This window comes from Cupressus sempervirens, chromosome 9 (assembly GCF_028749045.1).
Source record: "Cupressus sempervirens isolate cs-2001-9-10 chromosome 9, ASM2874904v1, whole genome shotgun sequence".
Classification (NCBI taxonomy): domain Eukaryota; kingdom Viridiplantae; phylum Streptophyta; class Pinopsida; order Cupressales; family Cupressaceae; genus Cupressus; species Cupressus sempervirens.
Window position 1 is genome coordinate 618,340,579 of NC_143126.1, and position 288,358 is coordinate 618,628,936.

At 35.8% G+C, this 288,358-nt stretch overlaps 2 protein-coding genes across 10 annotated transcripts; both read left to right on the forward strand.

The window, feature by feature from the left end:
- The first annotated feature begins 30,996 nt into the window (after nucleotides 1–30,996).
- LOC149540224 (alpha-L-fucosidase 2-like) lies at nucleotides 30,997–157,384 on the forward strand. 4 transcript variants are annotated; one of them, XM_089801361.1, is made up of 10 exons: nucleotides 30,997–31,664; nucleotides 47,477–47,632; nucleotides 56,503–57,419; nucleotides 117,964–118,096; nucleotides 125,631–125,789; nucleotides 154,112–154,336; nucleotides 154,547–154,648; nucleotides 155,873–156,008; nucleotides 156,515–156,710; nucleotides 156,921–157,384. In XM_089801361.1, the coding sequence occupies exons 1-10, from the start codon at nucleotides 31,587–31,589 to the stop codon at nucleotides 157,264–157,266; spliced, it is 2,448 nt and encodes an 815-aa protein (XP_089657487.1). In that variant the 5' UTR covers nucleotides 30,997–31,586; the 3' UTR covers nucleotides 157,267–157,384. The 4 variants fall into 4 exon arrangements, with proteins under 4 accessions (XP_089657487.1, XP_089657489.1, XP_089657486.1 ...); XM_089801363.1 differs by having other exon boundaries at nucleotides 156,932–157,384; XM_089801360.1 differs by having other exon boundaries at nucleotides 31,086–31,664; nucleotides 47,487–47,632.
- Nucleotides 157,385–223,336: 65,952 nt separating this feature from the next.
- LOC149540225 (fructokinase-1-like) lies at nucleotides 223,337–250,742 on the forward strand. 6 transcript variants are annotated; one of them, XM_089801365.1, is made up of 9 exons: nucleotides 223,350–223,678; nucleotides 225,797–225,926; nucleotides 226,423–226,488; nucleotides 247,494–247,711; nucleotides 247,975–248,187; nucleotides 248,822–249,019; nucleotides 249,358–249,495; nucleotides 249,900–250,016; nucleotides 250,380–250,742. In XM_089801365.1, the coding sequence occupies exons 2-9, from the start codon at nucleotides 225,911–225,913 to the stop codon at nucleotides 250,515–250,517; spliced, it is 1,104 nt and encodes a 367-aa protein (XP_089657491.1). In that variant the 5' UTR covers nucleotides 223,350–223,678; nucleotides 225,797–225,910; the 3' UTR covers nucleotides 250,518–250,742. The 6 variants fall into 6 exon arrangements, with proteins under 6 accessions (XP_089657493.1, XP_089657491.1, XP_089657490.1 ...); XM_089801364.1 differs by lacking the exon at nucleotides 225,797–225,926 and having other exon boundaries at nucleotides 223,352–223,678; XM_089801366.1 differs by lacking the exon at nucleotides 225,797–225,926 and having other exon boundaries at nucleotides 223,493–223,613.
- Nucleotides 250,743–288,358: the final 37,616 nt, after the last annotated feature.

Genomic DNA, 288,358 nt, shown 5'->3' on the forward strand with positions numbered 1-288,358 from the left:
ATAGTTGGATTAATGAGTATAATACAAGAATTAAGAATTAGACAAAAATTAATATTTTACGTTAGTAATTTATGTTGTTCTATTAGATAGTTGTAGAGAAAGTTATATTTCTGAGGTGGTTTAATTTAAGATTTTTCAAACTCTCAAAGACCTTTATAAAGGAGGCACAATGTAATAATTTTTATCATTAGAAAATAAAATAAATTTATAATTTCTATGTCTACCTATATTTTGTATTTTGTGTTTCATTGTTATTATGGATCCAATTCATCCACTCTATCAGATATGGTATAAAAGCTTGAGGTTTTCTAGCTGTGAGAAGTGAAGGAGAAGTTGTTGTTTTCCAATAACAACTCTTGGGTCATTCCTATTCTTAAGGAATTGATATCTCATGGAAGTTTTCAAAGGAAAATGTTTCTACAAGTGTGAGAGGAATATCATTACAAAGAAGTCTTGCTCATGAGCCATAAAATTTGTGTGAAATTTCTACTCAAGGTATTTCCGAATAAATTTTACAAAAATTTACTTAAATATTTAAAGAATGATCGAGATAAGGAGTTTGGATTAAGATTGTAGTTTCTACTCAAGATATAGGAAACTTCAGAATGGTTTTGTCCACGCCTCTCTCTATATTTCATTCATCACATCTTCTTTATCTCTCTAATTATTTCTCTCTATCATCCACATATATTCACATTCTATGTTCCTCTCCACTTATGTATTATTTGTATTATTTATCTCTAGAAATCATTTCATATATACTTTTTTTTTTTCATATTTCATTCTCATTTTTTTTTCTATATTTCTCTACTTATCTATCCTATCTCTCTATATTGCCCACTTCTCTACCTCTCACTCATATATACACATATATAATGTCTATTTATCCCTATATCTACCTTCACTACTCTATCTACATCTTTACACTTTACCTATCTCTTACGGTAACAATTATAATTTAGTTTTATTAGTCCCGCCTATTTATAGGCCAAGACTATAGTTTTTGATCAATTATTTTGTATTAATGGTTGTTTTAATCGTGTTGTTTTCAAAATTTTCTCAATTGAAATTTCTTACTAAATGAAATTTTTGAATTTTATTTTCTTGTTCTTCTATCTACTATGTCATCTTTTTCATTTTCTCTCAAAAAAATTAAATAAAAAGAAAGTTGTGACATTTGGCGAAGGCTATGTTGAATCTTTAATTGTTTTCCATTAAATATTATGCTTGAAGGTACCGTAATCTAATAGGTTCAATTAATTAGTATTTCATTATTATAAATATTATAATTTTTTGACTTTAAAAAAATAATAATTAGTATTATTCATAATTATGGTATCTTCCACTACACTTTGTTCTTAGGTAGATAAGGTAAATTTTGAATTGCCAACTAAATATAAAATATTTTCTATTAGTTTTAAAGGTTTTTTTTAGGTCTCAATTTTATTTTCTTTCCTAAAATTTGATTATAAATAAATTGAAGATTCACTAAATTTCTAATTTTTTCAAAGTTTACATTTAGTAACTATTAAATTCAATTCTCACTTTAAATATTTTTACATAAATATATACACACTTAAAAAAAAATGATAATATACTTTAAAAAAATTTCTCTCTATATATTTAATTATTTTCAATTAAATTTCTTTTTAATTTTCTTCATCTATATATTAGATTTAGGTTTTAGTTTAGTTTATTCATATTTTCGTGATTTGTAATCAATTTAAAGGTTAAAATAAAATATTAGATTCAAATTTAACAATTGTTTATTTATTGAACCCTTTTTTATTAATGTAAGGGTTTTCATTTTCTCTTAAGCAAATTTAAATAAAAAGAAAGTTGTGACATTTGGTGAAGGCTATGTTGAATCTTTAATTGTTTTCCATTAAATGTTATGCTTGAAGGTACCATAATCTAATAGGTTCAATTAATTAGTATTTCATTATTATAAATATTATAATTTTTTGACTTTTTTAAAAAATAATTAGTATTATTCATAATCATGGTATCTTCTACTACACTTTGTTCTTAGGTAGATAACGTAAATTTTGAATTGCCAACTAAGTATATAATATTTGCTATTAGTTTTTAAGGTTTTTTTTAGGTCTCAATTTTATTTTATTTCCTAAAATTTGATTATAAATTAATTGAAGATTCACTAAATTTCTAATTTTTTTTTTAAAGTTTACATTTCAATTCTCAATTTAAATATTTTTACATAAATATATATACACTTTTTTAAAAATGATAATATACTTTTAAAAATTTTCTCTCTATATATTTAATTCTTTTCACTTAAATTTCTTTTTTATTTTCTTCATCTATATATTAGATTTAGGTTTTAGTTTAGTTTATTCATAGTTTCATTATTTATAATCAATTTAAAGGTTAAAATAAAATATTATATTCAAATTTAACAATTGTTTATTTATTGAACCCTTTTTTATTAATGTTAGGGTTTTATTATTTTAATCATGTCTCTCACCCATTCAATATCAGTCTCTCTATCTCCCCTCTCTATATATCCTTTTAAATTTTTTTAATGTTCAATGTGATTCTTTTTATTTATTTAAACTTATAGATAAAGTTTAGGATTTTATTAGGTTAAAGCTTATTTTCTTAAAAGTGTTATAAATTTTATTTGATTATATCTTTTTACTTCTTATTACATCTCTCTTCACCCTCTGTCATTTCCATTATATATAAATATTATAATTTTTTGACTTTTTTTTTTAATAATTAGTATTATTCATAATCATGGTATCTTCTACTACACTTTGTTCTTAGGTAGATAAGGTAAATTTTGAATTACCAACTAAATATAAAATATTTGCTATTAGTTTTTAGGTTTTTTTTTAGGTCTCAATTTTATTTTCTTTCCTAAAATTTGATTATAAATTAATTGAAGATTTACTAAATTTATATTTTTTTTAAAGTTTACATTTCAAATGATAAATATTAACTATTAAATTCAATTCTTAATTTAAATATTTTTACATAAATATATATACAATTAAAAATAAATGATAATATACTTTTTAAAATTTTCTCTCTATATATTTAATTCTTTTCGCTTAAAGTTCTTTTTTATTTTCTCCATCTATATATTAGATTTAGGTTTTAGTTTAGTTTATTCATAGTTTCATGATTTGTAATCAATTTAAAGGTTAAAATAAAATATTAGATTCAAATTTAACAATTGTTTATTTATTGAACCCTTTTTTAATTAATGTTAGGGTTTTATTATTTTAATCATGTCTCTTATCCATTCAATCTCAGTCTGTCTATCTTCCATCTCTATATATCCTTTTAAAGTTTTTTTCAATGTGATTCTTTTTATTTATTTAACCTTATATACAAAGTTTAGGATTTTATTTAAGCAAGAGCCTACAACACAATGGTAAATTGTGAGCCTCTTATTGAAGAGGTCTTGAGTTTGAATCTACTCGTGCTCAATAAGATAATAATTAATAATAATACATAATAATTAATCTTGACTTCGGCCTCTTATCGATCCAAAAAAAAGCTAAGAATTTTATTAGGTTAAAGCTTATTTTCTTAAAAGTGTTATAAATTTTATTTGATTATATCTTTTTACTTCTTATTACATCTCTCTTCACCCTTTGTCATATATATATATATATATATATATATATATATATATATATATATATATATATCTTGGGGTAACAATTATAATTTAGTTTTATTATAATTAGGTTTTAGTTTAGTTTATTCATAGTTTCATGATGTGTAATCAATTTAAAGGTTAAAATAAAATAAAATATTCGAATTTAACGATTGTTTATTAATTGAACCCTTTTTATTAATGTCAGGTTTTTTAAAGGTTTAATACTTGTTTGACCTCAATATCCTTATTTCTTTATCTTTATCCTTGCAATTTATGCCTTTAAGTTTTCCCCCAAATCAAACTATATCCATATCTCTCCCTCTACATATTGAGTTAAATCCGTCCCAATCTCACATGGAATGATTATGCTAGAGAGTCCCACAGTTCTCTATATTTCTTAGGAACATTGAAATCAATAGAAACATAGAAATCACATGATAACTCTTTCGTAGAAATCTCTTTATATAAAAAAGGAGCGCAAAATTGTATAATAAAACCTTTAAAATAGAATTATATTAACACGAAATCCACTATCGTCTAACAATAGAATATTATAACTCAAAAAAATTATAATCAACTATTTGAAACTGCCACCGAGACATAGGCAAATGAATACAAGATACCATCACCATTGCATTCTAAACAATGTGCCAAGCCCACGAATAAAATTTTGGAAACACGTTATATTCAAAATTTTAGAAATTCAATTTTAAGAAACAATTGTTGAAAATGTGGATTTGAAGTCATTGTCTACTGTAATTTTATCAATGTTTAGCTATTCCTATATAGCTTCTATTTCAAGATATGTACAAATTAGTATAGTAAGTGCTGGTGCATGAACAAAAGTTTTAAAAGTGGGAGAGTACATTTAGACATGATCTTCACATTACACAATGATCGGTGAATACACATTAAGTAATATTTCAGAATGATTGGTGAATTCATAACAGCTATATATAATCAAGGCATCCGTGTCTCTGATAGAAATTGATCTACGGTCCATTCCTTAAGTGTTCATACGACTCGGATCTTTTAGTTTTAGTTATAAAAATTTCATAAGTTGTTTGTTCTCCAAATTAAGTCAGATGGAAAGAAAAGAGCAAGAGAAATTATATCCTTGTGGTGCCTACAAGGTTCAACGAAGAAATGTGGAGATAAATGCATGCTCGCTCCTTATTTCCCACCAAACGATACTCACAAGTTTTTATTGGTGAATAGATTATTTGGAGCGAGTCAGATTGCCAAAATCCTTCAGGTAAAGGACATGTTGTTTTAGGGTTTGCTGAAATATTTCCTCTAATGTTATTTCCTATCTTAGAAAAACCTAAAACTTATCTGACCTATGAAACATCAATTATATTTGATTTGTTTTGTTTTCCAAAGCAGAATAAGGTTCAATTGTTCTAATAAAGTTGCCTCGGAAAAATACAGATTCACAAGAACAAGAGCTAAGAAATTGCCTGTTTGGAAGATATTAATGAAATTTATAACCACCACCGCAAAAAAGATCAGTAGTTCTCAGTTTGATCGAATTGTCAGGCAAGTGTTGAAATTAGGGATAATAGAAATGGTGAAGAGAAGTGACGAGGAGAGGAGGTTTAATAACATTGGCAGACAGTGTGCAACAACAAAATTCTTAATGGCTTCATCAATGTGATTATAAACAAGACCATCTCTTATTACACATAAAAGCTTACTGTCGAAACCCTTACAAAACAGTGGACAAAAATTCATGTGGGGCTGCAACAACATGATCACGGTTGTTCTCAAAATCTTTAATGGCTTCATCAAACGAGACTATCCCTCATCACACATGAAAGTTCGCCTCTCAGTTATCTTGGATGCAGTTTCAGTTAAGCTTAAAAACTTATGAGTTGGAGGTTAATTAGGTAACGCAAGTTTAAGAGTAGAAAGTGAAAAATTTATTCGGCGTGTAGGCCAAAGCTATCATACTGACCATATCTAGGTCTTCTAATTAATGCAGATGTCATGAATGCACGCACTATTTTGTTCCATCTTTCAACATTCATACACACTGACATGAAAATGAAATTCAATAAGTGCAGACAGAGGTAGATTTGGAACCTGGTTCAGATGGTTGCCAACGTCTCAAACTCTTTGCATCTCCCAAACAATTCGTCTGCTATAAATAGCTTCAAACAAGTAGTTAAAGAAAACAATAATTGGCAGAAAAGAGAACGATCCAACTTACTCTGTAATTCTCACTGTTGCAAACAATGTCCACTTACCATGAATGCATCCAATCTATATGAGGAGACGGTTACGAAAAACAATTTTTAAAACAGATGGCATTGTTATTGTAGTAATGATTCTATTTATTTTCTCATTAGCCGAGATTTCCTAAACGTGTTGGTGTTGGTTTTCCTCTGCATGCATAAAAATCTTAAAACGATTATATTTGTTTTGTTTGTGGGTGTTAGTTATCCTCTACATCCTCAAAGTTTTCAAACAATTATTTCTGCCTACACTTAAATTATTTATCACAACAGATTTTATTTGATTTATTAATTAAAAAAATCATGAATTACACAGAATTTGTGTTGCACGCGGTTTGAGTGGGTCTCCTTCTATGTGACTGAAGTAGCCTCTCGGCTAATTAATTTTCAATCTGTAAATCTTATTTTTTGATTGGCTCCTACCAATTTTGCCAAGGGTAATATTGAGTTTTTAAACCAAAAATTATAAGTATAAATCTCCAAAATGTTCCATAAATTTTTGGATATCTCCATGGAAGAATTAAAGAGAGGTTACCAAAACTAGAACCAATCATTGTTCATGGCAACATGGGTAGCCAAACAAAGCTCTCACAAGAAGCGGATGTTACTTTCCTCAACCTCACCACAAATAGAAACACCACAAATTTACAGTCACCATATTCAAAATGCCAAAATAAGCCCTCTATGATATCTAAAAAGCTCACATAAGATTCTTCCCCTCTTCTGCAACACACCTCTCTTCTTAATTTTCTAGAATATGCATTAGTTCCTTAGATTCTTGTCTTAGCTAACAAAAACAAAGAATCTGTAACCTGCTTTCTCTTTCAATGCAACTCAGCCATGTTCTGTCTCCCATTTCACCCCCAAAATCTTTAAATTCATATCAAATGGGTAAAAGCAACATTAGAGGGCATAAACAAAGAGCAAAGATAAATATAGGGCGAGAGAAAATCAATTGGGCAAAACGAGGCAATGAATTGGGTGAGATGTTTGACGAGTGTTAAGACAGGGTACCACTCTCATTAACTCAACTTGACTAAGTGCAGGCTACCAAAATCACACTGGGCAGAGTGTTTCACATTTGTTTCCTGTCAAAAAGGAAGGCACTAGTTTGGTTATGTCGTTGAAATGGAGAAAGAATTGAATTATTATAATAATATAAGAAAGAGTTGAATTATTATAGCTTTGGAGACGGAGATGCTAGTGTGAGTGGATATTAGTGTAATATTTTGTTGGAAAACATTTGTTTGTTTGTTTGAACTGTTATTATGATTATATTTACAAATTAATAACATATAATAATTGTTTCTCAAATTTTTGCCATATTACACATTGAATTTTCAATTTTAATTAATAGATATAATAAATTATTTTAAAACTTATAATACAAAAAAATAGATACTAAACATATTTTCACTTTGCAATGGTATAATTATAAATATTAATTTTATGCAATAAAATTGTAAAATTACATTCTTATTTAATAATAATATCAATAGTTACACAAATAAATCTTTATTTATGGATTTTTTTTTGACATGAGCTTTGCACACCTTTTCTTGATGCCTCCTAAACTCTTTCCAATATATTCCTAACTTGTATCCATTGTGTTCCATAGGACCGTGGGCCATTTCAAAGTTCCAATTTTTACAAAGAGAAGTAGGATGCTAACAAATATGTGAATTTGGCTTTATAATATTATATGCACTTCAATAAATATAGACCTATATTGATATTGATACATATGTCCCACTTATTTCTAGTTGCTTTTCTTCATAATTTGTTTGTAATCAAAATATAAGATTGATTATTTTGAACAAGGGACAAATAAATGATATACTATTTTTTTAATCTTAAAAATCATTCTATTGAAGCTCTTTGAACCAATAATAAATTAATAATTATTAGCTTGTATATAGAAAATTATGGAAGCTTTTTAATGAGTGTCCATGATTGGGATTTGGTCAAATACTGATACATTAGATGAGGTCATTTTTTCACCTTATACACACACACACACATACAAACAAAAAAAAATCTTTTAATACTATCTCATCTACCTTCTAACACTTGCACAAGGTAGGGACTCTAGCTTTTAGGGCTCTTGTTGAATGTATGTGCATGAAGAGTATATATAACATCGATTAGAGATAATATCTTAGAAACATTCTAGAGCTTGTGCAATAGAACTTTATATTTTTACAAATTTTTAATTGAATTTATGTCATTAAAATAATTTGATTTATGTATCTATTAATTCAACATTTAATTGTCTGTAAACTATTTTAGATCTGGAAAATCCTAGTATAAACAAGTGCCACGTAGTGGCTTGTATTTGCCGTAGATTATAATAGTTTTAATTAATTAGAATAATGAAGTAAAAAATTGATAATATAATGTTATTACTAATTGATTAATATTTGATATATATTTTAGATAACACTTTAATATAAAAAATCTAAATTACATAAATGCAATGATACTATTATAACTACTTAATTGTATTTTAGCATATTGATATATTAATACATTAATTTTATTTTTTAACTATAGATAAATAAACAGTTATAAAATAAATAGTATTTAGATGTAGAGATTTTGGCCCTAGATAATCATAAAATAATTGTACTAGATTTTAGTCTAATAACAAAGTATTTGAAGAAACATATAATAATTTATATTATATTTTTACCTTTTCATTTATTATTATACCCTTTTTCACAAATACTATATCTTAATGTATACATTAGTTAATTGCTATCTTTCACAAATTAAAGTATTTAAATTTTAATATAATCAAATACTAGAATGACTAGTGATAAAATTAATATTTACAAACCCAAAACTATTTATTTCCATACAATGTTATTCTTCTAAGTGAATGCTAAAATTTCGGGTAGTGCTTGCAGAAAAATCGCTCTTATAAGACACAAATATAAGAGCCAATCAAGTTCAAGTAAAATATTTTAAAGAAATTTAGATGTTAAAAAACTCATATCTAAACAATCCAAAAATCAAAACTTAAAATTAGAAGGAAAAATAATTAGATCTAATTGGTCGAGATGCAAAAAATTAATCACTAGATATGTTGAACTAATTACAATAGTATGAGCCTACGACAAATACAATTAGATTCGATTTTAAATAAAAAATGGAAAATTTGTTTATAGAGATTTTTTTTAAAATATATTTTGAAGATGACTTCAATTATTCTAAAGCTCTTCAAGCTAAGATAATTTTTGATGATCTTTTTTAGCTCTCTAATTCCAGTCACTCATTTCCACACGTTTTTTAAATATTATTTATCTCTATTCACATAAGACCATAGTATGTATACTTCAACTAGTTAGCTATTCTTAAATTTCATTGTACATGGCATTTTATCTAACCTATAATCATAATAAATGACATTCACAATAATTTATCATATGAACACCTTGTTTTTATTTATCATATTGTTTTTATTTATCATATTTTTGTAGCATGTAAACTTTTTATTTGTTAAAAGAAAATTTGAATTATTAATGCAATTTTATGAGAAAATGAAACAAAACATCTTGGAGTATATAAAATTCAATTTAAAAATATTAAAATTATAATAGATTTTTTCTAGTAATGTAAGACAATGAAGTGATTTTGATGTGTGAAAACTTGGATTTGAAATTAAATTAAAATTTATTTATGTAAATTATATATAATTTTTTTAATGTTCATAATTTTTTAAAAATATTTACATTCATAATGAATAGTGAAATAAAAAAGTATATAGTTCTCTCATACATGAGAGTGGAGTGTATGTAAGAAATCCTATTGTAACAACTACTACAAAAAGTTAAGAAGTTGGGTTAGAGGCATAACCCAACAACGGTGGTATCTTTAGTTCAAATCAAATAGCACCAATGTTGAATTTTCTATCTATCTATCTATCTATCTATCTATATATTTTGACTATAGTTATAATATTGACCCTAATTGTAAAAATGAAATAGAAAACTATTATATATAAATACCTCAACCAATTTAATATATCATCTCTTAAACTCTCTTAACACATCACTATAGTGATCAAATATCTCATATCCTTGAGAATGTAATGTCAAATTATAAAATTTGCTTTTACTTATACCATGATTTGCTAATCTTAAAAGGGCCTTAATTCAAATGTCTCAAAACTACTCTCAACTTATTAAAGTTATGAAAAATCTTTATTTTATTTTATCAATTATCATTTATATGCTATTTTTCTCACCGCACAAAACTAATCATGAAACATGCAACTACTAGTTTTAAAAGTATATTAACCTAACATAACACAACACAATATATTATAACAAGTGACACAAGCGTCATAGTTCCTACCATTTGAATTTTTAGTTTAAACAAAATAGAAGTAGCAATGTTCTCATTCAAACATTGATAATTACATGAGACGGTACCGCTATGCTGAATCTTGATGTGAGTGACTTGCTATAGTTTGAACAGTGTAAAAATAGCTTATTTGCATTAGATAGAAAATCTAGCTTTAGATAAGATGGTGCCTTGGTATATTAGCACCAAATTCACCTTATAATATAAGAAATATAAAAAATAAATAAGTTAAAGGAAAATAATGCAAGAATAGAGAAAAATACTCATAACAAAATATTTGAATTGTTGGTCTTTATATTGTTTAAAATTTACAAATATAATTTCAAATGTAAAAAATTGATAAATTTTTATCGTAATTTTTTTGGTTTTTTAGAATATAAAAGCTTAATTCCTAAAGTTTTTATAATGTTCTTAAATAACCTTTAATCAATAAATAATTATGAATAAAATAAAATCTAATATATTTATATTAAATTATTGTGATTAAATATTTATAAGTTTTATTTCTTATATAAAGAAAACAATCAACATGTAATGTCATTGATATATTTGATCTTTATGTTTAAAATAGTTCTAAAAATGATTTTCTATGGTAAAAGAAGATTTGTATAAAAGATGACATAATAAATATGGTGAAAAAAGATTTCTACAAAAGATGATATAAGCTATAATTAATGTATTTAAAGTAGAGTGTACCAAAAAAATCTTAATTTTTTACGAAGAAAATTAATTTTACTCTCTACTATTATTTTATTGCTCTAAACCAATCAATAAGTTATTTTGTTTAAATCATTTAAATAAATGAAAAATTTAAAACTATAATTTGTAAACATATGTTGTTACTATTGCATCCTATGGCATCTAATGGATGCAATAGTATCTACCATGACAGAAACTAATAATAAAATAATAATAATACGACTTCATTTATTTTTAAAACTTTCAATAAATCATAAATTTTATATAAACAAAACTCTTATCTAGGTACATTACGTTATCTTAATTTTCGTGGTAAAAATCATTTGCGAACAGGTAGGTAAGTAAAAGACGAATGGATTTATTATTTTTAAAAATCTACAAACTGACACAGTACGGCATTTAGGCAAAAAGATACATGGGGCATGGCATCCAGCCAACGAATTTCGTGGCGGGATAGCCGCTGCTGCTAGCTCATCCCCAAACCAGGATAAAATTTACCGCCCTCTTATCTTGAGTCCCGTGACTTCATTCTATATCCTCGACATAGAGCACGTGATTTGTTTTATGCTTTTATTGACCATTTGTTCGAGTTAAAAACCTGGAAAATCAAGGGTTGCAAATCAAAAGCTGCCTAGAAAGCCGAAATATTCTTCAAACATGATCGAATTTTAAATACATTTCTAAACGGTGCACATTCCCACGCATATCTGATGATTCTAACATCTGAAAAAAATCATAACATCTTTACAAAATCACGCGATGCTAAATAAACACCACCCCTCCGTAGAGAAGGACTGCTCACCGGCAAATAAACTCAAGGAAAAACTCAGAGATCCAAGCGAACAATAACCATTTGGGCAATGGCGAAACAGTGCAGGAAAGAGGTGGGATTCGAAACCGGGAACTGCGAGGAAGATTGGGTGGTGGTTCCTGGAAATGAAAGAAGCATTATGTTTTCTTCATCTGCAATGGAGGAGTCGGGGGCTGAGGAGGATTTGAAAGTGGATTCTTTTAAGCCTGCTGAATTCTGGACAGATGCACTGCCTGTGGGAAATGGGAGGCTGGGTGCTATGGTGTGGGGAGGAGTACAGCAAGAGTTGTTGCAACTTAATGGTATGCTTTAGTCTTTTTGGTTGTTCTCACATTTTTCCTCTATTCATCTAGCTACTCACATTGTTCTTCTATTTATGCATCTACCCTATTTATTGGATGGTGCATTTTGCTTGTTCAATGTCTGCTCTTTACTACTGTACGGTGGAATAAATAGTTCAGACTCGGAAGATCTTGGTTATTGTGAATTCTTTTACACGAGTTATTGGGAATCCTATCCACGAGAGATGGCTTTTTCCCGCCTTTAAATGATGGTTTATTATTAATAGCTTGATTATTGAGAAAGATGTTACTGCAAATAGCTATGTATGAGATATCGGTCACCGGCAATGGCTATGATGAGAGATGATCATCCAAGTATATAGTGAAGGAATGTGTTATATAGTCGGATTGGTTGCTGAAGAAATGCGTAATGGCCAGGGCTAAGTTTATCAAGAATAGTTAGTAGTAAGGGTTTCGTCATCTGAAACTGAGAATGGGGTCGTTGTAAGTAAAAAATATTTAGGGTGCTCATTTGATGGAATGAATTGTTCTGAGTAAATGATTTATATGTGCTGTGATGATTCATCGCAGGAATGTCTCGTACACTTGTTTTTATTGAAAGACTGGGCTAAGATTTGATTAGTCTATGAAATACTGATTTATATTCAAATGTTTGATGAAGGAATGGCTCAAGACTCGCATGGGTTGGAGGAATGATATTCGTATTCAGATGGGCCGTTGAAGGTATAAACCATTTTCACATGCGTCGTTGGAAGCGTTATACAATGTACAGGTGGGTTATGAAGGAATCTTATTCAGACATATTGTTAAAGAATGACTCACAACCAGATAGATTGTAGACCTCACGCCAGGATTGGAAAACAGAAATAGAACAACAGAACATAAGTGTAGATATTTTTTTCTAAAATAAGAATTACACATTTATTCTTAGTTACTGAAGAAAGAACAAAATTACCAAAAACTACCAACAACGGAAGTAGTTAATATTAAATTGCAGGATTAATGCTTATTGACCCTGTCATCTGAAGGGTTTTGCTGATAAACCTAGCATGCATCCAAATTTCTCAAACTTCTCTCTGCCAACCGCTTTGGTAAGAATACTGGTCTGCAGTAGGATAAGACTTAAGCATTGCCTTAAACATTGCCATCTTTCTCATGGTTTGAACCCAATGAAACTTGAGGTAATCTTGTAAAATAACATTCCTATATGGCTTGGGCTATTAGAAATCCACAATTCATATGATAAGCATAAGATAATGCTCAAATAAAGCTGTGACGTACGACAATATAATTGGAACTTGTTCAGTCCAATAAATGCAGCAATGTCTATCTGGCCACAATTTACATGATAAGTTTGCCAAATTTGATAATATATACAATATCTACAAAAATGCCAAAATACTGTAATGTAATTGATATTTGACAACCTTCAAAACTGGAACAACTCCTCAAAAAATATAAGTAATGAAACACAATGGCATCCAAATTAGAAGGACGAGTGATTTTGCCCTAGTACAGAGTTGATATCCAGTGTAACACAGGGACTCACACCCCCTCCCAAACCTTGAAGGTGTTCTTGAGACGTACCTACACCGGGTACTTGACTACCCAAGCACCCCCACCTCAGCTATTTCGCGACCATTCCACTGCTGGGATGGGCACTTGAATTTCTATTTGAATTTTGATTTTTGAATGTTACTATTAGGTATGCAATATGTTACTATGTTGAATGTTTAATGGTTCTAGTTCATGTTGCAAATTTGCTATGTTCAAGTATTTTAATTTGGTATGTTCTACTGAAACATCATTTCATAACTAGCATTTCAGGTTCTACATGTATGCTATACAACACATCTCCCTGCCTTGTTGTCCCTTTGCCGCTGTCCCTTGGTTGTCCCCATGCTGTCCCAAAAATGAGGCCCATTTTCCCTACGACCCACAAACTTGTCCAAGCGTTCTGACATACCCCAGAATTGGTGCTACATTGATGATATCATATTGAATTTCCCACACACAGGTAAGATTTGAAACACTTTGCAAAGCACACTCCGTACTAAACATCTACTACAAACCACATCACATTGAGATACTTAAACATTGGAGGCACATACACTGAAACATAAAAGGAAAATCTGCAAATAATTGAAAACTGTACAGTTTCTGAATTTTTCAATTTGCTTGTGAATAGAACTGAGCAATTGAAATCAGTAAGTCCAAATGTAATATTTTAGTAGAGTTGTCTCAAAGGAAATGAGGGTTATTGTTCTGAAATCTTATATAGATTACCAAGAGAATTTATATCCTCCAAATCTTTAATGCTAGGGTTTCACACCCTTCAAATCTTTGACATCAAGGGATTACTGTCTTGACTGTAATGTTCCCGTTATAAAATAAATCATTAATCAAACTATTGTTAATGGGCCGATTGATTTAATATATCTCGGATCCATGTTTATTTTTGTTTCTGTAGTTTGTGTTGCTGTCAGTTATCTTTGTACACCCTCAAAAAGTTTTCCTTGACGGGTATTTTAAGCATGGCTTGTAGGTTGTTATTAGGCATGATTTGGATTTTTTTTTATGTACTGTGAATTCCTCTTGGAGTTCTAGATTATTTCCCATTTCGAAAGTGAAAGATCTCCCCTATTTGGCTCATGCGGTTTTGGTGGGATTCATCCCTCACCCTATTCTGTCATTGCATGAAATACTTTGCTCGGACCTCGCAAATTGGAGCACTATCATTTGACAAATATTATTCAATTATCTCTATGTTTACTTCTCCATTTTTGCTTGTTCATGGTTGTATTGTTTGCATCTTTTCCACTATATCATTCTGTTTGTACATCTGCATCATCGAACCTTCTCAAGATTGTCACCACACATCACCATACAATTGACATATTGGGAGGTTTGATGGGCATCCTAGGCACTGTATGAATACCACACTTCATACCGTATGACATCATTCTTTCTAATTTAAATTGTTAGATTGGACTCTTGCTAGTCAGTCATAACACATAGCAGACATGAATGCTCAGTTTTGGTAGTCCTCTTCATAAATCCATTGTGGAATAAATATATATTTTTGAATATTATTTTTAAATATAGATCATAATCATTACTATTTTTCATGTTAATCATTGATAGATATATTTATTATTTATCAGCTAATTTATTTAGTGTAGATGATATTAAAATATAACTAAAGATTATACTTAAAATTATATTATTATTTATATAATTAGATTATTATCTTATTGCCATTATATCACTTAATATAATATAATATAATATTAATTTGACATCTATTGAAATAATTTTTTTAATAATGAATTATATTATAATATTTATTATTAAATTTGACAGTTGAAATGGGGATATTATAGGTAGTGGAAACTGCACTTGGATTTAGCACCATCCTAAAGGAAGAAGAGAGATAAGAACACTACATTCATTAGTAAAGGAAAAGAGATTAATAGTTGTTCCAATTCTATTGAAAAATGCCTCTAGCTCTGGGAGCTAGTCCTGATTTGAATCAGATCTGGACTCTCCCCTATGAAAATATGTGGAAATGGCACAACTACTACTAGGTGGAGGAGGTTTAACTTCGATTTTTAGACTTTGTAAAGAACAATATAAAAATTCATAGTCAAGTTCAACCACATCAGTACTTTATCCCTCAAAAGGCATTAAATTTTGTAGAGGCAAGCAAAAAGGCAAAGGGCTTGTAGAAGATATAGTAATGAAATATATTGAAGAGAATGCAAAATAAAATGGAGCATCTCAAAAAATAGCTATAGGTTCTCACCCTTTGGAAAAGTCTAAGAAAGGAGTAAAAGTTGTTCTGTCAATTCTCGATATCGATGGGTAGAGGGCCATCCATTTATGTCTATGGCTCATTATGAATCGGCACTTGTAAATGACATTTCACAATAAGAGTAGAGAGCTTGTTGGGCAAGATATAGCTAGATGTATCTATGATAATGGATTGACATTTAATGTTGTTCGCTCACCTTATTGGCAAAAAATGGTGAGATTGATTAATTAGGCTTCGAAGGTGTTGAAGAGCATGGGGTATGAGAAGATGCATACTTATTGGACAGAGAGCTGAAATAGGTAGAGGACTCCTTAAAGCCCATTAAGGAGTCATGGATCAAAACAAGGGTGTCCATCATATTTGATGGATGGAAAGATGTGAGAAATTGTAACAAACAGTTTTTCATAACCAAACCTAAGACATTTAGACTAACATCTTCAACGTTCATAAAAGTAATTGATTCCATTTCACATGACAATGACTCCTTAAAACAATATCAGAGGGTAATTGGTATATTATTCGGGATTGATTATTAACTAATCTAGCTGTAATTTCATGGTCAGCTGAAATAACGACTATCTATCATGAGAATAAACATAAACATATTCAATGTAAACAGTTTAACCATTTCTAATTGTAATCATGTTAAGCTGAAAATAGAGCAACGACTATCTATTTTATCTGTAATCATGCTTAATTGAAATTATACATATTCCTATCCAATTAACTATTCTAACTGAAACTAACATATATGAATTCCATGATAAACGATTAACAAGTAACAAGAAGATTGAAATACATACAAGTATCATCGAAGGATCTTTTATCTGGTTGTGCAAGCCTTGGCATTGGTGAGAGGAGAAGCATTAACACAGGCTTAACCTCCCAACCTCAGACCATACTTATCCCCACACATTCTAACATATTAGAATGGCCCTCCCTACCTCAGGATCGAGCTTGGGATGTTCTTCAGTCCAGCCATTTGAGCTACTAGGTGTTTTTTGAGTGCCCACCTAGTTATACCTATATAACTGAGTCACATACATCAAGTAATCATTGGATGACACATATGCCTATAAACTACCTTGGCCATGGATTTCTGATGGGTACATTGACTCGATCACCACCACTCCACTTGACAATAGATTCCATTATAGGGATAAGCATGAGCTATTAAGTATTTCATTATTAAGATATTCTTATTTGATTTCATTCTTGTTTCCTTGCAGGTTCATTTGACCTCTTCACCATTTCTTGGCTTTCAACTGGTGAATCCTAGGTGCATTAGATTTTATGAGCTCAACGCCCCTTTTTCACCTCTTCACCATTGTGGCTTTACTGCCGGTGATTCTCAGGTGCATTGGATGAGCATACTATTCATATTATACATTTATCATGGTTTAGGAACATAATAGTTATTGTTGTTGATATTCATATTGTTTGGGATGGTTCATACATCATTTTGATCTCCTAAAGATACCATCGACTCCTTTATTGATGGACTGAGGTACAATGAATAGAATTATATACGAAGAAAATAAAAATGGAAGACTATGTAATTTGATGGTGAACAAACAACAGTGCTACATATGATAATCTCTATCCAAATAATGATTTACCATGCCTAGCCGACTGCAGTGTCTTACATTCAGGAAAAAGGCAGTAAATAAAACATTGGAAGCATTTCATAATTTGGTTATCGATGGCCTTGGCTTGTAATCAACACCCTCACATCTTCCAGCTGGAACTGTTGCACGACTTAGTTGAGAAACACAATTTTGATCAAGCTGGATACGACAATTGCAGAGTACGACAGATATAGGTAATAAACTGGAATATCTTGGAACTTGGCTTGTTGCAAGCATGTGTACGAAAATGATAGCAGAATAATGGCAAGGCTGGGAGTTGTGTGTTGCTCGACTTGATTATGGTTTGGATCAGAAGTTGCAAGTAATGGCGGAAATAAGAAAAAAATAGTATGGAACTCGACTTAAGCAAACGAAATATATGTAGTATCGTAGCAGAAAAAGATGTAAGTTGAGGTTTGATATGATTTGATTCCTATCACAGCTCCTCTTAAGGAACTAGCTGTGGCTTTTTGCCTTCCATCGGTTTCAAAGAAATCCATTCGAATTCCAATCATTAATTTGATTTGAAAATGAAGAAGGAATAAAACAAAAAGAGTTGTAAAGAGGAGTTGAAAGGATTATAATTTCATTTATTATTATAATATTCTCTTATATACGTTCATGTAAGTATATCAATGGGCTGACATCATTAAACTATGCTATTATAATTGACAAGAACAGATTTCCACAATCAGATAAAGCATGAAGATGTGTATTCTGGATTCGATTGTGTGCCATATTTTTGCATCGACGTCTCGAATCACACTCTGTGATCCATCATCAGGAGGTTATTCATTTCATATCTTGATGATGGATCATAGAGTGCGATTCGAAACGTTGATGCAAAAATATGGCACACAATCGAATCTAGAATATGCATCTCCATGCTATTATAATTTATTGGTGCCATTTCATTTTTATATTTATGTGTTCGTATGTAAGCATTTATTATAATAATATGATGAAAATTAATTTGAATCTCTTGAGGTATGTCTTATATTTTAATTTAGATTATTTTATGTTTTTCTTACATTGTTTTCTTAATAGCTCATGTGGGTCCCATAATGTAACCTGTGGTCAAGTCATCGTATCCTTTCCAAGGAAGTTTAAGGTTGTACCTGCTGATCCTGATTACTGAACTATGCGAACATCCCATTCCGATGATCTCGTTTAGCAATGCTTCCCCTCACTTTGTCTTCTCTTACAATTACCTATGAAAAACACTTTCGCCATAATAATAATTCCATAGTAATTCATAAAAACATATTAATTGTTATTTTAAATCAAACAACTGCTAATTATCTAATAACAATTATATGTTACCAACCAATTCATCAACAGTTAATACAATGTATATAACTAACTAACTATTTCACATGATCATGAAAATAATTTGTTAAATCCAACAGTTATGAACAATTTTAAAATTAGGGCAAAATTAGGGATGTAATAGAAATCTCTCAATCAATGTCATTGTAGTGCCTTCTAAAGGGGCCATGCTTTTGATAGGAATTTATTGTGAAGGTAACATGAAGGATGGTCATTTTATTGCCAACATTCTTTGCTAAGACATTGAGAAAGTTGACTCTTGAAATGTTGTTCAAGTTGTAACAAACAATGCCAAAAATTGTTGGGTTATTGGTTGAGAAGCCCTTTTCAAACAAGTGTATGTTGATGCAATTGTTTATCTTCAACTACCATATATCACAAGACATTTAGACATTTCTCAAAATTTGAGTTGTTGAAGTAAGTTAAATTGTTTAAGTATGTTTTGTTGTAGTAAACTTCTTAAGTTCTTAATTTTAATTTTAATATTATTTTGAAATAAGTTGTTAAGGCTCGTTTTGTTTCCAACACACTTGTTTTGAGACACCTTGTGAAGGCTTGTGAGGCATTGATTTAATATACAAAGATGGGCATGCCTTCCTTTTGTGAGGTATATAATGACATTGACTCAATAATTGAGGAAATGAAAAGTCATTATAAATGACAAAGAGCAAGATCCTAGAGAAAAATTCTTCAAGGAAGTGCAAACAATCATTTTGGAGAGATGGAACAAATTGACTATTCCTTTGCATCTCCTTGCTTTCGCATTGAGTCCCAAGTACTACAGTCAACAACTCCTTATTGGCCCAAGAGTTGCCCCATGCAGAGAACTCAAAGTTGCTCAAGGGTACAATGTGGCCCTTTGTCGATTCTTTCACCAAGACATATGACTTGTAATGAGGACTAAGTTCATGAGTTGTGCAAGCACAAATATTGTGATTTAGAAGCTTTTTGGGACAAACATAGGGTTGATGGTCACAAATGATGGCACTTCCATGGAAAATCATGCCGACACCTATAATCTCTTTCCATCAAAATTTTATTGCAAGTTAGTTACTAACTCTAAAGATTATCGTTGATAAATTTATGTATTTTATTCTTAACTCTAAACTCACTAATTTCAAAATTGAAAATCTTGATAAATTGCTATTTCATCTTCATTTGAGAGGATTTGGAGCACAATCTTTCATCACTCATCGAAGCGCAACAAATTACACTTGAAGAAGGAAGAGGACTTGGTCTTTGTGCATTCAATTTTGGGACTCTTCACACGCAAGGAAAGTTACCTACAAACAGGGTGAGACAAAGGAGCACAATATTAATCTAGAGCAGGTCGAGTTGGATGATTCAGTTTTCTACCTTGCTGCTCCTAGAGTTGACGATGACCATGAGATACCTAGTGATCATGAGGTTGAGGGTGCTTGTACGCTACTAATGCTTCTACTAGTGACACTATTTGTGGTTCTTCTAATTTACCACAACATTTTGATATGGAGGATGATAATATTTTTATGATCCGTATGATATTTGACTGATATGACTAATTGTTAATAGTTTTTGATTAAATGAAAAATAAGTTTTGATGTAGCCCCAAAACCAAATACAAATACATTTTGAGGGTGATCTTGAACCCCACTAAGACTAGATGCTACAACAGAGAAAGGAAACCACTTATAGATCAACAACCCATAACTAGCCTAAAGCCAACAAAGAGTGAACAACTACAACTACAAATCATCTCAAGCACCAACTACTCAAACAAACTCCACCAACCAAATCCTTGCATTAGAGAGCAAGTCTCCTAAGCAATGAGATTCATTGGGTTTTGATGGTTCCTCAAACCACTATGTTTTGGCTTTAACATGACTCCCAAAACCATAATTTGAAATAGCCATAAAAAATTAAGCATCAGAGAGCTAACAACCTTCCCAAGAAGGATTATGGAGTTTTGAAAGGCTTCCCCAACCTTCAACAAGGGGTTTGTGAGACTCCCCAAACCAAAAAGAAGAGGTTAGTCTCGACACCTGCAACCAAAACTATTGGTCTAAGCAAAGTAGGGAACACTAACATCAGACATAGCCTCAAAAGATGGATTGTCAAAAAACTAGCTACAATAATGGGGTTTTGGAAGGCCCCCAAACTTCAATGGGTTTTGAAGTGGCTCCCATAGCCAAAAAAGGGTTTGGAGAAAGAAAAGGCTCCCCAAACCCACAAAAAGGATTAAAACTTGGCCCCCACAACCAAAGTGTTGTTGGCAAGAAGAATATGACACCAAATCCTCCACACTCTCCTCTACGACTCCTTTCCACCTCATTAGGATTAACATAGAAGGAAAGACCAAGGAAAGGAGCTAGAATGACAAATGACCCCTGACTTTGAATAGTCAAAACTTGGAGCAGGGCAAAGCAAACATTCAAACTCCACATCTCTAATGCAATCATCCATGTCAATAGGATAGGAAGTCACTTCTTTTAGACAAAAGAAATGGGAAAAAGATCAAGAGAGGACCATCACCATGCAGAAATCACATAGAGAATCCCCACTTCAATAGGGATATATTTCACGTCTATAGGAACCCTTTGGAGTCGAAACCATTCACAAATAGCATCAACCTACGGAGAAACATAGCAAAGAAAAACCAGGGCAGAAACAAGACCAAGAAAAACCCACAACCAAAACCTCCGTAACCAAAACCAACACTAGGCCAAGCTGGGCCCTTGAAAACTTCTAGTAGCCACCTGACCAACAAAGAGAACAGAGCCACACACACTTGGGAACACACCAAATCCAGAGCAAAACAAACCACAAACTGAAGGAAAGAAAAAACTAGACCTGCTCCAAACAAGAGCCTCTACGCAACCAGGAAAAAGGAGGAGAACAAAAGGCCTTCCACTAGGAAAACCAGTCTTGAGCCACAAAGAATATGTAGCTCCGAGAAGACAAGATTTATGCCCAACAGGAATGGAGGAAACAGAATATAGGGGGCAAAAACCCCTCTCTGCAGGGCACAAACCAAGCACCACAAAAAATTTGAAAGCTACCTCAAATGTTCTGCTCAGCTGGAAGGACGGCTCCAAGCCAACTAGCAAAAGAGAAAAACTGCCTAAGGGAGGAGCAGCAAAGCTCACAACAAATGCAGAGCCTGTGGCAAACCACAGCTCCAAAGCAGCAAAGAGGAGGAAAGAACAAAGACCTAATTGTTAGCAGTTAATATTGTTGTTTTTGAACTAAAACATTAATATGATGGTGTATTGTGGCATTTTGTTATGTTATTTGAACTAAAATCTTAAAATAGATGGTAGTGTATTTTGTTATGCTATTTGACTATTAGCATAGAGGTGTATTAATACAGATGCATATATGCATATATTTTTTATCCTAAACTTTTAATAAGTTTTTGTATGGATGAACCTTAAACAATTCCAAACCTCCCAAATTATTTTTGACCAAAATAGTGAACTTGAACAGTGACCCCAAACTTAATCCCCAAGTGGAACCGACAACTTGGGGCCTGGAAACTTTGCTCAAGCCCATAAAATTTGTAAACTTGAAAATGATTGAGCACATGAGAGCTGGAAACAATTTATCTGCCAAGATGTTGGAAAAAGGACTTATTTGGACAACTTCCTTTCTTGTCACCATTCATCTCTCGAGCTGATGATAACCTTTGTTGGCTTGAGAACCAGAAAGGTTGTATCTTCTGACAGCAAGGTGATATGCTGCTTAAATGTGAATACCATTGAGTTAGCTTTATTTTATAGCCATATGAAGCCAGCAAATTGCCTACTTGGAAGATTGTGAGCTTTACAGGTAAAATAACATTCACATATGCCAAAAAGAGCCAGCTATGAATAGCTATCAAAACGCAAGAGGTACAATCATTTGCCAAAGATGTTAATACAAAAATAAATTAAAGATCGAGCTTGGGATGATGATCATTATTGTAAACCAAAGGACTGAGGAGCAAGAGGCTAGGACATTCAGAAAATGGATGTTATACGCTAGGAATCTTATATGTGAAAAAAGTTATGTCGATTGGAGGTAATTAATTAGTGATTCTATGCATTTCCAGTTGATCAGATTTCTTGAAACAAAAGCTTTCATATTGTATCTTATCTAATGCATTTTCTTGTGCAAGCTAACACTTTTGTAGTGATGGAAACTTAGAAGAGACACATACTAAAGGAAGATTCTTCTTACTTTATCTTCAGTTACAGCAGAAGGATGGATTGGAACACTATAAGATTGTAAGAGGCTTGAGCAGCCAAAGTCATGTTTGTATTTCATATTGTGGACTCAGTCATTGCAGAATGGGCTGACCTTTTCATTCAGTTTCCAACATTTTCTTATTTAGGGGTGTATGGCTTTGACTCTCAGTCCTATAGACTTCCTTGCTATCCCAGTGATCACATTTTTCTGCTGGAGTATTGTAGGCAAATCTCAGTAATAGTTGAATGTTGCCAAAAGAGACATAAGTAAGGGGTTAGTTTTCCAATCTAGATTGGACCATACAATTGTATCAAATCAAATGATGCCAAACTCATAGGTGCTGAAATTTCCTATTACAACTTGAAGCCTCATCATACAGATGTTCTAATTCATATGTATTAATTGGAAAGACATGGACTAACTTTGCAGCAGACGTTGTAACTTGTAACCCTTAAGCATTAATTGAAAGATACAAAATGACTTTTCATGAGCCACATATGGAAGGTTTCTGTGTAAAATGCCTAGGTAATTTGAGGTTTGCAGAAGAAAACACAAGAAGGTGACCTTAGATCAGCTAAGAATGCGTGCAGTTGATCTGGTGCCAATTGTTTTATGACATAGGAGAGAATATCTTATGATTTTAAGCTTGTTCTAAAAGAAATGGATGTTCAGTCATTATCACCGTTTGATTGGTCACTTAAGGATGGAACCACCATAGGCATTATGAATAGAACATGTGGATTTATCAAAGGCATTTACGGAAAGGAAATTGGCTGAAAGAACTCAAGAAATTTCTCACCAGAAAAGAACAAGACAATCTAACTGAAGCGTAGAAATAATTACAATTCAGAAAATGTAACTGCTAGCGTCAAATCTAAGAAAGGAATGATGAAGGTTTTTGATATTTTTGAGGAAAGCATTATAAAAGATGAAACTTGTTAAGAAAAGAGTCACATCTCCTCTTCTCCAAGTATCACACAAGCTACTTGTAGGTGATTAGTAATTATAGTAGATTAATTCTTGTTAGTATGGGATTTTAATAAGTTGGTACATTCGAAGGGTTGTGACGGTTGGATTATGTTTATGCTTGATGTTAGATTTTGGTACAATCAATAAGAATACTATTCTGCCATTTGAATGTGTTGTGATGCTGCTATTGATATATTATGGTGTATAACATTAGTATATGGTTATTGTGGCAATATCACTTATACATTTGGCATATAACATTTTTGGCGTTCTTGCCTAAAGTTCAAACCTCGAGGTAGGAACAATGACATGTGGAAGGATGGAGGCATAATAGGTCATACATTTGAACAAGTATTTATAATCGATAGTGACATAAAGGGGGAGGAAGTAACTAGGGAGGATTAGTTGACATAGGACCTCGTTCAGGCATGGGACATAGCGTTAGATGAGTTTGTACGACGGAAGGCAGAGCAAAGGGCTCTCCCTACTAGTAGGGTATATGCCGAATTCACAACAAACAAGGTAATGTATGATCTCTTGGGAAGCCTTCCATGGTTACTAGTATGCACATTGGTGGAGGTTAAAAGGCAACAAGAAACAATAGATTGGGAACAACACAAACAACATATAGTACAATGGTACGAAGAGAGGAATCAGAGGGAGAAGTAATCCCAAGACACTTGTAGATTTTGTACCCCTGGTAATTCCAAAAACTAATGCCCCTCCTACCAAACAATGATAGAAGGCATATGAAGGAGGTAGCACAGACTGAGAAGGAAGTAGAAACTTCCCTATAGAGATCACTTAGAATCTAAGAGTAGATATGAAGACGACAATAATTGCAATAAGAGACAAAAAACTCCTTCAGCCCTGCCACCTAGAGCCAGCTAATCCAAACATCTACTCATCAAGAGTGAGCAAATAGTACACGAGAACTATGCTTCTAGAGTATATTGTGGAGGCACGAGGGAGACAACGAGGAGAGCAACCCCCCCATTATCAGAACCATCCATGTACTTAGAGGAAGGACACGAAGAAAAAGAACTTGAAGGGGATGTGGTGGATCTCTTTGAGAACACCTTACAGAGAATAGGGAGCCTTGCAATATCGTATGTAATGATATGGAGATCGAAATCAGAGACTTTGGGGATAAGGGTGTGTTGGTTCCCAAAATTGCAAATTGGAATCCTATGAGCTTTGTCTGCTTGATGCTGGGATACCCAACCGGTTAAGGCCAACTTGATGGGATTGATCGATGCGATCCAAATCCCCTGCACTTCCGGCTCTGTAAAACCGAGGCGGGTGTACCTGATCTTGGACATAACACTTAGATCCAAGATGCTTATAACAGATAAATTAGAATGCGAATACAACAAAAGCTTTTCAAAATGACAAGAATTATAAAAAGCTTTTATCCTACAAATTATGATTTAAAAGTAAATAATTGTATGAATGTTTTAAATATAGAATGAATACAACAAATGAATATAATAATTCCTCAATAGAAAGAAATGAAATAGTTGCCAACATATGCATTACGAATCAAGAGCAAAAGACTAGTGCTTAATTAAATGGGCAATCAGAGTCAATATTATAAGTTGAAATGTACAACTTTATAAAGTTCAATATATTTTGAACTATAAACAATTTTAATAATTTAGATGCGACGGATCAAGTATGTGAATGCAATTTTAAATTAGTCTAGGATGCACTTTAACTCCTGTGGAGACAAACTAGACATAAATACGAAAATGATTAAAATATTTCACAATATTTATGTTTATCAAATTTAAAATGCAATAATGACCCAATCCACTTATCTGAATATTAAAATATTTATAGAAATTAATTAAAAAAAACATTTATAAAGGACACAACTTAATAATAATTTAAAACTCCAAAATTTAAAATAAATAATTATGTCGAAAATAAAATTGCAATAAAGACACTCCTTACAGATGATCTATTTATTGCGCTTCAATTGCAGAATCACATATAAATTTGCTCGCCAATCCAAAATCCACAGACTTAGTTCAAAACTTTATTTATTTAGCATTGAGAGAATAAAATATATCAAGTGCATATAATATATGTAAAAATTTAAATATGAACGAATCGTCTCCCTTTGTTATTTTACACCTCCTATTTATAGAGGAGTTTAAATAGTAGTATAACCTATGCAAAATACTTAATATAATTTAATTTTTCCAAAATTCAACCGGTCGTGACTATAGTTTCCATCACACGTTCTCCTATAGCCTCATCGGGTGGTAATATCCTTCCAAATGTATATTTTTTAACTCACGATGCGAGAAATACACAGATGCCACAACTTTCAATGCGACTCAGCCATGTTCTGTCTCCCATTTCACCCCCAAAATCTTTAAATTCATATCAAATGGGTAAAAACAACATTAGAGGGCATAAACAAAGAGCAAAGATAAATATAGGGCGAGAGAAAATCAATTGGGCAAAACGAGGCAATGAATTGGGTGAGATGTTTGACGAGTGTTAAGACAGGGTACCACTCTCATTAACTCAACTTGACTAAGTGCAAGCTACCAAAATCACACCGGGCAGAGTGTTTCACATTTGTTTCCTGTCAAAAAGGAAGGCACTGGTTTGGTTATGTCATTGAAATGGAGAAAGAATTGAATTATTATAATAATATAAGAAAGAGTTGAACTATTATAGCTTTGGAGATGGAGATGCTAGTGTGAGTGGATACTAGTGTAATATTTTGTTGGAAAACATTTGCTTGTTTGTTTGAACTGTTATTATGATTATATTTACAAATTAATAACATATAATAATTGTTTCTCAAATTTTTACCATATTACACATTGAATTTTCAATTTTAATTAATAGATATAATAAATTATTTTAAAACTTATAATACAAAAAAATAGATACTAAACATGTTTTCACTTTGCAATGGTATAAATATACACACGATCAACCAAAAAAATATTAATTTTATGCAATAAAATTGTAAAATTACATTCTTATTTAATAATAATATCAATAGTTACAGAAATAAATCTTTATTTATGGATTTTTTTTTGACATGAGCTTTGCGCACCTTTTCTTGATGCCTCCTAAACTCTTTCCAATATATTCCTAATTTGTATCCATTGTGTTCCATAGGACCGTGGGCCATTTTAAAGTTCCAATTTTTACAAAGAGAAGTAGGATGCTAACAAATATGTGAATTTGGCTTTATAATATTATATGCACTTCAATAAATATAGACCTATATTGATATTGATACATATGTCCCACTTATTTCTAGTTGCTTTTCTTCATAATTTGTTTGTAATCAAAATATAAGATTGATTATTTTGAACAAGGGACAAATAAATGATATACTATTTTTTTAATCTTAAAAATCATTCTATTGAAGCTCTTTGAACCAATAATAAATTAATAATTATTAGCTTGTATATAGGAAATTATGGAAGCTTTTTAATGAGTGTCCATGATTGGGATTTGGTCAAATACTGATACGTTAGATGAGGTCATTTTTTCATCTTATACACACACACATACAAACAAAAAAAATCTTTTAATACTATCTCATCTACCTTCTAACACTTGCACAAGGTAAGGACTCTAGCTTTTAGGGCTCTTGTTGAATGTATGTGCATGAAGAGTATATATAACATCGATTAGAGATAATATCTTAGAAACATTCTAGAGCTTGTGCAATAGAACTTTATATTTTTACAAATTTTTAATTGAATTTATGTCATTAAAATAATTTGATTTATGTATCTATTAATTCAACATTTAATTGTCTGTAAACTATTTTAGATCTAGAAAATCCTAGTATAAACAAGTGCCACGTAGTGGCTTGTATTTGTCGTAGATTATAATAGTTTTAATTAATTAGAATAATGAAGTAAAAAATTGATAATATAATGTTATTACTAATTGATTAATATTTGATATATATTTTAGATAAAACTTTAATATAAAAAATCTAAATTACATAAATGCAATGATACTATTATAACTACTTAATTGTATTTTAGCATATTGATATATTAATACATTAATTTTTTTTTAAACTATAGATAAACAAATAGTTATAAAATAAATAGTATTTAGATGTAGATATTTTGGCCCTAGATAATCATAAAATAATTGTACTAGATTTTAGTCTAATAACAAAGTATTTGAAGAAATATATAATTATTTATATTATATTTTTACCTTTTCATTTATTATTATACCCTTTTTCACAAATACTATATTTTAATATATACATTAGTTAATTGCCATCTTTCACAAATTAAAGCATTTAAAATTTAATATAATCAAATACTAGAATGACTAGTGATAAAATTAATATTTACAAACTCAAAACTATTTATTTCCATACAATGTTATTCTTTTAAGTGAATGCTAAAATTTCGGGAAAAATCGCTCTTATAAGACACAAATATAAGAGCCAATCAAGTTCAAGTAAAATATTTTAAAGAAATTTAGATGTTAAAAAATTCATATATAAACAATCCAAAAATCAAAACTTAAAATTAGAAGGAAAAATAATTAGATCTAATTGGTCGAGATGCAAAAAATTAATCACTAGATATGTTGAACTAATTACAATAGTATGAGCCTACGGCAAATACAATAATAGATGGTAATTGTTAGATTCGATTTTAAATAAAAAATGGAAAAGTTGTTTATAGAGATTTTTTTAAAAATATATTTTGAAGATGACTTCAATTATTCTAAAGCTCTTCAAGCTAAGATAATTTTTGATGATCTTTTTTAGCTCTCTAATTCCAGTCACTCATTTCCACACGTTTTTTAAATCTTGTTTATCTCTATTCACATAAGACCATAGTATGTATACTTCAACTAGTTAGCTATTCTTAAATTTGATTGTACATGGCATTTTATCTGACCTATAATCATAATAAATGACATTCACAATAATTTATCATATGAACACCTTGTTTTTATTTATCATATTTTTGTAGCATGTAAAATTTTTATTTTTTAAAAGAAAATTTGAATTATTAATGCAATTTTATGAGAAAATGAAACAAAACATCTTGGAGTATATAAAATTTAATTTAAAAATATTAAAATTATAATAGATTTTTTGTAGTAATGTAAGACAATGAAGTGATTTTGATGTGTGAAAACTTGGATTTGAAATTAAATTAAAATTTATTTATGTAAATTATATATAATTTTTTTTAATGTTCATAATTTTTAAAAAATATTTACATTCATAATGAATAGTGAAATAAAAAAGTATATAGTTCTCTCATTCATGAGAGTGGAGTGTATGTAAGAAATCCTATTGTAACAAATACTACAAAAAGTTAAGAAGTTGGGTTAGAGGCATAACCCAACAACGGTGGTGTCTTTTCAAATAGCACCAATGTTGAATTTTCTATCTATCTATCTATCCATCTATATATTTTGACTATAGTTATAATATTGACCTTGATTGTAAAAATGAAATAGAAAACTATTATATATAAATACCTCAACCAATTTAATATATCATCTCTTAAAATCTCTTTACACATCACTATAGAGATCAAATATCTCATATCCTTGAGAATGTAATGTCAAATTATAAAATTTTCTTTTACTTATACCATGATTTGCTAATCTTAAAAGGGCCTTAATTCAAATGTCTCAAAACTACTCTCAACTTATTAAAGTTATGAAAAATCTTTATTTTATTTTATCAATTATCATTTATATGCTATTTTTCTCACCGCACAAAACTAATCATGAAACATGCAACTACTAGTTTTAAAATTATATTAACCTAACATAACACAACACAATATATTATAACAAGTGACACAAGCGTCATAGTTCCTGCCATTTGAATTTTTAGTTTAAACAAAATAGAAGTAGCAATGTTCCCATTCAAACATTGATAATTACATGAGACGGTACCGCTATGCTGAATCTTGATGTGAGTGACTTGCTATGGTTTGAACAGTGTAAAAATAGCTTATTTGCATTAGATAGAAAATCTAGCTTTAGATAAGATGGTGTCTTGGTATATTAGCACCAAATTCACCTTATAATATAAGAAATATAAAAAATAAATAAGTTAAAGGAAAATAATGTAAGAATAGAGAAAAATATTCATAACAAAATATTTGATTTGTTGGTCTTTATATTGTTTAAAATTTACAAATATAATTTCAAATGTAAAAAATTGCTAAATTTAATTTCTTTGGTTTTTTAGAATATAAAAGCTTAATTCTTAAAGTTTTTATAATGTTCTTAAATAACCTTTAATCAATAAATAATTATGAATAAATTAAAATCTAATATATTTATATTAAATTATTGTGATTAAATATTTATAAGTTTTATTTGATCTTTATGTTTAAAATAGTTCTAAAAATGATTTTCTATGGTAAAAGAAGATTTGTATAAAACATGACATAATCTATAACATAATCTATAATTAATGCATTAAATATGGTAAAAAAAGATTTCTACAAAAGATGACATAAGCTATAATTAATGTATTTAAAGTAGAGTGTACCAAAAAAATCCTAATTTTTTAGCAAGAAAATTAATTTTACTCTCTACTATTATTACTATTATTGCTCTAAACCAATCAATAAGTTATTTTGTTTAAATCATTTAAATAAATGAAAAATTTAAAACTATAATTTGTAAACATATGTTGTCACTATTGCATCCTATGGCATCTAATGATGCAACAGTATCTGCCATGACAGAAACCAATAATAAAATAATAATAATAATACGACTTCATTTATTTTTAAAACTTTCAATAAATCATAAATTTTATATAAACAAAACTCTTATGTAGGTACATTACGTTATCTTAATTTTCGTGGTAAAAATCATTTGCGAACAGGTATGTAAGTAAAAGACGAATGGATTTATTATTTTAAAAAATTTACAAACTGACACAGTACGGTAAAGTAGGTAGAAGTAAAGGCATGATACATGGGGCATGGCATCCAGCCAACGAATTTCGTGGCGGGATAGCCGCTGCTGCTAGCTCATCCCCAAACCAGGATAAAATTTAACGCCTTCTTATCTTGAGTCCCGTGACTTCATTCTATATCCTCGACATAGAGCACGTGATTTGTTTTATGCTTTTATTGACCATTTGTTCGAGTTAAAAACCTGGAAAATCAAGGGTTGCAAATCAAAAGCTGCCTAGAAAGCCGAAATATTCTTCAAACATGATCGAATTTTAAATACATTTCTAAACGGTGCACATTCCCACGCATATCTGATGATTCTAACATCTGAAAAAAATCATAACATCTTTACAAAATCACGCGATGGTAAATAAACACCACTCCTCCGTAGATAAGGACTGCTCAACGGCAAATAAACTCAAGGAAAAACTCAGAGATCCAAGCGAACAATAACCATTTGGGCAATGGCGAAACAGTGCAGGAAAGAGGTGGGATTCGAAACCGGGAACTGCGAGGAAGATTGGGTGGTGGTTCCTGGAAATGAAAGAAGCATTATGTTTTCTTCATCTGCAATGGAGGAGTCGGGGGCTGAGGAGGATTTGAAAGTGGATTCTTTTAAGCCTGCTGAATTCTGGACAGATGCACTGCCTGTGGGAAATGGGAGGCTGGGTGCTATGGTGTGGGGAGGAGTACAGCAAGAGTTGTTGCAACTTAATGGTATGCTTTAGTCTTTTTGGTTGTTCTCACATTTTTCCTCTATTCATCTAGCTACTCACATTGTTCTTCTATTTATGCATCTACCCTATTTATTGGATGGTGCATTTTGCTAGTCCAATGTCTGCTCTTTACTACTGTACGGTGGAATAAATAGTTCAGACTCGGAAGATCTTGGTTATTGTGAATTCTTTTACACGAGTTATTGGGAATCCTATCCATGAGAGATGGCTTTTTCCCGCCTTTAAATGACGGTTTATTATTAATAGCTTGATTATTGAGAAAGATGTTACTGCAAATAGCTATGTATGAGATATCGGTCACCGGCAATGGCTATGATGAGAGATGATCATCCAAGTATATAGTGAAGGAATGTGTTATATACTCGGATTGGTTGCTGAAGAAATGCGTAATGGCCAGGGCTAAGTTTATCAAGAATAGTTAGTAGTAAGGGTATCGTCATCTGAAACTGAGAATGGGGTCGTTGTAAGTAAAAAATATTTAGGGTGCTCATTTGATGGAATGAATTGTTCTGAGTAAATGATTCATATGTGCTGTGATGATTCATCGGAGGAATGTCTCGTACACTTGTTTTTATTGAAAGACTGGTCTAAGATTTGATTAGTCTATGAAATACTGATTTATATTCAAATGTTTGATGAAGGAATGGCTCAAGACTCACATGGGTTGGAGGAATGATATTCGTATTCAGATGGGCCGTTGAAGGTATAAACCATTTTCACATGCGTCGTTGGAAGCGTTATACAATGTACAGGTGGGTTATGAAGGAATCTTATTCAGACATATTGTTAAAGAATGACTCACAACCAGATAGAGTGTAGACCTCACGCCAGGATTGGAAAACAGAAATAGAACAACAGAACATAAGTGTAGATATTTTTTTCTAAAATAAGAATTACACATTTATTCTTAGTTACTGAAGAAAGAACAAATTACCAAAAACTACCAACAACGGAAGTAGTTAATATTAAATTGCAGGATTAATGCTTATTGACCCTGTCATCTGAAGGGTTTTGCTGATAAACCTAGCATGCATCCAAATTTCTCAAACTTCTCTCTGCCAACCGCTTTGGTAAGAATACTGGTCTGCAGTAGGATAAGACTTAAACATTGCCATCTTTCTCATGGTTTGAACCCAATGAAACTTGAGGTAATCTTGTAAAATAACATTCCTATATGGCTTGGGCTATTAGAAATCCACGATTCATATGATAAGCATAAGATAATGCTCAAATAAAGCTGTGAGGTACGACAATATAATTGGAACTTGTTCAGTCCAATAAATGCAGCAATGTCTATCTGGCCACAATTTACATGATAAGTTTGCCAAATTTGATAATATATACAATATCTACAAAAATGCCAAAATACTGTAATGTAATTGATATTTGACAACCTTCAAAACTGGAACAACTCCTCAAAAAATATAAGTAATGAAACACAATGGCATCCAAATTAGAAGGACGAGTGATTTTGCAATATGAAGTATGGGCAATATCCTAGTACAGAGATGATATCCAGTGTAACACAGGGACTCACACCCCCTCCCAAACCTTGAAGTACCCGTTCTTGAGACGTACCTACACCGGGTACTTGACTACCCAAGTACCCCCACCTCAGCTATTTCTCATTTATTCCACTGCTGGGATGGGTACTTGAATTTCTATTTGAATTTTGATTTTTGAATGTTACTATTGGGTATGCAATATGTTACTATGTTAAATGTTTAATGGTTCTAGTTCATGTTGCAATTTTGCTATGTTCAAGTATTTTAATTTGGTATGTTCTACTGAAACATCATTTCATAACTAGCATTTCAGGTTCTACATGTATGCTATACAACACATCTCCGTGCCTTGTCGTCCCTTTGCCGCTGTCCTTTGGTTGTCCCCATGCTGTCCCGAAAATGAGGCCCATTTTCCCTACGACCCACAAACTTGTCCAAGCGTTCTGACATACCCCAGAATTGGTGTTACATTGATGATATCATATTGAATTTCCCACACACAGGTTTGATTTGAAACACTTTGCAAAGCACACTCCGTACTAAACATCTACTACAAACCACATCACGTTGAGATACTTAAACATTGGAGGCACATACACTGAAACATAAAAGGAAAATCTGCAAATAATTGCAAACTGTACAGTTTCTGAATTTTTCAATTTGCTTGTGAATAGAACTGAGCAATTGAAATCAGGAAGTCCAGATGTAATCTTTTAGTAGAGTTGTCTCAAAGGAAATGAGGGTTATTGTTCTGAAATCTTATATAGATTACCAAGAGGATTTATATCCTCCAAATCTTTAATGCTGGGGTTTCACACCCTTCAAATCTTTGACATCAAGGGATTATTGTCTTGACTGTAATGTTCCCGTTATAAAATAAATCATTAATCAAACTATTGTTAATGGGCCGATTGATTTAATATATTTCGGACCCATGTTTATTTTTGTTTCTGTAGTTTGTGTTGCTGTCAGCTATCTTTGTACACCCTCAAAAAGTTTTCCTTGACGGGTATTTTAAGCATGGCTTGTAGGTTGTTATTAGGCATGATTTGGATTATTTTTTTATGTACTGTGAATTCCTCTTGGAGTTCTAGATTGTTTGCCATTTCGGAAGTGAAAGATCTCCCCTATTTGGCTCATGCGGTTTTAGTGGGATTCATCCCTCACCCTATTCTATCATTGCATGAAATACTTCGCTCGGACCTGGCAAATTGGAGCACTATCATTTGACAAATATTATTCAATTATCTCTATGTTTACTTCTCCATTTTTGCTTGTTCATGGTTGTATTGTTTGCATCTTTTCCATTATATCATTCTGTTTGTACATTTGCATCATCGAACCTTCTCAAGATTGTCACCACACATCACCATACAATTGACATATTGGGCGGTTTGCTGGGCATCCTAGGCACTGTATGAATACCACAATTCATACCGTATGACATCATTCTTTCTAATTTAAATTGTTTGATTGGACTCTTGCTGGTCAGTCATAACACATAGCAGACATGAATGCTCAGTTTTGGTAGTCCTCTTCATAAATCCATTGTGGAATAAATATATATTTTTGAATATTATTTTTAAATATAGATCATAATCATTACTATTTTTCATGTTAATCATTGATAGATATATTTATTATTTATCAGCTAATTTATTTAGTGTAGATGATATTAAAATATAACTAAAGATTATACTTAAAATTATATTATTATTTATATAATTAGATTATTATCTTATTCCCATTATATCACTTAATATAATATAATATAATATTAATTTGATATCTATTGAAATAATATGTTTAATAATGAATTATATTATAATATTTATTATTAAATTTGACAGTTGAAATGGGGATATTACAGGTAGTGGAAACTACACTTGGATTTAGCACCATCCTGAAGGAAGAAGAGAGATAAGAACACTACATTCATTAGTAAAGGAAAAGAGATTAATAGTTGTTCCAACTCTATTGAAAAATGCCTCTAGCTCTGGGAGCTAGTCCTGATTTGAAGCAGATCTGGACTCTCCCCTATGAAAATATGTGGAAATGGCACAACTACTACTAGGTGGAGGAGGTTTAACTTCGATTTTTAGACTTTGTAAAGAACAATATAAAAATTCATAGTCAAGTTCAACCACATCAGTACTTTATCCCTCAAAAGGCATTAAGTTTTGTAGAGGCAAGCCAAAAGGCAAAGGGCTTGTAGAAGATATAGTAATGAAATATATTGAAGAGAATGCAAAATAAAATGGAGCATCTCAGAAAATAGCTATAGGTTCTCACCCTTTGGAAAAGTCTAAGAAAGGAGTAAAAGTTGTTTCGTTAATTCTCGATATCGATGGGTAGAGGGCCATCCATTTATGTCTATGGCTCATTATGAATCGACACTTGTAAATGACATTTCACAATAAGAGTAGAGAGCTTGTTGGGCAAGATATAGCTAGATGTATCTATGATAATGGATTGACATTTAATGTTGTTCGCTCACCTTATTGGCAAAAAATGGTGAGATTGATTAATTAGGCTTCGAAGGTGTTGAAGGTCATGGGGTATGAGAAGATGCATACTTATTGGACAGAGAGCTGAAATAGGTAGAGGACTCCTTAAAGCCCATTAAGGAGTCATGGATCAAAACAAGGGTGTCCATCATATTTGATGGATGGAAAGATGTGAGAAATTGTAACAAACAGTTTTTCATAACCAAACATAAGACATTTAAAACCAACATCTTCAACGTTCATAAAAGTAACTGATTCCATTTCACATGACAATGACTCCTTAAAACAATATCAGAGGGTAACTGGTATATTATTCGGGATTGATTATTAACTAATCTAGCTGTAATTTCATGGTCAGCTGAAATAACGACTATCTATCATGAGAATAAACATAAGCATATTCAATGTAAACAGTTTAACAATTTCTAATTGTAATCATGTTAAGCTGAAAATAGAGCAACGACTATCTATTTTATCTGTAATCATGCTTAACTGAAATTATACATATTCCTATCCAATTAACTATTCTAACTGAAACTAACATATATGAATTCCATGATAAACGATTAACAAGTAACAAGAAGATTGAAAGACATACAAGTATCATCGAAGGATTTTTTATCTGGTTGTGCAAGCCTTGGCATTGGTGAGAGGAGAAGCATTAACACAGGCTTAACCTCCCAACCTCAAACCATACTTATCCCCACACATTCTAACATATTAGAATGGCCCTCCCTACCTCGGGATTGAGCTTGGGATGTTCTTCAGTCCAGCCATTTGAGCTACTAGGTGTTTTTTGAGTGCCCACCTAGTTATACCTATATAACTGAGTCACAGACATCAAGTGATCATTGGATGACACATATGCCTATAAACTACCTTGGCCATGGATTTCCGATGGGTACATTGACTCGATCAGCACCACTCCACTTGACAATAGATTCCATTATAGGGATAAGCATGAGCTATTAAGTATTTCATTATTAAGATATTCTTATTTGATTTCATTCTTGTTTCCTTGCAGGTTCATTTGACCTCTTCACCATTTCTTGGCTTTCAACTGGTGAATCCTAGGTGCATTAGATTTTATGAGCTCACCGCCCCTTTTTCACCTCTTCACCATTGTGGCTTTACTGCCGATGATTCTCAGGTGCATTGGATGAGCATACTATTCATATTATACATTTATCATGGTTTAGGAACATAATAGTTATTGTTGTTGATAATCATATTGTTTGGGATGGTTCATACATCATTTTGATCTCCTAAAGATACCATCGACTCCTTTATTGATGGACTGAGGTACAATGAATAGAATTATATACAAAGAAAATAATAATGGAAGACTATGTAATTTGATGGTGATCAACAACTGTGCTACATATGATAATCTCTATCCAAATAATGATTTACCATGCCTAGCCGACTGCAGTGTCTTACATTCAGGAAAAAGGCAGTAAATAAAACATTGGAAGCATTTCATAATTTGGTTATTGATGGCCTTGGCTTGTAATCGACACCCTCACATCTTCCAGCCGGAACTCTTGCACGACTTAGTTGAGAAACACAATTTTGATCAAGCTGGATACGACAATTGCAGAGTACGACAGATATAGGTAATAAACTGGAATATCTTGGAACTTGGCTTGTTGCAAGCATGCGTACGGAAATGATAGTAGAATAATGGCAAGGCTGGGAGTTGTGTGTTGCTTGACTTGATTATGGTTTGGATCAGAAGTTGCAAGTAATGGCGGAAATAAGAAAAAAACAGTATGGAACTCGGCTTAAGCAAACGGAATATATGTAGTATCGTAGCAGAAAAAGATGTAAGCTGAGGTTTCATATGATTTGATTCCTATCACGGCTCCTCTTAAGGAACTAGCTGTGGTTTTCTGGCTTCCATCGGTTTCAAAGAAATCCATTCGAATTCCAATCATTAATTTGATTTGAAAATGAAGAAGGAATAAAATAAAGAGAGTTGTAAAGAGGAGTTGAAAGGATTATAATTTCATTTATTATTATAATATGTTCTTATATACGTTCATGTAAGTATATCAGTGGGGTGACATCATTAAACTACGCTATTATAATTGACAAGAACAGATTTCCACAATCAGATAAAGCATGAAGATGTGTATTCTGGATTCGATTGTGTGCCATATTTTTGCATCAACGTCTCGAATCACACTCTGTGATCCATCATCAGGAGGTTATTCATTTCACATCCTGATGATGGATCATAGAGTGTGATTCGAAACGTTGATGCAAAAATATGGCACACAATCGAATCCAGAATATGCATCTTCATGCTATTATAATTTATTGGTGCCATTTCATTTTTATATTTATGTGTTCGTATTTAAGCATTTATTATAATAATATGATGAAAATTAATTTAAATCTCTTGAGGTATGTCTTATATTTTAATTTAGATTATTTTATGTTTTTCCTACATTGTTTTCTTAATAGCTCATGGGGGTCCCATAATGTAACCTGTGGTCAAGTCATCGTATCCCTTCCAAGGAAGTTTAAGGTTGTACCTGCTGATCCTGATTACTGAACTATGCGAACATCCCATTCCGATGATCTCGTTTAGCAATGCTTCCCCTCACTTTGTCTTCTCTTGCAATTACCTATGAAAAACACTTTCGCCATAATAATAATTCCATAGTAATTTATAAAAACATGTTAATTGTTATTTTAAATCAAACAACTGCTAATTATCTAATAACAATTATAGGTTACCGACCAATTCATCAACAGTTAATACAATGTATATAAATAACTAACTATTTCATATGATCATGAAAATAATTTGTTAAATCCAACAGTTATGAACAATTTTAAAATTAGGGCAAAATTAGGGATGTAATAGAAATTGCTCAATCAATATTATTGTAGTGCCTCCTAAAGGGGCCATGTTTTTGATAGGAGTTTATTGTGAAGGTAACATGAAGGATGGTCATTTTATTGCCAACATTCTTTGCTAAGACATTGAGAAAGTTGACTCTTGAAATGTTGTTCAAGTTGTAACAGACAATGCCAAAAATTGTTGGGTTATTGGTTGAGAAGCCCTTTTCAAACAAGTGTATGTTGATGCAATTGTTTATCTTCAACTACCATATATCACAAGACATTTAGACATTTCTCAAAATTTGAGTTGTTGAAGTAAGTTAAATTGTTTAAGTATGTTTTGTTGTAGTAAACTTCTTAAGTTCTTAATTTTAATTTTAATATTATTTTGAAATAAGTTGTTAAGGCTCATTTTGTTTCCAACACACTTGTTTTGAGACACCTTGTGAAGGTTTGTGAGGCATTGATTTAATATACAAAGATGGACATGCCTTCCTTTTGTGAGGTATATAATGACATTGACTCAATAATTGAGGAAATGAAAAGTCATTATAAATGACAAAGAGCAAGATCCTAGAGAAAAATTCTTCAAGGAAGTGCAAACAATCATTTTGGAGAGATGGAACAAATTGACTATTCCTTTGCATCTCCTTGCTTTCGCATTGAGTCCCAAGTACTACAGTCAACAACTCCTTATTGGCGCAAGAGTTGCCCCATGCAGAGAACTCAAAGTTGCTCAAGGGTACAATGTGGCCCTTTGTCGATTCTTTCACCAAGACATATGACTTGTAATGAGGACTAAGTTCATGAGTTGTGCAAGCACAAATATTGTGATTTAGAAGCTTTTTGGGACAAACATAGGGTTGATGGTCACAAATGATGGCACTTCCATGGAAAATCATGCCGACACCTATAATCTCTTGCCATCAAAATTTTATTGCAAGTTAGTTACTAACTCTAAAGATTATCGTTGATAAATTTATGTATTTTATTCTTAACTCTAAACTCACTAATTTCAAAATTGAAAACCTTGATAAATTGCTATTTCATCTTCATTTGAGAGGATTTGGAGCACAATCTTTCATCACTCATCGAAGCGCAACAAATTACACTTGAAGAAGGAAGAGGACTTGGTCTTTGTGCATTCAATTTTGTGACTCCTCACACGCAAAGGAAAGTTACCTACAAACAGGTAGAGACAAAGGAGCACAATATTAATCTAGAGCAGGCCGAGTTGGATGATTCAGTTTTCTACCTTGCTGCTCCTAGAGTTGACGATGACCATGAGATACCTAGTGATCATGAGGTTGAGGGTGCTTGTACGCTACTAATGCTTCTACTAGTGACACTATTTGTGGTTCTTCTAATTTACCACAACATTTTGATATGGAGGATGATAATATTTTTATGATCCGTATGATATTTGACTGATATGAGTAATTGTTAATAGTTTTTGATTAAACGAAAAATAAGTTTTGATGTAGCCCCAAAACCAAATACAAATACATTTTGAGGGGGATCTTGAACCCCACTAAGACTAGATGCTACAACAGAGAAAGGAAACCACTTATAGATCAACAACCCATAACTAGCCTAAAGCCAACAAAGAGTGAACAACTACAACTACAAATCAGCTCAAGCACCAACTACTCAAACAAACTCCACCAACCAAATCCTTGCATTAGAGAGCAAGTCTCCTAAGCAATGAGATTCATTGGGTTTTGATGGTTCCTCAAACCACTATGTTTTTCTTTAACACGACTCCCAAAACCATAATTTGAAATAGCCATGAAAAATTAAGCACCAGAGAGCTAACAACCTTCCCAAGAAGGATTATGGAGTTTTGAAAGGCTTCCCCAACCTTCAACAAGGGGTTTGTGAGACTCCCCAAACCAAAAAGAAGAGGTTAGTCTCGGCACCTGCAACCAAAACTATTGGTATAAGCAAAGTAGGGAACACTAACATCACACATAGCCTCAAAAGATGGATTGTCAAAAAACCAGCTACAATAATGGGGTTTTGGAAGGCCCCCAAACTTCAATGGGTTTTGAAGTGGCTCCCATAGCCAGAAAAGGGTTTGGAGAAAGAAAAGGCTCCCCAAACCCACAAAAAGGATTAAAACTTGGCCCCCACAACCAAAGTGTTGTTGGCAAGAAGAATATGACACCAAATCCTCTCCACTCTCCTCTACGACTCCTTTCCACCTCAATAGGAAAGTATCCCACCTCATTAGGATTAACATAGAAGGAAAGACCAAGGAAAGGAGCTAGAATGACAGATGACCCCTGACTTAGAATAGTCAAAACTTGGAGCAGGGCAAAGCAAACATTCAAACTCCACATCTCTAATGCAATCATCCATGTCAATAGGAAAGGAAGTCACCTCTTTTAGACAAAAGAAATGGGAAAAAGATCAAGAGAGGACCATCACTATGTAGAAATCACCTAGAGAATCCCCACTTCAATAGGGATATATTTCACCTCTATAGGAACCCTTTGGAGTCGAAACCATTCACGAATAGCATCAACCTACAGAGAAACAGAGCAAAGAAAAACCAGGGCAGAAACAAGACCATGAAAAACCCACAACCAAAACCTCCTTAACCAAAACCAACACTAGGCCAAGCTGGGCCCTTGAAAACTTCTAGTAGCCACCTGACCAACAAAGAGAGCAGAGCCACACACACTTGGGAACACACCAGAGCCAGAGCAAAACAAACCACAAACTGAACGAAAGAAAAAACTAGACCTCCTCCAAACAAGAGCCTCCACACAACCAGGAAAGAGGAGGAGAGCAAAAGGCCTTCCACTAGGAAAACCAGTCTTGAGCCACAAAGAATGTGTAGCTGCAAGAAGACAAGATTTATGCCCTACAGGAATGGAGGAAACAGAATATAGGAGGCAAAAACCCCTCTCTGCAGGGCACAAACCAAGCACCACAAAAAATTTGAAAGCTAACTCAAATGTTCTACTCAGCTGGAAGGACGGCTCCAAGCCAACTAGCAAAAGAGAAAAACTGTCTAAGGGAGGAGCAACAAAGCTCACAACAAATGCAGAGCCTGTGGCAAACCACAGCTCCAAAGCAGCAAAGAGGAGGAAAGAACAAAGACCTAATTGTTAGCAGTTAATATTGTTGTTTTTGAACTAAAACATTAATATGATGGTGTATTGTGGCATTTTGTTATGTTATTTGAACTAAAATCTTAAAATAGATGGTAGTGTATTTTGTTATGCTATTTGACTATTAGCGTAGAGGTGTATTAATACAGATGCATATATTCATATATTTTTTATCCTAAACTTTTAATAAGTTTTTGTATGGATGAACCTTAAACAATTCCAAACCTCCCAAATTATTTTTGACCAAAACAGTGAACTTGAACAGTGACCCCAAACTTAATCCCCAAGTGGAACCGACAACTTGGGGCCTGGAAACTTTGCTCAAGCCCATAAAATTTGTAAACTTGAAAATGATTGAGCACATGAGAGCTGGAAACAATTTATCTGCCAAGATGTTGGAAAAAGGACTTATTTGGACAGCTTCCTTTCTTGTCACCATTCATCTCTTGAGCTGATGATAACCTTTGTTGGCTTGAGAACCAGAAAGGTTGTATCTTCTGACAGCAAGGTGATATGCTGCTTAAATGTGAATACCATTGAGTTAGCTTTATTTTACAGCCATATGAAGCCAGCAAATTGCCTATTTGGAAGATTGTGAGCTTTACAGGTAAAATAACATTCACATATGCCAAAAAGAGCCAGCTATGAACAGCTATCAAAATGCAAGAGGTACAATCATTTGCCAAAGATGTTAATACAAAAATAAATTAAAGATCGAGCTTGGGATGATGATCAATATTGTAAACCAAAGGACTGAGGAGCAAGAGGCTAGGACATTCAGAAAATGGATGTTATACGCTAGGAATCTTATATGTGAAAAAAGTTATGTCGATTGGAGGTAATTAATTAGTGATTCTATGCATTTCCAGCTGATCAGATTTCTTGAAACAAAAGCTTTCATATTGTATCTTATCTAATGCATTTTCTTGTGCAAGCTAACACTTTTGTAGTGATGGAAACTTAGAAGAGACACATACTAAAGGAAGATTCTTCTTACTTTATCTTCAGTTACAGCAGAAGGATGGATTGGAACACTATAAGATTGTAAGAGGCTTGAGCAGCCAAAGTCATGTTTGTATTTCATATTGTGGACTCAGTCATTGCAGAATGGGCTGACCGTTTCATTCAGTTTCCAACATTTTCTTATTTAGGGGTGTATGGCTTTGACTCTCAGTCCTATAGACTTCCTTGCTATCCCAGTGATCACATTTTTCTGCTGGAGTATTGCAGGCAGATCTCAGTAATAGTTGAATGTTGCCAAAAGAGACATAAGTAAGGGGTTAGTTTTCCAATCTAGATTGGACCATACAATTGTATCAAATCAAATGATGCCAAACTCATAGGTGCTGAAATTTCCTATTACAACTTGAAGCCTCATCATATTGGACATTAATATCATTATCCTATCTTATCCCTCTCATTATCTGTTCTTAGTGTTTTGATTTTCTTCCTGGACATGTTCTCTACAAGAGCTTTGAATTCCTTGAACCTTTTAAGGATTTTCTCAGACTCTTTACATTTAAGAAAGTATATACACATGTTTCTAGAGAAATCATCTACATAGATTATATAGTATAAAAATCTTCCCATTGAGGGTACAAACATGGGTCCACATTAGTCAAAATGAACTAATTCTAGTAATTTTTAGTTTTACTAGTACTATTTTGAAAAGTCCCTTTTGTATGCTTTCCTATGGCACAACCTTTGAATACTCCTTCATGGGACTGCTTTAGTTTGGGCAACCAGGTCACCATTTTCTCTATTACAGGTAGGGCATGAAAATGGAGATGTCCTAGTCTTTTGTGCTAGATTTCATTTGAGTTAGAAGTCTCATGGATGAGGGCTTGATTTGAATCAGTGCAAAGTTTGTAAAGACATCCTTGTCTTATTCCTATAGTATGTGCTCTCTTATGGTGGAGTTTATTGTCCATGCCAGAACATTTTCATCCATAAGGGTTACTCTATGCCCTTTGTTTTCAAGTGCAGAAATGGAGACTAGGTTTCGTTTTATACCTGATACAAATAATACTCCAGTGAGTTGAAGTGATATGCCTGATTTTAAATTGATGGTGCAGGTTCCAATCCCCTTTACTAGATAGTTTGAATCATCCCCACTAGTTACTTCTTATTCAGATTCACTATAGTGTCTGGAAGTTCTTTGAATCCTATAATATGTCATGAGGATCCATTATCAATCACCCAAGTCTTGATTTTATTTGAAACTTGGCTTAATAAGGCTGGATAGAAAACAAGTTTCTCTGAATCATGATCTAGGTTAACTTTTCCAAATTCGGCAAAAGAGGCTTCTTGTTTTGTTATATTAGGGCATTTGATTACATACTGTCCATATTGATCACATCTGAAACATTGTATTTGAGACATGTCCTTCCTCTTCTTGGAAGTTCCTTTTCCATGTGTTTTTCTTCCTTTTGAAATTCTCCTTTGTTCCTTTCTTATGGAAGTTAGTGTTTAATACATGTATATCATCATTTATGGAATTTTGGTTGTTTCCTCTAGTGATTAGTTTGGATTCTTCTTGTAAGCAATATGTTTTCAATCTATCAAATTTAGGTAGTTTTGACTGTGCACTAATTCCCTGAATAAATGATTCCCATGATGTTGGGAGGCCGCCTAGAGCTATTAATGTTAGCTCTGTGCTCTCAACTTGATTTCCAAGAGTTGAAAGTTGATCTATTAATTCAGTGATTCTCATAAAGTATGTAACGACGGATTCTCCCTTATTCATTTTCACATGGTGATGTTGTCTTTTCAATGCAAGGATTCTGCTAGTGTTGTTTATTTCATATGTATTTTCAAGAGATTTGAACATTTGATATGCAGTATCACATTTTGACAAAATAGGAACTTTATGATCCCCAACTTGCATCCACAATTATTTTCATAGCCTTTTCATTGTTCTTGATCCATTGAGTTTTCTCAAGATCGTTCTCTGGATCAAACGTGTTTCCTTTCACAAATGAATCTAGTTCATTTTCTCTCAACATCATCATGACTCTAAGCTTCCATGATACGGAATTGGTTGCTCCTTCAAGACAATCCTCAAATGTGATAAAACTTGACATTATGAAGAATGGAATGTAATTATTCTTTCAAGAGAGTATATTTTTGAGTAATCTGAATTCTCAAATCTAATCAGATCTTCCTTAACTAAGCTCTGATACAATTTTAAAGTGATTAGATCAATTGCAGATTTAGGCTGTATATCTTTTCGGTTTCTTGAATCTTGAATAATATGCTTATTTGACTGATGTTTCTCTTTTGCAGGTTATAATCAGAATGGGGATAATATTTCTCAAACATAGAAATAATACTGAATTAATACAAATGATTTCTGTTTATTACACATACAAATCAGAATGTAATTATCATAGACTGAACGTACTCGAAGAGGTTTTCACTAATTGATTTTGGTGTTCCTCTAAGTCTGATCGGATCTGATATATATATGAATAAAAACAAAAGGGAGGGAACATGCTAATGAATACATGTCCATTCATTATTGTCTCTCCTAAATTGTGCCGGTTCATTACTTCAAAAAAAGTCTGATGGCTATCGGGAGTTCACACAATAATTAGCAATGACAATTGTGATATTGTTGATATCATAATCAATAATCTGTATATGCAATGATAGCAGACTCAATCTGATGAGAGACACAGCACTATCGATCATATCTTGAACAGAATTATATTTGGAATATGATCAAAGATAATCTGCAATGTTAAATACCAAACAGACATGCAGATCAATATTATACTTTGAACTAATATATGATATTTTTGATCTGATTTATGAATGACAATTAGTTTAAAAAATAAGATATATATATGTATATATATATACATACAAATTTACAATGTATATTGATATATATACATGCATATAATCATATCATGGTATTGATAATTATCATTCATAATCATTTGACCAAAGCTATTATTTTCAACACATAAGAAGGCGGTTCGTACTATTAGGATTACCACTTCACAAGGTTTAGAGATCGCACAATCAATTGCCCTTGTAGTCACGCCAACTAGAGCACCGCTTGCTCAGAATACCACATTGTCCCCTACTCCTGTACCAACGTTTCCTCTTGCAACTATTCCATCAGAAGTGTAGGGGGAGCACACTGCCATAATGGATGCCGGCACTGATAGATTGTTGGCCAAGTTTCAGATAGGGGTTGAAGACATACCTCCACCCTCGCCCACCTTGATAATGGGACAGCTGGAGGAAGTGGATCACCAACCAAAGATTGGGGAAATGGAGGTTGATAGCAGTTGAGTGATTACTTCGGTTCATGAAGGAAGAATGCCATGATGATTTTAGGAATCTCCTTATAGAGCAAGGGTGGCCTAGCAATGAGATGGAAGACTGTGCCTAGGGAGGGAGAGCACCACAAATTCTACAGGCCTATACAAGACATCTAGTTATGATGGCTACCCTCTCACAGATGGAGGAGACATCTTGAGCTACCTTCATGGAGCTTTAGAAAGCTACTTGGGAGACCGCTAGGACGGAAGGGGAATGAGTTATCTTGGAGGCTGGGTTACAGGATTTGGAGGCTACGCTAGGCAAGACAAATCTATACAAGCTGAAAAAGAGGAAAAATTGGCCACAGCTGAAAAAGATTGAATGGATGCACTTAGATCTCTGCAAGCAGCGCATGCAAAACTGTTAGCTACAGAGAGAGATATGAAAGTTCTCTGACAACAGTTGCTGCGGACCACCACATCGATTGCTCCAGGGACATCTTCTCACCTGTCTTGGTAGGAAGATTTTTGCTTAGTAGTTCCTTTTTGTTTTTGGTTGTTTGGAAGATAATGGCTTTTTGGGGGGGATAATGTAGGTGATTAATAATTGTTGGAAGATAATTACTTTTTAGTATGGGATTATAATAAGTTGGTTGTGCCGAAGGTTTGTGACGGTTGGTATTCTTAACCAACCAAGAATACTAAATATAAAGGATTACCAAAACTGTGGGGGATTATGCTTATAATTGATGTAAGTTTTTGGTACTATCAATGAGAATTATATTCTGTCATTTGAATGTGTTGTGTGTTTACTGCATTATTGTCATTCTGTTAGTAATATATTTTTCTGTATAACATTAGTAGATGGTTACTGTGGCAATATCACTTCCACATTTGGCATATAATTTTTTTTTACACCTCTCATGTAAATCAATGAGAATTAATAGCTTTGGAGGTACCCATGCTTGCAAAAGTGTAAAGTGATCAAGTTGTAAAAGTCAGAATTTTAATTTGCCAAATTATCATGCTAGTCATGGGAAGCAGAGATTTTGTTTAGCATTGATGGAGAAATGAAAAAATCAGTCAGAAACCACCTATACTTGAGAGATGAGACTTCGAAAGTACAGTTCAATTGATAATAGAAATGAAATTTAAGAAATAACACCTGTGTCTTAACAACATGCTTGGACTTAGTTTATCCTTTAGTTTAGAGTGTCTTGGTAACCTGTTTAAGAAATAACAGAGTCTCCCTCTTTAAGAAATAAGCTGTTTGAGAAATACAATTTTTTAGAATGAATACAAATTCAAGGTGCTATTTCCTCTGCATGGACTGTGGACTTGGTTTATAGTTTATAGTGTCTTTGTAAGCTGTTTAAGAAATACAACTTTCCTATGATATTATAGTTAGTAAAGAACATTTTAATTCTTGTATTATAAAAAGGTTTCATAAACGAATTTTTATTATTATTATCTATTTTAAGATAGAAGCTGCTTTTTCATGATATTCAACTTTCATCTTATTGCTTACTGCTAGAATTCTGCAGAGGACACTCTGTGGACTGGAGAGCCAAGTGATTTCACAGATCCAAGGGTCAAAACTGTTCTCCCTCAAGTCAGGAAGCTTGTGACAGATGGGAAATTTGCAGAAGCTTCAACTGCAGCAAAAGCGATGGCTGGTCAACCCACTGAGGTAGAAATGATGCTTTAAGTTTCTGTTTTCTAGGGTTTTGTGGACTCTTGTAATTTATGTTTCCTTATCTTAGAATGCAAAATATTTGAAACTGTATACACTTTATGCATGTCAAATTTCCAGTGGTGTTCTTTGTGAACTCCCACCTGGAAATAAATTCTCTGGGAAGATCACCATCATTTTGATAGTTTATCTTCATGCAATCTGGCAATATTCATTAATGCAAGGTGCATTGACACATGAAATATGTTGCCTGGCTAATAGAAGAAAGGAACAGACCCTGAAGCAACTTATGACAGTTTTAATTTTAAAACTGTTTAGAGGCTTTTTGCATTTCATATATTCAAATTGAAACAAGTAATTGATCAAAATTTAGATCATGTAATTCAGTGTATACCACACATCTTTTTTGAATTATGGATCAATAGAAGCAAATGAACATGTGTTTTTTTAAATTTATTTTCTTCTGTCTAACATCGGTCATAAATATTCTCTGGCTGGTAAAAATATTATCTGTTGTCACCAACTCCACTACAAGTATATTATACTGTCTTCTTGAGATGTGCAAACAATATGAACTTGTACTTGACTCAAAATTATTCGGACGATTTCTTCAAGCCAGATTGAGAAGACAGTTTCAATGGCAACTACATAACTTTATGAACCCTAAACAACCTGGAAAGATCCAAATGCATCTGTAGCAACGGATAGGTATATCTGAACTGCTACTTTTGGAATCAAGATGAAATATCCCGACAGGATTATTGCTCCATTTTACACCCAAAACTTAAAACTTCAAAGGTTTGACATTTCGTCAAACAATTAGCAATCGAGCTCTGATGGTTCTGATTTGAAGAACTACTAAATTACCCCAACTGAGGTACAACAATTTATCAAATGCCAACTTTATTTGCTAAATTAAACAACTTGCAAATACTATAATTAATTAGATACACCTGGCAAGAGAAGAATCAGTACGGGAATACTGACTCAGACTTTGTTTATCAGTTGCTTCGACTCCATCCATCATATCTATAGAATTAACAAGATTTGAATCTGGTTTCTCCACTTTGGCTAAAGCTTCTTCCAACAAATGCAACCTCGTAGAATGCACAAAATGAGTTGCAAGACCACAAGTGACTAATTCTGCTCCATCCAATCTCATGCCAGTCAGACCCACATATTCACCCAAGAATCCTGGAAGTCTTGATAAGAAATATGATCTTTTAGACGTTGCCCCACGAGATGGTTATTAAGACTGTGGATAAAGGCGTTCTTAGTCCGAGTCGAAATCCACTGGCCCTCTGATGACTAAAAAATCCTGCCGAATGTCACCTAGCTCGGGTGAATTAAAACCCGCTTCCTTAAGCCGCCGTTGTTGTGCCGCACTACTGAATTATCCGTTTGCCACCCTGCTGACGCGATTTAGAAATCTGCAGACCTTAATGAATCGGCACCTATTAATCCATTCGGGTTTCCAAAGATAATATTCGTCTTCAACCCTGAATACCTGCAGCTACGAAAATGCCAATTCTGGCGATTGCAATTGGAGTCTAGACCTGTGTTTGACATGCGTTAATCCTCTTCTTCATCCCGCTCAATCACCTCCGTTTTCTTTTACCCACGATGGTAGACGATGCGAATCGCCTTAGTCACTAGATAGCTCACAAAATAGACATTGCCGGCCCAAGGTGGAAGACATAACAGTTCGCAATTGAGATGGCCGCTTGGCAGGTGTGTGCGATCCAATATTCGGCTAGCCCCTGTGAAATGTCAGTCGCTCCCCAATACATAGATACTGAGTGCGTCTACAATAATTATTGTAAATTGACCATTTTATATGCTTTGAGTGCGGCAGATTCTGGTATGCTGACTGAAGTTTGTCTACCAAATCCTTCAATGACAGGTCATCCTAGCTTGACCTAAAAAACGCATGTCAAATAAATCGATGCCTATAATGTCTTTAGCTAGTTGCACTTTCTTGTCATGTTATTCTGGAACGAATCCTTGACCTGAGGTTAACTCCTTCCGAATTCTTTCCAACTCAGAGATAAATGATGTCAATCTCTTTCCTCGCTGATCCTTGAATAAATAATGATGCAAAACCATTAAGTTGGCCTTAAGCCACCAATAATCGCCCTGATGAAATGACTGAATGTCACCTCCAATCTGCAATAATTCGGATGATATTTCACACCCTCAAAATTGCGTACCAATTTAGAGTTATCGTTCTCAATGGCCAACTGTGACAATTGCGAAAACCCTAGGTTCCACAATGCACCTGTGATTAAATCACAATCTGAAAATCAAAGAGAGATAATCAACTGCCTTATTCGAATGGAGCCCCCGGGGTGCCTATTTATCCTTTTTCTCCATCCACTCCAGAGACTTCTAGAACAATTTTGATCTTATCCCTCAAGTGACTTTATTAAATATTTTTATAATCCAAGTCACTTTATTAAATATAAAGTTATCTTTTAATATTTATTTATTTAATTAAAATAATTAATTAGTCGTCCTTGGACAGCCATTAATTAAATTAATTAAATCGAACTGTCACCAAAAATGGGGACATGACAGTCCGCCCTTCCTGAAATTGCTTGTCCCCAAGCAATGGCTGAACCATGAACCAATCAGTCTGCCTGGATCCCAAATGTAAATCTGTGTATCATCCCAATCCGCATCATACTCCCGTGGAGAAATCATCAATACCAGTAACTGAGAAACTGTACTCAACATCCAAACAACTGACACTTCTGATGAAATCATCTGAAAACCAACTGTAGATGTCAGTAGAAGAAACCATTCTGCGGAACTCAAGCCAACTGAAACATCAACTCTATCAAAACTCAAGCCCCTGTCAAAAAGACACCTGCACCCAACTGCATTGTAGATATGACAACAGCCATAGGTACCTGAATCACTGCCATCAAATCCAATCTCTGAAAAACTGCTCCGGGCGTGTCGATGCTGCAGGCCGAGTAACTTGCTACTACCAGTTTTATTTTCAAAAGATGGTGCCAATCTATCCCCTAATGGATGGTAAGAAACTGGAGCCAATCTACATCTGCGTGAAATAAAATCTTCTATCTCTGTGTCAAAAGAAAAGTGATGAGTGTACCCTACCGTATAATGCCGGTAAGAACCTCCAAATTCTGCTACTGGCTCTTCATCACTGAGCTGGGAATCAACAGATGGCTCCATTTTCTGACTCCGAGTGACTGTAGGCTGGATAGGATCCGGTGCATTCTGCTCAATAAACCCTTCCTCGAGATCCTTGTGAGGTAGCATAGTAGCAAGGACCCCTATAATCTTCTCAACCAATCTGCAAATAACACTAGTATCATGGATGAGAACACCTTCTGTCACTTCATGTGAGTCCAAATGAGCACATGCACTATCCATCAAATACTCCATGAACGGTTCAGTGCAGTAAAAATTATACGAGGAAGCATCAATATACTTCTCTGCACACCACAACTGATCCTCCTGTGAAGGTGGCATACCCCACTGTACCACACTGTCATTTATCAAAGAAGGATCAATCTGGAGACTTGACTCTACTGGTATCCCAAATTCATTAGAACCAGCTACTACCAAATCCTGAATATATGTGTCGGCCTTAACAATATGCTCCTTAGTAGTAACTGCGGAAGTGTACTTACCATCATCCACCTTAGTAGTCAAATGAACTGGGTCTGGGGCTGGTTTTGACCGCAAATGCTCCAACTCCACGGTCACCTCCTTCAACTGAAACTGCGACTTCTGTAGATCTCGCTGTGTGTCCTCTAACGCCTCAGTAGTCGCTATGAGCTCTTGGGAAAGCTCACTCACCTCCTCTTCACGATCCAAGAGTGCCTCATATGCTGTACTCCCCCACTCAACCAAGTGATCACGGTCGGCTACCAATCGTAAATAATCCTGCTTCAATGTCCGAACAGCTTCACGCAAGGCATGAATCTCTGCCAAAGAAAAGTAACCACCGCTGGACTCATCTGTCATAGAAGAACCCCAACCAGTAACAGCCAACAACTGACGAGCAGTATCAAAATGCTCACAAGTGATAGCAATGTCTCGCTCACTAACTTTCAACTGGCTAATCACATGATGGCTCTGGCTAGACTGTCTTCTATAAACTCCCTCTGACACATTGTTTGTAGGAGTGTCTTCAAAGATACTGGTCTCTGGATTATTACCATCTAGATTTTTCGAATAACTTCAAAACTCATATCAACATCCAGAGTGTCAAAATCTGTAATTCTGCTGTCAAGCTCTTCTGTACCTAAAGAAACTGTCAAGGAAGCTGAATCTTCAAAACTGTTCACTTCATCCTCCTGGGTATCATCAAGGCGAAAACGATCCTGGGACTCATCTGTACACACTGTCAAATATGAAAAATCTTCAACACCTTTCAGCAAGAATGGTCGTCTACATATATGAACCAAACCCAACAACGGTGTATAAAAACCAATACCAACATCGGTCAGGCTGCTGGCACAAAGAAAGACAACACCGGGTGTTCTGCTAATCCAGTCCATGATAGTATTTAAACAATCATCGCTACCATTAAGTGTTCTCCAGTCAATTGAATCCCAGACGTTGCTAAAACATTCTTGAGTCCATATCCGTAAACAAGGAACAGCTGGTAACTCAAGCAAACTACTTACCTGAGTAATGTGACCAATACCAATTAACTTCACATACCTGTCTGCCATTGTCCTTGTATCCTGGATGTGAATGCAAGATGAACTCGTAACATTATCAGCTACCATATATGATCCGTCAAATGTAGAAAGCTGAGTGTTAGACGTACCAGATGAAATTAAACTTAGCTCCATGCCATGCTCATTCTCATGTCTCTCCCAGTCCTGTAATGCCAAAGTTGCTCGAGTGTCCTCAAGCTCGCAAGAAAGCTTGACAACTTCCTCCTCCTTCCTCCTCAAGGCATCTGAATAATCTTTGGTAAGACTTAGAAGATGGTCACGATCTGATAGAAGATGCAAATAGCTCAACTTCGTCGTTCCCATTCCTTCACCAATTGCATGTAAGTCACAACAAGAAGATTTTGCTTGAACTCCCTTATGTCTTCCTTGTAACTGAATCATCTGGATGTGCTCTTCTAACATCTCCCGCATCCTGTCATGATGAGATAAAGAAGCCACAATACTATCTTTGCTTACCTTCAGCTGGCTGGACAAATCATGTGAGGTACTGCCATTCTCATCCTCATGTGACGAAGCATCTAACTGAGCCTGGTACTCTCTGTCAGCAAAATCATAAATGCTCGATGTCTGCTCATTTTCACCAGGTATCTCATCACCATGCACAATGACATCTTCATCATCATCTGAACTCACTTTACTGTAATCATTGCTTGTCGGAACCAAACTACCCTGAGTACATGAGACATCACCTTTGGAAAACTCGTATTCAACTATCTCAACTTGAGTGTCAAGTTGACAGTTACTATTCATCAGCGTAATATCCTTCACCACTTCTTCCTGTGACCGAATTGAAGCCTCTGACTGGTTGCACACTTGTTTCTCGAACTCCTCATTAAGGTTCCTAGTAGCATCTCTCATTGTATCAGTCAACGCTTTGTGAGAAGATTTGTCAAAACGAAATCCAGTTGATTTATTCACCTTAGCTGGGACGGACAGCCTGTCAATCATATGGTGGTGCTTAACCAACAGTTCAGACATGTTATGTTTGATTTTTCTGAGCTCATCCTGAATACCTGAATAGTCCTCCTTTCCACAATTCCGACTCTGAATACTGTGTCTATTACTTGTCCGAGATTGTGTCCTTGGAGACTTTGTGCTGTACCTGTACATCTTGGTTGAAGTCGAGTGCTGATTACTCGTGTAAGTCGGTTCTCACCCCACAGGATGGCAAGAAAACCGCTCTGATACCACTGAAATATCCCGACAGGATTATTGCTCCTTTTTACACCCAAAACTTAAAACTTCAAAGGTTTGACATTTCGTCAAACAATTAGCAATCGAGCTCTGATGGTTCTGATTTGAAGAACTACTAAATTACCCCAACTGAGGTACAACAATTTATCAAATGCCAACTTTATTTGCTAAATTAAACAACTTGCAAATACTATAATTAATTAGATACACCTGGCAAGAGAAGAATCAGTACGGGAATACTGACTCAGACTTTGTTTATCAGTTGCTTCGACTCCATCCATAATATCTATAGAATTAACAAGATTTGAATCTGGTTTCTCCACTTTGGCTAAAGCTTCTTCCAACAAATGCAACCTCGTAGAATGCACAAAATGAGTTGCAAGACCACAAGTGACTAATTCTGCTCCATCCAATCTCATGCCAGTCAGACCCACATATTCACCCAAGAATCCTGGAAGTCTTGATAAGAAATATGATCTTTTAGACGTTGCCCCACGAGATGGTTATTAAGACTGTGGATAAAGGCGTTCTTAGTCCGAGTCGAAATCCACTGGCCCTCTGATGACTAAAAAATCCTGCCGAATGTCACCCAGCTCGGGTGAATTAAAACCCGCTTCCTTAAGCCGCCGTTGTTGTGCCGCACTACTAAATTATCCGTTTGCCACCCTGCTGACGCGATTTAGAAATCTGCAGACCTTAATGAATCGGCACCTATTAATCCATTCGGGTTTCCAAAGATAATATTCGTCTTCAACCCTGAATACCTGCGGCTACGAAAATGCCAATTCTGGCGATTGCAATTGGAGTCTGGACCTGTGTTTGACATGCGTTAATCCTCTTCTTCATCCCGCTCAATCACCTCCGTTTTCTTTTACCCACGATGGTAGACGATTCGAATCGCCTTGGTCACTAGATAGCTCACAAAATAGACATTGCCGGTCCAAGGTGGAAGACATAACAGCTCGCAATTGAGATGGCCGCTTGGCAGGTGTGTGCGATCCAATATTCGGCTAGCCCCTGTGAAATGTCAGTCGCTCCCCAATACATAGATACTGAGTGCGTCTACAATAATTATTGTAAATTGACCATTTTATATGCTTTGAGTGCGGCAGATTCTGGTATGCTGACTGAAGTTTGTCTACCAAATCCTTCAATGACAGGTCATCCTAGCCTGACCTGAAAATCGCATGTCAAATAAATCGATGCCTATAATGTCTTTAGCTAGTTGCACTTTCTTGTCATGTTATTTTGGAACGAATCCTTGACCTGAGGTTAACTCCTTCCGAATTCTGTCCAACTCAGAGATAAATGATGTCAATCTCTTTCCTCGCTGATCCTTGAATAAATAATGATGCAAAACCATTAAGTTGGCCTTAAGCCACCAATAATCGCCCTGATGAAATGACTGAATGTCACCTCCAATCTGCAATAATTCGGATGATATTTCACACCCTCAAAATTGCGTACCAATTGAGAGTTATCGTTCTCAATGGCCAACTGTGACAATTGCGAAAACCCTAGGTTCCACAATGCACCTGTGATTAAATCACAATCTGAAAATCAAAGAGAGATAATCAACTGCCTTATTCGAATGGAGCCCCCGGGGTGCCTATTTATCCTTTTTTCTCCATCCACTCCAGAGACTTCTAGAACAATTTTGATCTTATCCCTCAAGTGACTTTATTAAATATTTTTATAATCCAAGTCACTTTATTAAATATAAAGTTATCTTTTAATATTTATTTATTTAATTAAAATAATTAATTAGTCGTCTTTGGACAACCATTAATTAAATTAATTAAATCGAACTGTCACCAAAAATGGGGACATGACACAAGACAATGACAATTTAATCCAGAAAAAAACCCTATCACATTTTGAGCTTTCTGTGGACCATATGATTTTGATAGTCTCAGAGAATTTCCTTCCACCAATTGATTGATATGCTAAGGTTCTCAGATGAATTGCTTGTGCCTATTTACTCTTTTCATGGATTGCAACACCACATTGTCAATAGGATATCAGCCTAATTGAATAAATCTAATGTATAGACTAGAATTTTACTGTAATTTATTCCATCTCTTGGATAGGTGTAAAGCATTTAATCCTTAGACCTTCTTGCCGAGCTTTATGGAGTCTTCAGCACTTACCTCATTGGGCAACCAACAATAGTCGCCGCGAGCATTTTCTGCCTGATCTATATGTTTAAACTAGTCAATTTCTGATTGAGAAGACAGTTTCACTGGCAACTACATAATTTTATGAACCCTAAACAACCTGCAAAGATCCAAATGCATCTGTAGCAGCAGGTAGGTATATCTGAACTGCTACTTTTGGAGTCAAGACAATGACAATTTAATCCAGAAAAAAACCCTATCACTTTTCGAGCTTTCTGTGAACCATATGATTTTGATAGTCTCAGAGAATTTCCTTCCACCAATTGGTTGATATGCTAAGGTTCTCAGACGAATTGCTTGTGCCTATTTACTCTTGTCAGGGATTGCAGTAACACATTGTCAATAGGATATCAACCTAATTGAATAAATCTAAGATATAGACTAGAATTTGATTGTAATTTTTTCCATTTGGATGGGTGTAAAGCATTTTATCCATAGACCTTTGCTTGCCAAGCTTTACGGAATCTTCAGCATTTACCTCATTGGGCAACCAACAATAGTTGCTTCAAGCATTTTCTGCCTGATCTATATGTTTAAGCTAGTCAATTTCAGAAGTAGCCGGAATTATATTAGCTGAAGCATACACTGCATATCTGTGTTAAGATATATTTGTACATAAACGTACCATGGAAAAATTAGAAAAATAAGTGAAGATTACTTTGACGAGTTTTTGAAAAATATTGTCAGTGTCAAGGGCAGGATACTTCAGAGTAGAATTTCAGAAGACTGTGTTGAGTAGCTTGTTGTAATTCATACTTAATTGTTTGTGATGAAGGTTTATCAGCCACTGGGTGATATCAAGATTGATTTTGGTGCATCTCATAAAGTTTTTGATGCTGATAGTTATACAAGAGAGCTGGATTTAGACACAGCAACAGTTAAAGTGAATTATGTTGCTGAGGGCATAGAGTTTACCAGGGAAGTTTTTTCATCCTTTCCGCATCAAATAATAGCTACAAAGATATCTGCAAACAAATCAGGTGCTGTTTCTTTTACAGTGTCTCTTGATAGTCTGTTGCAACATGAATCACATATAAAAGGTAAAAATCAGATTATTATGCAGGGTGAATGCCCTGGGAAGAGACCTCCTCCCGGAAAAAAATTATGTGCAAACAGAGAGGGAATCAAATTTTGTGCAATTCTTGAGATACACATTAGCAGTGAAGCAGGTGTAGTATCCAGTATCGAAGATAAGAAACTGAAAGTTGAAGGTTCAAACTGGGCTGTTCTATTTTTAGCGGCATCATCTTCATATGATGGCCCTTTCACCAATCCTGCTGAATCTAAGAAGGATCCAGTTTCTGCATCATCAAACACCCTAAATTCCATAAAGGATGTTTCATTTTCTGAACTTTATGCATCTCATTTGGCAGACTATCAATGTCTTTTCCATCGGGTTTCCCTTCAGCTTTCTAACAGCAGAAAAAGTGGTTCTCAGAATGATAGATATTCTCCTTCAACCGTTACAAACAGGTGTCAAGATTTGCCATGTGCAGACAAGCAGCAAAAATTACTTGCAGGGAAGATATCAACAGCCGATAGAATAAACAATTTTATGAAGGATGAGGACCCAAGTTTAGTGACACTGCTTTTCCAGTATGGCCGATATTTGCTGATATCATCATCTCGCCCTGGAACATTGGTCTCAAATTTGCAAGGAATATGGAGCCAAAAAACTGCACCAGCCTGGGAGTACTACATCTGTTTCTTTGGTTCCACATTGAAGTTCTTAGCTACATCTTTATTTTGGTTCACGGATTTATTGTTAAGAAAAGCATATTTTTGATTGCAGTAGTACATTTTTCCTTTTGGACAATGTACTTAAACATGTATCCTACAACGATGGTATATATAGGTTAGCTTTCTGGTATAGCTTGTGGAGAATTTAAATCTTCTTTTTTCTGGTATAGCTTGTGGAGAATTTATTTGTACAAGGGGAATCAACAAGGTCCATACAAATAATTTAAAAAATGTGTGACTCTTAGTATGAAATCCGACAGAAACAAACACACGACTCTTTGAATCATGCAGTGGCATATCATTAAGTTTTGTATTCATCATTTTTATATTACCAGTCCTCTGACAGAAGGCTTCAGGTCCTGGTTCTGTTTGACCTAGATTTAAAATTTGGATCTGGTACCCTATGGATTCGGGCATGCAGTCGACAACCTACAGGTCTGACTCAGATGAACCTTGGCAGAAGTTAAAGCGTTTTCACATGAAACTGACAAATCTCACCATTTTCTTTTTTTTGTATGTTCTTAACCTTTTTTGTTTTAAGAAAGCTCTGGAAAGTGCAATTCATCCCCCGAACGGTAAAATATTACATAAAAAAACCAAAAGGGAAAAACAAGTGAATGGGAAAGAAAAATATTTTCCTTTGTTGCTAAACTGAGACTCATTTTCTTTCTTACCATTGAATGAAATTGAGTTGAAGATTAATCATTGAATGCTCTAAGCTGGTTGGTGTGCTATTCCTACAGATTTCAAACTATTTATTGTCGAGGAGATCATTGAGGAAGATTTCTTTGAAAGAAATAGGTTAATGGAAGTTGATCTTTTTCTTATATTTTATTTTACAGACAGCTCTCTCGTAATTTGCATTAAAGTTTTTGGTTTGTTTTCATTCTTCTAGGTATATATATCACATGCTTAACATTTTAAATGAATTAACTATCAAGCTGTATTTATATGTCTTCGCTTTCAAATTTGTAATATTCCCAAGTGCAGAGGCCTGGTGACGACTGATTTGATGGCCGTATAGAAGCCTAGGGTGAGGGTCGTACAGTGTGAGGATCATAGTAGTGGCTGTATGGAGGCTGTATTATGGGCGTATGGTGGAAGGATGGCAAAGTGTGAGGTTGTATGGTGATCAAGTGTGTCGTCGGTGGTCAAGGATGATTGTACGGTGGTCTATGTTGGTGTACAGTGGAGAGGGAGGGAATAGTGTACAACGTAGGGGCTAAGATGGCGGTACGGTGGATTGATAGACGACAGGAGGGATGTACGAAGGTGTGGGTGGAGGGTGAAGGCCATACGGCCAAGGAAGTAGTTACAAAAATGACAGCAAGTGGTACAGTTAGATATCTGAGCCCAATGGTGAGAACACTCTTGTTCATATGCAAACACAAAGATTTTGATGGAATCCAGACACAATAATAGAGACTCAAATACAAATAATTCTTTCAAGAAATATATATGCTGAAAGATGATGCTCTGACTCGCTAGTTTCGAGTGAAGTGTTACAGGCGACGGAATAGGGTGAGGTTTTTAAATTCCACCGAAATCGGATAAACCAAATAGGGAAGGTCTTTCACTTCCAAAATGGTGAACAACAGAGAACCTCAACAGGAATTCGCAGTACAGAAAAAATAATCCAAATTGCATACCTAATGACAACCTACAAGTTGTGCTTAAATACCCGTCAGGGAAAACTTTTCAAGGGTGTACAAAGATGGCCGACGGCAACACAAACTACGAAAACAAAATAAAAATGGGTCGGACATATAGTAAATCAATCAGCCCATTAACAATAGTTTGATTAATGATTTATTTTATAACGGGAACATTACAGTCCTCCCGTCCCAAATTTTGCTTGTCCTCAAGCAAATGCAATGTCGGGTGCTAGAGAATGTGCTCGCCCTCCCACGTCGCGTCCTCCAATGGCAGGTGTTTCCAACGCACCAAATATTCCTTCACTATGTGGTTCCGCAGGGTCTTCTCATGTACTTCGATGATCTCGGCTGGTTCCAATATGAGTTTTCCTTCTTCATTAAGCGGCGGAAGGTCCATGGCTACTGTGACGTTCTGCCCCACGATCTTCTTTTGGCATGAAACATGAAAGACATTATGAATACGGTTTCCCTCCGGAATTTCCAGCTCGTAAGCGACTTCACCAATGCGACGAATTATGCGATAGGGGCCATAAAATTGAGGCTCCAATTTTTCTTTTCCCTTTTCCTTCAATGAAGATTGTCAATATGGCTGGAGCTTGATATAAACCAAGTCCCCTACTTTGAAACTCCTCTCCATACGGTGTTTGTCGGCATACATTTTTTGCTGATTTTGTGTCCGTGGCAAGTTTTCCTTCAGGTATCATAGGATGTCCTGTTCCTCCTGAAGCCAAAACCTCGTCCTTGGTGCGTGATTGTCTCCCAATACTGTCGATGAAGGAGAGGGGTTCGTACCCGTACAAAGCTTTGAATGGTGCCATCCTGATGGACATGTGATACATGGTATTGTAACAATATTCTCCCAAGTGTGTCCACTTGACCCATGGTCTTTGTTGTGCCGAAACATAGCTTCAAAGGTAACCTTTGAGCCATTTGTTCATAATCTCCATTTGTCTATCTGTCTGAGGGTGGTAACTAGTACTTGGTGACAAATCTGTCCCTGCCAATCAAAACAGTTTTGTCTGGAAGATGCTGATGAATTGCCCATCTCGATCACTGACAATCTTTCGGGGTAACCTGTGCAGACGAAAGACTTATCTAAAAAATAGATCAGTAACTTGTGCGGCTTGAAAATTTGAGGGGATGGCAGAGAAATGTGCGTACTTTGTCAATTTGTCAACTACCACAAAAACACAACCCTTTCTGTTCACCTTGGGAAGCGCCGTTATGAAATCGATTGAGATACTTTCCCACTTATGTTCTGGAATCGACAGAGGCTGCAGTAACCCGACAGGTAGAGTATGTTTAGATTTGTTCTGCTGGTAGATCATACACTCTTACATATTGCAACACATCTCCTTTAAGTCCTTTCTATGAAAACCTCTCATGGAGACTTTTGTAAGTTTTGAGGAAGCCCAAGTGTCCTGTTAGGGGAGAGTTGTGTACCTCCTTTAGAATTTTTTGCTTCAATTTGGATTCTGGCATTAAAAATATCCAACTCTTATAGTAAATGATGTCATCCACCACTTTGTACCGATCATCCTTGGTGTTGTCATCCATTAGCTCACAGGCAAATGTGTTTTTGGAATATTTTACCAACAAATGTGCTTTCCAATCGGCTGAAATCTTGGTTAGTAAGCAGAAAGTGGGTTTCCTAGATAAAACATCTGCAACCACATTGTTCTTTCCTTTTACATATTCAATGTCAATATCAAAGGCCTGAACCTTGCTTACCCATTTTTGTTGCCTCTTGTTCAAATCTCGTTGCTCTAGAAAATATCTCAAATTGTTGTGATCCGTGCGGACGACAAACTTGGCACCTACTAGATACTGCTGGAACTTGGTTAGTGCATGTATGATGGTCAACATCTCTTTGTCGTAAATGGAATATAGGTGTTCTGTCTGCATAAGCTTCTTGCTCTCATAAGCTATGGGGTGTCTATCTTGCATCAGTACCACGCGAATGCCTTCTCCTGACGCATCGCACTCCAAAATGAACGGTCGAGTGGAATCAGGTAATGCAAGTACGGGACAAGTGCTCATTGCTTTTTTCAGCTTATCAAAAGTGAGTTGTGCCCTTTCATTCCATTGGAAAGACCCCTTTCTTGTCAGATCTGTTAAGGGTGTGTTGCGCTGAGAGAATCATTCAACGAACCTTTGGTAATAGTTGTATAGTCCGAAAAACCCTTGCAAATCTGTGAGTGATTTTGGGGGAGGCCAATCAAGGATAGCCTAAATCTTCTCTTGATGAACTTGAACTTCATATTTATTGACAACATGCCCTAGGTACAATATTTCTGTCATACCAAATTCACATTTGGATTGCTTGGCGAACAAAGACTGCTCCTCCATGATCTTTAGGACTTCATCGAGATGCTTCAGGTGCTCCTCCCATGTCTTGCTATAAATAAGATCATAAAAAAATACCAATAAGTACTTATGCAATTGTTTGTTGAAGATGCGATTCATGTATGATTGGAGTGTAGCAGGTGCATTTGTCAATCCGAAGGGCATGACTAGAAATTCATAATGCTTGTAGTAACAATGGAAAGCCATCTTTTCCACATCTTCCTCCCTCGTGCGGATCTGATGGTATTCGGAACAGAGATCTATTTTTGAAAAATAGACTGCACCATGCAATTCATCTAGCAACTCATCTATCCTTGGAATGGGATATCTATTCTTTATTGTTTTTTTGTTCTACGCACGGTAATCCACACACGTGCATCGTCCCGTCCTTTTTGACCGATACCACTGATGACGCGGAAGGGCTAGAATTGGGATAGATCCATCCTTTCTCTAGTAGTTCTTGAATCGTCTTTTCGATCTCATCTTTGAATATCTTGGGATGGCGGTATGATGTGGTTATGACCGGCGTGCTTCCTACTTCCAATTCGATAGTATGTTCAAACCCTCGATGCGGTGGTATGTCGGGGGGAATGTCTACAAAAACTTTATCATGGTCGCTCAAAATTTTCTGGAGATCATCATCTCGGGGAGGTGTCCGTTGCCCTTTTATAGGTTTCGTTGAGACAAAACAATGTGCAACACACGCAATGTCATCACGTCGAAAAATTTTCTCCATTCGATTTGTAGAAACTTCCTTTGGACCTTTATTTGCCATTCCGCAGAGAACAACCTTCTTTCCATTCACAACAAAAGTGAAGTCCATGTGTTTGAAACTTTGAGTGTATTCATCTAGTGTTTCCATCCACTGTATGCTTAGAATAACCTCCATGTCATCAAGGTACACTATGAAGAAATCCTCGGTCATCGTGTGATTTGCCATTGTGATACTTAGTTGAGGAACTAGGTGTGTGTAGGGTAGGAGAGTCCCTCCTGCAACCTTGACCTGAAATCTTGCGCGTGTTTCCATAGGTAGTCCTCCTCGTTTCACTAGAGATGAGTTTATGAAGTTTAGTGTAGTTCTGCTATCGAGCATCACCATAACCCTTTGTCCTTGAAGGGTTCCCCGTACACGAAACACTGAGCACCTTGGGCTACTGGCTAGTGCAATAGTTCCTCTGCGCCGTACCAGAGCTGCAATTCTTTTTGTACGGTTCAAACTAACCATGTTGGTGTTGTCGTGATGTTGGTTGTCTTTGGCGAGTATTTCTTCCTCTTCGTCTTCATCATCAGACATGACCTTAATGTAATGGATCTTCCCTTTTCCGAGACATCTATGGCCAGGCTCCCAAGGTCCCTTGCAATTGAAACACAGTTTCTTCCTTCAGAGCTCCTGTTTGGTGGCTTCGTCTAACAACGGCTTCTTGGGCGAAGGTTTATTATCTTTGTCCCTCGGAAACATAGGCGGTTTGGAATGTGAGTAACTTCATGAGGATGATGTCGATGATGATGCCATACTCCGTGCCTTGTTAATGGCCTCTGACAAGGTGGCAGGATTGAACCCTTTTACCCAACGAAGGTTTATTATCTTTGTCCTTCGGAAACATAGGCGGTTTGGAATGTGAGTAACTTCGTGAGGATGATGTCGATGATAATGCCATACTCCGTGCCTTGTTAATGGCCTCTGACAAGGTGGCAGGATCGAACCCTTTTACCCAACTTTTTAGTGGTTCTGTCAGTCCGTCCATGAAGAGCACTATTCGTCTTCTTTCAGAAATGTCCATGAGCAAAACAGAGAGTTTTTGAAGTTCCGAATCTTTACCATCAAATTGATCTATCAATCTCTCAGTGAATTCCACGTAAGTATTTTATTTGATCATGCCCTAGTGTGATGGTGCCATGATGCCACCATTCATGTGCAACTCCCTCTAGGTGTAATACCACAAATTTAATTGCTTCTTCTTTTAGCATGGGGTTAAGCTAGAAGTAAGTATCGGTCTTCATTACCCACGCTTGCGCAGATATGGATCCGGATCTGTCAAATGGAGACAAATTTACTTTACTCAACTTCCTTCTGGAATCATCATTAAAATATCCTCTGTTTCCGCCTCTCGAATATCTCATTCTTAGATTTGCATAACCTTTGTAGGATATATCTTCCACAAAATTCACATTCTTCTAGTCTTCTCTCAGTTCTTCTTGCATTTCTTCAAAGGTTGGCTGCTTACCTCCGGTTGGTGTCTGAAAAGACGGCATGGAAGGTCGAGAACGTGCTGGATGAGGGTTTGTTTTACCCGACACTGAGTCCGTGGTGTGACCATTTTGTTCTCCGGATATTTTATTGTCTGCCAACTTCTTGAGAGTCTCTTCCATGAGTTGTTGAGTATCAGTGATCTTTGCCTGGTTCTTCGCAAGTTCTCTCAGTAGTGCTACGAGTTCGACAGCTGTTGGTTCTGGTTTGGCAGCCATTGTATCAACGGAATGGGTTCTTTGTCTCTTCCGACTATAAACTCTCATTCACTATTCACATGCTGGTAGGATTGAAGCTCTGATGCCATTGTAATGTTCCCAAGTGTAGAGGCCTGGTGACGACCAATTTGATGGCCGTACAAAAGCCTAGGGTGAGGGCCGTACGGTGTGAGGATCATAGAAGTGGCCGTATGGAGGCTATATTATGGGCGTACAGTGGAAGGATGGCAAAGTGTGAGGTCGTACGGTGATTAAGGGTGCTGTCGGTGGTCAAGGATGATCGTACGGCGGTCTGTGCTAGTGTACGATGAAGAGGGAGGGAATGGCGTACGACGTAGGGGCTGAGATGGCTGTATGGTAGGCCGTACAATGGATTGATGGACGACAGGAGGGATGCATGGAGGTGTTGGTGGAGGGTGAAGGCCGTACGACCGAGTAAGAAGCAGTTATTAAAATGACAAGAAGTGGTACGATTAGGTATCTGAGCCCAACGGTGAAAACACTCTTGTTCATATGCAAACACAAAGATTTTGATGGAATCCAGACACAATAATAGAGACTTGAATATAGATAATTCCTTCAAGAAATATATATGCCGAAAGATGATGCTCCGATTTGCTAGCTCCGAGTGAAGTGTTATAGGCGATGAAATAGGGTTAGGTCTTTAAATCCCACCTAAACCGGATAAACCAAATAGGGAAGGTCTTTCACTTCCGAAATGGCGAACAACAGAGAACCCCAACAGGAATTCTCAGTATAGAGAAAATAATCCAAATTACATACCTAATGACAACCTACAAGTTGTGCTTAAATACCCGTCAGGGAAAACTTTCCGAGGGTGTACAAAATGGTCGACGATTACACAAACTACAGAAACAAAATAAAAATGGGTCCGAGATATTCAATCGGCCCATTAACAATAGTTTGATTAATGATTTATTTTATAATGGGAACATTACAAAATTTCATTTGTTTCCACTCTTTAAGTGTGTTGTTTATTGAAATATTTGTCTGAGGGATAATAATGGGAATTATTTCTAGCTTTGAGTCAATCCTGCTTCAAAGCTAGCTCAAACTCCCCCCTTTGGAAATGTGTTGAAATGGTACAAACTCCTAGGTGGTCAAGGTTATGTTTGGATTTGTGATCATTGTAAAAGATATTTGAGCTCATACAATTGTGTGAAAAAACATTTGTGCAAGATCCCTTAGCATGGCATCAAATTTTGTCTAGGCATAGATGGTAATGGCATTCTTGAAGCACAAGTCTTTGCATTTATTGAAGATCAATAAAAATGTGGCCCAAGAGAAGACCATAAATACCATAAATCAAATTATTGTCTGTCAAAGAAAGAATCTCAAGGGATGAAGCCCTCTCCACCGCTTCCCATTTTCAACCAACAAAGAACCATCTATTTTTGTCCACACTTAAAGAATGACTTGTGGCCTCTATACATAAGAGATCAAAGAAACCATTGAAAATGACATTTTGAAATGATTCTAGAGAGATTTTTGAGCCGAACATAGCATTATGTGTCTATGTGAATGAATTGGCATTCAATGTTGTTTGCTCATCATGTTGTTAACAACTGGTGAAAGTAATTAATGATGCTCCAAAGGAGGACAAGTGCTTGGGTTTTGAGAAGGTGCATAACACCTTATTGGATAAAAGGGTGAAATTTGTAGAAAACTTCTTGAAGCCTATAAGGGATTAGTGGGTTGAAACTAGGGTGTCCATCATTTACGATGAATGGAAAATTGCAAAAAGTTGTTCATTGATCAATGTTATTGCAGTGTCTCCTAAAACTACATATTTTTGAGAGTAGTGGCTTGTGAAGGAAAGGTGAATGTTTTATTTATCGTAAGCTTTTTTCATCAAGAAATTGAGTAAGTGGGACCTTGAAAATGTTTTGCAAGTTATAACAATGCTAACGATTATAGGGCTGCTTAGTTATTGGTTGAGAAGTATTGTGTATGTTGTAGTAGAACAAACTCACATCAGCAGGTCCCCAAGCCATGGTACTACCATTTGTGGGCTACTCCATGTAATTGCAATGTGGCAAATTTGATATCGTCTTCCTTCCATTATTACTCTTAGGGACAAAAAATTGTCTAAGTTTAATTACTCAAGTAGGAGTAGTACGCTTATCACCCTTGTCCAATTGAACCTTGAACCTTCTCCGTATGAATAAATGTTGGTTGTAGAGGTCTTGAAATAGATCTAATTGCTACCTAGTTGTGTGATCATTGCCATTTTTTTGATTGTTGGTATTTGAACAACTCTCCCAATTCTCAACATGAGAATCTTTTCAAAAGTCTAACTCCTTTTTTAGGCACCCATAGGTCTACTCATTCACTTTCTTGCCTAGGAAGATTTCTCATTTGAAGCTTGACTTTTGGTGCAAAAATATAATGTCCCCTTTTATTTTACCTTAGAATTTAATCAAATGATTAAAATTTATGTTGTTGAAAAATAAATAAATATAGTGATGACTTGTTTTAGTTATGTAATAAGGTCAATTAAGTGATTTATTTAATGTCAACAAAGAATTAAGAGAGGCCACTTTATCATTTCCCTTTTAAATATATTTAGTGATGACTTATTTTACTTATCTAGCAAGGTCATAATAGTGACTATTTTATGTTAATGAACAATTAAGAGGTCATTTTATCATTTCCCTTTATCTAAAGTTCAAGATTTACAAGAGAGAACTTTGAAATATGGAAAAGGCAGATGAGGTCTCATTTCATATATGCTTGGTTTTATTGTTTTCTCTTGAACATCGCTCCTAGATTGATTGCAGGGTTCACCAAACTTGAAATGTCATTTGAGATAAATTTTTGAGGCAATTGCTACTTTTCAATCTTGTTGAAGTATTGGTGGAGGCCATGAATATGTTGTCAATGATTTATCTTGAGTTTCAATTGGTCATTATACCATGTAAGATGCTTGGAGCATAAGTTTGAATTCTATTGTTTCATCAATTTCATTAAGCAAAAACATTGCTACCATCGAATAAGGAAATATACATGTTTGTAGGATGGTGTCATATTATTAAAGCAAGGTGGATGGAGATAATTGTACATGGGTTGGATTTAGAGTCTTTGTCATTGCATTTCTCTCTCGTGTGGACGCCATGAACATGTTGGCAATGATTTATCTTGAGTTTCAATTGGTCACTGTACTGTCTAAGATGCTTGGAGCATAAGTTTAAATTCTATTGTTTCATCAATCTCATTAAGCAAAAAACATTTTTACCATCAAATAAGGAAGTACACATGTTTGTAGGATGGTGTCATATTATAAAAGCAAGGTGGATGGAGATAATTGTACATGGGTTGGATTTAGAGTCTTTGTCATTGCATTTTTCTCTCTCGCGTGGAGCCTTTTGGTTTAGCCATGGCCATTAATCACCATACATGAATTATTTCATAAGTTCTCCTTGCAAGTGCATAATTTCTTCCTCATCTGATTTAAGAGATCATCATCCATTTTTGATGGAGATTTTTTGGATTGATTTTCTTCTTAATGAAAATGCCTCTTATTCTTCTTGTGTTGGGATGTCTTTGGTTGGAGTTTGTGTCTTGGGGGCAGAAAAGTCCACACACCTTGCCTTTTGTTAATGTTTTTGCCTAGAAATAACGATAAACAACAATAAAGAAGAGTATAAACAATACACAAAAGACTCAAGACATTTAAGCCACAGCAGCAAAATATATCTTTTATTGATAAAGAAATGTTCAAGTACAATGCTTTCACTTGATTGCTTACAATACATTGAGCAATCATATGAATAGATTTGAAATGAGACTATTCATATTACACATGAAGGTCTCTTCAAATTTCGAATACAAGACTCTTCATATTTCCAAACATTCAACACTTCATAATTCCATACGTATGCCTCTTCGCATGGTGAATGACATGTGTCTTTTAATAATATAATTAAAAATATTATCACAATTGTCTTCTTCTGTTGAAGATGATCATAATGATCATATTTCTATTCCATAAAATTTAAGATAAAGATCTTTATAGCAGCTACAATCTTCAACACTCCCTCTCAGCAGGAGAGATCTTTAGTATGGCAGGCACACACAGCAGTAACCAAAGATGTCAATGATAAATTCACATCACATAAAACATGTTATCTCAGCATAACATAATTCACCATAGTTATTTCATAAGCACATAAAATTAAAGTCATGAAGTCAAACACATGACTTTCACCGTGCCTACTCTAAGAGGGTGGTCCACCATACCTATTTGCAGAGGGTGGAACAAGGGTTTCATCACAAACTTCTTCTAGAGAAGAATGCATTTCCGCCATGCCTACTTGCAGGGGGTGGTCCACCATACCTGCTCGTATAGGGTGGAATGAAGGCTTTCACCTCATACTTCTCCTAGAGAAGAATGTGTTTCCACCATGCCTACTCGTAGAGGGTGGTCCAACATACCTACTCGCAGAGGGTGGAACGAGGGCTTTCACCGTAGACTTTTCTTAGAGAAGAATGCGTTTGGAACATGTATAAGAATAACTCAAATTTTCTCTCAACAAAGACTCCCTCTTAGTAGGAGCAGCTTTGATCACTACAATAAGATAGCTGATTACAATTTGACCAAACAGGGAGCAATTACATTGCCACATAAGCTGGTAAAGACATTTTCCTCTGTCACGTAACCTCCCTTTGAAACTTCTCTGTATGGTCAATTCAATCCCATGACATGCATATTCATGAATTTCTCATCCTTTCGTCGATGCATCCTGTAACAAAGAGAGATCAATGCTATACACTATTCCCAGTAATATAACAAAAAAAATTCAAGATCTAGAATGCATATCTCTTCTGAGTTCATGCAGTATTGAAATATATAGAATCATAAAAAATGGCATCTATACAGATAGCTCCCAAACATAAATTGACAAAAAACTCTTGATGCACTTTAAGGCAAGCAACTCTTACTTCTTACAAACACTAGCAACTCTTGACACATTCAGGCAGGCGGCTCTTACCATGCACACATAAAACCAAAAAACACTCATTTTATCACAATATGATAATCATTAGAGAATGACTGTGTTGCTTATCCTCAGAGCTGATTTACGAATCAATGAATAAAGTAACCAAATAATTAATAACCAAAGAAATTATTATTATGCCCAATACCTGTCCTACCAAATAATAACCAGTACCGCATTAATCAAAGCAAAAATTTGATTTCTTAAAATAAAAGAGGCATCTAAAAGACCAGAGCAATATGAAATCTCAAATACTACACAATCGTGGAAAAGATTTAAAAGAAACTTATCTGTTGTAATGTCCCCCTTAAGTAGGATTTAATAATTAATAGTAATTAAAAAATAAAATGTAAAAATAATTAGTAAATAATATGACAGAAACAATGATTGATACATAATAATATACTAATTTTTTTTTGATCGGCAAGAGGCCGAAGCCATGATTAATTATTATGTGTTGTGATTAGTTATTATTATTTGTGAAGCTCTAGTCAATTTGCACCCAAGACCTCCGAGATAAGAGGCTCACAATTTACCATTGTGTTGTAGGCTCTTGCCTACATAATAATATACTATTAGTATAATAATATATTATTAATAAAATAATGTATATTAAAAAAATAATGATAATATATTAATAATCAAACTCAAAATTTCTGATAAACAATTATAATGTGATCATTATATAATTTCTATAACTATAACATGGACATTAATTTTTTTTTCTTTCTATTAAGTATAAGAAAAGTCCCAATATCACATCAAAATCAACACAGAAAAGTATATCAGAGCAAAGGTACCAACAACAACAGAGAGTTATAGACGGATTTGGGCCTGTTAAGATCTTACACTTAAACATCAGGCCATCAAAAGACAAAAAAACTGACTGAAAAGACCATAAATGGCACTAATTTGCCATCCATGCAGTCCACGCTAAGTATCCATCTGCCCATTTGAATTGCAAACCTCCATCTCTCATGATAACATGCAGAGTGTTGAGGATGGCAGTTGCAGGAGTGACAGGAGGCCTAGGAACCACACTGACAGTTATGATTAAGAGACTGCCAACCCTGAGCTCAGAGAGGTTATAAACAAGGATAAGCGTGTGCTTAGCTCTATTATTTGGGATCATTCTGTTGATAACCTCTCCGACAGAAACACTGTTTTGAGTCCTATCAGAATCAGCAGCTCTGGCAATTTGATTTGGCACAACGACTATGGGAGTTGCTATCATGGGTTCCACTTCGTCAGCAGGGGTGGATTGCTCATTGATTCTGGCCCCACTTGGAGCACCAGCAGCAGGGGGTCCAATATTTGCAACTCTTTTATTCCTAATAATTTGATTCAGCATCTCTTTGAATGTACAATCTCCTTCACTTTTAATCTCCTCAGACTAGATATCAAATGTCAGATCTTCATTGTTGAGAACATCAATGCATTCTTTAATCACTTTGTGGAACTTCTGCTTCTTAACTTTGAAGCTAATAGAAACCTGTGGGCATACATATTTAATAATGATTCTCAGCAGAGACCCAGTAAGAACCCTATGTCTGTTCTTGAATATATCCTCATTTCTAAGAATCCACAAATGTCAAACCAGAAAAGAGGAGAATGTGGCCCAAAATGTGTTAAAATTCTTGGATAAATCAGGAATAAAGCCATAAATGACATGGAAAAGAGATATGTGCTGACCAATATTAATAACAAACAAGCTCCACACCCCTATCGAAAAACAACAATCAGAAAAAATATGGCAAACAGATTCAGGGAGCTGACAGACAGAGCAAAGATAAGGATTACCATTAGGCATAGCAACAGGGAGCTTATGTAACAAGGTTTGCCAGATAAAACATAGAATTTTAGGCTCCACAGGTCTGTGCCATAGAGAAAGCATGCATTTCTTCCAAAAAGGCAGGTCAAAATCAGAATTCCACGTTTCATTGAGATGATTAATAATCACATCTGAATCAGACAAGAAGTTGTATACATACTTGGCTTTGGTTATTGCTAAGGGGGAGCCATCTGGCCATTTCATGGAAGCTAGTCTGTCAAAAGTGTATCCACACACAAAGGGGAGTTTAGCTTGGATCCATGCTTCCTTAAGAATGGAATAGGTTCGCTTTTAGGAGAGGGGCAACAAGAACTTGAGGGAAAGCTCCTCCCAAGGAACCAAGCGGCCATTACTGGTAAGGTCGCTGAATTTGGAGATGCCCAGTTTGCACCACAGTTTTGCTGAACATCATTGTGACACGGCTAAAGGCTTACCATTTCTGTCCAAGTTCCACCAGGGGTATCTTTGACAACACAGTTTAAAAGAATTATCAGTTAACTTTGTTCCTGAGAAATGTCTGACTTGCACCAATCCTTTCCAAATAGCCTTGAAAACGACAGATCCACCTACTCTGATTTTCCACTTACCAGGCAAGAGATTATGAATGTGCAAGTTCTTCCAAGATTTCCCTACTTGAGGGACCCCTCTAGCAATATTATTTCTGATCAAGACTTTCCAAGGTTCATCTCCCTGAGTTGCTTTGGCCACCCACTTGACAGCTAATGCACAACCTTGCCATCTCAGGTCTTTCAATCCCAAACCACCAATCTGATTCCTCCTAACCCACCAGTCCCACTTAATTGCATGTCTTTTTTTTTCCTTTTTCCATCTGACCATAGGAAATTTCTAATGATCTTTTGAACATAATTGATTTGGGCCTGATTGAAGAGCCAGGCTGAAGAGTACTAAAACCACATCTCTTTTTTTTTTCCTTTTTTCATCTGACCATAGAAAGTTTCTAATGACCTTTTGAACATAATTGATTTGGGCCTGATTGAAGAGCCAGGCTGAAGAGTAGTAAATAGTATAGGCTGCCAGAATCTTCTGACACACTTGAAATCTACCAGCTAGTTAGTTTTTGTTCCATTTCCACAGTTTCTTTTCTATCTTGCCCTTAACCCAATTCCACATGGTATTGAGGTTCGGAGAAATTGAAAAGGGAATCCCAAGATATCTAACCAGATGATTAGCGCTCCCCCACGAAATACCAAATCTGCAAATGGACTTGGTGATAGATATTTTGCTACCTGAAGCTTTGGAGAAGATGTCCATTTTAGCAATAAGATGTTCTGCATTATCTTCAGAGAGTTCAATAAGTACTGCCGTATCATTAGCAAATTGGATATTTGAAATCTCATCTGGATTGGACAGTAGGATCCCTTTGACTTTAGGAGAGAGTGAGTCATCTCTAAGAATGTAGTGAAGGCAATCAGCTGCTAATACAAAAAGGGTAGGGGATAGTGGGCATCCTTGGCGAACATTAATTGGTACTATATATTTGATTATATATATTAGATGTATTTAATAATAAATTATAATGATATATTAGATGTATTTAATAATAAATTATAATCTAAAAATAATATATGGGTCTTGAAGATTCATAAACTAAATATGTTTAATACAAATAAGAAAATTTCTAATCTCAAAGAACAGAATTGAGAATTAATAAAAAATAAAATAATCTTATATATGTTTTATTATTTATAACTTTTGAAACTAATAATAAAGCATTATAATAAATAATTTAATAATGAAGAATATAATATTAATAAATAAATATGATTATCATGAGACCAAAAGTCACGACTCGCCATTCATGACCATATATATAATGGTCGACAACAAAGAAGGGAGAAGATCAGAACATCTAGGAATAGCAGGAAGACAGACAAATCAATCTCAGAATGAAACAAAATCCTAAACGATTGACACATACAACCATTGTGTTGGCTCTTGAATTAACAGTATTTGAATAACCCAGTGATAAGAACACATACACCTAGGGGCAGCTAATTCCCATGTTCAATGCACCTATTCAGACACTGGGGCCAATTATACGGCTATTTACTCTCCTCTTCAAGCTCTGCAAGACCTAGGCGGGTGGACCTCAGATTCTTTATATGGTACCAGTGTAAAGGCATATAACTGAATCTATATAACAGATAGAACCCGTGAATCTTCTATGTTTATGCAAACATTCATGGAGATGAAATAGCTAATAATAGGACATATGGATCTGATAAACCAAGTGAAGGAAACTTCTTTTCAGTTCTTAAACATAAAGGGAAAAGAAATTTTATTAAAGATTGGATCAGCATAACCTAGGTATGCAACAATAAACACATGTAATCTCTAAGTTGACCAGTCCCTTATCCATTGGGGCAGCTAATTCCCATGTTCAATGCACCTATTCAGACACTGGGGCCAATTATACGGCTATTTACTCTCCTCTTCAAGCTCTGCAAGACCTAGGCGGGTGGACCTCAGATTCTTTATATGGTACCAGTGTAAAGGCATATAACTGAATCTATATAACAGATAGAACCCGTGAATCTTCTATGTTTATGCAAACATTCATGGAGATGAAATAGCTAATAATAGGACATATGGATCTGATAAACCAAGTGAAGGAAACTTCTTTTCAGTTCTTAAAAATAAAGGGAAAAGAAATTTTATTAAAGATTGGATCAGCATAACCTAGGTATGCAACAATAAACACATGTAATCTCTAAGTTGACCAGTCCCTTATCCATTGGGCATCAATTGAATCAGAACATACACATGGATACTGGAAATATACTCGTATACTCGAAATATCAGATCTATCTATCTACCTTGCAAATAGACATCTATTTTCAAAATGAAACTTGTACTTATCACATCCTCCTATGATCCCTGTAATTTTTTCAATGCATATCAAGCAATTTTACTTAGGTCCTTGACCAAACCACAAGATATACAACGACATACAACTTCAAGAACAATCTGCAACTGGACAATATACACTTTGGGCATATATCAATAGAAAATTACAAACCCACACAGAGGAGGCAAATGTTAGAATGAAACTTTCTGTGAAGCTCTGTATTCATTTCCTTAAAGTCAATACATCAAGATGTATGCAAAAATTCAGAGGATACACAACAAAAAATGACTGCATAACTAACTGCTTCAAAGGAAATACAACTGCTGTTCACAACAGAGAAAAACTGAAAATATGGTATCACAGTCATAAAACTAGAACCAACTATGGTATCACAGCCATGAGAAAATTTCTCCAGAACTAGAACCCTTACAATGAGAAATGAAAAGAGATATATAGACAAGGAAGAGGACTCGGATCAAAATCTGATACTGCCAAGTGTACAACTGAAAATCTTCATCCTGATGCTGTTGAAACTGTCCCTTCCTCTACCGGCAATCAAAACTCATTAATGTTGTTGCAAAATATCTGATATATTTCCATAAAGTAATTAGAAAAACTCTCCTCTGAAGGATAATCAGTTACACATCATAAAGTATGCAGGAGCTTCAATCTGATTTGGTTTGTCTTCATCTGCCCTTGCTGTGAATCCTCAACTGCCTCAGTTGACAAAATACTTATTCTTTGCAGCTGCCCTCCAAACATTTAATTCTTCTTGGTAGTCGTTTCAATGGATTTGATCTTAGCTTAAACTAATTACAATATGATATTATTCCTTTTGAAACAACAAAACTACATAAATACTGAGCATTTCCTGGAAACACAAAATTGCCTGTAGCTTATGACATTGAAGACCTGTGCAAAATCTAACTGTAGAAATGGAAAATTTAGATTCTCCTAGTTTCGACAGTATATTGCACTGCACATTTTCGACAAAAAATGCCCCTTTGGTGCTCATTCGAAGTTTTGGGTCCCAATTCATGGTTCATACATTAAATGAAAAATTTAAAATATTCTATAGTCAAAACTATAGAAAAACGTTAAAATATTTCAATTTTTCATATCAAGCTTGTTCAAAATTTTGAATGAAGATAATAAAATGAAATTTTATTACTTTATCATTTTGAACCCTTTTTTGGAATCCGAGTCAACCCTCTGTTGACTGCCATGTAGGCGCCACGTAGCAGCCAGTGATTGGCTGGCTGCGCCACCACTCACTGTGCTCGCCATGTTGTGCCTCCTCGCGAGTTCGTGACCTTAACCACTAACTCTGCCTTAAACTTGGCGACTGGGCGACTAACCCTTTCTTTGTGGCATCGTGGCTTCATCCTCGTAATTGTGATTAAGACTCGTGACTGAGCGTAATGAGGCTTTTCGCACAGTCGCGACGCTTTTCTAACTTGACATTTACTGTTGGGGACCTGACAACTGTGGTTAAATCTCCATTTTTCGCGTTGTTGCATGGTTAACATCTTACTTGTGGTTAGCCTCATGACCTCGTGACTGAGCTCCACATGGCAATTGTTGATGTCACCCTCTTTCTTCCTTCAAGTGCGGTTTCATTCAAAATATTACTTCTACTCACGTCCAGTTGGCAAACCAGGTACGAGTGGGGCCTCCACATGAGCTTGTGTCTTGCAAAAAGCTCGTGTCCTTAGGACATTTCACTAGGTGTGCACTTGGGTATATAAAATGCACAAAATATTCGCACACAGCCAATGTGGGACAAAAATGACTTCCTATTTTCCCTGCAACTTAAGCACTCTTCCACTGCTGCTCACGCAATGGATGTATACTTTGTACTTCAATGGAAAGGGGAGCACACTTGCATTTCTGTCATACCTTAAGCGATTTCAAAATCACATGTCGCTACAGTCAAACGATCTTGTCCATTGAATTCGTAATCTCTGCCCTTCTTTTTAACTAACGACATCTATCTCATATTCTTTCTTGCACAGTGACCTACATCAAAATGCTCATGATTTATCCAAGTTTTTCTTTGATCTGCTCCCTTGATGCCCTTTATATGTTGTGTCGATGCACAGTATTGGGTTCACGTCAACAGCTTAAGATCAATTTCAAAGAACTAGACTTGCATCTGATTAAAAACATAATAACATGGCCTGCTCCCACTCACTCCACTCTTGCTCTTCCACGCGATCCCAATGAGCTGGGTCTCCAAGGTAACCGCTGGGATGGGATCTTCTGCTGCGAATGCCATTTTAAACGTATTGATATGGGGGAATGGAGTGGGGCTTGTTTCTTTCTTTTTGTGTGGAGCTTTGAATAGGATGCCACAACCTCTGCCGTAAATGCTTTGCATTTTGTCTGCTTTGTTTCCTTGCACGTGGACTGCAGCATCAGAAGATCCCAAGTATCTACTGCTAGTGTTAATTTGGGCATCACCATATGGTCCAAAATGTTATGAAATGTTGAAATCAGTGGTGACCTTTACCATGCCCAACAAACTAGCATCATACTGTCTTCAACCCACACCCCCTCTATTTTGCCATGGGTGTTCTTCAATTGGGAACCAAGCTCAATAAATTGATCAAGAATCTCAAGAAGCGCTCACAATATAGTAAGCATGCCTTATCCACTAACATTTCATTGCTTGCATAATCATTGTTTATTGTTTCCTGTCAAGTTTATTTCGAGGGTCAAAGGCATCTCCACATTTTCCTTCTTTTTTAGCTTCTTTCTTGACCATTATCTTCCATTTTCTATTAGTTGAGGATGTAGGCAGAGCTCCATCTGAAAACGGCCATAAGAAAAACTGCGTCATTGTTGTAAATGCACTAGCTTGAGCACTGTTCCTCGTACCACTTCATCCTTATACATCTCTGCAAGGCAACAATCAAACACTTTATATAACTTTGCAAATGTCACTTAAAACTTATCCATCTGTGAAATAATTTGGATGCCATTCCCTTTGAACCCTAGATTTGATGATGATAGCAACGAAGGGAGAAATCATTCATGGATGATTTCTTCTTGAAAATATGTCTTAACACAACAATAGCTATCATTATAGATGATGGGAAACTAGAATAGTGTTAGCCTTATGTTACACTCTTATCACCATAATCACATCTGATCCTCAAAATGCCATATAAACATGGTGAGATCAGTTGGGCCTTAGAATGGGTCCAGCTAAAAAACTTTTCAAACTGAAACAACTGATATCTCTAACTGATTAAATAAACATCTCATACTGACTGGGAAAAAAGTCAAGCACTGAATCATCATTTAATGAGAAAACCTATCAATATGCAACTGAAATAAATTTATAAACCATAAACGAGCTTGCAAAATTGTTGTTTGCAGACCAAAAACTCTCATATAGTACTAAGAGTCAAGTGGGTACCCACAAAAGAACAGTGAAATATTCTTAAAATATTTTGAGCCCTTTTATAAAAGAAAGGTGTAATTGCAAGTGGAGGACTGGCTGTACCCAGGACGCTTACGGGAGCATCACTGATGTTCCCCACTGTCTTGGCAATGGCCAGCCATCTCCAAAATATCTCCACATTTCTAAGACACCAGGGCCAGATTATTTTAATTGAAGATGGCAGGAGGATGTTTCTGCAGTGTCCTTGAGCCCCCAAAATGTCTCTGATACAGGTACATAGCAAAACATGGTGAGGACTCAATGCTCATCCTTTTGGAACATACGATATATAGATATACTATGTTAGCAGTTCAGCTTCATGTTAGGAAGTTCAATAGTTATTTGCCTGGGGTTCAGTGTGACCAAATTTTCAATATACACATAATTTGTGCAAAATCTACAAAATTGAATAAATATTTCAGAACAGAACTGACAATTGAAAATGCAATGTGTTGTCAAATCATACATGCCAAGGGTAGGTTGGAATGGCTTATGCTATAGTAGCATTACTCAATAGAACACCTTACTGAGAATTATTCAAAAAAAATTCAGGAATATAACACTACTTTTCCATCCAATGCAATCTCAAAACATTTTTTTTATTTTGTAATTTTTAAAACCAAGTTTGCATGGGGACGCTGGATAGGGGGCGGGGGTACTTGGCTACGCCAAGTTTTTAAATATATAATTTAATATTTTAAAAAAATCTGAAAATATGAGTCATGACAACAGTTTTTCAAAACAAGAACAGTATTATTGTTTTGTCTTCTGGATTTGATTGTGTGAACATTGATAAGTAAGAGATGATTTCCACAGCTAGTCAAATTGTGATGTGAATATCAGGATTTAACTGTGTGATTTTTGAGTCAAACTCAATGACCCATGTTTCATGAGTAGTGATTCGACATGAATCCATCTCTCATGAGAATAAATGGAACACTTAGCACTCATTGGATCTAAGTGATGCTCACAGGGGTGAAGCACCGGGACTTCTCGGGAGGTCACCCATCCCAGTACTACTCCAGCCTGAGCGTGCTTAACTACAGAGTTTCCTCCACAATTAAACCCAAAGCTTGCAACCCCATTTGCAAAACCTTCACCAAGTGTTGTGCCTTATGAACCATTCATTAGAAAGCCCCTTAAGCTCATCAATTGATAAGTAAGAGATGATTTCCACAGCTAGTCAAATTGTGATGTGAATATCAGGATTTAACTGTGTGATTTTTGAGTCAAACTCAATGACCCATGTTTCATGAGTAGTGATTCGACATGAATCCATCTCTCATGAGAATAAATGGAACACTTAGCACTCATTGGATCTAGGTGATGCTCACAGGGGTGAAGCACCGGGACTTCCCGGGAGGTCACACATCCCAGTACTACTCCAGCCTGAGCGCGCTTAACTACAGAGTTTCCTCCACAGTTAAACCCAAAGCTTGCAACCCCATTTGCAAAACCTTCACCAAGTGTTGTGCCTTATGAACCATTCATTAGAAAGCCCCTTAAGCTCATCAATTGATAAGTAAGAGATGATTTCCACAGCTAGTCAAATTGTGATGTGAATATCAGGATTTAACTGTGTGATTTTTGAGTCAAACTCAATGACCCATGTTTCATGAGTAGTGATTCGACATGAATCCATCTCTCATGAGAATAAATGGAACACTTAGCACTCATTGGATCTAGGTGATGCTCACAGCGGTAAAGCACCGGGACTTCTCGGGAGGTCACCCATCCCAGTACTACTCCAGCCTGAGCGTGCTTAACTACAGAGTTTCCTCCACAGTTAAACCCAAAGCTTGCAACCCCATTTGCAAAACCTTCACCAAGTGTTGTGCCTTATGAACCATTCATTAGAAAGCCCCTTAAGCTCATCAATTGATAAGTAAGAGATGATTTCCACAGCTAGTCAAATTGTGATGTGAATATCAGGATTTAACTGTGTGATTTTTGAGTCAAACTCAATGACCCATGTTTCATGAGTAGTGATTCGACATGAGGCAGGGGACGCGTCCCCTGACTCCGTGGAACATAGTTTAAAACTTGTTTACCCTGTTTTCACAAATTGTGATTTTCGTGCCAAGGGGTCCTCTGACTGGTGCTAAAAACTGACCGAAACAGATAACGGGGCTCTGAAAACTGACATGCCGATTCTTTGTTTTGCACTCTTGCACCTTGTCAGATCTCATTTCATGATGACTTTGGGGTCAAAAGATATTGACTGTCAAAGTTGCCCTCCTAAAACTGCCTGCAAACAAAGGTGTCAAAGAACCAGAAAGTGCATTTGGTTTTGGCTTTGAAAATAGGGCTAACAAATACTTGAGAGCTTGAAAAATGGGGCATTAGTTCATTGTCATGAGGAGAATATAATAATGAGATTTGGGCTCATGAAATAACAAGTCATGTTTGGCAAGCGTGCAAAGTAGGGTACTCAGAATTGTAGAATGAGAAACATTAGTAGAAAAGTGATTTTCTCAAATGGAATGGACCTGGGAAAGTGTGCAGACGGATTCATCAAGACTTAAAAATAGGCACACTTGAAGTATTTTCAGAGTAGAACACAAAGGTACAAACGATTTGATCCAAACAATCACGGATTCATAGTTATGACATCCCGAACATGGGTACTAGTCAATTTGCATTCCTTGACACCAGTAAAACTTCACAAGTTGCATTTGGAATCGCCTTTGAAAACTAATCAAATGGATTCGTCATAGGCTCAAATTTGGAACATAGAAGTGTGTGACCTCTAGAAAACAATGCAAAAGGAATTTTCTCAAAATGGTCAATTGGGTCAAAGTTATAATCGGTCAAACAGGGCCTCCTGAAATTCAGGGCAATTTGCATCAGCGTGACAGAGATAAGTAACCAACTTTAAGGGATTCAAAACCTAGTCAAAACATATTAAAACGATTTGAGAAATGAAACATAGGTTCACAGATATGCATGCAAAACACTCCCAAAGTGGTGAGTCATGAAACATAACCGAGTGCGAGATATTCAATTGCAAACTAGGTCTTCTGTCTCTTTTAGACACTCCCGCAAAAATGCAGAACTGAACATTGCTCAAAATGAAACTTCACAAATGACAATTTATCATTATAGGACCCATGGATATGCTGAATGCGAGGTGTTAGAAACATAAAACACCTCATAGGCCTCAAAACGACAGCTGGGTACATATGTAAGAAAATGCACATATAGAGCTCAAAATGACTCAAAATTTTGGAAGGGAACGCTAAAATACAACTATGGGAATAATAAGAGATTAAACAAATAGAAAGGATGTGGAATCGCATGGGAAAATACAGCTTCCTTCATTCCCTATATGCATTCAGCTACTCCAATAGTGAGAAAGAAAAGGAAGTAGAAATGACGATAATGAGTCACAGGTCAAGGAGAATAGAGAACCAGAAATCCAACTCAGCGATGGAGTTGACATAGAAATATGATACGGAGGAATTAAAACAAAGAGAACCATCAATATCATATGGAGAAGTTTAGAAGATAAGGTCGGGAATTGCATTGAACTAGCTAGGAAATCATTGAATATATTACTGCATAGTATCGTGTATTGCAGAACTCATTCTGTTAATTGAACACAAGGTATGTTGAAGAAATAACATAGGAAACTGAGACCATCAGCAGTAGATACTTAAGGATATCATCAGCTGATACAATACAGACAGCGCCTGATACTAGTCAGTGTTACAAGCAAAAATTATAAGGAAGATTAGCAGGGACATTACAGAAGTGTAGTACAAGTCTAGGGTTGACTATATAAACATTATAAGGAATCAAACAGATAGGAAATCATCTAGAAGAGGATACTATAGGTCTGAGACAACTGCAAGGGAGATCATAGAGGAGTGAGATCAATCAACAAGGACTGTTGTACACTTGCATTCATCTACTGGTGTTGTGCATGATAGATAAGTCATACAAAGTCAAATGCATTTGTCAAGTGGCATCGATAATTGTTAAGTATGAATGTGGTTCTCGGAAATCATTATCTGACATGGGCAGTGTTGTGGTATGAAAGCTTTCTACTATTTACTTTGTTGGAGAAAATTAATAAGAGTTTCTGTTACAGACTTGGCATTTGAATAAATCTGAAAGTGTGCATTGTTATCAGTATTGCTACATTCATTTGCAAGTGGTCAAACTCTAAATATATTGTGTTAGTGTTTCCCATGTGTTACTTCTTTACCAAAGAACTAAGAAAACCACAACAATCAAAGTACATCAGCAAATCATAAGTAAATCAGAAAACTAAGTATTTACATCATAAGCAAACAGTTTGACAAAATTCCCGAGTGGAATAGATAAAAGAATAATTCCATCATCATTATACAAACATCACTAGCTATATAAGACTTGAAAAGTAGCCAAGACTTTATATTTAGTGTATAAGAAAGACATTGAGTTTTAAGGCAAGTTTCTGAAAATGTAGCATTGAATTACAGTGACATCATAATCTCAAACTTGATAATTATATTCTCTAATGCCGACAAGGGACATTACATCTGTCAACTGTACCTTGTCGCCTTTCCATACCACCAGAGACATACCCCATAAATAATATATGCGATTTCTTTTTCCAATTTGAATCCTGTGCCTATGCAATGCCTCCTCCAAGTGACGCTACTGGCAGTCGATCACAATCACAAACTACTGCGATGAATACTGGAAACTCCTACAGCCCATACAAGCAATCACTCGATGAGGTGCCAAATGTGTTCGAGACAAACTTGGTGACATATATTGAGAATACCCATCTCTGACTTTACGCAACTTCAAGATCATTCTTGTAGATGATGTCAAAGCTGCTGACAATTGAGGATTTCATCCCAATCATAAGAACTAATTATGAATTCTCTCTAACCAGAATCAACTCAACTCCTTTAAACTTTCCCTTCATGACACAAGATAGAAATCTACAACACTTGCACTTATGGCTGAGAGACCATCGAGACATTATAAGGATGAACTCTTGGAGACAATTTTTTTTTCTCAATGGACCCATAAAATCAGAATGTTAATCTCCCTCTATAGGAAATACAAACTGATGTTATATTGAGTAATATCTTCACATAGACGAAGAAAACAAACTAGAGTGATCTCCCTTGTTTTTACATAACCCGTCTTAGTTTTACTACAAAGGCCTAGGTAGATCAAGAGGCATAAATTCTAGACAAGAACCAAAACGTCGACAAAGCAGAAAGCAAGAAGTCTAACATTACATGTCCCTGATGATATCCTCATTGTGCTTAAAAGATAAGGCACTTAACAAAATCTCACAATAAGGAACGAACAATAACCATTCTTTAGAGTCATGAAGGCTCCCATAACTATTGTGTATTGAAAATAGGGAGACGAGAGGTAGCCGAACGATATAGGCATAACATCAACACCATCGCAGCCAGTGCGTCAGATCCAAACTACAATTAGACCATGTTGAGTCACAAAAGCCACATCATGTCCTATTCTAGGAACAAAACCATAAAAAGTCTTCACAAAGTTGCCTCTTATAGTGGACGATGTGCGGCATTCATGCCCTTCAAAATCCCTTGGAGAAAAAAAGATGGGTTTTGCATTGAAGATGAACTTTCTGGCCATGGCCGTCAAACCTTTGATGAAGAGCACGCTTCTATCATCTGGTCTATTGCAGAGGGAAGAGTAGAAGGTATTGCCATTTTGACAATCTTCCTTCCATCTAGCTCGAACCAATTCCATTCCATCAACATGGAAACTCTGACTCTGCAACCAAATTTTAGTATCTAGAATACCCACGATTATGTTTTCCCTGAATATGTACTTTGCCTAAATACCATTTTGAGGGCTGAGTTGTAGAAGATCCATGAAATGAGTGGTATTCATAGTTCCCAATGAATCAAGAAACAATGAGAGATGGCCAGGCATCACCTCCACCAAGTCGGCTTTGATTGGGTCGAATTGGCATTGAAGTCATACTCATGATGCCAACACAAACTATGAGTGAAGCATATTGAAGGAATGTTCTCTTGTGACAACTTCGTTGTTAATCCTAAATAACTCTGGTAACGTAATAATCTGGACTGCTCATTGTACGGATCTAGTAAAGCATTGATATCCTTTGTAAATGATTTAACCTATTAAATACCTTATAGTATTTACCTAATCGACATCCTTCTTGAAGCATTTGTTAATGTTCTAAATGACATATTAATTGTCAGTACATTTACTAACTAAATTGTTTATTCATGAGACGCCGATTTGGGCAACATACTCTTTGGTTTGTGTAGGGACGACCTAGGAAGAGTCATGTCCTTTCTTAGGACATGTCTCTTGGGTGCCTTATATGTATGAGATAGGAATGTGGATAGAGGACACACAACTACACAAGTATAAAGAAGTCTATTCCTTTAGCATTCTCTGCCTCATTCGAATTAGTAGTAGAATATATATTATTGCAGAACTATTATCTCAGCAAGAAGGACTAATACTCTATCTATAATTGATCAAGGCCATCCCTAGCACTATAAAGGTTTTATATCAGTTTGATTTAGTGGCAGAATTTGCAGAAATTTTACATAGTATCAGAGCTCTGATAGTCGAACCTAGGCTTAGCAAATTGACAATCAGATTTTATATATTTAGCAACATCACTCTAACTTCAATGGCAAGCACAATCAGACCCGAGGACAATTTTGATGGGAAAGAACACTTGTTGCTTGGAAATTCAGAATTTTGATGATGTTTGAAGACAATGATGTCAAATAGTTTGTTGACTCAGCATCCAAGAAACTTGCTGTTGAGCCTAGTAAAACTATTTAGAGTAAAGGAAATGGGAGAGCCATGCAAATCATATTAGATGGGGTGAAAAATGAAATAGTACCTATGCTAATGAAACATCAAACAACATTTCATATGATGAATGCATTATTAAATGCATATGAGGTTAACAATACAACTAGAGCCCTTGCAGTAAAAAGGCAACTAAATCATATATAGATAAAGAAGAGAGAATCTATGAACTCTTACTTCCTAAGGGTGGCTAGTCTAAGAGATGAACTTGCAAGTATAGGGACCATAATTAAAGACAAGAAACTAACACTTATGGCTATAGATGGGTTATCAGATTAATGAGAAACATTCTCACAAGGAGTAAGTGCTAGAGACAATCTCCTAGACGTTAATAGACTTAAAGGAGATTGCTTGCAAGAAGAATCTAGGAAACTTAAGTAAGGAGGAAGATTGAAAATTGAAAATGAAGAATTTCATGTTCTCAATACAAATTCCTATAAAGGTAAGAAGAAACACTTCAAGAAGAAGAAGGTTAATGAAAGAAATGACAAACCTAAGAAAGATCTATCCAAAATAAAATGCTTCAAATGTGAAAAATTTGGACACTATAGATCTAATTGCCCTGAGAATACAAAGCAACAAGTAAATTGTACAAACATTACTAGGAAAGAAGATAACTATGATCCTGAGAATCGTGTATTCTTTTCTGTAGTATCAAATGAAGTATCAAGCAAAGCATGGGCAATTGATAGTGGATCATCTTGACAAATTACAAGATACAAAGAAGCACTGGACTCTATATTTGAAGAAGTTGATGGCGAAGTTACCATCAGTGATAATTCTGCTCATTCAGTCAAAGGAATTGGGAATTGCACCTTGAAACTAAAGATAGGTAGTTCTCTACATCTCAAAGGAGTAGTCTATGTACTAGGAATAAAAAGGAATCTAATCTTTGTAACAACACTTGAAGATGACGGACATAATGTTGCATTCATGGATGGCAAAGTAATGACCTGGTCTAAGAACTCTTCATTTAAGAAATCAAAGTTGATTGGTCAAAGAAAGTGATACTTGTATTAATTAAATATAGAACCTTGTCAATCTATTCAAGCCTCAATTTATAAAGCTACCGATATAAATGAAATATGACACAAAAGGTTAGGACATCTAAATTTCAAAACCTTATCAACTATGGAGAAGATGGTAATTGGTTTACCTAAGTTGAATAAAGATCACTCAAGCATATGCAAAGGATGCGCGCTGGGTAAGAAAACCAAAAGTCCATTTCATGATAGCACAAGAAAAACTAACAATGTTTTGGAATTAATCCACTTAGATTTATGTGGACCTATGTCTGTTCCTTCTCTTAGAGAATTCTGGTACTATATCTTTTTTATAGAGGACTTCTCTAGGAAAACTTGGATTTACTTCTTAAAATGTAAAGAATCAGAAGAAATCCTTAAGAGATTTAAAGAATTCAATAGCTTAATTGAAAACTTATCAGGACACAAAATTAAAACTCTTAGAACTGATAATGGAGGGGAATATACTTCAGATTTGTTTAAAGAGTTTTGTAAAGAATTAGAAATTAAGAGGGAGTATACCATTCCTTATAACCCACAACAAAATGATGTAGCAGAAAGGAAGAATAGAACAATTATAGAAGCAATAAGAGCTATGATATTTGATAAAAATTTAGAATAATATCTTTGGGCAGAAGCCTCTTGTATTGCTGTCTTTATTCAAAATAGAAGTCCTCACTCCTACCTTAGAGATAAAACTCCTAAAGAAGTATTTACTAAGGTTAAACCTAACATAAGTCATCTTAGGATTTTTGGGTGCCCAATATATATACATGTTCCAAAAGAAAAGAGAACTAAGTTAGAACCCTCCGGGAGAAAAGGTATTTTTGTCGAGTATAGTGAAACATCTAAAGCATATAGGATTTTCATACATGGTTAGAAAAACATTGAACTTAGTGAGGATGTAATATTTGAAGAAGATTTAGCATTCAAAATAGCCCTAAGTTCTGAAGAACACTCTCCCTTACCTAGTTCTAAAGAAAATACTGAATCTAAGTTTCAGAGGGAGAACATTGAAGAAATTGAAGATGAAAATCAAAATCTTAATCTTGAGGAAACTCAAAATCCAAAGAAAAGACCATTTTGGGCCATTAAGACAGTGGAGGAAGCACAAGACTTCGTTGCACCATCTAGAACCTTCAAAGAAAGCAAAAGACCCAAAAGATTTTCTAGCAATGCATCAAACATGAGTGATTTATCTAAATTAGAACCTACCAATGTTTCAGATGCTATTAAACATGCAGCTTGGAAGGATGCTATGAAGGAAGAATACCAATCCATTATTAAGAATGATGTTTGGGAAATTGTTCCAAGACCTGAAGGAAAATCAATTGTTTCTTCTAGGTGGATATTTAAAATTAAGCATGCTGCTGACCGTAGCATTGAAAAATATAAAGCCAGATTCGTAGCCAGAGGTTTCTCTCAGAAGGAGGGAATTGATATTGAAGAAACCTTTGCTCCTGTTGCCAGATACACCTCTGTAAGAGCAGTCCTGGCTATTGCAACATCAAAGGGATGGAAAGTATATCAGATGGATGTAAAAACAACATTTTTAAATGGAAAGATTATAGAAGAAGTATATTTAGAGCAACTTGAAGGATTTGAAACTCATTACCCTAAAGTTTTTGTTTGCAGGCTCAAGAAAGCTCCCAATGGGCTTAAACAAGTTTTAAGGGCATGGTATGAAAGAATTGATAAGTATCTCACCAGTGTAGGATTCTCAAAGAATGAAGCTGATCCAAATCTCTATTATAAAAAGGATAAAGGTGATATGATAATATTGATACTATATGTTGATGATTTACTAATAACAGGTGATGATCATCTTATAGATCAATGCAAGAAAGATCTAATCAGAGAATTTGAAATGATAGATTTAGGACTCCTTCATTACTTCCTAGGTCTAGAAGTATGGCAGAATTCTGACAACATCATACTTAATCAAGGAAAGTATACATTAGACATCTTGAAGATATTTGGAATGTGGAACTGCGGTCTATGTCTTCTCCAATGGAGACTAATCTTCATAAACTTAACTAAGCAACAATAGAATCACCCTCCATAGTTTCTACTCTTTACAGACAAATGATTGGGTTGTTTATGTACTTGGTAAATACAAGACCTGATATTTGCTATGTTGTTAATGCTTTAAGTCAGTTTATGTGTGAGCCAAAGGAGATTCACCTGGTTGCAGTCAAAAACATCATGCGATATTTACAAGGCACTCTTAATCTTGGGCTCAAGTATGAGAAAGTTGAATTTGACCTACATGAGTACACAGATTTAGATTGGGCTGGAAGTGTTATCGACAGGAAAAGCACTTTAGGATGTTGTTTCAGTTTAGACTCAGTGATGATATCATGGATATGCAGAAAGCAGTCATCAGTAGCACAAAGTTCCACATAAGCTGAATACATTGCAGCAACAATGACCTCTGGGGAAGTAGTTTGGCTTAGAAAGTTACTTGTGGGATTATTTGGTCAAGCCATGAATCCTACAATTATTCATTGTGATAATCGAGTTCCATCAAGCTTTCTGTGAATCTAGTTTTTCATGACAGGTCCAAGCATATTGAAATTCGTTACCATTGTGTAAGAGCTATGGTAGACATGAATATTGTAAAATTAGAATACATTTGCATTGCAGATCAGCCAACAAATATTCTTACCAAACCTCGCTCATGAGTGAAGATAGATCACTTCAGGAAAACACTTGGTACGGTTGAATTATAATACATTTGTATTCTTTAATTTAGTAATTTTATTGTCAGGCTATTGACTATTATGGGCTCCACCATTTTTATTCATTATTTAAGAGGTGACGATCTCTGAGATAATGAACACTTGTATAAAAGACATTATGAGAGATGATGATCTCTTAGATAATGTGCTGAACACTAGAGATCTATTGTCAGATCTGGATGAGTTCAAGATCACGTTGTGATGTAGACATTTCTATGCCTATGAGTCATACCTTGGATAAAGGAAGAATTTTATTATTCTCCGGAGTTTATCTTGTGAACTGATAGATCTGAACTCGGGATCATATTGTGATACAGGCCTGCTAGTACCTATGAGTCACAACTTGGATAAAGGAATAACTTAATCATTCTCTAGATCTTATCCTGCATATTGCATTCCATGCAATCTTGTTTTCACAAGTATAAGTAATAAGTCATATCACAGGTATGGTAATATGACATAGTATCATGTGTTCAATGATACCACATGCTTAGAGGATTCAGATAGATAAAGAGTATCAATCTATGCTTATTCATCGTAATTGAAGTTGCTAGATATGATTATCTCTCAATATGATTATCAAGTTAAGAGGGAGTGTTAATCCTAAATAACTCTGATAACATAATAATCTGGACTGCTGATCGTATGGATCTAGCATAGCATTGATATCCTTTGTAAGGGATTTAACCTATTAAATACCTTATAGTATTTACCTAATCAGTGCCCTTCTTGGAGCATTTGTTAATGTTCTAAATGACATATTTATTGTTAGTGCATTTACTAACTAAATTGTTTATTCATGAGATGTCAATCCAGGCAACATACTCTTTGGTTTGTGTAGGGCCAACCTAGGAAGAGTCATGTCCTTTCTTAGGACATGTCTCTTGGGTGCCTTATATGTATGAGATAGGAATGTGGATAAAGGACACACAAGTACAAAAGGTATGTTCCTTCAGCATTCTCTACCTCATTTGAATTAGTAGCATAATATATATTATTGTAGAACTATTATCTCAGCGAGAAGGACTAATACTCCATATGTAATTGATCAAGACCATCTCCAACACTATAAAGGTTTTATATCAATTTGATTTAGTGGCAGAATTTGTAGAAACTTTACATTCATCTCTTCAACTTTTTCCCTTCTCCATCTTGGTGTCTAATTTCCACCCCAAATTTTGTTGTCCTCAACCCTACGAAATTTTCTCATGGTTTTGTAGGCGCATCGTCTTTGTTTTAATGCATTGATGAGGCATCATGAGAACAATTCATTACCTTCGAATTGTTCTTGTGTAGGCTTGTCTATGTGCTCTTTTGAAGGTTTTCTATCGAGATTATCCCCAATAGTTTGTAGGGAAGAGTTTTCCTTCTTCCACTGCAAGCACTCGATTTTTGGTTAATATTCTTGTCTATTCTTTGTTTTTCGTTGTGTTGTAAATAGTTTTTGCTTTTGTTTTTACCTTAGGTGAATAGCCCATAGAATTCTGCTCGATTTGAGCTAATTTAGGTAGGAAACGAAGTTGTCTAGCTCAAGTTATAAGGTAAAAAGTGGGGTTTTTCAGTTCAATTGCATATTTTTATTAAAAACCTCATAAATGTGGGCTTTTTATTGACAATTGCACAATATAAAGTTATATCTGATATTTAAAGTGGATTTTGTGGTCCATTTTAAAATTTCAACTCATTTTGAGTTGATTAGACCATAGTTTTTTATGGTTTAAGAAAATAGCTTATTTTAAGGTTATTTTCATGTTACTTTATTAAAACTATAGTTAATTATTAAAGATAATCACATGAGACAACTTAAGTGTATAAGTGAGATTTTTATTTCATATTGCATATATGCATATGCAAAATACGCCATGAAAATCCACTTTCAATAAATTCTAAGTCCCAACATTATTAAAAGTGTGCTTTTAAAATGCGATTGCATATGTAATTGTATTTGAAGTTCATTTTTAATAATTAAATGCATGTGTTTTTAAATCACCATTTAAAATGGGTTTTTGAAATTCATTTACATGTAAATGTAAAATCAAGATGAGTTCTTTATTCATTTTAAGCCAAATTGGTGATTTTGGACCCAAATACATATTTTTTTAATTAGAAAATATGCTTTCCTAAGTCATAAGTGGCGATTTTTGAGCCAACTGCATATGTTTTATAAAATATGTAAATGCTATTGAAATGTACGTTTGAACTTGTAAATTCCACTTGTAGCAAACGTGGAGATTTTATATCATGTTGCTTATATTTCCCAATATGCATAAGCTTCCTAAAAACACGTTTTCATTAGCAATTGAAATGGTCAACGAAGAGTGGCAATTTTTGGTGGATATGCATGTATGGCAAAGTGGCAATTTTTTGAGGAGAAGCATATTGTTTATTACATGTTTTTCATTCAAGAAATCCTGTTTTTCACTTGCAGTGTGGATTTGAAGGGCTTTTGTGTATCTCTTTCACATGCAAACTTTCCCAAAAGTGCATCCATGTATTAGCAACACATTGGCACATGTAATCCTTCAAAGAATTCAAAATTTTGACCAAAATATAAGGTGTTTTTGGGCTTTTTTCAGAAGTGGCAATTTTTGGAGTGATTGCATGTCATATGTTACATGCTTTTGGTCAAAAACAGCCCGGCTAGGGTATGCTTTCTACCAAAAACCTTGCATTTCTTGGTGGATTTTGGTATCCAATCATTCCAAAGAGTTTCCTAGGGTATATATTTTATTGTCAGCTTGTTCTTCATCATTTCCAAGCTTAAAATGACGCCCTATACACTGTTTTTGAATGCATTTGCACATGGCATTGATTTGGTCAAAGTTTGTTCCATTTTTTGGGTATTGTATCTCTCCAACTATCTCCATATGTCCAAATTCGAATCTTGACTATCCTCAATGTTTGAAATTCGAAATCTATAAAGTCTTGTGGTATTGGACAAATCTAAAATCCTAAATCTCTTGGATTTATTTCAGATTTGCTCAAAATTTGGATAAAAACTTGTTTTCTCATTTTTTCATGGAGTTGAGGTAAAATTCCTTTATTATTTTCCTAAAGGCATTGATGTATATATTTGTTTGCTTGTGAATGCAAATCTTTGTCATTTTTGTTTTCAGATTTGCATATCTTTCTGTTTGAATGCAAATCTTTGTCATTTCCATTTTCAGATTTGCATGTTTTGTGCATATGAAGTTGTTCCTTCTAACTTCCGTTCTTCTTCTCCAAAGTTGCATATGCAAGGTCTCATCTTATTTTCATATGTAGTCGAGTGTAAAATTCTATTTTTAAAGAAAAGATAGGTTCGTTTTTCCCTCACATGCAAATGCAAGTTAAAACCCCACCATTACACATTCCATGTACGTCCATATGATTGTCCTATGGTTAAAGTCTTTCCCACATGCTTACTGGATAGAGTTTCACATTTTGCACTTCTTAAAACATGAGATGCTCAATGTGTTATTTTTTTCCCCTTGCTCACTTAATTCCAAGCTTGCTATTTGTATATGCAATCCACTCCAGAAAATCCGTTTTTGGCTATTTTAGCCTTTTTGAGCCATTTTAAGCTTGACCCATTTGTTCATTTGTTGTCCTTAATCATTTCATTCATCCTCCCTATTCATACTTTGTAATGACCCTCACTATAAAGGCCACAGAAACCCTCCAACTGAACTTAGGAATTTTGTCAAACACTTGGCGTGTAACAGTAACAATATTCAGAATATGGTAATTTCAGATTTGATACTTTCAGAATATAATCACAGAATTACAATATATATAAAGCCATTGAACTATATTTCAATTACAATGCAATAAATTCTGAAATTATTTTATTACCAATTCTGGACTGATTATTACAATGACTGTATGACAGCAAATTTACCCAAAAATTGACATATATTTCAGAATGCAAGAACCTGGTTTGAAGAACTATGGAAGAACACCACGTTTTGCTGCAGATCGTTGATGAAGACCTCCAACCGCACCCCCAAACTGTCCTTAATTTGCTGCTGCTGCCCAAACTAGCAGGGCCGTACCAGGCCGTACCTGTACGGCTGCTGAAATAAAATAATATTAGGGTTTTGGGAACCCCAAATGCAAGGAAAATGGGCGCCTAGGGTTAGGTAGTAACCCTGTAAAACCATAAAAAATAACTCCAAGGGGTTGAGGAGATATGAGCAATTATGTGGTTCCGAACCCTGCTTTGCCAATTCTGAAAATGCACTTATTCTGTCTTCAAACTCTTGTCAAATGCTTCTCCAATGATAGGGCAAATCTGAAATCCTTATTCCAACCAAAAACAAACCCTAACAACGAATTCTCAATAAGCTCCAATGAGATGGCTGAATACCAACTCCAATTATGCAACAATTCAGGTGATATTTCACACCCTCAAAGTCACCAATCCAAGGGAGTGATTCGTTCCCAAAGATCGAATAATTTGCAGATCCAAAGTCCACAAATGTCTTCACAATGAAGAAGTAGAAGAGTTCTCCAATCCAAGCATGTCCAAATGAGAGGCCTAGCCCTCTATTTATTCACTTTTTTCTAAGAAGTTGCTAGAACTTCTAGAAACATCCTTTATAAAACCTCATTATGATGCACTTTTTATAATAAAGTAATTTTATAAAATAAAAAGTGCAACTCAACTTAAAATTATAACATGTAGGCCCCGATAACACATAATAATGAAATATAACCTCTTAACAGTTCTTCAAGAGCAAAATATGACCATCTGATCCGCAGAATTGACTCTCTCTCCACACCATTTGCCTACGAGAGTCGAGGATAGGCAAATCCGGCACGCTACACGAGGTCAGCCAAAAATGGGGACATTACAATCCGCCCTTCCTGAAATTGCTTGTCCCCAAGCAATGGCTGAACAACAACCCAGTCAATCCACCTGGATCCCAAATGAAGTCATGAACTGTACTGCAGTCAACCAACGCAAGCTCCTGCAATATCCTTTGCAAAATAACCAAGAGGAATCCATGAATGAATCGTGAACCACTGCTCAATTGAACTCTAACTCCATAATTGCCACAGTTAGGAACCCATGAAACATTAACTCTGAAAATATCAAAACCCAAGTAGAGAGGACAACTGAAACTATCAACATAGCAAATGTCATCAACACATCCCACTGGCCTACATAGAGCGCACAATCCATCTCTGCAATAATGGTGAACACTCCGAAATGAAACTGCACCAAGTGCAGAGAATCCACACACTGTACACCATCTGGAGTCAACATGTCTCTGCAGATCACCAGCCATGCTGGCATCACCATAACTCCCATGCCCCGTTGACGGCCAATAGGCATCACACAATAGATAGCAATCACTCAAACCAAATCTATTTGCCAACAACTCCTGAATACATGAATCAAAAGCAATCCGATGAATATACTCTGAAATATAATGCCAGTAAAAAGAACCAACCAACTCATCCTGCAAACATAATGCAACCAACTGTGACTGGTCATTAGCTAAGTGAGAAGATTGCATAGCCAAGGGAGTGAAAACAAGAACTACGGCTGAATCATCAACAACAGCAGTATCACCCCCAATCTCCTGATCATGAACCATCCAGCTGTCACTCGCCAAACCCAACACCACGTCATATGCCTCACAACTCTCTACCGGTGGAGTCAAACCATTCCAAAACTGATGATCAACACTAGAAACCAAAGTACATCTATGTATCATCATCTCATCAACATGGTCATCAAAGGTAAACTGATGAGCATACTTCACAGTGTAAGGCCAATAAAATGCGCCAACCTCAGTCAGTGGCTCAGACTGCAATCCCGATGAAACTAATTGCAACTGATCACTAACCACGCCCGAACCCGCCACTACCTCCGAAGACACCTCCAAAGGAGTAGTACTACTGATAGGAACCATGCCAACTACCGACTCCTCAGCATCAAACATGATCTCTGGTACAATATCACAAGTCTCCACGCCATCGGTAGTAGAGATCACCATCATGTCGAGCGGACTACAATGCTCAACTGCAACACCCAATTCAACCGAGCTTGACTCTAGTGGAAGGGAACAAGATATGCCACTACTAGTATCTAGGATGGATGCATTCCCATCTCCACTGTCTCTGGCAATCTCAACTGTGGACATCCTCGGATCACTAGACACCATAGTCTGGTACTGTATAGAAATTGGTAAAGACTGCAGTCGCCCTAACTCCATGGTTACCTCAGCCAAACAAAACTGTGACTCCTTGAAAGCCAACTGTGTTCTCTCAAGGATCTCAGAAGTCACCTCGAGCTGCTGAGTAAGCTCGCTCACCTCCTCTTCCTTGACTACTAATGCCTCGTATGCTGTACTGCCCCACTCTATAAGATGATCTCTGTCAGCTACCAACTGCATATAATCCTGTCTCAAAATCCGGATAGCCTCCCATAAAGAGTGGATTTCTGTCAAAGAAAGATAACTACCTCCCTATTCATCACTAGTCGAAGAACCCCATCCATAAACTGCTAACAACTGACGAGCAGCATCGAAATGCTCGCAAGCGATGGAAATGTCTCGCTTGCCAACTCTCAGTTGACTAGACACATGATTGTACTGACTGGTCGAACTCCTATACTCTATCCCTGGTACATTGTCCAAGGGAGTAACCTCAGAATAACTATCATCTGTAATACTCAGATCCTGGGACTCTCCTGTAAACTCTATCATCTCTGAGAAATCATCAACATGTGATCTGACTGTAAAAGGAATCTGAGTCCCTGCTATACGCGCTAACTCCCGAACTGAGCTCACCTCTAGACAACGCTCGTCCACATGTCTCTCAGAATCCTGGAGAGCCAACTGAATACACACCAAGGAATTTCGAGTATCCTCCAGCTCATGAGAAAACCGGTCAACCTCCTCCTCCTTCTTCTTCAATGCATCTAAATAGATGCCTGGAAGATTAAGGAGATGATCTCGATCTGACAGTAGGTGTATGTAACTTACCTTCATTGCCTCCATGCCTTCCTTGATCTGCTGTAAGTTGTCACAAGAAGAACCTGTTGTGACTCCTTTCTGTCTCTCCTGCAGTTGAATCATCCAAATGTGATTCTCAATCAATCCACGCATCCTGTCATGATGAGATAAAGCCGCGACAATATCCTTGTCCCTTGTCTTCAGCTGGCTTGCCAAACCAAGTGAAGAGCTACTAGCCTCTATCTCATGTGAAGAAGCATCCAACTGTGCTTGATACTCATGTTCTGCAAAGTCCTGAATGCTCACTATCTGATCAACTGTACTATCCTCAAACATGACAGTATCCTCAACTGCTGTAACTTCATCCAGCCCAACTGTACTGGAATCACTATCTGTGTCAATCACAGAATCTGGTGTACTTGTGATATCACCTTCTAATACTACTGGCTCAGCCTGCACAACATCTGTAACCCCTTCTACCTGTGAAGATGATGCACATAAACCATTCCCTGAAGATGTGCTAATGTCTCCCTGTATCGAATCAGTATGTTTGTTAAACTCCTCATACAAGTTTCTGCCTGTCATAGGGAAGGTACGATCCTTAGGCCTATCAAAATGTTCAATCAGTCTCTCCTTAAACTCCACATATGAGGTAATGTGTGCATGACCCATAGTAACCATACCATGATGCCATCACTTGTGTGCTAACCCATCCAGATGAATTGCTGCATACTTAATAGCTTCTTCCTCAGGCATAGGGTGCAATTGAAAGTATGTGTTAAGCTTTTGAACCCAAGCTCTTGCTGTAGACTTCCCCGAACCATCATAATATGGTAACTGAAGTTTCCCTACTTTCTTCCGTAGCTCATAGCTCTGGTTCCTGTCATGTCCACGTGGCATATGCTTCATCCGCACATCCATATACTCCCTAAAGGTAATTGCAGCAGTAAAATCTGGACCTCCGGCTTCCCAGTCTCTCCTCAACTGGTCCTGTATATCAGTGATCTGGGGCTCAGGTACGGGCTGCTCTGGAGCTCTAGGAGGAAATGTGGGAATCATGGGCCTCGAACTCACTGTCCTAGCTTGCTGGGATGCATGACCAAAATTGTTCCCAACTTGTTCACCTCCATTATGTGTCCCATCCTGATTATTCCCATTCTGATTGTTACCATTTTGATTATTACCATTCTGATTATTTCCTCCACCTATGTTAGCGTTCAACCCCATTTGACGAGCCATCATCTGCATCATAAGCTCCAATCTCTGACTCTATTCCTGTGTCCTCTGCTCTGCTGATCGCTGTCCCTGTGCTAAGGTGTTTAATAACTGTAAGAATCTTTCCTTTCCTTGATTTGGACCGGCCTTCATTTTGTCAAACATTTTTCTCTCTATCTGGCTGTTCCAAAATCCCTATAAGACCTCCACAGGATGGCAGGACTTATAGCTCTGATACCACTGTAATGACCCTCACTATAAAGGCCACAAAAACCCTCAAACTGAACTTAGGAATTTTGTCAAACACTTGGCGTGTAACAGTAACAATATTCAGAATATGGTAATTTCAGATTTGATACTTTCAGAATATAATCACAGAATTACAATATATATAAAGCCATTGAACCATATTTCAATTACAATGCAATAAATTCTGAAATTATTTTATTACCAATTCTGGACTGATTATTACAATGACTGTATGACAGCAAATTTACCCAAAAATTGACATATATTTCAGAATGCAAGAACCTGGTTTGAAGAACTATGGAAGAACACCACGTTTTGCTGCAGATCGTTGATGAAGACCTCCAACCGCACCCCCAAACTGTCCTTAATTTGCTGCTGCTGCCCAAACTAGCAGGGCCGTACCAGGCCGTACCTGTACGGCTGCTGAAATAAAATAATATTAGGGTTTTGGGACCCCCAAATGCAAGGAAAATGGGCGCCTAGGGTTAGGTAGTAACCTTGTAAAACCATAAAAAATAACTCCAAGGGGTTGAGGAGATATGAGCAATTATGTGGTTCCGAACCCTGCTTTGCCAATTTTGAAAATGCACTTATTCTGTCTTCAAACTCTTGTCAAATGCTTCTCCAATGATAGGGCAAATCTGAAATCCTTATTCCAACCAAAAACAAACCCTAACAACGAATTCTCAATAAGCTCCAATGAGATGGCTGAATACCAACTCCAATTATGCAACAATTCAGGTGATATTTCACACCCTCAAAGTCGCCAATCCAAGGGAGTGATTCGTTCCCAAAGATCGAATAATTTGCAGATCCAAAGTCCACAAATGTCTTCACAATGAAGAAGTAGAAGAGTTCTCCGATCCAAGCATGTCCAAATGAGAGGCCTAGCCCTCTATTTATTCACTTTTTTCTAAGAAGTTGCTAGAACTTCTAGAAACATCCTTTATAAAACCTCATTATGATGCACTTTTTATAATAAAGTAATTTTATAAAATAAAAAGTGCAACTCAACTTAAAATTATAACATGTAGGCCCCGATAACACATAATAATGAAATATAACCTCTTAACAGTTCTTCAAGAGCAAAATATGACCATCTGATCCGCAGAATTGACTCTCTCTCCACACCATTTGCCTACGAGAGTCGAGGATAGGCAAATCCGGCACGCTACACGAGGTCAGCCAAAAATGGGGACATTACATACTTTGCACAAATCCATGGTTTTACACATCAAAAGTTGGAAATGGACCCATCTTAGCTTGAATGGCTTTTTCTGGAAACTTAATAACGACAACAGGCATAACCCCAAACATGCAAAAAAGGAATAGGAACATGAACCAAGAGTAATAACATGATGGAACCTACAAGAAGGTGAAAGAATGATTGCAAGCATAATGTTTTCAAGTTTAAAAAGGTCAATGAACACTCTAATGAACACTCAATAGAACAATCAAAGATGCATATTCATTTTCTAGTTCGAGATGCTTCCGTCAAACATAAGCACAACAATTGTAGAATATCGGGCATCTTGTAGTTGCTTGAAGACCAATAAAGCTCGATGTAATAGAATTTGTGTCTTGTAAGGCACTTAGAGTATTATTTTTAATTGACATGTTACATGTGATGGAAAAACAAGATGTAATTGCATGTGATAGTATCCCATGCAAATTTGTAACATGTAATCAAGTTGCAACTGCATTAGGCATGCAACTTTGAATAAAGTCAAAGTAGTTAGTTAGAGATAAGTCTAGGTGGTTGAAGTAGTTCCACTTTTTCGTCCACCTTTCTATCTCTCCTATTTTCCTATTTAAAGGAGAGCTCATTGTATATGATCAGCTTTTGGCAAGGCATGAAAATTCTACCAATTTGTATTGTGCACTCTCAAACTTTGTGCTTGGATGTAAATCAGATCGCTTTCAAGAGAAAGATGCAACTTTCTTTCAAACTTTGTTGTATTCAAGGTTTTATGTGACAACATTTTTTGGATATTGATTGTGAGTTTGGAGCTTTGATTAAGAGGGATTTGAATTTAATTGTGCAAACTTTGAGTTGCCTATTACATTCAGAGCCAATTTGAACTTTTGAAGACTTTGTGCTGAAGGAGGACAAGTTGTAATTGATACAAGTGGCCGCAATTACTTAAAGCTGAAGACTTTGGGCTTCAGTTGTAAATGTTTTTATTAAATTTGAGAGTATCCAGTAAGAGACTTTGTTTCTTACTGTTTATTATGCTTGAATCCTCATTTGAGACAAGTGCAAGAGACTTTGGGTTCTTGTTTTTGTTTCACACAATAAAAAAAGTAAACTGCTGCCCTTGGTGTTGTTCTTACATCAATTCCAGGGTCATCGGTATTATTGTAGCAATAAGACACTTTTGTTAAGTTAGAAAGTTAGAGTTGTATGCAAATCATTCCTGAAAAAAAGAGGAATTGATGAACCATTCATTTGGTTAAGTTCCTATTGAAACCACCTATGGTAAGAAGGGAGCCTCCCCTATTGCTAAGAGGAGACAAAAATCTCATGAAATGTTGCCTAAAGTCACAATTTTGTAAGTCATAGTTAGTGACGTACAAATCTTTAGGCCAGCAAATTTATTGTTAGCTTCACAACCAAAGCCATGTTGCCTCCCTCTATTGAACGTGGGTTGATAAAGATAAGCTCCGTAAAGGTTTAAAAAATATGAAGATAAACAAATTAACACAACTAGAAAGATTGTCTTACAAGGCTACCAGAACAATAACACTCCCTTATTGGTGATATCAAAGTAGGCTTTGATACCATGTTAATGTTTTTGCTTAAAACAAAGATAAACAACAACAAATAAGAGTATAAACAATACACAAAAGAGTGAAGACATTTATCCTGGGAAAATCCTCCAACTAGAGGGAAAAACCCAACCACACCAGCAAAATGTATCTTTTATTGATAAAGAAATGTTCAAGTACAAAGATTTCACTTGATTTCTTACAATACATTGAGCAATCACATAAATAGATTTGAAATGAGACTCTTCATATAACACACGAAGGTCTCTTCAAATTTTGAATGCAAGACTCTTTATATTTCCAAATATTCATTACTTCATATCTCCATATGCATGCCTCTTCGCATGGTGCGTGACACGTCTCTTTATATTATATAATTTTAAATATTATTTCAACTGTCTTCTTCAGCTGAAAATGACCATAATGATCATATTTCTATTTCATAAAATTATAGATAAAGATCTCTATCACAACTACAATCTTCAATACCTTCTTGGTAGCTTTTTGAAGAGTTGGTAGGTCAAAAAGATTTTACCCATTTGCGAAGTAGCTCAACTACACCTTGAGTGAACAATGCCATTCTTCCCTTTTATGAGATGTTAAGGATCATCATGAAAAGTCTTTGAAACTTGGCAATGTAGGCATTTATAGCTCAATGTTGTCTCAAGTGTGCAAGTTATATATATTGTAATTTTGAGTCTTTTTTGGTCAAAGCTCTCAACGACCTTATTTATGAACTCATTGCATGTGGTGATGACGTTATGACCTTGGGTCTGTAATGTCCCCCAAATTTTCGTAAACTGAATTCATTAAATTAATTAATTAAGTGGTCCTAAAAAATTAAATAATATTACAAAGGACTTCTTAATTAATCAATTTAAGTTATAAGATGGGCCCAAAATAATAATAATGTAATGATGTTAACCCCATTGTAACCTTTTGAAAAGTTCTTAGAGGCCTTTATAAGGCAATGGCTGTACTTAGCACCGTAGGAAAGCACGTGGTCTATGTCTTTTTGTATTCATTTGGAATTTGGGTATTTGGTTGTATGTGGTTTTGGAGGTCGAAGATCCTCCCTAGTTTGTAATTGCACTATTGGTGGTTAGCAACTACCCTAGTTTGCAGTTGGAGATATCATTTCAAATAATTCACTTTTGTGTAATTGTTCAACCTTGTGAAGCTTTTACTTGAAGACAAATCTGATGTAATCTGAGACATCTTAATGATTGAAATATACAATCTCTTTGTTCATGGCAACTCATCGCAGTTGATGCTACATATACTATGTTGATAATGATTGTATTTTTAGTGTAAGAATAATCTATATAGTTGTAGCGATAACATGTCGTGATTGCGTGCTTTCGTACTGTAGTAGTCTTCCACACTGCATAGAAAACTTATTGAGCTATACAAGAGAGGGAGCTTCCAAACTTCCCTTGGGTACTTTGCCCTTGGATATTTCCCTTAGATATATCCCTCGGGTACTTCCCCCTTGGGTGCTTCCGTTGGATGCTTTGCCCCTGAATATTTCTCTTAGATGTTTCCCTCAAGTACTTCTCTCTGGTATTTTTGTCAAGTACTTCCCTTAGGTATTTTCCATTCAGTATTATGTCATAAGAGAGTTACGGTACATCACAGTGGTACATGACGTGTGGTGGAAATTTGGAAATTGTGCAGCTCGGTACATTATAGTGGTGTCAAAGGTTGCAATCTTGCCACCCTATTGGGAAATTCAGATCAAATCATGACTTCTAGTGATGGAATAGAATATGCATTTGTGGACATGCGAGCCTTGTTGAGGGAATTACAACAAAGTCAGCAGAAGCTTTGCCAGATCCTAGCAAGAGGACATAAGAAGATTGGTTAGATGCTCAAGTGCTTGGCAAATGAAAGAATGAAGTATGATATGTCACATACATTTTGGACCAATACAGGATCGATTATTTTTCCTCCAAGGATTAAGCAACTAGAAATGCATCCTCTCACTTTGGTTGAGTCATTGAAGAAAATCAAGAAGGATTGGGTCAATGGTGGCATGCAAAGCAACATATCTCTCAAGGACTAAATAGATTTGAGGATGAGTTATCTGTCTTCCGAAGGTGATAGACCCCACAACATCAAATCTTAGATGGGAAATCAACGATGAGGTACTTGGTGTGATGAGCCCTACGAAGGATAATGTAATTCCTAAACTACAACTACAAGAGGATTTTGACAAGCATGAATAAACAATTGTCCCTTCAAATGTAGTACATTCAAATCTTCAAGGCATCCAAAAAGGTGAAGAAGATGCATCCACTAATTTCATCAAACAACACTCGTCAATCAGCTTGATGATAACACAAACTCTATCATTAATCCTTCAAATGAGCAACCTTCACAAGTGATTGATCAACCTCATGGAGATGTAGACTCTACCAATGATTGCTTGCAAGAGCGATCTTTACAATTTGTGGAATATGGAGGTTACCCTTGGGTTGGGCATGAGGTGTGTATGATTGCAATCTCTTAATGTTGTGGTTTCCTAATGAGAAGAAGAAGTTGCACCTGAACGTTGAGATTCCACACCATCTTTTGTTGAAAAAGATTGATTCGAATGATAGTGTGAAAGCTTGGGATCTAAGCCTCCATGTGTTTGATGATTGACTTCAATGAGACCATGATGACTTCGAACATGACAATGCTTATATTAGAGAGGAGTAGTGTAAGCTTGATAGAGGTTTACTCTTCTCACCTACATCCTAGTACGCATATGTGATTATGATGCAACATGGATATTTCAATAGATATGGCTACCAATGTCCACACATGGTTTGGTACCTTGGAGTTCGTGGATTGCATTAGGACAAACAGTGTTTGGGCTGGGAGGACTGTAAAGCCCCTAATTTTAATAAAGTGACTTAATTAAATTAATTAATTGAGTGGTCCTAAAAATCAAATAATATTATAAAAAACTTTAATTAATTAATTTAGTTATAAGATAAATGGTGCCAAAAATCATATTATAATAATAATAATGTAATGATATTGACCCATGGTAACCTTCCAGAAACTTCTTGGAGGCCTTTAGAATGCGATAGTTGGCACCGTACGAAAGCATCGTGGTTTATGCCTCTTTGTGTGTGCGTGTATATATATATATATATATATATATATATATATATATATATATATATATATATATATATATATATTCCATTTGAAAGTGGGTATTTGGATGCATGTAGTTTTGGAGGTGGAAGATCCTCCCTAATCTTGGTTGGTAGCCACCCTAGTCTATTGTTGGAGATATCTCTTCAGATATTTCACTTGTGTAATTACTCAACTTTGTGAAGTCTTCACTTGAAGTCAATGTCATGTTCCCTTTTTAGTGACATGTTATTTTTTAGTGAATTTGCCTATCATGGACTCTCATAGGCAGATGTTTTTGGTGAGAAAGTCATTTTGATGATTCTTTGGGGATTGGATGGTCTTATTTGCTCTTGGAGAGATGGGGTTTATTATATTTTTATTTTATGTGTTATGCGGGGCCAAAATATTATAATTTTGAGTTGAGTTGCACTTTTTATTTAATAAAGTTACTATTTATAAAAAGTGCATTATAAAGGGATTTCATAAGAATATTTTATGGATACTTCTAGAAGTTCTTAGAGGCTTTTTAGAAAAGTGAATAAATAGGGTGCTTGGCCTCTCATTTGGACATCCGAAGTTTTGAGTTTACACTACTTTTCTCTTTGAGCATTTGTGGCGCCATCTTGGTCTACAGATTGTCATTTGATCTTTGGGAAAGGAGTCTCCTAAGAATTTGCGTAACTGAGAAGGTGAAATATCCTTTGAAGGGTTGCACTTTGGAAGTGGTATTTAGCTACTTCAAGTTCAGCTTATTTGGGCATTTTCAGTAGGGTTTGATTTTTAGCTTGGACATACAGTTTTGCTCATATCCCACTATTGGTTGGGAGTTTGATTTTTATTTTCTGGGAGAATTTTCCTTGGAGCTTGGCGATTATTTCCATATCATTTTCAGCACCTTTCAGCCCAGCATTTATTTTTGCCAGGAGCCGTACCAGTCCGTACATGTACGGTTATACCTGCAAGCTGTACGGTCAGCAAATTGGAGGGCAGTTTGGAGTTGCATTTTTTTCATTTCGTCTTCAGCATTCAGTCTCTAGCATTTGCTCAATCTAGGTTCTTTCATTTCAGTTTGTAGTTGCAAGAAATTCTCAGTTGAATTCAGTCAGTAAGGGTTTGTTTGTAATGTGCCATGTTGTAATGCTCTGAGTTGAAAATCGCATATCATATGTAAAAGCATTTGGTTATCATTGAATGAATATATTGGCACTATTTTTACATCAGCTATTTGAGTAGATTTGTTGCACAACAATTTCCTTTATTCAGTATTTTACTTTCAGCAGTATATTTAGTTTGTATGTCAAGTGTTTGATGAAATTTCATAGTTCAGTATTAGTGGTTATTAGTGGTCTATTGGCAAGGGCCATTACAGTGGTATCAGAGCTAAATCCTGCCATCCTGAGGGTTTAGCAATCACATGCAGCCACTTGGGGTTGGCTCTCACAGATTTTACACTCGTAGGCAAACCTTGTTTGACAGGGAACAAGATTTTGACAGGCAGCCATACACCATGGGTGATAGACAAGAGCGTAGCCCACCAAGAGACAATAGGAATGAGGATTAGGAAACAAGAGAATTTTTTGGAGCAATGGTTACAGGACAAGAGCGGATGGCTTAGGCTTTGCAGGCACTCACCACCATGGTTGAGCGCATGAACCCACAGGACAGACGTCATTAGGAACAGGATAGGGGGACCCTAGAGCAAGATAATAGGAGTGTAGCAGGTTCACAGGGTGCTCCTAGGCACAGGTCATGGACTGCAAACAGGCCTACACACTCTACATTCCTCAGAGAGGCGACCTAGGAGGCAATAGAGGATTATATGCTAGAGGATTTTCAGGATGATCTTCGAGCTGCAGATGTAGAATGGCAGGCACTACCTCCACATGTGCGTGAGTTGCTGAATTTTGATCGCTACCTGAGCCAGAGGAGAGAGGACATGAGGAGTAGTAGGCAGAACTAGAGGGCTAAAGGAGGTTAGGACAGTGAGTTGCAGTGAGCTGCTAGCAAGCTCACCTTACCATCTTTCGATGACAGTGGATAGATGACAGCACAAGCTTGGATCCATAAGTTAGATACATTCCTAGCATTAAGGCCTATGTCAGAAACGAATGCTATCAAGTATGCCACTTTGCATTTAAAGGGCGCAGCACATGATTGGTGGTCACATGGTATGGTTACATTGCAGCATAATTAGGTGACATCCTATCAAGATTTTGTGGATAGATTGGTAGAACGCTTTGATAAGAAAGACCTGGATGTCTTCTTCCATGATCTTGCACAACTGAGACAGACAGACAGTTTGGAGGTCTACATTAGTGAGTTTCAGAGATTATTGGTGATGGTGCAGGATGTGTCGGAGAGGAGGTTGGTTATACTATTCACTGAGGGGTTGTCTGAACCTCTAAAGGGGTGGATCAAGGCATTTGATCCCCCTTCATTGCAAGAGGCTATGAGGAAGGCACAGAGCATGGAGCTCACAGCACCCTCCAACAGGTTCACCTCCAGGAGCACTTCTTCATTCAAGGACAATAAGAAGTTTGATAAAAACAAGGGCAAAAAAGGTGATACCAAGGGTAAGTCTATTGCACCTTTGGATATGGAGACAGTGAATGACTTGCACAGGAAGAAGCTATGTTTTTACTGCAAGGGTCCCTACGACAGAGATCGCGATTGTCCTATGAGGCCTAAGGGGAAGGTCAATAGGGTTATGTGGGCTTACTACGAGGATTCAAATTCTGATAATTCTGGACATGAGGTTGATCATAGTGATGCAAAGCCCAAGGCAAAAGCAGAAGCTCCAGAGACTAAGGAGGAGCTCGAGTTGCACTTCCAAGAGACACGTTTGTTTAGCATTCAGCAGGAAGGATCTTTTAGACTGCGTGGTGTTCTAGCAAGGCATAGAGTTATTACTTTGGTTGATACTAGTGCTACGCACAATTTCATTGATGCACGTTTTGTTGAATGTCGTGGTATTATGACTGAGGAGTTTGAGCGACTGCGAGTATAAGTTGCTGATGGTTATACTCTTAAGTGTAACAGGATGGTTAGAAATTTGCCCTTACGCTTGAACAACTATGAGTTCAAGGCGGACAACCATGTTGCCAACATGGGTGATTTGGATATTGTTCTTGGGATGGAGTGGTTGCACTCATTGGAAGAGGTCACCTTCAAATTGAAGGACATGGAGATTAAGTTTGAAGTGAATGGGAAGCAACACATTTTGAGAGCCATCAAGAATGGAGACATTAGGACCATTTCCTTTAGACGGCTGGAGAAGCTAGCCAGAGATGATGACATTGAGTGGGCAGCTGTATGTACTCTCATGCCTACATAGGGGGAGCAACATAAGATAGAGTATCATCCAGACATATAGAGGTTGAGAGTGAAGTATGACAGGGTTTTCAGTGACATCCCACCTTGCAAACCACTAGACAGAGGTATTGAACACATCATTGAGTTGGAAGAGGGTGCTAAACCCGTGATGATTACACCGTACAGACATCCTAGGAGACTCAAGGATGAGATCGAGAAAACCATCAAGAAGCTTCTTGCGATTGGTTACATCAAGCCTAGCAAGTCTCATTTTGCTTCTTCGGTTGTGATGGTGAAGAAAAAGGATGGTACATTGAGGATGTGCATTGATTACAGGGTGTTGAACAAAAGGACAATCAAGAACAAATACCCCATTCCACGGATTGATGAGCTTTGCGGTGCATGTTATTTCACGAAGATTGATTTGAGATTCGACTACCATCAGATCAAAGTTAGAGAGTAGGATATTGAGAAGACTGCTTTCAAATGTCATTGTGGGCACTTTGAGTTTTTGGTCATGCCATTTGGGCTGACTAATGCGCCAGCTACTTTTCAGTCCACCATGAACAGGTTCTTCCGTCACCAGTTGAAGAAGTATGTGCTAGTCTTCTTTGATGATATTCTGATATATAATCGGACTTGGCAGGAGCACATGGAGCACTTGGAGACAGTTTTGGGGATCCTGCAATCAAAGTCCTTGTACGCCAAGGAGTCCAGATGTGAGTTGGGCATGACAGAGCTATTGTATTTGGCTCACATCATTAGTGTAGAGGGAGTAAGGATGGATCTTGATAAGATCTGTGCTATTGTGGATTGGCCTACTCTAGAGAACCTGATGCAGTTGAGAGGGTTCCTTGGGTTGTGTGGTTTCTACCGCATATTTGCCAGTGGGTATTCACGTCATGCAGTGCCTATGACGGAATTGCTGAAAAAGGGAGCCTTTGTTTGGACACCTTAGGCACAAGCTTGCTTTGAGAGATTCAAGGAGATCATGATTACATGCCCTGTATTAGCATTGCTCGACTTCTTGAAGCCATTTGAGCTTCAGTGTGATGCTTCTGGAGAGGGTATTGGTGATGTTCTGATGCAGGACAAGCACCCCATTGCATTTGAGAGCAGGAAGCTCTGTGGGCCAGAGAGATCATTTAGTATATATGACAAGGAGATGTTGGCTATTATGCATGCATTGGCTAAATTCAGGCATTATCTGGTGGGTGGTAAGTTTTGCATTAAAACTAACCACAATAGTTGGAGACATTTCCTTGGGCAAAGAGATCTCAATTATAGGCAGCAAAAGTGGGTTAGTAAACTGCAGGCTTATGATTTTGACATCTCCTATGTGAAAGGGACTCAGAATGTGGTAGTAGATGCATTGTCACGTAGATCGCATCTCAATGCTATGATTCAAATATCAGAGGATTGGAGGCACTTGATCATTGCTGAGTATGCTAGAGATTCATGGGCATCTGGGATTGTTGATGGGACAGTTGTCGATACCAGGTATACACTTGTGAATGATTTGATTATCTACAAGAACAATATATTCTTAGTCCCAGGATCAAAGGTGAAGCGTATTGTTATGAGAGCACTTCATGATTCACCTACAGCTGGACATCCTGGATACTTCAAAACGTACAGGTAGGTACGGGAGCGGTTTACATGGAAGGGGCTCAAGGTAGATGTGTTGCAGTATGTTAGAGAGTGCCTTGTTTGTCAGTAGAACAAACAAGAGCACAACTTTCCAGCAGGGCTCCTACAGTCACTTCCCATTCCTGACAGGAAGTTGGAGTGTATATCTATGGATTTCATTACGGGCTTGCCTAAGGCCCAAGGGCGAGATTGCATCTATGTGGTGGTAGACAGGTTGATGAAGTATGCACACTTCTTTCCCATCACTACTACTTACATGGCAACGTAGGTGGCTTAAATCTTTTTCAGGGAGATTTTCAAACTACATGGGATACCTTGGAGCATAGTGAGTGACAGGGACAACAGGTTCTTGAGTCATTTTTGGCAAGAGATGTTTCTTCGAGCACCAGGTACCACCTGCAGATTGATGGGCAGACAGAGATAGTAAATAAATGGGTGGAGGGATATTTGAGGAACTATGTGGCTGGTCAGCAGAAAGCATGGGTTGGATGGATTTATTTATGTGAGTATTGCTGTAATACTACCTATCACATGTCTATTCAGATGACTCCTTTCAGAGCACTATATGGCTATAATGCACCGAGCTTTGTTGATTTTCTTATGAGTCATGTTAGAGTTCCTTGTGTTAGGGATTTGCTTCAGGAGAGCAAGGACATTGTTGATGCTCTTAGAGATAATATTGCCAGAGCACAGAATCAACATAAACAATATGCAGATCAGAAGAGGATAGAGAGGAGTTTTGAGGTTGGTGACATGGTTTACCTCATGCTGCAGCCTTACCGATAGTCTACTCTCAGGAAAAGGGGGTCTGAGAAGCTTAAGCCTAGATACTATGGCCCTTTCAGGATTATCAGGCGGATTGGTGAGATGGCCTATGAGCTTGAGCTTCTAGCAGACAGCAGGGTGCACAATGTTTTCCATGTGTCACGGCTCAAGAAGGCGTTGGGTCAGCATGTTGTGCCTTCAATAGTTCTTCCTTCATTGGATGATGAAGGGAAATTGGTTCTTGTTCCCAAATGCATCATTGACAGCAGAGAGAGACAACTCCATAGGAGGACTATCAAAGAGTACTTGGTGAAGTGGAGAGATTTACCCGAGGATGCCACATGGGAGGGAGAAGATATTTTGCAACATCCAGCTTTGAGATTGCTTGAGGGCAAGCAATTTCAGGAGGGGCGGATTGTCATGTCCCCTTTTTAGTGACGTTATTTTTCAGTGAATTTGCCTATCATGGACTCTTGTAGGGTGAGAGAGTCATTCTGATGATTATTTGGGGATTGGATGGTCTTATTTGCTCTTGGAGAGATGGGGTTTATTATATTTTTATTTTATGTGTTATGCGGGGCCAAAATATTATAATTTTGAGTTGAGTTGCACTTTTTATTCTATAAAGTTACTTTTTATAAAAAGTGCATTATAAAGGGATTTCATAAGAATATTTTATGGATACTTCTAGAAGTTCTTAGAGGCTTTTTAGAAAAGTGAATAAATAGGGTGCTTGGCCTCTCATTTGGACATCCGAAGTTTTGAGTTTACACTAATTTTCTCTTTGAGCATTTGTGGCGCCATCTTGGTCTACAAATTGTCATTTGATCTTTGGGAACGGAGTCTCTTAAGGATTTGCATAACTGAGGATGTGAAATATCCTTTGAAGTGTTGCACTTTGGAAGTGGTATTCAGCTACTTTAAGTTGAGCTTATTTGGGCATTTTCAGTAGGGTTCAATTTTCAGCTTGGACATATAATTTTGCTCATATCTCACTATTGGTTGGGAGTTTGATTTTTATTTTCTGGGAGAATTTTCCTTGGAGCTTGGTGATCATTTGCATATCATTTTCGGCACCTTTCAGCCCAACATTTATTTTTGCCAGGAGCCATACTAGTCTGTACATGTACGACTGTACTTGCAAGCCGTATGGTCAGCAAATTTGAGGACAGTTTGGAGTTGCATTTTCTTCATTTCGTCTTCAGCATTCAATCTCCAGCATTTTCTCAATCCAGGTTCTTTCATTTCAGTTTGTAGTTGCAAGAAATTCTCAGTTGAATTCAGCCAGTAAGGGTTTGTTTGTAATGTGCCATGTTGTAATGCTCTGAGTTGAAAATCGCATATCATATGTAAAAGTATTTGGTTATCATTGAATGAATATATTGGCACTATTTTTACATCAGCTATTTGAGTAGATTTGTTGCACAACAATTTCCTTTATTCAGTATTTTACTTTCAGCAGTATATTTAGTTTGCATGTCAAGTGTTTGAGGAAATTTCACAGTTCAGTATTAGTGGTTATTAGTGGTCTATTGGCAAGGGCTATTACAATCAAAGATGATGTAATCTAATAAGACATCTTTGTGATTAAAATATACAGTCTCTCTCTATTCATGACAATTCATCACAGTTGATGCTACATGTACCCTATTGATAATGATAGTATGTGTAAGAATAATGTATATTGTTGACGAACTATTGTGGCATTGTGCGCAATGATACATTGTGGTTGTGTCTTGTCGTACTGTAGTAGTGTTTCATACCATACATGAAGCTTGTTGAGCCATACAAGAAAGCGAGCTTGTGTACTTCCTTGGGGTACTTTGCTCTCAAGTATTTCCCTCAGGTATTTTTCCCTAAGGTATTCCCTTGGGTACTTTGCTCTCAGGTATTGCGCCATAAGAGTGCACTCATATATCAAAGTGGTATGTGACATGCGGGGTAATTTTAGGAATTGTGCGGTTTGGTTCATTACAGGGGCACCAAGCCGTGGTACATGATCATTCATGGGCCGCTCCATGTAAATGCAATGTGGCAAATTTGATATCATCTTATTCCAATATTAGTCTTAGGGACTTCAAATTTCCTACTTTTTTACTCAAGTAGTAATATGCTTAACATCCCTATTAAAGTGAGAAAGAGATACCTTTCCTAGAGTTTCGTTGTGGTTTCTTTGCATAGCATGGTGTGCCACTTTTATTCTTTTGATTCTAGATTTTTTCTAGTATTAATTTTTTTTAGTGTACAATGGAAGTGTCACATATTTAGCATAACATGTCCTCACTTCATCCGCCATAGGAATTTTGGCTTGTTGAGTAACTTGAACCTTCTTTGTATGAGTAAAAGTTGGTTGGAGAGGTCAAGAAACAGACCCAACTGCAACACCATTAGTGTGATTATTCCCATTTTCCTGCGTGTTTTGGTAGCAGAATGTAATGACTTTTTTATCTGACCCTAGAATTTAACCAAGCAATTAACATTTAATTTGTTGAAAAGTAAATAAATTTAATGATGACTTATTTTAATTATTTTATAACGTCATAAAATTACTTACTTTATGTCAGTGAATAACTAAAAGGTCACTTTATTATTTCCCTTTTTCTTTAGTTCAATATTTAATAGAGAATTCAGAAAAGACTATTGGATGCTTCCTTAGAGAGTTATCAAAAAGGCAGATGGGATCTCATTTCGTATATGCTTGGTTTTATTGTTTTCTCTTGAGCTCTAAGAGCTTTGGCTTTCTGTTCAGAAAGCTTTAGGACAAAAACCCAATTACATCTCTGGAGTGGATTGATTTCAGGATTCAGCATTGCATTTCATAGTTTGTGAAGACTTTGAATTTGTCAATTCTCATTTGAGAAAAAAATTCAAGTAATTGGTAATTTTAAAAATTTGAAATATAAAATTTTATTGAAGTATTGGTGGATGGCATGAGTCTCTTGGGGTCAATTCATTCTGATTTCCAATTGATCAATATATTCTATAAGATGTTTGGGTCATAAGATTAAATTTTACTGTTTTATCAATCTCATTGAGAAAAAAGTGCTGCCATCAAATAAGGAAATATACACGTCTGTTGGGTGGTTTAATATTCTTAAAACAAGTGCATGGAGAAAATTGTACATGTGTTCGATTTATTGTCTTGGCCCAAGTCTTGCAATGCATGAACACAACATGGAGTCCAACAGATTTTCTTTTAACCACTCTCCACCATTATTCCAGCGAATTTGCACACATGTGCTGAATCAGTAATCGCCTGAATCACATTTGAGGGTCCAACCTCCTCTATGGCCTCTCATATGTATCCTTGCATTTCCCTGAGTAATCATCAACTCTAAGAAAATAAGAGCCAACTGTGGATGTAACAAGGATATTGATAAGTAGTCGATGTCTAATATCGGTTCACCCATCCACACAATTGAACAACTAGTCTTCATCCATTTGCGCCTCGTATCCCCCATCACCAAACTCACCTTGGAATATGTTAATCAAGGATGGTAGTGTGTGGGTTATGATCTCTAGGGGTTACCAAAGAGGAACCTACTGAACCTACATCTCTTAAACATTTTCTTGAAGTATGGAGAACAGACCACCTGAAATGTGATGGCATGGGCAAAAAGGAAATCAGCAATAGAATGATCTAACATTTACCGTGCTTGTACATTGGACAAATCTGTAACTGAGCCTGGCTACCCACTATTACTAGCCTTCCTCTTTCCTTTTTCATTTTTTTGTTTTCTGCACTAGAAAAGCATTATCGCTAGATGACATAGACTGAACTTTAGATGGCTATGAGGGTGGAGGCATAACAAATGGCAGACCTTTAGACTTGTATTCACCCTCTATATGTAATCTATAACACTATAATTTTGCATCCACTAGTTTTTCACAATATGTAACTCCTTTGTGTGTGAGCCCCAAGAAATTAGACCGCACCCATGTGTAACTCCCTCTAATTTCACCTTCACATATGTGACATTTATATTTCCTAGTTGAATCTGTAACTGACCCTGGCTGCCCACTATCACTAGCCTTCCTCTATCCTTTTTCATTTTGTTTGGTTCCCACACTAGAAAATGCACTACCCCTAGATGACATAGACTGAACTTTAGATGGCTGTGAGGGTGGAGGCACAATGAATGCAGACCTTTAGACTTGTATGCAGCCTCCATGTGTAATCTATAATACTCTAATTTTGCATCCTCTAGTTTTTCTCAACGTTTAACTCCTATCCTGTCACCCCCAAGAAATTAGACCACACCCATGTGTAACTCCCTCTAATTTCACCTTCACATACGTGACATTTATATATTGTAGTTCCACCCAAGTTTTTCTTTTTGACATCTATTGGATGAACAAGACAAAGTAGAGGTTTTTAGGATTAAAAGGGCCTCACGCAAAGTCTTCTAGGACAGTTGAACAGATTTCAAATTTCTTTGATTCATCTCTTGATTCACACCCAACACTTAGACCCCCCGATTCCGACTTCTTCCCCCCGCCTTTCTTCCTCAGTACCATCACTACTGCTGCTGCTTATGTTTAATGTGTATGCTGTCATAGTAGGGTTTAGGGTTTAATGAGTATGCTGTCCAGAATCTGAAAGCTAACCAAAAAATAAATAAATCAGACCTCTTTTTGAATTTTATTATTTTTTAAAAAAATATTTCAAAACAAACCAACTTGAAAACAAAAACTAGTTACTAGGTATAAATTACTTTTTATTGAAAACTTTTTTTATTAGCGTATATGACAGCTACAAGAAAATGATTTTCTTGTAGCTGTCATATGACATAAGCTAAAACAATAGCATATTTGAGAGTTACATGAAATCATTTTCCCGTAGCTGTCATATGACATAAACTGAACAATATGGCATATATATAACAGTATATATTATAGCATATATAACAGTATATAAGAAAAAAAAAAAAATGACGTTTACATATAAATGTTCCTTTGTTTAAAAAAAGTAAAAATTCAAAACAAAAAAAAAAATCTTAACAAAGAGATAATTTTTTTACCTCAGATCCTCTGTGATTGCTTATGCAAATGCCTAGTGTGCACTGTGCATCTAATGCTGCAGTGAAAAAACCTATGTGAATGGCAAACTTAATGAAATCAGAAAAACCCTGCTACTCTACCTGTTTTCAACTCCAAACTGCTACCCTGTGTGTGTTTGACTCCACACTACCCTTCTTGCATTCAACCAGACCTTGCGTGCTGCAAAACCCCTGGCATGTGACTACTGTCCAGACCTGTTGACAACAAATATACTGATCAAACAAATGTAAAATAACATATGATATTGTACAAGTAACATAAGTTATTAATTTTTTTCATATTTTTATAACCTTCAAACCGTGCATGTGGCCTGCAAGGCTGAAAATTCACCTTTCATTTTATTTTTTTGGTTTAATTTTAATGTTGCTGTCAGAAACCTCAAGAAGTCCCCGAGATGGACGGGAAATAGCTACGCAGTCCTTGGGATGGTCAATTTGAACTGGAAACCTGATGACTGTTTCCAATGTTTTGGGGATGCGTTTCCAATTTTCATTTCTGGTTGAGGATGGCTTGGTAACATCCCTGATTGTCCCCCAAACTTGGGGCTTAGATGTGGAAATGCGTCCCTGGGTAATATAGGTTTGGGTCCTTTTCTCTAATCTCTTTCACTAGATGCTTCTGTAGGTCTATTTGTTCTTTTCGGCTAGAATTATTGTCTTCTGTGTTTGGTCTTCTTGTTGGGTTTTGTTTTTGCTTGGTTCTTTGTGTTGTGTTGATGGTTTGGGCTTTGTTGTTGTTTGGCCATGCTATTCTTTTCTCTGGTTTACTTCATATGTTTGATATGAATAGAATATTAGTACTTTATCCTCATATACCATATTCATAAGCTATGTCACAGGGTTCAGCGAACATCAAACATGAAGTTCGAAATCTGTTGAATATTCAAGGATCAGAAAATATCCGATCAAATTTGACACAAATTCACATTCAATAAACACAGTGATTTTTTGTAAAAAACCATATTCGTCGGCCACTTTTATGTAGATTTAATTATAAAAGAAAATGCAATGTTCGGCTATGGATAGTCAAAAAATGCTGCAATTTATCATACATCGTGCGATATATCACCTGACGCTTGTCATTTGGTTGAGCAATTTAATCACTCAAACACCCAGCCCTGCGTTAATGGATTTCATGTGATGATTTGTACAGGTCAAAATCGCCAAAATCTCCAGAATCCCATGTGATGGAAAATAAAGCTGTATAGGAATAAAAGTAGGGTTCTGATTCGATGAAAAACATATAAATGATTTAGCTTTACATTATTTTTAATTCTAAATGAATATTTCAAATTTGCTTTTAAATAAAATATTTACTAAATATTATTAAAAAATTTAAATATTATTTTTTTACAAAACAGTAGTGTAAATTATAATAAATTTAATATCTTTCCTCTTTGGAAAATAATAATTAAACTAATTTGATAGATTATTAGATTTTTATTTTTAATATATTTATTTAAGGTGAATTTATTGTCGAGTTTTTTCCGATTTTTTATCCTTGTCGAACTCTATCCAAATTTCGTTGTTGTCAAACTTGAACTCGAATTCGAACCTTGTGACTTAGTTCCTAAGCATGGGTGTAGGATGTGTTCTAGCTGGCTGTGTATGATCTACTTTCTTTAATATGTATATTTATTAGATTACCAAAAGTTATGTGCAATTGTATTCCTCATGGAGTATATGGACTTCTAACTGATGGAGCTTTATTTTCTCTCCTTGATCCATGTATGAATTTGCAATGTGTGAATAAGTGGAAAATCGTAAATTGGGAGAGCTCAATCTGAGGGACCTAAATTCTTTCCTTTGTTCCATGTATGGACTAGGAAGATCTGAATATTCTTATCCTACTGGAAGTTTTTATTTTGGTAAATATGCTCTCATAGGATTTCATGTTCTAGTATATGGATGTAGGTAGAAATTGGCATCAGTTTTGAAAGTCATGAAATTTAGCTGGATAGAATCCTAAAGGAATAGCTATCCTTTCCATGGTTAAACAGTGATGCTGGTTCTTCAGGTTTCATCTATATTTTAGTATTGGGCTGGAACCCTTTGATAGTTTGTTTGATTATAAGTCCTTTAGATTTGAGGAGGCTGGGCTTTTTCTAAAAAATGTGAAGAAGTAGTTCTGTTTGTCTTGCAATTGTATTAGTTGTTGCACTTACAGAATAGACTCAAGTTAGTTAAATTACAAATTAACAGAGCGCCAGATTCTCCTTCATGATTATACTTCGCTTTTGGCAGTGTCTCCGAGCTGGAAAAGGTTGGTATATGTATATGGTTAATGATTTCTGTAGCATTGCATTAATATGGGATATCTGGATTAAGATGTAAGAATGACAACCAAAGGTTGCAGAGGAGTTTCTTGCTGATACTTTGAGATTATAGTTTGAAATTGCTAGCAGGGTTAGACTAGCTATGATATGACAAATTGAATTTGTAAAGTATTATTATATTTTCTCTTACTGTATCTAAAGTTGGCTAGTAACAAGTGAATCAAAGAATTTGGTTGTTGCTTATAGTAATGTGTAGGCACAATTTGTGAGGAAGAAAAAACAGAAATCTGTCAAATTATTATGGTTGGAGGGAGGCGTATTTGTAGAGGGTTATGAGCAAAAAGAATCATTGGAGCAGACAGTTAATGAAGTAACATGTAACCTATATTGTATATATGCATTTAATCTATGTGTTTGCAGGTAAAGTCCTGCATGTTTTAAACAGGATGGTCATATGTTAAAATTTTGATATCTCTCACAGTTTTTGAGCGATAGTGGAGGTTTTCTTTGACCTTGTTCTAACCCACCACCACTCTTTTGAACTAGGTTGTAAAAATCTTATAAGTTAATATAATATATCGGCTACAGCCAAATATTTGTCAAAAAATAAATAACAAGATTTACTTTTTTTTTTCTAATAAGCTTGTAAAACTTTTGCATATTATATGCTGTTTAAAGCTATACCATTTAAATAATTAGTAATAGAATAGACTCAATAAACTATTAGATTACTAATTCAAGATTTCCAGTCTGCAGTGACATTAAATTGTATTGTGTTTTTGGTTCAACTGCAATGTGTTTGTTTGCATCAACTTTTTGGATCACACTCCATGATCCATTTTCATTAGCTCATTAGTTATTGATAATGGTAGTTTTTACTAGGTTTGGCATTAGTTCATTAAAAATCTCTAATGCTTGGTATATGCTTTAGCCCATAGAAAAAAATAGCCTAGAGGTCTTTTTCATGAATCTAATTTTGAAAAGTGGACATGTCATCTAGTACCCAAAGTGACCTATAGGTGAAATTCTAAGTGGCGACTTTTAGTGTTCCGCCGTTTCGCTTATAGTAGTAACCTCTAAGCTGTTATTAATGAGCTAAGTATTTTATTGTGCATAAATTTTTTTATTCGTATCAGTTGGCTCTAACTATCAGAATATATTAGTTTTGGCAGGATTGAAAGAGTCTATATGGATAGCGTAAAGCAGGATGAGCTGATAGTGTAGGGAATATATTGTGATGCAGAGCACTCTGGCTGCAAGACTCCACATCCCAAGGAACTGAGAAAATATCATGCAATCAATGTGGCCCACTAGTGGCGATCTCCTGGATTTGTGAGTTTGAGGTTTTAGTATCTGCCAATTAGTGTGAATTGGACAGGGATTTGCAGTTTATAACAACCTAGTCAATTATAGATTTGCAATAACCACCTTCAGCTAGAAATCATCTTGATAGTCTGTATTTGATGAGAGAGTTAGACATGAGAAGTAAAATGTGATCATCTAGAGAAATGATTTGATCATCTTAACTTCCTGAAATACAGATACACAGACTAAGTTTCAAACCAATATTTACAAGAATTGAAGATAATCCTCATTAATTTTTTGTATAACTTTAATCTTCTTAAAAACACTTTCTATTTAACATCTTGGCTACCTATTAAACTATAGTATGTACAATAGGCTGGAGATTTTTCCTCTATTCAAGTTTCGCAAATGCATAAGCATGATCTGCTTTGGGTTGAAGATGTCCAGTATTTTTGGTAGTAGTTTCTAATGACATACTCAACGAGTCTAACAATGATCTAGGATCTAGGATGAGACTAGGATCTAGCAATCATTTGAAGCCTAAAAACTAATAGTTAATAATTCTGAAAGTGGTAATCTTTAGCCTAACAGTAATAATAATAAGAATGTGAAAGATAATAATTGTCTTAGAGAGACTAAAAAATCGGTTATTTGATGGAGATTTTTTGGCAACCTTATAATTTTATATATTGTGACTATTTAATGATTTCACTGAATGGGGATCTGGAGAGCTGAGATTTGTACTTCAACTATTTAGTAAGGTGGATTGAACACAGCAGTTTGCGAGTGAGAGAGAGAGAGATGTTTTGCAAATGAATGTGTGGAAATAACCTAAAAAATGTAGTAAGATTAGGTTACCATATAAGAACCAGATATTGCTGTTGAGTTAATGTTTAGGAATTATTGCATCCGTTCCGTGTGTCCTATGCTATATTATATTCAATAGTAAATATTTATCTGAATTTCACAATCCTTCACGATTGACCAACTTATTTGCACATTTGTGCTACATTTGAATTTGTCTTCTGGTTTTGGTTGTCACTATTCATAGCATTACCATAAATTCTGTGTTACCCGGGGACGCGTTTCTGGCAAAATTTGACTCGTCTCCATTTCTGGGACATCCCAGAAACTTGGAACTTCTAGAAACCTTTCCCTTGGCTGTCCCTTAAAATTAATATTTCAGTTATGATAATTTGTTTGATTTCCACTCTCATGTGAACTCTAAAGTTAAATTATTTAACACAAACATTATATGTTAAGGTTCTATAATTCATATAAGCATGCTTTATCCATGTTTTTATGAGTACTTAAAATTTCCCTATATATTAAAAGATTTCCCTATTTTTAATATAGCCGTTCCCATTACCCTCCCCTGCTCCAAGAAAAAAAGTCCATCCTGGAGACCTGTTTCCCCACCCCTCCATCTCGTTGTCCTGGAAACCTGGGGTAACATAGCATAAATTCAAATAATGGTTTTCTGCTGTGCATGTCTTGTGAAGTTTTCTTCTTTATAACTATATTGCATTTAGCCTTACTTCATATTCACTGATAACAATGTTTTAAATATGCAGTGCTGCCCCACACCTGAATATCAACTTGCAGATGAATTATTGGCCATCTCTCAGCTGTAATCTTGCTGAATGTCAGGAGCCGCTTTTTGACCTGATTTCCAGCCTTTCTATCAATGGTCACAAGACATCACAAGTGAGTTCCATTTTAGCAATAAGTCTTAAACCATTTTGAATGTCTCAAGTTGGATGGTTGTAACAATTATTGTTCATACTGTGCTGTAAAGAAATGATAATACATTCAATTTCCTTTTAATAAGACTGTATGTTATCAATGAGTAATTGGTGAAAGTTTTGTCTAATACGCTATTAATTTTTGCTGAAGGCTACTAGATTCACATTACATTGCTTTTGGTGAAGAAATTATGTCAATGTGTTATTCTTCACTGAATACTTAAGACATGGGAATTAATGGGAAACATACAAATGGATATTGAATGCAATAGAAGTGAAATCAATGATGACTGTATTGCTTAGTTTATGATACTGACACTTGTTTTGGGTAGACTTCTAGAAGCATTACTGATTATGATTACAGCTAATAAGTAGGGTGTGCAATTAATTTTATTAGTATGCATTGTCTGACACAGCTTATTAGGAAATTTAAGTCTAGCAATAATATCAATGTCTTCAAAACAGTGAAGTTTTTGAAAATGAAATGGCATTGCAGCAACATGTTTTAACTTACTAAGCTATTTAGAGATGTGATTACAGATGACTTTGGGAAATCCTTTGGTATGAACCTGCAAAGACGTGAGATTAAGTAGAAAGTCAAAATAAATATCCTCAGTTTTCAAATTTAGAGGTCTCTTCAATTCAATTTCTTGGTTATTTTTTCTGTTGTGATCATAGCTGTTGATCCCACCACACTATCCATGCCTATATAAAGATGCCAACTAGGGTTTTGAAGGAAATTGCTGAGGTTACTTGGATTTCTTGTCTTTGATGAGTGAGATGTAGTTTTTTGTTTTCTTAATATTCATTTTTTCTTTTTGTTTTTCTTTTTTGTGGGTTTTCAAAATTTTGGGTATTCAATATTGAGGCAATCAAATGGTAAAGGGCTAGAGCTAGGACGGATCCATCTTTTCTCTGGCTATTCTTGAATTGTCTTTTGATGCAGGAGCATCTTGCATGGAAAAATTATTGGGGAAAAAAAAAAAATTGGAAAAAAAAAATTTAAAAAAAAAAAAAAATTCTGGAGGAGAGAGAAAAGTGACGAAATTAAAGAAGAAATAATAAAAAAATAAAAAAAGGAAAAAGGAGAAAAGAAAGGAAAAGAGTATTTCTATTTTCGAGGTGCATAGGTGGCATAATAGAAAAAAAAAATAAAATAAATGGTTGTCATTCCATTTATCGAGGTGTGTGGGAAGAATTCTAGAAAGTTATGAATATTGTAGAAAGTTTTGGAAGTTGTAGAAGGTTGTGGAGGAATTTTAGAAGGTTGTGGATAAGTCATGCATGGGGTGGTAAGTGCCTATTTAAGCAAGGCATATGAGCATTTCTAATCAAGCTCGAGAAAGAGAAGCTCGAGAAGGGGAAGCTTGAGAACTAGAAGTTGTGGAAGGTGAAGCTTGGAAAGGTGAAAGCTTTGGAAGGAAAAACTTCAAGGTGTGAAAGCTTGAAGGTGTGAAGACTCTCATTTAGGATTTCTCTTATGTTGAAGAATTTATAAACTTCTTTTGAAGAAGTCATATCTATGATATCATCTTGTGGGTGTTGTAAGGATTTCCAAGTATAATAAAATTTGTTTGTGAAGATTTTATTTCTCTTGGTCTCCATATTGTTGCATTCTTGGTTGTGAGTTGTTTTGGTGGTGTGGACCTCTATCAAGTGGTATCAGAGCGTACCTTCATTATCTTTTCAATCTAATCTTTGAATTTCTTGGGATCGCGGTAGGGTGTGGTTATGACCGGCTTGGCTCCTACTTCCAACTTGATAGTATGTTCAAACCCTCGATTAATCAGTATGCTAGGAGGAATGTCTATAAAAACTTTATCGTGATCACTAAAGATGTTTTGGAGATCATCGTCCTGGAGAGGTGTCCATTGCCCTTTTATAGGTTTTGCCAAGACAAAACAGTGTGCAACCCAAGCAACGTCATCACACCAAAAAATTGCCTCCATCCGATCTGTAGAAACTTCCTTTGGACCCTCATTTGCCATTCCGTGAAGAACAACCTTCTTTCCATCGACAACAAAAGTGAAATCCATCCGTTTAAAGCTCTGAGTGTATTCATCAAGTGTCTTCATCCACTGTATGCCCGAAATAACCTCCATGTCATCAAGGTCCACTGGAAAGAAATCCTTGGTCACTGTGTGATTTGCCATTGTGATACTTGGTTGAAGAACAAGATGTGTGCAAGGCAGAAGAGTCCCTCTAGAAACCTTGACTTGGAATCCTGCGTGCGTCTCTATAGGTAGACCTCTTTGTTTCACCAGAGATGAGTTTATGAAATTTATGGTAGCTCCGCTATCAAGTGTCACCATAACCCTTTGTCCTTGAAGGGTTCCCCTTACACAAAATACCATGCACCTTGAACTATCGGCTAGGGCGATAGTTCCTCTGTGCCGCACCAATGTTGCAATTCTTTCCGTACAGTTCGAACCAACCATTTTGGTGTCTTTGTGGGGTTGGTTGTCTTCGGAGGGTATATCTTCTTGTTCGTCCTCATCATCGGACACAACCTCAATGTAGTGGATTTTTCCTTTCCCGAGGCATCTGTGCCTGGGTTCCCATGGTCCTTTGCAGTTGAAACATAGTTTCTTCCTTTGGAGCTCCTGTCTGATAACTTCGTCCAACAACGGCTTTCTCGGTGGAGGCTTGTTATCTTTATCCCTTAGAAACACCATCGGTTTGGAATGTGAGTAACTTCGTGAGAATGATGCTGTTGATGATGCCCTACTCTTTGCCTTCTTAATGGCCTCCGACAGGGTGGCTGGATTGAACCCTTTTACCAACCCTTCAGTGGTTTTGTCAGCCCGTCCATTAAAGAGCACTATCTGTCTTCTTTCAAAAATGTTCGTGACCAAAAAAGAGAGTTTTTGAAATTCTGCAATGTATTGGTCAACCAATCCAGTTTGCCTCAACTGTGCCAAATCTTTGAAATTGAGTTTCGGATCTTTACCGTCAAATCGATCTATCAATCTCTTAGTGAATTCCGCATAGGTATTTATTTGATCATGTTCTAGTGTGATGGTGTCATGATGCCACCATTCATGCAACAACTCCCTCCAAGTGCAATGTTGCAAATTTAATTGCTTCTTCTTCTGGCATAGGATTAAGCTGGAAGTAAGTATCAACCGTCATTACCCATGCTTGCGCAGATATTGATTAGACTCGTCAAATGGTGACAGATTTACTTTACTCAACTTCCTTCTGAGATCATCATTAAAATATCCTCTGTTTCCGCCTCTTGAATATCTCATTCTCAGATCTGCATAATCTTTGTAGGATATATCTTCCTCAAAATTTTCATTCTTCTAGTCTTCTCTCAACAGTTCTTGCATTTTTTCAAAAGTCAGCTACTTCCCTCCAGGTGGTGTCTCCGTTTGTGGGGGAAAAAACAACATGGAAGGTCGAGAGCGTGCTCGATGAGGGTATGCTTTACTCGACACCGAATCCGCGCTGTGACCATTTTGTTCTTCGGATATTTTATTGTTTGTCAACTTCTTGAGAGTCTCTTCCATGAGTCGTTGAGTATCATTGATCTGTGCTTGATACCTTGCAAGTTCTCTCAGTAGTGCCATGAGTTCGGTAGCTGTGGGTTCCGATTCGACAGCCATTATATCAACGGAATGGGTTCTTCTTTTCTGGCTATAAACTCTCCTTCACTGTCCACAGGTTGGAAAAATCGAAGCTCTGATACCATTGTAATGATTTGTTTCTGCAACTACTTTCAAATAACTCTTTCTCCAAATAAAAATGTCATGTACGGAATTTTAGTGGGCAGTACAGACAGGTGAAATTGGTGTACAGATGCTAGGCACCAAAGTACGGGAAAACAGGTGTGGGACAATAGGTGTGTCGTATTGTGATGGAAGAGAGGCATGGTGAGCAACTACGATCGTAGGGTGACCAAGGAGGCCATACGGTAGATGGAAGGAGCTGTGGAAGGCCATACGATGGGTGTAGACAACGAAATAGGAAGGCCTTATAGTGAAATGAAGGAGGGTCGTATGGTGATAGTAATGGAGGTCATATGGTAGGAGGGTGGAGGCCGTACGAGATGAAGTAGAGAGCTTGCAGACAACCGAATGTACAAAATATGCAAGAAAAACACAGAACGTCCTATAAAGTATCTTATTCATTCAACACAAGAAAACTTGATCAATTTAAACATATTCGCAATATGATAGTGCTCTGATTTGCCAGATTCGAGCGATGTGTCACAGGTGATGGAATAGGGTAAGGGTTAAATCTCACCGAAACCGAATAAACCAAATAGGGAAGGTCTTTCACTTCTGAAATGGCAAATAATAGAGACCTCCAATAGGAATTCGCAGTACAGAGAAAATAATCTAAATTGCATACCTAACGACTACCTACAAGCCGTGCTTAAATACTCATCGGGGAAAACATCCGAGGGTGTACAAAGATAGTCGACGGTGACACAAACTACGGAAACAAAACAAAACGGGTCCAAGATATATTAAATCAATCGGCCTAATTAACAATAGTTTGATTAATAATCTATTTTATGACAGGGATATTACATAGGTTTTCATACCCGAACCCATCCTTGAACCCGAATGGGCAACTTAGATATATACACATCCATAACATCATATATTCATATACATTAATGTCTTACGTGTCTTATATTTCATTCATCATGCTTAATCCATAGATACATATATCACTTAAATATTTCAAACTTTATTATTCTTACATATATTTGCTTTGTATTATTCCATGTGTTTCCACTCTCTTCCACTCTTATCTCCCGCTCTTATGACCTCTTAATGCCTTTTCATAATGCCTTTCCATCATGATCTTTCATAATAACTCATATCATATTCCCACAAATCACCTTTTATTCTATAGCATTTTACTCTTTTGTAGGTTATTTTGACATATTAGAGGTGTTTGAAGGCTAATCAAGGGATATATATGGGTCTAGAAATGATCCAAATAACATTTGTAGTGCCTTAACCTTGTATCCTGCAAACAAAAGGCAATAAAAAAATCGAAACTTGTCTTTTTTAAAACTTGGGTTTTTTTTTTTTTTTTTTTGTGATTTCTAGAATATTGGGGATGGTGACCCGTCCATGGGATAGTCGAGGGATGTCTTGGACCTCCCTGACATGTCCTGAGGATGGTTGGCTATCCCACATTGCCCCTTGTCATCTCGACATTTTAGAGACATTCCTAGTAGTTTGGCCAATTTTGGGATGGCTAGGAAACATCCACAAGCCATACCTTGTTCCCAAGAAGTTCAAAGTGTAGGGACATGGGAGAAAAACCTTGGGGACATGTCCCTATACCCTAGGAAAATTCCAAATTTTTTTTGAATGCAAAAAGAAGTCATAAAGAATGTTTACCGTGTAGATTAATTAAGAAACGCACACAGATAATGAACAACAGAAGTCTTCTTATTATTATTCGCATATGCCAACCAGTACGTTATGCTTTAATGATAAGATGAATACAATGCTTCCCGAAGGGGGTATAAATACTTTCCGAAGAACCTTCCCGAAGGAGTCCGTCGGCCACATACAACATGTCGCTATGTAACAAGAACTTTCCCGAAGGGACCCGTCGGCTACATAACAATAACCTTTACGAAGGGACCTGTCGGCTGATACAAGAACCTTTTCGAAGGGACCCGTCAGCTAATACAAGAACCTTTCCGAAGGGACCCGTCGTCTGATACACAATTTCTACCAACGACATCATCCCCCCCAAAAGAAAAAGTCGTCTCCGGACGACAATTACAAATAAAATACATTAAGAGAGTGACTGCAAAAAAATCTGCTTCTGTCACATCACTTTCACATTCATCCCGTTACATCTGTAGCCTCTGCTAACACAATATTGTTTCCTCAAGCTGACCTTGATAGCCACGCATGCTGCTTCCTTTGCGTCCGACACTGGGTCCACTGGGCTAAGTGTCACTATACTGCCTTCTGGATGACTCACTCCTCCCGAGCTCTCTGTGCATCCACCAAGACAGCCTCTTGGCCAACACCTACTCCTAGTGCCTCTGGTACACAGACACTCCATGCCTATAGCAGCTTCAAGTCTTCTCAACTGGTATAATGATAAGATGAATACAATGCTTCCCGAAGGGGGTATAAATACTTTTCGAAGAACCTTCCTGAAGGAGTCCATCGGCCACATACAACATGTCGCTACATAACAAGAACTTTCCCGAAGGGACCCGTTGGCTAATACAAGAACCTTTCCGAAGGGACCTGTCGGCTGATACACAATTCTACGTAACAAGAACTTTCTCGAAGGGACCCGTCGGCTACATAACAATAATCTTTACGAAAGGACCCGTCAGCTGATACAAGAACCTTTCCGAAGGGACCCATCAGCTAATACAAGAACCTTTCCGAAGGGACCCGTCCGCTGATACACAATTTCTACCGATGACAAAGAAGGGATTCTCGGGGTGCATCCCCTTTGTATCTCCTTACGGAACCTAGATGGCTCAGGTACCAAGATGCATCCTTGTGGAATGCTAGTTATTGTTTAAACCAATAAATTGTTTGGAAACAATGTTAAGACTCTCTTTCTGTTGCTATGTCAGGTTCACCAATAATATAGGAATCTGGCAGCAGAGATACATAACAGATATCAGAGCACACACAATTTGCAAATAATAGCAATGGATTGGTTGGACTTAATCTTTCTTGATAACCTCATTCATCTATATACTAGTTCAGTGAGCTAATAATGGTTTCATGTGGCCACGAAAAGGAAGTTCATTAATAAACTTCCCTTTTGTGCATAGAACTATAATAATGTTGGAAATAGAAAATTCTTACAAAGAAATAATATCTTTACCAAAATAAAAATTTAGCTATTTCTTCATCTATATAGTAGGTCAGTGACTTAATATGTTAACCATTTCTGTTAAATGGAATTTTTCTGAATAGATACATCTTGGGCACAAATATATATGGCCTGGAGGTGACCTAGCCCTAGGTATGGTCCATATGCAACACTGCAGTATATGATTGCGACATGAATGCTTTCGGTATAACAGATATCTCCATAAAATGTCAAACCAAATCATGTATCAGATTTGGATGCATGATGGAGGTAAGACTGTGCTACCTCGAGCATTGGGCAACATGATTCTCTTGATCTGAGTAGTATGCAATTTAAAGACTTCTTCATTTTGTTTGTTCATCCCAGTTTGCTTATATTGTGATATGCATACTTTTTCAATTTTATTTTCAGCTGGATAAAATTAAATATCTACATCTCTTATGCAGAACTTGTTAAATCTAAAGACATGGGGTCTATATAGTCCTCTGTCCATCTCGAGATGGTTTGGCCTTTAATAAGAAACCGGGGCAGACAACCAAGGAGGAAAACCAGAAAGAATATGTTGTTTTGACATTTAAAAGTAGATAGATGCATGTTTCTTTGTGAGAATAGACATGTTGAATTTTTAAATTGTTGGTTGTTAACATCAGAGAGTAATTGTGCTACCACAGGTGAATTATAAAACAGGTGGCTGGGTCACCCATCATGTTACAGATATTTGGGCAAAAACCTCTCCTAGTGATGGGGATCCGAAATGGGCATTATGGCCTATGGGGGGAGCGTGGCTGTGCACACATCTTTGGGAGCATTATTCCTATACTCGTGACAAGGTAATGCCTTGAATTTATGTGTAGGAATCTCTACAAGTTTATGTCCCCACATTTTTCATATTAAAGAAAATGTGAATTTAGAAGAGCAAATATAGAATACAGTTTTTTTGTCCTTTTATTCTGTTTAATTTTGTTATTTGTCTACCTGATACGTAGACATTAAATGTCATTCTTAGTATCTCTGAATGTTAGTTTTTACATGTTTAAACTAATGAAAGAGTTAATGTATGTTTCTAAGCTTATAGCATATCAAAATAGGGAGTGAAAGATGTGTGTAGCTCAAGCGTTGATAAGAGGTGAATCCTTTGAAGACAAAAGTAATAAAGGGCAAGACTAGGTTGTCATCAAAGTTGTTCATGTTTTAAAATGTAAAAATTGGCCTCTTAGAGGAAATTCTGTTTTGGGTACTTGGGTTTGTCACAATTAGATTACTTTGCAAGGACCATGTATCTTTATGTGGTAGTGATGCATAATGTATATATGTTAAGCATGTAATAGTAAAATTTTGTTAGTGGATTTGGGTTGTGTTGGCTAGTGCAATTAAAGTTGAGCTTGTAGTATTGGTATGGTGGGGAAAGGTTGTGTCTGTTGGAATTTTGGAGTGGAGGAGGTTGTAGGTGTTTTTAATGGGAAAAGGGTTGTCATAGGCAGTATGGAATTTGTAAAGACATGAAAACATAATATATATTATATTCTAGTCTGCATTCCAATGTTTCAAAAGTATATGTTTCACTTCTGCATTTATATCTTCCTTTTCTAGCACATGATGACTTCAAGTAGAGATGTCAGTATGGATTTTATTATTCATGAGATATGCAACATTTGACAATACAAGATTGAAGCCGTGACAAATTGTTTTCATGACATTTGTGATGGTTGGCATCCACTATACCATGTTGTTAGTAGATTTTTGCATTTTGAAATGATTTAGAAGACACATTTGCTAATAAGTCAAGCGTAGGGGTCCATTTGATTTATGTGTTTATTTTGGATCCCAAAATATCCAACAAATTTGTCAAAACATTATGTGAGAACATCATATTGAGTTGATGGCTGCCAATGACCAGTTATCTTATCTAACAGGATAACCACTAATGGCTTCAGTTTGTGTTTACATTTGTTTAATCTCACAAACCATCTCTTTATTGTATGCATTTGATTTAGGGAGAGTACTTAGAATTTGGAATAGTTCTGTCGATGACAGATCAACCGCAGATTGACATCTGGTTAATGTGTAATGCTATTGTGATATAAATGCCAATCTTAGTGGATCTTTCTTAAATTTTGTCTCCAGTTAGAATCATAAACAGGTCTAGAAAAATACCCATTCTTTATCCAATTTATAAAAGAAGCCTTGTGAGGGAAGCAACGCAAAACACTGCAATCAGACAAATATATAAAACAAATTAATCTATGGCTAACTTGACTAACTAGAGCTTTCTTTGACAATGTTAAGGTATAATAATTTGTTATTACATCATCTGTTTTCATATTCCTGATGTAAGAGGTAAAATATCCTGTCCATTACAGAATGGTCTGCATAAACAAATATTGGAAGCAGAAATATGTAGTTAGCAGCCTTTGGCTCTGCTACATGCTCACAATGTTCCACGTCTTGGAACAGATCTTCTTTTGCTATCCCTAAGGCTATTTGAAACCTAAAAATGATGGTCAGAATCTTCAGGGTAGAGAATAAATCAATGTTTATGACTACAAAATAATTATAAGCCTACATGAAGTAACCTTGAAGTATGATTCAGCTGATAATCATCTGTGCAGCAGCAACTAAATAAAGGTGACCTTAAACACTGCCGGGACTCGAATAGTGACATTAGGAAAACTGAAAGAAAATCCTTTACTTTTCTGTGCTGCTGTGAATGAATGAGGGAAATGATGACAAGGTTTAATTATTTGACGTATTAAATTATAAATACATGGCAGTGACTATTATAAAGCCAAATAGATCGACCGAGATTTAGGGCAATAATCAGGTTGTCCATACTTGAAGAAAACCTGTTTTCCCTTTGAAATATTTGCAGGGGTGTACCAGTCAAAGAGCAATTGTATTTTCCTTGTGACACTTGTAGATGTGACTATATGAAGTCTCAAACCCAATTGAGTGTTCGATCTCCTTTCCCTAAACCATACATTCAAAGTCTCTGTACAATGAGAGTCTAAAGTGAAAAAACTTGATAGGAGAAAAGTAGAAAAATACGCACAAGAATGAGAATCAAGTTTTAGGGAGAGAAGGTGAATGATTGTTTTTTAATGCACTCCTGTCAAGGTTATTTCACTTTTTGGTTTCAGACGGTCCTCATGATGGGTGCCACAAGCCAGATTAAATACTTTTGTTGATGTGAGTCATATTCTACTGCAACTTACAAAATCAAATACTTAGTATCTGAGGATGAAACACCGAATCTCCAACTCTCTCTTGAATAAGAATACTCACATGTAAGATAACCCCTCTTCTGATGATTTATTGCCATTTCTAATCACTGGAGTTTTATCAAACAGTTTGCTTGCTATCGGAATACTTAATTATTGATTGGTTATGCATGCTGAAGTAAATGTGTCTACTATGGTGTTTGTGGTTGCTAGTAGTTTAGTTCTTTCAACACATAATAAATATTTGCACAATATATAGAAATGACACACAAAGCAAAGGTATAGAGACAAGCCTATTCACTATCCACCACTTTCAGAATTTATTTATTCAAGCATAAGCAATTTGTAAATATTACAGACCTGGAAGTTCATATCAGAACTGATGTTGATAGATTAATGCTCTCATTCATGCCCAAACGTGCTGCTCCAGATTCTCCTATTTGTGGTTAGGTGACTGTGTTTGGTACTGCCATGAGGCCCCTTGACTGATAAAGATTGTCCCTAGAGATCCTCAGACCTAAATTTATGGTCCTGTAGCAGCTTTCCAGAACTTGGTATGACACCCTTGATGGCAGCTTCAGATAAAGTAGGGTCTGTGACTCTGTATGCATCAGTTGTAGCTTGTACGGCACTGCTGACAGCTTCTAGTCTATTTTACAACACTGGTTTCAGACTGTAACAGCCCTTTGAATATGCTCTCATGTATGTATGACATGTACAAATAATCTTCAGCTGGCTATCTGATACAGCCAACAAAGAGTATGTGTACAAACAACAATGACACTTGAATCTCCACTCACAAATCAGGTTCAAACTCTTCTCAACACAAACACTTGAACAGATTCATCACAGCTCCTTCACTACAAATTAAATCCCTTGATTTCTCTTACAACAACATAAATGGATCAACCCAAGAAATCAAACCTCAATCAATATCATCTTTCTCAAACTCAAACTTTCCTGGCAACTGTAAATACAGATAGCAAACACACAATCTTCGGATTTTACCTTGAAGCTGGCATCAAAATTGATAGCAAAGAGAGTTTGTGTCCTCCAAGCACGAGAGATATTATCTCCACAGTTTCACGAATTGCATTCAATCTCCTAGCATGCTGAAAGAGAGCTCTTCGATTTTTTTATAACACTTTCTAAGAGCTCAACCATAGTACCACTCACCTTGACAATGTGGGATAAACATGATTTTTTTGTTCTTTCCTATAATTTCAAGATTTTTGCTTTCTCAATCCTATTTTCTCATGGATGCTTTTTCGGCCCCTGTTTTATCACAATTGTTTTTTCTTTAATATTTCCATGCCATTTAACTTAATTTTTTTTCACTTAAGTCCCCAATAACTTCTTTTTATAGTTCCCATGTATCATAGAGGAAATGGGGCCATGAATTAAATATTTCCCACAAACTATAGATTGCATTAATAAAGTTAAATAATTAAAGTTAACTTTATAAAATGACTTCATTAACGCATAACAAATTATTTCAACGATAAATAAATGATCTTGTCTATACAACCCATTTATCATCAACATGTCATTGCAAATGGAAGTCCAACATGCCCAAAATGACTTGCTATAAATAGTATGCACGAAACTACCTTAGATCACTATAGAATGAATTGCAACAAAAACCACCTAGGTCAAATTGCCTCAGTCCCTTTTATGTCTCGATTTGCCTACAGGACAGTATGGAAATAGGCTAATGACAACATCATGTTGTGAACACTAGAAAGGGAATGTTACATCATATGCTAAACAATGTATATTGATTGTGCAGTCAAATGGGACAACCTTAAGGTTCCTTCTCAATCGTGAATTTTCACTCAGTTTTATGATGTTTTATGTTGGTTACAACAAAGGGACTTATGCTATTCATTCAATGGCTACCAACTACTTTAACTTCTTCAATCACTTCCAACCAAATCAACTGCAAGGATAAGGGTTTAGAGAATCTAATCTACTCCTAGAATGCAAGAAACAGTGGACGTCTTTGTGATTCTACTAAACTTAGTTTAACCATTGACATCAACCAAGATAGTGCAATCTTCTAAGGTAAATGTAAGATGTTCAAGCTACCACCATTCCATTAACACCATCCATCTATGCATATCAATTTGCAAGCAATACTCTTGTTGCCAAATTCCCCTACCCCCCTCCAATTAGAAAATTTCCAATTCCTTGTCTTTTTCTAACTTAAATGATGTTGTTCAAGTCTTTTCTCAAATTGGTTGGAGTTTTTGGTTGCTTCTTGAATCCCTGTTGGACCTCGACTCACCACCTGAAACCATAGAATGGGTGAAAAGAAAATAAATTGTAAGAATGAAAAGGAGATGACATAATTTTCTAGTTATAGAATAGGTGTTGGTACTCAACAACCTAATTAGAGCCAAAAGCATTGACATCTCAAGAGATTCAGTTGTCCAAAGTGGGACAAATTTATAGCTGTAGAAAGTCTCTATGGCTCTAGAGGTAGAGGTGGGGCTCGATGGAAGTTATTGAAGTGTAGTCAGAACTCAATGGGGGGATTTGGAACCATCGTCGAACCACACAACAGTTGAAGGAACAATTGACACCTTTAAAGCCCAACAAGTCATATGAGCCATAATACAACATATAGAAGGCAAGAAAAGGCAGAGATAAAGTTTGGTTTTAGAACTCTTGTTGGAACCCAACGAGAAAGATAGAACTTCAAAGATATATGTAAAGACAATAAGAAACAATGAAGTTCGATCAAACAATTGGTTCGTCTTGCTGGTGAACTTATTATTAGGGTATCAACGATGGTCTATTGAACATCCCAGTTTTCTTTTCGAAATGCAAACTTATTTCAACGAAGTCATTGTCAATGTAACAATTATCTTGTTTGGCCGATGAACAGTTGTTGATGGAGCTTTAGTAGTATAGGGAAGAGCTCAAGGGTCTTATCGATATGAATACCTATATTGACAAGTTGTTATTGGTGTGACAGTCTTTTTGTCTTGCCGATGAGGATGTATTCAAAAGGCTTTTGAGGATAAAGTGAAATTATTTTAATGAAGCTCCTATTCCATCTCATCGACATGATCTTTTTGGTAAAGCTATGAAAATCTATGAAAAGGCTTAGCTGTCTTAGCAACATAAATACCTACCTTGGCAAGGAATTTGATATAACTTATGTCTTATCTTGGTGATAAAGTGTTGTTTATCAAAGCTTGGTGTTCTAAGAGGTGCCTCGTATGCCTTGCCTAAATGCCTTCTTTGTTTGATGAGCAATCATCTGTGAACTACATGTCTTAGTGAAAGGTGTTAGCGAAGGAGCTTAAGTGATTGATGGTGTGTAAAAACTGTCTTTGTGAAAACGTGCTTTCATGAATTCTTCAATGGGCCATTCAATGAATTGAAAGGACCACCAATTGCACTTTTATTGACTGTTGGCTTCAGTATCCAAGAGAAGATTCCTAATTCCCTCTCATGAGAAAGAACATGTTGGATAATGCTGAAGAGGCAGTTACAATGAACATGAGGCCTCTATAATTAGACTGCTAAAATCTATAAATATGTAAATAAATGACAGAGGAAGGGTTGCCATGTTGATCTCCATTTCCTTTAGGGCCCGTTTGGTTGCTGGCATAGGAATTAGAAATTAGACTAGAAAATCGGGATGGGAATGGGAATAGAGAATAGGAATGAAAAATTGCAATTCAAGTCCTCTTAATCCCTTGTTTGGTTCATAGTTAGAGTGCACTTGCATTACGTGCTCGGTTAAGTGAAAATGAGTCGACAGGGGCAGATTGGCTCTACCTCTAATTAACACCCCAAGCCTAGGATAGTCAGACCCTAATATGTAATCCAGGCTTCAAAATCTAGACCAATCAACATATTGGAAGATTTGGCCATGGTGTCCAGTGCATAAGCATTGTTTTCCCTTCCATGGCTGTTGTGTTTGCACAGAGAAACTAAATCCATTTACCAATAACAAAAGAAATGCATCAAATCTGAAAAAGTATATAAACTATCAATACCCAAAAGAAATTGGTGTTTCAGTATCAGACAGGCAGATAAACGGAGTAGAGAAGCAACAAATTCAAAGAATAAGGAATTCCTAAGTAACATTCCCGACAGCGTTGAAAAGGAGTTAATATGGGGAAGAACCAATTTGGTTTATTGACTGTGAACGATAGAGAAGAGGTCACGTGTGTTGATCAGTCAATGCAAAAAAAAACCTTTGCTCAATGCATTGATCTGATAGTTGAGAGCATGTCCATTGTCAATCAAGAGTGGATTTAATGAATCCGAGGCGGAGTCACTGATGGAAGGAGCCTGTGACAAGAACATGCCAAGTCTGATGTGCCTCAAATCATAATCGACAGTTTGGAGTTGTGTAACTTCTGCTCTACCAAATTATTGACAAACGAGGAGGCTTTCATCGTTGGCACGAAAGTAGGTTATGAGAGAAACCAGATCAGTATGCCTCAGATTTCCAAGCATAAACCTATGTTTCTCCTATTCATCGTGTTACACTTCTTCACCCTCTTTATTAGCCGACTGGATGGTTCCGGCGGTATTTTGTATTCTGTAGCCGACGGTCCGGCGATGTTTCTGTAGCCGACGGTCCGGCGATGTTCCTGTAGCCGACGGTCCGGCGGTGTTTCTGTAGCCAACGGTCCGGCGATGTTTCTGTAGCCGACGGTTCGGTGGTGTTTCTGTATTCTGTAGCCGACGGTCCGGCGGTGTTTCGGTATTCCGTAGCCGACGGTCCGGCGGTAAATAGTTTGTAACAGATAGAATAATTGTGGCCGACGGACTCCTTCGGGAAGGTTTGGCGGTAGTATTTATATCCCGTCTGGGATCATTGTAAATCATCATTCATCTACTATTGCGAATATAATTCTGCTATTATTGTCTGTATGTGTTGACTTCTTTACCTGTACGATAAACATTTGGCGCCGTTGCCGTATGAATCTGGAAGGTGGAGGAATGAAGATTAATGCCAAATCAGCTTAACAAGGATCGAAATAAGGTGCAGGGAAAAGATGGAATCCGTATTGCGCAAGAGAATTTAATTCTAGCACAGCAAGCCGAACGCCGACGAAGATTTCAGAGGATTGCCAACGAAAACCGAAGTGCGGAGGAATTGTTGGAGGAGACTCGGCAGCGGGTGGAATTGGTGGAAGAAGCACGGGAGGAGTTCTTGAATTTGTGTTCGCCAAGGGAAGAAAGTTCAGATGGGAGAGCATCAACTCGCACGGCTCGTGGTGCCGACGGAGCACGAGCGTGGAGTGACCTCTTCGTCCAGGATAGACTTCCGCGGGAAACAATTTCGGAGGATCCTCCATCTTCACCAAAGTTCGCAGCTGTCGACACCTCCGGTGTGGGAGTACCACTGCCGGTGTGGGAGTGCCGACCACTGTAGGAGTGCAGACCTCCAGAGTTATGGCGGGACCCAAAGAAAAATTACCAAAATTTGAAGGCGATGGTACAGTCGACCCCCTCCGACATTGTAAGACATGTGAGACGATCTGGCGGGCAAATGGAATCACAGATGCCGACGAATGGGCTAGGCAATTTCCGGCAACCCTACGGGGTGTCGCGATTGATCGGTTTTCGGATATGGATCCACAGAAGCTGGATACATGGGATAACATTAAAAAGGAGTTCTTGGCAGAATTTAAACTTTTGCGGGATGATAATGAAATTGTAGCGGAAATTTTCGATACCAAGCAAGGGAAGCACGAAATTGTCCGTGTCTACGCCAGGAGATTGAAAGACTTAATAAACAAAATGGAAAGCAAGCCAGCGGACGGATTGCAGAAAAGGTGGTTTGTGGATGGCCAACGCTCGAAGTTGCGGAGGAAAATGAAAATTGTGCCACCGTCATCATATGCCGATGCTTATAACAGAGCACTAGACCTTGAAAGTGCGCAGAAGACAAAGAAGAAGAAAACCAGCTCCTCTGACTCTGATGACGACGAATTTGCTGGAGATGATAGCAGCGATGACGAAGGTAGTAACAAAAAGGTTCGTGACTTACAAAAGGATATGGTTCGAATGATGGAGTTTAAAAATATGCAAAAAGAGCGAAAAGGTAATGAATTATGGTGCACGGAACGTAAGACCGACGGGCATACTAAAGGATCGTGTCCGAAGAACCAATTTTGTGACATCTGTCAGATCATGGGCCATTCGACAAAGGAGTGCCCCTTTAACATGAAGACAAGAGGATCTCCGCAGGTGTTTCTCACACAGGAGGCTTCCCCGTCGGGTAGTAGCGGAAACACGAATACTACCGATGCTACATCCAGAGGATACAGGAATAATAACAGAGGGCAAAATAATAACAATAATAATGGGAGCCGAAGTCGAACTCAGTATGATGCAAATGGACGGCCGATCGTTCAATGTCGAGCATGTAATTTGTGGGGTCATTTTGCGCGAGATTGTACAGTGGCAAACACCCGAAATTATTATGCAGATGGTGCGGACTCGGCAATCACGAAGATTCCAAGTGTCCAAAGGCTGGAGTAAATTTGATCACTGTCGGCACGGATGTAGAGGAGGTTTTGGCAATTACACGGAGGCAAGCGGAGGAAAAGAGAAAAGTGGGGGAAGTGCAGGCGGACATTGCAAAGGCATCGTCGGCGGAAACATCTCAGTTGAAGGACATCACCGGCACCTTGGCAAAGAACTTCGCAGAACAAAGCATTGTACGACAGATCTTACAAACGGAGATACCGGTCAAGATAAGTGACCTCCTTCTCACAATGCCCCAGTTACGGACGGCTATTCTGAATCATACACCGTTTTCGAAAGCACCGGAGGACACAAGAAGGAATAGTAGGGAAGTGATGACAACAGACCCAATGCTGCTGGCACTCACCTCCGGACGGCATCCGGCGATCGTTGAGATGGGGATTTTGGGAAATGTTTTGACAGAGACAATTGTTGACGGAGGGTCCGGCGTGAATGTCTTACCGGAGGATACTTGGAAGAAGTTGGGAAAGCCGACGCGTGGCCACCTGCATTTCAGTTGCTCACGGCAGACCAACATGGAATCAAACCGTTGGGAATTCTGAAAGCGCAACCGGTAACAATTGGTACGCAACCATTTTTATTGGATTTTTTGGTCATTCCATTAAAAAGAAAAGGCTATGATGCTATTGTGGGACGGGATTGGTTGGTGCAAGCAAAAGTAAAACATGATTGGAAACGCAATACCCTATCAATGGAGCGCGGAGGCAAAAGATTCATAATTGACTTGCACACGCAAATGGTTGGCGAGGAGGCAGCATTGTCAGATTCTGACAGTGAAGGCGAGAGTGATGATGAAGGAAAGAGGAGAATGGAACCGGATGAAGAAGGAGTATTGAGACTTGACGGAGGATCGAATGACGACGACCTGGACTCGGTGAATGGCCTTTACCACTGGCAGATAGAAGACTACGAACTCTTTCCGAGTTGTAATATGCTAGGGGTCGACGAAGATGAGAAAAAGGAGGAAAACGAATGTCCGGAGGAATGCAGGGAAGTGGAAGAGGGAAAAGCTGCCATGGCTGAAGCTGAGGGGAACAACATACAGTCTGAACACAGAAAAACGAAAAATCCCATTCTCCGGTACATGGTGAATAGACTGCGCGGAAAGAAAAGGTTACATCGCAGCATAAAATTAGTGGAAGGGCACCGACAGCAAGGAAATAATCCAGTTGCGCGACGACTGCAGGCACAGTGGGCGACGGGGGTGGCACAGAACAAACGTAAGGTGTACGACAGCCATAATGAAACCAAAGTGAAAAAGTTTAAGGGCAGATGTGTTGGACCATATCAGATTCGGAAGGTCGGCGACAATGGAGCGATCAGATTATCAACTTTGGACGGGCAAAAGGTACCTCCGACAGTCAACAGATCCAAATTCAAAATATATGGTGCTAGGAAGACTCCATCGTTGTCACAAGATGGCCAGCTGACTCTGTCGTCGTTGCAGAATGGCGACACCTGGAGGCAAAATGGAGGTACCTCTGTTATTTGATTTCTTTTAAAAATAAATAAATAAATAAATTAAAAAAAAAACAAAAAAAATTGAAAAAAAAAAAAAAGGTAGCGGCCGGGAAGTCCTGCGGGCCCTGCGGACTGGAAGGCCCGCGGACTGAAAGTCCCGCAGGCAACTGCCTGTCCGTGGGCACTTAAAGTCCCGTGAGTCCGCGGGCAAGAGACTCCCGTGGAGGGTAAAGCCTCGTGGGATGACTTTACTCCGGCAGAGAAAGGAGGAGGATTGACAGCATAAGTTCCTTCGGCAGAAAAAAAGAAGAGAGAGCCCCCGCGGGCATTATATTTTATAAAATCCTCGCCGTTAACCGCCAGTGAAAGAATAGTCCGCGGGTAAGGAAACAAAGCTCGCGGGTAGGAGAAGAACAGGCTGCGGGGAGAACAAAAAGGCCGCAAGGAGAACATGAAGGCCGCGGGTGACGCAGGAATTCGCAGGGAGAACAGGAAGGCCGCGGGCGACGCCAGGAAGGCCGCAGGTGAGGACAGAAAGACCGTGGAGTAGGACGCGGGCGCCAGTCAGAGGTTCAGTACAAAAAAAAAAAAAACGTCGACAAAATCAAGTTGTTCAGAATTAGTGGCAGATGATGCCAAAGGGAAGGGGACGCATCCGTGGTTGCCAGAAAGAGTGCAGAATCGGAAGAGAATGACAGAAATGGTGTGATCCGTGCATTCCTGTGTGGGTTGCGAGCTGCCCCGGGACCCCGCGGGGGCGCTGCCCCTCGACCCTGCTAGGGGCGTTGCCCCCTGGACCCCCAGTCGTGGCAGATATCAGTCGTGGGAGTCTGACCAGTTGAGAAGAGTTGAAGTTGCTGCAGGCATGGACTTTCTGTGTACCAGAGGCAGTGGGAGCAGGTGTTGGCTGTGAGGCTGTCTTGGTGGATGCGTAGAGAGCTCGGGAGGAGCTGATCATCCGGTTGGAGGCAGTGCAGCGACACTTGGCTTAGGGTACCGAGGAATTGAAAACAGAGAAAGCAGCACAGGTGGCTATCAAGGTCAGCTTGAGGAGACAGTATTGTGTTAGCAGAGGCTACAGATGTAACGGGATGAATGTGGAAGTGATATGACAGAAGCAGATTTCTCTTGTTGTAGTCACTCTATTAATGTATTTTTTGTTAATTTGTCTCAGATATTTTGTCAGTTGTCAGGAGACGACTTTTCTTTTTGGGGGGGATGGTGTTAGCCGACTGGATGGTTCCGGCGGTATTTTGTATTTTGTAGCCGACGGTCCGGCGGTGTTTCTGTATTCTGTAGCCGACGGTCCGGCAGTAAATAGTTTGTAACGGATAGAATAATTGTGGCCGACGGACTCCTTCGGGAAGGTTCGGCGGTAGTATTTATATCCCGTCTGGGATCATTGTAAATCATCATTCATCTACTATTGCGAATATAATTCTGCTATTATTGTCTGTATGTGTTGACTTCTTCCGGCGATGTTTCTGTAGCCGACGGTCTGGTGGTGTTTCGGTATTCCGTAGCCGATGGTCCGGCAGTAAATAGTTTGTAACGGATAGAATAATTGTGGCCGACGGACTCCTTCGGGAAGGTTCGGCGGTAGTATTTATATCCCGTCTGGGATCATTGTAAATCATCATTCATCTACTATTGCGAATATAATTCTGCTATTATTGTCTGTATGTGTTGACTTCTTTACCTGTACGGTAAACACTCTTCACATCCACTGTCAATCTACGGTTCTTTCTCCTTTAACCCTTTCCGGACCATGGATCAGTAAATATAATGCAATATTGAAAAGTCAGATTAGGAATATAAATGGCCTATTCCAATAACAGGTATTTTTTGGCATGGACATATGCTCATTTGAGGGGCAAAATGGGAATATGTCTTCCTATTCTCAATTCTGATTCAATGCACCAAACAGAGAATAGAAAACATATTCTAATTTTCTCTTCCTATTCCAGTTGTATGCCAACAACCAAATGGGCCCTTGAGGCATGAGTGAGCCTCTATCAGAGTCTAGGGCATTTTGATTTTAGTTTTGTGTAGAAAAGAGTTTTTTTTTGTTTCAGACATGTTTTTTGTACAGGGGTTGAATGGTCTCTAAGCCTTTTATTTTGAATTTAAAGAAAAGAAGGGTTATATGTTAAATCTTTGAGTTTAAATGTGTTCTTTCTAATTGTTGTTAATCTTTGAGTTATCACAATTGCTATTTAGTGCTTTCTTCAATTTAATTATGCATATGTTTGTCCCAAAATCTTTGAGTTTTTGTCATTCGTATCTGAAAGGAAAATATAAATCCTCGTCTTGTTTGTGTATAGCAAGGACTTGAATAATTGGTTTTTGTACTGTTTGTCTCCGTTTTCCTGAATAATTGGTCTTGTACTGTTTGTCTCTGTTTTCCTTTTTTCCGTTATGTTTCAATCTTAGATCTCATTTATATCATGGTGATGTGCGAATGAATGTTTTCCTTTCCTACTTCTGGTTAAAGAATATGCTCGAAAAATAAAATGTAGATCTTGAAAGGGAGTTGTATCTCTAAAATTCAGAGGAAGATTGCTAACCTAATAAACAATATCTCCAATTGTCAGTTGCAATTGGTTTTTACATTTGGACTGAAATGAGTCATTTTCATCATTAATTCCAAAACATTAATTAGTTAACCAAGATATCGAAGTCAAGTTCATATAAATGCCATTACTGAATAATTGGCCTTTGTATTGTTTGTCCGTTTTCCTTTTTTCCTTTATGTTTCAATCTTAGATATCATTTATATCATGGTGATGTGCGAATGTATGTTTGCCTTTCCTACTTCTGGTTAAAAAATATTCCCAAAAAATAAAATATAGGTCTTACAAGGGAGTTGTATCTCTGAAATTCAGAGGAAGATTGCTGACCTAACAAGCAATCTCTCCAATTGTCAGTTGCAATTGGTTTTCACATTTGAACTGAAATGAGTCATTTTCGTCATTAATTCCAAAAGATTAATCAGTTAACCGAGAAATCGAAGTCAAGTTCATATAAATGCCATTTGATCATGCAAGACAAACTTACAATCGGCAAGTAGCTAATGGTTTGGTTGAAGCAAACTCACCAAAGATGCATTCAGAATATCCTCCATTCAACAAAACACCAATAATCTACTCTAAGCGAGGAATTGAAGAAACCATGCAATACTTGAAAGCAACACAAGTAATCCACCATGAAGACCAACAATGAATCAACAATTACTTTGATAGCATTATGCCAAAAATTGAAACAAGTCTTCTTTACTCTAAAACTAATACCTTCTCTAATCTTAACGAGTTACAAATGAGAAGGCCTTATAATTGCTTAATTAGAATGAAGGACCAAGGTCAATTCAAGATCAAAGGCCAAGATAGACCCATTACAAGCCCTAATTAGGGTTGCCACACTATCTTCCAACTACATGAAGGTACCACCCTATGGGCCAATAAGAAAATTACAATGCTTTTGAACGCCAATGAGAAAATTGAATGCATGGCATAATTTGATTGAATGTGTTTGAACATGTGTAACTAGAATTTTCTGATTGGTTAAAGACCAGTTGGCGCCACCTCAACATCAGTACTTTGTAAGCTTGATCAATTCTTTGGTGATAAGAAAATATCTCTTGATACTCACTATCATTTGTGGTGGCACATTCCCAAATTGCTTCTTCTCAAATTTTCTCCATCCACGTTCTTCGAATATTTCTCATTGCCATGATTTGAACTTGATTGTACTTGCAAATTTGGTGTATCTTTTGATGCCTTGACATTGATCTTCTTGAAGTGATGAAGTCTTTCATGTTGTTGGATCTTTCAAAGTGAACTCAGAGTTTTGGAGGAAATTCATGTCGGTGTTCCCCCCGCTCGCTCCCCCCCCCCCCCCCTCCCCCGCCCCCAACTTGTATCCTTGCTTTCTTGAACTGTATATTGATCTTGCCTTGAATTGGTACTTTGATAATCTGATTTTGAACCTCCTCATTTGAAGTCCTTGAGTTTGATATTGTAGCATCTACTTGTTCTCTCCTTGTTTGAAGTCTTGAATTTGGCCTTGCCCTCATTTCCTTTGTCTCCAAGCTTCTCTTCTTTCATGGATTACCTTTGCAGAAACAAAACAGATTGTATTAAGGTCATGAAATGATAAGCATAAATGTTTAAGGAAATCCAAAAGTTTGCGTGAAGTGAAATTGCATCTATATTTGCTTTAAATCAACCTTCTCTTCTACTAAACTGACTAGATCAAGAATTTGTACCTAACCACTGAGGCAAAATGCACCTCTATCATGAAATCACTACCCAGATCTCTTCTCTTTCAATACCTTGTATTTCTGATTTAATGGAAAAATCAGTGATGTTCTTGCTTCAAACTATCTCCAAAACTATTTTCAAAGTCTTAAAATTTCTGCCAAAGAGAAATTGCTGCCTTTGGAATGAAGTTGCTGCCACCTTAGTGTGTGGATCTGCCTTTAAAGGAAGTCACTGCCCGTTATAGAGAGGCAAATCTGCTTCTGATTGGTGAGAAAATGATTTGTCTCCACCCTTTTTAATTAGGCGATCCACAAAACCAAAAGGCATGTCCCTATTTAGGCCAACCTGCCCCCTCAAAACATTTGATTCAATCTTTGTATTTTTCCATGCAGGCCGACTTCAATTTGGGGTTCTTGGGGGAGCCAAGTTTTTGTTTTGACAATGTGCCATTTGAGAAAACTTCCATCTCTCCACCAATTTGGTCCAATTCTCAGCGGAAATTTGGGTGTGCTTGGGATTTAAAGTCACAACTAGGGGGCAGATTGTGCCGCTAGTTGAAATTGGTTCAATGTTTTCAGCTTGAATTCAAATCACCCCTAATCTCCTCAAATCTGCTTCTGATTGGTAAGAAAATGATTTGTCTCCACCCTCTTCAATTAGGTGATCCACAAAACAAAAAGGCATGTCCCTATTTAGGCCAATCTGCCCCCTCAAAACATTTGATTCAGTCTTTGTATTTTTCCATGCAGGCCGACTTCAATTTGGGGGAGTTGGGGAGGCAAGTTTCTGTCTTGGTAATGTGCTGTGCGAGCAAACTTCCATCTCTCCACCAATTTGGTCCAATTCTCAGCAGGAATTTGGGTGTGCTTGGGATTTAAAATCCCAACTAGGGGGCAGATTCTGCCCCTAGTTGGAATTGGTTCAATGTTTTCAGCATGAATTCAAATCACCCCTAATCTCCTCACGTTGTTTCTTTACATCCACTCTTGATTTATTGATTGTAAATCCAATGAATTTGAGATGTTTTAAGGCCAAAGCTGTCTGATTCTTGTTCTGATCCTATCTACCATTTCATCCTCATCTTCGAAAACATTATCGCTATTTTCTCTTGCATAGTTTTCATCCCTTTCAAGCAATTTAGGTCTAATGTGTTCCAAATACTATCAATTCCATGGCAAAATTCTCTTGTGAGTTGGGATTTTGTTTCTATTATGTGGCATAAATTTACCCCCCCATGAGATTAGAAATCCCAAGAGGTAGGCAAATTCTGCCTCCCTCTTTGAATCATCATTTTACAGTAGACATTTTTGCCAATCCTTGTGATATGCTTCAACAATTCAATCCTTCTCTTTTTCCTTGATCTTGGTTTGATTTGTGGTGTTTTGAAGTAAACAAACCCTTTGCTTTTGTCGAGAGCAGAGATTTGGCGTGCCTTGGGATGAGAACCCCAAGTAGAAGGTAGATTCTGCCCCCTCCTTGAGACTGCTTTTTTGGCATCCTGATTCTCCAATTCCATTTTTTTTTCATTTGGTTTGGATATGATCCCTTGTGGATTGAAAATTATAGCTTTTAACTTGAAACCTCCATTACTCTCATACTCATCATACCCCCTCTTTTGGTCACTTGAGAGGGTGGCTGAAATGTAGCATGCTATTTTCATTTTTTAAAGAATTGGAAGTATCTAAAAATAATTCTTTTCAAGGTAATATGAAAGACAGTTATAACTACCTATGCATGGATATTGTTTTCCTTTCCATGACTGAATTAACTTCTAATCCAATTGAAGAGAAACTAACCATATCATCAAACTATAAAACATAATTGTAAATGCAGAGCATAAATATAAAATAAAGTACTCGAGTTTGCATAAAGGCTTTGACCTTTGAGTTGTGCAAGCCTTGGCTACTAGAGGAGAGGAGAAGCATTGCACTGGGCTTAACCTCCCAACCTGTAGACCCTTAAGTATCCTCAGACAATCTCTACCGAGAAAGGCCCTCCCTACTCTAAGAATTAGGCTTGGGGCACCATTGTCTGGCCACTGAGTATCCTGATGTTAGAGTGTCAGCTAAACAACCAGCTAGGCTTAGGATACCTTCCATACTCCTATTTGCCAACTGTAAGCACCTTGACCTCTAGTGATCACAACAACAAGCATCCCACTAACCTACCTTGGCCAAGGATTTCTGAGGGCACTATGTACCCAATCACGCACTACTTGACTAGACAACAAGACTACACTTAGGATTATCATGAGCTGACACGGGTTTTTGAACAAATCATAATTACTTGCTTGAGTTATTAATATGGTTCTTTGTTTTTATCATGTAGGAATAAACCATACTTCAATGATTGCCATTCTGCACCCTTCATCTCGACAATGGTGGTCTTCCTAGATGAGTGATTGGGTGGATTTGTAATCATGGCCAATGTATTTGCCGAACTAGCCTTGGCATTTATAAAATAAGTATGAAGGTTAAAACATTTATATGACAGAATCACATCTGCCATTCTGGCGTAAAGCATTTATGTGCATGACCAATACATCTACCATTTTGGTGTTGGCATAAATAAAGATAGCTGAATGTTAAAGCATTTATATGCACAACCAATACGTTTGCCATTATGGCATTGGAATAAATAAAGATAGCTGAATGTTAAAGTTTATATGCACAGAGAATACATCTGCCATTTCGGCATTGGCATAATAAGGAAAGGTGGTTAGAAACAATTACTGTTCTTGATTCACAAGGTGCTATTTCTTATCTCAGGAAATATGTATTCAAATATCCTTGTAAGAGTTGCATTCCAACATTCATGATCTTGGAGAGAGAATTTCTTTAATAAGGAAATGCCACAGTTTTGAATCAATTTTATGATGTGTGCATAAAGAGAGAACATCGGTTCATATCATGATCGATTCTAAATAGATAAGTCATAAGCGGCTTTAGTTTTGCCTGCTTATATCATTTGAATATATGAACAAAAGCTAATAGTGATGATGTCATGACCTGAATGGTGGTCCTTGCACAACTTGAATAATGGTTGAATAATACTTGGATTGTCCAAACTTCGAAGGCTATGGAAGCACGGATGCACAATCGGCTACAACTAATCTGATTAAGCATTGTAATATTGATTATATTGAATTCAAAGAAGGTGTGTATAAGCTTGTAGGGATGATTGTCTAGCAAGAATGAGAGTGAGAGAAAGAAATAGTTTTGCATGCGGTGGTATAGGTTCCGCCAGAGGTAAGAATGTTATAACAAAATGAGCTTTCGTGTCATAACTTAGCCTTCTCGGCTGTATGCTTAGTAATGAGCAAGATTGCAAAAGGTGGCAAGGAGTTACAAGGTACAAGGCCATCAATTCAATGTGGCCAACAATATTAATGTGGCTACCCAAACAAATTTAATACAAGGTCGATGGAAAGTATTATAGAAATATAGCCGCTCACCCAAACAAATTTAATACAAGGCCGATGGAAAGCATTATAGAAATATAGCTGCTCAAGATGAATGATAAACTATTCATGTCATAGCTTAGCCTTCTTAGTTGTATGCTCAGTAATGAACAAGATTGCAAAGGTGGCAAGGAGTTACAAGGTACAAGGCCATTGGTTCAATCTGGCCAACAATATTAATGTGGCCACCCAAAAAAATTTAATTCAAGGCCGATGGAAAGCATTATAGAAATATAGCTGCTCAAGATGAATGACAAACTATTGCCAAGGAATAATATTAATCCATGCTATTTACCTTAGTATGATAATATCATACCCCACCTACATATACTTGTGCATATATATATATGCAAGCATACATAGATAATATGATACTATTGTATTAAGGCATGACAATATCACAAGAAGCTCTAAGATCATGAAATTCATAAGGTAACATATTTTAATTAAATGTTTAGTGATCTTCTTTGACCGGGTAGCTCATGGTAGTTCCTAGTATACTCTCGCTTGCCTAGCCGGTTTACCCCTTAGCCTTGGTGGTTGAAACCCCATACCTGTCGAGTCATAGGTGAAGTGGTGTCCGTTGCCCAATTCCTTTCTTGGCTATGCTTCCCCCCCTTCAATGTGCTCTTGCAAGAAGTTCTCTAATATCATATTTTTCAAACAATTATATTTACTACAACAAGTTATAGATAATAAAAACATCATAACGGCTAACTACCATTTCACTTCTCATGAATGAATAACCAATTTTTTGATATCTCTAGATAACAGTATAATAACATCATAACAATTATCTAACATGTCATCTTCAAATGAAATCATAACAATTAACATTTTATCATTTCACATGATCATAATTAATTTTAAAAGTCAACTGATTTCATATGAATACTCAACGGGTATATGAGCAAATTTAAATTAAGCAAAAATTGGGGGAGGTAACGTACCATCCCTCTTGTGATTCATCATCCACAATGAACTGCACAGAGAGGCTAAACAAAGTTACTCCATTTACATCATATTTATCATTATATCAAATTTTGAATCAAAATCCATTCATAATTGTAGTTTCTAGAAATAAATGCGAGAACTTCTGGAAGATTTCATCATAGTCTTCCCTGTAATTTTCTGCAGATTCTGATAACAAAATTCTGAGATTAAGATCAAAGTTAGGTGAAACTCAAAGATAACCCTGATCCAAATACTGATGTACAGGTCTGAATATGCTGAATAATGATATGACTGTAATTCTGGGATAATCTCAAACTGGAGTGTGAAATCGTTGCAAGGAACCCGTGAGGTTATGCATGCTTGTAGTCCAGACTGTAGATGTGCTGTATGTCCTACAAACTGCATACATGACCTGTCTAAATATCCTCATTAGAGGGTATGTCCCTTAAGGGACATAACCCTTGACATACATCCATTAATTAAGTGTCTCTAAGTCGGCGACTTGAAATGGTAGCAAGACTTAACTAAAATTAGTTAAATGTCAAACTAAACAAATCTCAACCTGATCACCGGCACCTTTATAGAGACTATAAATAATATAGAATGTCATTCTTTAGAGAATATTAAACAAGAAGAGTGAGGCACGATTCTGTACCCATAGACCTGTAGGTTATTCAGGTTACTTTCTTAACACTCCCTCTTCACCTGATAATCCTACAGAGAGATATTATATCGAGCAACATCAATACAGATGTTAGACAAGAATTAATACTCTATATCTGTCCATCTCTTCTTAATACATAGTATCATAAAACACATGACACAGAGTCATATTACTAAACCTGTGATATGACAAATTACTGCTACTAGTGATAAGACACACATTGTGACTCATAGAAATTGGTATTTCTAAATCACAACTAGATCTTGAATTTAAGATTTACCAGAATACAGGATAAACCCAAAGAATTTATAGAATTCTTACTTTATCCAATTTGTGACCCATGAACATGTCAATGCCACAAGACGATCTAAAATTCACCTGGATCTTACAGTAAAATCTACTGTTAGGACATTATCTAAGAGATCGTCACCTCTCATAATGCCTTTTACATAAGTATTCATTATTCCAGAGATCGTCACCTCTAAATAATGATTACACATGGTGGAGCCCATAATAGTCAATAGTCTGACAAAAAAAAATTCATCATTTTATTAATAATCAAATAATACAAAATGAGTTACAACTCAACCATACCAAGTTTCTTTCTGAAATGTTCCATCTTTACTCTAGATAGAGGTTTGGTGAGTATATCTGCTGTCTGATCTGCACTACAAATGTATTCCAATTTAACAGAATTCCTATCTACCGTATCTCTTACATAATGGTAAGGAATTTCAATATGTCTGGATCTATCATGGAAAATTGGATTCACTGAGAGCTTGATGGAACTCTGATTATCATAATGAATGATCGTAAGATTCATGGCTTGCCCAAATAATCCCACAAGTAACTTCCTTAGCCATACTGCTTCTCAAGAGGTCATTGCTGTTGCAATGTATTCAGCTTCTGTGGAGCTCTGAGCTACTGAAGATGGCTTTCTGCATATCCATGAAATCATAGCTGCTACTAAACTGAAACAACATCTTGAAGTGTTTTTCCCATCTTTAACACTTCCACACCAATCTGAATCGGTGAATCCATCCAAATCTAAAGCAACTCTCTCATATTTGAGTCCATAGTTAAGAGTACCTTGAAGGTATCTCATAATGCGTTTAACAACTAGGTGAATCTCCTTAGGTTCACACATAAACTGACTTAAGGCATGAACCGTATAGCAAATATCAGGTCTTGTACTTACTAGGTACATCAAAGACCCAATTATCTGCCTGTAGAGAGTAGAATCTATTGGAGGTGATTCTGTAGTTGCTTCTTTAAGTTTATGCAAATTGGTTTCCATTAGAGAAGACGTGGACTTGCAGTTCTACATTCCGAATTTCTTCAAGATATCTGAAGTGTACTTCCTTTGATTTAGTATGATACTATCAGCATTCTATCGCACTTCCAATTCTAGGAAGTAATGGAGAAGACCCAAGTCTTTCATCTCGAATTTCCTGATAAGATCTTTCTTGCATTGATCTATAAGATGATCATCACCTATGATTAATAAATCATCAACATACAATATCAAGATTACCATACCATCTTTATCTCTTTTATAATACAAGTTCGGATCAACTTCATTCTTAGAGAATCCTAAGACAGTGAGATATTTATCAATCCTTTCATACTAGGCCCTGGGAGCTTGTTTAAGCCCATAAAGAGCTTTCTTGAGTCTGCAAACAAAGGCATTTGGATCATGAGTTTCAAATCCTTCTGGTTGCTCTATATAGACTTCTTCTGAAATCTTTCCATTGAGAAATGCTTTCTTTACATCCCTCTGATGTACCTTCCATCCCTTAGATGCGACAATTCCTAAAACATTTCTAACGGTAGTATATCTGGTGACAGGAGCAAAAATTTCTTCATAATCAATTCCTTCTTTATGAGAAAAACCTCTGGCTACAAATCTGACTTTATATTTCTCAATACATCCATCAGCAGCATGCTTTATTTTGAATATCCATTTTGAAGACACAATGGATCTTCCTTTTGGCCTAGGAACTATTTCCCAAACATCATTTTTCATAATTGATTGATATTCTTTTGTCATAGCTTCTTTCCAGGTTGGATGTTTAATAGCATTAGAAGGATTGGTTGGCTCTGTTTTGGATAAATCAATTATATTTGTTGTATAACCAGAGAATCTTTTAGGTCTCTTACTTTCTTTGACAAATCTTGAAGGCGCAGCAAAATCTTGAGCTACTTCAACTATTTTTATGGCCCAAAGTGGCCTTTTCTATGAACTTTATTCAAGGTTTATTTCATCTTCAACCTCTTCTAAGTTGTCCCTCTGAGATTCAAATTCACTTATTCTTTTCAGAATTTGATAAAGGAGAGGGTTCATGGGAATTTATTGCTCTTTTAAATGCAAGATCTTCCTCAAAGATTACATCTCTGCTAAGTTCAATAGTTTTCTGTCTAGGTATGAAAATTCTATATGCTTTAGAAGTTTCACTATACCCTACAAAGATACCCTTTCTTCCAGATGGTTCTAATTTGGTTCTCTTTTCTTTTGGCACATGAATGTATACAGGACATCCAAAGATTTTGAGATGACTTACATTAGGTTTTATTTTAGTAAATACTTTTTCAGGGGTTTTATCTTTAAGATAGGAGTGAGAGCTTTTGTTTTTGATGTATACATCAGTACAAGAGGCTTCTGCCTAAAGATAGTATTCTAGATTTTGATAAAAAATCATAGCCCTAGCAGCTTCTATAATTGTCCTGTTTTTCCTTTCAGCTACCCCGTTTTGTTCAGGGTTATAAGGAACAGTATACTCCCTCTTGATCCCTGTTTCTTTACAAAATTTTTTAAACAAATCTGAGGTATATTCTCCTCCATTATCTGTTCTAAGAGTTTTAATTTTATGTCCTGAAAAATTTTCAGTTAATGCTTTGAATTCCTTAAATCTTTGTAAGATTTGTTCTAATTCTTTGCATTTTAAAAAGTAAATCCATGTTTTCCTAGAGAAGTCATCTATGAACAAGACATAATACCAGAATCCTTCAAGGGAGGGAACGGACATGGGTCCACATAAATTTGAATGAAGTAATTTTAGTGCATTATTTGTTTTTCTAGTACTATCATGAAAAGGACTTCTAGTACTTTTACCTAGGGCACGCCCTTTGCAAATACTAGGATGATCTTGGTTTAATTTTGGTAGTCCGGTAACCATCTTTTCCATAGTAGATAGGGTTTTAAAGTTTAGGTACCCTAATCTTCTATGCCATATTTCGTTTGAATCCTCTGCTTTGTGAACAAGGGCTTGAATGGGTTCTATATTCAGTTCATACAAATATCCCTTTCTTTGACTAATTACTTTAGCTTTCTTGATGGAAGAGTTCTTAGCCCAAGTTAATACTTTGTCATCTACGAATGCAACATTTTGTCCATCATCTTCTAACACTGTAATTGATATTAGGTTCCTTTTTATCTCTAGTACATATAGTACATCCTTGAGAAGAAGAGCATTTCCTGTCTTTAGCTTCAAAGTGTAGCTACCAATTCCTTTAATTGAATGTGCTGAGTTATCACCAATAGTAACTTCACCGTTAACTTTCTCGGTCAAGAAATCTAGACTTTCCTTGTATCCCATTACGTGCCTGGAGGATCCACTATCTATCACACATGCCTTATTTGAGATTTCATTTGATAAGGAGGAATACAATACACGATTCTCTAGATCATAAGTTTCTTTTTCTCTAACAACATTTGTGCAATTTGCTTGTTGCTTGGAGTTTTTTGGACAATTAGATCTAGAGTGTCCAAATTTTTCACATTTTTCACATTTTATTTTTGATAGGTCTTTCTTGGGCTTGCCATTCGTTTGATTTCCTTTATTTTTTTTGAAATGCTTTTTCTTGCCTTTATAAGAGTTGGCATTAAGAACGTGAAGTTCTTCATCTTCCACTTTAGGTTTTCCTCCTTTCTTTAGTTTTCTTGATTCTTCCTGAAGACAATCATTCTTAAGTCTGTTAAAATCCGGAAGCTGATCTCTAGCACTTATTCCTTGTGCAAATGTTTCCCATGATTCTGGCAGTCCATCTATGACCATGAGCGTTAATTCATTATCATTTATGATGGTTCCTATGCTGGACAATTCATCTCTAATATCAACGACTCTTAGAAAATTAGAGTTTATTGGTTCTCCTTTCTTTATTTGGATGTGATTTAGTTGTCTCTTTAGTGCAAAGACCCTCGTTGCATTATTTACTTCAAATGCATCTCGTAATGCATTCATCATATCGTAGGCAGTCTGGTGTTTTGTAAGCATAGGTACAATGTCATTCTTAACTCCATCCAAGATGATTTGAATGGCTTTCCTGTTTCCATTGGTCCATATGGATTTGTGAGGTTCAACAGGTGGCTGTTTGGATGCTCCATCAAAAAACTGTCTAACATTATTTTCTTCGAGAATCATCAAGATTCTGAATTTCCATGCTTCAAAATGTTCCTTTCCATCGAATCTATCCTCAGGTCTGATTGTATATGCCATTGGAAATGAAAGATAACTTACTGGATATAATCAGAACTGATAATAGAAAATCTGCAGAGCCCTAGATCTGATAACAGGGCTCTGATACCATTTAATTTTCTGCAGATTCTGATAACAAAATTCTGAGATTAAGATCAAAGTTAGGTGAAACTCAAAGATAACCCTGATCCAAATACTGATGTACAGGTCTGAATATGCTGAATAATGATATGACTGTAATTCTGGGATAATCTCAAACTGGAGTGTGAAATCGTTGCAAGGAACCCGTGAGGTTATGCATGCTTGTAGTCCAGACTGTAGATGTGCTGTATGTCCTACAAACTACATACATGACCCGTCTAAATATCCTCATTAGAGGGTATGTCCCTTAAGGGACATAACCCTTGACATACATCCATTAATTAAGTGTCTCTAAGTTGGCAACTTGAAATGGTAGCAAGACTTAACTAAAATTAGTTAAATGTCAAACTAAACAAATCTCAAATTGATTGCCGGCACCTTTATAGAGACTATAAATAATATAGAATGTCATTCTTTAGAGAATATTAAACAAGAAGAGTGAGGCACGATTTTGTACCCATAGACCTGTAGGTTATTCAGGTTACTTTCTTAACATTCCCAAGTAGCATTTTCTACAGTATGTTGGTCCCATTGGACCTTTTGTTGGGTTATATCTCGATTCTGCAAGCAAAGCTTACTCACCTCAAGTATTTTGAGTGGCTCTATATCCACCACCCCTGACTCTTGCACCTTCAAGAGTTCATGGTCTATAACATGGTCATGGCTGGTTATATATTTTTTAAGAAATGTGAAACACATTATGCATTACAACAAGGGTTGGAGGTAGCGCAATTTGGTAGGCCACAGGGTTTACAACTTCCAACACCTCAAAGGTTCCCACATATCTTGGGGCTAATTTGATGTTCCTGCCAAACTCGATAGTACTTTTCTGTGGTTTAATTTTTTCTCCCACCAAGAATTCCCTAGGGATCCTCTTGGCATCTCTATAACTTTTCTGCCAATTATTGGCCTGCTTCGACCTTTGACAAATTTGAAGTCCCTGTTCCTCCATCTCTAGAAGGGCCCAACGATGATTTGGTCCTCATTTATATTCCAACTTACATGGGTTCTACATTTATGCCCGTATAGGGCCTCAAACGACACCATCTTAATAGTACATTGATATGAGTTGTTATAGGAAAATTCGATCAAGGGAAGATACATTTCCCACTGATACTATTGATCTATGCAATATACCCTCGAGATCGTCCAAGACTTGGTTCACCCTTTCTGTTTGACTATCCGTCTCTGGGTGTTAGGTTGAAGTAATGTTTAGCGTTGTTCCTAAAGCTGAAAATAATATTTGCCAAAATGTGGATGTCATTCTAGCAAATTTTGTTAGATTTGATCTTTTTTGGGACTCTGTGGAGTCAAAAAGTCTCTCTCACAAACTTGTTCGCTATTTTTGGCACTCCATCTGTTAAATTTTCGGGGATGAAATGTGCTACCTTGGTTAGTCAATCCACAACTACCAGAATGGTATTATGCTTGTTTCGTGTCATGGGTAGCCCTTGGATAAAATTCATTGTGATTATTTTCCATTTTCATCTGGGAACTTCGTTTGGTTGTACTAATCCGGCTGGGTATCGGTGCTCTGCCTTCACCCTCATGCATTTGAGGCATCTTGTCACTTTTTCCATTGTTGCCTTCTTCATGCCATTCCAAAAGTACAAAGGTTTGTTGGTTACTCTCGGGTGTCTCGAATAAGGGGCGGCATGTATCTCCCCAAAATCATCTTTCGAATCTCTGGAACCTTAGGTATATACATCCTATTTTTATATTGTAGGAGTCCATCTCCATCCAGTTGATATCCATTATATTAGGGATCTTGAGTATCACTAAGGAGTGCTTGGTGAACCTCATTGTAAAAGTTGTCTCTTGGTAGACACTGCAATACCCGCTCTTTAAGCCCAATATTTATTGCTACCATGGCTGAAATATGCCTTCGCCGGCTCAAGGCATCAACTACTTTATTCTCTTTACCCTTGATATAACTAATCTCAAAATCATAATTTGCTAAGAATTCTACCCACCTCTGACGAGCATTAAGGTTGGGTTGGGTGAATAGATACTTTAATCCATGATAATTAGACCTGAGATCAAATGGTTTTCCGGTTAGGTAATGTCTCCACATCTGCAGAGCAAGGACAATAGCTGCTAGCTCCAAGTCATGTGACACATAACTTTATCCATAGTTTTTCAGTTTTTTGGATTCATAAGCAATGATGTGGTCTTCTTGCATTAGGACACCCCCTAATCTTTCTCTCGGTGCGTTTGTTATAACCACAAAATAGACCTTAGGTTCTGGTACCATATGTAACATGCTAAATTTTCATACTAGTTTTAAAGAATTGGAAGTATCTAAAAATAACATTTCTTTTCAAGGTAACATGAAAGACAATTGTAACTACCTATGCATGGATATCGTTTTTCTTTCCATTTGTACATAATCAAGAAAATAAATAACTGAATTAATTGCTATAATCCAACTCGAGAAACTAACCATATCATCTAACTATAAAAATTAACTGAAAATGCAGAGTATAAATATAAAGTAAAGTACCCGAGTTTGCATAAAGACTTTGACCTTTGAGTTGTGCAAGCCTTGGCTACTGGAGGAGAGGAGAAGCATTGCCATGGGCTTAACCTCCCAACCGCAGACCCTTAAGTATCCCCACACAATCTTTACCGTAAAAGGCCTTCCCTACCTCGAGGATTAGGCTTGAGGCACCACTGCCCAACCATTGGGCATTCTGGTGTTAGAGCGTCGGTTAAACAGGCAACTAGGCTTAGGATACTTTCCATACTCCAATCTGCCAACTGTTAGCACCCCAACCTCTAGTGATCACAGCAACAAGCATGCCACTAACCTACTTTGGCCAAGGATTTTTGAGGGCAATATGTACCTGATCATCCACCGCTCAACTTGACAACATGACTACACTAATGACTATCATGAGCTGACATGGGTTTTTAAACAAATCATAATTACTTGCTTTAGTTATTGATGGTTCTTTCATTTTATCATGCAACAATGAGCCATAGTTCAATGATTGCCATTCTACACCCTTCATCTCGACCATGCTGGTCTTCCTGGATGATGTATCTTTAGCTAGCTTAGCCCAACTCTCACCCATATCTGTGATAGACTTGACTACCTAGCAGGCTAAAGTTGCCCAAACTTATCTCTACGACTTGGAGACTTGAAAATTGCCACCACCTAAGACCGATATTCCTACTGCTAAAGTAAAAGGGGGCTTCCCACTTGTAATGGGGTGATGATGTTATAGCCTGACAACTCATAAACTAGTTTTGGTATCATATAATCATCCTTCCCTGTGCATTAATTTATTTATTTGCTTCAAGTTGGCCTACAAGCCTAATTAATGGATTGTTTCAGTACAAATCTTTGTCAGAAAAACTGAAATCATGATTCATGGTGATGTATGAGGAGAAAAATTAGAATCTGAAGTCTCTAGTATCAGACATTAGTTATCAAAGAATGGACGGAACTGCTTTGTGAAGGTTAGAGAAGGTTCTGAGCACTGGAAGGATATTCAAGAGGAGCACCAACATTTGTGGATTCAATTTTAGATTAGTTTTACAGCATCCCAACAAGAAGGGAATTGTCTTGAAATTGAATTTTTATTTAAGTGAGGGGAGGCACAGTTTCTCTTTATTTTGTATAGGCATGTTGATTTCACAAATAATGCATATCCAGTGCTTAATATATGTGCATAATTGTCACTCGTTCTCAAAACAAATATACTGGTGCCAAACTGTATACCTCTCCTTATAGTGTATCTCCTGACTGCAATTACAAAAGCTAATGGTATATCCAAGAAAAGTGTATCTATTATGCAACCCAAAAGTTCTATTGAGATTTATGTAACTTCTCTAATGGGAGTACTTCCATTTTAATGACCACGTTGTTGTTTATGGGTGCGGCATTTCCTTTTCCATAAAATTTGCTTAAGCATATTTCATAGTTTGGTCAAAATAAGTGATTTTCAAAAGTCACAATAATTTGATTTCTAATATTTTTCCTTGGATAACAGAAGTTTTTGGAGCAAAAAGCATACCCATTGCTGAAAGGCTGTGGTGAATTTTTGCTCGACTGGTTAGTGGAGTATCCCAAAAGTGTCCTTGTGACCAATCCTGCAACTTCTCCAGAACATGAGTTCATTGCTCCAGATGGTCAAAAGGCTTCTGTAAGCTATGCAACTGCAATGGACATGGCTATTATCAGAGAAATATTTAATGCCACAATATCTGCAGCTAAGGTATATTTGAGCTCATGGGTGTTCTGTGCTTAATTTTTCATGTATTCTGCATTAGTAGCATGTCCAAAGCATTGATGGGACTGTTTTTGTTCTATCTCAATATTATTATAATAACATATGAGCTCTATGAAGGGAATTCAGGGTTGTGTATGTTTTTACTTTACTGATGGAAAGATTTAGTAATATGCTTTCTTTAAAAACTTTTTGCAGGTGTTGGGAAGCACAGATGATGATTTAATTCAAAAAATGAAGGCCGCACTACCCAATCTCTTTCCACCAAAAGTTGCTAGAGATGGTTCTTTAATGGAATGGGTAAGACGATTAGCATTGAGTTGTTGAAGGAAAATATATGTATTTGATTGCCCTTTTGCAAAATGTGAAGTGTGTTAGATTGAAATTATATTTTCTTTAATCACTGGATATTTGTTTAGATTGTGACTGTTGATTTGCATCTGGAGATTGCTGTACAAGTTATCATTATTCTCTATGATACTGCACATCTAGCATGAAAATGAACTCAAAATATGGTTGCAATCCTCTTACCAATTTAGAATCATTCTACCTTATTCTGATCCCTAAACATTGCCAAATTATATAAGCAAGCATTTTTGCTGGTTTTGTAGCTTACAATTTTTTGTACTTTAGCTCCATATCGATCAGCTACCAAGAGATGGATCAGCTCTACGTGATAAATGATCATGTCTGAAGAAAGTGAAAAGTTATTTTTATCATGATAATTCTAATAAAAGATGATACACAATTTTTGAAATCATTATTTGTGCCAAAAATACAACAAAGTGTATGATCAGATAAATCTTATTTGATTAGCAGTCCAAAATATAATTCTGACTCATTGAGTACTAGAACAAATGTAGTGGATTGATCTTTCTTTATGGTACTTATGTGCCAATCACTTGGCATATGATATCCATTTCATTTTACAATACTGATTTAGTACTTACAGAACAAGTATGAAAGCTACCATGTTTGACTGGCCATTGGATGCATTTACAAGTTATTGGTTTTAGCTACAGAAAGGAATAGGTTTTCACAGAGAATTATTTATTAAATTTAAGGATATTCTGGAAATAGTGTGATAGTTGAATTGGTTTTGACACACCATCATAAGCAATAGGGTTTATTTGGTTGCAAGAGATTATTTGTTATAGTTTTTCACTTTGCTGTTATCATGGGAAGCTTATCCTCAAATGGTTGGCTAATAACCATAACAAAGTTAATTTTCAAACACTGTTTCCTAAAGCTATATTTGTTATGCCATTTTGTTTACTGGGTGAGCTTACATAATTGGCTGGTTAGGATGCATCCATATATGTTTTATATGGAATATGACATCCTTGCTGCTGCTATTTACTTCAACTTCTATCAGTTTTTCCCTTTATTTCTAGGACCTTTATTCCTACAGGTTACAGTAGACAATTAGATAGAATCTAAATAAGACCTGCTTAATACATGTCTTAGATCTTGTATATATTCCTTAATTGTTTCACAAGATGTGTACTCTGATGAATTTGGCAGGCACAAGATTTTCAGGATCCAGAAGTGCAACATCGACATGTGTCACATTTGTTTGGGCTCTATCCAGGTCACACGATAACAACGGAGGCCACCCCAGAATTGTCCAAAGCTGCCGTGAATAGCTTGATTAAAAGAGGTCTGAAATCAAAGCTTGATTGTGCAAAACACTTCCCCATTTCTCACATGGAAGCTTGACTTTGTATCCTGTTATATTTCGATAAGTAAAACTGTATTTCATTTGTTTCTTGAGTGGCTTTCAGCCATACAGATAAATTTTTTTACAATGGGAATGTTAATGGATATTACAAGCCTTATGCTGTCTTAACTTTTAAACAGATTGCCAAAGACTAATAAATTTTCCGATGACTTTTGAAATTGGTCTTAACTCTCAGTTCTATGGCTACAAGTCTAGAAATTACCTTATGCACTAGTTTCAGAAATTGCCTACATCTTCGTTTTGTTAGTTTAGCTGTGTCAAAAAGAAGTGGCAGGCTTTTTACACTCTTTTGTGTACACGATGTTTCATTCTTTGATAGTTATTTTTGACTATTCATTCGAATCTCTGTTAGCTATTAGTATATTATCATATCGAATCCTGCTTGGCTGCTCTTGATCTCTCTCACTAAAGTGCTCTATTATCAGGGGAGGATGGGCCAGGATGGTCAACTGTATGGAAGACTGCACTCTGGGCACGTCTTCACGACAGCAACCATGCATATCGAATGGTCAAGAAACTTATTACCCTGGTGGATCCTGCTCATGAAGAAATGTTTGAAGGCGGGCTTTATGCAAATTTGTTTACAGCGCACCCACCTTTTCAAATTGATGCAAACTTTGGGTGACAAACTTATCTTGTTTACTGCTGTCCCATTTTAAAATGAAGTTGACAAAGTAGAATGAAATAAATATTTTCCTAATTGGTCATGAGCTAATTTAGCACAGTTCATGAATACTTTCAGAATTTATAATTTTATTTTTGTTAATGATTTAGGCTTCTAGTAAATATAAGAACTGAATATGCATATGTTAATTATAAAACTTTTGCCAGGTTTGCTTCAGCCATTGCAGAAATGCTGGTTCAAAGTGATGATAACAACCTATATTTGCTACCTGCATTACCCAGAGATAAATGGCCTAGTGGATGTGTTAATGGGCTGAAGGCTAGAGGTCATACAAAAGTTGCAATCTGCTGGAAAGAAGGGGAGCTGCATGAAGTTGGTTTGATTGTGCACAATCAGATTTCACCCAAAAAGTTGTATTATAATGGGATTAGTGCGACAGTTGAATTATCTGTGGGCTATGTCCACACATTTAACAGAAATCTCAAGATGATCAGGTCATTCCCATTATTAGGCATAGAGAAAATACCAAGATCTTCATGCTGTATCAGCTGAGTGTAAATTTCTATCTTAATTTTTTTATTTGAGAGAATGACTGTAATATCTTTCATTTGACATTTTACATTTTCTAAATCTATTTTTGCATGGCCTATAATCTGGTCAATTCCCACTACCTCCTTATGGCACCATTAAAATCCCTTGGTCTAATTTATGTTGACCTTTTTTTTTAATCTGCCAACATTGCCTCCACTATGATCAGGTACAGGCAAATATAATGTTGCTTACTAGTAATTGTGTTCATTTTGAGGTTCTTTTGAAGCATAATGTCATGCCAATGTGTGATGAGGGTTTAATGCAGATTAAATTTGACTTATTTTTCTAAGGTCAATTATGCATAATTGTAGTACAGAATACAATAACGGGATGTCTCTTTTGGGATCCCTTTATACCTCATTCCCTGATCCAGGATATTTATACTGGGTGTCTGTGAAGCTTGAATATGGTGCTAGTCACCTCTTAGGCTCTTGCTGGCATGCATTGGCAATTTTAAAGCAATGCTCAGAAATGGATTTCTGTCATATTGCAAGTCAACTGATTTGCCATATAATATTTATGCTTAAGACTTGAGTAGTAACCAGTGAAATAATGCTTAGTTTCTCTTTGTATTGCTTGAGTTTTTCATAAATACATGGTCTAGAATGCCTGTTGTGAACTGCTAATATCAAAGTACTTAAATAATAGATAGATGGTGGAGGGCTAAATATAAGTATGAAGATGCCTTGTCTGTTTGAGAGCATGGCTTGGACATAAACGAGTATACTAGTAGAAATTAGAATGATAATTTTTTTAATTCACTCTAAGAGCCAAATTTCACTCTCTGAATGCATATGAACTTCTACTGTTATAATATGAAATCATGTTACATTTTTTGGTCAATAAACTAATTACCAAATATTCATGTCTAATTTGTATGAGGCCATGCTACACATTCATAACAATGGTCATTGTTTATTACTCCAAAGTAATTGGGCAAAGGTATGGTAAATTGCTCATGGCTGGTAAGGGTTTTAAGGGCTTTCCCAGTACCTTTGTACTAGATGATTGCTACTGATTAATACCATTATATTGGAGATGACATATCTGTGATTTGATGTATATTAATACTTTGGTGCCTAAGCCTCCATAATTTCATTCCAGTTGGAGTTAATTTGCGTCTCTTTGGCATTAAGAGCCTAGCCCTTGTCCATGACTTTGACTATGGAGATAAGCATGTAACTAGAATTTTTTGCTATTGACAATTATGATTTGTCCTTAAATGTCAAGAGGGGTTTGATTGTCCAACCAAATCCTCTTAGTTAGGACATTTTTCCATTAACATTATGGGGTCATGATTGGGCTTGTGAAATGACAAATGATTTCTGATTCTTGTGGTCTGATCCTTGCCCCACATGAGACAAATCTACACAATCTTAATATGTAATGCCCAATCTGAATGCAACCCTTTCATATGTTTTTTGTTGTAGTTTGGGCCTAATAGATTGTGTAGAGAAAAACATCTGGATTTGGTAACCATTTTAGTTTTTTTGAAGATAACACAATGAAACTCCTTTGGTTTCTGGAGGGAAAATCCATCTAGAGGTTATATTTGTGTTGATACATTTGTTTTGTATTATTAGCCAGTTTTGCAATCCTAAAGCAACAAGCTATATATATATATATATATATATATATATGGAGTTTATTAAAATGAAAAAATAAATAAATTGTTATTCATTAATGGTATTTTGACCCCTTGTATAAAAACTCAGATTTAATAGTTTGATCATATTGTTGGGTGGATATTTTGCAACCGACAGTTTTGGGTAAAATCTAGTTGTAAAATAAGATGACTAGGCACAACATGTGAGACAAAGTCTCTCTTATATGAAAGGGAAGGCTCTCCCTTCACATCGTTCTTTGGATCAACTCAAGGTAAGTAAGAAATTAAGAGATTTTGTAAGGGGTGTTACCAATATTCTTTCTTCTTAGCTTTCAAGAAAGAATCCACTTACCCGTGGAGCGAGTAATGGGCAAGATGAAATCTTTAAGTACACTTTTATCTAATGGTTGGAAATGGTGATACCAATAAATTGACACTAACTCAAAGGCTAGTTGAAAGTGCACTAGTTTGACTCTAAGTCTTGTTTTAAACTATTCTATGAGAATAACCTCTACCGTTGGGGCACAAAGACTTTTAGAAGTAGGGAATTCTAACTATTTTTTGTGAATTTGAGATGGTAATACAAGCTATAGTGAAAGCTTCTAGTCTATGTATTGCTACAACTGTTCCCAGTCAAAGCTTTAATTTCGATTGTTTTTAAAATCACTATGCTTTTGTTGGTGAACAGATTGTCTTTCTAAATACACAATAGTAATTTTCTCTATGGCCAAGACTTGGAAAGTACAAAGATGTTCACAACAGTTGAGAAAGCTTCATATTACTTGTTTTCTCTCTGTATTTATAGGTACAACTTCCTTTAAAATATTTATCAATGAATTCAAAACTAATTTTGCACTTTTTCTAGAAAGCGCATAAGGACTCTCACATACTTTAGGTAGTGAGGTGATAATTCATTCATGCAATAAAGAGAAAATAATTCACAATCTTTCCTTTGAAATCACTCATTCAAAGAAAGGAATGATATAACAACTAGATAATAATCATTCAAGAAATTTAACTAAAGTGAAATATATCAGAAACAACAACAGATATCTTCAATCGATAAATCAAGTGCTCACAAAGTAACGATGATTTAAACACTTAAAACACCAAGTTTCAAAGTGGGATCCAAGATGATATATATTAAAATTTCATGCACACAGTCATTCAAAAAGAAAACATATATATGTTATATCTCAATTGCTGTAAAAGTATCTACTTATCAAAGAATTTTTTAGCTTTCTATTCTAACCCCTAATTAGTTCAATGCCCTAGCTTTATAGTTTCATTACAAATTTGAAAGGCCTCCATTAAAGTCCAACCATTTCGGTTTAAACACTTATTATAAGAACAAAAAATCGTTTTAAAAACGGTTGCCTAAAACATGACCGGAGGTAACTATCCCGATCAAACTTCATCACCGGTCTTTTCCTCTTCGCCCATAATTTGCCTCACCAATTTCCAGCTTCTGAATGTGTTCATGAACTCTTGCATCGCATGAGAGTGGGGGGTTCTTTAAACTCAACAGCTTAGTCCTACAAGCGTCTTTTTGCCATTTGAATTCCTTGATTTTCAAACTCTAACGTGGCATGAGATTTTTGTTTAGACATAACATGGATTCAATGTTTGCTAGTGTGGTGAAATCACTAGTAGTAGGTGATTCATTATCTTTAATCTTTGTAATAGCATCGTTGAAGCTTTTTGTTAATGCTTCAGAATCCATATTGCCATCGTCAAATTGTAGAATTTCCGTAGGATTTACTATATTCATGTCTTTAAGAATCTCGTCATGCATCCCTGCAATCTTGCTTTCGTTGCATTGCATCTCTTTAATAGCTTCATTGTAGATCGATTCTTTCCAACCCATGTTATTTTTCATGATGAACAACATACAGGAATCCACATTTTTAGTCGGATTCTCACCTAGAAAATTAAGCACTCCAAATTTTTCAACTTCAGTCACTTGAAAGAAAACAACCTGGCACCAACTTTGTTCAGTTTCCCACCCCAAAATCTGAGTTTGAATCTCTCCCAAAAGCATTTCCCCTTCAACATACATAATGGTGAATTCTAGGATAAACTTATTACCTTCTTTGATAATGGAATTCACCAAATCTTGCATTACATCCGAGAGCAACTTCCCCTTTTGCATCTGTTTTACCAGTTGTTGGCTATCTGCAGAATTAGGATCGAAAGATTGAGGGGCTTGAACAACTGGTAAGGCTTTGAGGTTCATTAATGAATCAATATAAGTAGCCATGGCCACCACTAAGGCCTTGAGTTCCTTTTTCTCCTTGCTATCCTTTTATGACTGGGTTAACATATGATCAGCATAATACTTAAAGAAATTATTGCCTGTATTTCTATTGAGGGTTCCAAGTTCAACCAAAGTAATTTTGAAGCCTTCGCTGTCTATTTTTCTAGATTCAGATTTTCGCTTATATGTGGCCAGTTCTGTTGTGATTTTCCCAGTCATTGGATCTTGAATTAAATGGGCATCAATTTTTAGCATTTTAACTTTGGAACCACGTGCTGCATATTTTGTTACAATGTCTTTCACAGGCGTGCATACTGGTTGTAAATTGCTTTTCTTACTAACTGAGCTAGATAACCAGGATGAGACAACAGAATTAGCAGAGATTGCTTGGGTGTCTTGGTTAGGAGTCATGAATTTAGGTTGGTTTGCCCAAGGGGCTTCAATAAACTGCACATCGCTATCAGGATTGTTTGAGAAACCAAAACCATCCCCCAAATCTTGTCCTTGGGTTAGCATCTTTTCCTTCTAAACTTCTTGTTGCACGAGGGCTTTAGACTTAGTTTTAGATCTGGTTTGAGCCGTGTTCTGTGCGGGTGTTGGCATCTTTTTCTACTTGTTGTGAGTTGACACACTTGTAACAGGAGATGAAACTTGGATGTCAGAGGTCAGTGGTTCACAAAAAGGAACCGTTTTTGGAGACGGTTCATTGACTACTTTCATGCTCTGCCTCCTTATCTAGTTATCTATATGAGTGAGAATGGATCTAGTTCTCAGATTTATATCATCTTCTTCTTCCTGATTCTAATCCACTTCTAATTGTCTTGACTCGCTGGCTTCCTCCCATCCAGGTTCAACAATGTTTGAAACATCCTCAACTACTCCTTCAAGTTGAAACTTCAATTTGAGGGAATTGATTTGTTGAAGTGTTAATCTTGCATGGTCTCTTTTTAACACTTCTTCATTCTCACAATCTTGCCATAAATCCTTTAGGTGTGGGATTGTGGATAACTGACCCTTTATGGTGCAGGAGCACCTAGGTAGGCTAAGTGTGAAACCTAGGTTTTTCTTTATTTTTGGCTTGTAGTGATGCTAGCCACATCACTATTCTAATAATAGGTCCTATGTGGTCCTTAGGTGTGTTTAGGAGACTTGGCAAGACCCAAAGTGACCAAGTTGCTAGAAGTTGCCGACTATTGTCAACTAGGTGACTTAGGTCCGGAAAAGGCTAAAATGGTCTAGAAAGGTTCCAATGGCTTTGAATTGTTTATTTGAATTCATTTTATGCATATTATATGTCTACTTTGTTTTTGTGCCAAATTTGGAGGTCTAACTCCATGTAGAACAAAAGTTGCTGAAATGTTGTCATGTTGTCATGACAACATTTTCTTGCAAAAAGCAACTTTTTGGCATTTGTGTGTTTAGAACGTCCTAACTGTTTAGAACAGTTATGGAACTGATGGAGGAGCCTTTAAAAACGTGAGGACAGCCATTTTTAGGGGGTTGGACAAGTTGGTTTTGCATTTTTGTACGAATTGAGCAAGTATTTTGTTGCCGATTTTATGCATTTGAAGGCATTTTTAATAGAGGAGGATTGAATGGCCTGATTTTTGTGTTGGAAAAGTTCTGAAATATTGTTTTTAATCTTTTTGTAGTGTTGGTTTGATCATTTTAATTTGTTTGCATTAGTGTAGAAAAATCTTTTTGTTCTTGGCAAGTTGCTGATCTGAACAGGGCTGCACTTAGAAAATGGGATCTTAGGGCCACTTCCCACCATTGGAAACCTCTGGTATTTTGGGATTTGGAACTAGGATCCATGTACATTATGTATCAAGAAGGAGGGCCCTTGAAAGCATCAGCAAGCATTTTTAAGGTGATGCCCTAGGCAAGCCAAATGCAACTTGGCTAGGAATCACAGTTGGAAAATGAGTTATGGAGAGGATTGAGTGTACAAATACCTTAATCCGGCTGCACAGCGAGTAATGAGAAGGTCTAACCTTGCTCCAGTCCAAAGGAGAGGTCTTGGAAAGGTGTCTAAGGTGGTTTTCCATCACAACAGCGATAAAGCACTTGAAATCCTCATTTTTGGCCTAAAACTGTACTTTCATTGTACGGAAAGTTTGGAGGCTAGAAAATTACAAAATCTTGAAGTACTCTAAAAAGGGTATCCAAAAATATAATTTTTTTGTAGGGTTGTTAAGAAGTTTTTCAAGAAATCTTGTTTCCAGCTATTTAGGAGGGCTAATTCCTAGTAGCCTTTTTGGAGCAATTTGGTGTATCTTCCCTAGTAGATTGAATGCGCCTATGAAATCAGCAATGTTTAGGGTCATGGATGTTAGAAGGAGTCTAAAAAAAAAACCTAGATGAAGAACTGGTACTCTTGGAGCTATAGATGGACTTGAGGGTTAATAGCGGACTGGAGCCGGCTAGTAAGAAATTTGATGTTACTTTGTTGGTGTACCCCCAACTGAAGGATTAGGATCTCTTGAGCAAGGTCCTAGTAATTATAGGGTGTGAAGAAGCCCTAGTGGGTCTAGTGAATGACCTAAGGTAGCCCTGAGAGAGAGCTTGGGGTTTAGAAGCAAGGTTGGGGTGTTACATCAGAGTGGTATCAGAGCCTAGTTAAAGATTTGGAAAAGGTAGTTAATGTTCGAAGCCGCTGAAGAATCAGTAGGAGAATCCATGATGGTGACAAATGTGGAGTTAGCTAAAGAAGTTGATGAGCAAAGGCAAAGAAATCAGCTTCTTGAAGAAGCACTAGAAGAGGTGAAGCAAAAACTAGATGCAGTTGTAGAGGCAGCCAAGAAAAGAGATGAAGAAGAAGATGGGAATGGTAAAAAGGTAGCAGAGGAAGATATTGTACCTGAACCTGATCCTATCTTGCAAGAAGAGCCCTTCTTGAAGGCAATCAAAGCCTTAGGAGGTAAAGCTTTGGAAGGAGTGCCACTTTTCAATGGTAAGATGGATATTGATGCAGTTATGGATTGGTTAGAGGGTATGGAGAACCACTTTGAGTGTGAGGGTATCTCAGAGGCACAGAAGGTTAAGGTTTCTAAGTCAAGGCTTAGAGGCTCAGCCTTAACATGGTGGAAGTATGTACAAGATGAAAGAGTCAGCATGGGCAAGAATCCAATTGCAAATTGGAGTGCTATGGCAAACAAAATCAAGGAGAACTTCCTACCTGAAGACTTTGAGATCCAACTCCATAAAAAGAGGCAAGGACTGAAGCAAAAAGATCTTGATGTGACCTCCTACACTGAAGAATTTCAGAGGTTGTGTTTGAGATCCAAGAAGCAAGAAGAGGAGTCACTCAAGGTGGCAAGGTATCTTGGTGGCTTGAAGTGGAACATTCAAGAGGAGCTTAGCTTATGGGCCCCTACCACTATCCAAAGATGTCATCAGCTAGCTTTGAAGGTAGAAGAAAAGAACAAGAGGAAAGAAGATTCTAACTTCAAAGATAGAGGCAAAGGCAGAAATCAGAAAAATCAAAGAGGAGGCTACCAAGGCAAAGGTAGTGATCAAAAGAGCCAAAGTGAAAGCAAACCCATGGAGCAAACTATTGACCACTCTTCAAGAGGTGGTTATAATAGAGGGAGAGGCAATCAAGGAGGATCAAGTAGGGGTAGAGGAGGTAGGAGCAGCTCTTACTTTGCAACAATGAAGTGTTACAATTGTGGTCAACTAGGCCATCCTGCCTATAGGTGCCCGGACAAACCCTCTTCCTCAAGCCAAGATAAAAGGCTAGCATATGCACAAGAAGATAATAGAAGTTGCAAGGATGTTGACATAGACCATATTGAGTCTGAAAAAGGTGAGAATCTTATGTTTAGGAGGGTGCTGATCAAGCAACCAGCTTCTAATGAGCCTAGACATAGAAGGGCATTGTTTAGGATCAAGTGCAAGATCCTAGGAAAAGTATGCAAGGTGGTGGTTGATTCTGGATCAACTGATAATGTAATATCAGAGGAGGCTGTTACAAAGCTCAAATTGAAGAAGATACCTCATGAAAACCCTTACAAGGTCACATGGCTTAACAAAGGGCAAAGCATCCTAGTGAATGAACAAGCATGGGTGGACTTCTCAATTGCAGGATATAAAGACCGCTTATTATGTGATATTTTGCCAATGGATGCTTGTCATCTTTTGCTAGGGAGACCTTGGCAATTTGATAGGGAAGTGGTCTATGATGGCAAGGAAAATACCATAACATTTAAGAAAGGAAGCAAGACCTTCAAAATTCAGTCATTGTTAGAAGGGGATGAACCACAGTCCAAGGTGCCTAATGTGCTGCTATGTGGAGAGAAAGAGTTTATTAGAGACCTCAAGCATGAGGAGAGCCAAGGATTTGCAGTCATACTAAAGGCTGCAAGTGAAGAAAAGCCAGTCCAAGAACCTTTACCAGCAGAGGTACAAGAGTTGCTTGTAAAGTATAAGGAGATTGTTAGTGATGGTACACCAGCTACCCTACCACCAAGAAGAGTTATCAGCCATCAAATTGACTTTGTTCCAGGTGCCTCACTACCTAATAAGGCAGCCTACAAGTTAACCCCAGATCAGAACCTTGAAGAGGCAAGACAAGTCCAAGAGTTGATGGACCAAGGTTTGATCCAAAAGAGCATAAGCCCTTGTGCAGTCCCGGTGGTTTTGGCATCCAAGAAGGGAGGAAAATGGAGGTTGTGTACTGACTCAAGGGCCATTAACCGCATTACAATCAGGTATAGGTTTCCTATTCCAAGAATTGAAGACCTTATGGATTGTCTAGGAGGTGCTATGTATTTCACTAAGCTGGACTTGAAAAGTGGGTATCACCAAATTAGAATAAAGGAGGGAGATGAATGGAAGACAGCATTTAAGACTACTGATGGTCTTTATGAATGGCTTGTGATGCCATTTGGTCTTTCCAATGCCCCTAGCACCTTCATGAGGCTCATGAATGAAGTGCTCAAAGACTTCACAGGCAGATTTGTGGTGGTGTATTTGGATGATATCCTCATCTACAGCAAGACCAAAGAGGAACATGTCAAGCATGTAGAAGCGGTTTTGAAGAGGCTTCATGAGGAGAAGCTATCTATCAACCTTGAGAAGTGTGACTTCTTCAAGCAAGAGTTGGTGTATCTAGGCTTTGTGGTGTCTAAAGGAACTTTGAAGATGGACAAGGAGAAAGTTGCTACTATCCTAAGTTGGCCTACACCTACCACATCTAGTGAGGTAAGAAGTTTCCACGGTTTGTCTCAATTTTATAGGAAGTTCATTAGGAACTTTAGTGGTATTTGTGCACCATTTCTTGATACCATAAAGGGGGGAGTCAAGTCCAAGTTTAGGTGGACTTTAGAGGCTAAAAAGTCATTTGATATGTTAAAAAAACAAGTAGCTACTCAACCCATCCTAAAATTGCCTAGCTTTGAAAAGTTGTTCACCTTAGAATGTGATGCAAGTGGCCTAGCAGTGGGTGGGGTGTTGAGTCAAGAAGGTAGACCAGTAGCCTTCTATAGTGAAAAGCTAAATGAGGCCAAGAAGAAATACTCATCCTATGATCTAGAATTGTATGCCTTAGTCCAGTGTCTTAGGAAGTGGAGACACTATTTGTTGCCAAAAGAATTTGTTGTGTTTACAGATAATCAAGCTCTTAGCTACATCAACACACAGGAGAAGTTGAGCAACAGGCACTTGAAGTGGATGGAATATTTGCAGGCCTTCACCTTTACAATCAAGCATAAGAAAGGACAAATGAACAAGGTTGCTGATGCATTAAGTAGAAGGGTTTTAACAGTCCAAGAGATTCAGCTCCATAGCATTGGAGTGGAGAGTTTTCAGAATCTTTACAAGAATGATGAGGACTTTGCTGAAGCCTATAAGGTATGCATGGATTTTGGAAACCACTTTCATAGCAGATTTTCAGAATACACTTTGCAAAATGGGTTGCTATTTAAGGGTACCCAGTTGTGTGTACCAAGAGGTTCCATGAGAGAGAACCTAATACAAGAGAAGCATAATGGCAGCTTGAGTGGGCATTTTGGTATCAGCAAGACAATAGAACTAGTGCAAAGGTTCTATTATTGGCCTAAATTGGTCAAAGATGTAACCAAGTATGTGGAGCAATGTATGGTGTGTATGAAGGCAAAAGGAGGAATGAACAATGCAGGTCTTTACCAGCCCTTACCAATTCCTAGCAGACCATGGGATTGTGTAAGTATGGATTTCATTGTTGGTTTTCCTAAAACTAAGCAAGGGTATGATAACATTTATGTTGTTGTTGATAGATTCAGTAGAATGGGACATTTCATTCCATGTAAGACAACTAATGATGCAAGTCATATAGCTCATTTTTTTTTCAAAGAGGTTGTAAGGATTCATGGACTTCCATTAAGCATTGTGTCGGATCGAGATGTGAAATTCATGAGTCACTTTTGGAAGACTTTATGGAAGAAGCTTGGCACTAACATGTCTTTTGGTTCAGCTTACCATCCTCAAACTGATGGTCAAACTGAGGTGGTTAATAGAACTTTAGGTAACCTTCTTAGGTGCCTAACTAAGGAGTATGGTCAGACTTGGGATGTTATCATCTCACAAGCAGAATATGCCTACAATGATAGCAAGAATAGGACTACCAGAAAGAGTCCTTTTGAAATTGTTTATGGCATGCACCCAAGAGGTGTGTGTGAACTAAGGTGTCTTGGAAACATGGATCAGATTATGGTCAAGCTGAAGACTTTGTACAAACCATGAAGGAGATTCAGGAGCAAGTCAAGAAGACTATTCAAGACAACACTCTAAAACTCAAAGCCAAGGTGGATGAAAAGAAGAAGGATGTTCAGTTTGCTGTTGGGGACTATGTGATGGTCCATTTGAACAAAGCAAGGCTTCAAAAAGGCATTCCTACTAAGTTACAGATGAAGAGGGTAGGGCCTTGAAAAATATTGGCTAAATATGGAGCAAATGCCTATAAGGTAGATTTACCTTCCGTTTTGGGCATATCCCCTATTTTTAATGTGCAAGACTTGGTGGCATACAAAGGTGACCCATCTCAGCTCAGTCCCGATGTTCATGAAGATCTTGAACTTGCTTCAACACCTACAAACAACAAGTTGGAGGTAGAAAAGGTGTTAGATTCAAGGGTAAAGAAGACTACAAGGCACAAGGTTTACATGGAACACCTCATCAAATGGAAGGAGAAACCAATTTCAGAGGCTACATGGGTTGCTGAGACAGAGTTCAAGAAGGTTGGCATACCTCTAGATTTGTTGCAAACTGATCCACCTTGAGTTCTTTGTTGGAGGGGGGAGTATGGTGTAGGAGCACCTAGGTAGGCTAAGTGTGAAACCTAGGTATTTCTTTATTTTTGGCTTGTAGTGATGCTAGCCACATCACTATTCTAATAATAGGTCCTATGTGGTCCTTAGGTGTGTTTAGGAGACTTGGCAAGACCCAAAGTGACCAAGTTGCTAGAAGTTGCCGACTATTGTCAACTAGGTGACTTAGGTCCGGAAAAGGCTAAAATGGTCTAGAAAGGTTCCAATGGCTTTGAATTGTTTATTTGAATTCATTTTATGCATATTATATGTCTACTTTGTTTTTGTGTCAAATTTGGAGGTCTAACTCCATGTAGAACAAAAGTTGCTGAAATGTTGTCATGTTGTCATGACAACATTTTCTTGCAAAAAGCAACTTTTTGGCATTTGTGTGTTTAGAACGTCCTAACTGTTTAGAACAGTTATGGAACTGATGGAGGAGCCTTTAAAAACGTGAGGACAGCCAGTTTTAGGGGGTTGGACAAGTTGGTTTTGCATTTTTGTACGAATTGAGCAAGTATTTTGTTGCCGGTTTTATGCATTTGAAGGCATTTTTAATAGAGGAGGATTGAATGGCCTGATTTTTGTGTTGGAAAAGTTCTGAAATATTGTTTTTAATCTTTTTGTAGTGTTGGTTTGATCATTTTAATTCGTTTGCATTAGTGTAGAAAAATCTTTTTGTTCTTGGCAAGTTGCTGATCTGAACAGGGCTGCACTTAGAAAATGGGATCTTAGGGCCACTTCCCACCATTGGAAACCTCTGGTATTTTGGGATTTGGAACTAGGATCCATGTACATTATGTATCAAGAAGGAGGGCCCTTGAAAGCATCAGCAAGCATTTTTAAGGTGATGCCCTAGGCAAGCCAAATGCAACTTGGCTAGGAATCACAGTTGGAAAATGAGTTATGGAGAGGATTGAGTGTACAAATACCTTAATCCGGCTACACAGCGAGTAATGAGAAGGTCTAACCTTGCTCCAGTCCAAAGGAGAGGTCTTGGAAAGGTGTCTAAGGTGGTTTTCCATCACAACAGCGATAAAGCACTTGAAATCCTCATTTTTGGCCTAAAACTGTACTTTCATTGTACGGAAAGTTTGGAGGCTAGAAAATTACAGAATCTTGAAGTACTTTAAAAAGGGTATCCAAAAATATAATTTGTTTGTAGGGTTGTTAAGAAGTTTTTCAAGAAATCTTGTTTCCAGCTATTTAGGAGGGCTAATTCCTAGTAGCCTTTTTGGAGCAATTTGGTGTATCTTCCCTAGTAGATTGAATGCGCCTATGAAATCAGCAATGTTTAGGGTCATGGATGTTAGAAGGAGTCTAAAAAAAAATCTAGATGAAGAACTGGTACTCTTGGAGCTATAGATGGACTTGAGGGTTAATAGCGGACTAGAGCCGGCTAGTAAGAAATTTGATGTTACTTTGTTGGTGTACCCCCAACTGAAGGATTAGGATCTCTTGAGCAAGGTCCTAGTAATTATAGGGTGTGAAGAAGCCCTAGTGGGTCTAGTGAATGACCTAAGGTAGCCCTGAGAGAGAGCTTGGGGTTTGGAAGCAAGGTTGGGGTGTTACATCACTTTAGACCAAGAACTCGAGCAACAAATCCTTTAATATCAAAATCCCCTCTTCCCTAGTAAGACCCAAAACCAAAGCCGAGAAAATTGCTTCCTATGACTGAAGCGATGATCATGTTGCTACAAGTCAAAGGGCCAAGCTTGATAGGAAACACCGACTCCCAATTCTCTTGTGAGAGATTATCCTTAATGACAGAGAATAGCTGCCTATAGACCTCAGCTAAAACAAAACAATCAAGTGCATAACGTGGTAACCATATTGGCTCATCCTCAAACCCACCTATTCTCAAATAGGTGAACTTCAAAAATTGTATGTACTAGCTTCCATAATTTTGAATTAGTCTTTGGGCTTTTAAGGACAGCGTGGGCATGGATGTCTTTTTTAGAGATAAATGTACACTTTCTACTAATACATTCTGCACCTTTCTAAAGTTTTCTAGCACTTTATCTCTTTGCAGCAGGGGACAATACTGATAGACTATTATTTCCTCACTCCAAATCTCATGGGGTCGAGAAGTGAGATTACTGACACAAGCAATGCAGTATGTAAGATAAAAGGCCATGTAGATATTTTCCTTAGATTCCTTAGCATGTCTAAGTTGTGTCCTTAATGAGCTGGAAACTATTTCTGCCCAATCCATTCATTGTTCTCCCTTTAAAATAATGTTAACATAACGAAACATCCATTCTTCAAAGAGGAGGACATCAGCCGAACCCTTAACTCGATGTAACAACACTACAAGATCATGAATATGGGGTTTTAGGTGATCTTTTGTGACTATCTTGAGTAGTCTTGAACCTCCACCATAATTAGTCACTATCCACTTCCTGGCTAGGATGTTACGATATTCTCTTGGGGTTTCTTGGTATTCATCTAGGGATTGGATGGGAGAAAATGCAGTGAATGTACTTTCTGGTAGATGCAACACTGAGGCAATAGTCTCCCTAGATATTGATAGTACAGGTTTTCCATCCTTATTCATGATACTTTTACTCCTTACATCATAATGGTCAATACAAAGTTGGTGTAATTCAGGGCTTAACATGGCAGGAGGGAAGGCTGTAGCTTCAATCAGACCACAAATCAGAATTTCCATACAATTATTTAATTCATCAGCCTGCTCAAGGAAATTTGACTGTAATTTTTCCAGCCTAACACCTTCTAAATTCGTATAAAAAATAATGGGTCTTTTGCACTCCAAAATTGACACATTACCAAAGAAATGTAACATGGATTTCATCTTAAACAAGGAAAGCAAGGCTCAAACTGATTCTATTTTGAAATGCACACAAATGGTAGAACAAAGGAAGGCTTTTTTGTGTTCTCACCTGCAACTCACCGAGAAAAAAACCTCTTTTCTTGTCCCTTAGCAGCTCCTCCAAATTTCCCTTTCGCATGATAAACAAAAAGAAAGACTACACTCTTTTAAGGGAAAGAGAACATATATGTGAAAGTATAGCCTCATAATGAGGCATTCATGACAGATCAACTGCGGCTAAGCTCACACATTTGAAATCTTTCGACGTGACCTTTTATTAAATACTTCCCTTTGTGGCTGTAATGACAATAATTAACTTTATCTGACACCCAATCTTTCCTTTGGCGAAAAGATTTTTCACTTTAAGTCATGATGGCATTTTCCCATGCTTGAAATTAAGGAATCTCCTTTGAATGATTACCTCCTAACGTGGTAATTTACGCCACGCGAACCCGGCGGCTTCATCAACCCACAATCAATTTTGCCGGAGAAACTTAGTTATAGAATTGCTTCGAATTGCTTCGAACCAAGCTTCAAAGGGGTTCGAAGTAGTTCAAAGGAACGCTCCAAAGTCTTGTGCGAATTTCTTGCAGAAAATAGAGGTCGGCGTAAAAAACCTTTTGTTGAACTGCTTTGAATGACTTTGAACCAAGGTTCAAAGTGGTTCAAAGAGGTTCAAACAAAGACGAGGACAAATATGAAGTTTCAAGTGACTTTATATACAATGTTTTCAATGATTGGGAGAGCATGAAATGACAATAAGAAGCTTTGATAACTAGATGAATTAAGGAAAAGTTTAAAATTTGGCAACTCGTAATATGGCTAACAACTTTATTATTCAACACAATAATAACATGAATCAAAGACAATAGGCATAAATTACAGTCAAAACTTTTAATTTGCTCTATCACAGTTGCTTCCAGCAAAGCTTCGAATCCAATTGCTTCTTTTATTCACAAGTTTGATAGATGATTTTTACAATGAGGGGGCACTCCTTTATATAGGTAAACAAGTTGAGAAATGATGGAGGAAAAAGTGGGAGCAACTTAACTAACTTTGACCTGGTCTAACTAAGAGAGAAATTATTGGGTTATATGCAATTGCACATGCAACTCACATTATTAACTAACTTTGACCCGATCTAACCAAGAGAGAAATTATTGGGTTATATGCAACTGCACATGCAACTCACATTATATGTAATTATACATTTTCATGTAATAAACCCTCTTCAATTACAAACATGAAAGAAGAAGAAACATGGAAGAGAATTGGAACAATCTTAGGGATTTTTTTGAACAGCATTATACTTGGCAATGCAATCTCAGATGATAACAAGACCGAGAGTTCTTGTATTTCCTACCCCTGCATTCACCTTGATAACCATGGTGTTATGTCTTTTGATATCCTCTGACTCTCTTTGATGAATTGTCTGTTGTCATTTGAAAACTTGATGTGATAAAACTTTTCTCGCTCACGTTTCTGTGAATTCTCCTTTGTAGATTGACACATTATGGAATCTTCGATACTTTGAAAACCTTCTTGATGGTGTTCAGATGTAAACTCACAATAACTTTCCATGAACACCTTGAACATTTTTTTGAAACAAAGTGGGCACATTCCATTACGAACTTGGGTTCTTAGACAATTATTGGAAAAATGGAGACTAGAAGAACTGTCACTTCTTTGATTTGAAGCACACCTTTACTAGATGTCTTCATTCTTTATAGAAATCCTGACATATCTTGACTTGTTGTAACATGAAAGTTTCAATGGGATTGAATTCATGAAAGCTTTGAGATTTGAGTTACAATGACAATTCCACGAGGAGTGGGTATTCGAAGTATGGATTAGATACTTATGGAACACATATGATGGCTGAAAATGAACCAGAAAGCATATGCATTTGGATGGAAAGGGCCAAAGTTAGACTTGAAAGGATGGGTATGCTTTGAAATATGAAAGTGGAACGCATGAGAATGTGTGTGAATGAAGACTCTTGGCTTTAAAAGGTGACTTGGGCTCTAAGATGTCATTACATGTAAAAGAATTTTCACGTAATCATGACATGCATTTTGGTTTTGAAAGTGAGATGAGTGAAAATGGTTGGAGAATGTAATTACATTTATGTGCAAACGATGGATGTAAATACATGTAATTGTATGCGAAGAATGAGATGTGAAGTGTTATGACATGGAAATATGGAAATGTAATGAAATGATGCTCTTGCATGAAATGAAAGGTGGAGTGAAATGAAACATGCTCAAGTTCTTGGGAAAGAACTCACAACTTCTTCAAAATGAAGATAAACTGAAATGCAAACATGCAAAAAATTAAAACAATCACAAAAAAAAAATGTATCTTTGGGAAAAGAATCAAACATGTCAACAAGCAAGTCACTTCAACATGCAAATTCAAATTTGGAGTTTGGAAAAAAATTCTAGAAACATGAAAATGAACCATTTCATCATTTTAAAGGAAAAATGCACTTTTCATCGCATCTAAATCAACAAGTGTGAAACATCAAGATAAAATATGCACAAAATGAACAAGATAAGAATGAATTTAATTAGCAAGAAGGAAAATGTCCACATTCTTGATGATTGTGTGACAAAATAACAAGTTTTATAGACTTGAAGACCAATTGTCCCTCAAATCCGAATTTTCAAACAACTTTTTGACTTATTCCGTACTTGCATGTAATGAACATTCAATGGTCAAATTGACATGAGAATGCCAAAAAATGTAGTCTTCAAAGACAGTAGCATGCATTAAAACTCAAAAACTATCCCTCTTGATCAAAGGTATGGGTTGGAAAAGCCATTTTTTGAACAAAAATATGACTTTTTAATTTTAAAAAATGGGTTTTTTTGCAAAAACATGGAAATAAAAAGCATGTTTTTGAGTTTTTCTTATACTTGTGAATGCAAAAATGACTTTCCCAAATGCATATACAATGATTAAAACTCCAAAACGATCTCTTATTTGGCCAAAACATGAATTTTGAAGGCCTAAATCTAGGTGTTTTTGTCCAAAATGTTGCTCCAAATGAGGTTGAATCAAAATGGTTTTAGCATGAATGAGGTTGCCAAATGCATAAGAATGCATGGGGATGCAAAAACGCCTCTTGAGAGAAAGATTTCAAGTCATTCGATGGAAGAATCTAAGAGAAATCACCAAAAATGGGTTCTTGGAGGCCAAAGTCATGTATTTTTTCAAAAATGGATTTTGGAAGAGCAAATACATGAAGTTGAATGTAAAAGAGAGCTTTTTTGTGTGATTGCATGTTTTACATATGCACAATAGACCCAAATGCACCTATTAGAGGCCATTACATGTTCTAAAAACATGTAATGGGCTCTTCCAAGGCAAAAACACATCTTTTTGGTGCATATGGATGTTTTAAAAACACGTTTTTTGCTCAAAAATGGGTTTTGGATATGCACTTACATGTTTTTAGCGCAAAACACACTTTTTTGGTGTAAAGACATGTTAAAGTTACTTGCATATGCAACCTAAGGAAAAAACCCACCTTTTTGATGCTTATGCATATAACACATGTAACTCAACTTTTTGATGCCATTCCATATTTTAAGTGAGTTTACATGCAATAGCATAAAAAATGTCCACTTTTAAGTGATTTTACATGTAATGACATGAAAAATGTCCAATTTTAAGTGATTTTACACTTTTAACTTGAGTTTTACATGTAGTTGCATCAAAAAGTCCACTTTAAGATATAATTACACAAATAAATTATCCATTTAAGCGCATGTCAATTTAATTTTGATAAAATATTACTTAAGTGAGACATAAATTATATTTATATTATCATATTAACAATATAATATGTACATATAATTTAATAAGTAATATTTAATAGATAATAGAGCATTTGATTTAAATATAAAAAATTAAATTGAATTATATAGTTAATATAGTCACTTAAGTGAAAAATCAAAAAGTAAACTCAACTTAAGAATATAACATAAAGTGCATTATAGTTATTTTAAGTTAAAATTAAAATGATAAAGTGACTTAAAAATATATCATAAAGTGAATTTAAGTTATATTTTTCAAAAAGAGAATGTCAAATTAAAAATATAACATGATATTTTTTATTTGTGTAGTTGCATTAAAAAGACCCACTTTTTGGGCACTAAAATGGTCATATCTTTCCGATTGCCAACTCAAAATTAAGCCCTAAGATAGATCAAATCAAAGGAAAAATTGAAAGCAACGACTTGAGCAAAACCAAAAGACTAAAAACCAACAAACACATTAAAAAATGAGAAAAAATGACTTTGAAGGCCTAAAAAATAAAGCATAGGCATGACAAATAGAAAAAATACAAAATACTTAACGAAAGCCTTTAGTTAGATGATTAATTATATCAATTAATGTTGCTTGATCGATCAATACAAACCAATTAAATAATGAAAAAAACTTAGAGAAATGTGAAACTCGTTTGAAAATATTTCATCTTGTCACTTGCATTTTGTGCTGACAAAATGCAGGACAACAAGTACAAATCATGCGAAATATTGAATGTTAAAATACTTCTTGTAAAGGAGCAGAAGATAGACCTTTCTAAAGATATCAAGTGGAAGGATTGAAATCGGACAAAAAAAGAGTTATTGACACTAGGGCATGAATTTTTTTTTGAAATGTTGAAATAAATGCTATGCCAAAAATGACATCCTTCTTGCATTGCAAAATCAAAGACATACTAGAACAACACAAAGTGATTGTTTCTACAAATAATCAACTAATGATTAGTTCCATCCCAACACTTATTAGGTTCATGTTTTTGTACAAAGAAGTACAATTATAATTTGAAACTACTCTCAGTAAAAAGCTTGATATATTCTTTTGATGAGTATGGGCACATGAAGACTTCTAAATCATCATATGCTTAATTATTACTTGGAGATATTAGGGAAGATTTTAAGAATGAAAGAGGTCAAAGGATCAATCAAAATGACAACAAAAAAATGAGGCAAAGGTTGAACAAACTAAAGTCACCTCCCTTTAGTGGCAACAAGAAGGCATCTATTTGATATTGGTTGTGAAAGTTGTGAACTCTCTAAATATTCAGCATTATGATGCCATCTTATTTTCCATGTTGCATCTTGATGGTTTTCTAATGTCCATTTTTTGGATCGCCTTGTATTTTCCCCTAAGTTCACACACCCAAATGAAATAAAGAGGATAATATAGATAGAGATAAATCCTTAGTTGAGAATAAGATGGCATAAGTCTGTTCAGGAAACTTGTAACTAGATTATATAATATTATAGATATAAAATACTTCAAATTATAGGGTTAACAAATATATATTGATCTACTCAAAAAAATTTAGAGATTATGTGAGAGGCCAATCACAAGGGTTGTGGTGTAAGACATAATGAGGTGCCCTAAGTATCCTCTACCCTATGCCTAAATGTAAGACCTTATGCTCTTTGGTTTTATGTAGTTGTGAACCATTTTCATGAGGTAGTGTACCTAGTGGGGTTCGTATGTTGTTTTCCTCCATCCTGTCAACCTCACTCCTCTTATGATTAAAGATCCCTTCTAGTTTAGTTCAACAGTTGATCAATGTGGGGATGGTAGGGGAGTTGCTATAGGGTGCCTTAAATTGAGCCTCAACTATAGGCCTAAAAATATGACCTTCTCACCCTTGGCCTCATGGTCCTTACCCATCTTTACCTAGTGAGGGATCACTCACCATTCCCCCTCCTTGATTCATGTCCTTCCCTCCACATGATCAATCATTGCAAAATTTCATATTATTGAGATGCGTTTATGGATTTGATTGTGTGCTATTTTTTTTTTTGCATCAATTTCATATTGTGGAAACCTCTTTACATTAAATTTCATAGTAATAATTGTGTAGACATTTATGTTCATGTACTCATCAATTTCATATAATAATCTTTAAATATTTAGGTACTCATATATATGTATATATATGTATGTATGTACACACATACACATAGACACACACGCACACACACACATATACATATACATATACACATATATGTATATATGTACACACACACAAATACATATACATATACATATACACACATATGGATATATGTACACACACACACAATAATAATAATAATAATCTTCAAATCTTTAAGTACTCATATATGTTAAATTTAGCCTAGAAAATAGAGATAAATAACAATAAGGATAACCAAATCAGATACAAGGGACAGACAAAAATGCCTTGGGAAAACCCTTTGAGAATGAAGGGAAAAACCCAACCACACAAAAAAATGATAATTTATTGATAATAAAATTCAAGTGTACAATATCCTTTGCTGATGCAAATATATAACAATAGGAGAGACTCTTCACATTATAACCGAAGGTCTCTTGAGATTTTCATAACTCATACAATTAATTATAATTCTTCGGATATTCATGCTTCAATGCATGTGTATGACACATGTCATTTACATTTAATATTACAAATTAAACTTAAGAGTCCTTTTTAGCTGAAGATGGCAATAATGGTAACAATGTCCATATTTCGAGAGATAAAGATCTCTATTGTAGATACAAACTTTAACACTCCCTCTTAGCAAGAGAGAGATCTCTAGTTGAACAATCACACAAAATTGCAACCAAAAAATGGCAATGATAAATTCTGATCATACAAATTCAAAACATAATTCATGGAGTTACTCAACATGAAAACTTGCAACAATTACTTATATTCATGGAATCACTCAACATGAAACCCTGTAACAATCAATCATATTCATGGAATCACTCAACATGAAAACCTACAACAATTGCTTATATTAATGGAATCAATCAACAAATGAAACCCTGTAATAATCAATCACATTCATGGAATTACTCAACATGAAGATTTGTAACAATTACTCATTGTTAATAATCATAGAATCAATCAACAGGACAACCTATAACAATTACTGATTGTTAATAATCATGGAATCACTCAACATGAAAGATTTTTAAGACTCACAACTAATTTTTTAATCACTAACTCTCTCAATGTGAATTGTCATGGAATATCTCAACATGACATCCAATTTCCATCACAGAATCTCTCAATGTGATGACATCACGGACTCTCTCAACATGATGTTCACTATCGCATAATGAAAGAGTTATCATAGCTGATCTTACAATCTTGTTGTTGATTTCACACATAAAATCATAATTGAGACTCTTTTCCAACACAAGTCTCAAAAATCTACTATACCAAAGCATGTAGAAGAAAATAGGAGTTTTAATGAGAACTCCCTATGATCATAACTAATTCCAATTGATTTTGGCCATGTCATGCAACCTTCCTTTTAAGATAAATATTAAATCAGTCTAGAGGAGTGTTCCCATCTGCATATAATGTCTTGCAATCATGAAAGATTAATCAATCACAAATATCACTGCTAAGATAAACACTATGTATACCCAGTTTTCAAGAGATATAATCACAAATGCTGAAAAGTAACCACTACTTTAGAACTTCAACAAAAAAAGAATACTTATCTCAACAACTTAGACAATACTTATCTTTGCAACTAGACTAGAGTTATGCAGGGTCTGATGCTAACAGAGTGATGAGTGCTTCAACAAGAATTCTTCTATCAAATTCAAAGTACATGACTCACAGGTAATTACCACAACCTTGTTGCTCTTGTTCTTCATAGATGATATCACCAATGAAAGAGACGACAATGATGTTTCACATTTGACAAGCACCATTTGGGAAACAACCAACTCCTTACTTGATAGCCCAACCCCACAAAAAATATGTTACACGTATCCTCCAGAGTTCTAGCTACTTTCTACGTTATTGATATTTGTCTAGTAATCCTCCTTGAATGATTATATTTCTGGTGGAAGACATCACAATCTCTGGTGATTGGGATTAAAATTTGTCTTCATACATGCATATAAGATTCTTTTGAATCTAATGGAAGGAGATTTTGATCATTCCAAATGCCTAGAGAAATATTCTTCTTGTCTAAAGGTGTATCAAATAAGTCCAATATAAATTGAATAGGCATGTTAACATGACTGCTCATTAAGAATGAGAAAAGAAATGATGATAATTGCTTTGCCATTATTGTAAAAAGAAAATCTAACTAATCTGATGGTTCCACCTATGATTTCTTTCACCACTAATCTAACATGAGAAGGACACAAAAGAATTTTCTCAGTCATTACACAAGTGGTGATCACACAAGGATTAACAAAATAGTAGTCATTCTCAACACTTGTCGCAAGAGAATGAGTTTTAGCACAAACAATCCACCTTCTATAAATTGTTGACCCAATCATTAGGCTCCATACTCAATGGAATGTGGTAATGCAAATGTAGACGAGTTATTTTCATAAATGAAACCATAATACACTCTGTAGTTGATATCATTAAATATATCACTCTCAACAAAACTAGAATCATAATACTCTTTAGAAAAACTACATTTGTAGATTACATATCACACTCTAAAAAAAGTACAATAATGACTATAGAACACTGTTATAGCCCGCTCATTCTTTGAAAGCCAATGTTACACAAGAATTTCCATTTTCTATAATCCACCACTAGAAATGGTGACTAAAGAGCATGATGCCTTTTCATTTTCTTAGAATAAGCATCAATGACAGAGACCATAAAATTTTCTAAACTGATGACTCTAACAACTTCCAACAATAATGCCTTTTCTGGGCAATGTCCAAGCTTGTTGGCAGTTACATAATAAAGGGCATAACTTTCCTGTAAGCCTTTTCAAAAGCAAAGATCTCATATTGAAGCCATGTCATTCAATGATAGGCACAAGAAACACCTCTAGAAATATACCATGGGCTAAACTTAAGAATAAACTCAAAAGGAATGAAGTTGAACAACAATATTAGAGAAGTTATATTTGGCAGAATCTCCTTGACTCTCCTTGATGGAACCATTCTCCATAGAATTATGATAATACAGAGCATATAAATGAGAAATTTTATCAAACTTTCTGATAGATAGAGGGAGTGGAATAATATGATCCTGATAGTAACTCCCGATCATGAATGGTTTGTGTTTATGTATCTTGATCGTGCACTGTCTGAGTATGAGAATCTTGATCATGCATGCTCACATCGCTCTCCACACTATTGAAGCAACTTGATCCTCCTCATAATGTATATGAATTCTTTTGATTGATAATATAAAGAACTAGCAACAACTAACACCTCCATTAGAAACCAAAAATGACTCTACTGGCTAAAGGAGAGATGCCATGATATCATTAGGTCCAGGAATAAAAAAGCATGAGGGAATGTCCAAATGAGCTGATCTCTTACCACAAAACCATCAAGACTCACTTCTAAAAATGTTGTAAATCTACATAATAGAAAGAATATTTTCCATAATACAGATCTTTCTCATGCTCAAGCACATGCTCTAATATTGTTTGCTTCTAGAATCATCATGTTAGAAAGCAAAACATGGTCTCCATTAACACATAACCACTAACAAGAGAGATTGCCTATGAAAATACAAAGGGGAACTAAGAATGCTCCTAAAAAGACATGTATAAATTCTCTCATTTCTATCATATCAATCATATATTATCCTTATTGGTGTTATCAACCTATGCTCTGATACCATGTGGAATTTAGCCTAAAAAATAGAGATAAACAACAATAAGGCAAACCAAATCAGATACAAGGGACACACATAAATACCCTGGGAAAACCCTTCAAGAATGAAGGGAAAAATCCAACCACACAACAAAATAATCATTTTATTGATAATAAGCTTCAAGTGTACAATATCGTTTTCTTGATGCAAATATATAGCAATAGGAGAGACTCTTCGCATTATAACCAAAGGTCTCTTGAGATTCCCATAACTCCTATAATTAATTATGAATCTTTAGATATTCATGCCTCAATGCATGTGTATGACACATGTCATTTATATTTAATATTACAAATTAAACTTAAGTGTCCTTTTCAGTTGAAGATGACAATAATGGTAATAACGTCTAGATTTTGAGAGATAAAGATCTCTATTGTAGCTACAAACTTTAACAATATGTGTGTGTGTGTGTGTGTGTGTGTGTGTGTGCATGAACGCACGCGTATGGGTGTGTGCGCATAATCTCTCATATATTTACAAATGCCTCTATTGCTTGTGTGGTTTACTATGGTACATATAGTTGGTTTTGTTGATGTTTGATTTTTTTGAATGATTGATTAAATGAATGAGTTGATTGGATTTGATGAGTAAAGGTATTTGTGATTTATGGTTAAATAATTGTGATTACATGATTGAAAAGTGACATATAATGTTTTTTATTTTGATATATTGGTAGATTATGATTGAATGAATGTTGATTTGATATAGTGATGCTTGATTGTTGAATTGTTTGTTTTCTTGATCTCAAGATGAAGTGTTGAGTGATGTGGATTTGATGGTTTTTGATCTTCTTGATTGATGGTTCTCTTGATTTATTGAGTGACTAATGAATAGTGGATGGATGGAAGATTCTATTTTGATGGATAACGAGTGAAGAATCCTTGGTGACCCTTGAATGATTGGAATGATCTCTTTTATACTTCATTGGTGAAAGGGTCACTATCTTTCATAAGACTCGAGTCACCAACCTTCATTTTTTCCTTTAAGAGTAGTAAATTATCTCCCAAATTGATCTCTCTTGAGTGTCTTCCTAAATGAACCTTCTCCTTTATATATTTTATGTAAGGAAGAGCCACACCACTTCATCATTTCCACCTCTTACAATGGTCACAATATTTCACAATTGCCACCACTTGAAACAATCATAATATTTTACCATTTTTTCCCTTTAGAAGAGTCAAAATGTTTCATAACTACTACCTTTGAGAGAGTCAAAATATTTCATCATTTTTACTCTTTGTGAGAGTTAGAATCCTTCATCATTACTGCTCTTGAAAGATTCACTTCCTTAGCTTCTTTCTTCTACTATTGTTCATTCTTTGATTCCTTTTCTTCCTTATTTCTTCCTTCTCAATATAACTCTTGGCCATTTAAAATCTTATAGAGGGTGTTAAGCATGAATGTTGATGGTATTCTAATGGGGGAGTATCCTAAAATTGTTGGAGACATGATTCAGAGGTTGTGTGTTGCATTCATAAAAGAGCTTGTCATTGATGTAAATGTATTGGTTATTTTGTGGAGACTGGCAAAGCAACATATAGAGTTTTGCTTTGCAAAGTTCAAGTAATGCAAATGAGCTTATGTGGGCTTGGAATAATGTTCTATAGAGTGTATAAATGCTACAACTAAGAGTGTGTATGAAAATATGAAGAAAGTAAAAAGTTAATGATGATTTGGAGAAGGCGGCATTTAAACAAAGTTTTTGGATAACAATTACTCTTGTTTAGAATATATCTCCTAATCGAGATAGAATCTAGTTAAGAGGACTTGGACAGAGATATAAGACATGATGAAGATGCTATGGTCAAACACAAACATCCAGATAAGCATCGAGTGAAGAGCTATGAAGATTGTAACCCAGAAGTTTATGTGTCACTGTGAAATGATGTAATATTGTCATGTAATGTGTAAATGTAATATCTTAAGTTGGTCCTATATTATTATTGTCAACTGGGAAAACCTCAAGGCTTACATAATAATATGTTTTAGGCCTTGGTATAAAGGAAGGATAATTTCCTTGGTTGTAATAATCTAGTGTAGATATTGTGAATGTGAGCATGCAAACTTGTATGCGAGATCCAATGAACCTGACAACAAATATCTTTTGATCAGAGAAGTGTTTGGTGTAGTTGAGGCACAATGAGCTTACAAGAAGACTATATTTGGGAAAAAAGTTGTTGTTGAACAATGTTTAGGTACATGTGTATTTTTAGCGAGGATATTACTCAGACTATTTGGACAGTGGGTCCTTTTGTCTTTCATTCAACTCCTAACATGGATTCAAAGTCTCTTAATATGGACTGATATGTACTTAATGTATTTCATTGAATCCTAATAAGGTCCACACTTTCACAATGAACATTTATATTAGTACATATTTTTTTGGGCCATCCCCATTAAGGTTTTTCCTTTAATCAAGGGTTTCCTTAGTTAATAGATTTGGTGTTATTATGTATGGTTATCTTTCTATGGTTGTTGCATCTATTGTTTACATGTTTCAAAATTAATAAGGATATTTAGAGTTGTTTTAATTGCACAACTAATTCACCCCCCCTCTTGGTTATCTTGATGAACTTTACTTTCTAACAACTGGCATCAGAGTATTAGGCAGGGTATAATTTAGTGGCGAATTTCCATATTTTGGTGAATTTCCATATTTTGGAAAATTTAAGGATTTCATGGTGTTGATTTTGGTGATTTGTGAGCCATTACATGGTGGCCAAATCACCTAGCTTTATCAGGGTTAATAGGTCCTTGCTCCATCCAATCGTCAAAAAAAATTTGTATTTGACTTTTTTTCTAGCGGTATTCACCTTTCACACAACCAACCTAGTAATGGTAACCGATGCCATGTTCACCAAGTCTCAATGCATTACATTTGCATGGGTATGGGGGAATTTTCCAACAGTCATTCATTTTGTGGTGGAGTCAGCTCGTTTCACCTTATGAAAATTGGAATTGATTGGTATAAATTCCAATTGGCAATTACTATTCTCTAATAAAATATTGATTAAATACTATTCTTTCAAATTTCTTCATCTATGTGTATTTCAGATTGGCATTGGTTCTAGATTTCAGGCACGACACGTCATAAAGAGACTCAAAGATAGCTTCCAGCATCCATTTCATAAAATCTATTCCAAAATCATTGCTATCAAGGGTAAGAGTGCAAATTGGATGATATATTTACTTCTAGCTATTCAAAATTTCTAAATTTCACCTCCTAAATGTTACAATTTGTTTGAAACAGAATGGTTGCATATTTAAGTATATAACTAATGCCCTAGTGTGATTGGTGCAACACTGTAATGGTTTTAATTTCCTAGATCAGTAGATATTATTATTTTGATTTCCCATTTAGTTTAAGGTTCATATGTGATTTCCTAATTTGTTGAAATGATCCAATCACTTGCTACATCCACCCCAACATTATAATGTTTGGGACCTTCATTCACATTGCCTTGTGATATTCTTCAATATAAACTGGAGAATTATTACTTACATAAGCGTTGGATGTAAATATTTCTTGCCATTGGTCTAGAAGTGGGCCTGTGAAAAAAAGCCTTATTTTAATTGGGAGAATGGAAAGGAAACTAGTTGTAGGAGGCTTAAAAGATCACATTTTTGCATAGACCTTGAAAGCATCATATATACCCCATTGTACTCCAGTCATGGTACCCACCATCAAGATACAAAGTGGCAATCCTCTGGTTAATAAGCCAACCACACCAATGCTCTTAATTGCCTACAAAAATGACATATTTATACACATTACACACAATTAAAATTGAGAACCACAATAAGAACTATAATAGAACATAGAAAATCAATATATTTAATAAAATAAAAAACTATGTTTTAATTTCATATTAATCTTTGTAAGAGATTAATCTTACATCCATGACACATACACCATTGCTACAACTTAGGATTGAAACCAAGTTATCTGTTGGCTGGGAAATAAGAGCACTAGAGACACTTGCAATGTAACTTGCTACAAAGCTTACTCCCAACTATACTTCTTTGGAGCACTTCTCCTTTGGTATAGGGATCATGTGCTTTTATATACCATGCACTATTTTCTCATAACAAGCAAATTTCACCATCGTATATTCAAATGAAAAGCACCAATCTTAAATCATTTTGTTTATCAACTAAGAATATTTCTATGATAGATTTCAATAAAATGGTTTTTGTAAGGATCATAATCCATGTACAATAGATAGAGCCATTCAAAGCATACACGACAAGTTCAAAATATTGGCTAGAGCACAGATTTTGAAGAATTATCTAGGAGAAAAGTGTCAAACATTATTGACCACAGATTCAATGAGCCCCAAATCTTGTATAATCAAATGAAAATTGTAGAGACACAACCATATTAGAATGGAGGAAATTTGAAAATTTGCAAGGTTAAAGAAAATATACTAGTGAGTGATAAATAAACTAGAACTGTGATATAATCAAGGTCCATTCTAAAAATAATTGTAACCATTAAAATTAAGAAAGGTGGTAATAAGAAAACCATGGTCCAACAACTCAACATTAGGGGCAATTAAGGTGCCCCAATTACTCTTGCACCAGTATAAGAAAAAATCTACTAAAGGTCATCTCTGGTGCAGTGGCACCTAAGCCACTCTAGGAACACAAGGACAACTAGAGGACTCCAAGCATGAAGACAACTCATTCATATCATGGTGGAATCAACTAGGAAGTTCTAAAGCCTATCATGGCATCAAATATGCAAAAGATGTAATTCCTAGGTCCTAGAAGTTCAAAAAGGGAAAATTGAGCATATGGATGTAATAGGGATTAAATTAAGTTAGTTTTTTCTGAAGTTTATAATGAAGAAACCCTCTATTTTGGCAAAATTGATGAGTTTGGTTCATTGTTCTTGCTATTTCTGAGAGTAATATGACTTTAGATGAAACAATGACATTGGTATATGGTTCAAACTTTTATTTCATGCTTTGATTGAGGATTCAAACAAGTGTTTTTATTCTTTATTGTTGACTGTCATAAATTGTCCAGATTTAGTGAGCAATTTTGACAAGTTTTGTGGGAAATGGGCATTCCATGGATGTAAAGACTTTATTCTCATGGAATGGCTCTGTTTTAACATGTACCATAATGTACTAACCTTTTAATATGAATTTTTGAGGGACAAGTTAAGGTTATTGGTGATCACCATACTAATTCCTAGTGTTTTGCATTGGAAGTTGCTGGTAAGTTACATCACCATCATATTGGCCTTAAGGAGAGCTAATTTTTATGTTGGATTCTAGTTATATATGATGAAAACAAGGTTTTCCATCCTTAGATCTTGGAGAAAGAATTGGGAGAGTAGAGATTGAGAAAGCCCTAGTTATTGAGGGTTTTGGAGCACCATTTGGGTTTTTTGCACTTGCAAGGTATATAGGTTGAAATTGGTTGTGGATTCCCTCTATTAATTCCATTTTATGAGACTATTGAGAGTCCTAAAGTTTGGAAGTGGATTTGAGACATAGTTTCTTTGTAAATCCATCTTTTTGGTAGCCTAAATTGTTGATCCAATGTTGAAACAAGGAATATTCTCCAAAGTAACCCTATCTATCCTTTTGATATGTTGAAGCACTCAATAAAGGGTATTTGAAAAATTGATTTTTTGACTTGGTGTTTTGGAATTTTTAAGTGTTATGCAATTTAGAAGCTTACTAGAGACCTAATTGGCAAGACTGCCGTACCTATATTTTGTAATTTCAAGTTCACATCCATAGTGAGTTTGTGGGAGGCTAACACCTATTGAATCACCTTGGAATTTATGTCTTAAGAGCATCTAATTTTTTTTGAATCTGAGTGTTTTTTTTTTAACAATAACGTTGGAGGCATTGTCGGTCATTTTGTCTTAAAACTTGAGCATCTAATCAATTTTTCCCTACTCTTTCTTATTGGACCTTTCATCCCACTATCACAATGTGCATCAGTCTCCCCCAACAATTTGAAAAATAACACCTTTAAATTGATATTTGAAGAGACATCCATTAGGTAATCATTATAGATGTATAGATCAATAAGCTTATTGGCCAAATCCACCTTTATGTCACCCAAAGATATGGATGTGCAAGAAAAAAATACTATTGGGGAAGGCAGGGGATCAAGAGCAAGGAAATATTTTCCCCAAGAGACATAGAAGATGCCACATGACAAAAGACAAACCCTAAATCTATTGAAGGAATAGCCTTTAAAATACGTTCCTATTAGAAAATATGGCACACATGTTCAAAGGATTTGAAGAGTTCAAAAATTCTAAAAAAAATTCTTTTCAATCTCTACTAACCCCTTGGGAGAGAACTAAAGGAACAAAATCCGTATGAACAAGATCCATCACATGTGACTATGCCTAACATGGAGGTTTTAAAACCCTTACCCCTAGAATCTTATTTAGCCAAGGACATTTTCTATGAAAAGTTAGCAACACAATTTCCCTTACTCAAATCTCTTGATGCTTGTCTTCACTCCTCCTCAAAACCTTCTCAGATCTTCCTTTTCCCCTCTTGTTTATCCAGTTGAGAGATACCTAGAAGCATCTATAGCAAACCATGAACATAAGCAGCTAATAGAGTAGAGACAAGAGGCAACTAAATAATGAAGCATCTAATAGAACAAAGATAGAAACAAAAAATGTTGCATTTTCTCCAAAACCAACATTACCTTTGAGTGTTAGATCTATGTTTGCATGTATAGTCCATGATATTGTACAATAGTTGCAATGTCTCTAGCATCTACCTCACATAGGGACTCGTTGATATAAATGCAACTTTTTGATGAGGATTTCCCCATATCTAAGTGGGGACTTGATTGATAGAGGGACAGTTAAATGAAATTTCTAATTGAGTCCTCTTTAATGCACCAATCTTCTTTTCCTGTAATAACATTCTAGAATGTCCTACAAAAATTCCATTGCTAGAAGGACTACATGATTGGAAGCATAAAGGTGATGGAATCTTGGGGATGAAATTGATGCTTGGAGTGCAATGTCCAAAAAAGAGGTAAATTTAGTTTGTTTAAAAACCTAAAAACCCATTTGCAAGTGCAAGACATGGAAAATATGATGACAATAAGAAATATGATGAACACTGTAGTTAGAGTAGTTAGATCTAGAAAAAATGGAAGTTTAAAAAAAAATTTAAAGCCCAGCCTAGCCTCTTTTTCTTAAATTTCCTGAGAATAATGGTCTAGCTTCTAATAATGCCACACCTAAAGTCCAAGTAATACTGCTAGACCCAACAATTGCTTGTTGATCCTTCAAATGCAAACCATCTCTTAGGAGTGATACAACATATGGTATTATGGTGCCTGAAAACAACATTATTCGATGGAAGGTTGTTTAACTACACTCTATTCAACATCATGCCATGTTTTCTTGCAAAATGACCTACTTTCTCTATTACATCACCAAGTATTGCATAGAATTGGCCCTGAGGTTGTGACTGATTCTTATTCAAAGCACAAGGGGATTGCTTACAATCTATCCCTGCCACTGATTGTGAAGATTTAGATGCATTGACATTGGATTTTTCTAGTGATTTACATTTTCCAAATAAAATTATGAACATTAGGATTTGTAATTTTTTTTGATTGAAGCCCCAGTCGATAATGTCACATAATATTAAGTTATGCTGCTATAGTATGAGAACATGTTACCATAATGAATTAAAATTCAAGGATAGGACAAGAGATTGCTCTATCAAAATATAGACTTGTGCTAGGTCAAGTGCATTCAACTTTAAACAAAGACCAATAGCATGAGGGCATTGGGGCCAACATCACATTAGAAATCACAATAGCTCACCACCACCAGAAGATGGCATTTTTATTGAGTTAAATCAAAATGGATCAAACGAGGATAACAATGTTGGAACAAAAGAAGATGTTGTATCAAAAGATAATATTGATGTTGGCAGGAAGAAAAGAAAAAGGAATGTAAAAATGAGGTGGGAATGGGAAATGAAAAGAAAATTTCAGGTTGTTTGGGTAGAAAAGTATTGGTTTATTGAACCAGTCACAAAAAATGATGAACAACCAACAAAATGTAGGTGTACAATTTGTACTTGGAAAGCTAAAAGAAAGAAAAAGTTCTAGCTGAAGCTCGACACTATAGAAAAACATATTGGTAAGGTTTATGAAAAAAAAATCATAGCTGGAAAGAAAGTAGTAGTAGTGAGATGGAAATCAAAGGAAGAATTCCTTAATGTTAAGTATGCCATAGAATATGAAGAACATTTCAAGAAAATAGTGGTAATTCGTATTGGCAATCCAATCAAGGCTGGGCTTCAACATGCAACCAATGATGCAAACTTGGAAAAGACTGTTCAGATGAGTGTTATTTTTGATATTCTATCTAGAGGGCATCCTATGAGAGAATTTTTAGAATATGGTAATTTATTATCTTTTTTTGAGAGTTCCTCACTATCCTAGATCACATTGGTCAATATACGCTGGATGGGAAATGACAAACTGTCTTGCTAAGGTGGAAAAACAAAATGAATAGGAGAGAGTAAAAGAATCCAAGTTCATTTCGTTATCCTTAGATGAAGTCACTAAGGTAGATCACATTGCTTGGTTCTATATGCATTTATATACTATAAAAGAAAATGTCCATTGAGCTCATCTACTTTATGTTCGTAAAATGAGGGCCAATTCTACTGCAAAATTATTATATTTAAAAGTTAAGAAAGCTTTCAATGAAATTTCTGCTATGGATGACTTGAAAATTACAAGGGAAAAGGATTGGTCTTTGTGCCAGATTAAAAACTAATATTACACCTTACATGCTTGACATACACTACATGGCCCATTGAATGAATTTAGCATATAAGATTGTAAGTAGTTTTCCTATAGTGTCAAAAGTTGAAGATCTAATCTGTAAGCTCCACTCCTACTTTTGCAAAAGTCCTAAATGTTTTGCAGAATTTAAGATTTTTTCTAAGGGAGTAATAGCAGGAAATAAGATTCTAAAGGATGTTGAGACTAGATGGATAACTTTGCATGGACCAATAGAATGAGTTCTAGCAAAATATCAATCCTTGATTGGAGTTATATATGAGCAATGCCTTATAGTAGATAAGGCTCATGATTTGTTAAATACTTTAAGTGATATAGAGCGTATTAACTTTAGCCAGTCTTCTCCTCATGCTTGATTTAATGAACAAACTTGTTAAGAAAGCCCAAGACAGAACTATGTAGTTTCATGAGTATAGTGATTTACATAAAATGACATGCATGGCTCTAGATTCTTTGAATTCAAATATCACAAGTCATAGTCCAATTATTTCAAGGTGGGAGATAATTATAGATTTGAATCATGCTGAGCATTTTTTACAGTTCAATACAAAAATGAGCCATATGTGTTTGTGAAAAGATTTCAAATACCAATGCACCAATCTAAGACAAGCAAGAGAGGTAGAGTACTACCAGTTAGAAAGGATGATTTTGACAAGATTGTTGAATCTATTAGTGAAAATGTGAAGTCTATTTCCTACCAAATTTCAAGTGAGATTCATGAAAGATTCCCTTGAGAAGAAATTCTTGAAGCCATGAGTTGTGTGTTTCCTTAATTTTGGAAACACTTCCGAGATGATCCAAGTGATGCAAAGTTGTTTCATAATAAACTTGATGAATTGATAACATAGTTTTCAAAGCATATAGATTATAATGGACAACCAATGCAAGGAATCTTAGATTGAAATAATCTTAAAAAATATTGTAAATATTTTGCATTGTCTATGAAACACTAGATGGAAAACTTTGAGAATCCATTTGATCTTGGTGCAATAACAAGGCTTTGGAAAAGGATAAGTCAGAGTGAAGTATTGTGTACTTCAATATCAGAATATTTCAAACTTGTTGATTTATGTCAAACAATGATATTAGGGTCAGTGGAAGATAAGAGAGTTTTCAGTGCATTGGGGTTTTTAAAATCAAAGGTTAGAAACAAACTAGACATAAATTTGGAAACTTGCTTGAGGTTGTTTGTAACTGAATACAATGTTAGAGATTTTCCTTATGATAGGTCATTGGCCATTTGGAATTCCATGTGTGAAAGATGAGGCCTTTGCAACACTTCAAAAAATGGTGGTGCTACTGTTGATTCTGACATAAATGATGAATTTAGGTCTTAGAGTCAAAATGAAGATGAAGATTTTTTGGATTTTGAATATGTTGGAGTTCTTACTAGTAAGGAACATATCAAGTGGGTTTAAACCTAATACCAAGAAACAATAATATAGGGACAAGCCTAAGGATTAGCTAAATACTATATTTAGTAGGACTAATCTTAGTTCTGGGCCAACATTAATAGAGTCATCAAGACTCACTTCACTTTAGGCTTTGCAGGGCCAAGGCGGGCAAACCTTAGGGATTGATCTTGCTGATTTGATATTCCTCTTTTTCAAAGATTATCCCATATAGTAGAAATGGTCAATATTCTCCTATGATTTGTTGATAAAATTCTTGAGCATATTAGCTAACTATCACCAAAAAAGTAGATGCAAATAAGTAATGACCAACACTTTTAGTTCTTAGTACATGAAATGGTAAATTGATTTGTTTGTTACGTATTTCCTACAATTAGCTAAGTCACCAACTTGTTCTTGAACTTTTAATGGACCAATCTCTTATCCATTGGGATACAGAGTCAAAAGTCAGCAAATTTGGACCTTTTTAATCAACTTGTGATTAAAAGTGTCAACATTGAGCTCTAAATTTCATTCTTACCATATCCTTTTTATAGACCCTAAACCTTATCAATTATAGAAAGTGATTACCTAATTCTTTAAATCAGCAACAATCAGTAAGAGATATATAATTTGTGTGAATTATATTAAACTAAATGAAACTTGTTCATATCAATCTCAAGATTATAGATATATAAGTAAGGAGACAAAACTCAAAGACAAAGATATATAAGGAAAATTCCTTCTCTTGAAGATGTTTGTAATACTAATAGAGACTTAGAAGATAACTCATAAACAAGCCATTGGTACTAGATGTTCACTTTTTTATATTCAAGTATACAAGAGTTGATTTCATTCACATAGTTACGGAAGAAAATGGACGGACTGTAAAAGAAGCATTAGAATGAGAATTCTACAGATAACTGACCATCACTCCTCATCTTGGAAATTCATATATAGGATTTCAACAAGCTATATATGAGAGGACACATGTCAAAACAAGAATGGATACAAAATGTGGAAATATGGGAACAAAAATATATATAAAACATTCTTCAAAAGTTCCATCATAAAAAGAGAAGTAGTTGAGATAGTAAGTGAACATTTATGTCATGCTTTTCAACTTTACTCTTCTTTGTCCTTCATCGTCCTCAATGAGTAATATCTCAACTACTTCCTACCAGCAGAGCTTTAATCTCTCCTACTGCCTCCCAAACACAAATCTCCCCTTTTGTGGGTCATTCTGTTGTTTTAACCTCTTCTAAGTCCTCATGGCTTTAGTCCACCTGGCATCTATAACAGCTTTAGATTCAATAAAAAAATTGTTCAAATCTATTTCTGCGTTAAAAAGAGATTCAATTAATTTATTAAATGGGACATCAGAAGTATCTTCAAAAATTGCCGTTGTGGCCTCTTGAGTGAAAATGGCACCAAAGGAATTAGACCATTTCTGCCAATCTATCATTATACTAGTGGCATCCAAGATTGATGGTATGCAGGGTTGTATTTCCTGAGATAAACTTTTAATTTTCCTTGTATAATTTGCAATTTACCAGTGAAGAAACCAATTAATTCCTTAACTATCTCTAAACTCTCCTTCATTGTGATTATCTTATCAGGAAAATCTAGATTTTTAGCCATCAATACAATGAGCCTCTCCAAGAACTATGTGTATAGCCCCCATAGATTGAATGTGGGTGGTCGCAATGAAAGTGCCTCATTGCAAAATTGCTCAACATTTTGTAAAACAACATAAAAATTCTGAGCCTGTTGTGACATATTCTTCAAGGTTTCAACCTTGTGGCTCATCAAGCTCTTAAGGACAGGTGTCCTTATCTCATCTCCTTCTCGAGTAGATAGAGCATTAATGCTCATTCTCTTTGGTTCTATCGTATCCTCTTCCCCCAAATCATCTATCTATGTTGGGGTTTTGATCTGTAAACTCCTTGCTATGAATCACTTAGAACTTCAAGATTCACTAGGATACAAATATAATAGAAAGATCGTACCTAAAATTTCTTGTGAACTAAGAAAATAATACTTAAAAATGTAGAAAATAACTAAGTAGACAAAACATGCATAAAAAAGAACAAGAGACAAAATATTTGATTTCGGAGTTCATCGGACTCTGGCTACGTCTCTAGATTTGCAAACTTGCAAGATTGATGTGATTATTATGATGCAAAACTCATACATCACCATGGTCTTCCATGGAGTTACAATCTACTTCTTGCTTCCACACTACAATGATAGGAACTTGCTAGCAACATGTTTGTGCCTAGCTTCTTCGCCACTTTTTACAATGCTAAGCAATAAAAGTGCAACTCTCTCTCAATGGGCATTAAGCCTTTACAAAAATGACTTTAAAAGTCATGAAAATACTCTCAAGGAACTCACCAAGTTTTTATCTCTCAAGAGACCACTTAGCTTACTTACAAGAAAAAATCTTACTTCCCCAAAGCTCTTTATCGAGAGTAAAATAACTCTCCAAGAATTTAAGAAATAAGAATACTCTCTCTTCTTACAAGAATTTTCTCCTTAGAGTTTTCTCCTCTTTAGGCTTTTTTTTCAAAGGAAAATAATTCCCCTTTTATACTTGATATTGGCTATATTTGGCTTAAAACCATATAACCAATATAATTACTATTTTCCTTATTTAAAATAACCAAATAACCCAAATCTCCCAATTTTACTACTATCCTTGAAAAGAATGGCCCTTATAGTTTTGGACTTACATTATAATATCCAAAATATAATAACCCATCCAAAATCATATCCAAGTAAATAACTTCCCTTTTTGGCTTTTATAATTTTAAGCCGTACAAAATAAACCAACCCCTTGATAAATAACAATATATATCCCCTTTTTTATGAAATAATAGTCATAATAATATATGGTTTATATTAACCACATATTATATTTAGTAGTATATGTTATTTTAAAACTTGTTATATTATTAAGAGCATAAAATGAGGATGATGATATCATGATGACATCATCAAAACTTGTATTTTTCCTCTAATTTCAAATGACTGTAACTTTCACATATGAACTTTTCGACGAAACGAACGTCGTTGGAAAGCTCTCAATGAGCTCTTTAATTTAAAACCCATTGTTGACCACTTTGGAGATGGTCAAATTTCACCTTTTTGGTCAACCTCTACTACTCCTATTTGACCAAGCATATCTCAAGAACATGAACCCCTTTTGACATGCTTCAAGTTGTGTCATGAATATTTTTCCATGCTCTATGCATTGATGCCAATTTTGGGAGATTCCAAGTGGGCTAAATTTTTAAGGTTTTCAAGATCCACCTAGATCAGGCTTCAATTGTGCTTTTAGCTAGTTGTTGCTGATTTTCTTGTTCATGTCCTTGTCTTGCAGTAACTACTTGTTCTACCTCTAAAAGTTTCTCTCTGATAGATGCAACCTCATTTTCAAGTGCTTGGACCTTAGCCTCAAGCTCTACAATCTTCTTCTTGTATACATGGTTCTTTCTAAGCTCATCTTCACAGAGCTTTCTTACATTAATGCAATCATGTATGGACTTAAAAATTCTATTTTCAATCTCCTCTACCTTGGCCTCATTCATAAATGATAAATGTTACATGGCCTTAGAAATTTTTTTACTAGAGGAGCCTTGTAGAGTCCACACAATCATATTACCCTATTCAGTGCTCTACACATCCATCAACTTTGGTTTATTTGATGATGGAGCCATGTTCCAAACTGCCAAGGATTTGATACATCTATATAAAAACCTATTCCTTTCTATATTCCATCAACACAAAATGCCTCATATGAGATGGTATTCTCTTGCCTCCTTTTTTGGTCAAGCATAACTTCTACTCGTTTGATTCTCTTGGCTTCATCTTTAGCACTAGCTCACTCTGTTTTATCTTATATAGAAAACTCTTGAACTCAGGTGATTTTATGAATGCATCATGTTCTATGAGCTGTTGGGCCTGGATGATCCTATCATCCAACCTTGCTGCTGCTAGTTCTATGCCAATGATTGTGTTCTCAGTTGCATTAATTCTATCTTGGAGGTAAGTCTACCTTAAGTTAGCAAAATAATGACTATTTCTAGGTAAAATATGTAAGGTCCTCTATTTCACCTCTATAGGGATATGGGAAACTTTCTATCTTTTATTTCCTTTTGTGACCCATGATGCCTCAGGAGCATCATCTTCCTCTATTTTTAAGGTCACATCAAGTTTAGGGATGTCTAAGCACACCCTCTCTTCCTCTCCTATAGGTCCCTCTATCATCATGGCCATAATCAAAGCATGGTCATTGACCATCTTCCTAATCCTATGAGGATAGGGGATATCCATATAGAATCCCATAAATTGGGGATTTGCTCTCTTCATTGCTCTTTCCACCCTCAAGAAATCATCCAACTTTGCTAACTTATCAGCTACCTCACCCTCTACAACTATGTTTGGAATAACATCTTCATGCGGTAACTCCTTGGTACTAGGTAGTACATAGTTCATTATCTCTTTAAGGGTGATCCTCATCCAATTGTCAGGATCATACATTCTATAAGGACCAGTTGAAAAATTATAACGGTGTAGGAAAGAATGGATTTGATCAAGGGCCTATTTTCTAATTGAAATGTCCCCCACCTTAAAACATCTACACAAGAAAGTTCCTTTATGCACTTTGGGCCCTAGATACTCCCTATTCACCATAAACAACTGCCATATGAATTCCATTATACCCAACCTAGGAGGAATAAATTTTGGTAATATGTGGGGTGGTTGGGGACAACCATAAACTCTCATCAAAGAAAAAGTTGGAAATAAGAAAATGTCCCCCCAATTATGGTCTAATCTTTTACCCTCAGGAAGTAGGGATGGTCTCAAAAGGCTTTGTAAAATTTGAGGTGCTCGAAAGTAACCTAGATCTAACATTCTAATTATTACAATACTAAAATTATTAAAGAACGAAACAAAATTAGAAAAATGATAGTTACTATCCCATACCCATGTCCACAACTAAAATTGTAGCTCTCCATTTGCATTAGAGGTATGATCAATCAAATCAGAACTCACATACCCCACATTCTTGTAGAGAATCAAGTGCATAAGCAGTGAATAGTGATGGAACTTGAGATCTTTAATTCTCCACTTTAAACTTGGGCAATGTTTTCTTTCATCAGCTCCAAAATGTATTCAACATAGTCATACTCCCCCCTATGATAGGAGTCTTGCACGTCTCTGGCAATAAATTTTTTAGCTCCATATACCATGTCAGTTCCATCTTTGCCAATCACCTTGTGGACACCATATACTATATTTACAAAGTAATTTTAAATTTTTTTCAAAGACATCATTTATTCTACCTTCTTAGGGTAATCACCCATGTTCTTTAAATCCATGGGAATATGATGTAGCATAGACTTCCTAGTGTAGGCCTTAGTGTTTTTCTCAAACTTCCTCTACAAATCCTTCAAATCTAGAGGCTGGCCCATGGCTCCATCCAATCCAAAAGATTCAACGAACAAAACACAGTCAAGTGTACAAAGAATAGTTTTGTCTTTCCTATGAAAGGATTTGGTGGCTGGATTGTAAGAACAAAATAGGGCCTTCATCAAATCCACATCCATGAAGACCTTTGGAAATATCAACTTAGCTAGGTTCTTCTTTCATAGATTACATACCAGGATCTTCTTTTCTCTATTATAGTAGAAATATTTAAAAAGTTCAAAACCAATGACATTAGGGCATACAACATCCCTATAAAGAGCATATGGGTTGACAAAAGCATGACCATCTGCAACATTGGTGGTAGAGGAACTAAGGAAAAGCTTAATCCATTCTTCAATAAACCAGTTAGGTTTCCTTTGTCTTGTTTTCCCTCTTTTAGAAGTTGAAGTCTCTACAACCCCCATATCTAATGCTTGAAATTCTTCTACTCTTTATCAAACATTTTGATAATAAGCTAGCAAAAAAGGTATGGACTCTACTCTTAGGCTCTAAAAACAATTATTTATATACACTGAAAGCTTTGCAGCTACTGAATTTTTTTTTTCTTCTATAAAAGGTGAACTATAATTGACAAATAAAAAAGCCTTTATAACTCAATGTATGCTATCAATGTTCATCTTTGCATTGATTTTATAGCATGCTTAAAACATAAGATCAACTTATTCTTTCACCTCAAGGGAGCATTGCCATTACTATCCAGTAATGCACTTTTTGTACCATATTCAAATATCTTTGGTCAAGAAGTTTGTTGTTGTTTCCAACTCAAAAAATTGACTGGCACATGTTATGTTGAATTGTGGTCTACGATCTTATGATCACCACTAAAGAAAATGACTCCTCATATTATCTTATAGATGAATAACATGTTCAACGATGTTATGAAACCCTTGAAAAAAGCCTTATAAAACAATAAGAAACCATGGGAAGACCCCTTAAGGTCTTACAACACACTAATTACTGTGGCATTAGTGTTGATTATTGAATCCTTTACGATCTCTTGACAAACAATTCACATTGAACAACATATCATCTTATATCAAACTACCTTTTCTTATGATCTTACGATATGGCCTTCTTCGTGGCATTAGAGCATTTTATCCATTAGCCTAAGATCTTATGATAAAATATTTATTGTAAAGTTGGAGATCACATTATGCTGCATAAAAAACTTATATAGAATAAAAATATGGCCCCACCGGTCCAACTAAGCATCCACCTGGTGTACGTTCCATAATTGGTCAATCAGAACTAGACACTCATCACCTATCTGACATTGTACTATCATTAAAGCATACATAACACTTTTAACACACAATTTGGTGACCTAGAAACCTTCCAAATAGAAAGTAAAACTAGGGTGGGGATGATACCCACAAGCTTTATTATTGTAGTATAAAGTTGGCCTATTAAAGCTTACAATGATCACTTCTGATGATTTGTCCCATTAAGAGAAATAAGGACTACTAGGTCCACCTTGTTAAAGGATTTACAAACATACAATGAAGTATGCACTCAGTAAAGAGATTTACATAAAACTATTAGGCCTACCTTGTTGAAGGATTTGACTAATCCACCTATTAGAATGAAATAGTAGCTTGATCTCCGATCTGCAACTTGGTTTTCTGAATGAGATACCTTAAGTGTAAAATCACCTTGCTGTGATAGAAAAATCTTTTTACTCCTTATATTTCTTATGGCCTTGTACTTCACTTATCTGCTCTTTTCTGCTTACTACATTACTTCGATATTCTATTTTTTTTTCTTAGATGTGATAAAATATATTACATATATACCAATCCAATTAATCAAATTATAAAGTTTTCCATAATACAAGTTTACATAAAATGCACAAAGTTGGCCCATACTGTAGGAACTCAAGTTCTAAAGACTAGCTCTGTGAGGTTCTGATACTTGACATCCACTGTTAATGCTTGACATCATTATGCACTCAATGGACATAGAAGCTCGGTCCATACTAATCACTTCCAAGTAGTCTTGAACTTGGTTTGCATTGGTGACTTGGTGAATCCTATGAAACCTAGCATATAAACTGAATCACTTGGTTAGCAATAAGTAACTCAATTAACACTAGACTCCCATCATATAAACTATGAACTTGGTAAGCATTGCTAAACTTAGTTTGTACTGATAAACTTAGCATACACTGAGATGCTCAGTTTACATTGTTGATCATCACCAAAGTAGTGACTTCTCGGTGCAAACTAAAATCAGTACAAGGGACCCGGTAGCAACTGTCAAACTTGATAGAGTTTGAAATGCTTGGTTAACATTGTTAACTATCCAATATGCTTGGTAGATGCTTACAATTTGAATAAGTGTATGTCACTAATAACAAATATGACTGCAATGTCAACAATCTCTCCCTTTGGCATTAATGACAAAAACACTTATTAGTCAAAACTGAATTCAAAAATTCCATTAACTCCTTTATCTATCACCTTATGACTCCAACTTGGTAGAGTATACTATTTTTGAGATTTTTCAAAATTGGTTTTGTAAGAGATGTATTTCTATACATGAATAATAGGATAATGCTCCCCCATACATAATATACAATATACTTTACACTTTTCACATATGATATATACATCTTATCTATAGTCTTTAATCTTCTACTCATTTATACAATATAAATTTTTAATCTTCAATCTTTTCCAATATTCTCCCCCCTTTTGACATTAATGCGAAAGATTTATGCTATATATGCTATACATGCCAAAATGTGACAAGAAATTTGAATGTACCTTCAAGATAAGTGCCAAAGTCTTGTCCCAATTTTCTTGCAATACCTTGCATATGTGCAATGTGTTTCTAAAATGCATCCATGTTTGGGAGAATCATGTTCTAAATATCTATCAATGTAGCTCTTATTGTTGCCTCTTCTCTCAGCAATTCTACCTGCTTATTAGTTAGAAATATGATCTTGTTGAAGTGGGTAGAGCTTGAGCTCGAGTCAAGTTGCAACTGCTGTGCACTTGCGTTTTGATCCTCATCAATTTTTGATAGTTTATCTTTTATTTCCTTAGTGAAAATTGATATGTCACAGAATTTACCGAATAGTGAAGATAAATTGGTGTAGGAGGTCTCTAGTGAGCCTAGAATAGTAGATAATTCTACTTGATGAATAGAAATTTGTTGAGCAATAAGTTCCAAAACTTTATTCTCAAGCCTCTTCTTAGCTCTCTGCAACAATTTCTCTTGTCCATTCATATCTTCATTGAATCTTTGGATTGCCTTTGCTAACTGATTCAAAATTGGTTGAGAAGTATCAACCTCAATTTTTATAGCCTTTGCAAGGATATTCTTTGCATCATCAATTATTTTGAATTCCTTGTTCCTTTCCTCTCTAAGCCTCTTCTACTTAGCTTTCTTCTAAAGACGTTCTCCAAATTTTTGTATTTGATCAGGATTGAGATTGGAGATATCCCAATTAGGAATGACAATTTCCCCATCAAGATCTATGTCTTCTTCCTTCTCTTTTTCTTTACCCAAAAATCTTGTGCTCGGTTGAGGCTTGGTCTTAACTGTCTTTGCACTTATTAATTGCATGCTAGGAATGGAAACAATTGTAGAAAAGGTAGGGCTTGCTAAAAAAGTAGATACAATACTTATTGTCAAAGTACCAATAGTACAAATACTTGAAATTACCAAAACTAATGTAGAGGGAAGTGCTATTTACTTGGTAGGTAAATTTCTTGACACTTCAGTCAGTGTGGTGCTGAGCTAGATAGGTGAAAAGATTGATTGAGTGCTTGTTCCAACTGTGTTTGTCACAATCAATTATGGTGAAACTTTTTTTGGGCTTGATGTTTTCATAACTTTTCTTGGAGAATGAGGAAGTGAGGCTATGACTGGTACAACAATTTTCACTAGGTCAATTTCCTCTATCTTGCACATCTAGTAAGTCTTCCTTGGTAGCTTCCTACCCCTATTCCTCTTCCTCATCTACATTGTCAAAATGAGTGACTTCTTCATCTTCAATCTCTTCATCTTTTTTTTTTCATCATCATCCTCATCCTTGTCACTAACACTAACTACAAAATCACTTGGCTTGTGAAGAAGATAAATGTTCTTCCAAGTGTTTGTAGCATTCCTTACTATATGTTCAATGTCATTTAACAACACAAGACATGTGGTGAATCTCAAAGTAAGCTTTTCTTCATTTTTCTTTAGAGATTCCTTTACCTCCTTATCATTTAAACTCGACATGAGTTACCTCGGGGTTTTCTCATATATATCTTTTACTATTTTTATGGCATTCTCCCATCTTGGCTTAATTTTCTCTATTAAAACATTAGGAATTTGATGAGCAAGTTGGTTTGGTGAGTACTTCCACTTACCCATTTTGGATATTAACAAGTCTTTTATTTGCTTCTACTCCTCTTTAGTCCTAGTTTCATACTTTAGTGCTTTGAAGTTTGTTATCCTAGCCCTTGACTCTAATTCTTTCATCCTTTCTTGGAAGGTGGGTGGAGGCCTCTTGAAGATTATATCTCCTCCTTCTTTGTCTACTTTCTTCCTAAATGATCTTCTAGTAAACACAACAATAGATGTCTTGGTAGGATTGGTAATAATTACTTTTCCTTTCTTCTTCAATGGTTCTTCATCCCCTAATTTCTCTTCATCTTCTACTTCTTCATCTTCTGCTTTTCCTTCAGTCAACATAAGAGTGGTGTTGGTTTTTAGTTTGGCATTTCTCTTCTTGCCCTTGTTGACTACCTGAGGGAGTTTGATTTCTAGTTCTATTCTGGCTTTTACCTCATCATAGGTGCCAAAGTGTGCAACTTTAGGATCAACAAGCTCATTGATCAATGCCTCAATTATGTCTTTGGTTTCATCAATGTTTACCTCATATCTTAGAGGTTTTACCTATGCTTTCCTTGGCCTAACTACCTGAATGTATGCTTTGTCACTATCGAATCATCAACTAACTTCTTGGAATCCTAAACCTATTATTCATCTTCTCTTTGAATGCATCAAAGTAGTTATCCATAATACTTGCATAGTTTTCTCCCATTTCAACAATATATTCATTAATATGATAAAGAACAGGTACATCCTTCCTCCAAACTATTGTACCTTTTGATGGAAAATTTTTTTGAACATAGAAGAATAGACAAGTCAAGAGTGAACCGAACTTACATGGATTATTCTTGGAAGTTTTGATGATTTCCATGTTTTTGTTGAATTGGTTCAATAATAATTTGGCAAGGTCAAGTGACAGGTTATTCTTGACCACCTTGTGTGCCAAGTCCATTGCTTCACATGATACATTGTTTAATTTTCTCAAACTATAAATTTTGTGGGTGATGATATGTATGATGAACTTGAGTTCCATATCTATCACATTGCTAATCTTCATTCCCCTTCCATCCCACTCAGCAAGGGTTTTCTTCTCAAGTTTGACCCGACTTAGGGTTTTGATTATTTTTTCTTTTGTCAACATGGGAAGACCAATGATCTCGTGGATCATTTTCTTGGTTTTCAAAATTGGTTGTTCCAACCATAGCTGTCCATTGTGCACATGACTGAGAATATATCTTATCCATTTTATTTGGAACTCCCATGGCATATGCGGAATGTTGGTTAAACCTTTTGTTTCAAGATGTTGATGTTCCAGTTTTCAATGCACCATTAACACATAACTTTTTAAGGGTTTCATCCCTTTCTAATGTACCAATATCTTGAATAACACACTTAAAATATGAACACATATAATTGATTAATAGTACCTTTGGTGGAATTTGTGACTGCGCTCCACTTAGATCTAGGGTTTCCATAATGGCAAGAGTCACCTTGAAATTTGGTGCCTTCCATTCCATGCTCTGAACCAACATTTCTAAAACTTTCTTTGTTTTGCTACTAGTGGATGCCATCTTTGCTAGGTAGGGTTTGAGAGAATACAAAAACTTTCAGTAGAAATTCACTCAAATCACTTGAATGCTCCAAAGATTTCCTATACAGATAGCTCTCAAAAATTTGCAGTGAGAAATGAATTTGATTTCATAAATACCTGGTACATTTGTTCAGTCAAATGATAGACTGTCATCCTCTTCACTTGCATTGAATGCTTAGTAGAGTCTTTGATGACTAGATTACCGCACAAAATTTAGTTACTCTCAACTTTGCTCGATAGAGTCTACAACCAAACCTCGCTTGGTAAAACAGTAACCCAACCTCACTTGGTAAAAATTGGCATCTTTTACTCGGTGATCCCTTTGCATCTTTGAATGCTGATTTGGATCTTTCATCCTATTAACTGGAACTGGCATGATATATTTTCTTCAGAATCCTAGTTCCAATTCTCCTTTAAGAAATCAAGTGGAAATGTTGGAGTCACCCAATTCTTGAGTGACATCATTTCTAGGATTTGCATTCTTTGTAGTCTTTGGAATGCATTTCTATGTCATTTGCTTTCTAATGTTATCAACTTTTGCCTTCTTTTCATCTTCAATTCTTCCAGTATTCATATAGTTCTTGGAAAGATGACCAAGTTCTATACAAATGAAACATCTTCTGGTAGTATCTCTTGTCCTCATATGATGCTTTACACAATTCATTCCAATGTGTCTGAATTCTCCATAGTAATGACATTTGCACCACGTGTTATAGCCCCAACCAAATATAGCTTTCACAATCTGTTCTGCTATGTTCAATATCTTAGTTTTTCATTCTAATGACTTGTGCCCATGCTTCTTACATTTGTAACATTTTCCTTCAAACTTAGGTTTCTCTTTGAATTCATTAGCCTTATGCCATGTTGATTGCAATTGTAGTACTTTCCATTGAATTTTTCTTTTCCATTGCTCCAACATTTGTTTGATGTATGACTTGTCTTACTACAGTGACTACAAGTAGGTCTTTGATTCTTTCGAGCTCCTTTCTTGGATGATTCACCTTCTTCTATATATCCAATTCTTGCTTTTCCTTTTTGTCTATAATGAATTTTCTTATTCAACTAATTTATGTCTACTTGTGATTTCATCATCCTTTCATTGGTTTGCCTTTCAATGTTTAGATCATTCTACAATCTTTCATTCTCTAATCTTAGATTAATGATTTCTTCATTTGCATTGGTGAGTTGATTAATGAAATCAGTTTGCTGAAGGGATAAATGTTGAATTTCATTTTCTTTCCTTCTATTTCTTCTTTTATCTTGTTTTTCTCTTCCATAACTTCACATAATCTTAAAATCTGAATTTCTTGCTTTCTTCTTAATTTTCTTACTTCTTCTTCAAGTGAACCATTCTTTTCTAATAGTTCTTTGATTGCTTCATTAGCTTCATCTGGACCGCTTTCTAAATGGATGTTTTCAATTCTTTCTTCAATGTAGAGATGGTCATTCATTTGGATTGCAAGATCTTTTCTTCTTTTTAGTGATAGAGAGAGTTGCTCATTTGCTTTCTTGAGTTGTGCAATAGCCATTTCCAAATCTAGCTACTCATTATCAATAACCTTGTCAAGTTTGAATATTTCCATAGCCTTTGATCTTTGCTCAAGCTGTTAAAGTTTTCTCTAAGAACCAAAAAAGCTCTGATACCAATTGTTGGAAATATTATGATAGGCTAAGTTACTGAGAGGGGAGGGATGGATTAGTAACTTGTAAAATTTAATCCTTAATTAGTAATTAATCCTTGATCTAATTGCATGCATGAGAATCTGAAATCATTAAAGCATACATAACACTTTTAACACACAATTTGGTGACCCAGAAACTTTCCAAATAGAAAGTAAAACTAGGGTGGGGATGATACCCACAAGCTTTAGTAATATAGTATAAAGCTGGCCTATTAAGGCTTACAATGATCACTTTTGATGATCTTCCTTGTTAGGAGCAATAAGGACTGCTAGGTCCCCCTTGCTAAAGGATTTACAAACATACAATGAAGTATGCACTTGGTAAATAGATTTACATAGGACTGGGATTTGACTGATCCACCTATTACGATGAAACAATAGCTCGATCTCTGATCTGCAACTTGGTTTGTTGAATGAGATACCTTGAGTGTAGAATCACCTTGCCGTGATAAATAAATCTTTGCTCTTCCTTATACTATTTGTGGCCTTGTACTTCACTTATCTACTCTTTTTTCTTACTACATTACTTCAATATTCTATTCTTTTCTTGGATGTGATACAATATATTACATATATACCAATCCAATTAATCAAATTATAAAGTTGGCCATAATACAAGTTTACACAAAATGCACAAAGTTGTCCCATACTGCAGGAACTCAAGTTATAAAGATTGGCTCAATGAGGTTCTCATACTCGACATCCACTGTCAATGCTCAGTATCATCATGCAATTGGTAGACATAGAAGCTCGGTCCATACTGATCACTTCCAAGTATTCTTGAACTCGGTTTACATTGATGACTCAGTGAATCCTATGAAACTTGTCATATAAACTGAATCATTTGGTTAGCATTGAGTAGCTCGGTTAACACTAGACTCCCATCACATTAACTGCAAACTCGATAAGCACTACTAAACTCAATTTGCACTGATAAACTTAGCATACACTGAGATGCTTGGTTTACATTGTTGATCATCACCAAAGTAGTGATTGCTTGGCACAAACTGAAATCAGTCCAAGGGACTCGGTAGCAACTAGAAAACTCGGTAGAGTCTGAAATGCTTGATTAACACTATTAACTATACAATATGCTCTATAGATACTTACAATCTAAATAAGTGTATGTCACTAATAACAAACATGACTGTAATGTCAACACTTAGGGCACCAATTTTCAAACTAAGGCAATAAAATAATTGGGTAGGGAAAAAACAATGTTAGGGATTTCCTCTATAGATGAAAACAAATCACATATAAACCCTATCATTACAACACACCTATTTAAAGAAAAAAATATTTTACCATAAAATTTTGAAATTTAAGCTTAGTGAAAATATGGGCTATCAGAATACTTGACTCAGAGTGAAGAGGAACTCATTAGTACTAGTCAGTTTTAGGATCTAGAGTCCATATGGGATATAGAAGCATCACATTTGAAATTGAGTCAATGAAGTGACTTAGTATTCAGTTCTAAGGTATTTATAGCTATACTCTACTTCTTCCATATTTAGTCATATTACAATTACAATTTACAAAAATAGAGTTCAAGATTTTTGTTACTCTATTGTTGACATAATGTTATTTTTTTTGGGACAACTTAATAACTTTTTTTTTATCACCTAAATTAGTCTCTTTTATAAATTGTTATCATCATCATTTGAATTAGGTCATGAGGTACATAGCCTTTTAAGAGGAACTGCAAGTACAAATTTATGGATGCTTGTCACCACTGCTATTACTGACGAATGTAGGGCATTAGCATATTCTATTGTTGTTGAGGAAGATGACATTATTAAACATGGTCTTAATTGCAAATGCACATCTGTAGTATGTTTATGGAAATAGAAACATTTATTTATAATTGTATTTCCTATAAATAAAATAACTTCAAACCAAGAAAGTTGCTATCAAAATTTATTTTATTTTGCAGATCGTTACCTTTAGGCTTTGAGTGGTATTACCACCCCCAATTCTTTAAATTAACTAATACAAATCTCTTAGCTTATAGATGTGGGCTGGATTCAAAGTTATAGATTTTGTGCATTCTGATTTTCATTGGGAGTGTTCCATGTTTAAGTCACTTCTGCTAGGAGTCAATTCCTGATTGGTTATCTCATGCTTTGGGTTACCCAAGACTATGGTCCTAGATGGTCATGTTCATATAAACACCATAAAGATTTGTAAGATCCTCCACAATTTCAACCAGTTTCTCACTAAGAAATTTTGACGATAGTTTGCTTGCAAGGAGATTATGGTTCTTAAATTTTGGTAACTTAATGTTTATTGCAGATCATGATGAAAGTAGACTTTAATAATAGCCTCACATCCATTAAACTCTCTTGAATGAACCAATATCACTTGCACTATTTTGAGCACTTCTTAGATTGAAACCCATGCTATTGTTTTCCATGAGCAGAAATTTACAATTAACAAGTAATAGAGATATTTGACCTTCAATATTACATGAGACTCATGTTCTAGTATGCATTTTAACAGATATCATCAGTCATACTGAAACAACATGCAAACTAGATATAATATCTTCCAAAAGTCCTTGAATAACTTGAGATGGTGCTCCAAGTTTCTCCTCACTACTATAGCTTGTTACTTACTTCCCAATGCCAGTTCTAGGGCTTAGAAATGCACAAAGAATGGTATTATTATGTCAGAAAATTTAAAACAACAAGTGATATCTCTAAGATAGGTTGATAAAGTAAAAAATGGTTGCCACACACTCTTTAGTTATTTAATGTGTTGTTCTCAACTTAATAGTGATAAATGAGAACACTTCGTAGTTATAGAGAACTCCACACACAACAAGGAAAGTCTTCATGAAAATATCCATGCACCAACACACAATATCTCAATGCCAAAGCTTCAAAGAATGTCCTCACATAGTTAGCCAATTCAATAATGAAGAATCACACAATAGAAGATATTAACAACATCAATATTACTAATAATGAGAATCCTTCACTCATGGCAACATGACATTATTAAACATGGTCTTAACTGCAAATGTACATCTGTAATATGTTTATGGAAATAGAAAGGTTTATTTATAATTGTATTGTCTTTATTATGAAAAATTTAATTGGTTTTACCTACTTGGTTTTAGTGTAGAATATTGTACCCGATCTTCAAACTCTAATAATTCATTGCTCTACTCTTTCCAAAGGTTCTCAACATCCCAAGAACATATATTAACCTTCCAATACATATGCAATCATAACCAAAGCCTCTATCATGGTTTTCCCAAATGTTGATCCCCTATTATTGCATGTAACAATAGATAACATGCTTATTCAAGGTCAACTTTGTAGTATGGAGTAGGGTATGTTAGGGACTATTAAAATGGTAAGCTAAAATATCATAGGAAGCCCATTAATCCTTCTTAATTCCATACAATGAAATCTATTAGCATATGTGGTACTATCATTCAAACACCAATATTTCAACAATATTTCATAAAACACTAATTCCTACATCAAAATCCATACACAAAACCTTTCATTTGTCACCATTTCTGTTGTGACCATATGTAAAATCCAAAATTATAAATATATTTTCTTTATTAATATTTTGTCTATCCCAGTGAAATCCAAACAAGTTGTCAATAGAAATACCATAGAAAATTCTAGATTATTTGTACCTAAGTTATTACTTTAGAGATAAACTGATTTTCATAACATTTAATATCTATAAATTTTCCTTTCATAAATTTGCATGACTTGAATCCTAATTGTTAATTTTCCATAGTTCCGAGCACACTACTAACACCCTTTTGCTTGAGCAAATGTCACATCCATTCAAGGAAGGTTTTATTGAGATTCCAGGCAGAGTAAACTGAAAATTGTACATACAAAAAATATTATCTTTCCAATTCATGTTCCTTCAACAATCCATATGTAAATTTATAAGAATTTGCTTACCTATATTGTAGGGAAGTTCTTATAATAGTTCCCTAAATTTATTTGTTGTTTTTACCTTAAACAGTATAATTTGAAAAAAATTGCAACTATACCCAATTAATCTTGAATCCTAAAGCCAATTGATTTTTTCCCTAAACTAATCCCAATTCATTAAAAAATGTTGACCACTTGTGGACTTGAATTTGAATATATTTTGGATGTAAAAGTGCTCTTAAATAATGTTAAAATCCTTAAAAATGACACATGAAATTATTGAATTACCTGTAATAACCTACAAAATCTTGGAAAACTCATGAAATTGTTGAATTACTCATAAATAGGGCTAATTCTAGGATAGGGTCAAAGTTAGTATAGTTGCAACATGAAAACTATTTGTTATTTTGTTAATAGTTTTCTTTCCAACCCTTGGGAAACCCTACTCAGAGAACTAGGAGGAGCAACAACAATCATCAACTAAATTTGAAAGGACCTCACTTATCCTAAATTATGGGAGACATTGATATGGTGTTGTAGTAGCTGATGGATCTTCTCTAAATCATGGCTTCGATATGGCTCATGCTATATTGCCCCATTTATTTTGATACAAACATGTATAGAGCTAGCATTTTCATCAACAATGTGTAGTGGTTTCACCAATAGTAAAATATGCATAAATTACTATATTGGATTGAAAAAATTGAAGAAATAAAGACATTTTTCATAAACATAAGTTCTCTAACATCTAAATTTAGTTGGTATTAATTAAAAATCTTTTATAATTGTAAAGTTCTAAGAATTACATGTAATCCATCTATGCATCCAAAATTTTCACACATGTTTAATATAATTTAAATTTAGATAAGACTTGCAATGGTTCTATTGCTTTTTGACACATCCAAAATTTGTCAATCAAAATTTAGAATATTTTGGTGAACAAAGCCTCAATGTACCAAGCATCATGAAATAAGCTATACCTTTTGATAGGACAAAGTGAAGTCTAATGTGGACTCTATGCCATATGGTGTTCTTGAATCTAGATGCTAAAATAAATGCTATGTTCCTAAAGTATCAACTCCTCTTACTAAAGATTAACTTGTGCCTTATGAGAGCAATGCTAAGATGAGAAATATAATTACCAATAGTTTGGGTGATAATAATATCTAAAAGTCATGGGTTGAAAATACATGTTTGATTAATTGAAACATCTTGGTAATATTTGAGAATGAATTGTATAATATGAAGCATAATTTTGAATCTCAAATGAATCAATGATGTCAACATATAAGAACAATGAAGGTAAGACTAAATATGAATTTAATTAAAATGAAGTGGTAAAATGTGTCACTTAAGTAAACAATGTATTGAGCAAGTATACATTAAGTTAGCCTTTGAATATTTTAATAATGGAATAGTAGGACACTATGCTGCTAAATGTCCCTTTTGGGAATATTGGGGTCAATTCCACATCATAACATCACACCTTTCTTTTCAATAGTTCACAAGTTATCTTACTTGTGTATTCATTTTGTATTACATACATCTAAATGTTTTAATAAAAAAATTATTGCATCAATCTTATTTCTAGCCATGTTAGTTTCTAGCCCTTTTAGAGATGGGAGATAGATACACATTTTCAAATTTACTTATTTTGTAAGAATTTAATTTAATTTAATTTATTGTAATATTATTATAAAATTTAACCATATAATTGTAATGTATATATTTTATGTCCAGTAGTAGCATAATGAATTGATTCACCCACAAAATTTATGTTTAATTTTGAAATTATTATTATTCACTAATGTATATATTTTTTGTCTAATACAATGAAATGATTTTCCCAAAAATTATTATTTTACTATGATAATTATTTTTTGTTCGCCAATGTATATATTTTTTGTGGTTTTAAAACAACACAATTCGCCCAAATTTTACACATTGTTTGAGAGATTACGAATGATTCATCCATGGAGATTATTATTTTTCCTTTGTAAACTGAATTTTTTTGCCACAAAAATTAAATTTTTTTGTCAGGTATTTTACACCTTTCGCCAAGTTTTTACACCTTTTCTAAAGGAGGGATTTCTTAAAGTATACCCTAGTATCATGTCCTTGAAGTAAAATATTAATAGCTTAAGGAGATCCATAGCACAGTTCATGAAAGAAAGTTGGAAGTTTGATGGAGTTAACTATGATTGTTGGAAGGAAAAGATGAAGACACATTTTCTATGCATGGGTCTGGGTTATTGGTTGATTACTACAAAGAAAAAAGAATGTGATTGAAGAAAATAATCTTGAAACTTGTGATGAAGCTCAGAGATATGTATTCATGCAATGTTTGCTTGCAATAGAAGCACTGTTATCAACTCTTCCTGAAATAAAATTTATTCAAGTAAAATCTTTAAGACTTGCTCATGAATTTTAGATTGCTTTGAAAAATACATTTGAAGGTGATAATTATGCTCATAAGGTTAGACTACAAAATTGGATATGCCTATATTAAGATGATAAATGATGGAAGATAATTCTAGTAGAAGATACTTTGGAAGAATAGACAAAATCATTGTGGAAATGGAGACTTGTGGAGGAGAAGAATCTGAAGATGAGGTTATATGGAAGATATTGAAGACTTTGACACCTCCATACACATAGACAACATAGATGATTGAACAAGTTATTCCCTTAAAAAAAAATTTACAATAAAGAGACTCTTCTTGGGAGATTACACTCAATAGATATGTGGATGAGACAAAGTGGAGAATTGCCTAGAGTTGAGATTGCTTTTAGCACATTGAGTGTTCAACCTATGTTGACAAGGAGTGCAAGTACAAATGGAGACTATGCTAGTAGAAACCAAACAAGAGTTGAAGAAGAAAAGAAGATTGAGGAAGGACTTTCCCTGCTTATGAAGAAAGAACCTAAAAGTGTGAAAATCTTTAAATGTTGGACTTGTAATGAATATGGTCATCATTCTTCTAAATGTCTAAAGAGAGTAAGAAAGACTAAAAATATCAATAAATCAAGAAGGCCTAAGGAATGACTATTTACTGATGAGGATGATTTAAATGCTAACGTGGAAGAAATTTTGAGTGAAAATGAGGAGGTGTCGCTACTAAGGAAGAAAGTTTTGAAAAAGAAGTTAGAGAAGAAAAAATATTAGTATCACAAGTTGAAAAGAAGAAATTTAACTAGATTATTGATCGTGGTTGTTCCCATCATATGATTGGAGATATAAATAAGTTTGTTGATTCAATAGCTATGATGGAGAAATAGTTAGAGTTGGAAATAATGTAACCTGTCATATAAAAGGAAAATGATCTATTACACTTGATGGAAAGACTAACGATGATGATGTTTATTTTGTTGATGGTTTAAAATATAATCTTTTGAGTGTTGGGAAGCTAGTGGACAAGGAATATTAGTTGTAATTTATAGAGAAGACTTGAATTATGAAAGACAAAGATGGAAGATTGATTGGTACTCATAGGAGGAAAAGAGGTAATGCATTTCAGTTGAATCCTAGTGAGATGACATGCTTAGTTGCTAAGGTAGATGATAGTTTGTTGTAACATAACAAATTTTTTATTTTCAACTTTGATAATATTGTGAAGGTTAGTACTACATTTGTAGGTTAAAGATTTCCTAAGATTGTAAAACCTGCTAACATGGTATGTAAGGAATGTGTGATGGAAAAACATAAGAAAAAAATAATTTCCAAGCAAGAAATTCACTACATCTACGAAGTTGAAAATTGTGCATAGAAAAGAGTGGTCCTTCAAAGACAAAAAAAATTCTATGGTGAAATGTATTTTATGATTCTTGTTGATGATTTAACTAAAGTGATGCAGGTAACATTTCTTAGAGAGAGATATAAAGCTTTTGATAAATTTAAGATATTTAAGAGTAGAGTTGAAAATGAATCTAGTTTGATGATTAAATGTTTGAGATCTGATAGAGATGGAGAATTTACTTTAAATGAGTTTAATAGGTTTTATGAAGAAATGACATAAAAAGACAACTGCCAACTCCTTAGACAATTGAACAAAATGAGATAGTAGAAAAAAAAAACATAACAGTGACAAAAGCAACAAGAGCAATGATGCTTGAGAACAATGTATCTAAGATCTTTTATAGCAGTGTACACAATGATCATAGTACAAATCAAATAGAACATTGGTAAGACACCTTATGAATTTTGGTTTGGACATGCCCTTGTGAGGTATTTCAAAATCTTTGGAAGTAAATATTACATTAAAAGAGATGATATTGGAAAGTTTGATCCAAGGAGTGATGAGGGTATGTTTCTTGGATATTCATTGAAAAGTAAGGTATATAGATGTTTTAATCACAAAACTAAGACTATTGTTGAGAGTGCCAATGTAAGAGTTGATGAGAAGTTCAAAATTCAAGAAAGAATACTTTATTACAATTTTGATGAAGAAAATAATCCAAGGCCTAATAGAGAAAATGTTTCTCAAGAACTATTTATGAGAATGACATTGATTTGTAGAATGAAATTCAGAGAGAAGTACAAGTGCAAGAACAAAGAGAAGAACCTAAACATGAACCTAAAATTAAAATCAAAGTTGAGGTAGTGACACCTAATAGAAACTTGATAAAGAATCACCCAAATGATCCAATTATTGGAAGCAAAGACAAAGGAGTTATGGAAAGAAATAAGGTATAAGAAGAACTTCTCAAGTTTAACCTAAAAGTGTTGATGAAGCTAGTAAATATCTCTCTCCCTCTCGCACTCCTCTCCCACCACCTACTCTCTCTCTCTCTCTCCCTTGCTACTCTCTCTCTCTCTCTCTCTCTCTCTCTCTCTCTCTTCCATCCCCTACTCTCACTCTCTCTCCCATCCTCTACTCTCTCTCTCTCTCTACCACCCCTACTCTCTCTCACACTCTCTCTTACACACGCTCCCATCCCCCTCTCTCTCTCCCTCTCCCACTCCCTCTCCCATCGCCTACTCTCTCTCTCTTAGGCTATGCTCAATCTCTCAGGCTACTCTCTCTCTCTCTCTCCCTTCTCCCATCCCCTACTCTCTCTCTTTCACACACATACACACACACTCCCATCCCCCCTCTCTCTCTCCTCTCCTATCCCCTACTCTCTCTCTCACACACTTCCATCCTCCTCTCCCTCTCTCTCTCGTTCTCCCTCTCCCATTGCTCTCTCTCTCTCTCTCTCACACACACACACACACTCTCTCTCTCTCTCTCTCTATGTGTGTGTGTGTGTGTATGTGTGTGTGTGTGTGTGTGTGTGTGTGTGTGTGTGTGTGTGTGTGTGTCTTTGTCTCTATCTCTGTGTCTCTATCTCTCTCTCTCTCTCTCACTCTCACTCTGCCTCTCTCCTTCCCTCTTTATGCACTATTTAGGTCTTAATAGTGTATGCACACTAAAGTGCACATGCGCTATTAAGACTCAAATTTTAAAAAGCTTTGAATAGTGTGTACATGCTATAGCGCACATGTTATTTAAAGATTTACATTCTACCAAGCCTAAGGCTTGGTTTTGCCTTTGGGATCCAACCCAAAGGTTTGGAGTCTATAAACTAGTCTGAGATGTGTTTTGCTAATAATATACAAAAAATGATTGATTTTTTTTGTGTGCTCTCCTTCAAGTTTTCTCGTGGTTGAGCATCGATAAAATCAGGTTACATGACATTGCAGGTCTCTATGTTAGCTATATAACCATATAATTTATTTTTTATTTGAACTATTTCAAGCCTTTCAAGTATAATTTATTTTGAATGTATGTCCATTTTTTGTCAAAAACCAACATGTACTAATTGGGCTGTAGATTTTAGCTCGTTCATCAAATTTTGCAACAACTTAGGTTTTTAGAAACCAGACTCCATTCTACACACTTTGAAAAAAAAGAAGTTTTGATTTTAGATTAGTTTTCAATCATTTCTAGGGGGAGCACACAGATATTTCACATTTTTGGGATGTGTCTAATTAAAAAATTTATTAAAAAATACACATTATAAATTACCCAAAAAATCTAGGATAAACTAAATAGTGTTAGGTAACTTTTGACCAGAGTGATTAAAGAATTTCAAAAAAAAAGTTAAAATTTTAGGGGGGCCACACTTTGTACTATGTTATGTTTTTTGGAATAAACAATACCACTTTTTGTGGCCCCATTTTTTGAGGACCTAAAACTAAACGATTTTGAAAAAAAATTAGCAGTTTAGAAACTAGATTCAAAGGACTACTACTTTTGTTTTTGTTATATCTTAAAATTTTGAGTGTAACTATTTTCAAATTCTTGTTGAAGTTCAAAAGTTGTTGATTTCAGAAAAAAATAGTGTCCACTTATACCCCCTTTTGGCACCACAACTTGGTGCACTTACCCATAAGTTTTATATTTTTAGTCTTCATTATTATTATTATTATTTTGATCGGTAAATGGCCAAGGCCTTGATTAATTTAAATAAATAAATTATAACAACTTTACTCCATTCAAGTGGGCACTGGTAGGAGAGAACAGAGAAGAAAACCTCCAGTCTAACCCGAGACAAACGTCCTATATTATTACATCTTAAAAGGGGCATACCCCAGTCAAATCACAACTAATAAATACATTCTTGTTAATTACAACATAAAAAGGGGCATACCCCTAATAGTTAATCATCAGATTTGATTACATTTTATCAATACATTTGTCAAGCTCCACCTGATCTGGAATCGAAAACCACCTAGTGCTGGCATACCTCCCAAATAGAGCATTCATTACTCCTACTAAGCTTTATCAATCAACATTGTTAGAAAAAAGTTCTAAACAACAAATAGATAGAGTCATCCTTCCAAGGTCTCCAAGAGGATCTAATTTCCTATCTTAGATAATACTTATCTACCAATATTATAAAAATTATTATGCTTCAACTAACATATTAAATGACCAAAATAATAAAATAACCCTTAAATGAATCCTACAATAAAGAGCAAGAAAATAATACTTAATAAAAAATAAACCACTATATCCTCAAGTAGCTTAACAAAATTATCTAAATAGAGATGTTAAGGTGAAAACTAAGAGAAGACATCGAGCTCCATCATATAATTTCATCCTTTGAAATTATTACCATGCAAACTAACAAACCACATTCTAATTACAAAATTACGAATAGATTTAATATATTATAAACCAGTTAGAAACAGAGGCACACTCTGTCAGGGTAAAAAAGCACCTTTACATAATCCTAACCAAAGCATCTAGAATGATTGAAAGATATATTAATCCATGGAAAACAACCTTGCTGAGATTCTTATCTCAAGCCAACACTCCATAACTAACGAAACAAACTAAACACCTGCAATTAAAACCACTCAATACCACTGGTAGAGCGTTACAAATGAAAAATGGTGACAAATACATCAAACTACCTTATTACAAAAGTTCAACTAAATCTCTATTGTAAGGTGATCTGCTATTACCAAAACATATCAAGATAACATAATCTCTTAAGTAAAAAATCCATAATAGTCGAGATGACCATCATAGGCATTGAAAACCTAGAAAAACCTTTAAACCTCTTATCAACCCAACTTGATATCAATTATAAGCTAAATCTATCCACACCCTACATAGAACACTAAGCCCGTAGGCCAAACCAATGAAACCAAGAAACAAAGCACTAAAAAGGAGGCAACTGCTTCATACCAATACCTAAAATATAATAATTCTAAACCATTTATATTAAGCTTAATAAAGTTTATACCGATATACAAAGTATAGAATTCTTGTCTTGAATTACATTAAAAAGAACCACTGCAACCGTCCATATCCAACTGTACATTAGAAACATACCATTATATGAACTATATACACGATCACTAACCCATAGTGTTGATATAGAGTTATCAAACCACTACAAATTTAGTAAAATACCAAAACCTAAAAATAGGGGCATCATTTGAGATGAAAAATTCAAAATACATCTCACCCCAAAATACTACAAAAGATACTGTAAAGACTAAAGGCCAAAACAACCTCACCAATTCAACCCTTCCTTTTTCCAATAGATCATAATAACTTCAACAACATCACTTGGATTATCAACCTTGAAGAAAGGAGGAAACTCAAAAGTGGATTTCTCTCTACTTGTCTTCTCGATATTAGGTGTGCCAAAGTCTAGATTGTCAAGATTTTCAAAAGTCACTCTAGGATGCATTTTGAGGTAATTAACTAACCACCCGTGCCCTATCATAGGAGCAATTTTTCTCCAACCCATTAAAAAGTGGAAGTAGGATTCCACCTTGGGCCAAGCCATGTTAAAGGCCACCTTGTCTTTGATGATTAGGGTTGGGTGTCTAGGTATATTGGCAATGATAATACTCCACGAGAGATGCTCCATGTACATCTCAGGGAGGGGTAAACATAAATCCTCATCAAGACCCATAATGGCCTCCTCAATGCCTTTACACTAGGTTGATTGGAAGATATTAAGGCACATATAGATCATAGCCCACTTGTTGAAACCAATTCTCGCCATGCACCTTATAAAAATACCAATAACATCACTATTCGTCCTCCAAGAATGGTCATACTTGAACACTCCTCCAATCGCTTGGTTGACAACAATTCTTGTCATGCTGTCCACTACCTTGAGAATATTGTTCCACCTTTCTGGCTTTACATTCCCAATAAAAGCCATAGTTCACACTTTAGACGCATGGAATACACAAAAGTTAGTATCCTTATTCAACTAATTCAAATTCTTCCTAATAATGGCATAAGATAGAAATAAAAGGTAGTGATCTGATAGCAAACAATCTCGAAGGAACTAGAAGCCGAGACTAATAGATGAACTATCCATCACCATGTCATAATGAGGCGATAAACTGTCATCTCCTTAAGTGTTAATGAACACTAATTTTTATGAATACTCTATCTTTAATTCACAGATCCTAGTCCACCTTTTGTAGTTAATGATGGTACTCAAAACCCCTAATGTCAGAGTAAAAAATAATATCATGCCACATAAGAAACCCTAAATACCCACTAACTCCTCTCTAATATAATGCGAACACACTCATAACAAGAGTAAAACCCCAAAGACTACCCAAAATTGAGGGTTAATTAAATATGTTACTTAGTACAAAACCTAATACACATATTAATATAATTTTAAAATTAGAAAAATATGATAACTACAATACAAATGGATCCTAAGACCTAAAATGAGAAAAATTAATGTCATTAGCCCCTACATTTGCTAATGAATTAGCCTTGGCATTACCTTCTCTATAGATATGGAAAATCCTTATATCTTCAAATTTATCGAGCAAAAGGATAAATTCTTGTAATCTCAAATTAAGAATCCAATTAGGAGTTGATTGCTTCTTGATTGCATTTAAAACAATCTATGAGTCACCCTCAATAATAAGCTTAGATATACCTAACTAAAGACATATATTCAGACCTTCTTCCAAGGCTACAAACTCAGCTAGATTTTTCATAGTGGGTTTGATGGACATAGCTTTTTTGGCTAGCCACTTACCAGAGTCATCATTAACAATACATCCTATACTAGCAACCATTGGTTTGCCTCTTGCAGCTTTGTTGAAATTAAGCTTTTCCCAACCCTTCGAAGGGGGAGACCATTTGCAGTTTCTCCTAGCCTCCTCATTTTCCTTAGGGTAAATAAGTGGAGGATTGATCAACTTGGGCCAAATCTTCTTGATTGAGCCATCCCAAAAAGAAAAGGAGCCTTCTTCCATTCTAGATTTCTGAAGGTAGGAATTGACATTTTCCACTAAACTCACTTCTATTTTTAGAATCAGCTCTTCTGCATTCATCTCTTTATTGTAGAAAATCCTCCTATTTCTTTCTTTCCCATTTTCCTAGATAAGAATAGAAGGACTAATATTCCAAAGTTTACTATAGATGCCCTTGTAGATGTGAGATGGCCATCCAATAAGAAAATCCTTAAGATTTCCAAGAAACAGAGAATACCAACTAAATTTATGTATGAGCCATTCCCAACACTTACGAGAGTAAGGGATATTATAAAGGAGATGGTCAACATTTTTGCAATCATTTTTACAAAGAACACATCTCGATGGGCCTTCCAAACCAATTCTTTTGAGCCTTTCTGCCATCAGAATCCTATTTTGAAAAGGTAACCATAAGAAAAAACCAGCTTTTGGTAGACAAGCAACGTCCCAACATAGGTTAAGAGGAATCTCCACTTCCTCCCATCTTTTGGAATTAGTCAAGACTTTATATCCATTTTTAACACTATATTTGCCATCATTAGATGCAGCTGAAATCAGTTTATCCTTCCTCTCTGTTTGTTTGACCACCCTAGTAGAGATGATCTTTTTATAAGCCATAGCCTCCTCAGGATCTAAATCTACTCCATCCAAGGATTTCCAACCCCAAATAGATTGATTATCTAGATGGGACACTATCTTATAATTTATAACTTTCCTTTCCCAACAATTAATAAGTTTTTCTTTGGGGCTGACTAGGACAAGACTACTATCAATAGGTGGATGTCCATCCCAAGAATCTTCCCAAAATAGAGCTTCGTCACCTTTTCTGACATCCCAGGTAAAAAATTTGCTAACTAAATGCCGACACTTAACCATGAAATTCCAACTCTTTGATCCCTTTGGGAGGGACTTCATTCTAAAAATTGAACTTGGATCATCTACACTAAGATACTTATTGAACAAAATCTTGGCCCATTTTTGCTCTCTTTTCGAGTATAGGTGCCAAATCAGTTTAGCTGCTAATGCTTCATTTTTCCATAATAGGTTCTTAATACCTAAACCACCAAGCTCCTTTGGTTTAAAAACTTTATCCCATTTAATTAAAGCCAATTTTTTGGATTCCACACAATCGTTCCATAGGAAGTCTCTAAGTTTGGCTTCAAACTTATGGATAAGATGTTTAGGGAGGAGAAGATAGGAAAGAGGATAAGTCAGAATGACAGATAAGACCAATCTTATCTTGATGCTCTTACCTACTTTTGAGAGCCATTTGTCTTTCCAGCTACCAATCCCGGCTTCCATTTTTTCCAAAGTGTTAAGCCATACCTTCCCTAATTTCGTACTCTTTTCTAAATCTATACTGAGATACTTACACGAGAAGAGACCTTTTTTATACCCAATTATTTGACAAATTTGATTTTCCATCTTTACATCTATATTGATAAAAAATATTTCCGATTTGGCTTCATTTACTTTTTTCTCGGAGGCTCTCATAAATCCATCAATGATTAACTTTAAATTAACTACCTCCTTCTGTGAACTTTCTCCTGGTAAGATCATATCATCTACATATTGTTGATGAGTGATATTAGGAATATTCCTACTAACAATTACCCCTTTAATGTCTTTATTATTATAAGCTTTTGTAATAGCTCTCCCAAAAACTTCAGTCATAATAATGAAAAGAAACAGGGATAACGGATCCCCTTATCTTATTCCCCTTGATATTTCAAAAAAACCTTCAGGTGACCCATTGATAAGGACAGAAATCTTAGTAGTGGAAATACACTTAAAAATTAGATTAATCCATTGACGAGAGAAGCCAAAAGCTTCTAAAGTTTTACAAAGGAAACGCCAATCTACCATATCATATGCTTTTTGAATGTCCAATTTCATAAACATACATGCTTCATTATTCTTAAGAGCTGAATGTATGGCCTCTTGAATGATAATGATGCCATCTAAAATGGATATGCCTGACACAAAGCCTATTTGCTCTTCTGAGATAATCTTAGGCAAAACTGATTTAAGTCTATTAGCTAGAATCTTATAATTTTTTTAATAAATATATTGCATAAGGTGATAGGCCTAAAATCACCTAGACTTTCAGGCTCTGATTTTTTAGGAATTAAGGTAAGAAAGGAATGATTGATTTCTGACAGAAGTGAACCACCTTTCCTTGAAGCTTCTATCACCTTCCAAAGGTCTCTACCAAGAATATCCCAACATTTTTTATAGAAGAAGGCTTGGAATCCATCTGGACCTGAAGATTTTTTTTGGATTCATGTTAAATGCTACACTCCTAACTTCTTCTAGCATGATTGGTCTATTTAAAGCTTTATTATCTTCTAGAGAAACCAATTTAGGTATTACTCCAAGTAGTTTGTTTTTCTCTAGTCCATTTGACCCTTCCAAATTGTTTAATAGTTGTTGAAAATGATTTGCAAAAGTCTCTGTGATTTCAAATGGTTTATCAATCTCTATCCCCTTGTGATTTTTTATCCTCGTTATAGTACTCTTCGCTCTATTATATAGAGTTGAGTTATGGAAATATTTTGTATTCCGATCTCCCTCCTCTAGCCACCTTTCTCTAGACTTTTGTCTCCAAAAAATTTGTTCCTTAGTTAAAATATCTTCTTGTTTAGCCAATAATTCTTTTTCTAACTCATAGCTATTGTTGTTCATGCCATGTTTGATAATTTCTAAATTTAATTATTTTAATCTATCTTCAATTTCTAATTTTTCTTTGATAATATTCTTAAAATGCTCTTTGTTCCATCTAAGAATATTTTCTTTGAGCATCTTCATTTTAGAGACAAAAATAAACATTTTTGATCCTACAAAACTCACCTTGGGACCACCAAACTTTGATATTTTCTAAGAAACTAGAATCCAAAAACCACATCTTTTCACATTTAAATGAACTTCTAATGGGTTTATGGGGCTCAGTTAGCTCCAGTCTGACAGGGAAATGATTGGAGCCAGCAATTGGAAGGATTGAAGTTTGAATGTTAAGATTATTTATTTCTAGATCTCCTTTGATGAAAAATCTATCTAATTTTTTCGCAATATACATGAAATCCTTTCATTTGTTATTCTAGGCATGTATCCCGTTGTTGCAAGGGATATCAATCAAATTGTGATCTATGTACCATTCATTGAAATCCTTTAAGGATTGGGAGATTCGTGAAACTCCCCCAGTTTTCTCATTCAGATTTAAAATTGTGTTAAAATCTCCTCCTAGAATTATTGGAATGTTTTGAAAAACCATTTTTTCTCCAAGTTACTAACTGGTCCATATACATTAAAAAGAATAAACTTGATATTTGATTTGAAATTTTTGAACTAAACCATAGATCTAATTATTTTTAGATGTTAATATATCTAAAGAAATTTTCCTATGATTCCATATGAACCCTAAACCCCTAGATGCACCTACAGATTCATGCATACTGCAACTCCAATTACCTAGCTTTTTACCTAAATTTATTCCTTCTGATTTATTCAGCTAGTTTCTTGTAATAATATAATTAATTCAAACCTATTTAGATTTTTTTTTTAAATTCATTTCTTGTTGGGGGCATTTAAGCCCCTAACATTCCATGTAGTGATCTTCATGGCTCTGTGGGAAGGCTCTTCCCCTTCCCTATATTGAAAAGATGACTGATTTTTTGATGTTTCTAAGCTTTACCGTTTGCTTCTCTAAGCTCCTTGAGAAATTTTTTGCCTCTTTTTGCTGATGTCTTGCCGTAGTTAGGAAATCTATTTCCTTCCAAGTTCTTTATTATGCCCAACTATTCCAAATTTTTCTGAGCACACTTAACAGTTTCATTTTTAATACTTTCTTCCTTTTCTTTTACAATTTCCTTATCCTCGGATTCAAGTTCTTGTAATAATTGCTCTGATATATCTTTTTGAGACTTAGTAGCTATGTCTTCATATTCTTCAAATCTGTTCTCTATCTTTGAATATTTGGAAGTCTTGTCCTCCTTTTCAAATGATAATAAGTCCATTTTAATATTTTTAAAGGTGTAATTGTCTCCTCCCAATTGTAGAACTTTCTTCAGGAGCTCTTCTTTTTGTGCCATGTTATCCTTGTCTTTATTGTCAAAATAAAAAACCCTACTTAGCTCTTTTGAAAGTTTCTCTATATGATCATTCTCCTCCTTTTTTAGCCATTCTGTTTCTATCTCTTCTTCCTTGTCCACTTTCTGATTCGAAAAATTCTGAAACTCTTGAATAGGAATATCTTTAGAATTAAGTTCTCCCGAGTCTTGTGATCTATCACTGTTATCTGAATGATCTTTCTTTGGGGATGGAGTTTGTCAAAATTTGGTTAACCGTTTGGAAAACTCCTTTTCATAGGTGACACTTGTTAGAGAAGGTTCTATATTTTGTAATTTGGAGAGTTTATCTTCTAATCCTCTTTCGTGCTTTGCTAAAACTTCAAATAGTAATGACTATTCCTTGTCCTCTAAACACCTTGGCGAAATTGCTAATTCCTTATTACCCTCTAGATTAGACTCTGGTAGAACTTTTGATTCACTGTCTGCTTTCTTTGTGTTAGATTTCCTCTCTTTTTTCCTATGCTTCTTGTCATCCACAATTATACTCTGTAGTTTTGGTCTGTTATATTCTTTAGGAGACTCTCTCATGGGGCTTAATTTATCATTTTGTACTAGCTGATCCAAGGGGAATCTATTAGCCTTACTCATATATGATGAGTTATTCATATCCTGCTAAAGATTCCCATTTTTATATTCTGAAGATTTAAAATTTTTGGCATGTAGATCTACCTTATCTTGGTGTCCAACATTGTTACCCTTACCTACCTCCTTTTCCTTTAATTTGTTTGCCCTTGAGCTTACAGTTTCATCTTTTATGTTTGTAAGCCACTTTTTCCTAGATTCATGCTTCTCCTGTAATAAACTCAATTTCCTTTTTCCTACCTCAGATAGATAATAGTTGAGGTTAGATGTTCTGGGAAGAAATCTAAAGGAAGACTTTCTTTCATCATCGAGCCTGATAATTTCTGAGATGTTACCATCATACTTTTGAAAGTTTAAATTGTAAGTTGATATGTTTGTAATTAGCTTCAATTGTTTAGGGTTTATATTATTCACATTTTGTTTAATAAGAAGTTTTATGTTATTACAACTTTCAAATGTAGCATCCATACCAATCAGTTCACCAGTAGTTCTACCAATTCTTCTAATGATACTCATTAGATTTAGCTCTGGTGGGAATGAGTTTATAACAAACCATGTAGGTATAATTAAATCTAAATTGTCCTCTCTACAATTAGGAATCCAATCAAAAAACTTAATTGCATGACCCTTAAACAAATAGTCAAAAACCCTAAGAAATCCTTTTTTCACTTCACCATCATAGCAAAGCATAAAGATTAATCTATCAGAATAATGTGAAATACTTACCTGGTGGCCATAGAGATCCTCCAACCATTCAATCAAATGGTGTAATTCTGCTTTAAGGCCGTTCCAAAAGGCGAATAGACCAAAATCTTGACAATCTTGCTAGCATTCCTCACTCTCTTGATTACTGATGAGGACGACATTATCTTCATGATCTTCAGAGAGGGGTTGAGACACCTTTGAATGCACCAAGTTCGCTTGGAGAAAGGAAGACTCCCTGTGATGCGGAGGAATATAAATGGACTGTGAATGCAAAGAGGTAGACTCCACTAGATGAGATGGAAATTCTTCGAGTGGATGGAAATCAAAACGCTTTTGTCTTAGGTAAAAGGAATTTAGATTTCGGTTGGCATATTTTGTGCCATTAAAAACATAGATTTACTTGTCTAAACTTGTTGTAGTATGGATTCTAGGCTCTGCCTTGCTCTAAACTTTCACTGACTTGCTTAAAGGGTACCGCTTAGGGCAGTGGTTTGTAGGATTTTCAAACTTCCACAGATCTGCCAACGAAGTGAAATTGTTAGAAGTTTCAATCATAGACTGCCTTACATACTTTGAATTGTCCATCCATTTCTGCGTGATAGGGCTCCTTAGATTATGCCAGAGTGGTCTGTTCGTGTGAGCAAACCCTTGTCTTTTAACATTTGTGGATTTGTTTGTAAATTGTTTGCCTGCGTTTGAAAAATTCACACTTTTCGCATGTGTCGCTTTTTTAGCTCTGCTTGCCATTCTTTTTAGTCTTCATTATTATTATTTATGCAATAAATATATGAATGAAACATGTTCCATTTATACTTATCATTACATAAATAAATATTTAAATAATTAAGCTCGATCCCTTGGATCTCAAAATATTTATTAAAAACCCAAATTATTAAAAGATTAAGTAATAATTCAAACTTATCATGCTCTTGTCCACCTAATCTCCTACATGATAATTAAAGGTTCACCTATTAGTCAACATTTCAATATTTAATTATAAGACATGCAAAATTATTGGTAATTGGTAACCATACATCATGACTATTGAGACATTTGTGCATTGGTATTTGTAAAATCATTTATTAAAAGCATATATATTAAATCATATGTCCAAGATTTTTTTTTGTTTTTTATAGTTGCTAGTGATAATAGACATTAGTTACATTTGAAATGATTTGTTTTTGGTCTTTGTACACATAACAAATCTTATCTTGTTCATAATAACTACCCAAAAGATAACCATAGCTTCTGATTTAGTTGCATAAAAAGAAACTGAAAAATCATTTCTAAAATAGAAATTACGAATTTCTAATGCTAGGGGTATTCGACCATATAATTTTTTAAAATTATATACCTTCTTACTATGATATTCTAAATACCCACATAGAAAAAATAGCAATATAATAATAACTTGTTCACGGCTTAAAAACAATGCACAGATTGAACGGTCAGAGCTATCAGTTATAGAAAATATTTGGAGGATTAGTCTACTATTTTCAAATTAATTTTTTTCTAAAAATGTTGTAGAAATGTTTGATCGACATGCATTATGTATTTCTAAATTTTTCTTAGTTTCTATAATTGTTATCATGCATTAAATTTTATTTTAAGTTTTTCTACCAGTTCAAGATCTTCTCATGCATTTGTGAGTGGAAGAAGACATTTTCATTTGCATGCACGTTTATCCTAAATCGTCTATTGTGGGCAATAATTAATGCAAGATCAGGACAGTCCAGCTCCTCCTTTCGAGGAGATAAAGGCACAACACTTGGTGAAAGTTTTGCAAATGGGGTTGCAAGCTTTGGGTTTAACCATAGAGGAAACTCCGTAGCTAAGCGCGCTCAGGCTGGAGTAGTACTGGGATGGGTGACCTCTCGGGAAGTCCCGGTGCTTCACCCTTGTGAGCATCACCTAGATCCAATGAGTGCTAAGTGTTCCATTTATTTTCATGAGAGATGGATTCATGTTGAATCACTACTCATGAAACGTGGGTCAATGAGTTTGACTCAAAATCACACAGTTAAATCCTGATAGCAATATCACAATTTGACTCGCTGTGGAAATTATCTCCTACTTATCAATTAATGAGCTTAAGGGGCTTTCTAATGAATGGTTCATAAGGCACAACACTTGGTGAAGGTTTTGCAAATGGGGTTGCAAGCTTTGGGTTTAACCATGGAGGAAACTCAGTAGTTAAGCGCGCTCAGGCTGGAGTGCATCACCTAGATCCAATGAGTGCTAAGTGTTCCATTTATTCTCATGAGAGATGGATTCATGTTGAATCACTACTCATGAAATGTGGGTCAATGAGTTTGACTCAAAATCACACAGTTAAATCCTGATAGCAATATCACAAAATAATTACTGACATTATTTCATGCAATTAAATTATTGAGTTTTAGCAGCTTCCTAGGACAGATTTTGCATTTAAATTACCTAATGCATGCATGGGTGGTGTAGTTTAAATTCAGGTGGTTGGTTTCACCGTTTCCATATAAAATTTGATCTTAGTTCAATTGGGAGCTCAAGCGAATTGCAGATAATTTGGGTGGATGAAAATGGCAGCAGCAGGAAATGATGGGAAAAATTGGTATGCATTGTTTGCTCTCTATTTTTTTTTGGTTTGATTTTGATGTCAGTCTAAAAGGAGCATTTGGTTTAAGAGATTTTAGGCTTTTATCCCTTATAATAATAGTTTAGTGATGAATTTATTAGAAATTTTGGGAATGAAAACTTTTGAATCGTCATTTCTGTTATGATATTGTTAACAGGATTCAATAGTGTAGTTCACAAGAGTCCGTTTTTAAGGTGTTCACATATGAAAAGTATCGGATATTGAATCTTTATAAGATTTGCATATTTAAATACCTTAAAAGTTCTTCTAAGATAAAATCCGCTCAAGCTTAGATAAGAACTATCTACTACCATATTTGTTATGTTTATATGCATGCACAGATGTTCGTTAATGTGTATAGTATGATTTAAGCTTAATTGGCATTCTGATCAGCTTGCTAGGTTTAGACTACTTTGGATTTAATCAGCATGCAATATGACACTTATTACAAGCAAATGCATTTGTCTCACAGGAGAAAGCCATGGAGTTGTGAAGGACAACATGGAAAAGGTGATTTGCTACAGTGGTATCTGTGAAGGTATGCCTTGTAAACAAATTTCTATTCATAATTGTTTGTTAGCTTCAAAGGTTTGTCTGTACAATACCAACACCAAGATGACTTTCAGTCATGAATGCACATAATTTTCATGGGTTATTTGATTTCTTTTTTATTGCCTTTTTGTTTTTGTTACTTGTTTCTTTTCACCCATTTAGAATTTTACGCTGTTAATCTTCATTTCCCTTCCTTTCACAGGTTATTTGTGTCATTTTACTTTATTATATTATGTGTTACTGTTATGGATGCATTCTAAAGAGTACTTTTCTCTTTTGATTTAGATGCTTGTTTTGTTACAAGATTCAAGAAGAGTTGGCAGATTAACATATTTCCAGATGATTCATTGATTAACAGAGGAACAAATGTGTTCCTTATAAAGAATTACAAGGACGTTGTTTCTAAAAGAAACAACGTAGACTGAAGACGGAATTAGAAACAAAGCTAGAGACAGGATAGGAAACATTCCTATCTGGACTGAAGAAAAAAGAGACGGGATAGGAAACATTCCTATCTAGACTGAAAGATGGACTATAGACAAGTAGTTGACTATTATAGAAAGTATAAGATATTATCTTAATACCCTCCCTTAATGGTCAACGTACGGATGTCGGAACATTCTGTGATAAGTGAGACCCTCCCTGGATCTACAGAATGCTGAAATCAAGAAGCTTTGCCAGAAGAATGCTATGACTCAAAATAAGTTGCAATTACAAAACTTTGTTTTTGTGAAAAAAACGGTAAAACCCAGAATCTCACACAACTTTGCGTATTACAGACAACTTGAAATGATTTTTGAGGAGAAAATCAAGAAATCGAGAATCTCACGCAACCTTGCGTATTACAGACAACTTGAAATGATTTTTGAGGAGAAAATCAACAAACCCAGAATCTCACGCAAGCTTGCGTATTACAGACAACTTGAAATGATTTTTGAGGAGAAAATCAACAAACCCAGAAAAAAAAGAAACAAGTTCAGAAGGCGAAAAATGCAGCTTCGCCTTGATCAGGACTCGGAGAAGTCGGACGCTGCGTAACACCCAGAACAAGTTGAGCGGTGTTGCGATATTCGAAGATTGCGATGATGCGCTGCTTCCAGGTTCCATAATTGCGACCATTGAATTTGGAATTATGTTCGAGCAGAATATTTGTCAAAGATGCCATGGCACGTTTTTCAATAAAAAACTATGAAAATCTGTGAAGGCACGTTCTTCAAGGCAAAAATATGAAAGACCCAGAAGAATCAGAGAATGACCCAAAAGAGAGCTCAAAAAACCCAGAAGGAATCTGCTGGCTCAAAAATCGAGGCGCAAAAATCGAGGCACTCAGAAAAAATAGACGACAACCCAGTTGAGCTCTCGAAAAACCCACCAAGAATCTGCAAACAAAAATTTTTTTTGACCCCAAAAATTAGGGTTTCAAAAAAAAAAGCCCTAGCTGAAAAAAGCTTGAAAAAACTTCAGATTTCTTGATGAAAAATGGTCGAATCTGCTTCCCAGAGCACGATGACAGACTGAGACGGCTAAGAGCATGAAGATTTGATATAGAAACATGCAAATTTTCACCCCAAAAATGCGAGTCTCCAAAAAAAGGCCACGATTTCCACGCGATTTGCAGACCCATAATTCGATAATTTCTCCAAGCAAAAAAAAACCCTAGGTGGGTTTTGGAGAAATTAGCTGAAATAATTTTGGAAAAATTTAAACAACTAATTTCAAGAAGAAATTATAAATTTTTTCGAAAAAATTTAAGTATTTAGCTCTGATACCATGTTACAAGATTCAAGAAGAGTTGGCAGATTAACGGATTTTCGGATGATTCATTGATTAACAGAGGAACAAATGTGTTCCTTATAAAGAATTACAAGGACATTGTTTCTAAAAGAAACAACGTAGACTGAAGACGGAATTAGAAACAAAGCTAGAGACAGGATAAGAAACATTCCTATCTGGACTGAAGAAAAAAGAGACGGGATAGGAAACATTTCTATCTAGACTGAAAGACGGACTATAGACAAGTAGTTGACTATTATAGAAAGTATAAGATATTATCTTAATATGTTTCTAAGCATTAGGTTCTTTTTGTCATTCCTAATGATGGATCACAGAGTGTGTTCGAAATGTTGATGCTAAACATAATAAACACAATCCAATCCAGAAACAAACCATACATTTTATTATGACTTAGTCATCTATTCAGCATGGAAAATTCCATCAATCATAATAACATGAGGAATGCAATGGTAAACTTATATTCCTATTTGATTCTGAAAGTTGTCAATCCCCTCATGTGAATGGAGTCTAGTCAAATTGATAAACAATGGACAGACTCTCTTTAACCGTAAGTAGCACCCTTTAGTTTTCACTGTAAAAGGGTTAATTCAAAATTTGATAGCTTTGAGATGCCAAACTCAAGGTTCTCTGTACCAAGGAAGAAGTGCAAGATCTATATATACATAATTAGGAAGACCTGATTCAATTTTATTTCTTTTCTTACTGTGCCTACTTTTCTTTATGATCTCAAGGTTCTACTCGCTAGTATAGAAAAGAATTTCAAATTTGGATAAATGTAAAATTCATAGTTCTTATAAAAGAAAATTAATGTAACACCAGTACTGGGACACGTCAGAATGGTGAGACACTGGGACAAGTTTCTGGGAGGGGGAAAACAGGCCTCATTTTCGGGACAGCGGTAAGGGCAGGGAAGCTGCTGCTGTACAGTATACATATAGAACTTGAAATGCTAGTTATGAAATGATGTTTCAATAGAGCATACCAAATTATAATACTTGAACATAGAAAAATTGCAACATGAGCTAGAATCATTGAACATTCAACATAGTAACATGTTACATACTCAATAATAACATTCAAAAATCAAAATTGAAATAGAAATTCAAGTACCCATTCCAACAGTGACATGGCGAAGGTTGGGTACTTAACTATTAAAGTACCTGCTGGAGAACAAATACTTCACAGTTTGGAAGGCAGATGCGAGTCCCTGTGTTACACTGAAGCAAACAAAGATTTCATTCCCAAACCTTTAAGCTGTTAACATTATAACAGTACAGGAATGCATAACTTGCAAAACTACAGTGACTTGTAAAGCATACAAGACATTTTCAAGCAGAAAGGAAAGGAAAATGACTTGAAAAAAGATCACGAAACGGTGTACTTTGAAATCGATTAAAAACCTTTTATATTATTCAAACATCATGTTGTAGACTTGTCGACCAATGTCAACATGAGGCAGTGGCCTGTTCTCTAACAATTTACGTACTTAAGCTTAGACCCAATAAAACCAAGAAGGCAACCTCTCATTCAGAATAGCCATCACAGTAAAACCTATAATGCCTTCACTTATTTATTGTCTACTCTTTCAGGTAAAATATAAAATGTTTAGATTACAAAACTAGCGTCCTTATATATCAAGTCAAAGCATCGAAATAATTGACCAAAGTTCCTTCTTTTTGTTGTGCATACATGGATGAGAATGTACAAATGACATTGGAGTATTCAACATAAAAGACACGATTCTCAAAAATCATTCAAGTTACTGTTTTAAGTCAACTCAGCCACACTTTGAGTGCATTACAGTAAATAACAGACAATTCAAACTTCATCTTGGAACTTTGTAAAACTGACCCAGACATCTTCACTATATGCTAAGGTTTATGTGGCAGGATTGTAAATGAAATTGAAACAAGAGGGGCGAGAGAAGGTCCAACTCTACCTTCACCAAATATCATATTTAGAATATCTGTCTTTATTCTTCTTGCTGTTGTTTTTTCCTAGCATCGAAACCTCCTTTTTTCAGCCTCCATATTAGTTTAATTTCAGCTTGCCCATAGTTACATTTTTGCAGTTTATTTGTGTCAGCTATGAACTTTGTAGCTACTGTAGTTGTAGCTGGTTGGCCTTTAGGTCAGTTGATTTAAGCTGTAATTTTTCTTATCAAATTAATTCAAGTTTGGGTCTGACCATTCATAAAAAAGAATATTGCTGTCACAAAACTTAAAAGCCATCTAATTATATTAAAAAATTCGAACTTTAAATATGATTCATGATTCTTTTTTATAAACTCTTTTATAAAATTATCATTTGATGTGTTTATAATATCTATATCAACTACATGCATAATATCAAAATTAATCAGATTCTTGTGATGTGAATATCAAGGTTTAATTGTGTGATTTTTGAGTCAAACTCGATGACCCATGTTTCATGAGTAGTGATTCAACATGAATCCATCTCTCATGAGAATAAATGGAACACTTAGCACTCATTGGATCTAGGTGATGCTCACAGGGGTGAAGTATCGGGACTTCTCGGGAGGTCACCCATCCCAGTACTACTCCAGCCTGAGCGCGCTTAACTACGGAGTTTCCTCCACAGTTAAACCCAAAGCTTGCAACCCCATTTGCAAAACCTTCACCAAGTGTTGTGCCTTATGAACCATTCATTAGAAAGCCCCTTAAGCTCATCAATTGATAAGTAGGAGATGATTTCCATAGCTAGTCAAATTGTGATGTGAATATCAGGATTTAACTGTGTGATTTTTGAGTAAAACTCGATGACCCATGTTTCATGAGTAGTGATTCAACATGAATCAGTCTCTCATGAGAATAAATGGAACACTTAGCACTCATTGGATCTAGGTGATGCTCACAGGGGTGAAGCACCGGGACTTCCCGGGAGGTCACCCATCCCAGTACTACTCCAGCTTGAGCGCGCTTAACTACGGAGTTTCCTCCACAGTTAAATCCAAAGCTTGCAACCCCATTTGCAAAACCTTCACCAAGTGTTGTGCCTTATGAACCGTTCATTAGAAAGCCCCTTAAGCTCATCAATTGATAAGTAGGGGATGATTTCCACAGCTAGTCAAATTGTGATGTGAATATTAGGATTTAACTGTGTGATTTTTGAGTCAAACTCGATGACCCATGTGAGCATCACCTAGATCCAATGAGTGCTAAGTGTAGACACCTAAATTTGATTACACTGCTTTGGTAATCTAATTTAGCCATCTCTAAAGGCATCATTAATTAAATTCTTATTTAATTAATCCTTTATCATCCCCTAGTTGATTAATTTAATTAATCATCTATAGTCCTAATTGATAAATCAAATAATCTATTATTTATCAATTAAATCCTATTCTTCTATCTAATTCCAAAAATCCCCATTTATTAAATAAATCTATTTGATAAATGAAATCCTCAAATTCAAAAACCCCTAACCTATCTCTAATCCTCCATTTAGCCTAATCCACCCCATCCACCCATACTAACCAAGCTTAGCCACTAACTCACCCACCCTCATTAATGCCATCCACTTGCACATCTCTAACATCCCTAAGCTAATCCTAAACCCAAACCTAATCCACCCCCTAATGTTGTCACATTCTTTAAACAAGTTTAAGACTTTCCTAATCCAAACCAAAGTCTCCCCTCAAAAAACCCAACCACTAAGTCATGAGTGCTCTTACAAAACATAAAGACTCCTACAAGCCCACTCATGACTCTTACACCCATCTTCCACACTCTTCCCTCTTCCACACTCATTCCTCTTACATCCCTCTTACATACTCAACCCCACTCATCATGACTTTAACCAACCCTTTACCCTACCCTCTCACACTCATCCTCCTTGTGACAAGCGTCACCTTCCCATTGGTGCTAAACAAGCACAATCCATGTGCTCTCCTTTGAGTGCATCCTAGCCCTCCTTAAGCCTTCATCCATCCTTGCATCTAAGCCCTCCATCCCTCTACCCCTTAGCCTATAAATTGAATCCCATCCCAAGCCATTTCATCAACAATCTTTGAGCTAAAGTTACCATGCTATTTTGAGAACCAAAGCCATCAACCATACCCTTATAATGCCAAATTGAGAGCTCACAAAGCTACCAATTTGCCATTACCCATCTCCATTGAAGCAGCTTTTGAGCATCTTGAGCATACATCCACAACAAAAGGACACATCTACAGAATGAAGAAAGCATGGAGTGTTTTCTCTTGTGAGGTTTGCACTTCTTGTTTTCTTTCTTTGTCTAAGCATATATGTGAATTTAGTTTTTGGTTTGTGAATGTTTACTTTATTTGTTAATGCTCTTTGCATATTGATTCTGGTTCTACATTTTGGCACGCCCGGTGGGACTCCACTATGGGTCATTTAATCATCTATTTTCATCTATATGTCATTTTTCTAACCATCTAATGTTTGTTGTTGTTTGAGTGTGTTGTGAGGGTGTTTTTCTTGTTTTTGCAGGTTAAAGAACGCACTTAGGAAGAAGAAATACCATCTAAAAAAAAAAAAAATCGCATTTTTCAGCTTTTTTTGGCGCAGTTTTGGCATCTGCAACTTGTTCTGTTTGCGAAAATCGACGTCTACGAAAATCCGCGTCTGCGAAAATCGACGTCTGCGAAAATCTGCGTCTGCGCAAATCGACATTTGCAAAAATTTGCGTCTGCGAAAATCCGCGTCTGCGAAAATCGACATCTGCAAAAATCCGCATCTGCGAAAATCCGCATTTGCACAAATCGGTGTCTTTGCTTGTCACCTGTGTTCTGTGCTGCAAATCTGTTTTGTCCTCTTCATATTTTGGCGTCTCTGTATTTCAGCGTCTTCGTATTTTGACAGACTGTCTTCTCTGTTTTGTGCTGCAAATAGTTAAGCTCTCATTTTTGAAGATTTTGGCTAACTAACTAAATTGCTTTTTTTTTATCTCATTGCAGGTTGGAGCACATATGGAACCACTAACCATGTTTCTTGCAGGTTTTCATGTTGCTAAAAAATGAACTTGAATGTTTAACCATTTGTCTTTGAATGCATGTTGCTAAAAAAAAAATGAACTTGAATGGTTAAACACATTTTCCATTGAATGAATGTTGCTCAAAACACACTCTTGAATGTCATGGATTAAAATCAACTTTCTTTGGAATGCATGCTTAAAACAAAAAATCCAATCTTGAATGCCAAGGATCAATTAACCATTACAATATCAAACACTTCATTTGGAGCTTCTAAAATTGAACAAAACAAATCTCTTTTTCACATGCAATCTAGGTAAAGTTTGATTTTTGGACATTTAAGAAACTTTGTTAAGTTAAAATACAAACTTACAAAAATCAATTTGAGTAGTTCCTTGGACTCACCTCTTTTCTAATCACCCATCAAATATTAACCATTGGTTGCAATCTCAGCGCCATTTATGGGGATGGGTCTACTTGAAAAAGGTGTTAAATGTTCCACAATCTAACTCACTCACTTGGTCTTTGAACGTTTGCTTTAACTTTATCAAAATTCTTAAATGGCCAAAACTCTAGATTAAATCGATCACACTTCAAGTTTGGGCACTAAAATTGAACAACAACTGACGTGGAGAGCCTCCGGGCGCGCGCTTGAAATCGAATCTCACACACTTTTGTTTTGGGCTTAAAACAAACTCACACTCAATCTTGAATGCCTTAAAGAAAATTAATCGATACTTGACGTGGAGGGCCTCCGGGCGCGCGAGTTTGCTTTTGTTGACCCTAACTCTTCTTATTGTTTGCATTCTTCGATCGATTTACTTTTGTTGGCGCTTCAAGTTGGAATTGAACATTGTCTCTTAAACATGAGTGCTTGCAAAGTCTAGATTAGCACACATAAGAGTCAGTTGGTAAAAGAACAAGCGTGTTTTTTAGCCCAAGGTCATCTGAGTCTTCTCTCCCCTTGTTGTCTTTCGAGGCCATCTTGGGTGCATAAGATTAGGATCCAAAACCTTGTTTTTTTTTAGGAGGCCTGCTTGGGAATTTCATCACCCTTGGACGACCTCAACTCCAGCGCTCCAGCGGAGTATAAGAATCGGGAGGTGAATCAAAAGACACCTCTCTTGGGATCAAGATTTTGTCATTTGGGCTAAGCCTCAAGGAACTTTATACCCTTGAGAAGTGAAAGAGGAGAAGTGGGTTACCGCTCCTCTCGGCTGTGTGACATCCTTTTGGTCTCATCTACGGATTTGGGCCTCACGTACCTTGCGTATATCGAGGACTCCCTAGCTAAACCAATTGTTAGCCTTGCAGAAAACCATCTAGGATGTTAATGTGTTTGGAGTGACTGATCGAAACATTTGTAGAACATACACACTCCTTGGTGCAAGTATCACATTCTGAGAACCACAAACTTCTATCTGGGTGTTCCTATCTATTGCTTGTTTTTATTTTACTTGTTGAATGAATGTTTGCCAAACTTGGTCAATCCTAGCTTAGGGCACACTTAGCGTAGTCACTGCCTATTTTGGAAGTTGAACAAGTTGAAGCAAAACAACTGAGATTTTTCCCAAAGCCAAGCAAATTCAAGAATTTATGTCGGAACAACCCAAACCCAAACAGAAGTTTCACAAGGTCAAACTCAAGCCATCTCTAGCATACCAAGAACTTTCAGCCAAGAGAAAAGAAATAACACCAAGCCCACGAATTTCCAAACTCCACAAAGCAGAGGACAAAGCTACCGACGAAGCACTTCAAGAGGCTTGGTTAGAGCGCACCATCAAATTTAGCCAACATCCAGGAGTTAATCCTGCTTATGCCTTACCAACTAGGCATGATTTCTATGATTAGACACCCTTGTTTCTCCACATCTTCTTGTATAAGCTTCACTCTAGAGTCATCTTTTGTAGAAAAGCCAGCCATCTTAGGTTATCCCCTTAAGCATTATTAGCTCATCCATCTCATTTAGAATCATACCATCTAGCCAGTAATCAAAAATCTGCACATCTAAGCTTTCAAAATTGTTGTCACCTTGCTAAAAGTTTTCCATTCCTAAAATCTTCCAAATCCACCAATCTCACCAAGGTTATCCCTTTGACAGAGCTTTGTCTAGGGTAATCTAGCTTTGTCACTTGTTATCCCTCATCACCTTGAGCTAAAGGTTGGGATTTGCAAGTGGTCAATCTTGTGTTCTTCCTAAAGGATCATCAGTCTATCCTTAAAGTTGACACAATCACCACCAAGCTTGCACATAGGAAAGCAGACCTTTTGTGCTTTGACAACATATCTTTGAAGTTAGAATCCCCAACCCAATCCTCCTTAGGTTTTGTCATATAGCTTTGCCTCAACCTAGGAAATCATTTGCATAGAAAAGCCTTCCCCCTTTTGCATCCATCAGCATTATTGCATCTCATCCCTAGGAGCATTTTTCATGCCACTCGTCACTCGCTTAGCCAAGAAGAAAGAAACAATGGAGCCCTATCATTTGGATCGAACAGCCTCACCCCCCTTGAGCACTCAACCATCCTTCAGCCCAGAGCAAGCTATGCCATCACCTACTGACATTGAAGCTTTCATGAACCAACCAGGAAATGCAGTATTGGTAAACGCCATTATAGACAAAAACAAAGAGACAATCATGGCTAATTTTCGAAGGGACAATGTAGGAACCTTTGACTTTGGAAGACCCCCTCCATTATCAGATCCATCTCACCCATTGTTTGGGCAGCTGCTACCACCCATAGGCTCTTATGATCGAAATTATCCTCAATATATTCCAAAAGAAGAGCCTCAAGCCAATCCATATGACCCAACAGACCCAAACATACCATCATCCACCCAAGTTGAAATCTCCATGCCGCAAGCCAACCCAGCCACCAACACTCCATCCTTGGTTCATACCTCTCCGCTCCAAACCCCCTTTACTCAAAACACCTCACCGTTCACCCCCTTCACTATTGTTGCTGCTCCCACACCTAGCCTTCCAAATCCACCCATCTCCCAAATTAGTGCTAGCATCTTTGGCCAACCTCAGCAATATACAACAGGGATGCCACCCATGGGGCCAAGTAATCAACCTTTCATCGCCCCCAACTTGTTCACCACAGCCCAAAGTACAATCCCATCATTTCCATTAAGTCTTGGGAGCTCAATACCACCAGCCACAAATCCACAAGCTACTACCTTCACTCCACAAAGCTATCAAAACCCACAAGCTACTGCCAATCTTCTACCAAGCTCCCAAGTGACCCCAGCTCCCACCACCACTCTACCAAGCTTCCAAATCCAGCCACAAAGCTATCAAACCCCATTAGTTCCATTCCCAAGCTTTCAATTCCCACCACCTCCACCACCAACTAATCCATTACCTCCAATTACCAACTACTTTTCAATGCCACTTCTAGGAGGTAATCCACCACCCCAGCCAACCACCAATTATTTGCAGATACCATCCCAAATGGGGGCACAACCCACATATATTGGTCAAACCCCACAAGCCCTCTGATCCTTTCCCCAAGCCTCACAACCATCTTATACCTTACCTTCACAAAGCAATCCATTTATCCCACAGCCAGCTTATGTTCCTCAATCCCAACCTCAAATACCATATCAACAACAAGCCTCGCAACACATGCAGCAATATGTGCCACCTCCCCCTCAACAACCCATCATCCACCATGCAGCTGCCCAAACAATGTACAATCCCTATCAACAAATCCCTCACAGCCATCCATATTCAGTGGCCCCATCCAACACATACCTACCTCAAGGCACTCCTATATTGGGGGCACCCCAACCATCACCTATCAATTCAGAGTGGGAGCAAATGAAGACAGCTCTGAAAGCCATCCAAGAAGGGAATGATCCAAAGAAATTCAAGTTTGAGAATGTGTGTCCTTACCCATTTGACAGAGCCATTACCACGACACCATTTCCCAAACACTTTGAGGTACCTAAATTTGACAAATTCAGAGGAAAAGGAGACCCTGTCACATATCAAAGAATTTTACATGCATTGCCAGGACGTGGCATTAATGATGTCTTCCTCTTGCGCCTTTTTCCCAAAAGCTTGGCTGGACCAGCTCTTGAATGGTTTTATAGAATCCCCTATGGCACAATTAAAAACTTTGCTGAATTATCTGAGGCATTTGTAGCCCAATATGCCCATCTTGTTGAAACAGAGCTATCAATAGTTGATCTTGTCCACACCAAGCAAAAAGGTGGAGAAAACCTTGCCGAATACCTGCAAAGATGGAAAAACCTTACCACTCGCATATCCTGCACCTTGCCAGAACGCCATGTGGTGAAAATGTTTATTGATAATGCACATCCCAGCTTGGCCCACCACATGACCATGAACTATTTGCAGACCTATAAGGATATCAAAGAGAAAGGAATGATCCTTGAGCAAGGACTCATCAAAGATGGTGTGGTAAAGATTTACAAAGAGGCCAACCAAAATCAATCACATTCCAATGACAAGTCTAGGTATTGGAACAAAAACAAGCATGTTGCAACAGATGGGGTTACTGACACCAGACATGTGAATATCATTGGTCCTTCTCAAAACCAGTCTAACCCACCATATCAAACAAACAACCAACAAGCTATCAATTACCAACAACGAAATAACCAAAGCTATCAAAACCACAATACAAGACCCAACTTTCAAGGGTCTAACAATGAAGCTAATGCCATCAATGTAGCTGCAGGGCAAAAGCTCAGATTCCAACCTACACCTAGAAACTATACACCCCTTGGTGAGCCATTGGATGTTATCTTTGAGAAATTGGCTAAGGAAAACCTCATCAAATTTCCTCCTACCCAACAAATTGATCCAAGCCAATCCAAAGCTACATGGTACAAGGACAATGAGTATTGCAAGTTCCATAGGGTAAACGGTCACACCACCCTCAGATGCATGAAACTGAAAGACTATGTGCAAGACCTCATTGATCGGAAGGAAATCACTGTTGGTGCCCAAACCTCTCCCAATGCAGGCTTACAGATTTATCAAAATGCTTTTCCTCCACACAACAACCAAAATTCTGGAAAAGCACCTATCCAAAACAACACCAACAACCGCTAGCCAAACCAACAGCATGGGAAGAACAATGACCACACTTCATCCTATATAGACTATGGTAGCCTTATAGGTTGTATATCTGAGAAAGAGCCTTCTGTCAATGTTATCAATATCCGAGGACCAGACAATGAGTGTGCGGTCACCACTCGAAGAGCGCGATTTAACATCGCAGGCCCACCAGTTTCATCAACACCATCAGCTCCATCAAAAAGCCGATACAATATCTTGGAACACCTTGGGAACATGCCAGCCCAAATATCCATTTTAGACCTTCTTCGCACTAGTCCTGTGTACAAAGACATCCTTGATAGTGCTCTCATAGAATCCCGTGTCCCAACTGATATCAATGCTATTGATTTTCGTAATCATTTTGGACACCTTTCATCCTCATGTGCCCTATCTTTCAAACCCACCGACATACCCGCGGTTGAGCCAGATCACACCCTTCCGCTTCGCATAGCCATCATGGTATCCAATTTTTCCGTGAAAAGAGTAATGATAGATAATGGATCAGCCTTGAACATTTGCACCCTAAAATTCATAAAACAAGCTGGGTATACTGAGGCAGATATGATCAGTGAGGTTATCACCATCAAAGCTTATGACAACTTGGAAAGGACCACAGAAGGGACTATTTTGCTACCAATCAAGGTTGGGCCAGTCATTCAAGAGATAGTTTTCCATGTTGTTGATCTAAACCTACCATTTAACATCCTCCTCGGTCGCCCATGGATTCATGCTATGAAGGCCGTTCCATCCACCTACCATCAGTGCATCAAATTTCCGCATCAAGGCACTGAGGTAACCATCCATGCCAATCCAGAACCCTTTGCTTACTGCAATGCGGTTGAAGCTTCATATACAAACCATTGCCCTAGAATAGACATCGGCACAGCCATCGCCAGCTCATCCCACACTTGTAATGACACAAAAACTATCCTTGCCTCCACCCTATCTACTGTAAAGATCAACAACAAAGGTTGTGGAGAATATAGTCTATCAGATGCATTTGCTGTCGGAGCAATCCCACTTGATCCACATACCCATGGATGGCCAACATATCACAAAGCTAAAGAGATTCCACCTCCTCGATACAAACAGTTTGGCCCAACCACCTTTGTGTCCTCAAAAACCCCTCTTCATGAGGAGCTCACTCCAAATATCAACAATTGGCTACATAAGGATGCACCTCCAAGAAATCAAGCATGCCTTGATCACTTCAGCCAGAAGTATCCCCAACAACATAAGCTCATCACTGAAAAATGGAACTATCAAGGAGGTGGACTAGGACCAGAAGAAAGGGGCATGCAATGTCCCATCGAAGCACATAATTGGGAAATAAAGTCAGGTCTTGGCTTTGGCATACCCACAACTGGGGGCACCAACAAAAATGGTCACGCTTTTTCGAATATCCACCGTGACCTTGTCGAAATCGAAGACATTCCTGAAGAAGTTGAAAAGAGAGCCTACGACGATATCCTAGACCAAATATTCCTAGGAGACTCTGTTCTCCGAGAACTATCCATCCATCTCATTGACCTACCACTTGCTCATCCACAACTCATAGATTGGGACCAACCAAGTGTCATACATATTGATGAGTTCGCATCAGAGGAAGCGCTTCTAAGATTCATGGGAGCTGAAACTCCTCATACGAAGACAAAGCCAGATTCTGCCTACATCTACAAGCTAGATTCCAAGGGGTATTTTGGAGAAAATCCCCAACCTAGTTTCGATACACCCAAAACTGGAACTAAGGTAAATCTGGGACTAGCTAAGGCAGCAAAGAGAACCCCTCAGCAAGAAAATCCAGAGCCACAAGTAGAACATGAGGATTTAGTATTGCCTCCTCAAGATAATCGACCAGAGGTGTCTTCTATTCTAATAGAGGATACTAGAAAAGTCAACATTGGTTCTTCAGAGATCCCTAGAATTGTTCACATTGCTGCATCCCTATCACAAGACCAAGCTGACCTCCTCTTTGAGGTTTTACGAGAGAACATTTGCCGATTTGCATGGTCATATCAGGACATGCCAGGACTTGATCCAAAGCTTGTAGTTCATCATCTTGCAGTCGATCCAAAGATCAAGCCCGTAATACAAAAGCTTAGAAAAATGCACCCCAAGGTGGCATTACTAGTCAAAGCTGAACTAGAAAGAATGTTAGCTGCTAAGGTTATCCAACCTATCAACTACTCAGAATGGATCTCCAACATGGTCCCTGTCACTAAGCCTTCCGGTGACATCAAAATCTGCACTGATTTTAGAGATCTTAAGAAAGCTTGTCCAAAGGATGATTTTCCCTTGCCCAACATAGATATGATTGTAGATCTTACAGCTAGACATGAAATTCTGTCCCTTATGGATGGATTTTCTGGGTATAATCAGATCAAGATTGCAGAAGAGGACCAGCATAAGACATCATTCACTACCCCTTGGGGAACCTTTTGCTACACCATGATGCCTTTTGGCCTAAAGAATGCTGGGGCTACCTATCAAAGAGCTATGACAGCCATTTTTCATGATCTTATCCATAGCATTTTGGAAGATTATGTGGACGATATCCTAGTCAAATCTCACACCTTCATGGATCATCTTGCTGACCTAGAAAAAGTCTTTGATAGGTTGGCCCAATATCATCTCATGCTAAATCCCAAGAAGTGTGTCTTTGGGGTCACATCTGGCAAGCTTCTAGGCTTCATAGTTTCTAAACGAGGTATAGAGATTGACCCCAAAAAGGCCAAGGCTATCTTAGACACGCCTCCTCCCCAAACACTGCGACAGCTTCGCTCTCTTCAGGGAAAACTTCAATCTGTCCGACACTTAATCTCCCAACTTGCAGATAAGTGTACACCATTTTCACACTTGCTAAAGAAGAATGAGAACTTCAAGTGGGATCTTTTATGTCAGCACAGCTTCGATCAACTCAAGCAGTATCTCACCAATCCCCCTATCTTGGTTCCACCAGTTCCTGGTCGTCCCTTGATCTTGTATATATCAGCAACACCTACTGCTCTAGGGGCACTTCTAGCACAACATGATGATTATAGTAGAGAGAGAGCCATCTACTATATCAGTAGAACCCTAGTTGGTTATGAACTCAATTACACTCCTATGGAAAAAGCCTGTTTGGCAGTTGTTTTCTCAACTCAAAAGCTTCGCCACTACATGCTAAGTCATACCATCCAACTAGTCTCCAAGATTGACCCTCTCAAGTATATGCTCTCCAGAACAGCACTTATAGGCCGTTTGGCCAAATGGGTTATGCTACTAAGTGAGTTTGACATCCAGTATGTGGACAGAAAGGCAATCAAAGGGCAAGCTATAGCAGATCACCTAGTTGATGCACCTCTAGTAGATGTATATCCTTTGCTCACAGAATTTCCAGATGAGCATATTTGCCTAATTGAAGAACAGCTCCCATGGAAGCTTTATTTTGATGGCTCATACACCTCTCATGGATCAGGGGCAAGAATATTATTAGTTACACCTCAAGGAGATTACATTCCAAAAGCCTTCAAGCTACAATTCCCTAGCACCAACAATATAGCAGAATATGAAGCTCTTGTAGCAGGATTAAAGATAGTTGCAGAATGGAATATCACTGAGTTACAAGTCTTTGGTGATTCCCAGCTCATCATCAAACAAGTCTTAAATGAATATCAAACCAAAGATGAAAAGCTATTACCCTACAAAGAGCTAGTTGATCAGCTGACCCAGCATTTTACAAAGCTTCAGTTTACACAAGTGCCTCGAATGCAGAACAAGGCAGCAGATGCCATGGCCACTATCGGCTCGCTCTTGGAAATTCCCCAAGAAGCTACACAGTATGAGTTTTTAGTTGAGCAGCTCCTCACACCCGCTTATGCGAATGAGGATTCAAACCGTGTTTGTATCTTGGTTGGTCCCCAATCCCCTTGGTACCATGAAATTCACGCTTACCTTAACGATGGTATCATATCCCCTCACCTCACACGTACCCAACGCCATAACCTCATCCGAAAATCATCTCGCTATGTTATCATAGCCAATACCCTATATCGTCGGGGTTATCACGATACTCTCTCTCGATGTTTAGATGAAAATGAGGCCGCGATGGCATTAAAAGAAGTACATTCTGGACTTTGCGGTGCCCACACGAGTGGTATTGTCCTAGCACGACAAATCCTTAGAGCAGGCTACTATTGGCCTACCATTGAAGAAGACTCTTGTGACTTTGTTAGAAAGTGTCTCCCATGTCAGCAGCATGCAAATCTTGTGCACGCTCCAGCACAGGATCTACAGCCTATTGCACCACCTTGGCCTTTTGCTTGTTGGGGCCTTGATCTAGTTGGAACTATCACACCTCTCTCATCTGATGGACATAAATGGATAATAACAGCTACAGACTATTTCACTAAGTGGTTGGAAGCAGTCCCCCCTAGTCTCAGCTACAGGAGTTCAAGTCTCCAAGTTCATCTTGTACCACATTGTTTGCCACTTCGGCATCCCATCCACCATCTTCACTGACCACGGAGGTAACTTTGAAAATCTCAACATGGAAGAATTATGCACTTCCCTCCGCATCCATCACCGCTTTTCTAGCCCATATTTCCCACAAGGTAACGGCCAGGAAGAGGCAACTAATAAAACCCTCCTCAAAATCCTAAAGAAAGTTGTCAATGATTTCGGTCGTGATTGGCACCTTCAAATAAATCCAGCTCTATGGGCCTATCGAACTTCCTTCCGTACATCCACAGGAACAACTCCATACTCCCTAGTCTATGGTGCCGAAGCGGTATTACCTATAGAAGTTGAACTTCCCTCACTACGCATATCTTTGCGAGGGAAAATCTCAGATGAAGAATACAGAGTAGCTCAACTCACCCAGCTAGATCTCTTAGACGAGAAGAGACAACAAGCTTATGACCATCTCACAGTCTATCAAACTCATCTCAAAAGGAATTTCAACAAGAAGGTGCTCCCACGACACTTTCAGCTAGGTGACATGGTCCTCAAAGAAAATATGAAAGTCCAAGCAGATCGAGAAAAGAAAGGCAAGTTTGAACCTACATGGCTTGGTCCCTATGTGGTTACTGCCTCCTTTGGCTCCGGAGCCTATCAATTATCTACACCAGAAGGAGAACTCTTGAATGATCCCACTAACATCATTCATCTCAAGAAGTTCTATGCTTGAAGATCCTTGGTATACCTAGCTTTTGAAAAATACAAGAAAAAAATAGTAAAGAGAAATAAGCGTCCAATGGTGAAAACTTGGCAATTCAAGCGCCTTAGATAGGTACCTTGGTGAAAACCTAGTAATTCAAGCGCCTTGTGTGCTAAAGACTAATCCATTATCTATCACTATCCTATCCCTCATCCATCCACCCACCATCCCATAAAACACCTGCTTGTTCCCTTGGTGTTCCAATCAAATATCCAAAACCTGATGGAGCTTGTCAATACCTCCTGTACAGCTTGTAAATCTTGTACCAAAGCTTGTATTATACCTTGTAAATCTTGTACCATACCTTGTATATATCTGAATCTTGTCCAAAGCTTGTACCATATTCCAGCTTGTAAATAATCTTGTATCCTAGCCTATATCCTATCACATGCACACACAGAATCCCATTTTCCTTAAGCTTTTCAAAAACCATCTACCTATCCACCTATCAACTATTATAGACACCCCATCCTTCACAAACATTTCCATCTCACAAAAAAAAAAAAAAACATGAACAAACTTGTACATTTGTAACATATCTTAGTCTGTCAGCTTGTACATCCTCTTTAGCTTAGTATCATTGTATCTATCTGGCTTTCGTGTTAGTTCATCCTTGGTCAACATCTTGCACACATCGCACACCTTGGTTAGATATTCCAATGCATCCTTTAGCTAGATCTCCTGTCACCAAAGTGTTATCCTTCTTAGTTCAGCTTGCCAGACGCATCACTCATCCATATCCATCAGCTTAGGTGCTCTCTGATAGATCCTTGCAGGATATGGCTTTCCTCATGTCTGATCTTGGTCCGTTAGTACCTTGTCCTACCCATCTCGTTGGCAAACAGTTCTCTTTTGGATTTTTGCTTTCTTTTGATTTGGGATCTTCCCTTTTGGGTCTTGAAATATCTTTTCCAAGCAATCTCCTTGTTCCCTCCTCAAGGTTGCCACGATCTTCCATATCATGGTATGCTGCGAATGGGGCAATTAGAGCGTAAGGTCTTGATTAGGTCTTTTGCTTGTTTTCTTTTTCTGCTTGTGGGTTACCTAGTGTCGTTTCCACGCTGCTTCCTCTGGGATTCATGTGTGATACTGGGGCAATCCTTGCGTGTTTGTTTCGAGTCAGTTCGTCAGTCCTCTAGACGGCTGGTGAAAAAGCCTTGATGTTCTTGGTAACCTTGGCAATTAACCAACAGTCCTATAGCAAATCTAGTGCTCAACTACATGGTGGTACTTCTCTTTGAAGTATCCCCCCGCTCAAAAAGCTTCAATGGATTCCCTTCATCTCCATTATCCCCCATCCATATCCTACATCTGTCACTCCTATCCCAGCTTATGCATCAGTATCTCTTTGAATCACTCCTCACCTTTAGCTTTAGGGATCCACAATCCTAGTCTTAGGGATCCACCAATCCAAATCAATCCACCAAGCCTCATCTTTCGAGATCCACAATCCTAGTCCTAGGGATCTCCGAAACCCATCTTCCGCCAATCTGACTCTTTGAAATCCTGTTGCATCAACTTTATCATTCTATCTCCCTACCATGGATTCCTTTTATAGCGCTCCACTCCTCCATCTCCCACCCCCCAATCCTGGAAAGTCTTAAGCTTGCTTTACTCTTGTGCCTCTGATTTCCTTTTATCATTCTCCCGTAGTGAGAGTTTGAGCTAATTCAGCCCCTTCTCTTCGCCAACCTGCATCTTAACTCATCTCAATTTCTTGTACTTTTCAAGAAGTCGTCGAGCCTCATTTCCCTCCCCGCCGCCTTTTTGAGGGGGCATCATCTAAGTCTAGTCTCTCCTCTTCTTATCCGAGACTGGGGCAACCTTGTTGCTAAAACATCTTCCTCGTGTCATCTTCATTCAAACTTCTTTGAAATAGTGTTGTTTCAACACTATGTCAAAGAGGGGCAAAATGTAGACACCTAAATTTGATTACACTGCTTTGGTAATCTAATTTAGCCATCTCTAAAGGCATCATTAATTAAATTCTTATTTAATTAATCCTTTGTCATCCCCTAGTTGATTAATTTAATTAATCATCTATAGTCCTAATTGATAAATCAAATAATCTATTATTTATCAATTAAATCCTATTCTTCTATCTAATTCCAAAAATTCTCATTTATTAAATAAATCTATTTGATAAATGAAATCCTCAAATTCAAAAACCCCTAACCTATCTCTAATCCTCCATTTAGCCTAATCCACCCCATCCACCCATACTAACCAAGCTTAGCCACTAACTCACCCACCCTCATTAATGCCATCCACTTGCACATCTCTAACATCCCTAAGCTAATCCTAAACCCAAGCCTAATCCACCCCCTAATGTTGTCACATTCCTTAAACAAATTTAAGACTTTCCTAATCCAAACCAAAGTCTCCCCTCAAAAAACCCAACCACTAAGTCATGAGTGCTCTTACAAAACATAAAGACTCTTACAAGCCCACTCATGACTCTTACACCCATCTTTCACACTCTTCCCTCTTCCACACTCATTCCTCTTACATCCCTCTTACATACGCAACCCCACTCATCATGACTTTAACCAACCCTTTACCCTACTCTCTCACACTCATCCTCCTTGTGACAAGTGTCACCTTCCCATTGGTGCTAAACAAGCACAATCCATGTGCTCTCCTTTGAGTGCATCCTAGCCCTCCTTAAGCCTTCATCCATCCTTGCATCTAAGCCCTCCATCCCTCTACCCCTTAGCCTATAAATTGAATCCCATCCCAAGCCATTTCATCAACAATCTTTGAGCTAAAGTTACCATGCTATTTTGAGAACCAAAGCCATCAACCATACCCTTATAATGCCAAATTGAGAGCTCACAAAGCTACCAATTTGCCATTACCCATCTCCATTGAAGCAGCTTTTGAGCATCTTGAGCATACATCCACAGCAAAAGGACACATCTACAGAATCAAGAAAGCATGGAGTGTTTTTTCTTGTGAGGTTTGCACTTCTTGTTTTCTTTCTTTGTCTAAGCATATATGTGAATTTAGTTTTTGGTTTGTGAATGTTTACTTTATTTGTTAATGCTCTTTGCATACTGATTCTGGTTCTACACTAAGTGTTCCATTTATTCTCATGAGAGATGGATTCATGTTGAATCACTACTCATGAAACATGGGTCATCGAGTTTGACTCAAAAATCACACTGTTAAATTCTGATATTCACATCACAATTTGACTAGCTATGGAAATCATCTCCTCCTTATTAATTAGATTCTTGCATTTTTCATGAGTCCTAAGTTGGGTCTCCTCAAAAAGAATTTCTGAACACTATTATTATTATTATTGTTATTGTGATTATGTCAAGAATAAAATTACTTTATTTGTTTATTAGAAAGTAAAATATATAAATTAACTATTTGAGGAGGGATAATTTATGTTAAAATTATTTACTGATGACACTCTAAAATCTATGGACTAGCATATGAACTGTGATATTGCTGTCAACTGTGATTAATTTTTTGAGTCAAGATCATTGACCTGGGTTTCATGAACACTGGTTTGTATCTAAAATTTAGTATTACATCTAAGTGAAACTTCTTGGAAGGTCTTCATCCCACTCAACCTTGTTAACCACAGATTTTTTTTCCAAAATTAAACCTTCTTTGCTTCAAATCCATTTATAAAACCTTAAGTAAATGATATGTCTTAAAACTGTTTACTATTGAATCCGAACTACCATATAACAATTTAGCTTAATGTAGAAAATATCTTCTACAACAAATATGAATAGTTTATAAAAATCATTAAAACTTCGATTCATTCATATTAAACTGATCAGAAGGCTGAATTCTGATAGAGTCTTTATGAAATAAAATGTTGAGGTTTTTAATCAAACAGGTATTGATCTGGAGTAAGAGACATTCATTTTACGTTGAGACACGTCACTTGGTTTATATTCTTATTCTACTGATCGAATTTTTGAGCAGATTTTAACAAGGCTATAGATTTGAGCAATGGAAGCATTCCTGCCAAGAAGTCGGATTTGATAGTCTCCTTCGGAGAAATGCTCATTGATTTTGTCCCAACAGTATCTGGCGTTTCATTAGCTGTGGCACCTGCTTTTAAGAAGGCGCCAGGGGGTGCACCAGCAAATGTTGCTGTACAGATGGCCAAGCTTGGAGGTCATGCAGCATTCATTGGGAAGGTTTGTACCCAAATTAGATCTATTTGAGGATCACTTGAAGTATCTGATTTATTAGGTCAATATCAGTACCATAATATCAATAACTAGGGTTTTACACTGTAATTATGTCAGAATTCTATAATTCTAGGTGGGAATGTAAGTAACTCTTAGAATTGATCATATATATGTCTGTAACTTCTTGTTTTCATTCATTTAAACTGTAATAGTATAATTTGGGAATTCATTAGACATCAATATAATTCAAACCTTTCCACTCTTGGCAGGTTGGTGATGATGAGTTTGGGCGCATGTTGGCTGGAATTTTAAGGGAGAATTGTGTGGATGACAGGGCAATGTTGTTTGATAGTCATGCCAGAACAGCCCTTGCATTTGTGACACTGCGCAGTGATGGAGAACGAGAGTTCATGTTTTACCGCAACCCCAGTGCTGACATGCTCTTGACCGAGGTTGAACTTGACAAGGACCTCATAGAACAGGTATGCCCTAGAAAGACTGAAATAATTCTGATTTTAAACCCTCTGGTCATTTTTAAACACGCTTTCTCCTAAATTAGGTGGGGCTAACAACTGTGCATTTTGGAATTGCTTTTACAACTAAATAAATTATGCTGTTGGCTTTTCAATTTCTTGAATATAATATTTTCATAAGTAAAATTAAAAATTAAAAATATTAGTTATAGCTTTGAATGAGTTTCAGATTAGTGAATGCAAGGTATTAACATCATTATGAGATAAGATTAGGATTGTATCTTGAATGACTTTGGCTAAGTCGATATATTAACAATAATCCAACAACATAACATAATGCCGACAAGAAAGTAAGAAATATATTGACAGTTTATTCAAGTTGTGAAAACAAATATCCATATGTTTGTCCTTCATGTGACGAGGAGTAATCAGTTTGATCTTTTATAATTTAAAATCCACAGTTGTATTCTTGTATGGAGAGAGTTGTTTTCTCACTTTTAAGGATCCAAAATAAGGTTTGTGCTTGCTTACCATTCTAGGCGCTTATCACAATATCACGATTGAAGACAATTTAGAATTGTTTGTAATGGTATAATTTTTTTTTGCAAATACATTTTCCTAAGAAATGAATATTCATATGCAGGCACGCATATTTCACTATGGTTCAATCAGTCTAATTGCAGAGCCATGCAGATCAGCTCATCTTGCAGCTTTGAAAATGGCAAAAGACGCAGGTGCTCTCTTATCTTATGATCCTAATCTCAGAATACCATTGTGGCCCTTTCCAGAAGAAGCTCGCAAAGGCATTTTTAGCATCTGGGATAAGGCCGACATAATCAAGGTGCTTATTTTTTATGCATGGAACTCAATAAGAAATACATTTAAAAAGGATTGATACAAGTACTTACATACTCTATTGCATAAAAAAAGTTTCAAACATTTGTTTTCATCTTTATTTGTCACACACATGACTTGTGACACCTAAAGAAATTTGATTATATACATTTAAACGAAATTCCACAACTTGTTATTTCTTCGAACATTTTATACATTGAAAGGGGATTGCTACAACTTGCACATTCTGTTTCATGTGAATGCTTTCAATGCTATCTTTTCCATCTCTATCCATCTCACAATTAAGTAGCGACAAGGACCTATTATTTTTAATTTTCTGTGCAGGTCAGCGAGGATGAAGTGGAGTTCCTTACAGATGGAGGAGATTATGAAAAGGATGAAGTAATCATGCCACTTATGCATCCTGGGCTCAAGTTACTGCTTGTAACTGTTGGAGAAAAAGGTTGCAGATATTATACCAAGGTTGGTATTTTTGAATAACTTGGCAAATCGGTGTTTAAGGTGAACTTTTTTATTCGTTGTTTTCCCCTTGGATGTTTCCTATGTTTCTAATGATAAATGTTGCGAACATTGCATTCACAAACATTTTCTTCTTATAGTTATGATTGGGTATCTTCCAAAAAGGGAATAATCCAGCATGTCCTTGATGTACTCATCAATGAGGGACAAACTATAATTGCTCCACAACCTATTCTATAATCCAGTAAAAAAATCGGGAAACAACTGTTTAGGATAAAATTTATCTATACATTTGTTTCCTAAAATCTTTACCCACTATGAACAGATTCTATAATCTTTCATAACTATATTTTATTTACAGAAAAGTTGTTCAAACATTTTTCTGACCATCCTTTCTTTTGACATAGGACTTTCGGGGAAGAGTAAGTAGCTTCCAAGTAGACACAGTTGATACAACAGGTGCTGGAGATGCGTTTGTTGGGGCTTTACTTTCTGAGCTGGTCAAGGACATGTCATTGCTTGAGGTAACTCTTTTTTCATCCTCCATTATACATATCTAGTATCATTTTTGTCTCTTCATTATCAGAATTTTAAGTCATTCGGTTGGCAGTCCATTGTTTGTACTCTGGATTTGATCCAACCATATCCAATCTTAATAGACTGCAAGAGAAAACGTCTTGAGCTGACTTCGTAAATATTCCCCTTTATTGTTTTTATCATGTTGTCTCCATTAATTTATTACGACACTTTTCTACTTTCTTAAATCTATATCATCAACATTTTTCTCTCTTATGTGGTATATCTGTTTAGCCTGACTTCAAGACCTCATTTTTATTCTAAACTTTTACCCCTATCAAGCTCATGTAATAAATCCAATGCATTCACAGGATGAAAAGCGACTGAGGGATGTACTCCTTTTTGCAAATGCTGCTGGTGCTATAACTACGACAGAGAAGGGTGCAATTCCTGCACTGCCTGATAGAGCCGCTATATTGAACCTCTTGAACAAGATTCAAGCTTCATGATTTTATCTGAATTGTATTGACTGTTTTCCCTCTAGAGAAGGAACTGATAAGTCTCCATATAGATTTGCTATACATAATAAAATGGACTAAGTTAGTTGATCGTATCCACTTTCATTCAATGTAAAGTTCAAGAAAGCATTGACATCTACTCTTATTTAACAGTTCTTTATAACATGTAAATGCATATCATAAAAGAGTCCTTGATTCTTCTTTCTATACTTAAAAGTCTGAGGCTGGTCAAGGACGGAGTCTTTGCACTTGTGTGCTTATTTTTTGCTGTCTTGTTTTGTGTTGTTTTGCAAGCTTTTTTAAATCAGTGTTTCTTTGTAAAGGACTTCATATCCTTCAGAATTTATTTTACCTTCAATAAAAAAGGTTAAACAATTATTCCAAGTCTTTAAACATTCAGAAGTAATACAAAGAATCTTTAACATCTTATTTTATATTAGTATATATTATCATAGAGTAATTCTTGAATTTACAAATAGACATACCTAAAAAAGGGTCCATACATCAAAGTATACTGGAGAGCTGCAGGAAGTTGTCCTATATCATCATGAATAATTAGGTATACATGTAACTCCACTCAGGGACATATAACCATCATTTCCATGTCTCCTATTACTTGTCACATGAGGGAATTTTTCTGAGAACATGGGACATGGAACTTGTATCCTATAACAGGGGACATGGAACGTTTACCCCATAACAGTAATGAGATACATCTCACTGATTAGAAGTTACTTCCATGTATCCTTAGAAATCCCATGTCCGTAGCTCTCACTTTGTTGATTATAATTTAGCCTTTGCTAAAGATGTTGGTAATACTTCTGAAGTATACATTCTTTTTTGCGTGGTCTTTAGTTCTCAATTTTTTATGCACAAAATTGAGTCGTTCATGTTTAGTCCTAACAAAATTGAGCTGAGAATCTAGTCATCGCCCATTATATAATGTACGTAGCATTCATTTTGGTTTGTGTGTCACTTTACAGGACTTGCGGAAGTATCCATATAATAACCATAAAGGAAATGTATGACTTGGAATTTGGATCAATCAATTCCTACATGATAGATCGTATTTAGGTGGCTAACAATTTTGATTGCTACTCGTGTTAACATCTCTTATTATTGGCTATTCCAAAGATTATTGACAAAAGAAAGGAAACAATGAATTGACTTGATTATAAGATGTCTGAATGGATTTGGCAGTCTCAGAAACCAATGCCTGGTTGAAAGTAAGGTCTGAATGCACAGTCGAATTGCAGATTAGCTCTAATTAATGAGCTTCTTAGTCTCAATTCTTTACATTGATGCAACCCCTTCTACTATTATAGAATCATACTTGTTGATCCAACTTGGATCTCCAACTCACTTGAATCTATATTTAGAACTTAATCTTTCCTTGAAGGAGCCCACTTACAGATTAGCACAAGTACATGGATTTTTTTATGATAAGTCAACAATATCCTTGGTACTAGTGATTTATATGAAATCAGAAACACAAATTTGGAGACAATTCTGCAACTTTTTCATTAATCTTCATGAACTAATTCAGTAGTAACACAAGTTTGTACGATCAATCTTCTTGATCAGAGCAAAAGTCTATTAGATCTGCCTCCAAGCGAGCCCAGAACTTCTATCGCCTTATCCAAATCTTCATTTCCCTTTTATAGACTAAAGGGAACCTCTCAGATTAGTTACAACAGGTTACAAAACAGTTGGACTGTTCAACTGCTCCAAAAAACTAAAACTAATCACTTAGAAACATTTGTTGTTACACAAACATTTCATATGATTTGCAAAAACAATTGTCTTCAACAATTATTTTACAAAATTAATGTCAATCCTCAAATCATTTACAACATTATTGAAGAATCTTCAATGTCCACCCCGATTATATTCCTGAGATTGCCTCTTGTCATGACACCAGTTCAACAATTTGTCCAGGAAAAAAATACATGGACCATTTTACAACCTACAGGCACCATATCTTCAGTAGGCTGAAATGATCATAATAACTTATCCCTTGGTGTTGGACCACCAAGAATTTCACTATTTTAAAAATTCTGCACTGGACTTTTAAGTTTGGCAAAATCAATGCCAAAAAGCCTTTTCAAACCGAGATTTTGGACTTCCACAGAAACTTGCATCGATGTATTCTTCATCCATTGTGTTTTGATGTACGTTCATATCATAGTCCAAACCTCTAATCTTCAATTTTGGCGGTGAAGATGTCAGAAACCATCATGGAGAGTATCAAATTTCTGAACTTTTCCAAGAAACCCATTTATAGCATATCTTTCAACCATCACATTCCATGAAATCAAGGCATTTTGTTCACAGGTCCACATTCTGCCATGAGACTGTCTTTTCACCGCTTCCACAAATTCTGTGCATGTTATCAAGGGCACTCTTGTTGGAAAACTTAATGCAGCGTTGACGTTTGCCCCTGGGGCCAAACGCCCACCTACCACCTGACAACCCAGAACAGATAGAAAACATGAATGTGATAGGTGAGATTTTTGAATTTGGATATGAGAGGGAAAAACGTTTTAGGTCAGAAGACAAAAAGAATGTTTCTACATTCATTTTTATTCAGTGCAGATCAAGCAAATCAGAGAGAAGTTGCAGAGCTGAGCAGAGAAGGAAGAAGGAAGGAAGTTTGTGCCTGCAGTTGCACGTGGTTCCTTGTTCACTCTGTAAGTTTGTTGTTTGGATTTGTCCTGTTGAAGCAGTGATTGCTCCAAGCACCATTGTATGCAGCCATTAGAGTTGCAGGTTTTAAAGTTTATTGAAGTTTGAAGTATTATCAGTTTAGGGTTATTTTAGGATTTTCTGGTTGAAGCCGAATGCTCCCAGATTTTGTAATAGTTTAGTGAAAGATTGAATAGAAAGCAAGCAAGCATACTTGAATCTATTGATCTTCCCTTGTATGTTGCATTTGAGAAATTTGTTTGAAAGCTTAAAGCTTTGACTCTCTGGTTTTAAGGGTGAATGCATTCACATTGAAATTTTTTAAGTTATAAACTTTAGTTGGAGCCGAGCTCACTCGACATCTATTGTTGTCGAGCATTTCCTTTCTGAGCTGAGCATACTCGGCATTGCTGTCGAGCTCCTCTTTGTGCCGAGTTCACTCGGCACCTGTTGCGTATCACTCGGCACCTTCAAGTGCCGAGTAATTTCTGGCACTCGACACCTTCTTGTGCCGAGCACTTTTCTTCAAGTGCCGAGCAACCTGCCACTCGACACCATCAAGTGCCGAGTAAAACTGGCACTCGGCACCTTCATGTGCCGAGCAACTTTTTAGTGCTGGGAAAAGTTTTTAAGGTTAGGGTTGTGAGTATTGAGTTTGATTTTAATCTATATTTCTCACAATTCTTGATAGATATTAAACGGTTCTCCCACCTTGCTTTGTGTTTCCATGTTATGCACATCTGTTTACCAGCGAATCTCATAGCATTTCGCATGTGGCATTATGTCAAACATTGACGTGCCTTTCCTGTTGCTCAATATTTTTTTATATGCGATCATCATATTCAATGAAAACGAGTTTAATTGAGGGACGCTGTAAAGCATTCCAATTGTCTTGTGCATGCCACCACATTTGCAGATGTCTACCACCACATTTTGAAAATACAATGTCAGATGAAAACATCTTTGACAAAATTGGGGATTCTTGCTCTACACCCACTGCGTGCATTTGCTTGGGAGTCCACAAAGCCTTCTCAAAAAACCTAATTTCCATGTATACTGCAATTATTACAGACCGTAAGATCACACTTATCAGAGGGTTACTGTGCAACATTTCACACACCTTAATCTGACCTTTCATACTGGTTTGCATGTAGAGGATGTTGTCCAAAGTTGTGGAATAGGCTTCAAGTCTCACGATTGCATTTGCTTGAAACCATTGCATGTAACGAGACAAACCAAACCCTTCTTGGGGTATTTTGACATTTCACTTGAGATCCCATATAGGTTGATGATTTATTTGTTTAAGTAAATTTGTAGGTAGAGTGATCTCATGATAAATGATGAATTCATTAAAAAATGGATATGAAATAGCCTCCAAATTTTGATTTGCATATCTCCAATAAACATACCCCAAACATCTCTAATTAGTGTTTTATTCAAGGAACAAGAGGAGTATGAACCCTAGGTAAGTTTACCTTTGTTTTGATTTTTTTTTGTTACATTTATTGCATTAAAAAATAGGTGAATGCACACTATTGGGGTTCCACACATATATCTTTGGCTTCTATCCATACTTGATTTTTGTGCATGTGGTCATCCATGATACAAATTTAATCTTTGTTTCTCCATAAACATTATTATTGTGTATGTATAAAATAAAGTTATGTATTTGATTAAACTACTTGATGCTCTGTAATGCCCCGCCAAGGGATCCAAAGAATTAACCTAGAATTTCACTAAGTTTAGAAGCAATTTTTTTTTCATGAAAGTAAACATCACATATAACTTATGCACAATAACGGAAGCAATAGCATTGTCCATCTGAAAATAAACATAACATAAATAACAAATTACATTCTTTAAGATCCCTTAACATTGAATTACATACATGAATCCATCCAGTACAATATCCTCATGAAATGAATAAGTCCAATGTTTATACATTACATTTCAAATGCTCATTCATCCACTGTACATGTCACAGGGTATGACAAGCTCAAAAATATACATACATAGAATAAGGTACATCATCCTATTCTAATCCATGATACATTAAGTAAAGACAATCACATGATACACCATCATAGAAGATATAAACATCCATCATAAAGATCAAACATAATAAATTAAGTGCACGGTTTCTCCCAACCGTTAATAGCATCATTAGACCATCATGGATCCTAGCCATCCCTCTGTGCGTAACATTCTAAATCACCGAAAAGATCATCGGTACTAACATAGTAGGAATGTCACTCCTAATATATACAACATCATATGTAGAAAGTAATCTAACATGCAAATAAAAGCATAAGATAACATCATCTAACATATGCTAATCATCAATGAAAAATGATACATATCCACCATCATGAAGGACGCATCAACCACGATGTCTCAATGAATCTCAAAATGATAAGAGTGGAAAATACACTACCACTCAACCGCGTGGTACCAAAGTGGTCCACTCCCACCATGCTGAGGAGATAATCTCAAGTCCCAAACAGGCTATCAAAATCACATAGCACAAATCTCCATAAGTCTAAGAATCTTAAAAGTATACTAACTCAAAGGTTCCAATCACAAAACTGACATCTAATTCCAGAGGCACACAATGACATGTAGGAACCTATGATGCAAGCGGGAAAGTGTCATTGCAATTATCACGTACAAGTTACCCTGACAGTTAGCTAAACTCCATGGGTCCATACTGATTTCATGTGGCCACTAGTATCCTCTCATACTAACGAGGCATACTACGGAATGCAAGGTCACAACCATGTGTCTCACTACTCCCATCCTAGCTTGTACAAGCACTCAAGGCATGGGCGAGAACAAAACTCTTATCTTTTTAGGTTCATTTTGTTAGTATTAGGTGTGAATGTTATCACTTATTAATCCAACTTACAATGAGTTACTCTCGCAGCCTCTTAGGGCCCTGGCCCCCATTGCAAGCCACTTCCCATCACTACATGCAGATATCCTACCCTAATGCTCATGGAGTCATAAATCTCAAAATCACAAAAGATAATCCATAATAAAATAATCAAATATGCATAAAAGCATCAATTCTCCATGAGCAAACATCCATAGAAAATCATGAACACAACAGCTCTCTATTGGCAACTGAAGTATCACTGATAATCAAATATCCAATGGTTCTCAATAACCAAAAAATATATCTCAATCATACTGATCGAAGACTCCAAAAATGGTTGAGTCAAATATGGTCACAACATGACATCATCAAAATAAATCCACATTACAGTCCCATCATGGCGACTAGAAAAATAACCAAGGATAACTGATCGATGACAAAAAATAATGGTTAAGTCAAGTGTCTCATACATAAGAATCTCAACTATAACAATCAGTAATCACATCCAATACATAGAGCATTCCATCACAAACCATGGTTGGGTTTATAAAGATTGAGATTAAAACATCATCATGACATCACAATCACATAACCCCCAAGCCTCTGGTAGACGTCCTATATTGGTCAACACTAGTCAACCCAAAAACCAAAACAATAGCATAAAGAATACACAATGTAAACACATGTTTTGGTTTTGCTAAGTTTTCAAATTTGAATTTAAAAGTCTCAGTTTACGCTTTTTCAAATTATATTAAGTGGAGAAATTTCACGTTTTTCCTAACCCATGTATTTGTTTGATAGATAAAAGTTTCTCTCCAAAACTATTAGACTCAATTTTTTAATTGATCTAATAATATTTTGTTTATATAACATTGTTTGAAAATTGACACTCTCAATGAATCAAAACTTCGATTATATATTCTAATAACTAATCTTAATTAAACTGAGTTTAATTAAATTAATTATTAATATCTCTTCATAATTGACAAGCTCAATATCAATATTTTAAATCATTAAAAGAATGATCCATTAATTTAGAACTTTATAATATTCATTTATAATTAATTATATATACATATATACTTATATACATATATACTTATATATATATATATAAATAAATAAATAAATAAATAAATAAATATATATATATATATATATAAAATAACATTTAATAATTAATGATATTGCAACAAAATCGAGATTCATATCCAAATCTCATATGAAATAACGTTGCAAATAAAACTTTATATAATTTAAAACCAAACTCAAATCGCAATGCGATTTTAAAATTGCGCGGCCCAATAAATCCACACCGCAGGTGCACTGCAGATCGCAGGTACACTGTGGTCGCAGGTACCCTGTGATCTCGCAAGTCTACGGTGGGTGGGGTATATAATACCCGCCCAACATCATATATATATATATATATATATATATATATATATATATATATATATATATATATATATATATATATATATATAACGCGATTTTCAATAACGTTTTTTATAAAAACGTTCCTATGCAATATGAAATACTATTAACATGAAACTCTATCGTGATTTGACATTCGATTATTATATAAATAAATAAATATATGTATATATATACATATGGATGTGTGTATATATATATATATATATACACGCAGAGTTTATCACCATCACAACACATGCATACATACATACATACATACATACATACATACATAATGATATATACGTATATGTGTATGCAGATTCAAGAATATACACAGTTTACTTAGAAATTTTAATTTTTAGAATTTTCCTTTAAATCTTTGATCTTCAAATTTATCCAATAAATAATCTAATGGGTTTGGCTATGAATTTAAACCCTAACCCCGTTTTCTTTCAGATCTATGCATATAAAGATTTTCACATAAATTCAATTGCCCATATTGAGAATGCATACAATAAAAATATGAAATTCCTCAGAAGACATATGGAAGACACGAAGAAGACAGGGAATGCAAGATGTGAAAATAGCATAAGTAAATTCACAAGAATCTACCCGAATTCTGATGCTAATTCGCTCTTCCTCAGAAAACCCGCAGAGCAAGCTCCCTTCTTCAGAATTCTCGAATCCTCCAATGCTCCAATTGCACTCCAAACGCTATGTCTAAGCTTCTAGGGATGCCTGAATATAAAGAGCTCTCAGGAAACCTCTAGAATGTTTCTAGAAATAGCTAGAAGGTGTCACCAACTAAGCATGGGTCTTTTCCAACCTTCAAGATGAGCCATAGGGTTGTAGACACCATGTGCTTAATTGATGCACTAACTCCCGTGTTGTTGACACATGAGAAATAGAAAAGTGCATTAATTCCCATGCAAGCTTATAACTCCAATTTACTTTTTATATAATTTCTATTTAAATTTTTATAACTTCCATTTTAATTTTTATAACTTTTATTATTATTATTTATTTATTACTTTATTATTATTTTATAATTATTATTAATTTTAATTTCTAATTTTTTTTTATTTAATTCTTTTCTCTCAATTAATTCTCATTTAATTAATTATACTCAAAATATCAAAGATCATGATATTTTATTAATTTTCTCCAAAATAATTAATTTATTAATTAAATCTATTTATTAAGACTTAATTAATAGAAAATTCACTATAGACCTCCAAGATAAAATATGAAAACCCATCATAGAACAAATCATACAAAATCAGTCTAAAGGGTTAAAAACCACGAAATATGTCATCCGACACATTCGGTGGGTACTCAACTCTGATACTTGTCCTAACTCACTAGGACAAATGGTTTAAGGGTTTGGGATTTGGACTTGAGAATTTATCTCCCTTCTCTTATCATTGAGATAGTATAATAGGGTACGCTCATCCTGGCAATTCAGGGAAGTCGATACCCGGTACCTGTAACCTGCAGAAAAACCATGCATGTGCATACTATATATATATATATAATGCTAAGCTAAACAGACAATGGCAGGAAGTGGTGCATCGTGTAGATCCCGACTAAGCAGGTGACTACGACTCCCTTCCTTAACTACATTAGAAATGCCATACAATAAGAAAACATGCACACCATACACATGCAAGTATGGGGTAAGTATCCATAATAAAACACATAAGATAATAAACCAACCATCTAATCATCAATAATAACTGAAAATAGTATAATGATCATCATACATACATGAAATGTAAAGTCTAAATGATCTCATCATATATCAACTGAATCCATATCATAATATCTGATAGTGTCAAAACAATACCACTAAACCATCAACATAAAACTAGTCCATCAAAGTCTGATAATAATAGCATCAATGTCCAGAAAAGATGTGAACGAGGGTAGGCACTACATGCTCAGTTTTGTTGATGAGTCGATGTTGTTTCTTGATAGTAGCCAACTAAGATAATCAATGTGATTGATAGAATCAAATATGAATAGATAGAATGTCATACTAATTGAGTAATTGATCGATAGGATCAATACATCATATATAATCACACATATGCATCACATCATACTAATATCCATGCTATCAACTTCATTTATAAGAATTAGTATGTCATAATCATCATGCATGCATTCATATAGTCATACATGTACATCACAATCATAAATGTACATCGTATCCTCTTGCATCAAAAATATGTTAGTGTAAGAATGAACTTAGCCTTCAACTTAGTCACCATCAACTTCCATCTAGAGATCTTCATTTCACCTTCTTCCTCTCTGTCTCTTTGCAATTCTTTCCACCAAACAACAACATGTCCTTTCAACTTAGTTTATGCCAACCTCACTTTGATTGGATCTTGTTGGAGTTCTTACTAGTAAGGAACATACTAGGTTACTTTGAACCTAATACCAGGGTGCACAAGACATAGATCAAGCCTAAAGAATAGTTCAAACCTATACTCAGTTGGGTTTATCCTAGTTTTGGACCAACTTCAACAAAATCACCATGACTTTAGGCTCTGCAGGGCCAAGGTGGCCAAACCTTAGGGATTGATATGACTACTTCTATGATATTCTTCTATTCAAAACAATCCCGTGTAGCAAAATATGGTCTATGTTCTTCTATGATTCACATATAACTTCCCTATCACAGTAGCTAACTATAACTGAGAAGATATTGTAAATAAGTAATGTCCAACAATTTTAACTCTTCATTACATAAAATGGTAAATTAGTTGTTTGTATTTTTTGTGTTTAACAACTATATGAAACATCAATTTGCAACTTAAAAATTAATGACCAATGTCTTATCCATTGTTATATAGAGTCAAAATCAACAGCTCAGACCTATTTAATCAACTTGTAACTAAATCTGTCAACAGTGAGCTTGGAGTTTCATTCTAATCATATCCTTCTTATAAACCCTAAACCCTACACTTACAAAAAAAAATTACTTAATTCTTTGAATTTACAACAAACAGTAAGAGATACACAATTCATCCAAATTGAATTAAACTGAAAGAAACTTGTTCATTTCAATCTCAAGATCATGGATATATAAAGGAGAGAAAACTCAAAGACACAAATATATAAGATTTCCCTTTTTGTATTGATTTCCCTTTGAAAAATGAATCAATACTGATAAAACTCAAAGTATAACTCAGAACTAGACAACTGATGCTTGATATTTACTATATTCTGGAGTATACAGAACTGATTACATTCACATAATTACAAGAACTGGATGAACTACAAAAAAACATAAAACATAAAAATTCTACAGACTACTAACCACCACTCCACATCTTGGGAATCCTTATATAGAGGATTGCAACAAGCTTCAAATGGGAGAGTAGGTGTCAAAAACTATTCAATCAAAAACAAAAGGCAACAACCTTTAAAAGATCTCATTAATATATTCTTTGTAGTTGGAGAATAGACAGGAAAGTGGGTGCAAAAGTAAATGGTATTTATGGCCAGAGTCTTTTCTTTAATTATTTTGTCCTCTTCCATTTCTTCATGTCTTCTCGTAGTAGCCTTCCTTGTTGTTTTTGTGTAATCATCCTCCTGTGAAGGTAGAGCTTTGATGTCTGCTATTAATTCCCATATGACTATATCTGATTCAATCTCAAGCCAAGTAGCATCCTTAACTATATTTAAATCCTCTATAGATTTATTCCACTTAGAATTAGTAATAGCTTTTACTTCTCCTGAGGCTTTACTCATATCTGATTCTATCCTAAAGAGGAAATCAATTAGATCATAAACAACACTTATATCTATCTCATTATTACAATAGGCCAAAAACCTCAAATGTCTCAAAATATCTTCAAATGAAGAAGACCATTCCCACCATTCTTTAAAATATCCATCATTATCTATAATACCAGGAATGAAATTGGGTATCCCCACATCAATTGTTTTCATTTTACCTTGGATTAATTGCAACTTTCCTATGAAAAACCCATGCAACTCTCTTAACCTATTTATCATTTTTCTAGTATTTATGATTACTAGGTTGGGTAAATTCTTTTTTCTAGGGTAAGAGAGGGATCAAATTATCAAAAATTTGAGCATAGGGCCCCCATGCTATGAAGAGAGGAGACAAAAGGTCTAATGCCTTTGAGCACTTGTATTCTGCTCCTTGTAGGTTGATGTAGCCATTGTGCACAATTTGTGAAAGAATTTGTAGGGCACCAATTTTGTGCATAAGGAAATTCTAAATTTTTTTTATTTTCACCTCCTTAGCACCATCCCACTCATCAATATCCATTTGTTGGGCTTCTCCTACAACTACAATGTCAGCTTCAGTTTGAGCTTCATGGTCCTTTACCTTTGTAACAAGTCTAGTTACAACCCTTGGGCTCCTTATTTATTCCTCTATAACAAAAATTTTATTCTCTAGGACATAAGTGAAACTCTTCTTCATATTTCTTCTTGGCATCAATGGATATGCTATAAGTTGTGTATAGTTGTTCTTGCAATGTATCCATTTTGCTCTTGCTCATTAATGATGTTGTATTTACCAAATTGTGGAGTTGGTCAATGGATACAATGGAAACATTCCAAAAAATTACATTTCCTTGGGGGGACTCCTTTATCTCCATGAGAGTTGATTTACTACCATCTAGAGTCAGGCTCCATATTGCCATTTTTTTACTGTCTATGTTAAAACCAAACCCCTGCAATTCACTAGTAATATTAGTCTCTTCAAAAGAGATCGACATTTCTTGTTTTTTTTGATCTGGTCTAACAAAAAGGAGGAACTAAGTTCCCAACCAGGAAAAAGTAGCATTCCACTTCTCATCACTAATGCTCTTGCTTCTTCAACTATGAGATTATCATTATTTGGATCATAATCCTGCAATCTCTGAACTACTTCTACAAATTTCTCAAGTGAATCTCTAGGCTGCAATTGTAGGGCAAGTTCATTATGTTTTACTTTATAAAGGAATGACTTAAATTCATCAAAATTTACAAATTGGTCATCCTTTGTGACCTCCTGTGCCTAAATTACTCTTTCATCCAACTTTTGAATTTACAATTCAATCCTGTTGGAGATCTTTTCGTTCTGACCTGCTTGTTTGATTAGAAAATTGTTTCTAACTGTATCAAAGAATTTTGATCCTTGAGGCATAATCTGCAAGGCCTTTCCTCTAACCTTGTTTGGAATTTGAATCATCTTTTGTTTCTTTTTTCCTTTAGCCCATGAAGAGCTTTCTAGTTGATCATCCTTAATCTACACTATTATAACATCCTCCTACCAAGGAGATGGTGTTTCTACTATGTCTTTAAATTCTGCAGGCACTTGTGTCATCAATTCATCAAAATTATCCAGACACTTATTGCACCTATCAAGATATGGTATATCATGGTGAAAACCCTTGAAAGATGGGTCAACTACCCTCATTGCTTCTTCTATCTGCATTTTTTTTCTATAATTCTAAGTTCTCTCCCTACATACCTCTATTTGTAGGCAGTTCATGATGTAATCTTCTTCCCAGATTGGCTTGCTACTAGGAAGAGTGTACTTTATCATTTGTTTGAGAGCATTCCTCACCAAATGATTTGGTGCATAGGTTCTAGCTGGGGTAGAGGGAAGTTTAAATTCAGCTAAACACTTATCTATCTCTTCTATGGCACCCTTCCCTATTATAAAATCACCTATCTTTGTGTTTTTGGCTACAAAAGAGCCTTTCCTAATAGTAGGGCCTAGATATCCTCTATTCATCATTAGTAATTGTGAGAAGAATTCTAACTAGCCTAACCTCTCAAGGATATGTTTAGGTAATACATGGGGAGGCTGAGGACATCCAAATACTCTTATAATTGTAAAGTTTTCAAATAAAACAAACCAACCCAATCATGGGTAAGTACTTTATCCTCATTTGGGCAAGCAAGTAGTCTAATTAACATTCTTACCCCCTTAGATACTCTTTCATTTATATTCACTAACATATTCATGATTGAGAATACAAAATAATTATAGAAAAAATTGTATTAGTATAGGGATAAAACCTTTTCCAAAAGCAAGTTCACAATTGCACAAGTAGGGTTTCTCCATTCTCCTCAGTGGCTTCGATAAAATCTGGATTGATGTGCCCTATATTCTTGAAAAGGATAATGTGCATCAATAGTGAATAATGGAAAAACCTGAAGTTTCCCATGTCTCCCTTCTAGGCTGACTCAATTTCTTCGTTCATTCTATTAATGATGTATTCTACAAAATCATAACAAAAATTATGATTTGGATCTTGGATATCTAGTGCCATGATATACTCATAACCTAGGGCATTCATGGTGTCATCAAATCTCAATACCTTTTCAATCCCAAAAATTGTATATCTGAAATATTTGTAGAAGAATTCTAATGGCATTAGCTTCCCTACCTTTTTAGGAAATTACCCATTTTCCTTCTTTGATTTGGGAATGTGCCTTCTCATGATTGTCCTAGTGTAGAAACTCTTGGAACTCTTGAAAGATTCATTCATTTTTTCTTTCTCAGTTTTCTTTGTGAGAGGTCCTCCTAGGTCAAAAACCTCACCAAAGGTCTCCCTATCTAGTCTACACATGACACTCATATCCTTTCTATAGAAGCCCTTGGTTGTTGGATTGTAAGATTTGATTAGTGCCTTCACTAAATCAACATCAATTATCACCTCTAGCACTATCAATTTTGTCATATTTCTGATCCATTGGTTGTAGATTGGTGATTTGGCATACTTATTCTAATAAAAATACTAGAATAATTCATTCTCATTGGTTTCAGGGACAATGGCATCCTTGTAGAAAGAGTATACATCCCTAAAGACATGGGCATTCAAAGTTTGAGCATAAGAGGACCCTGGGAGAAAATATACCCACTTCTCTACATACAAGGTTGCCAATTTTGGCTTTTCCTGCTCTACAATCTGTGAAGATTTTTCCACCTCAACTTGAGCTATCATCTTTCCCTCTTCCTATTCCATTTTAACTGTAACTGAAGATTTTTGCAACAATTTTTTGTTAAAACTGGCTCTGAGAAAATTGAAAATTTCTGTAAATTCTTGGTGCTCAAAATCTTGTCTCTGAACTTATGCAAAAAACTATAACTCAAGAATCTGTTATACTAGCTTATTAATGGAGAGAATGTAACATAGGGAAATTTATATCTCTTAATGTCACCGTGTGTAAGAAATCTCAAAATTTGCAAAAGTGCCAAGAAATGACATGTACAGTCATTATTTTAATTCTTTAATGCACTTTTGACAGGGCATAACCTTTAATGTCATAATGACATTTCTAATAGTCATTTCTTACTTAACATTTCTTGCTCATGACCCAACGACCATAGTAGTTTACCTTTTTTTTCTATGCTTCACGATCTATCTTCTGTGGTTGACAATTAGTCATGTGACTAAGCAATCACAGGTTCGAATCCTTTACTTTGTTTTATTTACACGGTCGCTACCTCATGTTAGCATCTAAACTTAGCATCAATGAGCCTAAGATCAACTTCAAACTATGAAGTCATAGCATCACACACAGTTATTTGTTCTAAAACTTTGCTCTTGCAACCTAGTGACCCTTATGTTTAGCTTTAACTTTCACTACATTGCATGGTTACAATCAAACTTCCTTTCATATTTATTGACTGTGCGATTGACTGATTAAGCTCTTTGAAAGTCGACCATCACCATGTATCATCCTATCACTATCTCAGTAAGGTTAAATCATCTTTAGATTTTATAAAGACAAAGCACCAACCCTTGGATGATCTTTAATCTAATAGTCATGAAATATTTCAGCTTGTCATCTGTGCCATTAGCCTCTGACCAATCAAAAAATATCTTTATGCCATGTCACCTTGACATTGGACTGCTAGGCTACCAAGTTCAATCCATGTGGCTGCATGTCGCACCTTTACCATCTTAGCCCATGGTTTTTATCTAACTCTGATGATCTTGTGACATACAACAATCATCACTTCACATTTCAAAACCAAGGTTAAACCAAACTTCAAGTAAACTTGTGATCAAAGACTATATGCAAGCCCTTAAAACCTTATTGTGCAGTCACGATTAACCATAGACTTTTATTAGCCAAGTGCCTAACCGTGCAATCAAGGTAATCTCCAAGTCAATGCCATATTTTGACAAAACACTCTTCTAAGGTGACTGCGAGATCAGGGCCATCTTAATTGTCTCGCTAAGTCGCAGTTAGGGGGAAACTTAACTGTCAACTCACTATGACTCAATGATCAAAGGGAAAACTTGACTTCATTGGGTCACGCCCTTTGTTGTTGTAGTTTGATTAGGAGCCTCGAATGTGTGACTAACTATAGTTGCATGGTTGCAAATTTAAAACATAAGAGCCTTTACTAGAAGATAAAAGATATATTATAAAGTGCCACTTTTTAGGTATTTGAAAATTTAAAAATTTGGAGGGTGCGAGCCTAAAAACAAGGGTTTTCCTACGGTAAAGTATTTTTATGAAAATTTTGGAGAAAACCTTAGGTTCCTAGCAAAGATAATAATTTTCAAAATAATGGTTTTGCTAGGGGATGAAAATACATATTGTAATTAATCCAAATTGCTCAATGGTTCAGAACAATCCTAACAATATAATTTGGATAACATGCCTATTGGAAATGAGGGCTAGCAGTGGCTTTGTCTGGGGATGATGGATAACTTATATCCATGCAAGAATGCAAAATTTCGAGCAGAAGCAGACCACACAATCAACAACCTAAGACAAAACTTTCAAGACTATACATAAATATACACATATATACAAAGGCTATGGACATATGCACAAGAAAATTCACAAAATGTACAAGGATATTCAAGGATAACTACTGTTCATGGAAAATAAATACCTTCAATAAAAGTATTTCTTCAAGAATTGTCCATGAACTGGCAATTCAAGAAAGCTTCCTGATAATTCCTTGATGAAGTATGAGTCATCACCCCAAGTATAATTAACTAGATATGGCCCAAGCCATATAGGATCAAATTTTCCATGTTTTCCTTTGTCCTCCATATGTGCATTCCACATCAGGACAAGATCATCTGGTTCAAACTTTCTTTCCATTGCCTTTCTATTGTACATATGCTTTATCTATAATTGCAACTTTATGTTTCTTGTAGAGTCTTCCTTTCTTGTTTTAGTTAGCCCAACCAATTCATCCATCCTTTCTTGCATATCACCAATGATATCTCCATCATACATTTCGATCTAATTATACAAACCTATGACGTTGTTCTGAGGCATTCTTGCCTAGATGCCATACATAAGGTCAAAAGGTGAAACACTTATTGCCTTCTTCACTATCACTCTATCAGCCCAAACTGCCAAATGCAATTTTGAATCATAAGCTTTCTTGTTGTCTTCCAAAGTTCTCTTTATGACCTTCAACAAGCTCTTGTTTTTGGACTCAACTTGTCCATTTTCTTGTGGGTGATAGGGTGATGAAGTTGACCTAGTAATACCATACTTATCATAGAATTTAATAAATTCTTTAGATCTGAAACACATGGCATTGTCAGTTACAATCCTTTTAGGACACTCAAACCTTGTAATGATATTATTCTGAATAAAATTATTTACCACTTTATTGGTGTAATTTCTTATGGGAATGGCCTCTACCCATTTTGTAAAATAATCAATTACCACCAAAATCCAAGAGTAACTTGTACTAGGCTTAGTTGAGATTTCACCTATAAAATCCACCCCCGATTGCTGAAAGGGTGCCTTGACTTCAACTAATTTCAATGGAGTGTTTCTAGAGCACTTTAATTTTCCTGCAAATCTCTAGCAGGGGTCACATTTTCTAACTAGGATCTAGGCATCTTTTAACAAGCTAGGCCACCAAAAGCTTGCTCTCATAATCTTGTGGGTAGTAGTCTTTTCCATATAATGACCCCCACATACTCTAGAATGCATCTCATTTAGTACTCTTTTAGATTTTATTTTATCTATGCATTTCAAGAGTATACCTTTAAAGTTTCTCCACCATAGACTACCATTTACAATAACATATTTGACTAAATGAAACTTTACAATCCTTTTTTTATTATTTGTCAAGTGAGGTGGAGCCTACACATCCTATAAATAGTATATTACATCTTTATACCAGTCACGCTGATCCATATTACATGTATCAGAACTAAAGTCTTTATCTACAATATTTATTTGATTAACATCTAAATTTGATTGAGCCATTGATTTAGCTAATCCTTGACGTCTTACCAATTTGATAATATGGATGTCTATATTGAATTCTTGGATTCTAATAATCCATTTGCACCTTCTACCAGACACCTCTTGTTAAGAAAAAATATCCTTTACTACTGCACTATGTATAAAGACAATAACAACAACACCCACTAGGTAACACCTAAAAGCCTTAACAACTTTAACAAGTGCATATGCTTGTTTCTCATTTATTTCATACTTACATTCTACTAGCTAAAGAGACTTACTAAAAAATTCTATAGGTTGTTCATGTCCATCTTCATTTTTCTATAATAGGACAACAACAATAGTATGGAAAGATGCAAAGGAAAAACTATGCATGGACTTTCCATGGTTTGGGGTTCTAAGGACTGGTGCATTCTTGATAGCAGTTTTTATTTCTTGGAAGGCACTAGTAGGCTCACCTTCCCGACTAATAATTGCTCCCTTCTTGAGCATTTTTGAAATTGGTCTGCTGATCTCAAAAAAAATTGTCACAAATCTCCTTAAGAAATTAACTTGTCTAAAGAAAGATTGTATACCTTTGACATTCTTGGGATTTGGTACCTTGTTAATTTTTGCTACTCTCTTAGGGTCAATCTTTACCCCATCTTTGGACACTATATGACCGAGAAAATTTCCCTCAATAACTCCAAAGGTGCATTTCTTTGAGTTTACAAAAACATCATATTCTAATGCCTTCATAAAAATATTTTCTAGATGCCTGCAATGGTCTTCAACTTTCTTTGAATATGCAGTTAGATCATCTTGATACACAACCATAAATTTTTCAACATATTCATTAAAAGTTCATCCATGGCCCTTTGAAATATTGCCCCTATATTGATTAGACCAAAGGGCATTCTTACATATACACAAGTCCCCCAAGGAGTAGTAAAGGTTGTCTTGAACTGTTCCTTCTCATCAAGAAGGACTTGGTTGTACCCTAAGAAACCATCCATCATTGACATTAGTTCCGAGCTAGTGACTTGTTGCAACATGGCTTCCATGTTGGGCATCCCATAATTATCTTTTAATGAGGCAATGTTAAGATTCTTGAAGTCAACACAAAGCTTGATGTCACCATTCTTCTTTCTTATTGGTACCAAATTAGATACTCATGAGGAATGCCTAATTGTCTTTATTATCCCCCCATTTCTAAGTTTCATAAGTTCTTGCATTTTAGGGGCTAAAGTAGGATTCATAGGTCTATGCTTTTGTCTGAATGGTTTAACATCATCCTTGAGAGGCATCACATGCTAGAAGAAATCCTGGCTATAAGCTTTATGGTCATCATATGACCATGAAAAAACATGTCTAAAACCTCCTTAACAGATTCATCAAATTTTCCCTAATTTTAGGGGATAAGGTTTTTCCAATGTATACTTTCTTAGGAGCTTCATCAGTGCCTAGATTGACTTCTTCAAGCTCTTGTGGCTTCTGATTTTTGATCTTTGATTGCACTCTATCTTGATTATCAAAGACATTCTCCAAGACAACCAGTCCCTTAAGTACCTTGTTGGATTTTAACTGTAAGATCTCTTGACCAAAAAATTTCTCCTTTCCATCTACTATTTCTATGCAAGCACTACACTCCATTTCTTGGTTATGATATTTAGTATCATTCAAGAGAAAATTCAATATATCCTTATCATCTTCAAAGAGTTTCCAACTTTCCACATTATCAAGAATAGATGGCCCACTCTGTACTTCAATTGTAGATACACCAACAAATGAGATATTATTAGGCTTGATTACCACATTAGCTAATAGATCAACCATCTTGTTATTACTCCTATCCTTCTAGGAAATGCTAAAGGCATCAAATAAATTTATCCGGTCCCAAAAAAAATTCCTATATTGTTTCAATATTTTTTTCTTGGAGGCATATATTTCTTTAATTTGAGATACCGCCAATTTAGAATCCTTAATAACTTGCAACTTCTTGATTCCGTGACTAGCTGCAACTTTTAATCCTAGTACCAGTGCTTCATATTTTGTAACATTATTGGTACATGTGAAGTACAAGGTAAATGAGTATCTAAAAGTGTTTTTCTTTGGGAATATAAATACTATCCCAACTCCTGAGCCCTTTTTAGAACTTGCCCCATCAAAATACATGGTCCATATCTTCTGTGAATCCAAATATTTAACCACCTCTTATGTAATCATCGGGGGTGGTTTTTCAATTTCTTGGATGACAAGTTCAGCCCTAAATGAATTGACCTCTGTGTTAAAAAAACATGTAGCATCCTTATCAATACTATTCTCAAAGCTATGAGTAACCCTGGGTCCCCTTTCAACTTTGACAACATTTTCACCTATATGGAAAGTAGCATATGATAAGTCACACTGTAGGCTACCTCCCATTGCAACACTCCATTTCCTAGAGAGAAAAATTCCATAGTGGTGGTGGTGGTGGTGGTGGGGGGGGGGGGGTGTGGGGGATGTCAACCACAAGGATAGCCATAAACAACTCTACATCAGGGTAAGAAACAAGTTTAAAAGGTAAGGCATTGATAGTACCTATGGTAGGCACTTCTCTAGCATCCATTGCTCTATATCTACCCTATTTGGTATCTACCTTTAAACCAAGGGCTTCCATGACCTTAAAAGGCATAATATTATTAGATGCACCAAAGTCAATCATACAGTTCTTAAGAGTTCTACCAATTATAATCAAATTGAGGAAAAAGGATCAATGTCTTGTAGATATGCTACAAAGGAGTTATCCAATTACATTTGTGGTATTTGGGACATGACCTCTTTATCCTCCTTATCCTTTACTATAACTAATGTGTCGACTGATAACATTGTTCATTCTTGTGTGACAACATTATTTTTTCCTATCCCTTCCAACCAAGATTGAGCCTTATTTTTGTGCTCCTTTATCCTCAACATTTCTGATAAAGGAACTTTGATAGTAATTTGTGATAGAATTGAAATCATGTCAATAGGATCATAATTTGTAGGCTTTATAGAAATACCTATGGATGCAAGCATTTGAACAACAAGAACCTCCTTTAGCTTGATGGTATTAGAGTCTGGTTTCTTTTTTTGAAAATTTACCTTGACATTTTCAACTCCTTGAAACTACACCTTTTTCTTTGGTTCCCACTTCTTGCTTTTGTTATCCTTGATCTTGGAAATCTTAGGAGTGTCCTTCTTATTCTCATCAACTGTCTTAACAGTACTGTCTTTAATGAAAATACTAGCTAGCTTAGCTAGAGCATTGTTAACTGTCTAATTTCTCAGATTGAAAGTACTATAAATTTGAGCCACCATCTCAACAGTAATTCTATCAATCTCCTCCTTAGATGGTTTTCTCAAATTAATATGGTCTACTCCTGGCAATACACTACATATAGTGCTCTTATCATGATCTTCATCATCTAAAAATGTGTGTTGATGATGCATCTGATATACATTTCTCTAGTCTACAACATCAATCTTGGATTTTTCAATATCAAATTACTCCATGTTGTCACAAAGGTTCATCATATTGCATGTCACATCCTCATGATTTTCTTCTTACTCTTCCTCTCCATTTTGGGCCTGCCGATTTGCTGTAAATGATTGAGCAATTGCACAATATTTAGAGGAGTGAGGGGATTAACATATAATACACCATGGAAAATCATCAAACATGTTCATAGTGTTTCTCTGTAATGGATTTGATGTACCTTTGTCATTTCTATTTTAAGTAGGATTTGGGATGTGCTTCCCATCCTTCCATTGTGTAGTATAAGGGTAATTTTGCATCCTAGGTACCCTATTAAAATTATTGTTGAAAGCAGCCTTTTTAGTAGTATTTGACTTATTTTCTTGGTAGGTTGGTAGATTCATTTTCTTTAGTAAGCTTAGAACTTGCACCATTATATCTTCTTTAGGCTTCTTACCTACTATAGGCCTTTCACCATCCTTCTTGTTTCTTTTTGGACTAAACAAATTTGGGTCATCCCTTCTTCCCAACTTACCAAAAGCCCTTCTATTTTTTTCAACATTGACATCCATTATATAATCCCCCTTAAAGTTCTAGGATCCTTATCCCTTAGGTTATATGCCATCTTACTATCAAAGGCGTTGAAATAAGTTGTGAGACATGCATCCTCACCCAGACACATGACTTGGAATAATTTATACATCCCTTTCTGAAATCTCATATTGAAGTCAAATGTAGACTCATTAGGGTTTTTCTTGATATTGTTGAATTCATTGAACATGAAACTGGCATTGGTCTTATCACCATATTGTTCCTTGAACAACCTCTCCATGTCATTCCATGAGCTGATACTTTTATCAGGTAGCCTTCTAAACCAATCTCTTGCGTCCTCTATTAGTGAATGAACAAATGACTTCATCACTACATCTTCATGCTCCACCTCATAGTCATTGAGCATATCAATGAATTTTCTTAAGTGTTCTTCACCAGTTATGGCATTTTTTTCTAAGAATTTGACAACCTTATCTCTTAGGTCATTAGAGATAGGATGGCAAAAGTTAGGAATACCTAAAAAGGAATTTTTCTTATATTTTTCTAAATAGTTGGGTCTTCTCTAAGGAACAATGGTATTAGATTTACATGCTCTAGTAGCCTGAATTTGTTTAGGGACTTGGGGTTGTTGGGCTTGTTGAATAACTGGGATTTGGCTAGTAGTAGCAAAAATGGTAGGGGCTGACTGAGATAAGTTTTGGTTAGTTATTGTAGCTCCAAAAATGGGAATAGATGGGATAACTTGTGAGGATGGGCTAGGGCAAGATGCTAAAGTAGAGTTAACTTTGATAAATTGTATCTTTCTCTTAGTTTCAGCTACACGAGCTTCATTTTCTAAATTCTCAAGTTCCTTTACTAGATCTTCCCTTTCCTTCTTACCCTTTTCTAGATCTAGGTCAAGCTTAGTTATGGTAAGGCTCGTGGACTTAATAGGAAGAACTTGGGGTTCATTGATTTTTACTTCAACAACCTTTTTCTTTTCCTTATCATGATCTTTCATAGTCAGATCTACAAGACTAGGATCAATAGGTCTATATGGTTGAACTTGTGCAATAGTAGGCCCTTCTTTTTCTTTAAGAAGGCATTCTTGCTCTTGGACCTTGGACCTTAAAACTTATAAATCTCCAAAAAAAATTGAGTGTAGATTAGAATACTTCTCCTACAGTCTTTTGTTTTGCTCTTGTAAGGAAGCCATCCTCCTAAGAAAGTTATCTCTTTCTATAATGGTATTCAAGGTAATTTTTCCTTTCTCTTTTTCCAAATGAATGCATTTGGCCTCCTCTTTTGCAACCCTTTGCCTAAGATGGATTAGTTCTAGGAATAAATCTTTAGGGTCTACAGTAGTAGCCTTAGGACCTATTGGGACATCCAGATCTATAAGATTAGTGACATATGGTCCTTGTCTAGGACTAAAACTGATATCCATATTTTCTCTAAAAAACCAACTATGGTTCATTTCATTCACTAGATTCAGTCTATAAGGGATATCCCCCATAGGAGACACATTTTTATCATGAAATACCATATCCTCTCTAAATGAAGTGGTGAATGTTTCCCCTAATAGCGTAGTATGCTCAAACTCAAAATATTTGGAAGGTGACTCTTTTTTAGTCACAAGGTAATATTGTGAATGGATTGACACACTACCCCTAGGGATCCAAGTAGGATTAGGGTCCACTTTTTTTTTTTTTTTATTCTTTCTACTCCTAGGAGGTAATCCTATGTATAGTGGTATTTCTGGGTGGTCCTTTGTAAAAGTACTTGTATTTTCCTTCTTATCTACCATTGGTTAGGATTACTTGATATATTTAGAGCATTAGCTACAAAACCTTAGACTTGAGTCGCCACCCTTTTAATAGATTTTTAAAAAAAAAATGGGCTAAGATAATGCAAGAAAAACCTTAGAAATAAAACTAACACAACATGTCAAACTGATAAGTCCTTAAGATTACACATTGGGTAATAGAATCTTTATTCTATAGATAAGGTATTGATAGATATGACAATATTCTTCACGTAAATCCCCAACAGAGTCATCATTTTTTTGGAGTTCTTACTGGTAAGGAACATACTAGGTTACTTTGAACCTAATGCCAGGGTACAAAAGACAGAGACCAAGCCTAAGGAATAGCTAAAACCAATACTTAGCTGGGTTTATCCTAGCTTTGGACCAACTTCAATAGAATCACTACGAATCACTTCACTTTAGGCTCTACAAGACCAAGGTGGGAAAAACTTAGGGATTGATATGACTATTTCTATGATATTCTTCTCTTCAAAACAATCCCCTATAGCAAAATGTGGTCAATGTTCTTCTATGATTCACATATAACTTTCCTATCATAATAGCTAACTATAATTGAGAAAATATTGTAAATAAGTAATGACCAAAAATTTTAACTCTTCATTACATAAAATGGTAAATTGGTTGTTTGTAATTTGTGTGTTCAACAACTATATGAAACATTAGTTTGTAACTTAAAAATTAATGACCAATGTCTTATCTATTGTTATATAGAGTCAAAATCAACAACTCAAACCTATTTAATCAACTTGTAACTAAATCTATCAATAGTGAGCTCTGAGTTTCATTCTTATCATATCCTTCTTATAAACCCTAAACCCTATCACTTTCAAAAAGAAATTACATAATTCTTTGAATTAACAACAAACTGTAAGAGATACAAAATTCATCCAAATTGAATTAAACTAAAAGAAATTCCTTCATTTCAATCTCAAGATCATGGATATATAAAAAAGGAGACAAAACTCAAAGACACAAATATATAAGATTTCCTTTATTGTATTGATTTCCCTTTGAAAAATGAATCAATACTAATAAAACTCAGAACTAGACAACCGATGCTTGATATTTACTATATTCTGGAGTATACAAAATTGATTACATTCACATAATTACAAGAACTGGACAGACTGCAATACAAGAATTGGACAGATTGCAAAAAGGCATAAAACATGAAAATTCTACAGACTATCAACCACCACTCCACATCTTGGGAATCCTTGTATAGAGGATTGAAACAAGCTTTAGATGGGAGGGCAAGTGTCAAAAACTATTCGATCAAAGAAAAATGTAACAACCTTTAAAAGATTTCATTAATACATTCTTTGCAGTTGGAGAATAGACTTGAAAGTGGGTGAAAAAGTAGATGGCATTTATGGAGAGTCTTTTCTTTAATTATTTTTTCATCTTCCTGTCTTCTTATAGTAGCCTTGTTGTTTCTATCTAATCATCCTCTTGTGAAGGTAGAGCTTTGATGTCTGCTATTAACTCAGGGCAAGTAGCATCCCTAATTGCACTTAAATCCTCTATAGATTTATTCCACTTAGAATTAGTAATAGGTTTTATGTCTCCTAAAAATTTACTCATATCTAATCCTATCCTAAAGAGGAAATCAATTAGATCATAAATAACACTTATATCTATCTCATTATTGCAATAGGCCAAAAACCTTAGATGTCTCAAAATATCTTCAAATGAAGAAGACCATTCTTGCCATTCTTTAAAATTTCCATCATTATCTATAATATCAGGAATGAATTTGGGTATCCCCACAATAATTATTTTCATTTTACCTTGGATTAATTGCAACTTTCCTATGAAAAAGCCATGCAACTCTATTACCCTATTTATCAGTTTTCAAGTATTTATGATTACCAGCTTGGGTAAATCCTTTTTCAGGGGTAAGAGAGGGTCAAATTATCAAAAAATTGAGCGTAGGGCCCCCATTCAATGAAGAGAGTAGACAAAAAGTCTAGTGCATTTGAGCACTTGTATTTAACTCCTTGCAGGATGTAGCTGTTGTGCACAATTTGTGAAAGAATTTATAGGGTGCCAATTTTGTGCATAAGGAAATTTTGAATTGTCTTTATTTCCACCTCCTTAGCACCATCCCACTCATCAATATCCATTTTTTGGGCTTCTCCCACAAAAGCAATTTCAGCTTCATGCTCCTTTACCTCTATAACAGGTCTAGTTACAACCCTTAGGCTTCTTATTTCTTCCTCCATGTTAGTAATTTTCTTCTCTAGGACATAAGTCCTCTTCAACTCTTCTTCATATTTATGCCTAGCATCAATGGATATGCTATAAGTTGTATACAGTTGTTCTTGCAATGCATCCATTTTCCTCTTGCTCATTAATGATGTTGTATTTACAAAATTATGGAGTAGGTCACTAAATACAGTGGAAACAATCCAAAAAATTACATTTCCTTGGAGAGAAAAGTAAGAAGGCTTAAGGATATGGATGCTTAAGGGTGAACAAGCTATCAGAGAAAAAGAGTGTGAAAGCCAAGCAAAATGGAGGACTAAAACAAAGATCTATAATTTGCAAGTGTGTTGTATGTTGTTATTAGCTCAAACCTTATTGTTACTCTCTAATCATTGTAGTAGTCTAGGGTAAATCCTTTGGATTAAGGTTGACCTAATAGTCATTTGTAAATCCTTTAACCGGGTGGCATTCCAAGTGAATGATCTAAAGTCCTCTAACAAGGCTCACTCCTAATAGGGTGATTGAAATCCTTTAACTAGGTCACATTTAATAGTGTACATTGTAACCTTTAACAAGGTTGGTCTTTCACAGGACATCACTTCAGAAGAGTGAGAATGATTAGCATATTATTGGTGGTTTTTCCCAAATTGGGTTTCTATGTTAAATCATTATGTCAAATGTGTTATTGAATCTATTATGTTTCATGTTTACATTTCTAGAAATTGATTTGACAATAACCTACAAGTTTAAGTGATTGCATAATCTAATGGATGCATGCATGATGAAAATGTTTTATGAATATGGGTTCACTAAGCTGTGAAAAGTTTCTAGACCATGGATAACTAATTCATCACCTCTCCCTATTATTCTAAAATTCCAACACATTCCTCACCAAATCATTTGGATCATACATTCTAGTTGGGGTAGAGGGAAGTCTAAATTCAACTAAACACTGATTTATCTCTTCTATGGTATCCTTCCCTATCAGAAAATCACCTATCTTTGTGTTTCTGGCTATAAAAGGGCCTTTCTTGATAGTAGGGCCTAGATACTCTCTATTCATCATTAGTAATTTCTAGAAGAATTCTAACTGGCCTAACCTCTCAAGGATATGTTTAGGTAGTAATACATGGGGAGGCTAAGGACATCCAAATACTCTTATAATTGAAAAGTTTTCAAATAAAAAAGACCAGCCCATTCATGGCTAAGTACTTTATCCTCATTTGGGCAAGTAGGTGGTCTAATTAACATTCATACCCCCTTAGGTACTCTTTCATTATATTCATTAACATATTCATGATTGAGAATACAAAATAATTATAGAAAATAGTAGTATTGGCATAGGGATAAAATCTTTGCCATAAGTGAGTTTACAATTGCACAGGTAGGGTTTCTCCATTCTCCTTACTGGCTTCTATAAAATATGGATTGGTCTACCCTATATTCTTGAAAAGGATAATGTGCATCAATAGTGAATAATGGAAACACCTGAAGTTTCCCATATCTCCTATCTAAGCTACCTTAATTTCTTCATGCATTCTATCAATGATGTATTCCACAAAATCATTACAAACATTATGATTTGGATCCTGGATATCTAGTGCCATGATATATTCATAACCTAGGGTACTCATGGTGCCATCAACTCCCAATACCTTTTCAATCTAAAAAATGGTATATCTGAAAAATCTTTAGAAGAATTCTAGTGGCATTAGCTTCCCTACCTTTTAAGGAAATTCCTCCTTCTCCTTCTTTGATTTGGGAATGTGCCTTCTCGTGACTATCCTAGTGTAGAAACTCTTGGAACTCTTGAAAGATTTATTCATTTTTTCTTTCTCAATTTTCATTGTGAGAGGTTCTCCTAGGTCAAAAACCTCACCAAAGGTCTCCCTATCCAATTCGCATAGGACACTCATATCCTTTCTATGGAAGGCCTTGGTTGATGGATTGTAAGATTTTATTAGTGCCTTTACTAAATCAACATCAATTATCACCTCTAGCACTATCAATTTTTCCATATTTTTGATCCATGGGTTGTAGATTGGTGATTTGGCATACTTATTCTAATAAAAATACTAGAATAATCCATTCCCATTGGTTTTAGGTACTTTGGTGTCCCTGTAGAAATAGTATACATCCCTAAAGACATGGGAATTCAAAGTTTGAGCATGAGAGGACCCTGGGACAAAATATACCCAGTTCTCTACATATAAGGTTGCCAATTTTGGCTTTTCCTACTCTATGGTCTGTGAAGATTTTTCCACCTCAACTTGAGCTATCATCTTTCCCTCTTCCTGTGCCATTTTAACTACAACTGAAGATTTTTAGAACAATTTTTGTTAAAATTGGCTATGAGAAAATTGAATTTTTTTGGTAAATTCTTGGTGCTCAAAATCTTGTCTCTGAACTTATGCAAAAAACTATAACTCAAGAATCTGTTATACTAGCTTATTAATGGAGGGAATGTAACATAGGGGCATTTATATCTCTTAATGTCACCATGTGTAAGAAATCTCAAAATCTACAAAAGTGCCAAGAAATGACATGCACAATCATTGTTTTAATTATTTACTACACTTTTGATAGGGCATAACCTTTAATGTCATAATGACACTTCTAACAATCATTTCTTACTTAACATTTCTTTCTCATGACCCAATGACCATAGTAGTTTACCTTTTTTTCTCTGCTTCATGGTCTATCTTCTGTGGTTGGAGATTAACCATGCAATCAAGTGATCACGGGATTTGATCCTTTACTATGTTTTATTTGTAGGATCGCTGCCTCATGTTAGCATCTAACCTTAGCATCAACGACCCTAAGATCACCTTTAAATTATGAATTTGTAGCATCACACATGGTTATTTGTTCTAAAACTTTTCTCTTGCAACCTAGTGATCCTTACATTTAGCTTTAACTTTTACTACATTGTATGGTCATGGTCAAACTTCCTTTTATATTTACTGACTGTGTGACTGAGTGATTAAGTCTTTGAAAGTCGACCATCACCATGTGTCATCCTATCGCTATTTCAATAAGGTTAAATCATCTTCAAATTTTATAAAGACAAAGCAACAACCCTCAGATGATTTTTAATTTGACGATCATGAAATATTTCAACTTGTCATCTATGCCACTAGCCTTTGACCAATTAGAAAATACCTTTATGCCACATCACCTTGACACTAGACTGCTAGGCTACCAAGTTTAGTCCACATGGCTACATGTCACACCTTTTCCACTTTAACCTATGGTTTGGTTCTAACTCTGATGACCTCACGACATAAAATAATCACCACTTTCTATTTCAAAACTAAGGTTAAATCAAGCTTCAAGTGAACCTGCAATCAAGGACTATATATAAGCCCTTAAAACCTTATCGAACAGTCATGGTTAACTATAGACTTTTATTAACCTAGTGCCTGACTATGTAATCAAGGCAACCTCCAAGTCATTGCCATATTTTTATAAAACAATCTTTTAAGGTGACCACAAGATCAAGGCCATCTTAAATGCCTCACTCAGTTGTGTTTAGGGGCAAACTTAACCACCAACCCTCTATGACTCAATGATCAAAGGGAAAAATTGACTTCACTTGGTCACAACCTTTGTTGTTGTAGTATGATTAGAAACCTCTACCATGCAACTAACTGTAGTCACATGGTTGCATATTTAAAACATGAGAGCCTTTACCAAAAGATCAAAGATATAACATAAAGTGCCACTTTTTAGGTATTTGAAAATTTAAAAATTTGAAGGGTATGGGCCTAAAAATAAGGGTTTTCCTAGGGTATAGTATTTTTATGAAAATTTCAAAGAAACCCTAGGTGCCTGGCAAAGGTAATAAATTTCAAAATAAGGGTTTTTATAGGGATGAAAGCACATACCGTAATTAATTTGAATTGCTAAATGTGTTAGAATAATCCTAACAATATAATTTGGATAAATAGCCTGTTGGAAATGAGGGCTAATAGATCCTCAATATCCTCAAGCTCAAAGTAGTCTTTCAATTCACCAATTCAATCAATTAGGTCTTCAGGAGTCAAAGTACCTGAGAAATTAGAAACCTCCATTTTATGCTTCAACTTCAACTAAGATCTAGGTCTAGCAAACTGATTGGCCCTAGTTCCAATAGGTCTCTCCACATGATTAGTTATATCTTCACCACTATATTCAACAACTTCAAAGTCTTCAACAAGTTCCTCATAGCTACCTTTAGTACCCACGTGCCTAGGTACACCACCTAAAGTACTTACAATTTTAGCAATCATGTCAGTCTTCATCAATGCAATCTCAAATTTAAACTCTGCTCTAATCTCCTTGGAGATCCTTTCTTCCACAACATCACTGATATCATCAAGTTCCCTAGGGTTCAATCTTCCTTGAGGCATATTCCAAAATATTCTCAAGCCCTAAGCAATAGATCCACCAATCTAGAAGATCAATCAACTCCACATGATCAACCTTCTCTTCATATCTTGGTGTAAACTACATCATCTTTAGTGATCTATCAATACACTCAGGAAAACCTTCACTCTGATACCACTTGATGTAGTGCAAGGTAGGAGGATCCCCAAAGGAGATGTCCAAACCCCCAACAAATAACCACATAGCAAAAACTAAACAAAAAGAAACAATAATGCAAGATCTAATACCAAATCACAACTCTTTATTCATAGATATAACTAATTACATGCAATATGCCCAATTGTACAACCTTCCATGTTAGGGCCAAATACAAACAATAAATACAATACTAGTTCTGTAAGATCCCACAAGATCTAGTTACCACACACTAATTCCAACTAGTCTAGATCCACAATTGGATAAGAACACCAAGAAGAATTCACACTTGTACCCCTAGGTTCACCAAGTAATTCTCTAGTCCCTAAGACAGAACCCTAGCTCTTCAAAATTTGCATCTACACTTCATCCACTTCTCCAAGCTAGAATGAATCATCCTCCTAATCCTCTCAAAAAAACTCTACAAGGTCCCTTCTTATACCCAACTAAGCCATAAGCTGACCCAACTCATTACAAACTAAATTAAATCCCTTACATTAAATATAGGTTGAGGCACAAGTCAGCTACAACACTAAATTAAATACCCATACAATAATTAAATATCAAAAGTTAGCTCACAGACAACTTGGCACCAATAAAAATCAAGACCAAGCCAAGTGTTAGCAAAATCAAGCTGAGCACCAAAGACCATGCTGAATTCTAGAGACTATGTCCAGTAACCAAAGACCATGCCAAGTTCCAAGACCATGTCAAGCACCAATATCCGCCAAACTCCACAACTTTAAGCCAAAATCCCTTCAAACATGTAGGATTGAAAATAAGCCTAGGATGCTCTTGCATCATTTACATTCAGTACATATGAGTTTGTATTAGGAGACTTTGAATCCCTATTAGGGGATTCCAACCCTATTAGGAGTTGTGCTAACCTTGTCAGGGGTTGTGGAAGACAGCATGATCCACTACCCAAACAACTTCAAGGGCAAAATCAATGAACCCACTATCCAAATGATCTCTATATTATGCCCTATAGAATAAAAGAAATAAAATGTACTTCCTTCCTCTTCTTATTTCATGCCAATCAAACCTCTGCTCCTTTTCATCTTGTAATCAGATCACAAAACTCACATCCAATAATATCTTGGATCACTTACTTGCATTCCTCAATCACTTTTCTCTTTTTCACACTTCTCACTTGATACCACAGTGACCACACATTACAAGCAAGGAAAACATCTTTCCTTTATACCATGTCTTCAAAATAATTCCTTTAGTCAGCATTGAGGCTTTCCTATTTAATTATAATGACATAATTAATTAATTACAATTACAATAGCACTTTCGGTTCATAGTCTATACAAAAATTCACAGATGCATTACTAGGGCTTGTGCACTTGTTGACATCACCAATAGAGTGTCCTCTGTCACAGCCTAACTACACATCTTCTCATTACATCTCAGATGTAAGATAGTGAACAAACATTAGGAATTTATTTCCTAATACTCTATCTCTAAACTACTCTCTATAAATTAGGTACATCTTCCATACATCTTTGACTTAGACTTTACGCACTTGACCAAGTCATCTAGATAGTGTGATGAACATGTCCATAACTGTGCATCACCAGATAATTAAACCATTGTCTGTACCATTAAGATCTCTATCTACTACTTAGCCAGTCTTTATAGAAACCATGATATGTTGACATCAATGACAAACACAGTCATGAATGCAACATGTTAAACTCTCTAATGCTTAGGATACTCCCCCAAAGTAATATCATCAACATTCATGCTAACAATCTCCTCTTTTTGCATTGATGGCAACATAGATGAAAAACCATCTAAGTTTCAAGAATACTAAACAATATTCTATTGTTGCTTCTTACGAGCATCAATTTTCCACACGCTAAAAGGTCTCACTACAATAGATGCATATTATTTCTTCCTTTCATAAATCTTTCTAAATCTCTTTAAAGAGACATCTCTCCCTTATTCATATAGTTCTTCTCCCCCATTACTTAGGAGATGTTTTTCATGCATATTCTCTCCCCCATTGACATCAATGTTAATAGTCTTAATGTTACAACATACCAATTATTACATACCAATTGCTAATATGCTACTCCAAGTCTTCAACTATCTTGAGTGTCCAAAGACACTATTCAAAACCAAATACCAAGAGTACTCCATAACTCTTCTCATCATAGATACTCCACCATACGGGAAGAATTAGTATTCAGTCTAGGCTAGCAATAGAGCTTTGTACAACTAGAATGATGCACTCTTTGCATCATCTACTCATAAGTAGGCAGGGGCATAACCCCAAGCATACCTCTCAAGTACTCAAATGTATCTTTAGGCAAAGGCTTTGTAAAGATATGTACAATCTGATCTATAGTACTCACATACTCCAATTTGATCTCCTTTTATTTTACTTTCTCTCTTGACACATGATACTTAAAAGATATATTTTTAATCTTAGAATTTAATACATGATTCTTAGACATACTCACTATAATTTTGTTATCATAGTAAATGATAATAGGTTCTTCAAACTCAATTCTGATATCTGTCAACATCTGTTTCATCTACATAAATTGATTATAGTTATTTTCTGCTACAACATACTCTACCTCAACTGTACTCTAATAAATGCAATCCTACTTCTTGCTTAGACAAGAAACCAATCTTCCTCCAAGAAAGAATGCTCCACCACTAGTGCTCTTTCTATCATCCATACTGCTTTCCCAATCCACATTAGTATATGTACATAGAGTGATATCACTTGATCTATCATACCAAATTCCATAGTCAAGTGTTCCTTTCAAATATCCAAATATTCTCCTTACTACTACAAAATGATACTCCTTAGGATTGGCTTGAAATATAGCTACAATCCCAACTTCATTTTCTATATTGTGTCTAATGTGAGTGAGATATTACAAATCTCTAATCATGGATCTATACCTATTCTTCTATACTGCAGGTGTCTCATCTTTGCTAGATACCTTGTGACTGGTTATCATAGGTGTACCAACATGTTTACAAATTTCTAAACCAAACCTTTTCAACAAGTCTTTTCAATACTTATATTGTGAAATGAAAATACCATCACTATTCTACATAATCTACAATCCTAGGAAAAACTTCATTTCTCCTATCATGCTCATTTCAAACTCATTATGCTTGCTTCATCATTACCTCCAAATATGATGTCATCAACAAATAATACTATTATCAGCAAACCATTCTCAACTTCTTTCAAATACAAGTTACTATTTTCGATATCTTTAGCAAATCCAAGCTTTGCCAAATAACTGTCCAACCTTGCATACCAAGTTATAGGTGCTTGCTTTAGACCATATAAAGATTTCTCTAGTCTGCATACCATGTCTTTGTCTTTTGATAAAGGAAAATTTTTAGGCTTCTTAATGTATACCTCTTACTCAATTTATCCAATCAAGAAGGTTGATTTAACATCCATCTGATAAACTTTCAACTTCTTATTTACTGCATAAACCTAGAACATCCTTACTACTTCCATTCTGGCTATAAGTGCATATGTCTCCTCATAATCTATGCCTTCTTGATGTGAATATTGCTTGCATACAAGTCTAGCCTTGTTCCTCATAACTTTTCCTTGCTCATTTGTCTTGTTTCTGAATACCCATTTGGTTCCTATCACATTCTTGTCTTTAGGTCTAAGAACTAACTCCCATGTATCATTCTTCACAATCTGATCTAATTCATCCTTCATTGCTTGAATATAATGATCATCTTTACATGCTTGATCTGTGCTCTTAGGTTCAACTTGAGATATCAAATACATCTCCTCATTTACTTTATTTCTTGTCACCACACCTTTGTCTTTGCTTCCAACTATCTACTTAGGAGAGTGATTAATTGTTAGATTCATGGTAGGGGTAGGAGTTGACATCTCAAATATTATCTATTCTCTAGGTTCATATCTTTGTTCTTCTCTTGGATTAATAGTTAGCACATCATTCTGCAAATCACTATTACTCTCAAAGAAAAATTCAGCATTTTATCTAACAATTCTAGAATTATCTTCTTCTTCATCTGAATTGTAATCTACCATCTTTTCATTAGTTTCAAGCTTTTCATTAATCATTACATTTGCACATTCAACTATTGTCTTAGTTCTATAGTTAAAACATTTGTATGCCTTTCTTTTCAATGAACAACCAAGAAACATACCTTCATCATTTCTTGGATCAAACTTACCAAAGTCATCATATCTCTAAATATAACATTTGATCCCAAATATTTTGAAATACTTAACTAATGGTGAATGACTAAACCATAGTTCATAATGTGTCTTATTCATACCTTTTTTGATATGTACTTTGTGTAGGATTTGAGCAAATAAGCCAATCAAATCCACAAAGCCTTCGAATCCCTGCATACAAAAACCTGTCACAGAAGAAAAAGACAAGAAGAGGCAAAGGGTTTTGCTTTGAAAAATATGCTAATGTATTTTCAGAAATGGAAAAGATAATTGAATACAAAGTAGATCAATCCTTATAAAAGGAGATCAAAACCCTAAAAAGGGTAACCTAAAGCCTAAAAAAGATAGGTTGCACAATATAATTAATAAAATATTAATTATATGCACCTACAAGATAGCTTAAGCAAACTAGAGTAATAGGAAAATTAATTAATTAAATCAAAGTGATTTAATTAATAAGTGCAAACAAATAATTACTCTAACACCCCCCCTTAAGCAAAGCTCAGGAGGTAAGCTAACCTAGCACAATTATGAAAGAGAATTGGGTCCCGACAACAAGGCTAGATCAAGTACCCAATCACAACAAAATCTCTATAAAGAGGAGAAATAGAGAAAACCACATGGGAAAAACCCTACAGCAAAAAGAGATAGCAAAGAATGTTCTAGAAGAAGGAACAAAGAGATTAGAAGAGAATCATTGAAGCATGAAGAAATGAAAAATGCTATCAAAATGCTGATTTGTAGAACCTCCATGGAAATAGAAGGCACGAACCGAGCGTGTCTATATAGTAGATGATCCATCTCACCAAAATGCATAGGTAGCCAGCCACTGCAATCACCTAGTATGTAGGATCAGGTACTAAATACATAGTTCACACCAACGAACCATCAACCAAAGAAGCATAGAACAACAATATAACCTCCCCTTAAGGCAGGTGAGGTGACAGGCAGCCGAAAAGGTGGGCCAAAAAATCTCCTACAACACAGAAACTAGACACATCGAGAGTGAGGTACAGACACCAATAAAGGCACATGTCATCGACACTGCATGAGAAAAAAGAGAAAGAGGGCCTATAAGCAGAAAACAACTATCCCCCCCCCATAGCACTTTATATAATAGTTCGAGTACAACGAATCACAATGATGAAAAGGATCCCGAAATGCAAGAGTGGCACTTTATCTCAGTGTGTTGCATAAAAATGCTTACAATGAATATCAACAATGATCAGAAAAGACATAAGGCTGAAACAACATAAGGTAGAGCCCAAAACGAAGCAACTGAAGCAACAAAATCGATCCTCGGACCTAAAACAATCAGGATATCCACCAGAATGCTAAAACAAAAAAGACTGAATAGGATTTGCCTAGAAAAGAATCTGGAACAACAACCAGCATCACTAGAAAGAGCATAGAAAGAGCTTTCCAGCGATATAAAGAAGTCCAAAATTGGAGATTGGAAGCTCAAGATACTCCTCCCGGAGTGCAAAACAGAACATCCGGCTTTGACTACCAAAACAGGTGACCAAACTGTATCAAAACTCAAAAACACCTATACCAGCATCTCCATCTCAAAACCAGCTTTTCAGTGCATTTTTTGAATTGAAAAAATACGTCTGTATGCTCAAGTTACGGAGAAAAAACAAACAGGGCCTTTGAAAATGCATGAAAATTTATTTTTTTTAATAAAAAAATAATAAAAAACAAGAAAACTTCATTAAAAAAAGCATCGCCATTGGGTGGAGGCAAAGCTAAGGAAGGCGGCGGAGCTGCTGGTGGTCGGTGGGCGGTGCCACCGGTGGTGGAGGCTGCAGAGCGGCAGCGGTCGTCGGGAGCCGCTGCGGTCAGTGTACCGCCGACGGTTTACTGCAGGTGGTTACCGCTAACCGCTAGCGGTCTCAGTGATTGCAAACAATTTTTTTTAACCACCGCAGCAAAAAGTGCCACTTTTTAATTTTTTTTTTGCAATTTTTCGCGTCTCAAATTGCATGCAGAGGCTGTATGGCCCTGTACGGCAAAAAATTTTGCCTCCCAGATCAATGTTGTCCAAATCAGACAAATTTTATATCAAAACGAGGGTTTTGACGTCTTTTGAATCCATTCGTGAGGTCTATTTGGCCTCAAATTACTCTAAAAATCAGTGATGCCCCAATTTTCTCAGAAAAAGCCTGAAAAAACACCGAATCTGATCCGCCAAACCCTTGTTCTCCCTTTTTCTTGAAACACCGAACAAGCTACAACAGATCTGGCTCTGATACCATGTAGGATTTGAGAAAATAAGCCAATCAAATTTGCAAAGCCTTCGAATCCTTGCATGCAAAAACCTGTCACAGAAGAAAAAGAAAAGAGGAGGCAAAGGGTTTTGCTCTGAAAAATACACTAATGTATTTTCAGAAATGGAAAAGATAATTGAATACAAAAGAGGTCAATCCTTATAAAAGGAGATCAAAACCCTAAAAAGGGTAACCTAAAGCCTAAAAAAGCTAGGTTGCACAATATAATTAATAAAATATTAATTATATGCACCTACAAGATAGCTTAAGCAAACTAGAGTAATAGGCAAATTAATTAATTAAATCAAAGTGATTTAATTAATAAGTGCAAACAAATAATTACTCTAACACTTTGTTCAGAGTGTAAACTATTGTATTGACTATTGGAAATACAGAAGGAGTAACTGAGGGGGGGTGAATTAGTTGCCACTAAAATAAATCCTAGATCCTTTAGATGTCAACAATAAAATTTACATTGAGAAAACTAATTGTTGTTGATGCTCGATAAACAAACAAAAATTGCTATAACTTAGTAAATGCAGAGTTGAATTAGCTTTAGTAGATCTTAAAACATTATTAGTGATTAAATTGCAAGCATAAGAGAAATAACATGAACACATTAGACACTAGAATTCAATGTGGAAACCTAATTTGGGAAAAACCACCAATGTAACTAGTTATTGTTTTTCACTCTTTTGAAGTGAGCCCTATTAGGAGCCAACCCTGTTAAAGGTTACAAAACACACTATTAGGCATGACCTTGTTAGAGGATTTAATCACCCTGCTAGGAGTGGCTTTGCAAGAGGTCTTAAAATAATTCAATGGAATTGCCACCTTGTTAGATGATTTACAATAGGCTATTAAACCAACTTTGTTAAGAGTCTCTAGATCATTGCTACAATGGTTAGAGAGTAACAATGAAATGACCTGATTGTGATGCAACTGAATTGTTGAATCTAGATCTCTTTTTGGCTTAAATTTGATCCTTCCTAATTGAATATTACTTTTCTACTCCACAAGTATACCTTCTTATCCTTCAACTTCACTCCCTCTCTTTTCTTTTCAATTCAATCAACACATTAGTAATCTCAACTTGACCTTTTATTTATACCTTCCAAATTGTCAAGTCGGCCCAAATTTGAATTACAATAACCAATATTCATCATCATAGTTGGCTAGAATCAATACATAAAGTAATTAAGCTTCATATGCCAAAATAAGAAAAATTCTTTGTAAGCCGACCTTGCTCAGTAGAAACTAACTTTGGAATGATTTCCTGTATTAACCAATGGAAGCTCAATTAACACTATGAACTTGCAAAAAAGCCTTTGGCAACTGAGTAAACTCAGTGAATACTAACTTTGTCCAACTTTCCCTTTGTTAACCGAGTCAACTCGGTTAACAATCTTTTCTGCCTAAATTCCTTCAATGCCCGAGTGAGCTCGGTAGACACTGCTATTGTTCAGAGTAAACCTATAAATGCTCAATAGACAAGGAAAACTATCTTCACTAATAAAGTGAGCTCAGTAAGCACTGTCTATCAATTG

Bases quoted from the DNA above. Each gene is read 5' to 3' on its own strand.
- LOC149540224 (XM_089801360.1), top strand. From the start codon at position 31,412: ATGGCGAAACAGTGCAGGAAAGAGGTGGGATTCGAAACCGGGAACTGC. The intron at 154,337-154,546 runs GTATATTTGAGC...AACTTTTTGCAG, and splicing joins CCACAATATCTGCAGCTAAG to GTGTTGGGAAGCACAGATGA. The intron at 156,009-156,514 runs GTCTGAAATCAA...CTCTATTATCAG, and splicing joins GAATAGCTTGATTAAAAGAG to GGGAGGATGGGCCAGGATGG.
- LOC149540225 (XM_089801364.1), top strand. From the start codon at position 223,633: ATGGAAATTCTTCGAGTGGATGGAAATCAAAACGCTTTTGTCTTAG. The intron at 247,712-247,974 runs GTTTGTACCCAA...CACTCTTGGCAG, and splicing joins ATGCAGCATTCATTGGGAAG to GTTGGTGATGATGAGTTTGG. The intron at 248,188-248,821 runs GTATGCCCTAGA...ATTCATATGCAG, and splicing joins ACAAGGACCTCATAGAACAG to GCACGCATATTTCACTATGG.